The 262,429-nt window shown below is 39.1% G+C and overlaps 5 protein-coding genes, 1 long non-coding RNA gene and 2 other non-coding genes across 12 annotated transcripts; 4 read left to right on the top strand and 4 right to left on the bottom strand.

Annotated features, from left to right (window-relative positions):
* Positions 1-47,257: 47,257 nt before the first annotated feature.
* TBK1 (TANK binding kinase 1) lies at positions 47,258-91,158 on the bottom strand. Of its 2 annotated transcripts, none has more exons than XM_019732432.3 (21): positions 91,025-91,158; positions 88,449-88,566; positions 84,489-84,629; positions 81,590-81,719; positions 76,710-76,891; positions 71,473-71,633; positions 68,688-68,798; positions 63,164-63,343; positions 61,247-61,443; positions 60,426-60,484; positions 59,922-60,013; positions 57,791-57,892; positions 56,902-56,980; positions 53,741-53,862; positions 53,566-53,642; positions 52,949-52,988; positions 52,351-52,452; positions 52,127-52,223; positions 51,593-51,699; positions 51,296-51,367; positions 47,258-48,432 (listed from the first exon to the last, which is right to left on the bottom strand). In XM_019732432.3, the coding sequence occupies exons 2-21, from the start codon at positions 88,533-88,535 to the stop codon at positions 48,381-48,383; spliced, it is 2,190 nt and encodes a 729-aa protein (XP_019587991.1). In that variant the 5' UTR covers positions 88,536-88,566; positions 91,025-91,158; the 3' UTR covers positions 47,258-48,380. The 2 variants fall into 2 exon arrangements, with proteins under 2 accessions (XP_019587991.1, XP_019587990.1); XM_019732431.3 differs by lacking the exon at positions 47,258-48,432 and adding an exon at positions 48,462-50,620.
* Positions 77,795-81,575, bottom strand: LOC109447774 (prostaglandin E2 receptor EP3 subtype-like). Its single transcript, XM_019732438.3, is given in 4 exon segments — positions 77,795-78,317; positions 78,632-79,239; positions 79,242-79,375; positions 79,377-81,575. Coding segments are annotated over 4 exon segments (1,140 nt in total). The 5' UTR covers positions 79,502-81,575; the 3' UTR covers positions 77,795-78,044.
* A 146-nt stretch (positions 91,159-91,304) lies between the features above and the next one.
* On the top strand, positions 91,305-115,406 carry LOC109447776 (uncharacterized). Of its 2 annotated transcripts, XR_012493925.2 has the most exons (5): positions 91,305-91,443; positions 96,110-96,208; positions 99,481-99,522; positions 99,830-99,957; positions 115,008-115,406. It is a non-coding gene; the product is annotated as an uncharacterized LOC109447776 (long non-coding RNA). The 2 variants fall into 2 exon arrangements; XR_012493924.2 differs by lacking the exon at positions 115,008-115,406 and having other exon boundaries at positions 99,830-100,167.
* On the bottom strand, positions 91,991-225,682 carry XPOT (exportin for tRNA). Of its 2 annotated transcripts, XM_074325460.2 has the most exons (29): positions 225,546-225,682; positions 220,792-220,893; positions 183,947-184,022; positions 137,157-137,317; positions 136,104-136,332; positions 122,508-122,657; positions 119,270-119,352; positions 117,354-117,410; positions 116,604-116,673; positions 115,413-115,631; positions 114,402-114,586; positions 114,139-114,307; positions 112,537-112,773; positions 111,485-111,523; positions 111,293-111,355; positions 110,186-110,310; positions 109,672-109,816; positions 109,362-109,481; positions 108,907-109,001; positions 108,228-108,297; positions 106,361-106,599; positions 104,928-105,213; positions 103,581-103,770; positions 102,901-103,017; positions 102,603-102,718; positions 101,905-101,952; positions 98,664-98,735; positions 96,638-96,694; positions 91,991-94,218 (listed from the first exon to the last, which is right to left on the bottom strand). In XM_074325460.2, the coding sequence occupies exons 6-29, from the start codon at positions 122,565-122,567 to the stop codon at positions 94,192-94,194; spliced, it is 2,889 nt and encodes a 962-aa protein (XP_074181561.1). In that variant the 5' UTR covers positions 122,568-122,657; positions 136,104-136,332; positions 137,157-137,317; positions 183,947-184,022; positions 220,792-220,893; positions 225,546-225,682; the 3' UTR covers positions 91,991-94,191. The 2 variants fall into 2 exon arrangements, with proteins under 2 accessions (XP_074181561.1, XP_019587987.1); XM_019732428.3 differs by lacking the exons at positions 136,104-136,332; positions 137,157-137,317; positions 183,947-184,022; positions 220,792-220,893; positions 225,546-225,682 and adding an exon at positions 125,740-126,188.
* On the top strand, positions 134,998-203,760 carry C1H12orf56 (chromosome 1 C12orf56 homolog). The gene is made up of 13 exons (XM_019732433.3): positions 134,998-135,400; positions 155,100-155,256; positions 161,781-161,853; positions 173,676-174,084; positions 178,052-178,125; positions 184,021-184,165; positions 186,594-186,700; positions 187,344-187,433; positions 192,059-192,182; positions 194,259-194,333; positions 194,653-194,727; positions 198,214-198,392; positions 200,499-203,760. Exons 1-13 carry the CDS (start codon positions 135,149-135,151, stop codon positions 200,608-200,610), a joined length of 1,872 nt encoding a protein of 623 aa, XP_019587992.3. The 5' UTR covers positions 134,998-135,148; the 3' UTR covers positions 200,611-203,760.
* Positions 214,563-214,670, bottom strand: LOC141570255 (U6 spliceosomal RNA). The gene has a single exon (XR_012494262.2). It is a non-coding gene; the product is annotated as a U6 spliceosomal RNA (small nuclear RNA).
* Positions 225,683-225,851: 169 nt separating the features above from the next.
* KICS2 (KICSTOR subunit 2) lies at positions 225,852-249,178 on the top strand. 2 transcript variants are annotated; one of them, XM_019732437.3, is made up of 4 exons: positions 225,852-226,087; positions 231,527-231,812; positions 242,144-242,956; positions 247,454-249,178. In XM_019732437.3, the coding sequence occupies exons 1-4, from the start codon at positions 225,853-225,855 to the stop codon at positions 247,551-247,553; spliced, it is 1,434 nt and encodes a 477-aa protein (XP_019587996.1). In that variant the 5' UTR covers position 225,852; the 3' UTR covers positions 247,554-249,178. The 2 variants fall into 2 exon arrangements, with proteins under 2 accessions (XP_019587996.1, XP_019587994.1); XM_019732435.3 differs by lacking the exon at positions 247,454-249,178 and having other exon boundaries at positions 242,144-245,653.
* LOC141570310 (small nucleolar RNA U109) lies at positions 233,856-233,991 on the top strand. Its single transcript, XR_012494314.1, has one exon. It is a non-coding gene; the product is annotated as a small nucleolar RNA U109 (small nucleolar RNA).
* Positions 249,179-262,429: the final 13,251 nt, after the last annotated feature.

The following is a 262,429-nucleotide window of genomic DNA, read 5'->3' as shown; positions in this document are numbered from 1 at the left end:
GCAAAACGCCTCTCAGTCCTTGGTCAGAGGCACAGCATTTTACATTTTTGCCTCTGTGCACCCTGCGTCCTTCACTTGGAATAATATCATAGATCCTTTTCCGCGTTGCTACACTTCATCATAAAGGTAATTTTTAATGGCTGCATCTTAGACGACTGTGTGGCTGTCCTACCATCTACCATACCACCCCCCAATTTTTGTATGTGTGTCATTTAAATAGTTTTCAGAAAGTAACTGTACATTCGCAAAAGCATATGTGTCAAATTAACTCCTTTCTTTGTGCGAGCAGAAATGAGTTTATGGGCATTTAAGATACTAGACTAACTGGAAATAAGGAAAGGCTGACCAGTTCCCTGATTATTTTTCCTTTACCTACTTCTCACAATCCAATCAATGAAATTCACATTTTCACTAACTGAACACACTACCTCCCTCGGAAGATTGACTTTCCCCCTAAAGTAATGAAAGACAATGGAGCAGATGTAAGGGGGCCATTGCTTCTGCTGTCCCAGTTTTTCATCCGTGTGTAGTGGCTTTGTGATTTTCTCTCCAAAGCCATTCCACTCTCCTTTATCATGTATCAGCCTTGTGACTTTAGCTCCAAAAGTCGGTCCTGATTAGTCTAAAGGGATTGCTTTCAAACAAAGCAGAATGTGACCTCCATCCCCACCAAACTGGGATATGGTATTCTACCTGTTTCTAATCCTTCTCCTGGGGCCAGTGGGCTGGCGTGGGCAGGTCCTTCTCATAATGAATGGTAGAAGAACAAACCCCAATAGCAAGCCCAGTTTCAGAACTCTGCTGGCATCACAGCTGCTAATATCCCAAATATTATGGCCACATATGGCCAAAGTAAGTCATATGACTGAATCCAGTGCACAGTAACCTTGACCATGATGAGATGGCACTGTGAAGTTAGATGGCAAAGGGTGTGGTATAGGAGGGGTGAGAAAGTGAGGCCGTTAGTGCAAGCTATCACACATCTCTATCAGAATAAGAACAATCCCTTCTCTTTCTAGTTTTTTAAAGGGTTTTTATCATCGATAGATGTCACATTTTATCAAATACTTTTTCTTTTGTGCATCTGTAGAGGTGATTATAGTTTTCTTCTTTGTACTATTAGTATGGTGAATGACACTGATTGAGTTTTGGTTCTTTAACTAACCTTGCTGCTGTGGAAGGCCACCTCTAGGATGACCTTTGATCCCTGTTGGACCATTCTATTTACTTACAATGAATAGAAAATGGCAATGATGATGTGATGAGAAGTCACTTCTGAGATTAAAGACGTGAACTTCAATCTATTTGTTCTCTCTCTGTCTCCGTCATTGCTCTGGGGAAAGCCAGCTGCCATGTTGTGACTACAGCTAGAGAGAGGCCCACTGAGAGAGGAACTGTCTCTGGCCAACAGTGAGTGAGGACCTGTCAACAGTCAGGAGGGATCTTGGAAACTAATCCTCTCCTGGTCAAGCCTTGAAGATTAAATACATTTATAAAAGGAGGTGAAACATGTAGAACAGTTTTGGCACCTAGTAGTACAAACACAGTACAGCTTAGCAATGTTATCGCTGAGCTGAGAATTCGTATCTCTTTCCATATCTGTTAAATGGGGACAAGAAGACCTATTTCCTAGGACTGTTGTGAGCGTTTAATGAAATAGTGCATTGGTAAGAACGTAATGAATAGTCACTATTGTTATCTTAACAACCTAACTATTTTTTAAAAGTAGGAATTGAGTTTTATTCATCTTTGAATTCCCTAATACTTGTAAGAAAATACGTCTTCGATTACTACTTTGGAATTAATTGAGAAATTCAATCTGTCTTCACATATATAAAACAAAAAAAACAAGCTTCATAGATTTGGGTAAGACATTTAACTTCTGCCTCTTCTTAACTGAAGGCACTAGACATACTCTGTACGGTTTCTTCAATCTCCATTCATTCATTCATCCATTCATTCACTATTCATTCATTTAATAAATATTTACTCGCCCCCAACCATATGCCAGTCTCTGTGCTTGGTGCTGGGATTGAAACATGAGCAGCACAGATGCAGCTTGTGCTGCCATAACGTTTACAGTCTAATGGGAGGGCGACATCAAACAAATAACAACTCACACAAATCTACAATTATAGACTGTGGTATGAGTCATGAAAGTACAATTCAGGGAGCCATGGGAGAAATTAAAGGAGGAACTGGGCCTAGCCCAAGGTAAGAGGAAGCTCACAGACATCACAGTCTATGAATTCTGAGCTTGGTGGAAGGACCTTTGCCCTCTAGCTATCAGAAAGAATAGACTAAAGTGAGTGATTCTAGCCCAAGCAGCATCTCAGAAGTCGCTCTGTTTGCCCCCACGATCCTGGCCATCCCACCTTGGCCTGTGTCTGCAGCCAGCATGGCTGGGCATTGCCAAGCACTTGGGAATCTGGGAGAAGAGAGGACAGGCCATTCGAACAGAATTCCTCTCCTGCTTTTAATGTATGCTGTGAAACCGCACAAAGAACATGTCACATATCTGTCCACAGAACATCTATGACAGAGAGATAATTGCTGGAAATGACTAGAGTGGTGCTGCTAATGCCAGATCAGAGGAGGCTGCCAAAATTTCTCTTCCATGGCAGCCAAAAAACACAGGTGTCTTAATAAAAAGCAAGTGCAGAGGAGAGTGCTGAATGATCAGGAAACTTATTAAAGCTGAAGCCTCAGCTCAGCCTGGTGGATCTCCAGACAGAGTCAGTCTGCCAACTCTCTCCTCCGTTGCCAGGTAAGAGTGAGGCTTCATAGTTATATTCAGGTTTGAGGGGGGTGTTGTCAGACCCGGTTGCCAAGTGGCCTTACAGTCCTCTGTAACCCTTATCTGAAAAATCTGAGAGCTTTTCTTCTTTGTGCAGCCGTTTCTGGACCCAGCATCTGCAGGGTCATCATAAAGCACAGAGCAAGACAAGCTCAGAGGCAAACTGTCAAATGTAAGGACCTTTCCCTCGGGCATCACTGCCACAGGCCAGCTCACATCTGGAAGCCTGACTTTCAGGTCCTGCCTGTTTCACAACCCACCCTGCCTCTCAATTCCTCTAGCACTTTCCTGTGGCCTCCCCACATGTCCCATGAGTTTTATGCTTTATCTCCACAGAATGCACACTGGTGTAAACCTTCCTGGGTCAGCTCATCCCCGGAGGTACAAATATTTACATGTTTCAGGAAAATGCTTCCAGATGAAGTCACTGCCAGTTCCTTGAAACCATCCTGATGGGCTTCTAAGGAGCTGGGAAGCAGGCAGAGTTAAAAGGACATAACCTTGAGCGAGGTTTTTAGACTTCTTCATCGGGAGTCTGGCTTGCCAGATGACCTGAGGCCCCCCTCAAGTCCCTCATACGTGGCCGAACAGACATTTCACGGAGCTGTGATAAACCACACTGAAATGGAAGAACCCTCACGTTTTCAATGCTAAACGGGACCCTGTGAGACATGCCATGACTGACGTTAATACAAAAGCAGCTTAGACTCGGTGGGGGTTGTTTGCATAAGTGAGGGGGTGTTGGGGCGGGTGAGGGTGGGGAAAATGCAGGCAGCTGAATGGCTCTTTAGACAGACAATTTTTCCCTTTATTTCTGGCTGCTGGCTAGAAGTATGTTTCAATTTACTAGTCAGCAAGTTAAGCCAGATGCACACATGGTAGATGACAAAGAAAAGGGCTAATGCGACAAGATACTAAAATTAAAAGCACACTTCAGAGATGGCCTCCTGCTCAAATCACATGGTCACCGGGAGAATTATAAATCAGAAATTAGGTCAAGTGATGGTGTTGAGTTCAGCGTTGTTTGTCCCTGGATAGTATTTCGATGCCCAGATGAGAACTATCAAGGAGAAAAGTCTGAGCTAAAACATCTGTGCTCTAACCCATCAGCCACTAACCATCAGTTTTAAAACAGCACCAAAATAAGCATTCGGAGAGGAGAAAGGCATATCATCAGCATCTGTCCACTTTTTAATTAAATCAGTCATTGACAAAGATACATCTTGTGCTTGGGGTTCACGTTTCAAAGAAACTGCTACATGCAGAAACCTATTCCCCAAAGCTAGTGCACCTCGTAGGGCAAAGTCTGAGAGAGCCAAGGTCAAATCTGAGCCAGCGAAGGCCAAAGTTAGAGTAAGCCACAGACATGCACAAGCCTGAGGATGAGAAGAAAGTCAAATACTTTATAGGGAGGCCCTGTGGTTTGAATGAGCAGACTGTCCCCTAAACATTTATTCTTAAGTTGGTTGTTTGAAAAGACCTAGGAATACATTTCCCCATAGGAAACATGACATTAAAATAGTTGCATTCTCAGATCTCTCCACAGAATTCTGTTTGGCACAGTGCACCTAAAATCACCTCTGGTCACCTTAAGATCCCCAAGACTTGCCTTTGAGCCCCTAGAGTGCCTGGCAGTGATGAGCTGACGGATGGAGGAAATGGCTATTAACTCATGGCAACATGGGGGGAGGGGGAAGACTTCAGCAGCCAGGTGCAAGGGGCCAGCACTGCAGGTGCGCCGTTTGAGCCCTGCACGAGCACCTGGCTGGAGGCCAGGTGGAGGCTGAAATCCAGCCTGCCCTCCACCAGCCAGGCCAGGGCTCTGGGGCAGGGCTGTAGCTGCCAGAGAAGGAGCATTTTTCTAATTTGTGCTAAAAAGCTATGTCCCCAAAGGAACTCTGGAGGCTCCAGTAGCAACAATGAAAGATGGCTGTTTTAGAAGGGGATATGGCTTTTCTAAAAAGGATTATGACTTTTTTAGAAATGGACTTTTCTAAAAGAGTGGGAAGTAAATTTGGCAGAAGACATTATTGGGGCAGAGGCAAAAGAGAAGCTGCCGTCCACATACACGTTTCTATTTTTGAGTCACTGAACACTCAAGTAGGTATAAACATGATCCAACGAAAACTTCTTCTGGAAGCAAAACTTAGTCCTCGCCAACTGTTTTCACATTCCACTCTGAGACTCCTGATTGACCTGCAACTTCAGTGGAGGAGGAGACGGCAGGCAACTCAAAAAAGGTTTGTTACACCTTAGGGCTGGTGCAAATGGGTGAATGAAACTGAGATACCTTTTGGAATTTTCTGTGTAATGGGACTCCTAAATAGAAGAGGAAGTACCCATCCTGCTCCGGGAGTGTCGACAGGCTGCTCTGGAGACGGGAGAAGAAGGCATGACCACCACGTGCTGTGCTGGGGGGTGTGAGGACAAGTAGCTGTGGGAAATGGCCCCGTCCCAATGTGAATGTGGATCAGTGATCCTTACCAACAACTCTGTTGTAATAGGAAGAAAAGCAGCTTCCCAGCGTTGTCTCCATTCAGCCAGTGGATGAGGGGAGAAAGCAAAGGTTGTCAACAGGGGGTTTGGGGGGCCAGGCCTGAGAGTGGCCGACAGCACTTCCCCTGATATTTCATCGGTGGGAACTCCATCACATGGCCACACTGATTCAAAGGAGGCTGGGCAATGTCACATAGCTGCGTGCCAGGAAAGAAGAGGAGGCATGAGTGTTGCCAGGCACTGGCTCTCCACGGAGAGAAAGTACTAGCGCAGCCACTAGGGAGGGGTTTCCTTCCATTTCTTTGTACTTACACTTGCTCAGGCAAGAGCATTGCGGTGGTAGCTGTGCCTGATACAGGCAGGACCAAGAACCAGGGTGTGACTATCACCCTCTGCGTTCAGGTACGATGTCACCCAGGCTCCTCCCACAGGGAATCACTATGCACCCATGCTTTTGTCACTCAGCCCAGCGCCTGCAACAGGCTTCTTCTAACCAGGCCTCTTTTTGAAATCGATCTGCAGCAACAGTTGCAAAGTCCAGCTGCTCCTTTATTCCTTGGCCAGTAGAGAGAGAATCAATTATCCCTGCCCTGGGTGAATTGCAGTGTCTGCTGATCTGCCAAAGGATAGGATTCAAGGTCTCAGTCCCAGCCCTTAAAGCGCTACTTAATCTGGACCTAATCACTTCAACAACTGCTTTTTGCCCTTGGTCCCCACCTGGCAACAACAAAAACACCACCTCCAACTTTCAAGAGTCTAGAAACCCTAGCCCTCAGGGGAAATAGAGATAGGCATGCATAATAACCTCCATTTCACAGATGCAATGTATACTGAACGGTTAGAAAAGTAAATGTCTTGTTTATCTGCCGTAAACCTGCCGCCATCTTTAAAAGTCTCACTATGAGCTTCTGACACTAATAACCTGTGGTCTATTGGTCTCTGCCTTGGAAAATTCTTGAGTGGCTGCATGTGGAACCCTCAATTCATATTTGTTTTAGAGTTCTCAGTGTTGCCATTTTAGGATTTCTTTTCTACCACTTTAGGCCCCTACATGTTCACCTACGCTCTGTTAATTTTGGCAATGAACCTCATGACAGAGCCACAGGGAATTGGGGCTCTGTCGCCTTTCAGGACCCTTTCAGGACCCTTTCAGGAGTTCTGGGTCTGGTTAATACACTGGTGACTGCTCACTAGGTGAAAGGTACAACTAGACACTGAATTTTGAGGCCAATAGCCTTTCTTCCAATGAGTTCTGCTTTGGAATGTGTTTTTCAAATGCTTTGCTACAGTGCCATGCAAATGGATTAAATGATAAAATAAAAAATGTAAAACAAGATGGTTCACATTCCTTGGGGGGAAAAAAGCAGAAATGTCTAGGATGGTAAGCATTCTTAGAAAAGTTTCCCTCCTCTCTTATTCTCAATAGTGTTCCATCAGCAAGACTCTTCAGTTCTCTGGGGATCGGTGACTGGTACAAAAAGACATCCACTCCCCACCCCACCCGACCTGAGTGTCCTCCTAACACACACCTCAAACTGAAGCATGAAATTTTTCTCTGCTCATGGGCCAGGCTTTCATTTTTTTGCTGACAGGATAGTTGTAGTTTGCCTTCTTGTGCTACTTATACATGCAGAATTTAGTTTTGGGGTTGTTAAAAGTTTATGCAAAATTGTTGAGACATATTTGAATTGTTTTCTCAAAGAGCATGATTGTTTCTCTGTTAGAGATAGCAGCTTATAGAAATGTGATTGGAAGAGAAGGCATTTACTGAGTTTAGGGGCTAACAAATAATTATTAGCCCCCAATCCAATAAAATTAGGATAGAAGTTATCAGACTGCAACTTGTTTGTTTGTTTGTTTAAAAATCTCCTTTGATATTGCACATGATCCACTGTCAAATAGCAAACAGTGTCTGTTAACAGAGACTTGAAGTCAATAGTGACAATTGACAGCGTTTGAGACAACAAACCCCAGCATGTGGGAGGCTGTATATTGAAAGCCCAAAGAGCTAAGTTGATGATCAAAATCTGCAATGACATTATGTATACAGAGACCATGTACATCAAAGGTACTGTTCATTCATTCAACACATATTTTTGAGAGCTCAACCCATGCCAGGCTGGGATAAGCGCTGGGGATGTAGCCATGAACAAAACAGACACAGCCCCTTGTCTGATGAAACTTACATTCTAGGTGGGGGAGACAAGAAACCAGCAAAATCAAGTCAGATGACTGTGATCTGAAGAAGATAAAACGGGATAACATGTTAGAGGATAATGGTGGGGTGAGGGGCTACTTTTGTTTGCATAGTCAGGGAATACCTCACTGAGAAGGTGACATTTGAACTGAGCATTGAATCAAGGAGCCAGTTGAGAGAGAATCTGAGGAGGACGTTCCAGGCTGAGTGAACAGCAAAGGAGGTCACACCCCAGTGTGGCACACTTAAGGGACAGAGCAAGAGTCAGCCGAGCCAGTACACAGTGACTGACTGGAGCAGGGGTACGAGCCAGGCTAGCAAGGTAGGCAAAGGCCAGATAATGAAGGGGCTTGCGAGGCATGGTGAAGAGTGCAGATTTTATTTTAAAGGCAGTAGGGGTTTCAACAGGTGTGTGATGTAATCTGATTTCTATTTTTAAATAGTCTCTGGCTGCTGTGTAGAAAAGAAGAGGGAACATGGTAGGAGGTTGTCCTACCATGTGGTGCCAGTGAAAGATGATGGTGACTTGAACGAGGGTGACAGCCAGGGACATGGAGGAAAATTGACGGACCTTGGTTATATTTTGGAGACAGAGCCAACTGAGTTTATTCATTGTATGTGGGGAGAAAGGGAAAGAGAAAAATTGAGGAAGGTTGCCGTGATTTTAGCTTGAACAACCAGCTGCAGAGAAATGACATTTATTTAGAAGGGAAAGACGGGAGTAGAGGTGGAGAGGAGTGGTGTCAGGAAAGAATGAAAGAGTGACAGTTTGGTTTTGAGGTACTTTTCATCCACTCATGTAGATACCAAGAAGGCAAGCTGGGCTATCACAGAACTGCCTAAAATGGTTCTCTTCACCAGGATGTCTAAGTAGCTTCTCTGTGCAAGATAAATGCGTCAAGAGCCAGACCACTCCCTGACGCAGGAAAGGGTGGGGCTTCCTGGGGCGTTTTTAGTTATGCAAGTGCATTGTACAGGGGTCAGCCATGTCTGGACAATAATTCTGACTGTTCCATGAGCTGTTCCGTGGTACTACTTGGGACTCTACTGTCTCCAGAGAGTTTTTAGAAAGGGAGGGGGTAGTTTTTCTTGTCAGCAGGTAGGGTTGGGGTGGGGACACCACTGCATCCAGTCCCCAGGGCCAGGAATGCGAAATGCGAAATGTGCTGCAATGTGTAGAATAGGCTTCACACAAGAACAAAAGATCCAAGCCAAAATTCCTATACCTTGGGATAGTGTATTGGAAATTTCTGAGTCTCTCTTCTTTTAAATGAAGACATTAGATGAAATCATCTCTGAGGTTAGATCCAACCTCTGTAGTCTATGACTCACAAATACACAAACAATAGTGATATAAATAGGCTATAGAGGACCTGGTGGGAGGTTGTGGTGGCTGTGAAAACGCACCACTCAGATCTCCTGTTGTGGGGAGCTTGAATGACTGATGGCCTCAGCTGCTGACATTTGGCACCCGCCTCCATATTTCCTTGGAGACCACACTTCCACAAGCTGCTCCCGCCTAGTGACTGAGCAGGGAGTAGGGACTAAAGCAAGCCTGTCCCTGCAAGATGCAGGGCAGGACTCTTTGAATGACTCTGGCTCAAGGACTCCCCTTCAGTTTGGCTGAACTGTTCTTGTGGCTGCATCCAAGACTCTCCTACCAGGCCCCCCTACGTTCCCCCTTTCCCTCTTGGCTCCCCCTACCTCTTCTGTCTCCTTCCCCTTCATCCTTAACAACTGTTCCCCTAATAAATTCTTATGCATCTAATCCCATCTTGGCTTCTGTTTCTCAGGAAATGCAAACTAACTCATGTGGTGCCAACTATGGTTTGAGAAAACAAAAGGTAAGATGGAGTTTGGAGACTGGCTTACTCATTGCCCAGGAGGCTAAGAGGGTGCTATCCTGTGTGGTATGTGGCAGAATTGCCAAAGATTTCTCGAGTAGTGACCTGGAAGAATGTCCCTGTGGAGAGGAATGCTGTGGCAGGCAGGCGCAGTGACGCAGGCATTTCAAAGCTATGAGAGGAACGATACCTACAAGAACCGCAGAGCTGGCTGGTTACTGCTAAGTTGCACTGTTGCCCTGCAGAGGGCTAACAAACAATACGGACAAGTGTGAGAGCCAGGGAACCTCTTTAGTAACTGACAAGGAGGCCCTCATCTCCCGCAGGGGAAGAAATGACAGTTGAGCAGCAAACTGAGGATCTGATAAAGTCATATAGCTCCAGAGATGTTTAAGTATTCAGCTAAGGCAAATGTATTATGCTACGGTCAGACACCTGGAGAAAGCTGGCACTCTGAAACATGGGATGGGCACGTCAGGAGGCTGGCTTGGCAGAGGCCCCTGAACCTCCAACTGTGCAGAGCTGGCACACCATTTCATAAGAAGAGTTAGCACGTCCACCATGCTGGAAAGGCAGCAGAGCTCTCTCCTGCAAGGCAGCAAGTACACTCTCAGGAGCTGCCCCCACCTCTGCTACGGGCTATCCAGCCAGTAACTAGGATTACACCCCAGCAGAACCTAGAAGGGGATGGTCTGGGCTTCACTGAGGGAAAAGAGATTGTACATCAAAGGAGCTATAAGCACTAGCCAGGATGTACCAGCAGGAGCCTGGGAGTAACCTTGGGATCATAATTTGAGAGTATTTGATCATGGAAGCCAGAATGTAAGACTAGAAAAGCCAGAATTCATTGACTCGGTGGCATTTTCTCGGGACACAGGACTTAACACACTGATAAGGACTGCAGAGGACAAGGGGAACTGCTAGGGTGGTTCCTGGAAGCTTGGAGACGTGATCGCCAATGCTGAGTGAAGTGCATATGCTGAAAAACGGTGACGGAGCAGCTGAGGAAAATGGACCCACAAGGACCTAGAGGACCTGCCATTCACCAAGGCCTTGAGAGGGGCACCAGCACGGCTGAGGAGTGTGGCAGTGGCTTTCTCTGCAGGTCGGGGCCAGTGGTAGTCAGATACCAATGACAGAGCTGGGCTCAAACCAAGGGGGCCTGACCTGAAGAGACCTGAGATGGAAAAAAGAGCGTGGTGTCCCTAGGGGCAAAAGTGACCAAGAGGGCACTGCATAAGATCTACACCAGAAAAAGGCCAGAATGGAGGAACGAGAGGCTGGGATAAGTCATTCCAACAGAAACTCACAATCCCTTGCACAGTTCCCGTACTTGAGCTAATTTTCAGATCCAGAACCCATTGACTGAAGAGGTGGCCAGGTCTCTAGGAGGAAGGAGCCTGCAAACCTGCAGCAAATAGATATTGTAAAAATTCTTGCAGCCATACCCCAAGAGATATTTGGTCATGTACTCAGCTGACTAGAAACTAGGGAAAGGGTACTATCTAGTCATTTCAAGAACTATTCGACATAGGGTCTACATTGACTCGATTCCCAGAGTTATCCCAGCCTCCTTTTTGCATTTTACAGGGCTCTGACAGAGACAGAGTGCTTGACGATGGTACACCCAATAGCCACTCCCCCAGAACTGCTCATTATGAACTGGGTTCTGTCACATCCACCAAATGGGCCCAGCAGCACCCACCAATTGTAAGATGGGAAAGGTCCATCTAGGATTGAGTCCAAGCAAAGACTCGAGGGTATAAGGATGCTGCTTGAGCAAGTAGCCCAGACCCCCATGTCACCCATCAGTTGTACCACCTTGCACCTCTGGCTATGGGATGGGGTGGTATCTCATACAAAGAGCTGAAGAAGGAAGAGGGAAAAAGACTGAGCTTGACTTATAGATGGGTTGACCCCATATGTGGGTGTAAATGAAAATGGATGCTGTCTGCATCAGAGCCACATTCAGGAGTGGCCCCAAAAGATATTGGAGAGGAAAAAGCTTTCCTCTGGGCAGGACTGAGAGCAGTGCACCTGGTCATTCACTGTGTGTGGAAGAAGTGGCCCAAATATACACAGACTCCTGAACAGTGGCCAGGGGCCAGGCTGGTTAGTCAAGGGCCTGAAAGGAAAAGAACTGGAAGATGAGAGATAAAGAAGTCTGGAATAAAGGTCTGGACCCGCATGGAGTGAGTGTGGCATATAAAGATTTTCGTGTCACGTGTTAATCACCACAAAGCATCTCTCACAGAAGAGGTACTGATCAACCAGTAGACAAGGTGACTTAGCCAAGTGACATTAGCCAACCTTCATCATCAGCCACCCCCAAATGAGCACAGGAACAGAGTGGCCATGGTGGCAGACATGGAGTCTATACTTGGGCCCAGCATAAATGCCCACTTATCAAGGCTGATCTAGCTACTGCTGCCTTTGAATATCCAACTGTCAGCAAAAGAAACAGGGCTGAGCCTTTACTGTGGCACTATTCTTTGAGAAGGACAACTGGCCACTTTTTTGGCAAGTCTACGGTACTGGGCACCTCTCATGCCAAAGGCCAGAGGTTCACCCTCAGAAGGATAGGTATCTATACATAGGCATTTGTCTTTGTGCCCATCAGGCCTTAGCCAGCACCCCCAGCTGGGGTCTGACAGAGTGCCAGATCCACAGGCATGGAATCCCACACCACGTAGCATCTGACCAGGGGACCCCCTTCACAATGAAGGAGGTGCGGGAGTAGGCCCACAACCATGGGAGCCACTGGCCATGTCATGTCTCACACCACTCAGAAGCAACCAGATGCAATAGAACGGCCCTCGAAAGGTATAATGAGGCGACACTAGGCAGGCAGGGAGGGCCATTGTCCAGGATGAGGAATGTGCATTCAATCCGAGATGTCTCTGGGGTGCTGTGTTCCCTGCAGCACGAATATGTGGGTCTGGGAACCAAGGGTGGAAGCAGGTGTGGCCTCACTTACCATCACTTCCAGTGACCGATGGGGAACGAAGGCCCTCAGGAATGATGGTTTGGGCCACACCACCACATAAGCCACAGAGGGTGAGGGGCATTTAGAATGGACAGGGAAGGAAGGAGGGAATGAGCACCAGTAGTGTTCCCGAGAACACGTGCAGCCACGAGAACTGCAGTGTGTCCCGCTCACCTTCCTCTTCTAAGTTTCCCCTCAGGAAGAGGGGTCCACGAACCATGGAGTTGCTGCTCCCCAAACCTGCATGGAGAAGTAAATCTGTGTAATGCGAGGGGTGGACTGTGGCAGCCGTGAAGGTGCACTGCTCAAATCTCCTGCGGACCAGGGAGCAGACTGAGGGCCCGGCTGCAGACCTCCTGGATCTGCCCCCACGCCCTCTAGGAACCACTCTTCCCACAGGCTGCATCTGGGCAGGGACTGCGCAGAGAGGGAGACGAACGCAGGCCATTCCTGCAAAACACGGACTTCTTTAGTGAACAAGCTTTCTTTCAAGTTTCCAGTCCTTTAATTTTTTTTTTTAAAAACTACTTCATTGAAGTGTTATTGACATATAAAGAAGCTGTACATATTTTATGTATACAACTTGATGAGTTTGGAGACAAGAATACAGGCATACCTCTTTTTATTGCACCCCACGATATGTTCTTTATAAATCGAAGGTAAGACCGTTTACTAGCAGAATGTTATGACTCACTGAAGGCTCAGATGGTTGGCATTTTTTAGCGATAAAGTATTTTTAATTAAGTTATGTTCCCTTTTTAAAGACATGATGCTACCGCACATTTAATAGACTACAGTATAGGATAAACGTAACTTCTACATGCACTGGGAAGCCAAAAAATTTTGTGTGACTTGCTTTGTTGTGATATTTGCTGTATTGCCGTGGTCTGGAAATGTGCCTGTAATATCTCCGAGGTATGCCAGTATACCCATGAAACCATCACCATTATCTACGCCATAAACATATCCACCCTTCCCAAAGGTTCCTCCTACCCTCTTTATTTATTATTATTGTTATTATTTAGTGATAAGAACACTTAACATAAGATACACCTTCTTAGCAAATTTTTAAGTACACTCGTGTAATACAGTATTGTTAACTACAGCCACTACGCTGTACAGTAATCTCTAGGACTTACTCATCTGGCACAGCTGAAACTTCATACCTTCTGGCTGATACCTCCTCCTTTCCCCTGCCTCCCAGCCATGGCTACCACCATTCTTCTCTCTGCTTCTGTGAGTTTGACTATTTTATACTCCGCATAGAAGTGGTATCATGTAGTACTTGTCCTTCTGGGTCTGGCTTATTTCACTTAGCGTAACGTGGTCCAGATTCATCCATGTTGTCACAAATGGCAGCATTTTTCTTTAGCCCATTTTTTAAATGGACTGAAGGACTCTCCATGCTAAGATTTTTCAGAACTGTGCTGGAAAGCGTCACACTCTTCCTACCCAATCTTTTTCCTTCTGCTTTCTCTTTAGGTGTCAGGTCTGTATTGCTGCCTGGAGTCTCTCCCCACTTTCTCTGGCCCCCTCCGTTTCACCCTTCACAGATGGATGGCCCCACAGTAAATCTCTGCCTGTCTAACCTATCTTGGCTTCTGCTTCTTTGAGTATCCAAACACAGAAGTATATCCTGAAGCCTCATTAATCTACTTTAAGATGGAGACCTCTGACAGTATAACAAAGATATCGTGCCATCAAAGAGTTCCTTAAGAGGTATAAGTCTCTTGTTTCAAACTTTAAGAGCCAGACTCTTCCAGTTTTCAAATACAGCAGTATTATATCAAAATGTACTGTTCATTCATCCAACAAATATTAACTGAGCCTCTATTACTCGTCACACACTGAGAATAAAGTGGTGAAGGAGACAAAGACCCTCTGTCAGAGGTCATAGTCTAGTGGGAGGAGAGAGACTCTCATATTCAACTAGTTATATCTCACTTTTGTGTCTAATAAACACCTCAAAGCTCACACGTGCAATATCATATGCCTTGTCTCCTCCCACCACATCTACTTCACCCTCAGCCTTCCCCGTCTCAATGGATGGAAATGCTATCTTTCCAACTGCTCATCAGTGTTAGAATATATTCAAAAGATATCCAGAATCAGACTACATCTCACTTCCTCTACTGCTGTCCCTCTGGCCTCAGCCACCATAATCCCCTGCATGGGTTTCTACGATAACCTATCACTACTAATCTCCTTGATTCTACTCTTGCCCTGCAATACTTTATTCTCAACCAAGTAACCCCAGCAATCTGTTTAAAAGAGAAGTCAGAACATGTCACTATTCAAAGCCAAGTGATGGCTCTCCGTTTCACTCAGAGTAAAAGTCATACTTTGTATAGCAGGGTACACGAGCACCTACGCTCACCCCATTTTTCTTCCCTTCTCTTCTCCTCACTCCCTCTGCTCCAGCCACATGGGATTCCCACATGCCAGGCACACGCCTGCCCTGGGCCTCTGCACCAGCTGTTTATCTGTCTGGAATGCTCTTTCCCAGTTATCAGCATGGCTCACTCCTCACCTTCCTCAAAATCTGTCTCAGATGTCACCTTTTCAATGAGACCTACCCTGACCACACTACAAAGTTTGAAAGCCACTACCCCTTGGCAATCCAGAGTCCCTCACTCTTTTCATGCTTTTTTTCCCCTTTCTCCAAAGCACTTATCAGCATTTATTATACTGCTTAATTATATATTTTGTTTATTGTTTATGGTCTGTTTTCTCCCACCAGAAGGTAAGCTCCACAAAGGCAGGGATTTTTGTCTCTTGTTCACACAGTTGGCATTCAGTGACTATTTCCTGAATGAAGAGTCTTGAAGACAACAAAGCAGGGTGATGGAATAGAGAGCCACTTAGTGGAGGGTTGCTTTAGATAAGATTCCTCCCTGGACCACGAGCTCCTTGAAGACGGCTACCTGGGTAGCAATTCTCAGGGCCCTAGGCAGCGTGCAGATACAATGTATACTTGTTGAATCTCATTAGTTGAGAGCCAGAGGCCTGACTAGGGATCTCCTTACGATGGTTCTAACAGCATTGCCAGTTTATTGGTTACCCTTAACGCTCACTTGGTTATCACACCTCCTGGAACCTGCTCACTTCTGTTTTTCTATTTGCCAGAAGTCTATGCTTAAGAAAGACTTCGTACCAGATCCCTCTGCATTCTGACAGCACTGACTGTGAATCACTGTTTCTTCACATTTTAAGTGGAACCCACAGAAGAAGGAGATGGTCAGGAGTCTGAACAGAGAAGGAAGATCTATCACCTTGTTCCTCAGATCAGAGATTGTGCCAAGGGCTGAAACTGCAGGGAGACATACAGTACTATGTTCAGCATTAAGAAGCTGGTAGCCCTGAGTCTGTCGAAGACTACTGCATTTCTTAAATTAACAAGCTCTCCTTCAGGAGGGATGTCTAAGTGAAGACCGAAGGTCACCGGTCTCATGTTGTAGCCTGATTGGGAAAGAGGTCTGGCCTGACTGACACCCAAGGTACCAGCTCCCTCAGAGATTTGGTGATTCTATGGCCTTGATAGAGAATCAAATATTTTTTTAACCCCAAATGACATATATCTCCTTGTCAAGGACATATTACCCCGAAACATCTATTTTCCTATAATTCTTAAGGAAAATTCCAAATTTCTTAGTGGTAATGTACCAGCACTACAATTTTCACAAACACTGCCCTTTCAGCTCCCCCTGGTCCAATGTCAGGAGATTTAACCACCCAGGTCCATCCATGTTGCCCACTACTTTTGCACTGGAGAAAGAAGCACTTAGATAGCTGTTTGCTTCCTATTTCTTCCAAATCAGTTTTAATCTACAAAAGGACTTTACTTTTCTCTTTAGTTAAAGAGTGAACCTACTTAGTGAGCTAGCCTTTTAAGAGTATATTAATAAAGCTACTGGAAAGAGAAAGCTAATAACTTTCCGAGCCTTAAAGTTGGTACTGAGACTATAACTCATTGTGTGACAGCTAAGAGAATGTGGAAAGACTGGTGGGATAATGGTAGAAAGACAATATTCATAGAATCACAGGACTTTAAAAGTAGAATTCCAGTTGCTCATTTTAGAAAGAAGGACAATGGGGGCGGCCCAGTGGCTCAGGCGGTTAGAGCTCCGTGCGCCTGACGCCGAAGGCTGCCGGTTCGATTCCCACATGGGCCGGTGGGCTCTCAACCACAAGGTTGCCAGTTCGATTCCTTGAGTCCCGCAGGGGATGGTGGGCTGTGCCCCCTGCAGCTGGGGTTGAACACGGCACCTTGAGCTGAGCTGCTGCTGAGTTCCCGGATGGCTCAGTTGGTTGGAGCGCGTCCTCTCAACCACAAGGTTGCCGGTTCCATTCCTTGACTCCCGCAAGGGATGGTGGGCTGCGCCCCCTGCAACTAGAAACAGCAACTGGACCTGGAGCTGAGCTGCGCCCTCCACAACTGGGACTGGGGGGACAGCGACTTGACTTGGAGGGGAGGCCTGGAAGTACACACTGTTCCCCAATAGAGTCCTGTTCCCCTTCCCCAATAAAAATCTTAAAAAAAAATAAAAATTGCCAAACATCCCCTGGGGGCGGGGTCACAATTTCAAAAAAAAAAAAGAAGGACAATGAATCCCAGGGTTTAAATCTCTGGCCCAAAGTCCTCTGAGCCTCAGTTCTCAGCGTTCCCACCAACACTTTATTGTTTTTCTTCCTCCCCCTTCTAGCCATGTACCCAACCCCCAAAATCATATTCTCCCCTATCCTTGTAAACATAATCAAAGCATAAAGAAAATATCGTTGGCAGTCACATTTAAATATTTAAATGAAATCAACTTTCAGGCTTCCCTAAGTATGGGGTGGGAGCATGACAGCATTGTTGATTCCCCACCTAACACCAAGCGTTTTCTGGTGTTGGATCACCTTTAGCACTTGTGTGAGGCGGGCTTAGTGCGCTGCGTGCATCTCATAATCTTTCTGAGAATCATATTTCTTAGTCTCACCTACTGAAAAACTGAAAACATTTTTGAAAATGTTTTGTAGTTGTAACACTAGACGTGGGCCTTTGGGAATTCTCTTGGCCTCCTGGCAACTCAAGTTTCCACTTCTCTTACCACGAGCACTCAACAAATTGTGATCTAAGCCAGATTCGATGTGGAAGGCCTACCTTGTTGGGCGAATTAAAGAAAATATGAGGTTGGTGCAAAAGTAGCTGCTGTTTAAAAGGTTAAAAATAATTGCAAAAACCACAATTACTTTTGCACCAACCTAATAGTAATATTAGCTAACATTAATCAAACAGTTTCCTGCCAAGCACTGGGCCAAGTACTTTTCTATGCATTGTCTAATTAAATCCCCACAACAACCTAAAAATGAGATATTATTACACTTGTTACCTACATTTTAGGGATGAGGGTTAAATGACGTAGCTAAGGCCACCCAGCTAGTATTGGCTGTCTGCCTTTATCTCCTGGCTCTTCCTCCTGGTCAGTGGGCTACAGAGCTTGTGCATATACTGCTAAGCGTAGAGAAGGAAGTTATCGCCGCCATCTTTGAGGGATTGTGGCAATTCATAATATTCTCCTCTTGTCTGCCCCCACCCCTCTGAATCTGAATATGGATGAAACCAAGATGGATAGTCATCCAGAGCAAACTTGAGGGGGGAAGGGTCATAATAGCCTGAGAAATGCGTGGGTGCAGAGCTGAGGGTGGCAGGACGGCCTTAGCATTGGGCAGGGCAGGGCTGGAAAGTCTACTGACGTTATGGACATTAGCTTCAACTCTTTTCTCTTTCTTCTTAAGCAAGGATATATGATCTCCTTTAGATTCTTGGTAGGAAAAGAAAAAAGACGGAGGAAAGGAAAGAGAACTTTAATGGAGGGCTGGGCCTGTAGAGAAAAATCTGTTTTATTTTTCTCATTTGTAAAATCATTTAACCTCTGAACCTCAAGCTCCTCATCTGTAAAAATAAAAATAATATCTGGCTGATAGAATTATGGTATGAAATGAAATATGTGGCAAGCACACAGAAGCTTAATGAATGTTAACAAAAATGATAATGATAGGATTATGTATCTAAATCTTAGTTCTGTCCAGGAAGTGCCCAATAAACACTAGCCATCTTTATGTAGTATTTACTGTTTTTTTCCGGCAGACGCGCAAATACACGGTAGTCAATGCTAGAGCGCCCTCTGGTGGCTTTTCTGTCACAAACAAAACCAACTATCCTGACCGACCGGTCTCCGTGAGCCCAGGAAGAGAAGGCCCCGCTGCTGACCGCCCAGGAGGCCCAACCAAAGGAGAGGAGCGCGGTGGAGGCCACGCTGCGGGTGCTCTCGTCACAAAACGTTAACATTAACTCCTAATGATTAAGCATAAGTCCCTAAATATTTTTGAATTTGAGCGTTATAAAATTAGCTCCTACTCAACCAGTTTTGACCTACAAAAATGGCAATTTCATGGGGTTGAACCTATCATTGCTGCTGCGTGGGGAATAATTAAAAATCTGAGTGTGTAGTATGAAAGCGCTAAAACAAAGGAAACAAAACACTCAGTGACTTTAAGAATGACTTTGTGGCTTGTAGGAACTAAAGCTGGGGAAAGAACAGACAATCACTCCTCATATATAGTTAAGCCCCTCAGTGATTTTAATAATTGGGGCTGTTTTCCTGATTTCCTAGATCTCTTCTAACACCTTTCACCCTTACGTCCCGCCGTGACCTCAAGCAGAAACACAGGTGGTGGTGGGCTTTTGTACTCGCCTTTTCTGCTAGTTCACTTGGACCTGCCATTTCCTTCTCTGCTTTGGAGAAAGATCTACTCTCAGAGTCTCAAGAGGACAACTAATGGTGAAGCCCACACCCTCTGCAAAGCAATCCTGAGAAACACCACATGGGGGCGGGGGGGTCACAAAATCAACAACCTCTCTGAGTCCTAACATCATTAATTATAATTTTGAAAAATTGGAATAGGGGTGGCCAGGTGGCTCAGTTGGTTAGAGCGCGAGCTCTGAACGACAGGATTGCTGGTTGGATTCCCACATGGGCTAGTGAGCTGCGCCCTCCACAGCTAGATTGAAGACAAGGAGCTGCCGCTGAGCTTCCAAAGGGGCGGATGGATGGCTCAGCTGGTTAGAGCACGAGCTCTCAACAACAGGTTGCCAGTTCAATTCCCATATGGGATGGTAGGCTGCGCCCCCTTGTAACTAAAGATTGAAAACGACAACTGGACTTGGAGCTGAGCTGCACCCTCTACAACTAGATTGAAGGACAATGACTTGGAGCTGATGGGCCCGGGAGAAACATACTGTTCCCCAATATTCCCCAATAAAATTAAAAAAAAAGAAAAAAGAAAAATTGGAATAGACCGAACCACTCAGCCATTTCTCCACCTCACCCACCAAGTCTTAAAGGACTAAGCCTTAAAAAAAAAAAAAGAATTTTTAAATGGAATATATTATGGAGGAGATTACAGGTGAATTGAAATAAGCTTGTTTAGGAACTGATGGTAAGGGTGTAAATTGGTACAAACTTTCTGTTAAAGAATTTGGCAATACGTATCAAGAGCCATTAAAGCTCTTGACCAAATAATTCTCCTTCAGGAATCTGTATTAAGGAAATAAGCAGAAATGTGGGAAAAGATTTTCATACAAAGATGTTATTGCAGCTTTATTTATAACAGTAACCAACAGCACCAAAAGAAACAGAATTATTAAATCAAGCATGAAATAAATTTGGGTATTTATTTACCCAAATAAATCAAGCATGAAATATTTATTATAGCTTAGAGGTCATGTTTTCAAAGAATATAGAGTGACAGGGAAAATGTCAAGATATATCTCTGTGTACTATACAGGTATGTATGTATGTATCTATGTAGCTGATGATTCCACTTTTACAAAGAAATACACATAGACAATAGACAATGAAAACAGAGGAATGAAAGACTAAAATATTAAGAGTGATTATCTCTGAGTGGTAGATTGTAGGCAATTTTAATGTTTTCCTTTAACTTTTTTACATTCTCCAAAATTTCTATAATAATTATGCTTTACTTTCATAATCACAAAAATATATACATTACAAAAGCAATTTGATTTGAAAAGTCTGTCAAATTTGAATTTTATAATCTTCGTGGTATTGCATTTAGAAACTGAATACCAGGTTTCATCAAAATCTAAAGTTGATAATTAAATATGTTTTAAAATACGTCTTACAGTTGAAAAGTGCTTTCTAGCAATCTTTCAAAGTCCTCACCATATCAAAACACAGAAGCAAAATAAGAAAGAATTGTTTTCTTTGTTCTTGGCCAAATTCTGCAGCTTCTAGGAAATTCTGTTTTCAAGGTTCTCCATTGAGTTGAAACCATTCTTAAGTTTATCCTTCTATCAGTGGCCAAAGCCAGTAGCATTGGGGATTATAATTACAGAGCTCTTGTAACATAATCAGCTGATACACGCTTCCAAAAGGTTAATATCCTGAGTCCTGAGATATTGCCAAGACTCAGAATCCTGTTAATGATGTTAGAACCACTACATTTATCATTTTGTAACTTAAAGCCAATAACAGAAAAGCACAGTATCAAATTCTAATTCACACGAATAGATCAATTAGGTAGAATATTAAGATACTGTATTATAGCACCACATTCTGGGTATGCCTCATGAAAAGAAAGTATTCAAGATCTAATTTAAAGACAAATACTATATGATCTCAATTATATGTGGAATCTAAAGAACAGAATAAATGAACAAACAAAACAGAAATAGACTCATAGATACAGAGAACACACTGATGGTTGCTAGATGGGAGGGGGGTGGAAGATTGGTGAGAAAGGTGAAGGGGTTAGAAAGCACAAATTGGAAGTCACAATATAGTCATGGGGATGTGAAATACAGTATGGGGAATATAGTCAATAATGTTGTAAAGACTATGTAGGGTGTCAGATGGGTACTGGACTTATGGGGGGGATCACTTCATAGATTATATAAATGCCTAACCACTGCACTGTACACCTGAAACTAATATAAAATAATGCTGAATGTCAACTATAATTATATATATATATATATATATATATATATATATATATATATATATATATATATATATCTGTGTGTATATATATATATGTATTATATATATGTGTTTATATATATTATATATATTCATGGAATGTAAAATACAGCATAGGGAATATAGTTAATGGTACTGTAGTAGCTATCTACGGTGTCAGATGGGTAGTAGAATTGTTGGGGTTATCACTTTGTGAGGGGTGTAAATGTCTAATCATTATGTTGTTTTGTACACCTGACACTAATTTTTTTAAAAATGAAAAAAGCCAAAAAAATTAAAAAGAGATCTAATTTAATTCTCATCACCCCCTGTGAGGTAGATATCATTATCTTCTAGATGTATATACAGGAAATTATATGCTAGAGTGGCCTCCCAAGCTGGGGACATTCTTACCCTAATATAGAAGAATTTTATACCCTACCTATTGGGAAGGCATTTTTCACACATTCTGCATGGCTCTGTCTAGCAAATCAAATCTGGGACTCCCCAAAATATCAACTTCTAATTCTGAAATTCTACAATTTAAAAACAATTGAATTAAAATAAATTAACAAGTTACCTTATCATTTTCTAAAACTTTTAGGGTCACATAGGAGAGCTCAGTATTACTTTTTAAAAAATATCTGTAAAAAATAATGTAAATTATTCAAGCATTGGTAGTTCGGGTACCTTTTGAGAAACTTCCTAAAGCAGTTGTTTAAACCTTCCACTTGAACTCTACATTTGTTCAGGCCAAACAAGCATATATTTGTTCTCCCTAGAGCTTCTCATAATACCTCTATTATCTTCTCTGCTAGCTGCAAAGTCATCCTATTAAATTACACACTGCATCCCTAATCTAAGCTTTTCTTCCGGAGATGAAGGCATTTTCTGAAGTTGGTTTTAAGACTGGTACAACTCTGCAGGAACTTCAGTTGGCTCCAGGTGAAAAATTCCTATCAGTCATTACTTAAAATGAAGCCATCAAAAAGCTATTTTTCAGGCCCTTTACAGATTCCCCATTTGCTTCCTATGCCTCTGCCAAGTATAACTATTATTAAGTTGAATGGGAATTTAGCAGATGTGAACCACACACTCTGAATAAACTCTTCACAACAGCTACTACTGTCCTGATGAAGAGTTAACTTTGTTAGGGGAAAAACAAGTGGCAAAACCATGGATCTGGTCTTTTGTATTCAGCGTTGATCAGGGAACAGTGGGAAATCAGCCTCTCGAATAACAGTTGAATAACAGTTTCATCCACACATGAAGGGAAGATGGATATTGCTGCCTAATTTCAGTAATCCTATTCAGATGTGCTAATGAGCTCCTAGAAATTGGCAAGACACCAAAGATCATTTAATGCAAGTGTCCCCAGCCTTCTGAGAAAAATAACAACTGACTTTAAAGGAAAACTCTTGCTGTATCAGGAGAGAAGATGCTAGAAATGGTCGAACGTGCAGAGAGAGGAAGTGGGTATCACTGCCAGTTGTACCCCTTTCCTTCTGGAAATCTCAGCAAAACAGGGAAAACAGTGAGGATAGGGTAACTGGCAGAAACCAGGCTGAGGATATATTAGAAGTAGATAACCTACGAGGTGGAGATCCTTTAATGGAACCAGTAAAAATGGATGGATTCCCTAGCAGGCTGTTCCTGCTGAGGTTCTTTATCAGATGAAGGAACCACCAACACACACATTCAAATTTCATGTCTTATTTCAGCAGCAGCTAGTACGCCTGTCAACATGATCCCATCCTGAACACGAACAGGTAATCATGCAGATTAACGCCTCGTATTTTATCCTAAAACTGTTAGATAAACTCTTGATACATTGCATCATGCTATTTCTAAAATCACAACCCATAGTTAAGCTTCTGATGTGACTGGCCCTGGGGAAACGAGTGATGGCCAAGAAAGGACACGAGCCTGTGAAGACACACAGATCAGCTCTGAAGGCAACAAGACCATGCCCTGGCCCGGGCGATGGCACGGCTTGAAACGCAGGATGTCACAAACACCGATCAGTGCCTACCTGAGTGTTCTTTTTGCTTGAATGTCTTACTTCACAAGTGGGCATGCAGTTTGGTAATTTCCCATTTTGTGGGTAATCCAGATGTACCAGGTCTCGGCAGTAAGAATGACATATATATTTTCCCTCTGAAAGAGAATGCACATGAGGTATCCGGTTAGATGTATACGGGTCTCTCTCCATCCAACAGATAGAGGGAAATGTCAGGCCCTCCCCCATTGCCAGCATTTGGCCTGGGGTAATAAAAACGTGCTTTTGAAAGGCCCGTTTGTTCACAACAGCATTCTGAGCCACTTGAACCCAGACTGTCTTGGCCTTCTCTGAAATCCAAACATAATAAAATCCAAACAGAGACAGGATATTAGGCGACTGTTTTTCTTTTCGCAATTTTCAAATAGAGATAAAATTCACACAACACAGAATTCACCATTTTAAAGAGTAAAATTCAGTGCATTTTAGTATATCCATAATGTTGTGCAACCATCACCACTATCAAATTCCAGAACATTTCCATCGCCCCAAGAACAAATCCCTGACCTATTAGCGCTCACTCCCCATTTTCTTCTTCCTCTACCCCCGGCAACCACTAATCTACTTTCTGTTTCTGTGGATGTGCCTATTCTGGACATTTCATATAAATGGACTTATACAATATGTGGCCTTTTGTGTCTGGCTTCCTTCACTTAACATGTGTTTGAGGTTCATTCATGTTATAGCACTTATCAGGACTTCGTCCCTTTTGAATAATATTCCATCGCCTGGAAGTGCCACATTTTGTTTATCTAGTCGTCAGTTGATGGACATCGGGTTGTCTCCATTCCCAGGAGTGGAATTGCTGGGTCACATTGTAACTCTAATGTTTAATTTCTTGAGGAACTGCCAAACTGTTTTCCAATGTAAATATTTTTAAAAGAGCTCTTACAGCCACATTGCAACACATAGATAAAAACTCCTACAACTCTATTCACCAGGAAATGGAATTCTCTAGACAGTAGTCTGGTACTGGAACCCATTCAAGAGGGGTCTTAGATTATGAATACTTAAGGGATCTTATTAGGAAATAACTTTACCTTTTATTAAAGCGGTGTCTGGGCAAGAAGAACCCTGGTAGAGAATTTAGAGTGGGGGTTCTACATGAGGTTTTCTATTCTAGCCAAGAAGAAGAACGCAATCTATGCTATCATCATCATCTTGAGATGATGGGGGAACGGGCAGGATTCCAGAGAGATGAATTAAAAACTCATTTCACCTGCTTCCCTAATGATCAATATAGCCCCCACAGTAAAGTCTCAAAGCATTTTGGAACCCACACTGCTGTTCCTAAAAAAAGAAAAAATTGAACATATACCTTCAATGTATGCAGAAGAAGACAGAAAGTCAAATTTGCGAGATATCCAAGAGCTAGTGTTATGAGATTAATTTTTCCCCTTTAAATCCATATGTTGAAGTCCAAACCTGCAGCATCTCACAATGTGACTGTATTTGGAGATGGTGCCTTTAAAGAGGTAATTAAGATACAATGAGTCCACATGGGTGGGCCCTGATCCAATATGACTGGCATCCTTATAAGAAGAGGACGTTAGGGCACAGACAACACACAGACCAAGGGCCAACCATGAGAAGACACAGTGAGAAGGTGGATGTCTACACACCAAGAAGAGAGGCCTCGGAAGAATCCTACCCGGCTGACATTTGATCTTGGACTTTTAGACTCCAGAACTAGTGTTTCGTTATGGCAGCCCTAGCCAACTAATACAGGCACTATTGTCAGGATTTTGATATGGGGAGAGAAGACTCTAGGATGACTCGCAGGTGATGCCTTTCACAAGGTAAGGACACTGATAGAAAAGATAAATGATTGAGCTCTGGGCAGTTTGGAATTCAGCTGCCAACGAGAGACGATGTCCAGTGAGTAGTTGGGAAGGTGAGCCTGGAGTTTAGGGTGGAGAGCTGAGATGGGGTTGGAGACTGGGAGTCATTTAACCTGTTAGGTTATATGAGAAGACCTGAGTGTGACTGAGAGCAGTCTGAGAGAGAGTGGCCAGTTGCAAAGAGCGTGGTTTGTTGGTTAGACAGCCTGATTTGTCTCCTGTCTCCACCTCCTACTAGCTGTGCGGCTTTGTACAAGTTACTAGCCCACTTTGAACCCCCAGTTACCATCTATGAGTGGAGGGGATAATGGAGCCTCACAGGGCTCCTGTAAGCCATAAATGATGTAACATTATGTCCTAGAATGTTCTAGAATAGGAACTCATACAAAGTGGCAGCTACTCTTATTACATATCGTAAGAAGTAGGACCAGGAAAGATCTCTGATTTTGATCAGTGAAGGTGAGCGTCTGAAGGAGAATGAGAAGTAAAAGTTAGAGATGTGAGAGAAGTAAGCAAGAAAGTGGGGAAGTCAAGATAGGGGAAAATTTGAAGAAAACAATTGGGTCAGCACTGTCATGTCATAGAGAAGTCAACTAGACAAACACGGAACAGAGTGCAGAGATTTGGCTGTTAGAAAGTCAGACTAAAGAGAGATTGCCCGGAAGTAAGCAAAAGATAAGGGAGTGGGGACATAGAGTGTAGGCCATTCCTTCCAGAAGTTGAACCATATTTTGCCAGGTGGGGGTGGTGGGGAATCAAAGGAGAATAGGGCCAAGACCTGTCTACAAAGAGCATAGACATGAACACCAGCTATCTATTGATTATTTAGTAAAATACAGACATGATATTGAAAGCGAAACGGACACCACGTTCTTCACCTGTGTGCTCCCTTCTGTTTTTGTCACCCCCCCAAATGGAACTGAAATCCTATAGAATTCCTTATTTAATTCAAAATAGAATGGGACACATGATACGTTCTAATTTCTTATTCCATATTTTTCCTCTTCCAAGATTGGACACCATCTTTCATCTTTTCTATTTTTTGGGTAACGCTCCATGGCCCTCGTTCTTATCTGGCAACTAGATTGACGTGTGCTACGTGGTAATAAACCCAACACAGAGAAACCAAATTAGAGAGCTGTGTACAGTCAGTGCTATTCTAAGAGGGGAATTCACTAATGACATTAGGAAACACTTTCTCTTTTGATGTATTTGTGTTTCTCATTCATAATTAATTTTAATCTCTATCTCTACCATATCAAGCCTACAGCAGGCCCACTGTTCCCTTCTGCTCAAAGCATACTTGAAAAAGGGGAAAGCAAAGCCCAAGCATCGGGAAAGTTTTAACCTCTTTTTGTAAATGGAATTTCAATAGAATGGGAATAGTTTTACGAGGAGGCACTGAATTACAAGACTAGAAGGAACTTTGCAAAGCTAGCTACTAAATTTCACCTATACTAAAAGCATTTTGTTTTTTTAAATGTAAGCATCTCTGAAATGGGCGTACATCTTACAATGAATGGCATGCCATGGTGTAATTGACAGCATTTTCCTTCTTAGTAGTACATAGAATAATGTCACAACTGATGGTGCCCTAGAGATAATGAAATATGGTAACGCTTTGCCTTACTACCAGGCAAGCTATTCTAGAAATACAACTACTTACTGGCTTTGTGCGAGCCTCTAGATAATAGTAATAAGATATTTGGTGATGTGGCAGACACACGACATTTTTCATAGCTCAGCATGAGGGCAGGCATCTTGCTGCTCATGCCAAGAAACAAGACAGGTCACAGCTTAAAACCAGGTAGAATTCCTCTTTAAGTCCATTTCAACCCTTCTCACTCTAAACACACACACACACACACACACACACACACACACACACACACACACACACCACCCTTATGAACCATCTCCTTCTCCCAACCTTACAGAGGCATTTAATAGCCTCAGGAAGGGTGATCTATCAGCCACTGGCAAGAGAAAAGTGGAGATCACGCTCTTTGACGTAACATTTAATTTCTGTTAAATCTTCACTTAGATTCTGTTGACAATAAAGATGTACCCACTTTTTGAAGCTGTAGGAAACCCCAGTCTCTCCCATTCATTTGTAGGTGTGCTGTATCAGGACACTTTCCACACCTTCCAGCACTGCAAACCCGAATGCATTATCCTGTTGCTTCTCAGGAAAGACTTGGGAGCCCTGGATTAAAGCCTGGAAGTCCTTGAGTCCTTTTAGGAAGAATCTGAACTGCAAAACACATGTCTTTGATATTTATAACTGGGCGAAATAATACTGGAGTTAATGTTCCATCTGTTATGGAAAATTCAACCTACCAAGCTGTCCTGTGAGAGGAAGGAGCTGCAGGGCCCTGGAGCCTCCATCCTTTGTTTGACTCATGCAAAATCTGAAAGCACGTTTGCCTACAAGGAATAAGGCTTCCTTGTGAACTGGCTTCTAAAGGGACTCAGCTGACAAGAAACCCAAACAGCAGGCCCAGCTGAAGCATTTCTCCCCAGCCCTGAAGGCCAGCTGGGTCTTTCTAGAACACCAAAGGCACAAACAATTGACCCAACATAGACACCTTCATGCTCCCGGCAGGCCAGGTGCCATCAGACTGTCAGAAGCAAAGATAACCTACCGGGTATGTGGGTTTTCTTCACCTGGAAGTTGATTTTGCCAGACAGCTTGTAAATCGCAGTTCCCATCTCTGAGCCCGAGCTCTGCTGTGCTACACAGAGAGACAGCTGAGGGTGACAGGCTGAGCGGGCCAGCCCCGGCTGACCTGTGTGACTCAGAGCCCACCAGGAGGCCGGGCCTCCTCCACTCCCTGGCTTTGCGTAGTTTATCTACTGGCCACCAGCATGCTCAGCGGTTCTGCTCAGCAGGGCTGTTCAACTTTCACAGCCCGGACCATAAATCAGGTTAGAAGAGGTTGAGGGAGCGATCAACAGGGTTGATTGGAGATGCCTGTAATGTGCTTCTTAAGGCCTCTGGACACAGTCGAGGAAAGCTGTGTGACCTTTGGCAAGTTATTTAACCTCTCTGTGCTTCCGTTTCTTCTGCAATACACAGTTGTTCCCCTTATCTGCAGGGATACATTCCAAGACCCCCAGTGGATGCCTGAAACTGCAGATAGTACTGAACCCTGTAATATACTATCCTTTTTCCTATACATACATACCCACGATAAAGTTTATTTTATAAATTAGGCACAGTAAGAGATTAACAACAGAACTCATAATAAAACAGAACAATTATAACAATATACTGTAATAAAAGTTATGTAAATATTGTTTCTCAAAATATCTTGTGGTACCCACCTTTTCATTTAAGGAAGCACTTTATGGCTTCTCTTTGGCATATCTGAATTATCAGCATCACTACTTCTGTGTTTTGGGCCATTATTAAATAAAATAAGGGTTACTTGTACTTGAGAAAAATGAAAACACTTTCGCAGTGGAGTCTACCAACCAGCACTGCAGACCTGTAGGTATCAATGGGAATCCATGACAGTCGGTCTGATAACTGAGAGGGCTGCTAGGACTAATGGATGGGAGCACGTCCAGTGTAGAGATGCAGGACACGGGGGGATCCATGTCCTGGGCGGGACAGAGTGGACGGCACGCGATTTCACGCTACTCAGAACAGCGTGCAATTTACAACTCACAAATTATTTCTGGAATTTTCCTTTTAATATTTTTGGACTATGGTTGACCACGGGTAATGGAAATCACGGAAAGTGAAACCACAGATAAGGGGGGATGACTGTACTTCCCAGGACACTAGGGGAAAGGGACTGCTACAGTTGCCAAGAGTTAAGAAGTGAGGCTGCTTGTCATGCAGGGTCTCAGCTCCCGCTCCCCACATAAGAACGCAGGCTATGGTGAGGCCAGAAAGAAACACCAACAGAGCCATATATAGGGGAGTCATACCACTATATCCTCGATGGCGGCTGGTTAAGACACAAACGCAAACATCTGCCAGTACCCCAACGAGGGGTCTTCCCGCACCCCACTCTCGCTGGCGGCCGGGGAGACACAGGAAGTAGGAGCAACACGATCCGCAGTCCACAATCCACTTGCTAACCCCACTCGCTAGCCGCAATCCATCGTCCGCTTCTCTGCCAACCAACAAACCAACCCCCTAGAGTAGCCACGGCAGTTATATTAGTGACTAGTGGCTAATGGGTAATAGCTGATGGCCACCCAGCCACAGCGGACGGCCATCTGATTACAGCTGATGGCCATCTAATAACCGAGCCAGCACCTTTCCATGCGAGGTCGAGAGCCTGGAAACTGCCCTCTGGAACTCTTCCCACACTGCTCATTAGCATTCTGCGACCAGGCCCATAAATGGCACTGTTTTCTATTTGCTTTGACAATCCACACCCCATCCTGAGAACAAGAATTGCTGCTTAGTGTTGTCCTTGTTAGAACTTTTTCTAAGCATCCTCTCCCCCATGGCCGCCTTTCTAGTGGTTAGAAAACCTTCAAGCAGCTGCGCTTTTCTGTCCCTGATCGCCCCCTCTTGTCAGCTTTGAGGCATTTCTATCCCTTGATGAAACTCCCCATCAGTTCTCTGGGGAAGATGGCATTGTTTTATGGTTTCTGGCATCTTGAGGCAGACAGGAGAGCTGATTTCACCAAAGCCAGACCTCATGGAGGGAGGCGGTGAGGAGTTGGTGCAAACCCCTCAGCTGCACAAAAATAGCATTTATTTCTCAGCTGGCTCTGTCATTTACCAGTGTGGGATGTGGGTTCTCAGTTTTCACATCTGTAAAATGAAGGGTGCTTCTAGGTGACCTCTAGGGTCTCTGTAAATTCTGATTTCCTCTGAGATTTTCAAATTGGACTTTGCACAACCTAGGGAGGGAGTGCTGCCATGGAATCCACACAAAGCTACAGACAAAATATGGTTCATCTTTTTGATGAACCTTAACATTATTTTTTATATTAAAACAAAACTGGGAGTGGGATGGGATACAATTTAAAATTCCCACGTTTTCTTAAAAGTTAAGTTTGGAAAAAAAGTAATGATATGATAATGGTTGAACAACACTGTGAACGTAATTAATGCCACTGAATTGTATACAGAGGGTGCCAAAAAATGCATACACATTTTAAGAAAGAAAAAAACTATTAAAATTATAATACTCAATATATACTGATAACAAAAGATGAATACAAGTCACGTTTGACTTCTGCAATTACAAGAGGTGCTCAAAGTGGTTACCATCAGCATCCAGACACTTCTGATTACGGCGAACTACTGCTTGGGCAACACTGACCAAAGTGTCCACTTGTATACATTTTTTTTGGAACCCGTGGTATTTAAAGATGATTAAAATACCAACATTTCTGTTATATGTACTTTTGCTACAATAAAAAGAATTTTTAAAAACAATGTTTAGGTAGGTTAGAGTCCAGAAATAAACCCACACATATCTGATCAACTGATTTTCTACAAATGTAAAAAGGCAAGTTAATGGAGAAAGGATAATCTTTTTAACAAATGGTGTTAGAACAATTGCATATTTACATGCTTTTTGCATATTTAAAAATAAACATCAATTCATACCTCTCACCATATACAAGAATTAATTCAAAATAGGTTACACATCTAGATGTAAAACCTAAAGTTATAAAATTTCTAGAAGAAAACATAGGAGTAAATTTTTGTGATATTGCATTAGGCAAAGATTTTTTTTAGATAAGATGCCAAAAGCACAATTAATAAAAGAAAGAGCTGTATGTTGGAGTTCATCAAAATTTCACTTCTTTCAAAAGATACTGTTAAGAGAATGAAAAAACAAACCACAGACTGAAAGTAAATATTTGCAAATCCCATATCTGATAAAGGAATATACAATGAAATCTTGAAACAGCATTACACTGTTCTGTGTCCGATGGCCTTAGCAGGAAGGGGGCTTCGGAATTTGGCATAAACCATATGCCGCTGTTTCCATGAGCACGAGTCCCCCTTCCCCAGATGACTCTGGTTTTGTTCGGTTTGCCACCAGGAGTCGCTGTGCTGTTCCTGCCCTCATACACGGAAGCACAGCTCTTGCCTACACAGAATTCAGTTTCATCTCGAGTATAAACACCTTCAATTTTAAGAAGAGCTGCGTGCTCCCTCTGGTTCTGAAGACCCCGCTTATAGCCAGCAAAAATGGCCTTGGGCCTTCCAGACATATTCGTCGTTTTAGATCTCCTGTTCCCAGAGGGCATCCACAGCAGCCCAGATGGCGGAAGAGCATGGCAGCTTTATTTTTAATAGCCCCAAACTGGAAACAGTACGAATGTCCATCAACAGATGAATGGATAAATACATTTTGGTACAATGAACCATGCACTATTCAGCAATGTTTTAAATGAATGATTTTGAAATATACATTGTGGATGAATTTCAAAATAATGATACTAAGTAAAAAATGCCAGACAGAAAAATGAGTCCATATTGTATGATTCCGTGTACATAATATTCCAGAAAATGGAAACTAATCTATAGCCACAGAAAGCAGATCAGGCGTTACTTGGGGGTGGGGAACAAAGGGGGTGAAAGGGAAGGGTTACAAAAGGGCATGAGGAAGTTTTTGTAGGTGATAGATATGTTCATTATCTTGATTGTGGTGATTCCCAAGGTTATGGGGTCAAGCGCTTCTGAACTTGGTAGAAGTGTCTTCACGGTCTCAGGTAACAGAGTAAATTCATGGTATTAGAGAGGAGACCTTTCACCAAACTGGAATGCCGCAAGATGTGAAGCTCGAGTCCTTTGAGCTCTATCTCTTCTCTTTGCTTGTCATAGTAATGATTTGGTGAACAATCTGCTAGTTAAGTTTCTCTGTATTTTTCCACATAAACCATATTGCCTACTTTCTTGATGAGAATATTTTGATTACAATAAGAAACCTGTATCAGACTCACTTAAGCCAATAAGAGAATTTATTGACTCATCTGCTGATAAATACAGAGATACACTACATTCAGGTATGGCTGGATCCAGGAGCTCAAACGAGCACTTTGGTTCTTCTTCATCTATCTCCATCTCTCTGCTCTCCTTCCCTCTGTGATGGCTCCACCTTTAGAAAGGTCTTCTCTCATGGTGGCAAATGACTGCCAACAGTTCCAGGCCTATATCTAGCAGACAGAGTGCTGCTTCTTCTTCCTAAGAATTCCATTGAAAGAGCCAGGATTGACTCTGGTTGGATGGACTACATGTCTATCTAGGTGTTAGAAAATGCTGATTGGCCAGGCTTCGATCATGTATCCACCCATGGATAAAATGCCCGTAGAGAATGAATGGTTCCTCAAAAAAATCAAATATCCACCACACCTTCAACTTTAACCTCTGCGAAGAACTAACAATTAGATCAACATGGTGCTTAATTTTATTTTTGGAAAATTTGACTTTTGGAAAGTAGCTGCATTTTATATTAAAGACACACAAGGTTATGGACTCACCCAATTAGGGACATTTAAGTTCTAACCACTGAGTGTTGCAAATTTCTATCCCCTTCTTCCTTTTAAGCTCTGGCTTAAAAGCTAATTGCATTTCACTGCCTATGATCTTGACCATTCAATGTAGGAAAATGACAATGAAGTAAAAATAAAAGCTACCCCTGCTCTACGAGGCATTTTCTCTAGATAGCACTTAATTTTTCCAGCATCCCGGTAAAAATGTTACAGGTGAGGGGACTGAAGTTCAGAAAAGCTAAGTACCTTGTCCAAAGGTCAAGCTTGCCAGTGAGGAGGAGATCAGAACGCGGCCCATCTGAGGCTCAGCCTTGAGCTCTTGGCTGCTGTCACCGCAGGTAGGCTTCCGGCTGCAGCTTTCACCAGCTACCAGGGTCACGGCTGCAGGTCAGGCCGCCGGAGCCTGCAGGGGGCTGGTCAGCCTCGCCTGTCCTGTGCACTGGTAGTCAGCGCCCCCTCAAGGGCTGAGGGACAAAATGAAGTGAACCTACACTTTCAACTTGCTCTCCTGTTACTGCTAAAGGGAGATTTCCTTTGAAGCCAATTTAATATAGAAGGGTTATTTCAGTTTCCTAACATCAGGCTAACAAAGGAATGTTCCCTTTTCAGTCAGTACCTCTCAGTGTGCCTTTTAAGAACACTGTAAAACCAGAGGCTGATATGCAGTAAAGAGCCCTGGCCTAGTTAGAAGGAGACTTGAATTCCTCTATTTCTGGCTTTTCCAACAGCTCCGTGTGTGACCTTTGAGACCTGCTTAACCTCTCTGAGTTGCAGCATTCTGAACTGACGTTGGATTAAATCAGTGTTTTCTGATGGTGGCAAACCTACCATAGTGGTTCCTAAAATGCACGTTTTAAATTTTCAGCAGTTATGTATGAATTTTAATGTATAAAAAAATATAATAGGACATCAAACCAATGACTTCCTAGGTATCACTTCTTATGATGACACTGAGTAAAACGGACAAGTTACTTCGTAAAAAATATGAAGGAATTACTAATAGAGGATTATGCAACTGTGGCAAAAATTGTGACGATGGCCTGTGACTGGCTGACGCTTGGGAACAGTCGATTGGAAATGAGAACTCCCGTTCACTGAGCACTTACTGTGTGCCAGGAATCTTGCACTTTATATGAATTAATTTATTTAATACTTAAAATATTCCTAAGCAATGGGCACTGTCATTATCCTCTTTATAGAAGAGGACACTGGCACAGACAGGTTAAATTCCTTTCTTATAATCACCTGCCAATATGTGGCAGAGCCAGGGTCTGACCTCATGCCATGGTCTCAGGCCTCATGCTCTGCGGACAACCTCGGCGGACTCACAGAGACCCAAAGACAGAAGTGGAATTCAGCAGGTCTCAGATGGAGGACAGCAGGGGCGTCACGTGGGGAGCTTGTGAAAACTGCAGACCCACAGCCCGGCCTCCAGAAATCCTAGTCCTTAGAGTGGAGGGGTGTGGGGATGCCAAGGGTTAGCAACCACACCAGGTAATTCTGAAGCAGGTGGACCTATGGTCTCCTGTGAGAAATGGCTGCTATCCCAGGACTAACTAGAATAATGAGTAGCTGTTGGGAGATGAATCCACTACAGACTTTTCCCCCTAGTTCATCTGGCTTGTCTATCACATCTGAGCCTGTGGGACAGCAGTTAATGAGCTGATATCATCTCTTTCAACTGTTCCATTTACATGCACCATCGTGGCAGTGAGGAATGGAATGATCTTCATTCTCAAGTCTGTACTGACAGCAGATCTCCATCCCTCATCTCCAAACTCCAAAGCAGAGAACAGTAGGCTAGTAGACTGAAAAAATTCAGTGTCAAACAAATGTTGGGGTTGTACAGTCTCACCCACGCTCACCACTGCCACCTGCCATCCCATTTCCCCCTTTTGCAGTCAAAGCTTATTACGATTATAAGTAGGCTGAGTACGCGGGGCTTTAAAAGGCTGAAAAAGAAGGGGAAGAATGTGTATGACTCTTCCAAAGAGGCAATGAGGTAAAGAGATGCTTGTGCCCCAGGTATGGCTTAGCCAGTCAGGCCTGCTAAAAAGTGTGGGGGTGGGGAGAGAGGAAAAAGAAGGGGGATGCTTTCAGAGCTTCTGAAAAGAAGGAAAGGACCTTCTGGTTATATTTCCCTCAGATCTACAATCTAGAAAATAGATAAGAAATATACACAAATAACTTCGATTCAAAGTACAAGATGGTAACAAGTAGTGTAAGTACACATTTTTTCAAACAGGTATGGAGCAAATGTGGTGAGCAAATGAATGCAAATATTTCAGAACTCTAAGACCTGACGCCCAACTATTGGATGAAGAGGATGGAGCAGGAACAATGCTCTTCAGCTTTCCCCAGTCTCCACCATGTCCCATTCTCCTCACACTTGACCCGTAGTTCGGTCAGGGCCTGCCTGGGAGCTTCCAGACGTCTGGGTGTGCGTATCCACATGACGCGGGTGCTGCTGTAGCTGTTGCAGAGGACGCTGTGCAGGAAGTGGGGGGGGGGGGCATGAGACTGGCCCGGGGCTGGGTTGGCGTGGCCCTTGAATGCCACACAAAGCAGCTTGCACCGTACAAAGCAGGTTCTCACTGGCGTGTGGTGCCGTCTTTACACCCTGCACCTTGAGAACCAATCTGAGTGTGATGAGGGGTATTCTTGTGGGAATGTGTTGAGAATGGCTGGGACATAACAGCTGAGAACCACTCTGTAAGTGACATGGAACCACGAAACAGCAGTGGCTTGGGAAGGAGATGAGCACACTTGTACTTTAGAAACGTCACTGTGGGGGGAGCTGGGGGAGGAAGGAAGGGTGATTGAAAGTACGAAGAACAGCAGATAAGTGACAACAATAGTCCAAGTGGGACTTGGGACATTCCTCCCACCCCCGCTTTCCCGTTCCTCCCTGAATTGGTCACCCGATCAGCTCAGGTGCCGGGGTGTGGGGCAGGAGATCAGCCCCAGGTGGTGAAGACTACGTTGTTAAAACATTTGTCCTTGTTGCAGTTTGGTTTTTCCTTCTTCAAGCCATCCCCAAATTCAGGGTCCTTTGTCTTAGTGTACAAATGACTCGCTCATATGCACTTTTGGGAGCCGGTCTTCCCAGAGAGCTCCTGCTGACAGCCGGAGGACTTGTGAGGCAAGGAGGGAGCTTTTTGGAACCTCAGGGGACAGTTTTAGTCAACAAGGCAATGCCTACAGAAGGAAGCCCATCCTTTCAAACAAATGAACAGAGGAGTTTCGGAGGAAGAATAGGGTAGCAGTTTAACAATGTAAGCCTCGCCCTTTGGCTGGAATGAAGCCCACCTGTGCCTCGCAGCTTGGATTTGGGGAATGCAGCTGGTCTAGAAGCAACTCCATGTCTGGATTCCGAGAGGGTTTCAGCAGCCCAAAGCAGTGGGTGGGGAATAGAAGTGAGGCTATCCTGTCTCCACCTTTCTTCCCCAAGGAACCAGTTCTTTAAATGTTTTGTTGCATCTTAAACCCCTTCTGGGACAGAGAAACTTCTGTATTCCCAATCTCTTTAGATGAAACCAAGTAGGTGGGTGGCTGTGGAAATCACAGCCAAGAGAATAACTGTGGGAGTGGGAGTAGAGGACACTTCCAGGCCCTTAGTTTCCTGAGGTGGCACTCTGGCTACACGACTTTTATGGTCGTTATCACTAGTGAGTTCTCAATTTTGTTGGCCAAATATCTATGAAGGCAGATCATCCAAACCATCTCATCGTGGCCAGTCCTAAAATTGCTCCTGACAGGAGACTTGATCAGATGCTGGTGTGTGTGCATAAATGTTTGTGCTCTTTCGTGCACATGCTGGGCTGGGTGGGAGGAGGAGGAAGGTGGGCCAGGGATGAAAAAATTCTAACTGCGTATTTCAACAACAGCAGTGGGTACATCCTACCAGGACCTACCACTGCGCTGGTGCCTCAGCGACTAAAGGAAGCCAAAGACAAATCCCTGCCAATTTCTCCGTGTCCCTGCAGGAGCTGAGATGAAAATAATAGACTTGCCATCTGGAGAACAGAAGTTCTGTTGCAATTTATTTTATGCATGCTCAAAAAAATAATCGTTGGAGCCTGGAGAAGATCCATCCTGTAACACAGACTTTTTTTCTCTCGATATTTTCAAATGTGTCCTACTTTGACTGAACACCTTTCTGATCTGTCTGGAAAACAATGTCATAGGAAACAGTGCATTTCCAGAGGCACTGGCTTTCATGCCTCCTGGTGTTTCAAAAAACTTTGCTGTTTCTGAAGAATTTATAAGCGTGGAATTAAAATTTTGAAGCTTCACAAGTTGAGCTGTGTGGAATTTCACAGACACCCCCCCACCCCGCCCTGTCTCTCCTAGGGATGAATCAACCAGCAAGTAGAAGGGCTGTGTTCCCACTATTTGGGGAAGGGACCCAAGAGGGTTCTTTCTGCAGGTGGGCCGGGAAGCTCAAACTCAGGCATAGCTGAAACTAAAGTTCACTCGCCCTAAGCCACTTTTCAGCTGCGTGACCTGGGCAAGTGATTAAGCGTCTTTGGGCCTTGGAACCTCTTTGATTCCTTCTTTGATCAAAATGAAGTGGGGTGGGGGAATGCTAACACTTGCAGTTTTGCAGTACAGGCTACAGACACATAGTTTCATCCACTAAATGGCAATGACCATGATGAAACTTCGGAAAGCAGAAGCATAGACAACTGGGAGAAAAATATTCCCCACAATACTGATATCCGTGGACACTATTCTTTCTTCCTTTGTGCGTAAGACCCATGTCATTTTTCTGCATCACATTATCAGGGTAGGGCTTTCAAAATTAAGACTTCCTTGACTTTAATTTTGGCCTAGGCAGACTTACCTATTTTCAGAGTCTGTCTTACTAGTACACTTCTCTGACACCGAGGACATTCTCAGGGGGCATGTGGGCTGGAGGGAGGTGAGGAAAGAACAGAAATGCCGTGGTCTGATCGGACCCCAATCTCAGCCTCTCAGGGGGGATGTTGGGCCTTCTCCTCCGACCACTGCCCAAGGAGTAAGGGGCAAATTTCTCCAAGAACAGTTCTCAGCTCCCTACTGTTGCACCCCACCTCCTACCTGTCTTAGCAGAAGGACAGAGCACAGTTGAGCAGGACGACACAGAAGGATGCTGTGGGCAGGTCCCTAACATCTGGAAGCAGCAGGGTCATGGCACTGGGCCCAGTTCTTGGGTGAGAAGGGGGCATACATCTCTGCCCCTTTCAGGCTATTCCCGGGGAACCCCTGCACCGGTTGAAGGCACACTTAAAATGCCTTCTACAGAAGATCCTGCAAACTATTTCCAGGTGAGTGCAGTAAACATGGCGTAGTCCACTCACTTTCTCCCTGTTTGCAGACCTCTTTCACCAGCAGGTGAGGTGTAGAGACCTTAGGGATACACTGAGCTAGTTGACAGCAGCTTCGCTTATTCTAAAGAATGACCATCTCTAGCTCCTTTGGGCTCATCAACATTTAATTTTTTTTTATTCTATTGTGGTAAGAACAGTTAACAGATCTATCCTCTTAGCAGATTTTAAAGTGTACAGTACAGCATTGTTATCTGTAGGGACAATGTACAGAGCTCCAGAATTTGTTCATCTTCCATAACTGAAACTTTATCCCTGTCCATTAACAACTCTCCCACCCGCCCCAGTCCCTGGCAAGTGCCATTCTGTTCTTTGCTTCTATGAGTTCGACTATTTCAGATTCCTCGTATAAGTGGAACCATGCAGTATTTGTCCTTCTCTGACATTGTCACTTAGCATAATGTCCTCAAGGTTCATCCATACTGTCACATATTGCAGGATTTCCTTCTTTTTAAAGGCTGAATAATATTCCATTATATGTATATACCACATTAAAAAAAAATCCATTCATCTGCTGATGGACACTTAGGTTGTTTCTACATCTTAATTATTGTGAATAATGCTGCAATTAATATGGAAGTGTTAACATCTCTTTGAGATCCTTTGAACAAATACCCAGAGTGGGATTTCTGAATGAGTTTTAATTTTTTTGAGGAATCTCCATACTGGTTTCCATAATGGCTGTACCATTTTGAATTCTCACCAAAAGTACATGGGTTCCAAATTTCTCCACATCTTCACCAATGCTTGTCTTTTGTTTTTTTGGTAATAGCCATCCTGACAGGTGTGAGGTTGTATCTCATTGTGGTTTTGATTTCCATTTCCCTATTGATAAGAGATGGTGAGCATCTTTTCATGTACCTGTTGGCCATCTGTACGTTTTTGGAGAAATGTCTGTTCAAGTCCTTTGCCCATTTAAAAAATAGGCTATTAGAAGGGCAGCTAGTTAGCTCAGGTGGTTAGAGCACGATGCTCGTAACACCAGGGTTGCCGGTTCGATCCCCACATGGGCCAGTGTGAGCTGCGCCTTCCACAACTAGACTGAAAACTACTTGACTTGGAGCTGTTGGGTCCTGGAAAAACACACTTAAAATAAACAAAAGTTTAAAATAAAAATAAAATTAGGCTATTAATTTGTTTGCTATTGAGTTATAGGAGTTCCTTATATTTTTTGGAAATTAACCCCTATCAGATAAACGGTTTGCAAGTATTTCCTCCTACTCAGTAGGTTGGCTAAAATTTTTCTCTACTGATTGTTTCCTTTGCTGTGCAGAAGGTTTTTAGTTAGATATAGTTCCACTTGTCTATTTTTGTTTTTGTTGCTGGGCTCAGACATTTAAAGTCCATCTAGTCTAAGACGTAATGTGGACTCTCCTGAGGCTATACCAACACCTCCAATTTCAATCAGTCACTTTTGTTTCTCTCTATTTTTCAGCGTTCTCTTTTCAATAATGACCTCAGTATTTTTAAGTAGCAGGAATAGTAACAGAAATCCAGAGAACTGAAACACCACAATCATATTTAACACATATATCTAGGCTCCCAGTCTGAGAACCTACTTTTTTTTTTCTTGCTTGAAAGGATCAAAAAACAGCAACTTTTTTTTTCTTATTTTTTTTTTTAAAGCGGGTTTTTTTGGTGTGTGTTTTTTTTTAAGATTTTATTGGGGAAGGGGAACAGGACTTTATTGGGGAACAGTGTGTACTTCCAGGCCTTTTTTCCAAGTCAAGTTGTTGTCCTTTCAGTCTTAGTTGTGGAGGGCGCAGCTCAGCTCCAGGTCCAGTTGCCGTTTGCGGGTGCAGCCCACCATCCCTTGCGGGAGTTGAACCGGCAATCTTGTGGTTGAGAGGACGCATTCCAACCAACTGAGCCATCCAAGAGCTCAGCGGCAGCTCAGCTCAGCTCAAGGTGCCGTGTTCAATCTTAGTTGCAGGGGGCGCTGCCCACCATCCTTGTGGGATTCGAGGAGTTGAACCGGCAACCTTGTGGTTGAGAGCCCACTGGCCCATGTGGGAATCAAACCCGCAGCCTTTGGAGTTAGGAGCATGGAGCTCTAACCGCCTGAGCCACCGGGCTGGCCCCTTAAAGCAGTTCTTGAATGCACCATTATGACTAGAAATAGAAGCTAAAAATCTACTGAGTACTTGTATGTGTCAGGTTCTGATCTAAATGCATTATTTCTATCAATTTATTTAATCCTCACAAATAACCCCACAGGGGAGGTGCTATTATTATCCCTGTCTCACAGAGAGGCTGAGGAACTTGACCAAAATCACACGCAGGAGGCAGTGGGGCTGGGATTAGGAACGAGCCTGTGCTTTTCACAATGCTGCTCTGATCTTAAATCTATTCAGACTGCGTGTGTGTATATGTCTCTACATTTAGATTAACTCCCTTGAGGTATAGTTTACATACAATAAAATGCAGATATTTTTCAGTGGGATGAGTGTTGACATGCACACCCATGTAACCACCCCCCCAATGAAAATATCACCCGTTTTCATTAGCCCTTGTGGTCCTCCACAGCCTCGCTTCTTGCCAGGTAACCACTGATATTCTAGCTCTGATTTTCTGACCATCCTGAGAGTTTGGTTGTCTTATGAACCATAATGAAAAGGTGTTAAAGAGAAAATTTTTTAAAAAATTAATAGGATAGGCTTTTTCCCAAGGAGGTGTCCTGGAAGCAATGTTCAGTTGGAGATTAGTAATGATTTGGAAAAAGGAATGAAAAGCCAGGCTGTAAAACTGATGGCCTCGCCATCAAAATGAAATGACCAGGATGATTACTGGGAACTCCAAAGTGCCCTGGAGCAAGTTGCACATAAAACAAGGCTAATTTTGACAGGTAGGAGCCTAAAATTGAGGGCTTATCCCTAAAAATGGAGTATCTAGATCTCACATTTGTTTTTAAAAGAGCATGTATGCATTTGGTATGTAAGCTCCTTAGACAGGATTTAACGTAAGTTAGCAGATAAAATGACAATTACGTAACAATGCCAGTCCTATTTCTGTAGCTGAGTAACATGGTGACACGCTATTTGACAAGAAACCCTCCTCCTCCTTGCTCACTTCAGCAACTATACAGCTGCTTTGTCTATACTATAGTATCTTAGTGTCATGGCATTTACAAAGCTGGAAGGAATCTTTAAGATTAAGTCTAATCCCTACGTTTTACAGATGAGAAAATCAGGGGTTTGAGTGACTTGCTCACATGCAGCTCTCAGTAGCAGAAGCAGTAGCTGGTCCTGTGTTCTTTCTATTGGACTAACATGCTCTCAAGTTCTGGACTTTTCATGTATAGCTGAGGTGCAAACCCTTGATGAGAAATGGCTCCAGGCCATTGAATGTGGATTTTCTCATCCACCTCTCCCCATCCTTTTCCTTCACGACCATAGATGAGTGAGGTGCTTAGAATATGTACTGAATTCAGATGTGTTAACTTTCTGTATTTTTTCCTAATTCGTGTCTTGGTATAACTTACTGCCTTCTAAGGCAGAGATGGGGATGTAGAGAAGAAATGAAGGAGAGTGAGCTAAAGTCATGGTACTTGGTAATAAATCTATTTGGCAGCCTTCACTTAATTAATAAAATATCAATCACTGGTCTTGCTTTGAGCCATTTTAAGTTTTCAAGTGGGTTGACAGGGATACAGGTACTTAGGGCAACCTTGATGTATTTTTCTGTGGCAACCTGTAGATGATTGTGCGTTACTGATGAGTGACAGAAAGAGTAATCCTGAAGGTGACCTGATGTTGAGCTGTCATGCAGGTGGCCACAATCCACCAATCACCACAGAAGGTTGGAGCAAGAATCACCAGGAATTAGCATATTTCTAAGAGTCAATTCATTCTTTTATCTCATCCTACTCAAATCCCACATGGCTTTCTTCATAAATCAATTCAGTAAGACAAACAGTTAATAACTGCCCACGATACAAAGCACTGTTAACACTGGAGATAGAAAAAAAGACAGTTATTGCTCTTGAGGGAATAGAATTCTGTAAGGCATATATTTACATAATCTCATAAGAATGGGGTAATATCTCAACAAAAGACTGTTTTTCATCAGATCGTAAGTAAAAAAATTGTTGGATACAGATTATTAAGTTCCAAAGTAATGAGAATTCTGGCAAGCTGTGCTTTGGAAAAATAAATGACCAAACTTTCTATGTATAGATTATCCACTGATGAGGGCTGTGTATAAACTATTTAGTGAGGGCTGTATGTTCACATTCTCTGAGGTCTACACACCACAGCACTGCGGTGTGGTAAAAAGAGTGCTGGAGCAGTAATTAGATGATCTAAGATAAATTTCTGATTATTCCCTTGCAATCATTTTAGAAGGTTAAGATATTTAACTTTTTGGAGACAGTTTACTCATTTTTAAGGTGAAGGGATTGGAGATTATTTTTCTAAATTCCTTTGGGGCCCTAACATCCCAAATCATGCTATTCCATATCTGAGGGATGATATATACAGAGGGTCTTTTAAACTAGTAAGTTAGCCTCCCCATATTTTGGTAGTGAAAAAGGATGAAGAAAAATATTAACTCAAAGAAAAATAGATGATTGACATGCACTTAAATTTTATAAATTTCTTAATCAGATACCTTCCTTGGTGATTACCAATCACAGTAATTTCTGTGTTAATTAAAGGGGGATCTGGTGCTGGGTCATTGATCATAGCCTCCGATTATGTTTGAGAATCTCTCAGACAAGGGATGAATGTTAAGATGTCGAGCTACATGGGTGTCAAAGAAACATAATTATACTTTTAATCCAGCTCCATGATGAAACATGATGAAGAAAAAGAATGTGCTTACCTTAGTCTAGGTGGTAGGTGCACACTCCACCCACCTGCAGAGAATGACGGTGAAAGCCGGGCTCTGCAGGTGCTTCAAACACAGACTTGGAACGGTCGTTTACTCCCTTTCTCTCCCTCTCCACTCACCCTTTCCCTTTCCAGTCAGGCAGGACTGGATAGAAAATGCAGAGCTTTACGCAGTATATTTAAGGTGCTTTAAAATCTCACATCAATCCCTGACTAAAATATGCTACATACACGGACCCAAATAAAAGAAATATAAGGCCCACTGACCTTTTCAGTTTTCTAGGAGAAGGAGGGGGAACTCACTGTGATTAATGTATGTTTTTATTCTGAGGTATTTTAATTCTACAAGCAAATTAAAGTTCATTGAAAGTAAGAGCTGTTTTTGTTATATATATATATATATGTACATATATATTTAAAGCTAAACATTTCTATCTCTCACTAGAAAACGTCTCTGAACCTAAACGCCTAAAAAGCATAGAACTGGATAAAAATGTTCATGGCTTTGAATATCTCACCATCAAATTTTCTCAATTTTCTCTTGGACAACTACATTAGATAATACTTTGTAAAGGCTTTAAGAACTTTATTTTTTCCTCCTACTTGAAGGAGACTCCATTTTAGTAACAGAAAAAAAAATGTATTTGAAATGAAGCATTAGGCCGAGATAACTCACCTCCCACTTGACTCCAGAGCAACTTGGATTTCCGATTCTTTGAGGTCAGTGATTTGGGGAACCAGTAAAAGAGCCGGGCTATTCTTCTGAAGGTCTTGTTAAAGTCACTTATGGCCATAGCTAGAACTACGAGTGTTCCAGAACAACTATCTACAGAGCGCATGCATGAGGAAAACACAGGAACACCCACGTATGACACTTTAGCTGTGAACTGACAGCCAGTATGTCTGGGGACCACCTGTTAGCCCTAAATCCCCTTTCCCTGTCACTCCTTTGGTTTGTCCTTCAGACCTTAGCCCTCATAACTAAAAACTGTATTAATAGATGTTCTTTCTAAAGAAAGAGTTTTAAAACTTCAGAAACTCTAAAGTAATGCAACAATTGATAATTTTTAAGCCCAGACACACCCCACCATTCTTCTTCATAAAAACACAATTACTTTCATGCAGGAGCAAAGTAACCAGTATCCACTAACTCAGTGCCCAACAGAATTGTCAACAGCAAGTCGAAGGATGTAGTGGTGATTAACAAGCCACTTCCTAGCCTTGATCCATACTTGTTCTGTACGTTTTCCAGTGGAAAAACAATATGTATTTTAAACCTTGGCAGGAATTTAACCTCCAACCCCAGCCCCAAATTCAACTGATTCTTACAAGTCACAAAATGTATAAAAGAACGAGATTTTTTCCAAGGTCCTGTTTTGGTCTTTAACCATTTGTTGAACATTTATCTAGACCTTTAACATTATCTTAGCAGACACCAATGTTCAGTTGCCTGCTATGTAAATGCGACTGAGGCTCTCATCATTACCCCTGAAACTATATCCAACAATTGGTCTTTGTGCATTCTGTTTATGTCAAAAGAAATAAACATATTCATAGCTTGCTTCGTCTCTAAAACAGCCTGATATAAATATTTGGGCTTTGCTTTTACATGCCACACTAAATTTTTGGGGCTGACTTACACTCTAAAAAAACCCAAAGGATATTATTATATTACCAGTTTTAATTTCCAGGTCCGATGTCTTTGTTTTCTATTCTATTTTCAGCGTTTCTTAGGAATTTGGCCTTTGAGTCTTCTTATAAATGACAAGTGGGGAGGAAGTCCAAGTAAAACAGCAGTGTAAGACTTTTTTCAGATACTTTTATCTTCTTAAAAGTGGGATGTGGGGTAGTGGATGTAGCTAAAAACAATAGTGTTAAGACTTCTTTATGTTTTCTTTTCAATGGTATCTGCCCCAGAACGTCTGTTTTTAAAATTTGAGAAACTATAAACTTTCTGTAGCTCCTCCTTAAAGACAAACCACTATGTATAAAATGCACTTCTGAGCTGGGTGAAATCAGGAAAGACTAGCTCTGGTTGTGGCTGTGATTCTGAAGGTAGAATAAATTTTTGACATTTGAGATTGCTTATTCCTACTGATAGTCCCTTTCTTAATTCCAAAGTTATTTTTAGCACAGAGCACTACAAAAAATAGTGTTCATTGCTTAAAAAAATGACAGGAAAAAAAATTCAGGATTATTGTAGTTTTTTTCTGGATAATGTACTAATGAAGACATTCTATTTTTAAGGAAATATTTTGAGGAAAAGATTTATTATATATCTAAGAGACATTCTGTTTGATACAGTGCAATGAGAGCTATAAGCCACTTACATAGTATTTGGTAATTTTGAAAAGAATCGAAGCCAGAATTTTAAAAGACGTTATGGTATTATTATTATTATTATTATTTTTAAAGATTTTATTGGGGAAGGGGAACAGGACTTTATTGGGGAACAATGGTCAAATTGTTGTCCTTTCAATCTTAGTTGTGGGGGGTTCTGTTCAGCTTCAAGTTGTTGTTCTTTCAGTCTTAGTTGTGGAGGGCACAGCTCAGCTCCAGGTCCAGTTGCCGTTGCTAGTTGCAGGGGGCGCAGCCCACCATCCCTTGCGGGAGTCGAACCGGCAACCTTGTGGTTGAGAGGACACGCTCCAACCAACTGAGCCATCCGGGAGCTCAGAGGCAGCTCAGCTCAAGGTGCCGTGTTCAATTTTAGTTGCAGGGGGCGCTGCCCACCATCCCTTGCGGGACTCGAGGAATTGAACTGGCAACCTTGTGGTTGAGAGCCCGCGCTCCAACCAACAACTGAGCCATCCGGGAGGCAGCTCAGCTCAAGGTGCCGTGTTCAATCTTAGTTGCAGGGGGCAGAGCCCACCATCCCTTGCGGGACTCGAAGAATTGAACTGGCAACCCTGTGGTTGAGAGCCCACTGGCCCATGTGGGAATCGAACTGGCAGCCTTCGGAGTTAGGAGCACGGAGCTCTAACTGCCTGAGCCACCGGGCCGGCCCCTATGGTATTATTTTTCACATTTCTTCCCTAACCTTCAATTCCTTTTTTATTTCCCTGAAAACATCCTTTTTTCCACATACAGTCACTTACTTTATTTATTATTATTTCTTCTGCTGTTAGTATTATAATCTCTTTTATATTAAGAGTTAACTTCACTAACTCTTCTATTTGTTATATACACTATTTTTTATACCATCAATTCCTATCTTTTGGAAATATATCCCAATATTTTAAAAACAAAAAAAAGCTACAGAACTGGAGATGCAACTTATTTTAAAGCTAATTTCACTTAAATAGTCATTGTCAAAATTAGGTTAACAAACTGGTATCACCTAGTATTTATTGACTTAAGATGTTTTAAATGAGGATGCATTTCTGAGGGTAAAATATTGAAATCAAAATTGCTTGGTTTTCCGTGTTACTAATAATGGGTGTGAAAATTAACACAGGAACCCTCAACTAAAATTGGAGTCCAGAAAGCCTGCAGAGGGAGCTCTCATGCCCTACTACCCATGAATTACCCCAAACAGGAGGTACCTTGCATCTCCAACAGGAAGTATATCGACTTTACTAACCCAGCAAGAGGAAGATTTTCTTCTTGCCCAGCAACAAGCCCATCCAATAGAAAATGCCACGGCTCAGCCGATGAGGAGCCATCGCCACCCTGAACTCTTAGTTTCCTCCCACAAACTTTCATTTTTCTTTTGCTAATGGCTCCCTTGTCCCATCCTCCTTTCCATAAAAGCCTTACATTCTGTATGACTACTCGGAGTATCTCTCTGCTTGCTAGAAAAGATGCTGCCCGATTCATGAATTAATAAAGCCGATTAGATCTGCAAATTTACTCAGTTGAATTTTGTTTCGTAACATGGGGAATAAAAGAGTAAGTTTTAACTAATACTAACATGGAATTGAATTGTTCTTACCAATACAACTTATAAAAACGCAATCCCCAGAACAAGGGTTTGTCTATTGGTATGCTTTTCTAGAGGCACTGAAATAAAAACTAAATCCACAAATATACTAACTGATCACATGATTTAAGTAAAATTTTATCTAATGGTCAATGATATAAACATTTAAACTATATAATTAAAGACATACATGTTAGATGGTTAAATGGAAAATTAAAATCAAGAGGGATTAAACACCCCCTTGCCACACACACTCTCAGACTAAACAGGTATTTGATAGAGGATACTTGTATTTATAAGTAAAGTCATTCAACCCATAGATTTATTTCTATAATGTGTACATGTGACACTTAGAATTCTCCACCACAATAATGCATCAATATGAGATTGCAAATAAAATCCTGATCCATTTTGTTTTCCAATGCTCATGATAGTCAAATTTATTTACTCTTTAGAACATAATAACTTTATGATATACAGGTTGTATATAATCACACTTCAATAATCTGATAAATTGAAAAGCAAAACCAAAACCAAAACCAAAAAAAATCCTTATTGGATGGATGAAATAATTTCTTGCTGAGCATAATCCTTTAGTCTAGAACTTTGGATAGATTTTTCAGACAATGTTCCCTTTGAATTTTTATACCATAAGTTTATGGAAGAACTTCTACTAAACTTGGAATTAATGGTATTTGAAGAGATACAAAATTGTCCTTTCATCAAATATCCTGAGAATTTACCATCACCACCTTAACTCGTTTCTCAAACTGTTGTACACAGAGAAATACAAATCTTTACAGTAAAATTGAGAAATTCATTGATATTTTTCATGAAGTAGTAAGCAGAATTAAATAAATATACGGCTTAAAACAGTTGATACGATCCTAAAATTTATATGAAAAATTTAAATTTATGGCCAAAATAAAAATGAATAGTTTTTAATAATTAAATCACTTAAAATATTTTCTCAGTAACTTATCTGGAAGTAAACAGATATGAGGATAACTGAGTTCTGGACACCTTGTAAAATGAAATAATGCCACTTTATCCTTCTCAAAAAATTTGTGATCCTAGTAAAACAGTGGTTTGGTTCTGCTCCCCACCCACAGAAGCCACCTCTCTTTTCTATCACTTACAAACATGTCAACTATCAGTCTTCTGATTTGTCAGGTTGCCAATTTTGGTTCCACTTAAAAATGTTTCCAGTAGGCAGTCAGAGAAGTATGACTCAGTTAGCCTTACGCAGAAGAGTAGAGGATCAGTATATCAACAGAGCAGTCATGGCTTTCTTCTAGTGCTCACTGAGGTCAAATGTCCTCATAATTATAAATGTTAAAAGGTAAAAGTACATCTTAACAGCAGCCAAAAATTTATATATTTTTTATGTATTTACAATATTATACATATTTACATGATCACATCAAATACTGAATTGTAGAAATAAGAGATCACCTAAATGGAGCATTCATTTAATGCCTCAGCATTATTTTCTTGTGCAAACTGAAACTTTTCCCAAACTTCTTAGAAAGCTAAAGACAGTCAACATTGCGAAGGCCACCATCCATGGTTAAAGAGCCAAACCTAAAAACACAGAAGAAAAAAGGCAATCTCAAAAGATTCATTTATTCAGACCCCAACATTTTAAGGAAGACTATAGAATACTTTTCAGAGGAATAAGCTTTTATTTTTAAATAGTTTAAGCAACTATGAATTGCTCTATTTCTTACTGAAACATAGTGGTATTATAAATATGTGAAAAAATACTATTCAGTGGCTTAGGAAAACTTCGCAAGAAAACATGGGGATTGATGCAATCTAAAAAGTGTTAGGAAGAATTGGATAATTTCTTTTTGGTGGGGTGGCATTCAGAAGCAAAGATGTGGAGTTGGGAGTAAGCGTGACATACTCAAGGGACAGCAAGAAACGGAACCTTGCTAGAAAAGACTATTACGCGGCGCAGTGGGAAGTAAAGTTGGGTGAACGGGCTGGGGGCAGACTATTATATTCTTTGAATTCAAGTATGAATTTAGACTTGACCTTTTAGATAACAGGCGTTTAGACATTTTTGTGTCAAGGGAGTGGCATGGTAAGACCAGTATTTGGGAAGATTATTTTGGCTGTAATACCCATGACAGATGGAAGAGCCTGGGGTTAGGGAGATAGGTGGTAGTTATCACCATAGCTCACATGCGAGGGGGAAAAAAGAGCTGAATGAGACTGATGAGGTAAAATACGGAAACATGTTGAAAGAAGATACCAAACTTGGTGAAAGGGAGTAGAGAGGAAGTGTCTAAAATAATTTATGTTCCAGGGAGTGGGAGAAAGATTGTCTCACTGAGGAGAATAAGGAAATTAGAGGGGAAACTGAGTTGGGAAGGATGATATTGATTTTTGATAGAAAAAAATCTGAAGTATAGTGAGATATCCACATGGATACAGTACACAAGACCTGGCTTCTTTACTAGTTCTTGCACAAACCCTTCAGTAGTCATTTAACATTTAAATTATGATTATGCCATGTTATATCACCCATATATTGTCAAATAAACCTATAAATAAAATATAGGAGGAACAGACTTATTGGACACGCTTTGGGAAGTGGGGATTTTATTCCGTAAGGCATAAGTGACTCAATATAAAAGTTTGTTACAGTATATTTTAATAGTCTCTTCTACTTGCTAATCTTTAGCCTTACAGGATAAATTTAGGATTTAGCTAAAGTTGTGAAGAAACTATAAATTGCATACTATAAAAAGATAACTACAATGTAGTTGCTATAAATCAATAGGAAAAAACATTTTTAAAACCTAATAGGCGAGTCACAGAAAAAAAATTTAATCGACATATAAAAGGACGCTTGACATCACTATAAACCAGAGAAATGTAAATTAAAGATATCAGTTTTTAGTAAACAAATCAGCAAACATTTAAAAAACTGGTAACAGTTAGTGTTAACAAAAGCACAGTCTTTTTCTGTGTGGGACAACCACACATACATCTTTTAAAGAACAAAGTAACAATTCCTACCAAATTTAAATGTGCATACCCTATGACCCAGCAATTCCACATCTAAAAATTGATCCCTCAAAAATTCTTACACAAGTACATGAAACTATATATACAAATATGTTCACTAAAGCATGGTTTATTATGAAAACTTAGAAACAACTTAAATGCCCAACAAATAGAGATACATTAAATAGATATGGTAGACCCATACAATGCAATACTAGGCAGCTGTCGAAAATGAGACATATAGTTTACATGTATGGACTTGAAAAAGTACTCTTGATATATAGCCTTAAGTGAAAAAAGTAGGACTAATCCAGTCTGAACAGAATGGTTCCATTCTTATAAAACACACACATACCACAAACTATTTATAGTGACTATTCTGCGGGGGTGTGGGGGCATGAGAAAGGGCAGGTAGAGTCTTTTATTTCCAAATTTTTATAATTATATATTGTTTGAAAATTTTTTTGACAATTCATTAATTTAAAACTTGATAATATTATAGAAGTGTCTCACAACTTTCTGCACATAGCACAAAAATCATGTGATTTCCTGATAGTGAATCTTTTCAAGCTTTAGAGCATAGGTACAGTGGGGACAAGCTTTTATAAGGAGATGGGAGGCTGAGTTCTAGCTCCAGCTCATCTTCTCAGGGTATGAACTTCAATACTTGCAGACCATGGATAAAGACTGTCTGCTCTGCTACTGTATATGGTTGGAATGCACGTTAACTGAGATAATGCAGTGTAAAAGTGCCCTGCAAGGGAACACACATCATATAAATGGGAAATATTTTCATTAGCAGAGGAACACCTAACGGCTTGAAAGAGAAGGGTTCTATTCTGAGTGAGCCAAATATGGTTTAACTTCTCTGAGGAACCAGGATGAGGAGACGGCCATTCCAAAGTGGCTTTATTGGCTCTGTACATTTCCCATCTCTTTCTCCCTGATCTGTTAGGGAACAGACACCCAACTCCTCAAAGAGCTGCATTTACAGATGGCACTCACCTGCAAGGAGGTTTGCAGAGCACTCTGTAAGTCACCCAGCACCAATCAGAGTGCTGGCATCTTATAAGCAACTCTGATACCAAAATTAAAAATTATGATTCTAATGAGAAAATCTTATAAAAAATAATGTGCAAAAGATTTTCATTTTCACAAACTGATTCTAATAAAGCAAATAATTCTATTAACCAGTGCTTCTGTAAAATGGAATCAATCATAGTAGACTTGTCTTTATCCAAACAACCCCAACCCCAAATTAAAAGGTACCATGGAAGTCACAAAACATAAGGGTTCTGACTTTATATCCCTTTCCCACTGCTTAACCTAGTGACACAGGAAGACAGAGAGATACAAGTATAGATATGTACGCACATATGCTCAACTGTATATAAAAACACAGGGCAGAATGCTATCTGCATTAACTCACCTTTCTAAAATATGATTATTTTCAGCAAGTTCTTTAACCACTCCTTCCATTTCTTCTTTTAATTTCTTCATACTATACATACAAAATAATGATAAATAAGCATCTTTGTTCAAAAAAGTATGCAAATGTTTTAGAATTATATTTACTCATATATTATGTTTTAGTTCTCTAGATTGAACTAATAACATTAGCAAACGTATTCACAAGCATCAAAAATTTGAATATAAAAGACCAAGATCACAAACTGAAATAAACACAAATGGAGACATCATAGTTATTAGATGATAAGTTTCTTACCCGAGAGTCATTTCTACTAATGTGTTAGAACATGGATAAATTGGGGTCATGGTATGTTTGATTCCACTGGAGGCTGCAAACATTTTCTGAGGCAAAGTTTCTTGTAACTAAAATATCAAAAGACCTCACATTAATCACAGAACAAAGTACTTACTACAGATCTTAAGTCAAATATGACAGGCTTTCATATACCCGGTACAGCCTAAGTTTTAACTTCAAAACTACCAATGATCAACACTACCAATAAATCAACACTCTTTTAAAAAACTTTTCTGATAGATGATAAAAAAAATAGTCTATCAGATGTTCTCAACTGTAAAACATCTAAGTTCTTAAAACATGGCTCAAAGTACGTATCACAAAAGGGGAAGGAGAGCTGACATAAGACATATTATGTCATATTTTCCTTTCTCAATCATAATCAAATATAAACGGAGAAGAATTGTATTTTCATTTTTCCTAATCTGTATTTCTGGCTTTTCCTGAGATATAGGGAAAAAAAATATTTTTTTAAGATACTTTTGATAGCTGTACCTCATTAGTATAGTCTTGATACTTTGATATTTCTTCTTCAATATCAAAACACTGATTAGTTAGGGATAATAACTGTTTCCTAAGATGAAGCATCTTTCTGAAAACCAAAAAAGAATTGATTAATAAGCAGTCTCATGAAATATTATTCTTACTTAAAATATACTACATTAAATTGTATATTATGAAGTCAACCACTAAACACGACCCCCGCAAAGTTTACTTACCTCATCCATTCTTCTGACTTATCCAAAAATGCCTCATACTTTTTAACACACTCATCTGTAAAATGGGTCATAGCTTTTGTTGCATGGTAATATAGTTTTTGCCTGTAATTTAGAAATAATCAGAGGCTTAAACCAATGTTACCGCTTCTATTTCCAATATTAAAAAAATTTCAAATATATGAAATTTGTTTCCTGTAATGACTGTTGTGACTTCAGAATATTTACAGTAGAAAGCCACAGGTTTCTAAGATAGACATTATAGCAAGAGGAGAATGAGAAAGGAGAATAGTCAAAAAATAGTTACTAAGTGACATCAAGGTTAAGAAGGCAGTTAAGTCTATCCTTGCCTATGTCCTGTATTTTCTGGCCTTCTGCAACAGAAGCACACGAGGCAGAAGAAACCTGCCCCTCATTCTCCCATCTCAGTAACCTCTCGACTGGGGCCTGAGGAGTGAGCCTCAAATATGTACACACATAGTAATAATTGTGTAAAGCTAAGATTAAAACGTATTTTTAATTGTAATTAATTTCAACTTTAAGAAGAATCATATTAATAGCACAATCAAAAATAATTATTAAACATCATCTGGACACTTACTTATCAAATTTGTGGATTTGTTCTTCATTATAAGCTAGTCCTAAAAATAAGAAAATATATTAGTTTTGTAAATGTAGAATCATAAAGTCGCACACAGTATTCTTTTCTTTTGAGATTATTACTTCAAAAAGGCTAAGAGTTTAAAGCAGATGTCACAAACTTAGATATAGCTCACAAATGCTTTTATTTGATCTGTACAGTGTTAACATTAAAAAGAAAAATTAATTGCCAACAGTTAAAATCAGGATATGTCTAATAAAATCTGTTTTTCTAGATTTTCTTGAGATACAGGAAGACTGAGCAACAAATTAGGTGAATTTGAGCAGCGGTTCTCCCCTTTAGATGGGGTCTCTCCTCTCTGGCTCTCCTCAGTCTCCACTGGCCAAACTTATTCCTGTTACGTGCCTGGCCTCTACAAGTTTTGGAGTTCAATATTTTTAACTGATTGAAAATATTCAAAAAGTTGGTTTTAGAAATAACATTTAACTTCTTTCTTGACAGAATCAAATCTCTGAAATAAATAACTTAAGCAGCCACCCTTACAAATATACTACTTCAACTGAATTACAACTGGTAGGGCTGATTCATTTGATTAACAGATGGCAAATTTTACTTACTACGTTCTGCTTTGTCTTTTTTGAACTGATAGTAAATCTCTGTGATGCAATTTAACAGGACTTGTAGCTTTTCTACACTATTAGAGAAAGAAAAACCCACATAAATTTACTGAGTCAATGTGAAAAAGAATATTTAATAATCAGAGCAGAAATGACCAGTGAAGTTATAACCTACTGTCTATCTTTTGGATGAGTGCCTTCTTGATGGACCCAGGTATCCGCCAGCAATCCTCCTGGAGATAATTTGCTTTCAGTATCCTGAAGACTGGTTTCTATTGTTCCCTGAGAATTGGAAAGCTAAACAAAACCAATGGGTTCAGACCCTGATCACCAAAAATCAGAAATGATCATCACACTGCCAATGGAATTTAACATCTGAATCATAATTCTTCTATAAATTACTTCAAAGCCAGAATAATTACTTCATTTTTAAATGCAAGGACCGTTTCTTAGGTTGACTTCTACCAATTGTGTGACAATAAAATATGAGACTAACTAGAATTAATGCATTTTAAAAACATTGCTTACATTAAGTATCTTTTTTAAAAAAGACATACAAAATACTTTTAATGATTCAATTGTTTCTTTATCTGTAAAATATGGTTAATTATCTCAAAGAGTTGTAAAATTCAAATAGGAGAACCATTAGCGTAGACAGTCCCAAGTATAAAATGTAGGCTTGCAAGACTGTGCTCTGTTTGTTTAGAGGCCGAAGAAAAGTAATTCCTCTTAAAAACAGACAATGAAACCTCATCTAAGATCCTGTTCATTTTAAGCTTAGTAACTTTATCACTTATCTACCACAAAAGTAAGCATTTGTAAAACTTTTAAAGAAAGGATAAAGGTTAGACTTAAGCAATAAATATATCTAAATATTCTAAGGGTCCTAATATATACTATTACTTTTCAAATAAAGTTTTAAGTGGCGGTTTACACTGACACTAGCAACAAACAAGGGCGCCGTTTTTACTACACTCTTGTCAGCACTGGACCAGCAGACTCAGCCTCAGCCTCAGCCTCACATGGGAACTTGTTAGAAATACACATTTTGGGGTCCCACCTGTTGAATCAGAAACTCTGATTAAGCCTTGCTAATTTGAAAGACAAAAACGGTATAATATCTTACTGTAATTATAATATAAAATTTTCTATTACTACTGTGAACATTTTTCAAGTTTCATTCAATCTATTCATTTTTAAATCATTTCTAAATGTTCTTTGTCTATTGTAGATTTAATGTTTTCCTTATCAATCTGCATGACTGATACTTTTTTGCATGAGCTATTTTTATTTAAAAAACTTTTATCACATTTTTTCAATCCATTTGCCTTTTAACATTATTTTTAAACATATAGATCTTAAATTTTTATAAATCTTGTTTTTCGAGCTTAATGTCTTTTTTAAACATTAATGTTAAGAATGTATTAAGTAATATATGTTAAGTACATTATACTTCCAAAATATGGTAAATAGTTTATGGATAAAGTTGTTTTTCACAACAGTACATAAAAGTGTGAAAAACAGCAAGCAACGTGAAGGACCAACAACAGGGAGATAAACCCATTGGCTGCATGCAATATTAAGTCTAAAAAATAGTGTTACCAAAAAAAGAACCCCAAACTAGAAAATGCTTTTACTATAAAGTTATACAAAAAATAAAAATAACAATTGTATGTTTGTAGTATTAACCATCATTTAATAATATATATAAAAAGAGAGGACTAAAACAGTGGTCGTCCAAACTTTAGCAGCATCAGAATCTTCTGGAGGGCTTGTTAAAACATTGACTGCTGGGCCCTACCATCAGAATTCCTGATGCAAATGGTGGTCCTAAAATGTGCATTTCTAACAAGTTCCCAATTAAGGCAGAGGCTGCTGGTCCAAGAATTACTCTGAGAACCACTGCTGCAGGATATTGAACAGAATGGTATCATTTTTACTTACAAATTTTATTTTTATGCTGGGAAAAAATTTAAGGTCTCCATTAGGAAAGGAGCCACAACAACTAAACAGATTATGAGGAAAAACAATGCAATCTAGTGAGAAATAATTGGCCTGAAGGTAAAGCCCAGATTTCATAAGACTCTGATCATGACTGCCTATATTTAAATACAAACAAATATTGGGGAGGACTATTTCTTGTTTCTCTGTTTTAACTGCTTTATTCCATAGCAACATTTTAAAAACTTTTTTGATCATGACCCAGTATCATTTAAATGTGTATATATAACTGGACTGAAAGTTTCATGGAACATAATTTCTTTACTATATGTGATAGATTCTGACGTTTTCTATTCTATTTCATTCAAAAACATTGCTGACCGCAGTGCATGAAACTTTACAGCCTACTAATTATTCATGATATATTTTGAAAACCACTGCTCTAAATCTAAAACTGAGGAAAAGAACTAAAAATTAACCTAAGCTGGGAAAGAAAAAAGGGATATCATAATCAAGTTCCTTTTCCCCTTTAACACCCATTTCATGAAAAAATACTTCAAATGCTAAAAGCTTACAGGAGTATAGCCTCTCTGTTTATCTCATTTAATTGGTACAACAACCTGTGAAATAAGCAAGGTAAGAAACTGCGTATTTTAAAGAAAAAGAAACCAGGATGCAAAGAATTAAAGACCTTGCTTAAGTCATCAGGCAGGAATAGCTAGGCAAATGGGGGCAGATCTGGGATCAGTAATCAGCTCTCACAATAACTAATTTTGTGCTCTTCTACAATACATTTTAAAAACAGATCCAGAAACTACCAAAATGCTATTGTATTTTTTAGCAGGGTAGAGATTTTGTCCTCATTTCTTTTTTTAGTTATAGAAATGATGTCTTGAAGAACCCAAATCTTTCCTTACTTTTTATTTAAAAAATATCTACTTTTCCTAACTTGAGTCTATTTCTAAGCAAGTTTAAGCACTCTGCATGTTAAATTACATTTATGAACTTACTTTAATTGCCATAGCCGCAACACTTGATCAATTACAAATTTTAAAGAGCGACAGGGAGTGAGGGAGGGAGAGAGGGAGAGAGAAAAGGGCTTAAAGCAAAGCAGGCTTTTGGAAATGTCATAAGGAACTGCATGGTAGTAAATGGTATTTAAATATTGTAAACAGTTTCTATTAGGTTGGTGCAAAAGTAATTGCGGTTTTTGCAATTATTTTTAACCTTTTAAACCACAATTACTTATGCACCAACCTAATAAAAATGGGACTAGACTACCCTTTCTCCAGAGAGCTTTAGGTACATCACCTCTCTAGAAACACTTACATCTCACCTTGCCAGGAAAGGAATAGATTGTGAGCCTGAGACTGTCATAATTTTGTAAATACTTACTCTCAACAATTTGGTGTGTATGTCTGAAATTTCATCTAACTCTGCTGATTCTAAATTGATCTTCATAAGCTTTTCATATCTGTATGGAAACAAGTTGGGAAAAGTACAAAAGCAGAATGAACACAGATTTAAAAAGACGTTTTATAAATTACAGCTGAGTTTTTATTCACATAACCATTTCAGAATAAGATACTAAATGCAAAGCCTATAAAGCAACAGATCCCAAGAAAACTTGATGTCTTTGTAAAGAAGGAATTTTATATACTTATCAATTTGCAGATTTAGAGATCACATAGAAAATACAACTTAATTTCAAATAATCTTATGACAGGATTATAGTCAAAATACTAGATTTCAGAATTAATGGAGGTCAACAGTAAACAGTGAGTTCATTAATTGTATTGCCTGTGCAGTACAAATAGAAGAGCCAAGGAAGAGGGCAGTTTAATATGTAATTCTGTTTCAAAAGACAGTCTCAGGGATAAGATTAATAAGTAAAAGTAAACTAAAAGTAATCTCAAATTTCTAAAAATATTACCAAAATAGACTTCTAGAATACTTCTTCCTAGTTCCTTTGTTGATTACAGGTTTTTTATTTTCCTATTCAGTGTCTGCTTTGCAAGGTAAAAAATGAGACATTTCTATCTCAGATTACCTTTTCCTTTGTAAAAAAGGAAGGGGAAAATGACACCAAAGACATGGTACTCATTTCTTACTGAGACCTCTGGATACATGTGCCTTTGTGAGGAAGTAACTTAAACTATGGTTGTGCCTTAATACAAACACTTGCATAGCACGTTGTATGTGCCCAGGGTAACCAAACAAATTAAACAGAAATGTAACAGTACTTAACATGTGAACCACTATTAGTAAGGAGTAATCTACTCACACTTTCACAGTTTTTTCAATGTTTCTGATGCAGAAATCCAATGTGATCACAACTTCTGTCTTTTTGTGAACAGTTTCATTATAATCATCTTTAACTAATTCTCTAAAAAAATAATAATATTCTCATTAGTTTATCTAAGGAATTATTTGTTTTCTTTTTTCTATCACTAATTACATTGCTGTCCTACTGTTTAAATTTTTTAACAGTCTTGTTATATTACGAAAGCCAGTTCCCTTTTTATTATAAAAGCATCTCTGTGAGCCTTATACATATCTAAGGTATAAACCACTACTAGTTATTAGATTAACAATTTGGAAATCTAAGGCTTTAAAATTATATTTAAAAAATAAAAATCTACAATCACACAAGCAAGCTGAACAGCATTACATTTTATACCCCCAGAATTAATTTTTACTACTCATAGATCGCTGTCTGATTTATACTTTAAATGTTAATATAAGAAGGATGACACAGTAAATAACACAATTGAAGGGCTTTTTGTCTGCCTCAAAAGTCAACCAACTAAGCCTGATGCTTGTTTTTGCTGAGAATGGTATTTACATTTTTAAAGGTTGTAAAAACAAAGAAGAGACCTTATGTGGCCCATAAAGTCTAAAACACTTATTAACTGAAAAAGAGAAAGTTTGCCAACAGTAGTCTACATTAAAAACTATTTTCTCATGACTTGTTAAACTAAAAGCCTAATAAGTAAAAGGAATAAAAGCTTCATGGAGCAGTAACCAGGATAGATTACAACAGCAAGAGAAAATGAGAGCTGTTAGTAACAATACTATGAAAATAAATGGAGTCAACACTTAAGATTGCTCCAGCAACTATTAGTAAAAACCAAGAGTTGTCTTAAAAAAATAAAATAAGAGGCTTCTTAATGGAAAGAGAAAAACATAGGCTTACAAATTAGGTATGTGAAAACACACAAAAAATTGTTATCTATACATTTATGGGTTTAACATAAAGGTGACAGAAAAAAAAAACAGAGCCTTATTCCATTTTCTTCTTAGAAACAACAGCAGCACAAGCATGAAATGCTTCATACATGTTTTTGCAAGAAGGGAAGGATATATACAGAAACTGTCACAAGCATTAAAGCTGAAGACCACAATGAGCCCAGAGAACATGAGGCCATTACTATGTGTGCATGAGATGCAAAAGTTTCAAATGATGTTGTGGAGAACTAGAGGCATGGTTCTCAAAAGAGACCATTTATTCTCCATGTCTATCAGATGGCAAGATGACATCTACAAATCATGAAAGGTAAACAAAGGTCAAATCATATCCATCCACAAAACATTTCCTAGGGTCACTTGCAGGGAGAGAATACTATTCTGATCTATAATAAAATATTAAGTGATTAGCAAAAAAAAAAGCTTTTAAACTGCTTGTAAAGGTGAGTGTGTAACTCATACTGTATGGTTTCATTTATATGAAATGTCTAGAGCTGGCAAATTTATAGCAACATAAAGCATATTAGTGGTTGCCTAGGGCTAGAAGGTTATAGCAAAAATGGAGAATGACTGCTAATGAGTGTAGTTTCTTCTTAGGGTGATAAAAATATTCTAAAATTTGTGGTGATGGTTGCACAACTCTGTAAATGTACTAAAAATAATTGAATTGTACATTTAAAAAACGGGTGAATTTTATAGTATGTCAATTATATCTCAATAATGCTGTTTTTTAAAAACAGCTGAGTGTATACTTCATTTGGGAAAAAGGCAGGAAATAGAGGAAGATACAGAGGACATAAACCCTAGAAAGAAGTACAGGTTGTGCTGGGTTACAACAATGACAAAAACCTTCCAAGATGGTGAGATCACAGCCAAGTCAAGGTCCTTGGAAAAGGAATTAATTTACCATCACATCATACAGTGTGGTGGTATAAGTTTTAAAATCCAGGTATTATTGTCCTGTCTCACAAGGTTATTGTCAGAATCAAATGAAAACATAACTGCTAAATGTTTTGCAAACTAAACGTGAAACAAATGTATTATAATAAAAATCAAGCACCTTACCCTGCCTACTCTGAAGAGAAAAAAGTATCAATGGTGGGGTGGATACCAGTTATTTAGTGAGGTCTATGTGAAGATCAATCTTCAAATTTCAATCTATTACTTACATCAACCATCGGATCCCCTTTCGCATTAATTCCTGATAAAGGAGCAAGGTACTGGCAATTCTACAGGCATAACATACAACTCCTGTTATTGCCTAATGAAGAAATAAAAATGTCAGTACTTGGTGCTAACTGTGGTACAGGGTAGAGAAAACTTTTACACAAACATTTTCACGCTTACGTATTTTTATCAGGTTAATTAAAAACACGATTAACTACCAATTTCTAAAAGCTAAGGACAGCTATAACTGCAATAAACATTTCATCCTTAACATAATAATACTAAACATGCACTGCCTCAATGGAGAACATTTTCTTATGAGTTTAAGAAAGAATATAAAGTCAAGAAGAAAGAACACAAAATAATTTGCAATGGATAACGATTTAAGTGAATAATTTCCTAAATCATGTAGGCATATATAAACACACAATACATGTTATTGCTTCCATTATTGATAGAATAATTTTAATTCAGATGATTATATAGTAATTTAATTAACTACTAACCTTAGCCATGCTAGCATCTCCATCTAAATCATAACGTGGATGCACTTTAGGGAGGGAAACTAAAACATTGAAGTAAAATTATTAAAATCAGAAATAAAGATTTGAATAAATTATTATACCCTGCATATAGTAACCTCTAACTTAAACATTAATCTCTAAATTACCTCCAAATTGAACATTAGTAGCAAAACTCTTTAATGCTCTTTTCCTGGTTAAAAAAACAAACTGGAAACAATAATGCTCATTCTGTAACAAATTACTAACAAATTACCTGCAATATTTCTAAGGAGTTTCATTTTTTTCTTAAATATATTCCAACACAACAAGCTCAATGCTTTTCTTTATATCTAAATCAAATCCCAAAGAACCAAACAGAAAATTTGAAATCTGGGTAGTTTATTTTTTTCACCAGTAGGATTAATAATTTAAAAGATTCCAAAATGCAGATCTAATTCGTCTGAAGACTCTAAAGCTTGACAAAGTGTCCTGGTCACATTGAACATAATAAATATTTGCTGAAATGTATGATACAAAAAGTTATTTTGAGTGTTAGTGAAATACTAAAAGCAGGGAGCTACAGTGCAACATACATGACAAACTACCATTTTATGAAACAAAATACTTAATGTTAAATGATGTTGCCTACAAGATTTTTAGATTTTCCTACATAGTCTTGTTCAATTAACTTACAAAATTTTCATGTTTATTAAAAGTCTACATTAATGTCATCATCAATCAATTTTATGAAGATGACAATCATTTTTATAGATTTTTTTTTTTTTTAATGGATAGTAAGAACAACAGGAAAAACCCCAACTTACTTTTTTCATATATCAATCCTATAGTACTCAGAGGTTCTCGGCTTACTACAAAGATAGGGTTTTCCTCAGTAGTTTTAGGGAAATGCTGTGCCAATCTTCCAGGTTCTAGAACTAAGCGTCGTCCTTCATATATAAGTTCTTGATTTGAAGAAATAATTTTGGTTTGTTTATACACCAGTTCATGAAATACAGTAGCACTGTGTGAGAAAAATCCGAAAGGACAACATAAATGGGAGAAAAAGAGAGATGAAGTCTGTTTTAATGACAGAGTACAACATCTATTGCTAAGTGGTATTTCAGATCATGACCAGTCCATAGATATTACAGTCTATAAACTAAACATTCCACATAAACTGTCTATACAGCAATCAATTCTAAAATATTTTTATGCTTGGATACCTATATGGATACATACAATATACAGGTTTCTTAACACTTAATAATGGGGAGCCAACATAGCAGAGAGCTTAAGAGTAGTGACTCTGAAATCAGACTATCTGGGTTCAAATTCCAGTTCTTACACTTAATTGCTGAATTACCTTAAGTTCCTTAAGTTACGTAACTCCTCTGTGCCAAGCTTCCCCGTCTATAAAATGGGAATAATAGCACCTATCTCAAAGATTTGTTGTGAGGACTAAATGACTTAAATATGTAAAGAATTGAGACTAGTACTTGCAACATGACTAGGTAATGTTTGTTAAATCAATTAATAAAACCAGGTTATTTTCAAAATGATGTTTTAGGGAAAAAGGTAGATTCTCCCTAAACAGATCCTATGAAATCAAAGAAATGTTTCAGCAGCAATGTTGTGATTTGTCTCTGCCACAAGCCTCTGCCGAGATTGGCTCAAATTTGGGTGGGCTTTTTATGTTCAAATAGACTCTTAAAATGAAATAGTGGCGAACACCTAACTATGATACGTATTTATTAAGGCTATTAAGTACCACAATAAAGACAAATATTATATTTTAATCTAGTGTTATATTAATATTGTTTTATTCATTATATTTAGATTAATGTTTATATTATGTTAGATATTAGATATTAATATCAAAAATATTATTTTATCTACTGTTATTCCTTAATAAATTACTAATAAAAGTCTCTTTTGAGTTTTATATGAGGCATCAAAACTGCTATTTCAATCCTGTCAAAACAAAAACTAAGGCATATGGAATGGATGTAATGTTTTTTCCTTCATTTTTAAAAACATTTTTGAGGTCATTATGGATTTATATGCAGTTGTAAGAAATAATACAGAGAGATGCTGTATACCCAGTTTCCTGTAATAGCAACATCTTGCATGAATACAGTACAATATTACATCCAGGACACTGATACTGATCCACTTATCTTATTCACATTTCCCCAGTGTTACAAGTAAGTGTGTATGTATTTACTTATATGCAGCTTTATCATATGGGTAGATTTTTTATAACATGGGTGTAACATGTTTTTTTTAGGTAAAACAAATAATTATTTCTCCAGCATTCAATAAGGGCTTTATGCCACATATGCAAACAATAACTACACAAACTATGTTTAAGATTTACCCTTTAATATTTTTTAAATGACAGGACAGTACACTTAACAAAACCTGGTCCATTTATTAGTAGATGCTATTCTGGTTATGTGAATAAGTAATTTGAGGAAGAGCAGAGAAATGAAAATAGTCTTATAAAACCTACAGTTTAAGACCTAGCTAATTTACCTGTGAATTTTAAAAAATGAGAAAATGAATCCTTTTATTCCAAAGTGAAAAGGAATTTACTAAGCACTCAAACGAACTTTCTAAGGGGGAAGTGGGTACCTCTGGTGAAGCTGAGGCATCTTTTCTATTTCCTCTCCTAATTTATGAAAGTAATTATCATATAACACAACATTATCATATAGAATAAAATATAAAGAGGTACTTACGTATTATAGCTATGAATATAAATCTTATGAGCTGTCATTTGTTGTAGCGAAAAAACATGAATTATCATGCGGTGAAGTATATCACTAGTTTCTGCAAAAAACTGGTCAAAACCCCAACACTTTTCCTGATCTGCTTCAAGGATGTTTGCAAGAACAGGGGTAAGTAGAACTTGAAGTCCCCTAAAATAGTATTGAAAAAGAGTTGAAGAGTGAATGTAATATATTCTGTCTAGGTACAAAATCATAATACCAATAAATCAAAGGAACTATTACTATTATTCATTTAAAAACCTGCCAACTTGTCAGAAAGCCAGGTAACCTTAATTTAATATTACTTGTCAGTAGGTCAGGGGTTACGGTATTTTTTTTTATGTTAACTTTTACTGATTATTTTGATTCTCTCCTTTCCAAGTTTCCTCACTTTCCCAAACACTTTATAACATTGTACTCATATATACATAGCGAATTCAGGTGAGATCAACTGATTAGAACCAGGTGTCATGAGGGTAAGATAACAGTTTAATTTCAGGGTCTTTAATGTCCTTTTAATATGGCATTGCAATATTTAATTTATACGCCTTTTGTAGTGTACTGTAAATGAAAAGAGGGCTATGCAATAAACCTGACAAAGTTCAGGGTGGCCACTGGGTAGGCCCAATAAGCTCAGTGACCATAAGTAACCACACAGGATGGTCTTATCACAAACTCCTAACTGGGCAGGTCATGGCGGGTAGTTCCATCCCAGGCCTGTAGCTTCCTTAGCAAAGGTCAATCTTTACTTTATCTGAGGTGAGCTCTGTCCACTGCTCTTATGTATCTAGAATAACAGGCCTTTGAAATGTCAGAGTAATTTTTTTTCGTACTCCTTAAAGGCACAACCACCAGCCCCAGAGCTCAAGACCACCAGAGCAAGAGACCACAGTACCCCTCATTGTTATCGTATTCCCTGCATACCTTCTCTATGTGCTGTAAATATTCATTATTAAATATCCTGTACCCAAGAATGTAAAGGAAGTATGTGTTTTTCCATTCTGCCTTTTATCCAACCTAGAGATTTCCCTGCTATGCTTTCTCCTGCCAACTTAATGTACCACCAATGGATTACATGTGCCTTCCTTTCATCTTCTCCTTTGATTCTAACGTATAAAATAAGCTGGAGAGCTGCCATTCTCCGGAGTATCTGAGATCTTGCTTCCCAGGATATACTGTCATTTCATCTCAAATAAACTCATACAAATTCTCTACAGGTTTGGATGTTTCTTACATCAACACCGAAGTCAAATGACTGCAATCATTTTGCAACCAATTAGTGATGATTCAACTAGGAATAATTTTTGACTAATAAGCTTCAATATTTAAAAAATGAATGGAAGGACTTTTATTCTTTCCCATGCTTTCGCCGAATTATAAAATATGCTCAAAGAATCTCTCAAATTATGGAATTTCAAACAGTCTTAAAAATATATTCTTGACTATGGGACAATTCCTTATCTGTGAACAGTTTCTAAAATAGATAGTGGATATTTTAAATTTTTGCCTAACAGGTATCTATTCTCCCCCTTTTGCAAGAGAACCCGCACCTCTCCACGCTAACCCTACTCCCTGTGCACAGATGGGCACAGGAGCCAGGTTTGGTGAATGATTAGTCGGAGGTGGCCAGGTGGTAGCATACAGGTCAGTCAAATGAGAATGAACCCAGAAATCTTCGCTAAAACTCTCAGGAAAGAAAGTCGTTTTCCCACTGGGTTTTCAAAGCTGTGAGAATGTGAATGTGGGAATGCCAGCAGCCTCCCTGTGGCTGCCAGGACAGAGCCTGAGGGACAGGAAAGAGAAATCAGAGGAAAGCGCATCAGAAAGATCTGAAGAAACTAAGTCTTGATACAATTTGAGTTTGAGTATTTAGCTGAGCATTAAGTCACATACATAAGTGAACTTCTAATTACAAAGCTAGTCTGTTTCCTTTTTCAATAAAAGCAGTTGAGTTAGGTTTTTTTCACTTGCTATCCAGTCTTGACTAATACATATAAGAAGAGGATGGTTATCTTTTTTTGCAGTTGTTACATTTATGGTTGCTGTTTACATTGCTGAGTAGTAGTACTTAATGTCCTTACTATTAAAAACAAACAAACACACAAACAAAATCATGTAATATACTAGGTTGGTGCAAACATAACTGCGGTTTTTGCACTGTTGAAATTTGCTGTTTGATATTGGAATACATTCTTAAATAAATGGTTATGTTCTACACCATTTTAACGTGCATTTCTCACTTTATGTTTTTTTGCTAATGATTTATTACTTGCTGTTTATATTTATTTTAGACTATGGAAATGATGTTAGACAAAAAGCAAATTCAAGTGGATTTTCTTATTTGAGTTCAAAATGGGTCGTAAAGCCACAGAGACAATTCGTAACATCAACAACGTATTTGGCCCAGGAACTGCTAACGAACATACAGTGCAGTGGTGGTTCAAGAAGGTTTGCAAAGGAGACGAGAGCCTTGAAGACAGGAGCATAGTGGCCGGCCATTGGACATTGACAACGACCAACTGAGAGCAATCATCGAAGCTGATCCTCTTACAACTATATGAGAAGTTGCTGAGGAACTCAACGTCGACCGTTCTACGGTCGTTCGGCATTTGAAGCAAATTGGAAAGGTGAAAAAGCTTGATAAGTGGTATCTCATGAGTTTAACTGCAAATAAAAAAAAAAAATCATCGTTTTGAAGTGTTGTCTTCTCTTATTCTACGCAACAATGAACAATTTCTTGATCGGATTGTGACGTGCAACGAAAAGTGGATTTCATTTAACAACCAGCAACGACCAGCTCAGTGGCTGGACTGAGAAGCTCCAAAGCACTTCCCAAAGCCAAACTTGCACTAAAAAAAGGTCATGGTCATTGCTTGGTGGTCTGCTGCCAGTCTGATCCACTATAGCAGGGGTGTCCAAACTGCGGCCCGCGGGCCAACTGCGGCCTGCAATCCATTTTTAATTGGCCCGCAGCTAATTCCAAAAATATATTTAGTTTACTTAAATCAACCAGGTGAGGCAATACGTACGTCACCTCGAGTGAGTGGCCTGGCTGTTTGTGTATTTTACCGCATATGGCGCGTGGTAAAAAACTTTGAAAAAAGTTTGGACACCCCTGCACTACAGCTTTCTGAATCCCGGTGAAACCATTACATCTGAGAATTGTACTCATCAAATCGATGAGATGCACTGAAAGCTGCAGCCGGCCTTGGTCAACAGAAAGGGCCCAATTCTTCTCCACGACAACGTCCAACCGCAGGTTGCACAACCAATGCTTCAAAAGTTGAATGAACTGCGCTACGAAGTTTTGCCTCATCCGCCACATTCACCTGACATCTCACCCACCGACTGACACCTCAACTTTTTGCAGGGAAAACGCTTCCACAATCAGCAGGCTGATGAAAGTGCTTTCCAAGAGTTCCTCAAATCCTGAAGCACAGATTTTTATGCTACAGGAATAAACAAACTTACTTCTCATTGGCAAAATGTGTTGAGTGTATTGGTTCCTATTTTGATTAATAAAGATGTGTTTGAGCCTAGTCATAATGATCTAAAATTCATGGTCTGAAACCGCAATTACTTTTGCACCAACTGAATACTTTCTGGTACCTAAGCAATTTTTTATCAAAGAATTTATAACCTGGTGTGCTAAAGACTGATTAGATAAATAAGGCCTGTTACCCTCCTGAAATATGCAATCTGTAGTTCAGATTGTCAGATTATTAATTCTGAGTTTCAGCAATATAACTACTAAAGTATTCATTTCCTGACCTTTAATGTTTTTTTGATATCTAATATTATTTTATATTAGTTTCAAGTGTACAGCGTAATGGTTAGACATTTATGAAGTGATTCCCCAGCTTAGTCTAGTACCCACCTGGCACTACACACATAGCTATTACAGTAGTATTGACTATATTCCCTATGCTGTACTTGACATCCCTGTGACTATTTTATAACTACCGATTTGTACTTTTTAATTCCTTCACTTTTCTCACCCAGCCCCCCAAACCCTTCTCCCATCTGATAACCATCAGTTTGTTCTCTGTATATATGAGTCTGTTTCTGTTTTTTTTTGTCGTCTGTTTTTGTTCTTTAGATTCCACATATAAGTGAAATCATATGGTATTTGTCTTTCTCTTATTTCACTTAGCATAATTCCCTCTTGGTCCACCCATGTCACAAATGGTAAGATTTCAATTTTTTTAATGGCTGAGTAACATTCCATTATATACATGTACTATATCTTCTTTATCCAATTGTCTACTGATGGGCGCTTAGGTTTCTTCCATATCTTGGCTACTGTAAATAATGCTGCAGTGAACAGAGGGTTGCATATACCTTTTTGAGTTAGTGTTTTGGATTTCTTTGGATAAATACCCAGAAGTGGAATTGCTGCTAATCCCTTTAAATTTTATCTATTTTGTCTGAGATTGCCAAAATGAGTATTTTCTAAATCAAAATTTAACACAAATCACTACTGTAATATTAAATTTCTGTTCTCCAACAAAATGAATTTATCTTGATAATTCTAGCTGCATGACACAATTTTATTTTGGAGATTTTTATGAACAAAAATGAAACTGTCAAAACATGGTTTTCAAAAATGATTTTAGCAGTGAAACTTTTGATATAAATGAGTTTTCACAGAAATGCATAAAATGAGGTAATATTTTATTAGCTTGCTCCCTCTATCTCTTTCTCTCTCTCTTTATATGCTGGAAGTCATACAAAAAGCACCCATAAATTATAATCAGTGTTAAGCCAGTAAATCATAATCTGTATGTGTGTGTTCACTTGTGGAATATATAATTATCACACTTAGGAAAAATGGAAGTTAATTCATTAATCACAAATTCTAAATACTGATGAATGTCTTGGCTTTATTACTAAAGTAAAATCTAAAATAATTTACTCTCTACATTTAATTTCTTTTACCTTAAATCTTTCTTTGTGGTAACAGGATTCATATCTGACAAAATTTTTTTGAGCTCTGGCTACTAAATTAAATAAGACCCATATGAACATTTGAAATGCTGGAAAAAGTATGAGAAAACTATTATTTCTCACCTTTTGAGTAATATGAATAGTATTTTTAAATAATGATATATTAAACTTCTTGAGTGGTTGTTTTTTAGAACTCTAAGTTACTCCTATCTGTACCATTATTTCTGGTCTGTCAAAATGGACGTCAGTACAAAAGCTGCTAAGGCCCTAAGCTGGATTCCCACACTAGACAGAATTCTGAGACCAGGGATTAGCAATCTCCAAGTGTATGCCCTATGCCTTAATAGAGATCTGGCAAAATTATTTAAGTATTATAATCAATCTTTACATTGCCACAAAGACAAGAATCACAAATTAAAGCATATGTTTTAATAACATCTAATAAAGCAAACAAATAAAAAACTACACTTAAGTATTTGTAATTTTAGTCAATAAAGATTCTAAACACCAAAGTGCGAAAGAGGATAACTTGGCATCCTATACTGACCGAGAAAGACTACAAGAAACAGGCATTTCTCCACTCCAGTCAATTGGTCCATTTTCTGCTTTCTGTACTCCGGATATTGCACCAGAAGGCTTTCCAGTAATTATTTTATACCTTGGGAGGAATAAAAGCAGAATAAAATAAGCAGTTAATTATGGCACAGTCTATCAATAGGCTTTGCAAAAGTATTTCCTCAGTTGCACCTACAATTATCTACTAGACGAAACTTTGTGACTGATGTTCACAGGATCCATAAAACAATCAAAATAGTTTGAATCTGACTGACTGATGTGGAATAGTGGTTGTACGATTATTAATAGTGGTTGTACGATTATTCTGAGTGCCATATAACAGCATCTTGATGTTCACAACAAAAATATTAATTTTTCCATCTGAAAAAATTGAGCAAACACAAAAAAAGTTATGTTACAGAATGTCTCTAGACCATGAAAACATCATCTAAATCTCGTGTACCCTTGTTATCCAAAGGCACAGTCAAGTGGACTATGAAATTACTGTAGAATGAACAACAGCATTTTTTAAAAAAAGATAAAACTATACATAGCACAGTATCTGAAAGATTCTTCGCATATTGCAAAACTACATACACATACAGGAATAGGTGTGTGTACCAAAACTGAAAGTCAAATTTAATTTGCTTCTTGATGAAGGTGATAAAAATAAAGATGAACTGAAGAAAGAGCTAGGTGGGAAAGCAAAAGAATACTATGAGGATGTAGCAAGTCAACGAAAGCAACCTTTTAGATTTCAACACTTTCCTAAACAAAACCTGAAAGTAGGAGAGAAATAAGAACTTCGTACCTTCAAGAATACTTTTACCCAGATGAAAATGTAAAACATAATATGGCAGAATCTTATATAAGTTTATAGACATTATTTCTGGCATAATTTTCTTTTCGTTCAATGTCTACATAAATGTACTGAGCAAATCAAAATATTCTTTTAAAAAGTAGAACAAACCAGTACAACTAATTTGGACTGCTTGCTGCTTCTTCAGCAAAGGCAGTCAGGATTTCTGCCTTAAGGGATATTTCAGGAAAGAAGGAAATCAATGTGAAAAAAAATTACACTCACATGAGAAGAATCTGACTATGGAGGAATAAGTAGAGATATGTGAGATTAATGCAAGAAAAGAGAAGTGAATAAAACGAATGGCAGAATTTTTAAGGGAATGCTTACAAATTCTTGAAAAAGCTTAACCAATTTTGATAAGATTCATATAATAAACATATTTGTAACATGTAATTGACATGCAAAGGAATCAACACTGCTATAATGTGAGATAAATGCATCATTCCTTAGTAAAGTAAAACAGTCATTATACTACTTCAAGCAACTCTGAATATTCATTAGTATCAGTGTTCATAAAAAGTTTAAGTTTCTGTGCAAATAAAGAAATAAATTCTTCTAACAGTGTATCTGCCCACATGGTGGTCAGACAAAATCATCGGGTATTCCTAGATGTTTATGAGTCATGTTTCCTTTATTAGGGAACTTTTATTTGATCCATTTTCAGAGCAGCAAGATATGCTGATATTGCTTTAAACCACATCTATGACAATAAAAGCATCATAAACTGTTAGGCACAATGCATCTAATGAGAAAACAAAATGATTCTCAGCCTTCATTAATTAAGAGATTTTATAAAAAGGGCATTGCTGTAAAGCAGGCTCAAGATGATGCTACACCAAAATCGTTCGTACAGAAATAGCTGTCTTCTTCCCATGAATATGTGCGCTGTCCTTACTGGAAAACATTTAGATACCCAGGTTTTAGCAAAAGTCATAGAATCCGCTGAATTTGTTTTACTTCCTCAAACCAACAAAAGGAATAATATACTTCCTCTCTCAATTTTCTGAGATGAGATTCAAGATTACGTTTTTATGGTTGTGATTATTAAGTTATGTTTGCTTATAAAAGGCCAAGTCAAATATATAAAGGTCTGAGAGAAATGCTGTGATCGAAAAGAATGGTTGGACACATTAGGCTGTCAGTGATATAGTGTCACAAATCATTCACTAAACTAAACAGCATTCATAACCTCATAGTTTTATGTGTTTATGGGTTGGCTGTTTCTCATGGAGCAAAGTAATTCACTAATTTCTTTCAAAGCAAAAAGATGTGTATTTATCCAATGTATGGATAAATTTTATACTAGATTTTACATCCAGAACTCCATCTCTTTTCCTCCATTACTGCTTTGCAAAAGTGATTTTATACACAGTGATTCTTTCCTAATAATTATGGCAGTACATAAATGTATAATGTACTAGCAAAATACATTCAGTCTTTGTAGTGAAATTGCAACACTAGGAAAAAATTTAGTATTACGTTAAATGTTATTTTGAAATGGTAAAAGAAATCAGATTAGTTCAGGGTAAGAATTCTATTTCTTTTAGATACAGTAATGGTTCTAGTAATCCACAGATGTACTATTTTTTTTTCAGTTACATGAAGGAAAAACCTCAATAAGTAAGAGAAATAAACAGTGTACTGAAATAAAATCCAGAAAGCAATATATTTTTAATGATGTACCAAAGACTGAATGACATTTATACTTTGTATATAAGATATTTAAACACAATATGAGAAACTACACCTATACTTTTATAAGGCTGCATTCTTATTAAAAACCAAATAGCTTGAAATATCAGAAATGATGACTAAATCGATTTTCATTAGCATATGCCTCTGACATTTGATGAAACAAAGTAAGATAAATACATTTTAAAAACTGTTTTGGATTTTAGATAGAGAAACCACTTACATCACTTCCTTATTCCTACGTGGCCCTTCAAATGGTCTAAATGGCAGTGATCCAGTAGCTGCGTGGTAAAATGTTACCCCAATGCTCCAAAGATCAACTGTTGCTCCATATTTCTTCTGATGATCTTTTCTTAGCACTGCTCTCTCATACATATCAGGATGCTTAAAAAAAGATGAAAAAACTACTAACTTGTGTTCTATAGTAATATATTATACAAAAATTGGTATTCAATAATGCCTAGAAATTCTATCATATTTTCCTAATAATTTCCCAATCTTAAAAGACTATTTCCAGGCCGGCCCGGTGGCTCAGGCGGTTGGAGCTCCGTGCTCCTAACTCCGAAGGCTGCCAGTTCGATTCCACATGGGCCAGTGGGCTCTCAACCACAAGGCTGCCAGTTCAATTCCTCAAGTCCCGCAAGGGATGGTGGGCAGCGCCCCCTGCAACTAAGATTGAACATGGCACCTTGAGTTGAGCTGCCTCCCAGATGGCTCAGTTGGTTGGAGTGCGTCCTCTCAACCACAGGGTTGCCGGTTCGACTCCCCCAAGGGATGGTGGGCTGCGCCCCCTGCAACTAGCAAAGGCAACTGGACCTGGAGCTGAGCTGCGCCCTGCCCTCCACAACTAAGACTGAAAGGACAACAACTTGACTTGGAAAAAAGGCCTGGAAGTACACACCATTCCCCAATAAAGTCTGTTCCCCTTCCCCAATAAAATCTTTAAAAAAAAAGAGACTATTTCCTATCTTCCCCTCTCTCCTCAAAACTCCAATACCACCACATTTGACCCTGTTTTAATGACCTGACTTCATACTTCAAAGAGGAAATGGAAGCAACCAAAGGATCAACTATCCCTTATGCCTTTTATCAAATACCAACCTACCAGAATTTGTATCCAGACTCCAGTACTAGTTTCCAGTTACAATGAAACTGCTCTTATCAAAGGCTAACTTTTCCATCTGTGTTGTGGAGCCCATCATATGGTCTCACCAATCCTGGAAATCAATTCCTGCAACTGTCCCTTTTATTTTATGCATCAACATCCCCCTCTCTATGGATCATTCCTTACACATACACTTTAGTATCTCCATTTAAAAAAAAAATACCCTTGGGGGTGGTCATTTAGCTCAGTTGGTTAGAGTACTGTGCTAATAACACCAAGGTTACCGGTTCGATTCCCACATGGGCCACTGTGAGCAGTGCCCTCCTTAAAAAAAACAATTGAAATTAAAAAAGATACCCTAAATTGACCACATAACCCCTTCTAGCTATGACCCAATTCTCTGCTTCATTATAGCAAAATCTTACAAGATAGCTGTCCACACTTAGAATTGCCTTATCTCCCACTCAGCCCTATTGCGTTAAATATTATCTGTATCCTTTCACTCCAGATTCATATATCCTACTGTCTTCTTGAATGTCTAAAAGGTAGCTCAAATCTAACATCCAAACGGACCCTTAGTCTTCCCACTCAAATGTGCTTCCTTCTAACCTTTATCCTCTTAAGTGAAGAGTACCACCATCTATCTATCCAGTTGCTCACATCCAAAACCTATCAGGCAGCCTTGGTTCCTTTCCCTCATCCCTTACGTGCAATCCATCAGAGCAAGTCATCTGGGCTCTGAGATGAAAACTAAATTTTCTAGAATTAATTCAGAGGCCTAGCCTGGCGGGGTTCATTGGGGATCTAGCAACCAGGACGAGCAGCTGGTCTAATGTTAAACATATGTCCTTACGCACAGCAGACACTACACTACAGTGGCAGAGAACAAAGGGGCTCACAGGACATCCTTAACAGTGTACAGATCCAGACCCTATGATGGGCATTATCTTCTGCAGAGAGCCACCAGGGGTCACACATGCTTGGCCTCCTGACATTGCCTTTATGCAAGTTATACACCAGAACTTGAAGATTCCTAGAAGGCAAAGCTACAAGAGTGTACTCTGGACAAAGGAGATTAGTCATTAACCAAGGATCCCAAACCAAAACAGTGCCTTATGACACTTGGCTGTGGCCCAAGGCACTGGGGACCAATGCACGGAACACTGCTGGGAGGTGATGCGGTCTATGAATCTGACTCCCAAAGAGACAATCTCTGGACTTTTTTGGAGGTGGGGGTGGGGGTGGGATGAGACTCTTGGGAAATACATTTTAATGAGAAACCATAAGAGGTGATAAGCACAAGGCGTTTGAAGTGAGCGTCCAAACATGCACACCAGATATATGCGGTCCGAGTGGTTTTACTGGTTCTGTGGCAGAGCATATAAAGTATTAGGCTGGTACAAAAGTAATTGCGGTTTTTACAGTTTTTAATCTTTTAAACCGCAACTACTTTTGCACCAACCTAATAACTATTGTCCAAAGAAGCCCTAGCCAGACCTCAGACCTAGTATCTGGTACTTAGCATATAAATGGTACTGTGAATAGGCCAAGAGTACCTGGACATGCCGGATACCTTCTGGAATACGAGGCCACTAACCTGGGAAGAAGATACAGCGGTTCTAGGAGACAAGGGGGGGACCTCCTCAAAAGGTGCAATAACATAGTACTTAATTGGTACAGCTGGAAGGTATTCCCTAGGCAGGGATTGACTGCTAGTGGCTTGACACATGCTGGTCTGACATGTGTGCCCATTGCTCTCTCCTGAATGTGCTACCTGTGCTTGTCCAGGGCTTGGTTTTGCTGGGCCTGGGCCTCTGCACCTGGAATAGGAGCATAAGAATAGAGCTACTGCAAAGTTCCTAAGTTATATAATTAAGACACCCATCATAGTGAAAATGGTGGGAGAGGGAATACTGGCGTTTTCTTTGGACTTTAACACACAAAGGGGAGAAGATTTAACATCTGGCCTGGGAATTCCAAAACGAGAAGTTTTCATTCAAATATGGAAATATTTCTAGATTGCTGAGCTTCAGGCTATAATGTATCTCATTTTCTAACTTCTGGTGCACTGTATATGAAAACAGGGCTGGGCATAATCTGAAATAGGGAAAAGATTAGAGTAAAATTTCAGTCTAGAGTACAGAATAGACTTGGAGTTCATTTATTTAATGGTTCGTTCTTTCCATTTTAAGTCTGTTGGAGGCAAAAGCTAAACTGTGATCCTAAACTGTGATCCTAGGAGGATACTTGCAAGATTAATAATTGGTAATGGGGGATCAGCCTCATGAAGGCTGGTACAGGACCGCTGTTTTGGTCATCGGACGGGCTACTGGTATTTAGTAGGCAGAGACCAGAGATGAGAAACATCCTGCCAAATATGGGACAGTTGGGAAAACCAAGCTTCTCGCGTCCTGCATGGCTTTTGAAGATCCTGCCAGATACCCGTGCAGATGAGAAGTCTGTTCATAATGATCTAACTCCATTTAAACATAAAGTATTTTTGTAGCTACAAGAATGCAGCTATATGTAAATCCACTTTATTTAGAAACTACCAAGAATTATTCATTGCTTTGGAAAATCATGTCAGCGACACCACCACCACTTGTGATGTGTGACTCACTAACACAACGTGCAAATTATCACTGCACTTGCATTGGAAGTGACGTTACGCATAGATGTGAGATTCTGATAATTTGTTTGCCATTGAAGTGCTTCCTAAACTTTTACATCATAAATACCTATGATTTTATTATATTTTCCTTTATATTATTATTAAGATATTATGTTATTCTTTTAATTAGGTATACAGGTTGATTATACTGTCTAAGAATTTCCTTTCAAGATATTGAAGAAAAAGGAAACATCGCAAAACATTTACTATAAAAAGGGGTGATTGGAGTGGCCGGTTAGCTCAGTTGCTTAGTGTGGTGCTAATAACACCAACGTTGCCGGTTCCATTCCCACATGGGCCACTGTGAGCTGCGCTCTCCTTAAAAAAAAAAGGTGGGTGGTGATTATATACAGTTGAAACTACTAGCCTGTATGATCTGGCTGTCCTCTGCTTACTTCTCCAACTCTTACCACCTGCCCCTTCACTCACTAAATTCCAGCCAAGCTGCCATCTGTCTCTCAAACGTCCAAGGTCACTCTTGTTACTAGGCCTTTGCAGTTGCTGTTCCCTCTACTTGTAATGCTCTTTCCCCAAATCTTTGCATGGCTTGCTTCTTTTCATCATTTAAGTGCACCTTATTGTCTTCCCAATACTTCAATTACCTGAATTCATCTTATTTACTTGTTTACTTAACTGTCTATTTTCCCCATGAGAATGTGGGTTCCATAAGAGCAGGAATCGTGTACATCTGGTTCACTATTAAAGTCCCGGTGGCTAGAACAGTGCCTGGTATACAGTATGCACTCCATAAATATTTGTTGGATAAATAAATGTAATCCACTTTAGGTACTCTTATTAAAAATTATTGAAATAATTTACATCTAATAAAATGCATTCATTTAAAAAAATTATTGAACCATACCTACAGATTAATTTAAGGTTATATATTGATAGAACAATTTAAGACACCATACTTCATGCCAGACTTAGAATAATCTGAATAAAGCTATAAGGTCAGTTAGACTTTATTCATGTTGTAAGATTACAACCGCAGAATCAAATTGGAAAAACCATCACAGAATCTAGGACTTTTAAGATAAAACCCAGAGCCATGAACAATTAGTGATAGCTATATACTATGAACTTCCTAATTACATGTTAAATATACTTAAAGTATATTTTCTTAAGTTTCAAATGTTTCTAACTTCACACAAACACACCTACAACCACAGAGCTTTTCTAGCTTTCTAACATTTCAAGTTAGATCTTTTCAAAGGCATATTATTTTTTGTATGTTTCTAACAATGGTCTGTCTTTCAATAACTGACCTCCCTGAATAGAATCTCCTGCCTAAGAATTCTAATAAATTTTGCTCTACAGGGAAAATACTATTATAACAAGCTTATAATATATTAGCTACTCTGATCCAAAAAAGGGAGTCTTTACCACCTAGATGCTCTGGAGTGAACAGATAGCTTTTTCTTTTAACATAGATCCATAGTTTTAGTAAAACTAAAGACTTTAAGAATGTTATAAAACTTATAAGACTTTTAACAGAAAAACAACAGAACCCTTAGACACAAGTATCTAATTCCCTTATTACACACCATATTCATTAAAATAGAAAATTTAACCTGTCATAAAAATTATATAACACATTTTATAGTTACTTGGTTGATCAATTATCCATATTTACAATATATCCAGCTTCTTTAAATAACATTATTACTGATACGTGACTTACCAAATACTCCTCTGTGCCATACAGTGAAACAAACTGCTCATCATCTTCTAATTCTCTAGCTGCCCCAAAATCTGTGAGTTTGTATACAGACTGTCCGTCCTCCCCTATAACACGCATGATATTTCCTGGCTTGATATCACGGTGCACTATGCCGTTCTCTCGGAGATGATTCATTCCACCCACTTCAATAATAAATATAAAACAAAGGAAGTTATAATATAGGTGTCTATGTGTATATCGGTGCGCGTTAAATTCATTGATATAATTATTTCATATTCAATCAATACATAAATTGGACTAAAGTCATTTTAAGTAAAGAATAGGTAGTATTTATATTTTATATCTCAGGTTTGAGTCATAAGGAGTTTTTGAATGATAAGGATCAATTTGGTCTAAGGAAGAGTCCAATCTCTCTCTTTTTTTTTTTTCTATCGAACCTTTAAAACTTTATTGGTCTGAGAATCAAAGTTAGTATGTAAATATCCAAATGACTAGAGAATAGTTTAGGTGGAAAAATCAGGGAACATAATTAACCAGAGTACCTATATTTAGTGCTTAAATCAGTCCTTAAATATCATTCTGAAAAATCACTTCACTGACTCTCAAGATCAGTTTCATGAATCTTTTCCATGCTTGTAGGAATTAAAAATATACTCAAAAGGAAGAATACTTAGCAATTTAAATAGTCACAAATCCTGCCATATTTAAAATAAATGGAATTGGCTTTCAATCAGATAATAAATAATCCTAATTACCAATCCAATCAAAACTTAAACTTTGTTAAGTTAGCAGCTAATTTACATATTGAACAATATTTAAACATCAGTACCAATGAATATTGTGTACACATTGTATTTTTTTAATCCTAATTCAACTATTTGAAAAAGTAAGGTGAAAAAGAATGACACAGAGAGAAAGAGTAAAACAGAACACAGAAGACTAAGGACTGAACAAAAACAAACCGTTGCCTTGTCTTTGATGATCTATGCATTAAATCCCCATGTACTCAGTATACTAGAATATTTATCCCTATCCCACCCCTACCACAGACCAAGACCATCTATAAAGTATGTTTTCATCTCATAAGTAATCACATACTGAGCTACAAACGGCAGAGACCCTAAAACACTAGACTGGTATTAATATATTTTCCTTTGTTTGTGTTTCAATACTTTTGGCACATAGGGGATTACCTATGCTGAGACCATTTAGCCTTCTAGCAAAAATTCTGCTTCAATGCATCAACAGTGGCATGCCAGAGATGCCTAAATTCACAGTAAGGCTTAGGGCTATTTGTTGCCAAAATCTGTGAACATGCAAGTTGATTGTTCTCTTTCATGCTCCTGTCTGCATTATTTCATTGGATAATGAGATAGGCTGCCCTTTCTGTCCATCACTAGAGCAGCTGGAGACAGCATTTGCTACCTGGCAAAACTTTCGAAGAAGGATCTTTCTTAGCAGCAGATAAACCCAGGGATCCAAGATCTGGTTCAGTGAAGCCAAGTAGACAGCTATTAAGAACAAGTTGCATTCTTTCTGCTTTTCTGGGTGCGTCTTACAGTGCTCAACTGATGTCTGATTGAAGATCATTTTCAACATCATTATCAAGATTTTTAAAAATAGTAATGCTGTTTTGCAGCGGATGGCGGCTCAGTTGGTTAGAGCCCTGAGCTCTGGGCAACAGGGCTGCTGATTCGATTTGCACATGGGCCAGTGATCTACTCTGTCCTTAATTAGAATGAAGACAACAAGCTGCAGCTGGGCTGCCTCTGAGATCTTGGGCAGGCCGGTGGCTCAGTGGGTTGGGGCGCGTGCTCTCAACCACAAGGCCGCTGGTTGGACTCCCACACAGGACGCTAGGCTGTGCCCTCCACAACTAAGACTGAAAGGACAACAACGTGACTTGGGGCTGACGGGTCCAGCAATGGTGACCAGCAGACCGACAGCACACACACGATCCCCAAAAGTTGGATGGCGGTCTCAGTCATGATCTGGCCCCACTGGGCGCTGGACTGCGATGCCATGACTTTGGCCCAGCAGCAGGATACCAGGGCCTTAATGGTGGCCAGGTTGCAGGCGAACACGATGGTCAGAGCTGAGAGTCCCAGGAAGGCAAAGGTGGAGGCGAAGAAAAGGTTGCCCCAGTTGCGCGAAGAGCTCCTCCCATTGCCTCCTCCCCCGGTGCTAATGAAGCACCACGTCCCAGGCCACTGGATGCTGTACTGGCCCACGCCCAGCACCGGCAACAGGACGAAAGCGAGCACCGCCAGCCACACGCCGAACATCACTGAGCGGGTGGCACGCGTCTTCCTGTGGCTCGCGTACCAGTGAGGCGCTCGGATGGCCAGCGCCCGCTCGACGGCCATGGCGCTGGCGATGAAGAGCAAGGAGAGCCCAAAGACAGTCATGGTCAGACCACAGAAAGTGCACAGCCTTCCCGCCGGGTCGAGGGGCTCCCAGTGCTGCTTGGACAGGTACACGACGATGACCACAGGGCTGGTGAGCAGCTGCCCCATCAGGTCCGTGAGTGCCAGCCGACGCACAGCAGAAACGATATCTTGCGCTTGCTCTCCCGGTGCCGGTAGCTCCGCGACACCAGCAGTATGGCCAGCGCGTTACCCACAAAGCCGGTGTTCAGCATGGTGATCGGGAAAGCTATGGACAATAGCGGGCTCCGGGGGACGCGTGAGGTTGCCCAGCGCCTGGGAGGAGCGCTCTGGCGCCCACATGCCTGCGTAGGAGTGGCTGAGGTGGGTGCAGAAAGGAGCGCGCCCGTAGCCCCGGGTCTCCATGTTAGCTTGGAGGTGGAGAGGACGGCGCCGGGCGAACAGCAGCGGGAGCTGGTAGACAGGGGTCAGGAGGCGGTGGAGGTCGGTAGCGGCCTGAGTGGGGGCTCAGGCTGCGTTCCATGATGCGGGTGCAACCGCCGCCTCACTTTGCTACATGGGTCCGGGCGGCGCCTGGGCTTTCGGCCCCGCAGGCAGCCGCTCCGTGGGCTCGGGGAAGCCTCCAGCTCCCAGGCCCAATGTCTTAAATACTATCAGGAAAATGGAGCAAAATGGTCTCAAGCATGTGACTTCCTGAAATACTTTTGGTTATATGCACGTACATATAGGCAATCTGCCTAAATTTAAGAAAAATATCAACCTTTCACCAGTTTTATATTTCTTTACCTTGGGAAAAAAATGCCACAAAAAAGTAAACTGGACTTAATACATAAAATAGTAAAAATAATAGAAAGAGGCAGTATCAGACTTGTTTCCATAACATACTTTTCATATGCTTTTCTGAAAAGGTCATTTTCCTTTCCTTTTTTTTTTAAAGGTTGAAGGTGGTTGAAATTAAGCTGTTTTGGCTAAATAACAAGTAGTGTCACTGAGCAAGTTTGAAATATTCGTTTGACAATTGATAGATGAATGTCCAAATATAACATGAAAAAAAGTTTAGGGGTATCAACATTTAATTATGAAAACTCAGGGGTACCAGTATACTAAGGAAGGCATCAAGTATCCCTAACTTCTATTTGATTAAACAGGCTGTAACATAGATTGTTTCTCTCTCATTTCATCCTCACCTTAAATGGTCTCCACACTGCTTCTAGTATCAAGTTCAAGAACTCCCAGTAACCTTATGCCTTCTTCATCACTGGGTTTTCCCTAGTCCTCAAATATTGACCATTTTTTCCCAAGAAGATATTATTCCCTTTGGTTCATATATACATATTTTAATAACAGTTTTATTAAGATAAAATTCACATATCATAAAATTCATCCTTTTAAAGTATATAATTCAGTAGTTTTTAATATAGTCACAGGCACAGAGTGTACAACCATCACCACTTACCTCAGAACATTTTCATTTTGCCAAAAAGATATCCCAAAACCATTGTAGTCACTCCTCAAATCTGCCTTCCACTCAAACCCCTGGCACCCACTAATCTGCTTTCTGTCTCTATGGATTTGCCTATTCTGGACATTTCATATAAATGAAATCATATATAAATAGGGTGGCATTCTGTGTCTGGCTTCCTTCACTTAGCCTAATTTTTCAAGGTGCACCTATATTACAGTATGTATCCAGTATGTATCACTAACTCATTTCGTTTTATGAACAAATAATATCCCATATGGATATACCACGTTTTGTTTATTCATCAGTTGATGGACACAGGCTGTTTTCATTTTTTGGCTATTAGGAATACTGGTGTACAAATTTTTGTGTGGAATGTTTTTAATTATATTAGGTAAATACCTAGCAATGGAATTTGCTAAGTCATATGGTAATTCTGTGTTTAACCTTTTGAGGAACTGCCAGACTGTTTTCCCAAGTGGCTGCACCATTTTACATTTCTACCAGCAGTGTATGAGGGTCCCAATTTCTCCACAACCTCACCAACACTTGCTTTTGTTTCGTCTTTTTTATTTTAGCCATCTTAGTGTGTATGAGGTAGTATCTCTTTGTGGTTTTTGGTTTTCATTGGCCTAATGACTAATGATCTTGGACATCTTTTTACATGCTTGTTGTATATCTACTTCGGGAACATGTCTATCAAATCCTTTGCCCATTTTTAAATTGGATTATTTGTCTTTTTATTGATGAGTTGTCAAGATAAAAATTCCTTATCAGATATATAATTGCAAATATTTTCTCTCATTCTGTGGGCTATCTTTTCATTTACTTGATTTCCTTTGAAACACAAATGTTTTCAATGTTGATAAAGTCCAATTTGTCTTTTTTTTTCCTTTTTGTACTGTGCTTTTGGAGTCATATCTAAGAAAGCTTTGCATAAAGGTCTTTGGTTATAAATGTGAAAAATTTGTTTTTAAAATATGTCATTAAATTATATACACATATACATAAAATTATGTAAACAAACGTACCCACATCCCGCAAAACAATCAAAAATTCAGACTCTGGTAGTCCATAGGCATTAGATGGTTCTTCTAAAACAGTGTATAAACTCCCACATGGACAAAATTCCATAATAAGTACTTTATGTCTTGTGGTTGTCTGAAAAAAAAAACACAAAATCAGTGATTGGGACTCAATATAAAAAATAATTTTTTATCTGCCATTACTTACCTGATCTCATTTAAATATGGGATTTGTTAAATATTTGTTGAGCACACACATATAAGAATTAACACCTTCTAAATTCCTATTAAAATTTAATTTATTTTTGAAGACATTCAAGCCACAGTGAAAGCTGGCTAAATCTGAACTAGAAAATCACTGCTACAATGTTGTGACAGTTCTTTAAAATTTTTTTTTAATTACTAATACATATAGTACATTTAGGACATCAGGTCTTCTAACAAATCTCTTAAAATATTTGAAGTTTTTCTCATAAAGAGTCTTTTTACTTCAATGAATGGGGTTGTAGCCTTAAAAACAAACAGGCGGCAGAATACCTGAGTGGTCCTTCTCGCAGCAAAGTTATAGTCTGCTCATTTCCATCTGAGCTACTGATTTTAACGTACCTTTGATTATAAGACACATCATCAATAACAGCTTTATAGGGATAAAGAAATATTAACAAATTACATACACTTTAAGACACATGCCATTTCAGAAACTTGAAAATGTGAATGTGTCTTAAAATCCAGTATTGATCTCCAACTTCTTATCCTTTTTTCCTTTTATAATTTTTTTCTACATATCCCCAAAACACTTTTATAAAACATTTTGAATTTCTCTCTAGAGTTATAAAGGAAGAAATAATTTTAAAAGAAAAAAACTTTTTTAAAATAATGAAATAATATATGTTGATAGTTGCAATTTGGGAAATACCCATAATTCCATCACCCAGAGAGAATTATGTTAATATTTTGGTATATTTTATTTCAGTTTTTTTATATGTATCAAATCACATTACAGATACCTAACACTATTTACCATACTGCATACATCAAAGATCATACTACATACATATTTGAAATCCTGATTTTCTCACATAACATTATACATAAGCATGTTCGCAGGTGATAAAAATGTCATTAACTACTGTGTACTGAAGAATTAATTGTACCCAAATAGAAGTTTGGCCTTTGCCCTTGGCTACTGTGAGGTGATTGCTAGGCCTCTGGGATGTCCTTCTGCTAGAAGTGTCTTTGTTTCTCTCAGAGATGTGGCCACATGACGGTCTAACAATGTTACTTATGATGGGGATTTTAGGACACACAGATCTGTTGTAACTTCTGGAGTAAATGGAGACTAAACCTGTGGGAAAGGTGGACAGACTAAAGGTCGGCCATGCTGGCAGTATGTGATTGAGCCCCAATAAAAACTTTCAACACCAAAGGCTCAGGTAAGCTTCCAAGGTTGGCAATATTCTGTGCGTACTGTCAATGCTGGGAGGGGAATGTGTCCCTGTAGACAGAGAAGACTCATATTTAGAACCCTCTCATTCTGCTCTATGGGTCTCTTCCTTTAGCTTCTTCTATAGTAATTTGTATCCTTTTGCTATAATAAAACTGTAATTGTAAGTACAGTGCTTTCCTGAATTCTATGAGTCATTCAACATTCTAGCAAATTATCAAATCTGAGGGCAGTTATGGGAAGCCTCTCATTTGTAGCCAGCTGGTTTGAAGTGAAGGTAGCCGTGGGGACTCCTGAACTTGGAGCTCGTGTCTGAATGAGCAGTCTTGTGGCGACTATTCTCTTGGACTGTGCAATTTGCCAAACTCCTCTGTAGCTGGTATCAGAAGTCTTGCATAAACTTGGCAGTCTGGAGGGCTACACTCTTAACCTTGAGTATAGCTAACTACAAATAACCATCCATCACACCTTCTCATTTATTTAACGATTCTTTATTATAAACAGGGCAGCAATGAACACATTTGTGTATAAAACTAATTTACATTTCTAATTACTTCTTAAGAAGTAACCACCACTAAAAGTAAAATCACTATTGTAGGGGGTATAAACTGCCAAACTGTTTTTCAAAAGGTGTGATGTTATTGATTACCCATGTCTAAAGGGATTAACATAGATTTCTATTTCCACTACTTGTAGGTAATTATCCTAATGACATCCTTAATTTCAGTGTTACCCCCGACATCAATTCTTTCACAACTGCACTTCATATATTAATTTCTGGATTCCTAAGATTGTTATTCTTTTACAAGATTTCCTAAGATTTTTACACTTTTGACTTTTTGCTTGCTTCTTTTATAAATGTCAATTTAACTTCACTTAGGTGTGTTTTTTTTTGTAATAATACTGGTAACCAAATTCTATACTTTTATTTCTTATACTACTTTTTCTGATTCCATGATACTTTATTTCCATTGTTATAACTATTCAAGAATCTTTGAGGGCCGGCCCGGTGGCTCAGGCGGTTAGAGCTCCATGCTCCTAACTCTGAAGGCTGCTGGTTCAATTCCCACATGAGCCAGTGGGCTCTCAACCACAAGGTTGCTGGTTCAACTACTCCAGTCCCGCAAGGGATGGTGGGCTGTGCCCCCCGCAACTAGAATACGGCAACTGGACCTGGAGCTGAGCTGCGCCCTCCACAACTAAGATTGAAAGGACAACAACTTGACTTGGAAAAAAGGCCTGGAAGTACACACTGTTCCCCAATAAAGTCCTGTTCTCCTTCCCCAATAAAATCTTAAAAAAAAAAAAAAAAGGAATCTTTGAGAATAGAATATTTCGTTGTATGAACTCTAATTTTCACCATTTTTTAAAAACCGATTGTTCATAAAATATTTTTTTGATTATTTCATCTGAACCATAATAACTAAACAAGACAAGATTAACTAAAACTTGACTACTTACCTCCTCTTCAATAGCAAACAATTTGACAATATTTTTGTGATTGAGTTTTTTTAACACTTCAAATTCTCTCATTTGAACATCTACTGGACGAAGGAAGCTTATGTTATTAAATACTTTGATAGCAAATAAGTCACCAGTTTTCTAAAAAAAGGAGAAAGAGAAAGATTTTATTTACCTATAATATTAAAAAGAAGAGTAAAAGATACCATTAGAACTAGCTATAGCAATTTAGCTTTTTTATAGAACACGCCGAACATTTTTAAGCACAGGTAATTTGCACTAGGACTCCTGAGTTTTTTTTAAAGCTAAAATAAATCAATCAACTGCTCAATATTTCTTTCAAATTATATGGTTTGATATGTAGAAAATACTATTTTCTTTCATATTATAAAGCTTTCAGTATGATACACAAGGCAAAGATAGACATTTACATAGCAGAAGATAAGAGCTCTAATAGTATCAAATGTGAAAGTACATTTTAGACTAAGAAATAGAAACTGAAACTCACAGGAGTTTGTTCAGGGCCTAATTAATTTTAAACTAATAAAAACAGGAAAAGAGATTGAAAACTGTATTTCACATACGAAATTTTTAGTAAGAATCTCAAAGTAATGCAATTAACGTTTCAGAACTATTCCCTAGCAGCAGTCATGTGTCTGTGTGGTATGTGCGTGCAGAAATAGGAGTTGGAGAGTCAAGTCCAGGTGGACCATCCCTGTTGGCTTGTCCCCCTGCTGCTTTGTAACTTCCCCCAGATGGTCAGGGAGGTTGTTGCTCCACAGACCACCTCTAGATATTTCCTTCTCACCCTGATGTCCCTGCAGCAGCCCCGCTCTCACTCTCATGGCATGTTGTAGTAGCACACACAGAATGACAACACCCAGCTGGAGCTGGGAGGGAATCTAAGAGGTACAACGTACTTGCTGAATTCCAGGTAAACATGACATTCTCAAGTTCTTCATATGAACCTTACTTTAAAACTCTCTTTCAGACGCGCCCACCTCCTTCCACTCACTCTAAACTGCAAGCTTCTCCTTGGTGGTCAGTCCAGATTTGTTAAATTTAATCTTACTTTTCTCATAATCCAAGGTTGAACCACCCCGGAGCAAGTGGAAAGATCATCTCTTTGACCTTGGGGTTCAAGCACCCCCTGCTTAAAGCTGTTTCATGGCTCTCTGCCTGCCAGGACCTCTGTGCCGTTCCTGCTTGGAAGCCCTCTCTACAGTTTCCCACACATTTCTCCTCTTACAGCCAGCCATCACCCTCCTCCCCTCACCTCAGAATCTCATGAGTTTTCTTAAAACCATTTAACTGCTTCATAATCTCACTCTTCAAAATCACTATTTGGAGACCATCATCTATGTGATGTGATCACTCGTCCCTCACTTTTCCCCTCCTCTCACACCAAACACACATATATTGTTTCCAGAGGAAAGGGTCACTGATCGTTTTCAGAAAATTGAACAACTGAACTACAGGTTAATTACAATGTTTTCCCACTTGTTCAGCCAGGGTAAGGACACTGCCAAATCTATACTACCCAACAGAGAGATTTTTCTTTAGGATGCTTGTCTAAAATTAGGAGAATCCTAACAGAGGTGTGAGCAGGGAACATAACACAATGTTGGAATGTACCCATAGTGATCAAGGCCTTTTGTTGCCTACGTTATACCTGTGAGAGGACCATTTTCCCTTTACTTAACAGCACATTTATCATTCACTCTCCCTAAGTGAAAGCATATATGAATATTTAGAGATCTATGTGTACATAAATACAGAAAGTCCTCATTTAACATCGTCAGTAGGCTCTGTGACTTTAAATGAAACGATGTATATAATGAAACCAATTTTACCATAGACTAATTGAAATAAACCGGTTAAGTTCCTCCAGCACCTCATCAGCATTGTAACCAAACGACATTAAGCAAAACATTATTCAGGACCTGCTGTGTATGCATGTGCAGATCATCACATCCTTCCGACAGCGCTTTACCCTGGGTGTCACACACATATACACCCATCCACACACACATTAGTAGCTAAAGGCAACTAGATGAAAAAAAGACAGATTAAGAAGGTAATATAACTTGAATAACAAATACTAAACTTAGGGACCTGGTCATTCTAAGCAGTAACATACAAGAGTTTAGCTAATATCACGTATAAAATCCTTAATTATTAAGGGCAAGCAGGATTTTGGGGGTATAGTTCTAAACCCTGAAATTGATGTCACTGAGAACAAACATGGTCCCTCAAAACACATCCCTGGGAAGACAATTAGGGACTGAATACTAAACTGAGTCTTAGCAATCTTATGGCTCTCAAATCCTGATTTTAAGCTTTCAAAGTACAGTGGATAAAGTACGTTTTTGTTTCCTTTGAAGAACTTCAGGTTGTCTTAGGTTAGTCTAATCTGTCCTCATTCATTCAACAAACATTTACAGAGCGCCTACTGTGTACAGGCACTTACATGAAGGACGATGAGTAAGTAAAGAAAGAGGACCAGAATATATGAAATATTTACTAGGGCCAGGCACTAGAAATATGCCTCACCCAATCTCTATCACAACTGACTACCTGTCACTCCATCAGTTTCCAATTTACATTCCTTCCAATGTCACCTTGCTACTAAACACAAAACTCTTCGTTAGCAGGAACTGCATATTATTTGTAGTTATATTCACCAGATCCTGCACAGTGTGTGACATATATCAAGTGATTATTAAAGTTTGTTCAGTTAATTTGGGTCACAGGAAGACAGTCAGATGTTCTTAATGCTAAAGCCTGTGTAACCACCCAAGTCTTCTCTTCTTGGCAGTGGGCACAAAACAAAAACAATTTCCAGCAAGGTTGATCACAATGGACTTGATCAAAGACCCAGAGACCACAATGAACTTAATCAAGAACCCAGAACATGTAGACAATTCTGGAATCGGAAGGAAAAAAGTTAAAAGCATCCGTATGACACTTCTGATTCATTCTCTAGGAGCCACAAAGGCTGTTTTTAGTCATACTCTCTTCCCAGAAGAGGAAACAGCCCCTCATCTATGAATGCTTATTTCATTGTCACTGACAGAACTCACTGGTAATCTCAAGGTGACAGGAAAATATGAAGAAACTCTTCTTTACTAAAATGTTCAGAGCTCCTGTTTCTGAAAATAAGAATTTAGGAGACTCTAAATATCACTTACTCAAAACAAATTCATAGTGCTGAAAAATTAGTGGATGAGTCTTTTTATTTCACTTCCTTATTTTTCCAGCTTCCTTCCCAGAATAGAAACTTTAATGATCTTAAATGTCTTTGTTTTAAATTATTTTAATTATCTTTAATTTTATCCTCCAATATAGAATCTAACACAAACTATTTTTGGTTCTTGAAGTGCCTCTGGGATTTAGCCCTTTTATTTTATTCTCACTTCCAATAACAAGTTTGGGTCACCTGATACCAAGACAGAGCCTTTAAAACTGGGCCCCTTGCTGATAATCTCATTTTACTCCAATTCACCTTGTAGGATGCTATTTTACTGGGGGCAAGAAGCCTTAGTACAGAGATGTTGGAACCATTCGTGGGTTCCCCTCCAAACTACATACCTGCCTCCCTCTACTGCCCACCACCACAAACCACTGCCCCACTGAACATCTTGTTAGTGAGATCGCTCACCACCACAGGAGTGCTGGGCTGGGAAAAAAAAAAAAAAATCGAAAGGCACAACACATCGTTCCCCAATCCATTTTTCATCCAACCTCCAATTTTTCTTTGTTTTCTGACACATAACCTCTGCCACCATTGAGGAGCTATCACTGCCTCTGACATAAGCTATGCCTTAAATAACCACAAAAAAAGGTATTCTCGAGACAGTAAAATAAAAAACACCAAGTCTCACACTTCAGTACCTGTGCACTTCTCTGAAGAGTACACACAAAATGACAGAAAGCCTTCACAGTTTTCTCTGTACCAACCTTATGCCTTCCACGAAAGACATTTGCAGTGGCTCCTTGGCCTAAAATATCAGATAAAAGCCACAGGTGATTAGAAGTGCTCTGCATCTCGGCTTGGTCAGGCAATCCTCTTGTTACACTAAGAGAAAAGAAAAAATTTGCATGTTTGTTTTAAGGAACTAATACACTTAAGAAACAAATGTTAGCTATTTTCAGTCTCAAGTAAGATCACCCATTATTTATAGCAAAATTGAAGTACATACACCGCCCAATGAAAGAATCTAAATTCCCAGCAATATTAAAGGCTAATGCTGGGTGGGCTCTGAAAAAACATTAACTGATGACATCTTATATGTTCAAGTTAATTCACTTATAAAAAGGCTGAAAAAAAATGTATTTCCCTTCTAATTTTGTCTTTGTCAATGAGAGTGAAACTGGCCACTTCTTCAAAGGTTTTGAAAGATTAATCAAAGATGAATTTTTCTTAAAGTGTTCCAAAATAAAGTAGTAATGCAAAATATAACAGAAGTACAGCACAAATTACTTTGTTTCCTTGAAGGGCAGGACAACACTAATGAAAACAACTGTTGCCAGTGTACAAGACCTCCATAACTTAAAAATTTTATCTACACAGAGCCTAACAGTCATAATGGAAAGGTACAAAAATCATTATTCCTGCAAGTTTACTAACTTTCCTGAAATTAATTTAAGGATAGTTTCTCCAACCTCCAACTACATAAATATAGACATACCAAGTATATATTATCAAGCCTTAAAAACATAAGCAGAGGGAGATGCTGCATGTGTGGGGGCTCAAAAGGTATATGGAAAATCTCCGTTCCTTCTGCTCAAATTTGCTCTGAACCCAAAACTGCTCTAAACAATAAAGTCTATTAAAAGAAAAAACATCATCCCTTTTTAATATTGAAAGAGAGCATCACCCGCTTTTAATACTATCCTTTAATACTGAAAAGCTATACAACTATAAAGATATTAAAAATTGAGTCCCATGTTGGAATAAAAACGAGATATGCTAAACAGCATAACCACTAGTTTCACTAAGCCACCTTACATCTGCTGTAATATCAGATTGAAACAGACCTTAATATTTGTTTGTTGTTAGAACAGAGTAGGTATTCAGTGATGAATTAATGACTGCCAATAGGGCAAGCAGGATTAGGAATTTAAAGAATGGCCGGGGGTCTAAATTTCAGCACTCTTTGATATACTAACATATATTTATATAATTTTACCAGCCATCTAAATTAGATAAAGAATGTTACATACAGCAATTTACTGGAAATAAGCAATAAAAATAAGATTCCCTTTTCACAAATAAGGAATACACATCTGTCAGCTACTGAGGCAATAATTATAAAATTCTCAAATATCTTTTCAATAATATTTTCAAATATTTTACTATAATGAAAAACCTTCCCTAATTAATGTAACTATAAACAGCAAATAGTATCATTAGGTACCTATATGTACCTAGTGGATAATATAAAACACATTTGTCAGCTAATTTATCTGCTCTCTATATGTAGATATAAAATTACCTTTTCACAATGATTAAAGGGTATCATGTCTTTTGAAACTACCTTCCAAATAACCCACTATAACAACGTGCTAAAACATAAGCTGCTTGCTGTGTAGATCTTCCCACAATTTTGACTCAGTGAGGCAGGCACTGAACAAGTACGTTACTGGTCACCCTGCCTCACGTCTGCTTCCTTATACTGTCCAAAACGAAAGTTACCATTTGTCCATACATAAAAACTGGTCTGGTGAGACGGCAAATGGACCAAGTTTTAGGATTTCCAAACTCTACTATTATGCGAATCATTTGTGAAACAGATATATTCAGCGTTCTGGAGTGAAAACGGTAGGTCTCTGGTTATGCATTTGACAATTACTGGGAAGAACTTGGTTTGAGGCCACCTACTGAAAATACCTGGGAAGCGGACCAGAAAACAAACACATAAGCCATTTCCCCAAACGAAACGTTTAGGAACTTGCATTGTATTTACTAAAGATGTCCTTCACCTTCTAGCTTCCAGGGAATCAACCCCCGCTTGGTATCATCACTAAAACCTTAAGGAAACGTCCCCTTTTAACCCTCTGAAACAAAAAACAACCCGTTAAAAACTGCCGATCTTGTGTCTACGCTCGGAAAGAAGGGTAGAACGTGGCCAGTCTAACTCCAGCAGAAAGCGGGGCATCGCGTCTCTCCGGGGCGGCCAGGGCCCAGGCTCGGTTACAAACACATCCTCTTTCTTCGTGCCCAACGTCGCTACACCCGAGAGGGCCCCGGCCAGAGGGCCGGGAGTCGAGATGGAGGGGCCAGTGCCCACGCGACCATTCCATCCGGCTACGGACACCCCAGACCCCGGGAGGCGGTGTCCGGCCAGCCTGGGGTCCGGGGCGGGCTCGGCCTCGGGTTGTGGGGTTTCTCGGGTCGCCCGCCCCGCCCCCGCTCTGACTCAGCATTCCAGCTTCCCACAGTGGGCAGGAGCGTTCCTCGCGGGCCCGTGCCGGGCTCTGCTGCCCCAGCCCCACGCAGCTTCGGTCCCTCGGGCCGCGGCCGCCCCACTCACCGCGCCCGATCTCCGCCGCGCCACCGCCAGCGGGCTCCCGCCGCCTCCCAGCGCCTCAGAACACTTCCGGCTTCGGAAGCCCTGGCCAGGGGCCACGTGACCGACGGCCGGCGCTCGCGGGTGCGCGTGCGCACACTCGGGAGTCCGGGCCTTGGGTGCTGCCGCGGTGGACTCGCCCAGCCTCTGTACCGAGGGGCAGGGAGGCTGCGGGGGGTGTCTGATGTCTGATGTCGCCACACCCTCTGCCTGACCCCTCCGCTTCCGAGGGTGAAGCCATGGAGCCAAGCGCAGGAGCGCAAAGATTCAGATTCCAACTGCAAACCCCGCCCCGTCCCGGAGAGCCAAAGGCAGAGTGCGGAGTGTGGCGATAGTGGGACAGACAGACCTGCAACGCGTGGTTACAAACGTTCACATCACAGGTGTGCAGGACGCTGGACGCGTGAGGGGTTTATCGTTGGGGAATATCGTAGTCTAAAGGGATAGATTTGTATGTTTTAAAGACCACGTTGGCTGCCGTGGAGCCAGGATATCGTCTCTGAATAATTGAGCCGTTTAAGTTTTAATGTCAATAAACTCACTTAATTCCCTCTTTTTAAACGGTATTTTGGAAAATGGCAGTATTGGAGAGCTTAAGGACTAACATCAGGTACAGCAATATTCATGCCGCCAAGATCTCGGGGGCTACGTGTTCCCTGGTGTTCCCTGTCCAGAGTACTGCCGATCCAGGGCTAAATTTCTGAGGGCGGGAGAGGAAGGAGAGGTCTTCCCAAATGAGTACAGCAACAGGCAATGAAATTGGAAACCATGGCAGAGTGGTTAAGAGCACAGGCTTTTAAATGGAACAGACCTGGGGTTACAGTTCCAGCTCTCTCTGCCAAGTACTGAACTTGAAACATGTTTTTTGTTGTTGTTGTTTTACCTCTGTTACACGCACGATGGAGATAACAAAAGCCCACTGTATGCATCTTTACAAAGAAAGTTACTTTATTAGACTTTTAAACAGTTTAAGTGACGGAATTAGTCCAACAACAAACAATACTATTCACTGCTTACAATTCCAACCAGTTTCAGTTCTCCCGTATCTAATGCCAAGAGGACCTGTCAAAGTTTCTTAGAACAGTAAAACCCACAGCTCCAAGTTATATGGGAGAAGTGATTAGCTGAGCCCAAGTACTTGATTCACATATTTACCACATTATAACTGATACACATTGAAAACTTAGGGTCAAGCTACTTGTGAATTAAATAGTGTTAGCATTTATTTTAGGATTTAAATAAACTGTTAGGCACAGAACTAAACCAGGCATCATAAAACCCTTGTGTTTCCACAGTCAAGTCACACAAATCTGTCTTTTGCCTCAATGTTATTTCACTGGTTAACAGGTGAAATTCACCCTTGTGACAATTATTTGCTTGCTTTTGGGAACTAAGTAGAATACAAATATGATAATTCATGATGGAACAGTTTCGTAATTGCTATGGTACTAAGTAAAGTGCTTTGGGCAATTTCAGGGCATGAAGAATTATACATGATTACATAACATGAAGTTTAATTTTTATTACAGACTCTTAATTTCCATGTCTTGATTTCTATTAGCTCTGAACATGTGAATCTTTTGAAAGGCTTTAAAGCGCCAGAGGGAAAGGAAGAAGTGAAAGGAGGTGTCACCTTTACATATTTGGAATAGTACAGTAACCGTATCAAGCCTTCATGCGTAGATACTGTAATAAGCTCTCCATGTTTAACTTACTAAATTCTTAGTATGAGGTAGCTACCAGTATTTCTCCCATTCTGTAGATGGGGAAGCTGTGCAGGGAGTAGTTATTTAACTTGCTCGAGGCTCTAAAACCAGTTACTGGCAGAACTATTATTTGAACCCACCTACGCTGGATCTGGATGGAGCCTGTGCTCTTAACTACTATGCTATGCTACTCACTAGTATACTTTGAACAATGAGTACTATTGCAATAGGTGCATTATCTCTTCCATAGTATAGGAAACTTATCAACAAAGCACTCAGCTTTCATTGATTTAGAATACAATTTTAGGGAGTTTATAGAATACTGAAGACCATAGGGACCATATGGGCCAAAGGTTAAAACAAAACAACACCCCCCACCCAAAAAAAAAAAAAAAACCTTACTCACTTTTAGAATTTAAATGATTAGAGTAATTTTGCTACTCAGTTTTCTCCCTCCTTTCTTAATTTCCCAATACTACTACTGATACTAGTATTTTTCCTCTTGTTTTCTTGCACAGTCATGACTAAAAATGGGAGAAGGGGAAGGTAACAGTAACAGGCAGTGACTACTTATAAGTATCATAAACACATAGATATAATATATTGTGCCCTAGGTAGATCCAATAAAAGAGGTAGGAAAAAATTGGATTTTTAATTCTGTCAACAGATTCACATAGGCTTCTTCTAGTGCATTTTAAAAAGATTCTCTTTAACAGAACTAAGTTGCATGTAACCTTTTAGGAGCATAATTAAATAAAATAAATCATCTGTAAGCTTATATGTGCAATCCTTTAAATGGGAAATCAGGGAGAGATGAGAAAATAAGGTTAAAGTATTTATAATAATTCCAAAAAAGACGTGGTAGATTCACTATGTAAAATTTATTTTTTTTTATAAAAAATGTGTAACACCGGCACCTACTCTTAAATCAGTTAATTTATGAAACCATTCTCTTTTGTACCATACATATTGGCATCGAAACAGTTTGCAGAAATGGAAGGGCTATCTACAAAAAATTAGGTTTGACCTGTTGTATTCCCCCATACTGTGAGTCTGAACACATAAAAGAAAATTGAAATTTTCAAACATTTTATATTCAGCAATTTAAAAAAAAAGTAGTTTCTTGCTATGGTTTTTATAAAGGACTTAAAGTTTCAAGTAACAAAAAAGGGTACTAGGATAACTCTGCTGTACCTTTTAACAGCATTTTTACATAGAACAATTTGAATTGGCATGCAAGCAACTTCTCTTGTTGTTACATACCTGTATGTAGGGAAAATTACATCCATTTTACAGAAAAATTCCAATACATGTACTGCATTAAGCTCAAAGCAAAGTTAAAAAGACCAGTGTGAATGGCACACAAAATTGCTTCTTTTTAACTGGAATTCCTGATCATGAAGTAGGCACGGGGAGATCCAGTCCTTAGGGCTTTGCTCTCTGGAAGAACACCTGCAAATAAAGTATTAGTGCAATTAGTACTGATGTCCGAAGGTACCACCTTTCATTTGAAGAATGATTCCAAGTTACTGAATGCTAGCCATTCTTTTATAAAAGTTAATAGATATTTAAAACATTTCACATATTTCATAAATCCACACATGATACAAGAACTTCCTCTTCTGACAACTCGATAACTTATGTTGACATGACTCAGTTGAGAAACTAGTGAAAATACGGCATTGCTGCTAATGCTATGAGATTCAAGTGGTCAAAAGAAAACATGCTCTTGACAACTGTTTGCTGAGTGGCATTACTGTCCAAGTTATTACTGAGAAATTAAATTCTGAGGAAGAAACAAACAAGTCAAAGCTACAGATAGCAGTGTTTATCCCTTAAGGAATTTACTATTTGATTATTAAAAAGTACTTCCAATTTAACATTTGAGACTACGAACAAGTAGGCTCGAGGTTGCACTAGGCACTGGCCCAATATTACATACTACCTTCCACAGTTAGGGCATAAATGGTAGACAGTAAGCTCATTAAAGATAAAACTATATTGATCATTGCATCCCTAGCACTAGTAGATCAGACATTCATTTAACAACAAATAATCTAAGTGGAGAGAAAAAAATGATACTGTATGAGCAAAAGAAAGCCGAGGAGGCAGATGCTTGAGGGAAGCCTAGAAGAATGGATAGAATTCATGAAGGAACAGGGGTGCTAATAAGGTACAATTTTTGAAGGTCACCAGGAATGGCAAAGACCATTCCCACAGGAGAAACTAGAAAGGGAGTCTGAGATCAGAATATGAAAAACACTCTGAATGCCAAACTAAGAAACATGAATTTGTTTGTAGTCAACAGGCTTAAAAAAATAATGAAGGAGGGGAATGAATTTCAGAGGAGTGTTCAATGTTTTCAAACAGGTCTGCTTGGCTAGAACAAGGGAAGGGAGATGAGTGAGATAACAAGCCTACACCAGAGACCAAAAGGGAGGGACAGCAAGTGAGTGACAGGAAGAATCAGCAAGATCTGAGGATCAATCAGATATGTAGAGAGTAGCCACAGACGAAGGAACTTCATTTTTTCCAACCAGAAGCATAATGTTATCATTGCCATAATGTAATCACTAAACAGAAGTTGGGATTGGGAGAAAACCTTTATAGTGCTGTTTGGATAAATTAAAATGTTTGGCGCACAAGCCTACTACAAGGCACCTAGATCTGCTCTTACAGATGACCTCTAATAGAGAGTAACGATTCTTTGAGTCCTTTAAACCAGTTCAACCCATCAGTCATTTAGCGGAGGTTACCTCCACAGGCATTTTGCTTTTATAGAGAAATTGGAGTGGAAAGGTTCCCGATGATAAACAGAATGCTCAGCATTCGGCTCATACACTCTTGTCAGTTGAAGCTGACAAACCAGTACTACTGGGGGAAAACTGACAAGGAAAACGATCAGAATCCAAGTCAAAGGATGGCACACTTAATTACTCAGCAAAGCCCCTTGACTTACAAATCCTATTGAATGCCTTGGGCAAAAGAACCAGGTAGCCACTCATTAAGTTACCTACTACCAAGACATTTAGCTTTGCCCTCAGATTTGTTGAATGAAGGTAATAAATGAAAATAAAAAACAGTTCCTCATCCTGTCACACTGTAATCTTATTTCCAGACCACGAGCTCCTTGTGGGCAGGGAAAACCCCATATTGGTATTTGCGGCAGTTAGCATAGTACCTGTTACATAAAAAGCAGTCACAGAGTACTGAATGACTGACTACTTAGGTGAAAGCACCATAGTGCTATCTCATGGATTTAACTGTAATTATGAACACCAAATAAACATTTGGTGCTTCTTACCAACTTGTTTTTTTTTTTTTTCTGTTTTTTTAAATGCAGTGACTTTTGCGAATGTAAAAAGAGCCCTCATGGCCAAATCTGAGGACTCTACTTTTTGTACATTTTACAATTCAAAAATTTCAAGCAGGATACAACCAAGTAAGTCATACTTCTGTTTTTATATTTTTAGCTCCTTCCTTTCAACTCAATATGGGCATGTGTTCTGAAACTTTACTTGTTCTCCCAATGCTCTAGTGTCTATTTAATGACATCACAAAACTAAAGAAAACTGGCATTTTCATACCAATATGCTCAGGCACATACACACTCACTGTTCGTACTTAACTTTCTATTTCTACGATCATTTATAGAAGTTCAGTTGAAAGGGATTTCACAGAAGACTGTGAAGTATAACATCTTATAAATACAGATTCTTAGAAGCAAGTTTTAGAACAAAGAGATCCCAAAATAAGTAATGGTTGGTCAAACTACATACAGTATGACACAGTATCCTACAATATATATTCTCTCTTGGCTCGGAAACATTACCTAATTATACGAAGATATGGAAGTTTTCTACATACCTACCTTTAAGTAGTTTTTAAAAACTTTAGCATCAGGCTGCTGAAGCGCTTGACAGAACTCCTGGGGGCCAGGAGGGGAGGAGAAGAGAATGAATATATTTGTATTTACATTCATCGTAATTCAAATCCACAGCATTATTTTAAAATTGTGATAAAAAACATAAAATTGATCATCTTAACCATTTGCATGTGCACAGTACAGGAGTATTAATTATATGTAAACTGTTGTGAAACAGATCTCTGGAATTTTTCATTTTGCAAATACCCACTTGCAATCCTCCTTCCTCCCCCTCCCCAGTCACCATCACTCTAGTCTCTGTTTTTAAAATGATGACTTCTTTGGATTCTTCATGTAAGTGGAACATGCAGCATTTGTCTCCTTTGTGACTGACTTATTTATTTCATTTAGCATAAAGACCACAAGATTCACCCTGTAGCATACGACAGGATTTCCCTGTTTTAAGGCTGAATAATATTCCATTGAGTGTATATACCACATTCTACTATCCATTCATCTGTCAATGGACATTTGCGTTGCTTCAAATCTAGAGTATTTATAACTTATCAAAATGAACTGGAACAGTTCCTCACCAAAGAAGGTTATATGGTGTTCTCAGATGTAAATACTTGTCAGACAGGCTGCTTTCACTTCTGAGAACGTGGCTCTCCTAGACAAGGTGGACTGATGCCTAAGAAGGGTGATTGGGACAAAAACTACATCGCTATGGCTGTTTTCACCTAGTAGGTAACTGGGCAAAGCCAGACCAAAAGAAAAAGAAAAAATTCTCTATAAAAGAATTCTGGCAAAACGTCCTGTTAGAAGGTATGTGCGAAAGGGAAAACTGGGGAGCCTTATCCTTTACAATTAAATTATTAGATGGAAATATAACTGTGTTTCATTTAGCAATCTGGGAGAATATTAGCTATTCAAAAGCTAATGATATGTTTCTATTTTTGATGAGAAATTAAGATCACATGAATAATTAGTAATTTACTGTTTTCATAAAATATTAGCTTGTGTAAGTGGTAACTGAGAAAATTCATTAATATCTCTCAAGTTGAAGATGGTGTGGCACAATATAAGAGACCATAAATTCATTAAAAATGAGTTTATGATTACTCTTATGTGAGATCTATCCTGTTTTTCATTCAAGTTTTTCAGTGCCTATGAAACAGCATTATAAATTATTGTTGATGAAGAAATAATTCTTAGAACCTACATAAAAGATTCTAACTCTAGTTTTAATCAAAACTTTCATACCTTATTAGATCTATGTGCTAATGGACAAGAAATCTGGATAACTATATGCCAAGAAAATAACTAAATGCCATTAAAAAAATGACTGTAATAGTGCCAAAGTATGAGATAGCTTTTCAGCCCCTTATATCAAAATATAGTTTCCGATTTACTCATTAAACTTGGCACCTATAAAATGAACTACCTGACACAAACCCTTGCAACAGAAGTTTGTGTGCCACGGTCCCCTTTGGCAGTTTGGGGGAGCCTACTGGGCCCCTTTCAGAATATTTTTAACACATGGGATTATTTTTAATACATGGGATTACAAAGGAAACTAATAATGAATTATGGTTATAAAAAATATTTTTGACATGTGGTAGAATAAGAAGACTGACTTGGATGACAAAGTCTAATGGCATTATCGTAACTCATAATTTAAAAATACTGATGAGTTTAAACAGTACTTCGAGATCTCTGGAACAACTAATGTGGTAACAAAATACCCATGATTTCTATTGGTGACAAAGTCACAGGCAGTGCAAATACTACTATGATTTGTCACCTACACAATAACAGGAAATTAAATTTCAGTTAAAGGTTAGTGAACATAAAAATACAATTTTTCCCGTTCAATTTCAAAGACCCCTGAAGTTTGACTCTTGCTATCCTATGCACAGAAAAACATCAAGTTGAATGCAGTATGACTTTCTTGAATCAAAATTTAGATTGAACTACATAGTTATATTTCTTTAATTAAATTAAGGGGAAAACCTGCTAGGATAGCTCTTACCTGAATTATCTCTGGAGCTACTTGCAAGGAAGGAAGGTATTCTTGTTGAAGATACTGAACACATTCTGGGCCCTGAAAATTAAAAGATGATTGGAACTGAATTATTTTTTTCCTTGACATTACTAATGTTTAGAAAGAAACTAGAACACACATGTAAACTTTAAACACAATAAGGTATCATGATTAAGAACACAGACTCTGGAGCCAGACTGCTATGTTTTGAAGCCTGGTTCTGGCAAATTTCTGGTAACCTGGACAAGTTACTTAACTTCTGTGAGCCTCAGTTTCCCCATCTGAAAAGTGGTGCTATTGTGAGGATTGGAAGTTGAGAAATGTCAAGCCTTTAGAATAGCACTTAGTATTTACTACATGTTAGCATTACTTAGTGTTATGTAGTACTATAGATTAAACAAATTAAAAAATACATTCTTCTAAATGCAGGTCTCAATGCCAGAGCCTTCCATACACTGCAAGGAGACAGCGAAGAGCGGTGCTCTGTCCAATCGACCACTGGGTGGACTAAAGAGTGTCTGTGGGTGCATGAGGGGAAGCCTTCGGGCACTGGCGGGGAAATTACCATCTTTAGAAACTACAATACAAGCAAGACAGTATAAAATGATATGTTAGGAGATACCATCAATAAAGGCACACTTCCCCTTTTCTATTTACAAACGAGGGTACAGAAACTCAGTAGCCAGGTGAGGAAACTAAGACCCAGAAAGATAGGACTACTTGGCCAGTCTGTTGTGGATTAAATCTGTACTAAAAGCAGGTCACCCGGTTTGTACAACCATTTCTCTTCATTGCCTTCTTCTAGGTGCTGAAATTGTAATAATAGTTTTCTGGGGGCATTTTGGAGGTAAGTTTTGTGGAGGGAAGAGAGAAGAATTCCACAAACTAACTCCTAACTCCCCACCCCTTCTCAGCAACAACAAACGAACTTAGAATGTAATTTGAAAATGGTTTTCCTAGAGCAATGTGTTTGGCCTCAAGGAATTTTAATAAATCCAATACTTAAAAAAAACAACCAATAAACACCCAATTTCACTTTTAAACCTGAATCTGACTTAAAGGCTTTAATATACTGATGACTCCAAGCAGGTCCAGCTGAAAGTAGCAGTTATCAAAATGAAATCGATCCATCTCTCAAACGCTTCTCCCTGCAGTAACACCTGATTTCCTGTTTAATACTACTGCTCTGGAATCAAAGGATTTATGTTTCCTCCTCTACCCAATGGACCTAGGTTACAATTCAATGACCCTTCAAAGGAAGCCAGTTCGCAATTAAAAGAAGGTAACATTTCATTGTTTGTGAAAGCTTCTCATATCCCTTTGACTTTCCTTCTCACCTTTTTCTTTAGTCAACTCTCCCTGTACATACTGCCCACGTGTTGCATCATCTCATATAACCCCACTGTTATCACTTAAAAAGGTAGTTTTTTTTCTTAATTGGGAAAAGTAAAGTTGTACCTCAAGAAACAGTCAAGTGAATAAATGAAAAAATAGAAGCAAAACATTTGCAAATATAATATTCTATTTGATTCAATGCTATGTGTGCCTAAATAAGAGCTTCTAAGGACAAGACAAATGCCATTCTGAACTGTAAATACCATTCTTACTGTTTCTTGTCATTCCTCATCCTCCTTGACTCGCTAGCACCCAGTAATGCCACCACCTCCTCTCTGTGACTCTTCCCTTAGCTTTCATACCTTTGGTTCTACTTCTAGCTTTCCTTTGACTCTTGCTTTGGCCAAGGTTTTTTTCTGTCCTGGTCTTAAAAAGCCTTATTCATTGCTACAACTTCACCTTGACTAACTACACATTTAGGACTCCAAAATCAGTCTTTAGTCCTACCTGGTTCGGGTCTATATTCCAAACTGCTCTCTGAACACCTTTTTCCCACCTAGCTATCCTAAATTACAACCCTGTTGCCTGCTGACTTCCCACCTTTTCACACAGAATACACCTAGACCCATTTTACTTTCACATATAACACACCCAGTCCCATTTCAGTTTTTAGCTCTTACTTCTGCCTCCATACTTCAGCTAAACATGGTAACACCATTTTCTACCAAATCTACCATGCAATGTCTGATGTCTTCTTATACTGCCTAACTTTGCCCAGAATGCCAGCTCCTCCTTTTGTCAGTCCAATGAATCTACATTTGTTTTAAGGTCTATCAAAAAACCCAAACGGGCTGGCCCGGTAGCCCAGGCGGTTCGAGCTCTGTGCTCCTAACTCCAAAGGCTGCCCGTTCGATTCCCACATGGGCCAGTGGGCTCTCAACCACAAGGCTGCCAGTTCAATTCCTTGAGTCCCGCAAGGGACTGTGGGCAGCACCTCCTGCAACTAACAATGGCAACCTGGAGCTGAGCTGCGCCCTCCACAACTAAGACTGGAAGGACAACAACTTGACTTGGAAAAAAGTCCTGGAAGTACACACTGTTCCCCAGTAAAGTCCTGTTCCCCTTCCCCCAATAAAATCTTAAAAAACAAAAAACCCCAAACAAACAACACCCCCCACCCCACCTCTTTCTAATGTCTTTCTTAGATTGCCTTTACAGGCAAAACTGCTCGTTCATCTTTAGTCCCACAATATTACGCTTAATACCAGTTAGTTTATGTCTGTCGTAAAGCACTTACTTAACCCAACCCATTAAGTTACTTATGCACTGGTCTCCCTGATTGTAAGCCCTACAAATGTCGGAGGACTTTTTATTCATCTTTATATGGCTCCCCTGTGCTTGATTTGTATTGTTCTTAAAAGCTGTATCCTTTATAAAAGTTAATTAACTTCAGTTCTAACTGTTTGAGATGAGGGAGTATCAGTATCCATTATTGCCCTTCACATTTTTCTTAACAAGGTTAAAGTGTTATGTTTTCGTCTGACAAACAATGTGAAAAATCTGAAGTACTCTAACCACTTTAATACTAGGAAGTTAAAGAGAAGTGTAGCTGTGGAGAGCCTCCTAGATCGTGAAATCTGGAACTTTAAATTCTGGTTAAGATTTTTCACAGTTTGTCAAACGAAAACATGATACTTTAACCTTCTTGTTAAGCAAAATGTAAAGGACAGTAATGGATACTGATACTCCCTCAAATCCCAAACAGTCAGAACTAAAGTTAATTAACTTTTATAAAAGATACAGCCTTTAAGAACAAGAGAAATCAAGCACAATTAAAACCATAACAAATATACATGTGAGATAAAAATGAATGTGCATAGAGTACAAAGCTTACCCGTTTGAGATGAATTGTTTTCAGTGTCACTGCACACTCGGATAAAGCCTGTGTAAAACAAATTTAAGAATGTTAATATAGTCAATTCTTGATTACTGATCCAAATTTCTCTTTATTTCCCTGGCCACTGCCCATTAACCTCCAAAGGGATGGAGGAAGGAAAAGATGGAGGAAGGAGTAAGTGGGTTGGGTAGAAAATGGAAAACAATAATGCTCTTTTAATGTAATGAATTGTCATTACGAAATCTAACTTTTATTAGGTTGTGAGGAAGTGAGTCAAAGGCAACTGCTTGACATTAAGTATTTTGAAGATGAGATTTGGGGAAACTATCATATGAAGAGAAAGTTACTCTTAATAGTTAGGAAAAAACCATTAAGCACTTAGAATGAAAAGTAGTAGGAAACTAATAACCAAACTTCAAAGAATGTTGGTATCATGTACCCTTTCATGGTCCTAGAAAGAGTCTAGGTTGTTAAAGTTGTAGGAGCTGGATTTTATATATTCAACTTTAGCATCAAGATTTAGTAAGAATCCACAAAAGTTCAGAAGGTATAATCCTAATTTGAATCCTAATTTGAAATTATTAAAAAAATTTTTAAAACAATGAAACCTAATCCAATCAACCTGGCATTAAAAAAATTGTGAGTTGGAACACATGAGATCTACACAAGGTAAACAAAGATTGCTAGGTGCTTACCAATACTGTTTGTGCATCTGCCAGGTCAAAGGTTTGTTTTAAAGGTGCTAGGAAACATGCGGGGACAATGTGCTTATAAACAAAATCAGCAAATCCCACTGGTCCATCTTTACCGCCTGTCAAGAGAATTCAAATTTTCATCTTATATATCTTACATAAAAAGAAAGTCAATTAACTTATCACTGGGGAAAAGCAACTCCCAGCTCCTATCTATGTTAGGGCTATGGTTCCATTTCATATCTAAGAGTCTTAGGAAACAGGTTGGAAACAAGTTTAAAAAACAAACAAACCATCTTACCCCAGAGTTCTACCAACTTGGAGAGGATGATAAAACATGTTTTCTGTGCAATTGGATCTGGATATTCGACTGCTCCTTGAATAACAGTAACCAGAACTCGTTCTACATTCTCTGCACCTGAAAAGAACAAAAAACTTGAGTTTAATTTCTAAGAGAACTAGAAAGGCAACCTAAAGCTCTCATTACACATAAAGTAACGAAACAACAGCATTTACAAAGTTGATAAGATCCTTCAATTGTTATTAACTGGGTTCCTCAATTTTAAGCATAAAACACTGAAAAATAATTATTCCTTTGTTATCTTACCCTCCGGATTTCCTATATTGCAAAATGTTCTGTTGATCTATACAGTCCCATTTATTTTTAATTTCAGAATGGCAAATTGGTCAGTAAGACGCAAATGTCAGGTCAATTCTGGCATGTAGCCACCATGCTATTTATATTACTCAAGAACCGATTAAAGAAACTGGCTTAGGGAAAAGGGAACTGAATACAAATGAATTGTAAGGTCCTCTACATGAACATAATTCCCAGCTTGACAATAACGAGCTGCCATTCTAGGGGCCAACATACAACTACTCCAAAAGGTTAGTGTTTATTTCAACCAGCTCTTGCTCATACAGATGTGTAACTGTGACAAGGACTGAAGCAGACAATTTAGTGATGGCATGCATCTCCACCTTGACTTGCTATGACTTCGCTCATTCCACTGCCTGTGACTGTTTGCAGGAAAGCAAAGTAACTCCTCCGCAACATTTGCTTCTCTAAAGCGGCAGACTGGTCGTTTTCTTCCGCTGGTCGGAGCAACACTTCAAAAATTGCATGAAGCAGAGGCATGAACATTTGTTGTAAAAATGGGGATACCTGTATCTGAAGATAAGAAACAACTATTACTACTTCAGAAATGAGTAAGGAAGTTATTATGAAATTTAGTGATAATCCTCTATTGCCTATTTGAAAGTTGCTAAGAAGAATAAATTTTAAAAGGTCTCATCACAAGAAACAAAAATTCTGTAACTATGTACAGTGATGGATGTTAACTAGACTATGATCATTTTGCAATATATACAAACACTGAATCATTATATTGTACACCTGAAACTAATATTTCGTATCAATTATACCTCAATTAAAAAAATAAATGAAACTTAGAAAACACGTTTTACATAAAGCCTTTCTCCAGAGTTTCCATTTAGTTACATAATTCAGTTAGCAAATATCAATGTTAACACAAAACCTATATAGCATATATATTATTGAAAGTCTCAAGATCATTAAGTTCAACTCATTTCCTATAGTTTACGATTCAGGTTAAAATAATAGGGAGTCAGAAACATTTCATAATCAAATACTGCCATAGAATATTTTCAAATTTAAATTCTCAAGAAATGAATACTATTGCTAAATTATAAACGAATTTGTATGACGGGCTCTCAGGCTTTATATGCTGTTGGGCAAATTCCTTAACTTCTCTGTGTCTCACTTTCTTCATCTATAAAATACAACATTTATATCCTAGGGTTGTTAAAAGGACCAAATGAATTAAGGTACAAGAAAATGCTTAGAACAGATTTTTAACAGAGAAAGCACTATGTAAGTGTTAGCCATTCTTATTAGCCAGCTTATACGTGACTTAAATTTCCTTGTACGCAAAACTGACTTTTGTACACTGAATTACTTTCAAACTCCTGTGTGGGCACCCAAAATACAATGCTTTTTATTTATCTCTTTAGACATTTAGTACTCAGTGCTGTTTTTATTTGCTTTATTAACAGACTAATAGTTTTCTGCTGCTGCACAGAGCAGAGAACGTCTGTTTTTATTAAAACCTTTATTAAGCATGTCCTATGTGTCAGGCAGTCTAGACATTAGGGATGATAAAAATACATATCCAAGCACTCAAGTAACTCATATTTAAAAAAGACAAACCAAGGGGGTAAATGCCAAAATCTATCTAAAGATAAATACATCTAATCTTTGTCAGCAGAAGCTCGTTAAGGCAGGAGATGCTCTGAGGTGTGTGGTACCTTAAATTTAGCTGTAATCTGGTTGATAAGAGGAATGAACTCCTGCAGGTCTTTTGCTTCACAATCTTTGAGCATGTGCTCTGAGGCAGATGGGATGAACGGAAGGACCTCTTCCTCTAGGCAAATTATCATGCGATGCAGGAAAGTGCGAACTCCACTTCTGAGAATATCCTTTTGTAAGGGACAACTGAGGGCTGGCAAGAATGTCTGCAAACAGTCCAGATAAACTTCGGAACAGCCACATTGTTTCACAGTCTGCTTGTTGCTGAAAGCTTTGCTGGTTCGACTACATAAGCAAAATCAGGCAACTGTTTTTAATTTCATTCTTTAAAAGTTTTATGGAGTAATCAAAAATGATGCACAACAAATTACAAAACTGATAAAGCCAATTCTTTAATTTCCATGTCACAATTACTTCCGTCTTAGCTTAATATGGTTATTTGTGAACTATTGCTTCCAGTTACCATTCCAAAAAGGGCTCAAATTAAATTGATCAGATGTAGTTATTAAAATAATCCATCTAATGTGAGTCCACCTAAACGTTTTACTAAAATCCTATTGACAAAGTATGCAGTGAAGAGGGGAAGAAAATCCACTTATTATCACTACGGTATCCTACTAGACGATCTGCAAACTACCCATTTAGAAAACAGTCTTTAGAATCAAATTATTTATACAACCTAATATTAGCTTTTGCACTGAAGTATTTTATAGAGCAATTTCTCTATCTAGCTTCTAGTTAGCAATCATTGCAATGTTCATGCTGTTATTTTTTACCAATGAAAAGTAGGGGTCAGAGAAAAAGAATCACCAGCTTTGGTGGTCTCTAGGACACAATGCAACAGCTTAAAAAAACAGCCTCAGGGCCTTCTCTTTAAGGCATCAAGATTGATCCAAGATGTTCCAATATGTCACTGATATATAAACACTTTAGCCAATCCCCTTAAATTCACAATCAACTTATACCAAAGAAGTCAGAGGACTTAAGGATTTAGATAGTTATCAAGGCATAAATGCAGAATGTTATGCGATTTATTCCCTCCTTCAGCTAAATCTTCTACTACCATGTTTCTCCCAAAAATAAGACCTGGCGGGACCATCAGCTCTAATGCGTCTTTTGGAGCAAAAATTAATATAAGACCCAGTCTTATATTATATTACATAAGACCCGGTCTTATATTAGAGTAAAATAAGACCGGGTCTTATATTAATTTTTGCTCCAAAAGACGCATTAGAGCTGATGGTCCGGCCAGGTCTTATTTTCGGGGAAACATGGTAATTCACTAGATTTAGAAAAAAAAGGTTTAGACAATTCTCTGGACAACAGTTTTCAAAATAAGGGTATGTCTGCCCAATTCTAAAAGATCCAATCACATAAATGGTTCTGTTTATATAGAGACACTCTTTGTAATTTTAACTGCAATCATACTCACCTGGCAAATCCAACAGCATGGTTGAGACAGTCTGCTAGAGATGACTGCCTTTCTTCGTCTTGTGCCAGCATCAATTTTTCTAACAGAATTTTAAACTTTTCCATTAGGGGAGTCAGCAGATTCCTCATTAATGCTTGCTTCCGTTCTGCTGGATATTCACTATTAACAATCAGCACTCCAGCTGTCTCGTAAATAAACAGTTGATCATCGCTGCTCAACAAAGACTGGTATCCATTCTCCTAAAATGAAATTTAGTGTCACTGAAGCTTTTCTTCGTTCAGTTCCTCTCATTAAAGCAGAGTTAGTACAAAAGGGAGAGGAGATATAATCTATCACATCAACTCATTATTAAAAAGTACAGTGAGTACTTGTAAAAAGAGATTTTCTCCCAGGACCATATAACGGAAAGAAAACTGAATTAGAGATCAAAAGATCATGAATCTAATTCTATCCCGGATAAGACTTTGAAAATGGTCATATAATTATTAGCTGGCCTTCTAACTTGTTTTCTTTTGTAAAACTCTTATTTGTAAGATTATTAGGAGACTAAAAATAAGCTGTATAAAGGTGCTTTGAAGGTTAGTACAAAGGCCACACAAGTTAATATTTTAAAGAGTGTTTAAGAGTGAGTAATAAGAACTAAAAGAGTTGACTAACAACAAAACCATACAATACACACACACACACACACACACACACACACACACACACACCAGTTGTTACTTTAGTATGTTTGAAAATAACACTGCAAATAAAAAAACATCTCATTCAAGCACAGGCAAACATCCCACATATGGGTCAATTTTTATTAATGAGTTTTGTAATTTTTTTACATTTATTCAATCAGGCCAAGAGGAAGGAGAAAACATCAGAGGCCCCTCTAGGTCCAACACTAAAGCTCCCTGTTAAGGAATTATATAAAAACCTAGACTTAAAGAACAGTTAAGTTAGTCATGGTTTTATTATAAAAGAATTCCTCATCTCTTAAAGAAATGTCCCGATTTAGAAGTAACTAAAACACTTATTAAGTACCACTAGGACTAATCACTGCTCTAAGAGTTGAGAACACAAAGATAAAATAGCTATGGAAGTATAAAGTACTCAAAAAGTAGGTCACTGTGAACAAGAAAAATTGGCATTAACCAGGTAAGTACTTTAACATATAGGATTTTATAGTATATAGGCAAAGATAATTTAACCATATAATTCACTAGTAACCTTTCATGCAATGTAAGTACATAACCTCTGTACCCTAAGTACTATTATTTACTTAAAAGAACAAACATATTCTTTTTTTGTTCAACACTGCTCAAGCGGCAGCTCTAGTAATAACTTTTATCAAAATGATAAAAAAAAAAGAGTCAACGTTCACACAAAAACATCTATCAGTCAAAATGGGCTTGCAGAGTGTCTCAAATTAAATCTTTCTAGTGAAATGGACACTAAAATATTCAGATCAACCAGCATTTAAATACTTTTACCCCAGGCCTGAAAAATCAACCACAGAGAAACTTCAGTCTAATAGAAGCAGTCACCGAAAATGGCTAATATGATCATAGTTTTACTAAATAGAGAACACTTTGAAAATTGAAATTTTCCTTCTCCATAAAATACTTTACCAACATTTAACAGTATACAGAGAATAGACTGTATCTCACACTGCCAATTTTATCAGTCAACACTTGATTCCTTTTTATTTCTATTACTATGCTTTGTTTATCTGTGAAGTTGGTGAACAGAACTAACTTGCACACACACCACCCCACACTGGAAACAAAGCCCACATGGGCATTAGCAACAAAGGCTAAAGGTGTTACATGGTCTCAAAATTTGGAGAAAACTTGTAGCTTGAAAAACAGATACTTACAGGTGGAGAAAGCTCTAATAAATCTTGTATTCTATTTAGAATATCCTCAATGAAAGGATTCATTTGTTTACTGAATAAAGGCAAAAAGAAAAAAATCACAACAAATCACATAAATAACAGTGCTTGAAAAGTTGCTAAAAATACCAAATCGCCCTTTAAGGCAGAACTGAAAATAAAGTTCAGTTTTAAGCTAGTCATATGGGATTAAGACTAGTGATGATTTTTAAATATTACAACCTTATAAACCTAAGAAAGAGTTGTTTTCATACCAAAAACTGGTACTTGCAAAGAACAATACAATGCAAAACAGACTAGGCTAAAAGTATTTCTAAGGAATATATTCTTAGAATTTCAAAGAAGCCATGTACTACTGATCCACAACAATAAAACTGTCCGTTAAGTAATTATGTAATGTCATTAGTGATTAGTGTTCATATAAAAGTATGCACACAAATCACTTTTTAATGATGAAAAAAGTAAATGGATAATGAGAAGGAAAAGAAGACATTACCATCATGATACAAAAAAGGAATACTTGATTTAAAAAATATCTTAAAAACCTTAAAATACCTTAAAAAACAGAAAGAACCAAATCTACCAAAGGCTCTTAGAAAATAATTCATGTCTTATTTAATAACCTTAAAAATAAGAAACATAATAGCTAAAATTGTGTACTTACTTGAGAGATTTGACAAATCTAGAAAACAGGTAAGCGGTTCTGCTCCGCACTTTTGCACTAGAATGCCGCAGCCCCCTGTGGTCTAAGAAAGCCATCTAAAGAAACAGACACACTTTTACTATTTCTGCACTTTTAAATAAGACCTTTATTGATCTGTCATGATACATTCTTATTCACATCAAATTTTATTTCTTAGCTCCTAGAAGGCAGGAACCAGGTAAGTAATAAGTAATCCTACATAACACACAAATAGGCCCTGGCAGATTTGTTTTAGGTGACTAGACAGAAATGGTTCATTTTAAAGAAATGGAGGAGGGGTTAGTTTCAGTGTGTTCAAGAGTTTTTGAGAACTTTTGGCTCTGAGAAAAGTTGCAAAAGATAGAAAGATAGAATACTATCTGCTCTTTAGCTGAAATACATGGAAAATAAAAATTAAGAGTAAAATATATACTTACTAGTACACATGGAATGTGTTGAGGTTCAACTGTGAAAAACTTTTCATATCTAACAACAGTTTCAAAGAACTCCAATGTCACAGATGTATGCTGATAGGAACTAACTCCTGATGTTACCAACTGGAGCAGGAAAAAGTTAAGAAATCTTTATTTATTTATGTCCTTAAAATCTTTATTTATATCCTTATTTATTGCAATTATCAAAATACCCCAGTATTAACAGATACTAAGTTCTAACAAGGTACTCCCCATTAGCTTATAGTGAAAACAGAAAATTATGTTCAAAATAAATTATCTTCAGTATACTTACAGTTCGCATCATATCCTGCAAAGCACTAGCTTTTGAAACATCACCTGAGAAGTGAGCACCATGAGATACTGGAAGAGCTTCTGCCAACATATACAGCAATCTTATTGCTACTTCAACTTCCATAAACCGTGTAGTCTGCCAGTTCCTACCAAGGTATAATATATCACTGAGATCTGAATATACACTTTCTATACAATTAGTGATGCACAGGACAAAAAAACATCAACATAACCCTCTTTAATTATTAAAACGTCATAGCAATTGTTAATTTTGCCAGGCAACATAATTTATATCACAAAAGTAGAAATAACTGATGTAATCTATTTTATTGTTTATGTTTCAAAAAGCAGATCTCCAAGGATGGAGAGAAGGGGACAAATGCATGTTTCAGAGATATACATTAAGATCTTACTAAGTCACATAGATTCTTAAGTCATGTGAATCACTTATTGTAGACCATTATCAGGGAGGAAAAAAAAAACGAGGTAACTGTTACAAAAACAGTAACACTTACTGCAGTGTAGAACTAAAAACTCTGCGAACAGAAGCCAGCAGTAACTCTGGTGAAACTTGAGCAAGCCTGTCCAACAGTAACTTCAGTTGTTTTCTATATTCTACAAACATGGCTTCATCTTCACCCTATGTATTTTAAAATTCTCGTTTTAAAAACTTGACTTTAAAACTCATGTAAATGGTGAGTTGTCATTAGTTTTCTGCATTTAAAAATTTAATACTATTATTTTTTCATCAATATTTATTTACATAGGAAAACTCACTATGCTTAGCCTTTCCCCTACCCTTTCCCCTCCTGTTCACAAATAAGTATTTCTGAACACAGCCCCAAGCCTTGAAAGCCTAGAGCCAGAATGGGTTCACATTGGGCTTTGTGAGAACTTTAGCACCTTATTTATATTCTTATATCTCTATGTCCACTGTAAAAACTGTAATAATGTTGTATGATTGAAGCTGTTATATGTAACGAGCCTGGCATTTTGTAAATGCAGTGTGTTGGTATCATCACCATTATCCTTTTAGAGTCCAAAGTTTTTGAATGCTCAAAGTAAGGACTGAGACAGTTTAGCACAAAGCTAAAGAGTATATGCCATGATTGAGTTACTAAAAAGCACCTGATGACCCTTGTGTTTGATGGAAAGCTGACTCACTGGCAACCCTGGACAAGACTTTTAACCAGAACAAGTCCAGACAATTATATGCTTCATTCCCACTCTCCCATAGACACTAATAAGCTCAGGTCCACTGACCAGGTCTCAACTTGTCAGTCGTATTAAATACAAAGTGCGGTATGATCACCAATAATATCTGTCAATAGATATACCAACTAGGCCTCAACTCATCACTCTTATTAAACAGAAAGTGATATGATCACCAATGATATTTCATGAAGTTCGATGCTACAAAGTGTTTTAAAAAGGGACCAAATATGAAAAATTAAGGATTATGAGGGTTCCATTAATTTTACCTAAGGTTTAGGTCAATATATATGACTAACGTTTTAAAAACAGTTATAAAGGACTCTAAAATAATCAAAACTTGAAATATTAATCTGATGAAAGTCAACAATAAAATTAAAGCTGTTTTCTCCTTAATGCAAAATTCATACCTCATTTTCAAAGTTATATTCTTCATCATAAGTCAATTTTTTCATCACAGCCAACATGATTGCCTAAAATTAAAAATATCGTTTGTCAATCTCCTTTAATTTCATAAAGTTAGAAATTAAGCTATCTTTCAAGGCAGACTGCAGACACAGATATTATTACCGGTTTAAAAGAAGCAAAAAGAAGTCAATTACCTCTACATTAGCTTTTTGCTGATCTGAGAGCACTGCAAGCTGTTAAAAAGTAAGCAATAATTTATTAGGTTTCCTAAAGTTATACTTGCTTAGCAGAACATTTTTCCAATCAAGATCTTTAAAAACATGAACACAGCTTTTTTGGAAAGCAGTTTGGCAGCCCCTTTTTAGTATGTCTAACATGTACCTAACATCTAGCAATTCCACTTCTAGATAATAACTTGACATGTACACAGACATGTAGATGAATTTGATTTTTAAAGATACTTACAATGTATTCAGCCAAGAAGCAGGTTATAGACAGAGTAAAGTATGGTATCACCTTGTTTTTAAACAAGTTAAAAAGGCCTACGAATCTATTATGATATAGATACACAATGGGATTACCAATAGTGATTTTAACGATCTTCATACCTTTCCACATTGCCTAAAACTTCTTAAAGTATGCATGCAGATATGTGTTGTGTTTATAACAAACAGAAGCTAAACTCAGTTTGGAAAAAAGTTATTTTAAGTTTGACTCGATTGACTTGATTCAACAAATCGAATATAAATAAAATAGGAATGGTTCTCTCACTTAATGTCATAATGAGAAGTTACTAATTCTTTAAAAGGATACATGCATACATGTATCCTTTACAAAATATGGAGACTAATACCTTCTACATTTTAAGTTCTTATTGGAAACAAGTCTCTAGAGGGAAATTTTTAATTGTAAAAAATTGTTTATAAGAAATGATGTACATGTACTTAAAATAATGTCATGCTTAACAAAATTTCTACTGTGTTTAGAAATAAACACAGATTCAAAAATGGAAAAAGAAATCCTAAACCTATAACTAATTCTGAAGCTTGTTAGAACCTGGTCACTTCTGTTTTCTGGCTAAAAAGTTTAAAGGAAAAAAAAAAGGAAATACTTTAATATTTAACAGTAAATATTGTTAGGTAGTAGAATTATGGCTATTTTCTCATTTTCATTTTTCGTCTTATTTTCCAATTCTCTATGGCTCTTCTATATTATCTACTGGACAAAAAGATTAAAACGGGCTCACCTGTTTCAAAATATGAAGATAATCATAACAAAATCCAATAATGTTAGAAGAGATGTCATCATCCTCATGAATCAGCAGCTGCAACATCAGCGCCACTTTTGTTTCGATAGCTTGTAGTGCCTCTTGAGCATTCTTCATATCCCCATTCTTAACTAATTTAGTCCAGCTAACTATCAATGACTGTCCCATTCCATTTACCAGTTTAGAAAATCTAGCCAGGAAGTCAACATCTTCTTCCTAAAAGAAATCGAAATAGGCCTCAATTTAAAACCACCTACCTATGAGTAAGAGGGAGACGCTAAACTTTAGTATGAATCAAGTGCCAATTATTGGATTCAATTTTAAATTAACGTTATTTAATAATTCTACCATTCTGACTGGGATATTTTTAGAGTTTGAATTCTTCGACTATTATCATCCACTAGTACTCTATTTTTTTTTTTTTAACTTTTTAAAAATTTATTTTAAGTGTGTTTTTCCAGGACCCATCAGCTCCAAGTCAAGTAGTTGTTTCAATCTAGTTGTGGAGGGCGCAGCTCACAGGGGCCCACGTGGGGATCGAACCAGCAACCCTGGTGTAACGAGCACCGTGCTCTAACTAACTGAGCTAACTGGCTGCCAACCACTAGTACTCTTTAAAGCAACTATTTTTAATGATCATAGTCCTGTAGATACTGCCGACTTTATAAAAATATAAAAATAGAAATGTACGGTTTGAAAACCTCTTCTCTAAACTGTTGAATTTAGTAAATATGCTCTAATAAAGTTAATGCTGTCATATTACAATACTGTATGTGCAACTATTTACAAGTCTTTTCTGATACTGTTTAATTTGAGCCTCAATGATGCTATGAAGAGACAGATACTGCTATTACAATTACCTGCCTAAGATCATGTCAGTGTTAGAGCCAGAACCAAAACTTACATTTTTTTTCATTCATTATCCTTATGATGTTTTTCTATAGAAAGAGATTTTACCTTCACCATTTTTAGGTTTTTTACCAGGGACTAAAAAACACTACTATTCATCTGTCGGCAAGGAAAACACTAGAGCAGTATTACTGACATGTCAGCAATACAAAGACTTCTTAGTAATTCTTTATCTGTCACAGGTAAAATCAAAATGAAAACCTTCAAATTCTGTTTCTCAATTACTAATTTAGCACATCCAGAGCCCTTCTCTGTTGGGGTTAATTCTAATAGCTCAAATGGGTAACGATTCAAAAGTATGATGAAAATATAACTTTGTAATTGAGTCTAATTTTGGTCAAAATGCACTGTCAGTAAACAGTACCATCCCTTGCTACTGAAGGGATGCTCCATGGTCCAGTAGTGTTAGCGTCACCCGGAGGTTTGTTAAAAATGCACAACTGCAGGAACCATCCCAGATCTTCAGGTTTAAGAACTGATATAATCTATTGTCTAAGGCAAATGCTACAGATAACATTATGATTTTCTGGATAGTGTTTCATTATTATAATCTCAAGGAGAGTTTCCAACATTTAAAAAAAAAAGAAAAAAGAAAAAGAAAGCATATTTAAATTACTACCTATGTTAGTTTGTTCTAACAATTTTCAAACCTTTATATATAAATCTACTGACCTGGTCAATGCTGAAAAACCCAGCAGACTGTAATACTTGACACAAAGATTCTACTAGTTTCATTTTATCAACAGGATCCATTCCTTTATTTACAATTTCAAATAAACAGTCACATGCTTCTTCCCGTAGAACTTCTATTGACATATGACCTAGCAGCATATTTATAAACCTGGCAATGGGGGAATATAATTGTTATAATATTTTCAAATTCATGAGTTTTACATACTGTATTTTGCAGATTTACATTTTAAAAGTATACTCACCTATCATTGGCTATAAGGGATAAGTCTATCCAAGAGACATAAGCCCCAACTACTTCAAGGCACTGACATGTCACTTCTGAATTAGTATACTGATAAGTTTGTAGGATTTGGTACCATGATTCCACCAAGTTTGGAATGCACTGTTCCCTCATAGTATCTTTTATTAGGGTATTTCTACGAGCCTCCTACAAAACAAAACAAAACACCTCATACACAATCAAAGATTACCTCACAAGATAATGTTTGACATCTGAATAGTTGTACACAGTAATTACCTTACCACTCAACTTCCAGACTTAACACATTCCCTGCTATTGTTTTCCTATTTATCTGCTCTAAAACCATATCCCGTGATTCTATTTCCTCTTTCCGTTCTATCCCTCAGTGCCAGACTTAATTTCTTGTTAAACACAAACTAAAAATAAGCATTACTTAGAAATCTTAAGCACGTGATAAATATTATTTCTCATTAGGCAAACATGATACTTCCACTAGAGAATGGCAATAACTTAAAAGCATAGTAATTTTTATAAGTATGTTTGCTATATATTGACCTTAAAATTACTACACGCATTTTAATTAAGCTATTTCTATTGTGTTCTTTAGGAACAAGAAGGTTTGATCGGGCAATTAAGAAATATAATGGGCTGGGCTATGTGACTGAGAACCAGAAGAACCCAGCACTGACTCCTTACTCTATGATACAGCAGTAGTAAAGACAGACAAATTTCCCTACAAATTGATAGGAGAAAATCAATTTGTGTATTTCACTGGAGAAACTGCTCATCTAGTTAAAAAAAATCTAAAGTAATATTCTAATTTCAGCCTATATCTAAGGGAAAAAAAACCCCAAGTTTAAGTTCCTTCGTAAAACAAAATTCAAAATGTTGTGTAAATCTGTAATTCTTAGAAAGTTCTTATCAAAAATAAAATAAGCCTTATGCTGTTTATTTTGTGCCCACTGTCCCCTACACAATCTACATTGAAACCTGAAAATGGGCGGTGACTTGCCTCTGATGTATGCACCACGTCCCGATCCACCAACTCTGAATCGACAGCCATGAGGATTCGGAGGTACAGGTCCACTCCCCTTGGATTGAGGTTCACTACTGAGAGAATGTCAAAAAAAAACTTGGGCCATTTAGTGAGATACTCTGTAACAAAAAGCAAGGCGAAGACTTGGGCCGCTTTATTTCGTATAAAGGTCTTCTCTGGTTGGGGATTCAGCATCTGACAAACAGAGGAACAGTCCATGAAATTAAATGTAAATTGAAAAGATTCAAACACTTTGTTTTCCTACTTATCATTAATAGGCAAAGACACACCAAACTTCAACATGGTCTAGATTAGCTGTGCAACAAATATGCTTGAAAATTACCAAAGTATTTAAGGGACTGAGCAGATGGGGGACAATCAAATGATCAAAGACAATAACCGTTACTGCTCATTCTTACACTTTTAGAGAAAAATTTCATGTGCAGAGGTTTTCCAGTTCCTATAATTTTTCTAAGAAAAAAAATTCAACTGTTTTTCTTTTAGCTACTTGCTCTTTGTGGGAAAATAAAAATTCTAGCTCCACAACTGCTTTATACATACGTTAAGATCAGCAAAAATTAACGAAAAAGAATATACTGCGAATCAAGAACCCTACTGGCTCCTTTAAAAAGGGCTCTTTGTTGAAGCGACTGTCCAAAAGGAATCACTTTTTTTTTTTTTTTTTTAAATTTTATAGGGGAATATTAGGGAACAGTTTATATTTGGCCCATCAGCTCCAAGTTGTTGTCCTTCAATCTAGTTGTGGCGGGCACAGCTCATTGGCCTTATGGGAACTGAACTGGCAACCCTGTTGTTCAGAGCTCGCATTCTAGCCAACTGAGCCATCCAGTTCCCCCAAGGAGGAATCACTTTTAAGAGTGAACAGAAAAGCTGCTTTTCTCAAGTAGTAAAAAATAAATAAAACCAAAGTTTCCACAATGTGTCATGGAAAGCATGATACTTTCAGTTAATTGATATAATTTAAAATTATTGTTAAATTTTTATCTACCCGTTATGTTCAAAACCAGCACTTTCCAAAAAAGCTACAGGATCAAATGGAGGATAAGTTATCAACATTTTTGAGGTAAAGTTGCAAACTCTTGCACAAAAATAAAAATTTAAATATCTGGTAATTTGAGGTACTGAATGAAGAAATTACTATTTTACCTGAGCTTGAAGCCAAGATACGAGCGTCTCCCTTATTAGTTGTTGTTGAACAGTAGTTAGTTCTGAGTACCTGTTCAAAACAGAAAATAAAATGACTATATTTGGTGTCTGCAGTTTCAAAAGGAGTCTCTCATATATTTGAAAAGGAAAAATTGTACAGCACTCAATTATCCAAAACTCCCTAAAATAGATAATGCCTCTCATCGCTACTTTAAGAAAAAGACGGGTGGGAGTGGCAGGTAGGGTATCAATATTGGTATTAGTTTAATTTGTAGTTCAGTTGATGTTAAAAAAAAATGGCAGCTACACAATTTTTCAAATGGAAATATGTCCATGTTCTGAGGTCTATAGTTTACAGAATAAATCAGTAGGCAAACTAAGGGTTCTCTGAGCAGTGATTCACTGTTTTCGCTTACTTAAGGCAGGGGTTCTGAATACAAGTGCCTAGGCTGCCACTCAACTCAAAGAGTTGTTATGTAGAAAAATAGGCTTGGTGTTGCCAGATCTGATTTTCCCAGAGAAGCTGGAAATCTATTTTTTCCTGTGAAATGGTTGGATTTTTATATGCAACCAACAAACTCAGTACTTTTAAAACACTTCGGGATAAATCAAAACACATCTATAAACTGGATATGACATATACTGCTAATTTACAATCTGTATTATGGTTTCCCCAAAGAGGGGAAAACTAATTTAAAAATATGGCATCTTCCCACAAAGCTCAGAGTCCAACAGTGAGAAAAGACTTACTTGTATTTAACTTGATGTTCTAATACTTGAAAACAGAAAAACTTTATGTGATCATCACTAAAAAAAGAAAAAAGGAAAAATTAGATAAGCAGAATATGAATTAGGGAAAACAAATCAAATGTAAAGTATTAATGAATAAACACAGGTGAAAATATTCTCAAATCAGACCTTGGCTTGCTTTCTACTTATTGATCTCATTTATCATATTCATATCCATTTGTTTAAAAAGTAAAGAGAACTTTAAATGTTATACAACATTCAATATTTCCACTAAATCTGGCACGCAGAACCACCAAAAAATTTAAGATGCACCTTAACTATAGTGCTTTGCAAACAGAAGACAATCCCCCTAAATTCTAGACGTGAGGACCCCTGGAACAACTCCTACATTTTACAACAGAAAGGCTAGGTGTTAAAAATGACAACTGGTAGAACAGCCAGAGACTGAGTTAAATCAGAGATGGTCATGAATGTAATACTTAAAATTCAACCCTAAACGGTTCTATTACAGCCAAACCCAAAATAAGCACGGTCACCAGAATTGGCAACCTAGCCTCAGAATTCACACAGAAAACAAAGTTACAGATATATTACCCTTATAAAACGGGAGTAAAAGTCAGTATCCACCCATTGTCCACTTTCAACTGTCTAAGGGTGATACAGTGTTGCAGTGAGCCAGCTACAAACTCTGACAAAGTCCCTTTAGTGAATGAAGCACAATCTATTCATCCAAGATAGTTGTTTTGAGCCAGGTTTAATCATGGAACAAATTGTTCATGTATAAAGCTAACTGGTCAATAAAAGACTAGAGATGCTATCTCCATTTAGAAACATGAATTAACCAAACGAAAATTATTTTCACATAAGATGAAACTTAATCTTTTGAAAGTTTTTTTAAAGTTAGGTTTAATTAACATCTCTTCTAAGACCGTAGGGGTTCTACCCTTATCATGGATGACACTGAAGCCTTCATTATATAAGACTTGTATTTTCCACTCAAACTGGAACACTTGGTTCTGGCTGTACATATGTAGTGACTGATACCCACAGCACGCCAAGAACGCTGCTAGGAGCCATCACTAACTCCCAGGAACTTGTACTTCCACCAGCAAGCTGTTTGCTTATAGCTCATCAGTTGTGTTTCCCCAAGCCTCACTATGCCAGTTGTACCTCTTTTGTAATTAAGCAACTTGATTAACTATCATATAACTAATGAAATGAGTATGATGAGAGTTCTTATTTTTGTAAAAATTAAGTTGAATGCTTTCGAAAGACTTCACAGAAAGTCACACTACGGGAGGAAAACCAGGTACAGAGTGAGTGATGTGGCCTAGAACCAGAAGACTTGCAGAGGTCAGGGCAAATAACTAAAGGGTTTAAGAACCTGTGCTCATTGTTCCTCAATCCACTACAGACCCAAAGGAGAAATTGTAGACAATGGATTATAGGTCTGATCAACAAAAGAATGATGAAATGAATGTTAGCAACATGTACACAAAGGAAAAAAGACCTTGGTCCAATATCAAGATTGGTTAACTGAATGTGTATATACTTTAAATTAAAAATTAAGATATATGTAATTTATGATTACCTCTTTCATCAACTTTTTAAAAAACCAACTTATCACTCACATCGTAAGAAGATAAGGAAGTTTTTACTGTACTACATTCCAGCTGGGATCTGCTGTCAGGTACACAGCATAAGGTAAAGGATAGGTTTACAGAAAAGTCAATCCTAGAATGGCCAAATTATTAGTTTACAATTTTTCTCATTTCTACACTGGATGGTTTTACAAAACACAAGTTATAAAATGTTTTTATAAAAATATTATCTAAATACAGATAAATATAACAGTCCTGTGAAGTTCACATGAATTTAAATTCTTCTAAGAGTCATGCACATTTTGTTTTAATTACCTGTATGTCCTCTGGGCCAGAGCTTCTGCACACACCTGCCAGGCATCTGGGGAGATCTTTAACTGCTCAAAATAGGCCAGGGCCTGTAAGATTGCAAAGCAGAAAATGCATTTGGAATGGTCAATCACAATGCCCTGCCCATACTACACGAATATTCTGGGAGTTGCAAACCAGTAACAAGTCGGTGAATCTAAAGAAAAATAGCTAAAACACTGAATTCAGACTTCTGATTTTTGCAACTTAGTGGTCATCCCTAGAAAAGAGGGTAAGTAAAAAACAAATTCTATCAGTTAGATACTGAAACCTGTTTCCTTACAGCAAAAGAGACAATGCAATAAGGCCCTTCAGACCTCACTGGATTATGAGGATGGAAAGAGAAAACACACAAAGGTTTGTCAAATGCAATTATAAAATGGTATATAAATGGTATTTTTCCTATTTAATAGCAAATATGCTATTAAAGAGGTGATTATAAAAGACAAAACACACTCTGTATGCCATTTGGTCTACTATAAAACAGAAAAGGAGAGTATTTCAATTCAATGGTATCACATAAGTTCCTTAAAACATGAGATTAAAATCAGAGGACAACTGCATGACATGAATTTTGAGAAAAGTACCAAATAATTAAAAAGGTCAAAGTTTTAGGAAACGTGTTTCTCCACTCATGAATTCAGGGCCTTGTTATAAGAACAAGTGTACTCTAGAATGAATGCAGCACCAAATCTATATGCTCTTTACCAGACTGTTGGGAAAATGGGAAGCTACTTCTGCCACTGTTTTCGATTTCCATGTTGCAACTGGCATCAAAGACAGATAGGTTTCACATATGACAACGGACAAATAGTAACCGCAACAACTTGTGAAAAGTATCTCAAATAACCAAAAAAATTACACATAAACTAGAAACACTGTTACATGATTTTAAAGCAATTACATACCGATACAAACCTTGGAATAGAGATGGAATATTACACATCAGAGTAACCTAATTTCAATTAGTTAGTTTTTTTTTTTTAAATGTGGTTTGTGCTCCATTAGTGATTGGATGTAGCAATAATAGCTATTATTCTGTGTATGTATATTTATATGTATTTATTTATATACTTATGTATGTACATATATACTGGGTCAAGATGTAAAATTATTTTTTTCCTTTGGGTTAGAGGTTTAAAAAAAAAAAAAACGAGCAAAAAAGCCCCCATATTTCAGGTGATAGTTTTCTGTATTATATAATTGTATGAATGAGGGAATAGTGTCCATTCATGGTCTCGATGGCTGTTTCCACTGACAGAGAACAAGACAAATGAAGGTGAGTGATAGAAATCATCAAATACTATCTACAGTGTAAATAATAATGATCTTTAGAAAATAATAATACAGGAATCCAGGCAACTGCAAAATAATCTAGTTCAGTTGTTTTAACAATACTCCATGAAGCCTGGGGTTTCCTTTAGCAGTATCTCAGGGGCCAGGGCAGATGGTAAGGTGGAAGTCAATCATGTATGTTGTATTACCACCTAATGTTTCACTCATCAAAAAAAGGAGGATGGAGAATTCGGCTGTTAGAAGTGTCACTGACATACCCTTTTCTTCAAATAATATCAAGTTTTAAGCCAATTTTTTTCCCCAGCAATGACGAACAAGTCAAAACTTTTATCATCTTGATCTTCTCTCTCATACCTTCTTTCTAATGGTCTACTGTTTCTAAGTGGCAGAAGAGGCAGTTCAGCCCATGTAGAAAACAGAGACAACTGAGAATTAGGGTGGCAGTCATTTATCTTATTACCAAGCTGAATTTAAGTTCCCACTCCTGAACTCCAACATCAGGACTATCAGAACTCACTTTTCCTTACGATTCCTTCTTTTTCATCCTAATTGTTAGTCAGGTTGGCTTAATACAATATCAAAGCAAGCCTGGACCAGGATGTTTTACATATACCTGTGACTAACAGGACCCATTTTTATTGATGGAATGCATAGCTTCTGTATTAAAAAACACTAAAAATGTATTGGTTTTACTTTTCTGAAAAAGAAAATCATGGCACATTAGAAAAATCTGTCAGAGGGTAGAATCTAATAAACAGGAGTTCCAAAAAGGAATATAAAAAAATAACAGAGAAGGCTATCTAATAACTAAACAAACAGTCTAAAGCTTTTAGTTATAATAACCAAGCACTACCAAGCCAGACTAAAGCTGAAGATCTAGGATGCTTCAACTAGGCGACTAAGGGTTTGAAGGTAGATAGCTTAAACTCCTAGGAAAAGAAATATTTGTCTACACACAGAAGACATGGACTTTTATTTGAATGTCTTTTGATGTCTAATGAGTCTGTTGGCTATCTTATAATTAGCTAGATATTTAATTCTCAATTCCTGTTATTTCCCTCTGTCTGGGGCTGGTTACTTATTTAACAGCAGAGGCAGGCACATGGTACTACGTTATGAAGTATCTGAGATTTTACTATTTAAAAAAAATCCTGCTTAAAAGTACAACAAAAAAATGCTGTATTTGATGAGACTGTTAAGTAACTTCATTTAGTTCATTTATTAAAAATATCCTTTGCGATGAGAAGTATAAAGAGAAAATGCCTCCCCTTCCACTTATCCTATACTTCAAACAGCCCACATCTTTAAAAAATGTAATTATAGGCTTGTTCTTTAGATTCTTCTTTTATCATCCAACTACAGTCATGGTTACAGGTGTAGGCTACATTATGTTTAATTGTTTATATTTACCCAAATATCCCAGCACCTCATATTGGAGTCCTTATCATGTGATCATTTTAAGTAACCGAAATAGGCATATCATAACTGCCTATTTACATGTCTGGTTGGACTAATTAATAAGGATGCTAAATAGCACTAATGCGAGGGTTAAACAACTGGTGTAGACCAACTCATGCGATGGGAAAATAAAATATGCATGTCTGCGATTATGGAACGTCCCCTGAACAGTCCTTTGTGTTACAACTTTAAAATAATTGATTGATGTGACATAAAGACCTACCTTGAATCACATGAGATTTTAACTTTTGTTGAGACCACTAAACAGAAAGTAAATCACAACCCTCACTGTCTCTGTATTCAGAATATATCCAAAGACCTCAAATTGGGTTACCTCTGTTCATTGTACCCAAATTAAACCTTTGTCATCAGATGTGTTTTTTAGTCAAGTCCTCTAATGCAAATCTGTGGGAACATGCTTTGAAAAAATCACTAAGGCAGCTTAACTTACCCTTTGTCTGAAGTCTGAATCAGCATTTGGACTGAGCCCTAACAGAGCCTGCTCATCCATCCCAGCAGCTATGCGGCTATGTGGCTATGCAAGCAGCTTTCCGATGGCAACAGACGTGCCCTCTGACCCCACAGAAGGATCTGCAAACATCTGCACGTGCACACAATGGAAAGAAAACAACACTTGATAAACAAAATAGATGCTTACCCAGAATACCTAACAAGTGGAAAATATTATGCAAAGAAGTTTCAGTGTTCAAAGAACTTCTTTTGAAATGATTCAAATTACAACTAAAGGAATCTAAGACTCAGAAGAATGGGCCTAAGTACTCCATGAATGTGTAATTTCTAAAAACGTACAGTAACGTCATTAAGGTTCTCAAATTTTCTTATTCAAGACCATCAATAAAGCACAGAAAATAATTATTTCCTACTTCAAACAGTGGAAGCATCTACTTTATGCAATGTTTTTAAATATGTGTCTCCAGTGCGTATTTAAAAGTGCAATTGTCCAACTACATGAAAAAAGTGACAAATCCAGATTAAGAGAATTATAATAATTTGCCTACTTCCATTTATCAATATCACAAACTTTAAGGAGAAAAAATGGAATAGCTAACTAAATAGTGACCTCAGAGTTCAATATTCTTATTGGAGTGCCTACAAGTACTTCAAGAGAAGTCAAATGAAAGAGTATGCGAGTCAAAACCCAGTAATTTAGCTTTTGAACAATGGGCTAGTTCTATCTTTTACAGGTTGCTGCTCTTGCCAGCCAATTCTAGAAATGTATTTCAGTGGTTTTTTAATAGTCGTTATAAAATTTAATAAATACCTTAATACTATTCTTAAGAACATTTTTTTTTTTAGTTTCTGGAAAGTAATGCATATTTTCACAACACAGTGTCTTAACATTCTCAAATAAGAACACGTTAAGTCCCAAGAGACAACACAGTTTTTGAGAGAATGTGTATTTACTGGAAGAAACAAGGAACAAACTCTAAATAATGTGAAAATTACATGTATTCTCCCAAGACCTGTGAGGTAGGGAGAACAGGCCTTACCAGTCCCATTAAAGGGCTGTGTGGCGTTGTTTGAATTATAACCACAGAGAACACAAGTGCCTAAACAGGCCAATAGACTAAGGGGTTGGAGGTAGGGGGAACAGCCTTTTTGGAATGGTGCAGCCAGGATCAGATGCAGGTTAAAGGACCCCCACTACAGTGTGCTTTAGTCCTCCCCTGGGCCTGCCTGATGGAAGGCAACTCAGGGTATGTGCTGAGGCTGGGAGAAGCCGCTAGGCCAGTTTCATGGTTACTATTGCACTTGCAGACTCCAGCAAGGTAGTGTAGCTCCCCACTGGCCTGAAGATTAAGATCCAAGCAGTGGTATTCTGCCTTTCATCTGCCCACACTGCTTCTTTCTTGGTTAACCCCTGCCTGTCCTTCAGAATTCAGCTTAGAGGTCACCGCTTCCCAGGCTTCTTTGACCCCTATTATCCAACTCTCTCAAATTGGATTAGATGTCCCTCCTAAGAGCTGATAGTCACCACCTGCTTACCAAGTTTTCTCTCACTAACCTTAAAGGGCAAGGACTGATTGTCTTGAATATTCATTACTATGCATCTAGGATACAACGGAACATAGGTTTTGGATTTGGGAAGACATGGATTTGTACTCCAATCCTGTCATTTTCAAAGTGGGGCCATGTGAACGAACAACTATGAAATCCGAGAGCCCTTTCTATAAAATGGGAAAAAGAGCTTCTGCCTTATAAAGCTGTAAAGACTTCAATGACATGAGGGTATGCCTGGCACAATGGGTCCTTAATAGGTTATTTACAATTCAGAACTAGACACAGTAGATGGTAACTACAAGTATTCTAGATTTATTAAATGTCATACCAGTAAATTGGCATTTTAAACAGATGTGAAAACTCAAAGGCAGTGGTTCCTCTCCACCTCTACCCGCCCCCTCAGCCAAAAATTACAAGAAAATGTGATGATGAGTCTCCTGAAAAAATGCACACGCAGAAAGAAAAGACAAATTCAGTTTCTAGAAGTCCAAGCTTAAGAAGTCCAATAAAAGATTCCTTGAATTTGGCATGGCTTTAGGGAAAACTGTTTAAGCTTGGTCAAGTCACTTTGATTCTATGAAGGGGAACAGCAAGTGGTCCTAAGATAAAACGTGGCAAATAAAAACTACCTGAGCAAACAAACTTGTTACAGTTGTCAGTACAAGAAAGAATCCTTCAGAGAGAAAGCACTTGGATAATAATCACTATGCAATGGAACAGATAAATTACCTACGTGTGTGCAAACACCTGAGAAGTTACAACTTGTGCGAAAAGGTGACAGTTTTCCCTGTAAAAGGTTGTGCTGTTGTGAACACATAATGTTCTAACACGGCACAGCCCTACAGGTTTAGATATTTGTTACAACGCGATAAACACTTCAATTACGCATTTAGCAAATGTTCTGGGAGGAAGGCGAGCAACATACTTAAAATTCTACCCCCTAACTTTTCCTAGCTAGCCATTAAATCAAGAATTAAACAATTTGGAAAAATTCTTCCACACTCACAAGACTGTTCAAAGACCAGGACTGAATCTTTCCAGCCTTTTAACACCACGCTGACAAGTCGCTTTAATAAAACGTAACTTCCCCCAATAAAAACTAATTAGTACTTTCAAAAAGTATTTCTTTTCTCGTTACAGGAAATACCACTCCTGCAGAATTGTGAGGAAGGGACGAGAAGAAATGGCGTGTCTCTGCTGGCAAATTACTACAAACACTTTTCTCTTTTTTGTCCTGGGGCGGGGGGCGAACCAAATTAAAGCCCTCTGCAGTTGAAACTGGTGAAACACGCAGCTACTACAAATGGGCTTGGCCACTTTCACTAAATAGGGGGCCACAAGCGATGCCGACCCTCCTCCGCTGGCCTCGTCGCCTTACTCCCTCCGGATCCCTCCCCTAAAGAAAGCCTCGTGGCAATTTGGGTGATGAAACACCCGGCAACCGGCGGCCACGCACTCGGGACGCGCTCCGCGGCGGCCACGGCTAGTACCCACCCCCACCCAGTCCGCCCAACCTCCCGGCACACCGCCATGGAGGGCCCCCGGCCCGCACCCTCCCCAGCGTGGGGGCTCCCGCGCCCAGTCCTCCCAGCCAACTTCCACGCAGCCTCTCGCGAAGCGAGCCGGGTCCGAGTCCCGCTGCCCCCCAAACCCCGAGTCACCTTCCCTATCACTCCATCCCGCCTCCCCGCCCGCACTCCCGAGTGCCGGTCAGCCGAGCGGCGCCGCACGCTGGGAGCGGGGAGAGCGGCCCTCGTCCTTGTTGCCGTCGGTCTCCGCCACGGCGCAGCGCTAACGCCGGAGACGGAGCTGGCTGGGACCAAGCGCCTCTCGCCGCTCCGCGTCCCCTAGCACCTTCTCTCGCGTGGCGCCGGGCCGGCAAGCTAGCATAGGCAAGCAGGCGGGGTCAGCGCCCCAGGAAAGGAAGGAGCGCGAGGGCCCGGCTAACGCTGCCACCGCCGTCGCCGCTGAGTCAGCGCGAAGCGCGCTCCCAGCGTCGGTGCCGCGCGGACCAGCGCCAGCAGCCTCATGGAGAGAGCAGCCGGCAGCCGGCAGGCCAGGGCCGGGAGCCTACAACTCCCAGCATGCAACGTGCAGGCGGTGCTTCCGGGCGGCGGGGCGCACACGCGCTCCCAGGCGCTCGCCGGGAGGTGTGGTTGCCCGGCCTGTGGTGCATGCCGGGATCCGGCCTGAGTCCTGCTCGGGGTGTTGAGTCCAGTCCCTTCTGCACGGGGTCCACGCCGCGCGGGTGGGCTTCGTCAGTTAGTTGGTAGAGTACCGAGATCCGGATGACGTGGTCCAAGCCACGTGTGAGTCGGTTGTTTAATTGCTGTTATGTGGTCCCACGTGTTACTCCGATGAGCGCTGAATTTCACTTTAAACGTACTAATATTTCGTCCTTTGTGGAAAAAAGAGCATTCTTAGGCAATCTTAGTCGTAGGTTCTATGCTACTGTTAACTTTGTTTACTCAGTCACTGATTTATTAATTTATTAATAACGCCCCGAGGCAGTATAGGCTCACGCTGCCTGGTCACTAGTTGTTGACCTCAGTTTCAGGCATGCTACATAATCTGTTTCAATTTACTCATCTGTAAAATTGGGATGATTGAAATACTGACGTCTAAGTGTTATTTTGAGGAATGAGTTAATACCGGTGTTTGGCACACAAGTAATTGATACTTAGGTTTCCCTGTTGAGTATTCAATAAGTGCTGAATACAGACTAGGTTGCGGTCACTGGGACTACAGTGAAGAACAAACAAAACTTGGAGGGAGGAATGGGAAGAGAAGTAGAATAAACTTAATGTAACAATGTAACAGCTACATTTATTTAGCGACCCACCAGGTACAAGACACTGCACCAGCCATTTCATATACAAAGTTATTTTGAATCACTGTTGCATCAGTTTGCAATTTCCTCGTTCAGAATGTCAGACTAGGATTGCTGTCCCTATCCATTACATTGTATTCCCTGAGTCTAGTACAGTGCCAGACTGTAGTTACAAATCAATAAGTGAATAATTGCGAGGATGCTTACATTAGCTGTGTAGCTCAACTATGCACTATGGAGGCCAATACTAATCCTGGTCTGAGTGGCTCCAAAGGCTTTAACATGTTCAGTGTATCGCAATGCCTCATCTTAAAGAACATCAAAATACAGTCTCTTACAGTTACTGTCTTTATTTGCCCTTTTCATTTATAAGTTCATTTTGTGGATTCTTCATATGTTAAGTATCATATGAAGCTTATTTACAGCCTATTTAGTATCTACAGCTTATCTACCATTTACTTAGTAACATTGACCCTTTATGGTAGCTCAAATACCTAGGATTTTAGAACTCTCTTTCAGTTTTGTAAACTCACATTATTATGGAATAAGGAAGTACATGGAATCCAACTGAAGAGGACCTGAAAGGGATATTAAATTTGACCATTCCATATTCTGTTCACCAGTCCATGAAGAGATGGGCAGTTTCTCATCTAGACTAATATAAAATGCCAATTATGCATTGTCAACATTTTTCATCATTTATTATGTGTTCTAAGTGTTCAGACATTAATCTTCACAACAACTCTATAAAGAATTATATGCTTCATTATGGTTTACAGTATGCCTTCATATATCTTTTCTAATTTGTTTGTTCCTCTTAACCTTGTAGGGATAGAGCAGGTATTATCATCATCACCATTTTTAATTTACAGATAAGGAAACCAAGGAGAATCTGTTTTAAGTAACTTCTCCTAAGTCACATAACTAGTAAATGGTAGGCTGGAGCCCTAGACTCATGATTCTACATGTAAACCAAAATTAAATTTTAGACTAATAAAGAATAAAAAGCATTTATTTGAACAAAAGGAGCTGCAGACCTGAAGACACAGATTCAAGGAGCAACCTATATTGTGTTCCACCAGGACAAAGGGGAGGCTGCCTTTGAAAATTCCCATCCAGGTTCCCAATTAGGTCTGTTTTATGTAAATGAAGTACCCAAATTTGTACATTTCTGATTGGTCCGAATTTAGCAGTCCTGATTGATCAGCTCTATGTTTCCTGATTGGTTGTTATGGAGCGGTTCTGATTAGAGGGGACAGGTCTTAGTCCATTGGTTGAAAGATGAAAACAGGAACTCCTTTGTAATTGTTGACTCAGCACAGGAAGTCTAGAGTTCAGTCTGGCACTCTTCCTGGTATACAGAGTATGTGAGAAACCCCTGTCAACAAATGGCCACTAGGCTGTTATTATTTATAAAATTGGAGCACTCAGTTAACCATGGGGAGTCCATCTCGGCAGATAAATTCCTCCTCGGCGTTCACATCAAATAAATCTTTCTTCTCGGGGTCCACATTCCTCCTAGAAATTCTCTCCTCTCTTGACTTCCGACCCAATCTTATCCTCATGCTCCTTTTGCCTCTTCATTTTCTTCACCACACTCCCATTTTTGCTCTCTTAACATGTCTTCCCCAAGGCTGTGTAGAGGAGCAGAATTTGTCACCCCAAAGCATGTCTCTTTGGCATAAGGATTATTTTAAGCTGGTTATTTTTAAGAAACAGCACACAGTGGAGAAGCCCTGAAAACCAAGCAGAAGTTACTCTTTGTAAAAAACTTTTACAAAACAAACTCCTTTACATTTGTAAGGGAACTCTCCATTTGTAAGGGTGTACCAGGAAGAGGGGGATGACTCAATCTCTAGAAATGTATTAATAGAGAAGGCAAGGATTTAAATCTGCATAACTTTACTCTTGTGTACCGTGCTTTTCCTGGTAATCCTCCCATAACTGATTCTCCTGATCCCCAACACCTTTTATCTTTAGCTGAGGATGATATTTAAGGTGATGACTTCCACCATTTTGACAAATAATTTAGTTTTCCTGGGTTTCTCCCATCTGTACAGGAGGTATACATGTCACTAAACTTTCATTCAATTTTCTCCTGTTAATGCCTCATGTCAATTTAATTCTTAGACCAACCTCAAGAACTGAGAAGGGAAAGGAGAAATTCTCCCCTTCCCTATATCTGCCTTCATAGCCGTTTGGTTTTCTGTTTTCTGCACTGACTCAGTAATTATCTATTTCTACAATTTCAACATTCAACATTCATCTATGAAGATGACCTCCTGTTCTCTACCTTTGGTTCTAATAGTTCGTACTTTCAACTTGTGTTACCAGACCATCGCATCTATCCTTTCTATTCCTCTCCTTATTTCCTCTATCATAGATTAGACCTTCAAAGCTTCTCTCCCAGACTTAATGAAGCAGCTTCATTGAAGGAAATTTACCCATTACTTGAGGGTTATCGCTAGGTGGTAAGATTGCAGGTGCTTTTTATCTGCCTTACACCGTTTTGGATTAAAAAAAAATTCTCCACAGTGACTACATAGTACTTCATAATCAGAAAAAAACCAACCAAAAACTGTCTGGACAACCTACTGAATGGGAGAAGATGTTTGCCAATGATACATCCAGTAAGGGGTTAATATCCAAAATATACAAGGAACTCTAACAACTTAATACCAAAAAACAACAATCCAATTACAAAATGGGTAAAGGACCTCAATAGACACTTCACCAGAGAGGACATACAGATGACCAACAAATATATGAAAAGATGCTCAACATTACTAATTGTCAGGGAAATGCAAACCAAAACCACAATGAGACATCATCTCACACCTGTCAGAATGGCTATCACCAAAAAATCAACAAATAACAAGAGCTGGTGAGGATGTGGAGGAAAGGGAACCCTTATATACTGTTGAGGGGATTGTAAATTAGTGCAGCCACAATGGAAAATAGTATGGAGGTTCCACAAAAAATTAAAAATAGAGCTGCCACATGACCCAGCAATTCCACTTCTGGATATTTATACAAAGAAAACAAAAACACTAATTCAAAAAGATATATGCACCCCTATGTTCACTGCAGCATTATTTAGAATAGCCAAGATATTGAAGCAATTTAGAAGTCCATCGATAGATGAATGAATAAAGATGTACACACACACACACACACACACACACACAATGGAATATTACTCAATAAAAAAGAATGAAATTTTGCCATTTGTGACAACATGGATGCACCTAGAGGGCACTATGCTAAGTGAAATAAGTCAGACAAAGAAAAACAGATGTTATATGATTTCATTTATATGTGGAATCTAAAACAACAAAAACAAATGAATAAAACAAAACAAAACAAAACTGAAACAAACCCATACATATAGAACAATGATGGTTGCCAAAGGGGAGGAGAGTGAGGGATGGATGGAACTTAAAAAAGAATTAATTTTTAAAAATTAACTATAATAAAAGAAAAAAATAAATAGTTTCATTCACTCTTTCAGCACGTATTGAATGCTACCTCCCTCATAAAGCGTTTCCAAATTTCCTCAACCAGGCTTCTTTGATAATTTCTTTGATGTTGCTTATGTTTTTTTATTTTAACCTCTCATGTCATTAATATATTTTAATGTACTTTTGTTTTGTATTAAATCTGTGTGGTTGTCTTACTCATCTACTAGTCAATTCTTGAAGACTGAAGATAAGTCTTATCCTGATTGTGTTTATGGACAATAACTTCTGGGTAGATATTTGTGAAATGTATTAAACTCAATCAAAAATAATATAATTGTGAGCTGATAACTACTGAGTCCTGTATCAAATTCTCTTCTTATGCTTCATCTCAATGCTTGTTAAGCCTCGTGACCTTGTCACCAAAAACTCATTCATGATGGGTTTCTTGGCAGAGAAAGAAGTTGGAAAATAGGTCAGGTACGCTGTCTTTATTAGTTCTAGTCCAATCACTGGTTTCTTTTAGAGGAAGTGGGTGTGAAGCAGGAAGCCTGAGGCAGAATAGAGCATTACAGCATTATTTAGTAAAAGAAACATTTTTTTTTAATCCCAAGCACTTGCATGGTCCCTTAGACTTCATTATAATGGCATTTCTCCTCCCCGTCAGTTGATTGCAAATTGTAGGTATTTACATGATCAGTATACATCAATACTAAGTAGAACAGAGAGATTCTTAAAACAGATACCTTTAAATATTCAGGTTCTATTTACTTACTACAGATTTCAAGTATCTTTCTATATATACTGTCTAGTTTCAAGTTGAGAGATGGGACACTTGGGATCCATAGACCCACTGAAGGGCACTTCTAAGTATGAAATCTTGCCAGGGTCCTTATGACCTATGGCTCACCTCTCACTTCTCTACCAAAAATGTGACTAAAAAAAAACACCACAGTACAAATGCCCTTCTTTCATTTGTATCATGTGCATGTAGATGTAGATTAGATTTTTGTCTTTTCTGTAAAGTTTCAATCTAAAATTTAAAAAGTTAGGCTACCATCTAACAAAGAAGAATTTGATATTACTTTGTAATGGGGAACCGAACGACTATACATGTACAAGGAAATCACGTATCTGTTCAGTTTATTTTCATTTTTTTAATTTTTTTTTTCCAAGTCAAGTTGTTGTTCTTTTAATCTTAGTTGTGGAGGGCGCAGCTCAGCTCCAGGTCCAGTTGCTGTTGCTAGTTGCAGGGGGCGCAGCCCACCATCCCTTGCGCGAGTCGAACCAGCAACCTTGTGGTTGAGAGGACGCGCTCCAACCAACTGAACCACCCAGGAGCTCAGCAGCATCTCAGCTCAAGGTACCGTGTTCAATCTTAGTTGCAGGGGGTGCTGCCCGCCATCCCTTACGGGACTCGAGGAATTGAACTGGCAACCTTGTGGTTGAGAGCCCACTGGCCCATGTGGGAATCGAATCGGCAGCCTTCGGAGTTAGGAGCATGGAGCTCTAACCGCCTGAGCCATCGGGCTGGCCCCTGTTCAGTTTATTTTTAAAACACTTATATAGTGCTTAAACTCAGGTACACTTTGTACTCAGGTACCTTTTCTAAGTACTTCAGAAACATTAATTCTCATAATAACCCTATGGGGTTGGTACTATTACTCCATTTCACAGATGAGGAAACTGAGAGATTAAAGTAACTTGTCCAAGATCATTTAGCTACTGAGTGTGAGAACTGGGATTTGAACCCAGGTCATTTGACTCTATACTCCTATGCTCATAATAACTGTCCTTTCAAACTAATTGAATTGACCATCCTTCGACCAAAGGCTACTCTGTTCTTCTAGTGAAAGTTCTCCTGGTTAAGGAGAGTGCCTTTGGGGATTATTAGTTCCAGGTAAGTAATGTTCCTTTTTTTTTTTGATAGTTTTATGAAGAAATGTCTATTAAGTGCTTGACTACACAGGATCCATATGAAATGCTTCTTGAGTTTGGACAGACTTCGAAAATAAGGAGTAGGTGCCTATCTGGGGTATATTTATGTTAACTATCCACATAATGTTTACCAAAAGATAAGGAACTATGGGTACTTTACATGTCTATAGTGCTCTTACAATTCATAATTCATTCCCTTTGCTCCATTCACCAACTCTTTGGTTGGCAGGGCATGTATTCAAAGTTTCATTTTAGAGACTCAAAAATGTTAAGTGACTTTCCAAAAATCTCAAACCGTGAGTAGCAGGGTTAGCACTCTAATCCAGTTCTCCTGACTCTAAATCCAGTGATCTTTCGCCTATATTAACCCTCTTTCCTGCAATCGGAACTTTGCTGTTACCTTGGCAACAGTGCAGAACACTGAGTGCCTGGAAACCATGATACTACCTTCTCTGTGAGCCACAAAATTAAAAGTATAACTGAGGTCACTTTAGCCATCAATCCCTTTGTCAAATTCCCCTCTCCTGTGCTTTATCTTAACGTTTGTTAAGCCTGGTGCCCTTGTCACCAAAAGTTCATTTATGATGGGCTTCGGGCAGACGAATGAGGTCTGCTGTCTTTTCTGGAATGTTCAGAATGTCCAGTCATTCTGTTTCTCTTAGTCCCAGGGAGGGGACAGGAAGCCTGAGAGCCACCTATGGCAGCCTGGAGTGAGGCCTTCTCTGGTACTTGGGCCTCACGGTCTACCTCTGATACAGCCATTTGCCTCTCAACAGCTCTTGTGAAGTGTGGTTATTAATATTTGGCAAAGTTAAAGGGCCTTTGTCTTCTGTTGGTTTGAGACAACAAACTTGGTCTTGAGTGGTTTAAATAGGGAACAATCTTTATTTTAGAGGAAATAGTCGTGCCTCTGGGGCTCACTTTTCATCCAGTAATGAAGTTATGAAGAGACATGTATGATCAGATTCTAAGAAAACTTGAAATATTAGGTCATTTACGATTTTGTCAGCAGGTGGCACTGCGCTCCCTACTTACCAAATACAATTTCTCCAAGAAAATACTGTTAATTCTTTGCCACTGAGCTCCTGGAGTTGTTTATCCACACCCAGACGTTTCTCCTCAGTTCCCGTTTGTCGCAGGTTAGTCTACAATATCTGTTCATGCTTTTTAATTTATTTATACCCTCTTTCCACAAAGGATTTGAAATTGTTTACTACATACAGTATACAACAGTAATATATGAGGAAAAGGAGACTATGACTTGTAAGAAAGAATGTCATTGTTTGATTCTGGGTTACACACACATTACTAGGAGTATACACACACACACACACACACACACACACACACACACACACACACATTACTAGGTCTTGGGGTGAATGGGGAGAGAGAATGCCCTTTCTAGGATATGAAATTAAAATGGAAGTTCTCACCTAGGATTATTGGAAGCACGTTTCTGTTGTACTCTTCTCATGTGTCTCCTTTATAATAAGTTATTGCTGTTGTCAAATCTAAACATCACTTTCATTACCCTGCAGCCTCAAAGCTGCATAATCAGCATTCCTAACCTATAAGCTTCAATTTTTCAAGATGCACGGCTCACCCATTTATTCATCCTACACAGAACGCGCTCCGACAGTCTACATACAAGGCCTTGTCCTGAGCCTTGGGACCGCAAGCACGTCCGTTAGGTAGGTAGTCTTGGGTGTGCTCAAATCAATTTATGATAAAATTCCCATTCTCTTGGAGAGCTTTTAGCTAGTTGGAGAAAGAAGACCTACATTTATATTCATTAAAATTAGAGAGATGGGGGTGGCTCAGGCGGTTGGAGCTCCGTGCTCCTAACTCCGAAGGCTGCCGGTTCGACTACCAAATGGGCCAGTGGGCTCTCAACCACAAGGTTGCCAGTTCAATTCCTGGAGTCCTGCAAGGGATGGTGGGCTGCGCCCCCTGCAACTAAAATTGAACACAGCACCTTGAGCTGAGCTGCGCTGAGCTCCCAGATGGCTCAGTTGGTTAGAGCGCATCCTCTCAACCATAAGGTTGCCCCTTGGACTCCCGCAAGGGATGGTGGGCTGTGCCCCCTGCAACTAACAACGGCAACTGGACCTGGAGCTGAGCTGCGCCCTCCACAACTAAGACTGAAAGGACAACAACTTGAAGCTGAACAGCACCCTCCACAACTAAGATTGAAAAGACAACTTGACTTGGGAAAAAAGGCCTGGAAGTACACCCTGTTCCCCAATAAAGTCCTGTTCCCCTTCCCCAATAAAATCCAATAAAAATCTTTAAAAAAAAATTAGAGAGCTATTCCAGGCAACGTTCTAATCAAATGCTCACTCTTTGTGATGGACCTTGATAGGGTTCTAGGATTGTTCTGCTTACATAAAAAATAAATTGGTAAATCCCATCTCATTCAAGTTTCTAACGGAAAACCATATTAAAACTGCGGCTTCAATCCAGTCTGTAAGGAATGGCGTGGTGCGCACTAGCTAGGGTAGGCTGGAGTGGGGGCTGGCTGGGCGAGCCCCTCGGGATCTCCGCCACGCAGCCCCCGGGTACTTGGCAGGGATTAACTTGAAGGGCCAGTCTCACTCCGCCCACTGTTGTCGGAGGTTGGGTGAGGATTGGGGGGCGGGGCCGGGCAGGGGGCTCCAGGGAGCCAACCCCGGGACTCAGGCTTCAAAGTTGGGGGCCCGGCTTCCCGCGCCACCGAGAGGTGGCAGCGGTCGTACCGCCGGCTTTGTGGCGCGCGCGGGTTCCACCGAGGGTGGCGTGGAGGCGGGGCCGGGTACAGCCGTCCACCGCGCCCCGCACTCGGCTGGGCCGCGGGTGCCCCGCATGGCCAGCCCGGCGGGGTCTGGCTTCCCCGCGCGCACCAACAGCCGCCTGGACGCGTTCCTGCGAAGGCACCTGGTCCCCGCGGTCTACGATGCCATCCGCGCCTACGAGCTGTGCATTGTGGCGTCTGACTCCGAGAAGCACAGCTTGAAGTACGTGGTCCTCAGCGACCGGCTCATCTACCTGACTGAGAACCCGCCCAAGTCTATCCGGCGAGTCGTGGCGCTGCGGGACGTTGTGGCCATTGAGCTGGTGAGGAGCGCGAGCGGGCAGGCGGACTCGCGACAACCCTCTCCTTGGGCCCTCCAATCCCAGCCCTCCTACCCCTGGACTCCCGTACTCTAACTTACTTCAGTACTAGCAGCCACATAGGGAAACCGGGTTGCTGTATGCAGTCCGAATAAAGATGCCTTGCCGGTTATCCGTATGTACCAGTCAACCCCCGTGGCCCAAATAGGGCTACAGATTTGAGAACATAGCTCTCTATCAAAAGTGTACTTGCAAGTAATTCCTTCATTCATTAAGCACCGGCCAGGCACTGCGCTAGATACTGAGGGTGCAAAAATGAAATAGGGCTCCTTCCTAGAAGCTGTTGTGGAAGAGGCAGAAAGTCAACAGCAATGAAAATAAATGCCATGTGATAAGTGCTGTTATGCCTTGTTGCCTTTTCTATCTCCAGCACTTAGAGCGTGTTAGGTGCTCAATATGAATGAATGAATGAATGAATGAATGAATGAATGAATGAATGCATGCATTAAGGAGATGCCCACAGGATGTCTGGCAATCTCAGGTGGGTCACTTGATCCAAACTGGGCTCAGGTCATGCTGGAAAAACTTCCTAAAAGGCCTGTCATCAGAGTGGAGCCTTGAAGGAGATACAATCTGGCACAGCCACGGCCTGTCCCAGTTTTTAGTGTGCTGCTACTGTATCCTGTTCCTCCAGGAATAGATTTACCTTACAAACCAGCAACAGATTGGAAGCAGTCTCCTCTCCAATTACTGTTTTTCCCTTTGTCTGAGCTGCTCTCCAGGTGTGTTCTTCCTTTTTCCATTGGGGACAGGTGTCTAGCCTCGGGTTTTTTTTCCCCCTCTTGTCTGAGTCACTGCAAACCCCAAGGGAGAGGCTGGTGAGACTCTTGAATGGGCTGTTTTGCCAAGAGAACCATAGCTTGTTTGGAACATGTCTGTAAGAAAAGAATAAAATTAAATGAAAAAAATACGCTTTTTTTCCCCTACTTAAAATACCTCTGTAGGATATCACTGTGCAAAATTATTTGCTTCTTTTTTCTATTTTTGAGTAAAAGTCGGAAGTAAAACTACCTTTTTCCTCACTGCCACCGTTTCATTATCTAAAATGAAAAAAATTAAATTTACCAAATGTTGTAAAAAACATTAAATGCTTAGCTTTTTCTAGTATCTGATAAACACTTGGTGGTCTGACAAAAGTAATAATTTTAGGATATTGTTACTCTTCTCAACAAGAGACAGTAAACATATTTCAGTAGTTGTTATATATCTTTCCTTTTGAGCTGTCAGAATCTGAAAACTACGGTAAAGCTCCCTAGGCCCCACCGCCCCCAGCCAAAAATTCTACAAAAAGGCATACCAACTTATTTGGTCATGTTTTATGTACCAAATTTACCTGTCGGGCATACAGAAGAATGTGTAATGTCTATAAAAGTGCTAAACAAGTTTAAGATTTCAGGACTGTTGACAGACTAAATGTCCATCTTGCCCAACACAGTTTAACTTTGGTTAAAGTTCTGGTAGGCAGATTAATGGCCCCCAAAAGATATCCTCAGAACCTGTTAATATATTACATGGAAAAGCGGAATTCAACTTGCAGATGAATTAAGATCGTTTGCTAGTATACTTAGGTGACTTTAAAATAGGGAGATTATTTTGGATTATCTGGGTGGGCCCAATGTAAACACAGCATCCTTAAAAATGGAAAAAGGAGACAGAAGAAGGGTCAGTGGCAGAGTGGTGCAGCTTGAAGAAGACTTACTGGTTTTGAAGGTGGAAAGTGGCTACAGGCCGAAGAATGTGGGCAGCCTCCAGAAGCTGGACAAGGCAAGGAATCAGGTTTGAGCCTCTGGAAGGAATGCAGTCCTGCTGGCACCTGATTTTAGCCCAGTGAGACCGGTTTCAGACTTCTGGCCTCCAATACTGTAAGAGAATACATTTGTGTTGTTTCATGCCACCAAGTTTGTGGTAATGTATTCAATAGCAATAGGAAATGAACACAGAAGTATTCCTTATTATGGTGTTTTAAAATAGGTAATTGTTTGAAAAAAATTTGCTTCAGTGAGAAATATAATCATGCCAAGCACAAATTCCTTAACAAACTGTTATTTCTGAGTTTTTACAAACTAGTTCTAGGGTTAGGATTATAGTTTGGTGACTTGTATAATCTCCATAGGATGTGTGAAAAATGGGTGTGCAGAATTAAGAACCACAGATGTAGTGGACCAGCCATCCCCCTATGATAAGCACTCTGTCCTTTTTTAAAAACAACTTTTACTTAAGTGTGTTTTTCCAGGACCCATCAGCTCCAAGTCAAGTAGTTGTTTCCATCGAGTTGTGGAGGGCGCAGCTCACAGTGGCCCATGCGGGGATCGAACCAGCGACCTTGGTGTTAGAGCCCCACGCTCTAACCAACTGAGCTAACTGGCCACCCGTGAGCACTCTGTCCTTACTTAATACCACGATGTGTAGAATGGTCCTGATTTCTGTGTCATATCTCATGTAGTTGTCCTCCTGTCAATTCCATGATTTCAATGCCAGGCAGCTTTGCTTTTTACAACCAGTTCCTCCTTCCTTGAAAGATAAACTTTACTTTCTACTAGGGCGCTGTCCTCTTTCTCAGACCATCTCTTTAGATAGCCTTTTCCATTCTCAATGGTTTTCTCATTTTACAGTACAAGTTTGTCTTCTTGTTACTGCATTTTCAGTTGGCTCAGGTTCCCCTTCTGCCTTTGTTCTTATTATCATGTCAGTAAAACCCCTAAGTAAACCAGTCCTTTATTTCTCTGGGCCCCTTGCTCCACATCAGGCTGGATTCCTCTATTTAGTTCACGTCACTTGTCACAGTTACCCTTCAGAAAAAAATTGTGCAAATATACACATAAAATTCCATTGTCTCCCTATGAGAAAACAATTGAAGGTAACAACAATGAAAAGACTAGAACTGGATTGAATACAAGTGAGATTTCCTTTCCATCAAAGATGAGCTTAAAGTGCACATGGAGATCTCAGTAGGTGTTTGATATGGTTCATCTCCTAAAAGAGTTTCTCAGGTTGTGTGGGCAGAGCTTTTATAAAAGGCTGACGTTTTCCTTAAAAGTTACTTTTGACATTATTCTCTAGGGTTCTGCTCTTGTTATATGCACCAAAACACTATACTTCCCATGCTTCAGTGGAGGTGGGTGGGAGAAGGTCACAGAGAATTTCTTAACATCCGCCTTTTCCTCAAATTCCTTCTGCTTAAAATATTCAGTATTCCAAGGTGGCATCTTTTCAGGTAGCAGGTTCTGAACCTGTCACTTCTAAAATATATCCAACTGTGACCTTTCTAATGCCTTTTCCCGGTGCTCCTTGTGCAACCTCTTAACTAGACTACTGCAATTGCCTCCGAACTGATTCCTTTCCACACTGCAGTTGGGATCTCTGAAAATGTAAGTTGTAAATTAAATTGTCACTCTTCTGTTTGAGAGTCTCTGAGCTCGCAAACTCCTTATTACCTATAAGAGCCTCTGTGATTTGACCCCTCTCTCTGACTGACTTCCTACCACTCTTCTCTGAGCTCTTTATGCTCTCCCACCATGCCTCAGTGCCTTTGCACTTGCCATTCTACCTGGAACACTCTTCCTTCAGATCCTCAGAGGGTTGATTCCTTCTTGTCAGTTGTGTTTCCAAATTCAGCATCATCTCCATAGGGATGCCTTCCATGACCACCTGGTCTAAAGTACCATTTCCCCGTCACACACTTATCATATCTGTTTGTTTCAAAGCACTTATGACTACCTGCATTACGAGATTAACCTTTTTAATGATTCATTACTCATCTCCCATTGGAAACGTAGGCTCCCTGTCCTATTCATCCTGTGACACTGTACACTATATTCCCTGAGACATAGTAGATGGTCAATAATTATTTGTCAATTGGAAGAATAAATGAATGAAGGATGATTAGGTTCATTATACACTCTACCTCTTAGCAAGGGAGATCCTATTTCCTTATTTTCAAGTATTGAGGGACTCTGGAGACTTGACAACTCATCACACTGGCCAGAATGACACAGCCAGTTAGTGGCACAACGAGAGTAATTCTCACAGGTCTCCTGAAGCTCAGGTTCAGCTCTCGTCAAGCTCCTTTTGTTTGTTTATGATGTGAGTCCTATATTGTTTACCTGTGTCATGCCTTTTGAGAGGTACTGAGAGTTATGTAGGACGAGACCATATTGTGGATGCTTCTTCTCTTCTTTAGCTTTCTTTCTCTATTTTGACTCATTTGTAATATTTCAAAGCTCTCACTGTAGGAGGCAGAAAGAGGTGACAAATGCTCACCATCCATTTTGGCTTCTTCTTAGTAGTTTGTTCACATAGACTAGTTTGCATATTGCATTCAAGTCTAAGGAATGCCGTAAGGGCAGGCATTGCGTTAATCTGATTCACTGCTGTCTTCCCAGTGACTAGAATGACAGTATATTGGTCAGGATAGTTTAGGTTAAGCTGCACACTAACAAACAAGCCCGAAGTCTCAGTGCTTTAACACAACATAGAGTCGATGTCTTATTCAAGCCACTTGTCTATCATGGATTAGCAAAGGGTTCTCTTCATCTTAGTCACAAGATATGTGATACCTAGTCGCACATCTTGGTATCAAAGTCTCTCTCTCAGCACATGCTTGCTTAATCACCGTGACAAAGAGAAATTAACTCAGCAAATTATATACTGGGTTTTAAACTTCAACCCAGAGGTAACATACGTCACCTCTCACATTTTACTAGCCAGAGTCAGGCTCATGGCCACACCTAGCCTACACAGGGGCAGGGAAATGTGATCCTATCATATGTGCATTCCATGTGTCTGGAAGAGAGAACAGGAATATCTGAATGGCTCTAAGGCCTACTTCAAATTGCTGACATTTCACCGAGGGCACACTATACGTCACCCAGCTGCTGTTCTAACTCCTTAATTTGGAACTTCTTTATCCTTATAACAAGCCCAGATAATAATGTTAGCTATTTTACAGATAAGGAACCTGATGTACAGAGAATTTGAGCAGTTTGCCCAAGGGCATCCACTAGTGGCAGGAACCAGAATTTGAACCCACATAGTCTGGCTTGACTGATTATCCAGAAGACTCTAAGCTCTTTGAAAACAAACGCTATCTTATATTTTGTATGTTTCAATTCTGCACTTTGCAGTAAGAACTCAAAAATATCCATGATGAATTGACCTGAAAAAAATTGAAACTAGATAACCAACTGCTGAAAGCTTAGGGTTCTTTTGTTCTCTGAAATTAAAGCTGATAGAAAAAAACCTGAATCACAACTCTGAAACCAAGACTAAGGGATAAGGTAAATACGGAATTGTTAATAAAATATTGGAAAACAAGACATAATCTCCTTGCATTTTGAAAGTAGTACTTTAATATAAATAAGAGTAAATAAGTTCCAGTAGCAAATATAAATACGGATAAAAAAGATATAGACACATTCATGCTGCCATATTCTTAGAGATTTTTAGTCAAAGAAGTTAGGGATATTCTCAGATAAAGCCATATTCATTTGAGATAATAATAAAAAGGAGCATTCTCTTCTCTCCCAAAATGCCCCTTGCTGCTACCATCAGAGACAAATACTAGTTGAGTGGACCATGAATCTGGCTCAGTATTGCATTCCTGAGGTTCTTATGAACAAAGGTCATTAACTATAAAAGATGTCTATTGGATATGTACTATGTGCCAGCCTTGTGTCAAACACTTTAAACGGATTATCTCATTTAATCTTCTATAAGGAAGGTAATATTCTCTTTTTTTATAGATGAGAAAACTGGCAGAGAAAGGGTAAATACTTGCACAAGGTCAGTGTATTCAGGAAACATCTGAGCTGAATGTAAACTTCGGTCTTTTGACCTCAGAGCCAGCATTCTTTCACCACTATGCACATAGTAACAACTGGCCTTCTGCGGATTGGTGGTATTTCTTTAAAAGTTCTTAGGTTTTGCAATAGGAACAACATAGTTACCTCAGTATGCAGAGTGCATAGTTCCTGGGCAGTGGTTGTCAGGAAGGAGGGGATGAAGTGTAAACACCTTTTTGATTCTCCAACACCATCTCTCTGTATTCAAGGTTGTTCTTCAAAGCTGAGGCTGGTGTCATTGCTGCTGAGGTTCAAGGACAGGTTTGGCTGAAAAGACCCAGGTGGGATGTAGCATCCTTTTCACCAGGCCAAGTCTTGAAAGCCTTTTCTCTTTCAGTCTTTCTTAGTTGTGGCTCGTGACCCCGAGGCAATGATCTTTCAAGCCTAATATTGAAATAGTCTAAGGAGCCTCCAATATTATGATGAGGCAGTGCCCAATTCTCCAAACTGTTAATTTCTTTTGAAATATGTGGGTGGATCATTCATGCCAGCAATAGTCATAGATTACAAAAATAGCTCATCTACTCAGATAACCTTAGGGATTGGTGCGCCATAGCCCAGGTAGAGTATAATGGAAAACACACACACACACACACCTGGTGGAGACTGCAGTGAGTTGAATTATGACAGTGGAAGGATTTGCCAAATGCTCAATGTAAAAAATAGCTTCCGCTTAGGAGTAAGCTTATGTACAGTGTGACATAGGTAATTGCTAATGTAATTGAGGGAAATCCATTTAAGATATCTCCATATATTCATTGGCCACTTCATCAGTAAATTGAATCTTTGGGGTTTACCATTGCTCCTCCTTCATATTCCCTCTGAAATACTCCTAGAATAGGTAACTCGTTAAATTGCAATTTGAGTGAATTAATTTATTACTTGCTTTCCTCTCTTTGTGAGACAGTGTAGAGTTAGAGCTTGCTGTACACAAATAAAGTTAGGTCTTGAAAGGACCAAGGAAGTTGAAAGATATCTCACAATTTAGCACTTTTTGGGTCTTATTTCCACGATCTAATGTCCCATTAAGTAAAGTGATCTCCAAACTGTAACCCAGACCATGAGATCTACCTTCAGTTTCTCCCTGTTCACTTTTCCTCTGGTTTATGTTTTTCTTCTTTCTACACTGCAAAGTTCTATTGAACAGATGTTAGATTTCATATGGAGCATTCTACCAATGTTTTGAATTACTAGGGACTATAAATTTATAAATGAATAAACAGTGGTTACCTGTTTTTGAGTATCTCGTAATTTGGAGAGGAAGGCAAGCAGAGGGGAAAGAAGAAAAACAGTTACAAGCAGATCATTATAATGAAATGTGTAAACAGAGATGATAAACAGAATATGGAAGAAACATGCTTTGTTGGGGGTGGCGGGATGAATAGATAAATGTTCACGGAGGAAGGAAGTAACTTCTGAGCTTGGCCTTGAAGGACGTATAGTAGTTTCTACGCAGAAAACAAAGGGCAAGTGTTTCCAAAAGGAGGGAACAGCATATGCTTGATTAAGTTTCTACAATTTGTCTAAACCCAAATCAGTGGAACGGAGAAGAGCCCTGTTTCAGTGAAGGCCACGTAGCTTTTCTATTTTTAGTTATCCTTGTTCAAACTAGGATCCTATCAAGAATCACACATTGCTTTCATTGGGTTGTCATCTCTCTTTTGTTAACTTTTTCTTAAGGAAAATTTCAAGCATAAACAAACTAGAATAACAAGTACAATGACTTGCCAAATGCCCATCACCAGCTTTGGTAATTATCAACATCTAGCTGATCACGTTTTATCTATACTCCATCCAAGTTTCCCCCTGAAGGATTATTTTAAAGCAATTCTCAAACATCTTATTTCATCCATAGACACTTCAGTATATTGTATCTCTAAGGGCAGTTTTTTTAAAGTCACCATAATGCCATTATCACACCTAAAAAGTTAACAATAATTCCTTGGTAACATTAAATATTCAGTCAATGTTCAAATTTCCCCACTTGCCCAAAAGTATCCTTTTACAGTGGGTGTGTTTGAATTAGGATCTAAATAATGTCCACACATTGTGTTTATTTGTCTCCAAATCCTTTTTTAATACATGACAGGTCTTCCTTCCTCCTCATTTTTTTCTGTCCTTTATTTGCTGGAGAAATCAGGTCACTTGTTCTGGAGAATCGCCTATGTTCTGGATCTGCCTGATTGTGTCTCTGTGGAGACACACATTACTCTAATCCCTGTATTTCCTATAAACTGGATGGTAGGATGCAGGTTCAATGTTTTGGCAACACTACTCATAGATAGTGCTGTACTTCTATTACATTACATCAGTCGTCACATACCATCTTTTGCCTCTCTTTTTGTGATGGTCAGATAGATCTATCGATTGTCTCTTACATCCCTTTTTAAACAAAAACTATCTCCTTTCTCCCTCCTCTTTTTATATGATTTGTTAAAGGTCTGGCCCAAACTTTTTGTAAAACGTCTTTCCTCTGGATTTGTTGATTGTTTCTTCCTGGTGCTAGTTTACTTAGGATACATTTTTTTTAATTAAAATATAATTGACATACAACATTATATTAGTTTCAGGTGTACAATATACTGATTTGAATACATTGCAATATGATCACCACAGTAAGTCTAGTTAATATCATTTGTCCCCACGCAAAGTTACAAATTTTTTTTTGTACTGAGAACTTTTAAGATTTACTTTATTAGCTACATTCAAATTTGCAATATATTATTATTGATTAATAGTCACTATGCTGTATATTACATACCTATGACTTATTTTATATTTGGAAGTTGAGAACACATATTTTAATCAGAGCTTATCATAACCAAATTCTTCTTTATTTGTCATCAGTTCTTAACAGAGAAACTAACTTTGTAAATTAAAAAAACAAAAACAAAAAATCCAACTTCCTTACTGAATGTGGAATAGACCAGGTGGTAAATGAAGGGATCAGAGCAATTATAATACTAATCTCTCAAACCCATATTTTCTAAATAGGAAAAAATCGACATCATGGAAGTCAGGTTTCATCATGCGTTAATACTTCATTTAGAATTTTCTTGGACAAGGGAGGTAACTGAATAAGTAAATGTTTGTGCAGAGGTTGTTTGTTATATCTATAACTCACACTCCAGTGCCTTTTAATCTTTTCTATATGTTTCTGGATTTTGTTTGTAAGCATTTTGTTGAGGAATTTTACATCTAAATTCACAAGAAATATTGGTTTGTAGTTTCTCGTGATGTCTTTGTCTAGTTTCGGTATCAGGATAATATGGGAAGTGTTCCATCCTCCTTTACTTTCTGGAAGGGTTTTGAAGGATTGGTGTTAATTCTTTTTTTTTTTTTTTTCCCAAAGGAAGACACAGCTCACTGGCCCATGTGGGGATTGAACCAGCAACCTTGTTGTTATTAGCACCACGCTGTAACCAACTGAGCTAGCCGGCCACCCAATTCTTTAAATATTTCATAGAATTCACCAGTTAAACCATGTGTCCTGTACCTTTGTGGGAAGTTTTTTTTGTTACTAATTCAATCTCCTATAGCTCTCTTCATATTGCTGTTATAGGTCTATTCATCTTTTCTATATCTCTTGAGTTAGTTTTGGTAATTCATGTCTTTTTAGGACTTTGTTCATCTAGGCAATCTAATTTGTTGATAATCAATTGTTCTTGGTTTTCCCTTATACTACTTTTTATTTCTGTAAGATTGGTAGTAATGTCCCCTCTTCCATTCCTGATTTTAGTAATTTGAGTCTTGTCTCTTTTTTTCTTGGTCAATCTTGTTGAAGGATTATCAATTATATTGATCTTTTCAAAGAACCAACTTTTGGTTTTGTTGATTTTTAAAAAAAATTAGTTTCAGGTACACAAAACAATGTAATAGACATTTATCATTTATATCCCTCACACAGTGATAACCCCCTCTCCCCCCATCTACTGCCCCTCTGACATCGCATACAGCCATTACATTTCCACTGTCTCTATTCCTAATGCTGTACTCCGCTTCTTGAAACTATATATATATATATATATATATATATATATAAAATTATAGTTGACATTTTCTTTTCTTTGTTGTTTTTCTTTTCACTATTTCATCTCTAATATTTATGTGGGGTAACGAAGCTACAACTATTACTGTTGAGCTTGTTTTTCCCTTCAATTCTTTCAGTTTGTGCTTCATGTAGTTTTGGATTCTGTTCCTAGGTACATGTATGTTATAATTTCTTGAAAGATTGACCCTTTTTCATTATAAATTGTCCTTTCTTTTTCTCTAGTGAGATTTTTTGCATTAAAGTCTTTATTTTGTCTCATAGTATAGCCACTTCAGTTCCCTTTTGCTTGCTATTTGCATGGTACATCTTTTCACTCCTTTTACTTTCAACTTGTTTGTGTCTTTGAATCTAAAGCGGGTCTCTTGTAATAGTATATAGTTAAATCATTTTTTAAAATCTATTCTTTTGACCTCTGATTTTATTGGAGTGTTTAATTCAGTTACAGAGTTGTAATTTCTGACAGATTAGGGTTTACATATGTTATTTTGCTATTTCTATATTTCTTTTGTCTTTTTGTTGTTTCTCTGCTCCTCCATTACTGCCTTCTTTTGTGTTTAAATAAATATTTTCCAGTATACAATTTTAATTCTCTTGTGATTTCTTTTACTATATATTTTGGAGTTTTTAAATTAGTGTTTGCCCTGGGGATTACAACGAACATTCTAATTTATAACAATCCAGTTCAGATTACCAACTTAATTTCAATAGTATACAGAATTTTTGTTTTGATATAGCTCCATTCTCCCCTCCTTTGTGCTGTTATTATCATACAAATTATAGTTTATACATTATGTGCCCATCAACACAGATTATTGCTTTATGCAGTTGTCTTTTAAATTAGGACAAAAGAGTTACAAACAACAAATACATTTAACTGTCTTTTATTTTTACCTGTGCAGTTTCTTTATCAGTGCTCTTTGTTTCTTCATGTGGCTGCAAGTTACAGTCTAGTGTCCTTTCATTTCAGCCTGAAAAACTCCATTCAGTATTTATTGTAGGTTTGCTAGTACCAGTACTTTTCAGAAAGTATAGATTCTTTGGGCTATTGATACTGAATTCTTTATAAGGAATGTTCTTAACAAAATGCATAGGTAAATTACATATTTACATAAACATACTGTTCTCCCCCAAAACAGGACTCTGCAGATGCTCTTTGCCTGCATCTTTGTTAAAAAAGTCCACCTGATTCTTCCTGATCATGTAAAACACATTTCTTGACATACAGTTATTAGCAAAGTTAAGTTTTCGTACTTTAAAGTTATAATCAAACTTTGTATTTAAAAATACATGTATTGTTCAAGCTGAAAGAGACTAGAACCGATTCATTTTACACATGAGGAAGCCAAAGTCAAACTCCTTCAGGAACTTGACCAAAGTTATGGTGCTGGTTACTAGTGGAGGCCAGACTAGAAGTCACACCGCCTAACTGCTGCTACTTCATAGGGTTTCCCCAACATTCCAAATTTCTGTCAAGACGCTGACTGCGATGACCTAGTTTGGTCATGATGTACTTAATAATTAGGGCATACAACAATGAACATGTCTGTAAGAATTTAATTAGAATAATTTATACTAATTAGATTGCTTTCTGCTTGATAGCTTTCCTTGAGGACACTTTAGTACCTTCCAACACAGAAATCTGATTTCCAAGTGATTTCAATCCTGATCTTTGTACATTAATTTATATCAAGTTCCTTTTTTAGGCTTTCTTAATCCGAGTTTCTCTTTCATGTTTCAATCTCTCTTTGATGTCAAGCCTTTGAAAGGTACTCTGTAGGTGGGCAATTCATGAGAATGCATAAAAAATGAGAACCACCTGAGCAAAATGGGTCAATTTAGTAATTTAAAAATTTGGAAATTTTGAGGGGTGTGTGATATTTGTTATCTATTAATCATGTTTGTATAGTAGAGTCTTTCTACTTAAACTTTGTCTCACAGTAAGGATACAAAAGTCCACCTCATCATAACGTTGTCCTGTCTCATAATAGAAGCAATTTTATTTTTAGACCCATAGTATGTTATTTTCTTGATATATATGTGTATTTTCTACATTGTGTGTCATAAGAGTACAGGCTTCATTTTGAATCTCTTGTCTGCCACTTACTAGCAACCTTGGGCAGGCCACTTGACTCTCTGAGTCTCAGGGTCCTCATATTCCCTTGTAAAATGGGAATACTGTGTTTTCCTGAAAATAAGACCTAGAAGGACCATCAGCTCTAATGCGTCTTTTGGAGCAAAAATTAATATAAGACCTGGTCTTATTTTAATATAAGACCGGGTATAATATAATATAATATAATATAATATAACATAATACATATAATACCGTGTCTTATATAACATAAGACCAGGTATAATATAATATAATATAATATAATATAATATAATATAATATAATATAATATAATACCGGGTCTTATATTATATAATAATATAATATAATATAACATAATACCGGGTCTTATATTAATTTTTGCTCCAAAAGACGCAGTAGAGCTGATGGTCCGGCTAGGTCTTATTTTCAGGGAAACACGGTAGTTCTACTGACAAGTGGGGTTATTTGAGGATTCAGTGAGATGCCTATAAATCACTTAAAAGAACATGTAGTAAGTGCTCGATAAATGTTAGCTTTTATTGTATTCTGTGTCACACTGTTTGAACATTTAATTTCTTCATTTTCCCCATCTTCACACTGGAGAGAAAAGGAAGGATGGGAAGGTGGGCCGGGCCCTCTCTGACTTAGAGCCTGGGGAAGCACAAAGCCATGCAGTACCCAAAGGAGGCAGAACCAGTTGTCTAGGCAGCTGATGGCCTTATACCTGGGTATGATTGTCCTACTGTGTAAGGGGACCCCAAGACTACCCTCATGCTTGATAATTCACCGAAGGACTCGCAGGAGACAGAATGGTTTATAACAGTGAGAGGAATACAGATTAAATTCAGCAAAGGGAAAAGGTGCATGGGATGAAATCCAGGAGAAACCAGGTGCAAGCTTCCAGGTATTCTCTCCCAGTGGAACAGCATGGATGTGCTTAATTTTCCCAGCAATGTGTAAAGTGTTGCCAGCCAGGGGAACTCATCTGAGCCTTGGTGTCCAGAGTTTTTACTGGGGGTCAGTCATGTAAGATTGAGGGACCTGCATGAGTGACCTGTTCCTCAGACTCCAGTCCCCCCTGCTACCTCCTCACCCTCACCCCCTGCTAAAACAGGTGTTTACCGTAAATTACACTGTCAGAATAAGTTCATCTGATCAAATTGGTACGGCATGGCCCAAGATGTCAGGCATACAAAAACACTTTAATCTGGCAGAATATGCCAAGGGTCAGAGGTTATCTGCCAGGATCAGGCCAAGGGTCAGTCCTGAAGCCTTTCTTTGGAGTTCAAGGTATGAGCAACTCAGACCTGTGGAGTTCACCCTTTCCTGCATACCTACCTAACCTTTTAACTTTACAGATAGAGGAAGGGTGTATCTGGCTGGTGAGCCAGCACGGTTTCTTCTTTTTCCCCTTCACAGAATTAACATGATTCTTAAGATTTTTTCCAATGCCCAAATTTACTGGGAGAATAGCAGTTGGTGTACCACTGGGCTCCAAACTACCAGTGATGGGGTTATATAGTAACACCTTTCTCAGAGGCAAAGAAAGTCAGGTCAAATATTAGAAAGTGTTATAACTTATGAGTGATCTTAAGAGTTTTTATAATATTGACCAGAAGGGAGAATGTAGGAGGCCACTGCAAATAACTCCAACTTCCCCAGCCTCAGTTTCTAATGAGAAAAGACAGCTGAATTTACCATTTATATTAGTGGAGCAGTACAAGTACAGCCCTAGGTCAATAGCAATTTCATAAAATTATATTTAAAAGAAGTGATTTAGAAGATATATGCAAATAGTGTGATTTGATTGTCATATGAGTTTTTAATGTCAGCAAGTCATAGAAAAAAGTCTGCTAGGTGTCCTGATTTGGCATTCTAAAATTATTTTCATGTAGATATTCTTAGTTATTATTACCTATGCTAGAAGTGTCTGGGTAAAAGCAGATCTTTCAACTTTGAAAAATAGTCCTAAAAACATGATGAGTTCAATGCTATATGAAACAATGAATAATCTTATTTCCTACCTGAGTAAGCTAAGAATTCATTTACAAAATAGAATTAAACTCAATAATATTTAAAGCTTATTTTAAGACATAAAGTTAGCAAATTTTAAACAAAGTACTTCTACAGGACCATTACAATGTTCTCTATCTATCTGTCTATCTATCTATCTATCTATCACCTATCTATCTATCATCTGTCTATGCTTTGGACTGAAATGGAAGCCTTGGCTTTTGAATTCCTAAAGGTGTCTCTGATGTAAATGTAAATTTTTTCCCAGCTAACACCACAGCTAAAACACATTGTGAGGAAGGGACTGAGTTCAGAGCTTCCTTTTCTTCCTTGAGGCAACACATTCCTTGGACTAGGTGTCCATCTCCTTTGCATTGCTGACAGTGGAGAAGCCTTCTTCTCATCAGAAAACTCTGTAACCCCCACAGATGTGTAAATTAGCTTGGTTTAGCTCCTGGGTGGTCCTCTCCTGCTTCACAAACATGCTGTGGTCTTTACGAAAAGATTTTGATGTGAGAGATAGATAGAGAGAGAGAGAGAGAGAGAGAGAGAGAGAGAGAGAGAGAGAGAGGAATCACCTTCCTTATTTTGACACTTTGTCCTTGTAATTCAAGTCCAGGTTGAATTACATGGGTTCGTCAGAATTTTGTGACTGAGGTTACGATTGTTAGATGAACCAATAAGAGAGAACAGGGTAAGTAACGGTGATGGATCATTTGGGTACTACTGCCATTTCCTTACTCTCCGTTTATCCATCATCATCCCCCGTTTCACAGACTCAGATGTACCCCCTTCGCTGTGTGACAGTCATCAGTGTAATAATCTACCACTTCCCTTACAGTGATGGAGGCAGAGAAATGCCTTTTGAAAAGTTAGGTTGCTGGAAACAAACTGTTTTCATAAATCATATGAGATGTTGTCCTTACCGTCCCTCCCCTCCCCATTTAGGTCTTCGGTTGTAAATTTTCAGAGAAGAATGTACACATTTGTGTTTATGACTATGAGACGCCAGGGCTAATGGTTGAAATATTTTTTTAAAATCAGCCAAACAACTATCTTTCTCATAGTATGTAGCTGATTCTCAGAATTAAAATAAAATATAAATTATATACTTATCATCTGTTAAAAACAAGACAACAGGCCTCCAAATGAAGTCACTTATGCTAAACTCCACATCCGCTAACTGGGACTTAATTACAGTTTCAGCTCTCTCAGAAATGGACTATTCAACCAGTTAGTCAGGAATAACCTCGTTCCTGGTCTTCAGAGTCTGTGTGCCCAACTCTTCAAAACGCCCAAACTCAAAGCATCAGAGTTTGGAGTAAGGAAAGGCTTATGAATTGAGAAGGCACCAACCAAGAGGACGGGAACCCTAGTAGTCCCTCACATCCCTCTTACCAAGGTACAGCATTCAGGCTTCTTTAACGTCAAGGGAAGGGAAAATGGGAGGGGCTGTCTTTGTAAAAACTCAAGCCCCAAGCACGAATCCTCTAATGATTAGAAGCTACCATGTTTCCCCGAAAATAAGACCTAGCTGGACCATCAGCTCTAATGTGTCTTTTGGAGCAAAAATTAATATAAGACCTGGTATTATATTATATTATACCTGGTCTTATATTACATATATATATATATATAATATATCTTATAATATATATTATATTAAAATAAGACCGGGCCCTAATTAGTTTTTGCTCCAAAGACGCATTAGAGCTGATGGTCGTATTTTCGGGGCAACGTGGTATCAGTCTGCAGGCCATGGGAACAAAGCAGGTGTGAACAAGATGGCATCAAAGGGAGACCCAGCATGTCACGCTTACAACCTGATCAGCACTAACTGGACAATCTGCCTGACAGATCCTGGCCATCTCCTAAAGGAAAGTAACCTTGCAACAACCCACATTCTTCGTCTAGTACAAAGTCTTTGTCCCCACTCCCATTGCCTATAAAAGCCTTTCATTTTGTACAGCTCCTCAGAGCGCCTGTCTGTCTGCTAGATTGGATGCTGCCCGATTGGAATCAATTTTTGCTCCAATTAACTCAAAATTTTGAATATGCCTCCGTTTCTCTTGCAACAAGTCCCACCCTCCAGAGATAAGCATAGTTAGACACACACAGAAGAAAATTTGGTGTACAACATTCCAAACGGTGTTCTGTGCATTGATACACATGGAGCCATACTCCCCGTACTGTTTTGGAATCTTATTTTCACTTTATAGCATCGCACAGATATTTCCATACCAATGAATACAGAAAAATTTACATGAATGCTTTATATGAATATGTAGTGTATTTAAGGAAGATAGGTCTTGAATGACAAAGCTAACCAAATTCGATGATTACAGCAGCTAAAAGAGGGTTTGGCTCTTCTTCCTCCCAAATAATGGAATTAGCATAATTTGACTGAAACTCTGACGTAATGAATCCAGCTGCTTGATTACTGTTTGGATTCCAGCCTTGTTTTCAGCAGAAAGACTTCTATTTCTCCCTGACAAAATCCCCACGTCTGACCACTAGTAGGGCTGTGTTCTTAAACCTTAGTTGTTTTTGTAAAATTTGCTTTGGAGACAGACTGCCTTGTCTTGTAATTTTAGTTCCATCATTTACTAGTTTTGTGAAGTTAACTCTCTGAACCTCAGTCTCCTCATTACAAAATGGGGTTAATAATAAGTACCTGATAGGGGCAGCTGGTTAGCTCAGTTGGTTAGAGCGCGGTGCTCTTAGCAACAAGGTTGCCGGTTCAATCCCCATATGGGCCACTGTGAGCTGCACCCTCCACAACTAGATTGAAACAACTACTTGAGTTGGAGCTGATGGGTCCTGGAAAAACACACTTAAAATAAATAAAAGTTAAAATAAAAAGTACCTGATAGATTTGTTGCCTTATTATCTAAGGTGGTATGTGCTGTGTTCTATAAACTGTATAATTATTATTCAAATTATTATAAGTACTTTGTCTCCCTCCACACTGCTAATAAGCAGTTTGACTCAGACTTTTGGATCAGTTAACAATGTGATTCCTGACTGACTGGTTTAAGATTCCATTTCTGGGAGAGCTGAAACTGTAATTAAGTCTCAACTAGGCGATGTGGAGCTTAGTATATGTGACTTCTAATTCAGAAACATTTACATAGATATTTGCATTCTATCTCTACTTAAAGTGTACTTTTCATCAAATCAATACTAAATAGACTTGGAATCACAGCCAGTTAGACCAGAGACTTAAGGAACCACTCCCCTTACAGACTCCAGAAGGATTAGAGGACTAACTGTAAACGAGGAAACTGGAAAGGAAATAGAAATCATAGGTGAATATTTCTCTGATTTCAGGGTGTTGAAGGCATTTCTAAGCATAAATAAAGGGAAGAAATGAAAAGGACAGTTGATAGATTTACCACTTATTTTAAGTTTCTATAGGTATTTTAAAAAACACAGAAAAGTTTTCTACAAATCACAGCACTGTAAAGTAACTCAAAGAGGCACAGATAACCTGGAGGGGTGACCAAGCAGAATGCCTACTAATCTTCTTTTTTCCCATTTCAGTCTTTCACAATTTTTCCTGACAGTCTGTCCCACACCCACCATCATAATAATCTCAAAGATGATTCTTAATCACAAAATAAGGCTCTCTTTAGATTGGCCTATTTACACAGCTGTGACAAAAGTGTTAATTTACTATATATTTGCAAATCTAGAGTACTGAAAAACTACTGCAGCCATAAATTTAACTTCTGTCTGGGAATTTTCATAACAAATGTCAGATCAGACTTTCAAAAACCTGTCTTATTTGCTTTCCCAAGGCTAGGAAATCAAGCCCAAGAAACTCTCACCACCAGGTTTTCCTACAGTATCTATAAACTTGGGTGAATTTTTAGGTCCTGAAATCTCTCCTGGGGTCCTGGAAATCCTGACTCAGCCTAATGGTATGGTTTGAGAGTTGTCCAAGAAATGTCAGCTCAGCTATGAAGTATTAATAGTTTGAAGAACTAGTTCAATTCGTTTCCCAAGAGTCTCTGAGACTTTCCTTGAAGACACAAACTCAGACCTCTAGTGTGTATAGTAGAATCTTCAAGCAAGCATTACAATAAAAAACTATCTGTAGGAGACAGAGACTTCAAATGGCTGTGGTTAGATTATTATTGAGAATTTTCACATGTGAAAGATCTGATGAGAGTTCATATTAAGAATAGGCAACGGAAATATATGGTGATGGAAGGAGAACTGATTCTGGGTTGTGAACATACAATGGGAGATATAGATGATGTATTACAGAATTATACACCTGAAATCTATGTAACTTTACTAACAATTGTCACCCCAATAAACTTTAATTTTAAAAAAAATAGGCAACTGACAAAAAAATTTGGTTGTTCCCATGCCATGCGAAACAAAGATAATAAGCCATTGTAAAAAGTTAGACAAAATTCTCTAAGGCTAGTGATGAAGCCTATTCTCAAAGAAATCAGTAAAAGCTACCTCTAATTTACAAAAGTGAATGAACATAATTCATATAAAGGGAGAATCTCGACTATAACATACTACTGAGATATTGTGTGTGTGTGTATATATATATATAGTCAAGAACATACCAACTATAAACCAAGAACAGCAAGTTAAGAGATTCAGTAAGTCTGAAGAAGTCTGTATTTTTTACAGATTGCATAGGTAAGACTGACATAATTCACCACTAAAAATTTACTGCTCCAGAAGGTGGTACATTCAAATAAAAAACAAGGCTATCACCAAGTCAACATTTTGCATAATATCTGAAATTATGACTGATAACATTATACTGCTATTGTCTAATCCGATCAGGCCAAGCACAGCCAAGCCTGATAAATAAAAACATATCAAGGACAGGAAGGGCACTGACAAATCTCCAGAGACTTGCCATAAAACATACAACTTCTGAAATATTTATACTATTTTACTTACCTATGCAAATTTAACCTAAGGAGGGCTAAGCCTCTCTTCTAATTGGACTCTTACCATGAAATTTACAATAGCAAATAGACCAAACAAACTTAATTATTTCAAGCCTTTCTCTTTTTATAAATTAAAAGAACAAATCTTTATGATTTTTTTTTCAGGGGCCCCCTGGGAAAAGTATTTATTGAGACCTTTTCCCTTTTTAATCAAGAATAGAAAACGAGCACTTTGGAGAGAAAAGAAAGCTACTTAGAAGGCGGAAACGTCCAACAACTCAAACCTAGATGTCTGTATTCAGGGAATCTTTGTAGGCTGTTCCTACAAATGCACATTGCCTCCTACATCGAAAAATCCGAGTTTAAACCCAATTACACATTTTTGAGACCTTTTCTAAAAAACTCTTTCTGCAAAATGGAAGTGGGGAGAGATACATGTTAACAAACAAAAACACTGTTACTATTTGGTTAGCAATCCTGTAGTGTAAATAGTTTCTTGGGTTCTGTTGCTGAGCACATTTTTAATAAGGACTAAAACAAATAGAGGAGGAACTGACAACCCCATCAGCAAGAAGAGGAAATATTTCCGGGCGGGGGCGGGGGGGGATAAAAAGCAAAAAATGCAGTTTAAACTTGCCCTAAACTGGGGAATTTCTTACCTCAAATAGATAAGCAGTTGTATTGGTCTTAAGTCAGCTCAATTAATTTTTTTTTTCAGATTGATGATTATCCAGAATTTTTGAGTCCACAAGACAGACAGACCAACCAACACATTCGTATCATCTATTCGACTGTTTTGAAAAAAGAGTGTGAAAAAACAAAAGGTGTCTGGAAATTCTTGTTTCCATTTCATCATGCCAAGGCTAACAAAAAAGGTACGTGTTTCTTAAAGTGACACATGAAAAGATATGTTTCTTTATGAGACAAAAAAGATACTGTTCTTTTTTTCCTCCCCAGCTTTACTGAGGTTTTACTGACAAATAAAAATTGTATATATTTAAGGTATATAGTGTGATGTTTTGATATATGTATACATTGTGAAATGATTACCACAATCAGACTAATTAAGATATCCATCACCTCACTTAGTTACGTGTGTGTGTGTCTGTGTGTGTGTGTGTTTGTGGTGAGAACACTTGAGATCTACTTCCCTGGCAAATTTCAAGTATGTAGTACATTAACTACAGTCATCATACTGTACATTTTGGTCTCCAGAACTTATTTATTTTGTAACTGAAAGTTTGTTCCCTTTGATCAACATCTACCACTTCCCGCCCCCACCCCCCAGCCCCTGGTAACTACCATTCTACTCTCTGTAACTATGAGTTTTCCTTTTCTAGATTCCACGTGACTGAGATTATGTAGTATTTGTCTTTCTGTGCCTGGTTTATTTCATTTAGCATAATGTTCTCCAGGTTTATCCATGTTGTTGCAAATGACAGGATGCCTTCTTTTATTAAGGCAGAATAATATTGCTGTGTGTGTGTGTGTGTGTGTGTGTGTGTGTACATTTTCTTTATCTATTCATCTGTTGCCAGACACTTAGGTTGTTTCAACGTCTTGGCTACTGTAAATAATGCTGCTGTGAACATGGGGGTGAAGATATCTCTTTGAGATAGTGATTTTATTTCCTTTGGATATATTCCCAGAAGCGGGATTGCTGAATCATATGGTAGTTTTAATTTTTTGAGGAACCTCCATACCGATTTCCAGAATGGCTGCATGAATTTACATTCCCACCAACAGTGTACACCCTTGCCAACACTTGTTCTCTTTTGGCATTTTTATAACATGCAGTCATCCTAACAGGTCTGAGGTGTTTTTTCATGATGGTTCCCTGATGCAATTCCCTGATTATTGAGATACTGAGAAAGTGATGTTCTTTACATTGAGGATGAGCTGACCAATCCATGATCAGCGGCACAGTGCCAGGGCAGGGCAGTTTGCCAAGAATAAGGAAGGGTATGTAGAAAGGAAGGAAAGAAAGAAAAGAATGGAAGGAAATGAGGGAGAGAGGGAAGGAAGGAGTGGAAAGAAGAAAAAGACAGAAAGAGGGTGTTCATTAAATATTGGTTAAAAAAACAACAAGAATTAGTTTGCATCTGGATTCCATATGGTCAGTTCTTGTTTGATTTTAATAATCTTAACCAGATTTTAACAAAAAACCTGGTGAAGAAGTGCAGGGGGTCACGGGAAGGACTGTGATCCAGGCTTTGGGGAAACTCCTGATAGTTATCTCTATGAACCCTCTCTCTCACCAGCAGAAAAACAAGATTCTGCCCGGATAATTATAGTTTACTGTGGTTGTTAATAGCATTCACTCTTCATTCAAAAATATTTGTTGGGATCCCAAGAACTGTGACACAAACCTAGCTAAAAAGAAGAAAAATCACCTTTTGATTTTGTTTTTAGGGAGCTGAGGGACTCATGCAGGTGCCCGAGGAGACCTAGAAAATCTACAGTGGGGTGGGGAGAGAAGGGGAAGAGGATGCTGGCACTCACCTGGCTCAAGCCAAGCTGCCCTGCTTTTATGTTTCACATTTTGGGCTTTACCTAAACGTTTCTTGTGAATTAGTTTTAAAAATCAAAGAACGAACAGATAAAAATAGAATATACAGCTCAGCATTACACTGTTGACTTTCATGGTCTTGTTTTATATATACACACAGGGTGCCAAAACAACATATACACATTTTAAGAAAAGAAAGCTGTATTAAAATTGTAATAATATATGCTGATAGCAAAAGATGAATCAAGTCACGTTTGACTTCTGCAATCATGAGAGGTGCTCAAAGTGGTCACCGTCAGCGCCCAGACACTTCTGGTTACGGGGAACACTGTTCGGGAGACTTCCGTGGCGAGCGTGTAAACTGCTCCAACACCACAGCAGAAGCAGCAGGACTTGTTGCTAATCAGGCCTCCCGGGTCTTCCCTTGTGCACATCACACAGCACCGTGCGTCTCAGACTTACCACGAATGCACGCACTTGTTTGGGTGTTGGAGGCTCTGTTACATACCCATGCCTCCATTGCCATTGTACTTCCACAATGTTCTCCAATTTCAAACACCACCTCCAAATGGTCTTGTGCTCCTCAAGAGACAATCGTGTTTCCACCATTTTCTTTGTCTGTCCTCCCTGTCGCTTGGTGACACTAGCATTCATTTGATTAATGCCGTCTTTTGAGCGAACGTCATACTACACATTGCTACTGTAATTCAATGCAACTTCAAAAAGTAATACATAGGGCCGGCCGGTGGCTCAGGCGGTTAGAGCTCCGTGCTCCTAACTCCGAAGGCTGCCGGTTCCATTCCCACATGGGCCAGTGGGCTCTTAACCACAAGGTTGCCAGTTCAATTCCTCGAGTCCCGCGAGGGATGGTGGGCAGCGCCCCCTGCAACTAAGATTGAACACGGCACCTTGACCTGCCGCTGAGCTCCCAGATGGCTCAGTTGGTTGGAGTGCGTCCTCTCAACCACAAGGTTGCCGGTTTGACCAAGGGATGGTGGGCTGCGCCCCCTGCAACTAGCAACGGCAACTGGACCTGGAGCTGAGCTGCGCCCTCCACAACTAAGACTGAAAGGACAACAACTTGACTTGGAAAAAAGTCCTGGAAGTACACACTGTTCCCCAATAAAGTCCTGTTCCCCTTCAAAAAAAAAAGATTAAAAAAAAAAAAAAAGTAGTACATAGATAACATCTCTTAAAATGTGTATATATTTTTTGGCACCCCAGGATATATGTATATGAAATGTACATGTATATAAAAGAGCCCTTTAGGGTATCGATCCCTATAATTGGGAGTTGGTGAAAACAGCAGAGAAAAAGAGCATGGACTTCGGACTCAGCTAAACTCATATTTGAATCCTGGCTTATCTTTCCTGGCTGTGTGACCTTCTGTGTGAACCTTTGTGAGCCTCAGTTTCCTTATCTCTGCTATTAACATCCCAGGGTTGCTGTATGACATGAGATAAGGTGGACAGGGCTCGGGACACAGCAGGAAAGCAGTCAGCTGTTAAGATCTCATCTGTGGCACAGGAGTAGAAGAAAAGCATGAGGTCCCAGGTGGCTCCTGGATAGGCCCTTCCAGATGTTGGCCTGGCATCTCCCCAGTGTAACGAGACCAGCCGTACCAGCCCATTCCCTCTGCCTTCCAGTATTGAATAGCTACAAAGTGCGAGAAGATTGTTCGCTGTTTGCACACTGTCATGGAAGAGCACTTTTCCACGCTGACCCTCTATGGCATGGCAACTGTGTGTAGAAGTCTTTGTAATTAGCAGACTTATTAAACCCCTGGGTGCTCACCAGGTCTCTTCTCACACTAATTAGGACACCTAACTGGCGTTGGTTGCCTTAAACGCATATTTATCCTTGTCCACAAGCATAATTATTCTTGGCTTTTTATCCCCCTCCCAACACGTATAAGAATACAAAAACACACATTAAAGAAGCCAATTACAGGTAGAAATTTTATGAAATTTGAATTCCCAGACACTTTGAAAATTATGTTAAAGGCAGTGAAGAGTTTAAAAAAAAATTATGTTGTGCTCATGTGCATGGCTATTCACAGAACTACAGCGCTCCCCACCTGTTTTATACTTTCCTCTCTGACTGTACCATCTGGCACTTTTACGCCAGGACTTTTGAAAACAAAACTGCCACTGTCACAAGGAGTCATACACAACACACATGAGAGGATAGAAAACATTCCCCCTTTCCAGCAGGGATGTGCTCTGTTTCCTGTTCTCCTCCAAGCCACTTGCTCCCTGGGTTAGGTATTGCTGTGCACCCACGACCCCTACGTGGACCCGCAGCAAGAGGGGCTCAACCCTGTCTGCCCTCTGGGCCACAAGTGCTGCGTTCTGCTTAATCCCGGCAGTGATCAAAGGCATTGTCTCTGTCCCACTTAGTACCTATGCCTGTGATATGCCTACTGTTAGAAGTGTCTGTGACGATTGGGGTCTTACAGACTTACGTATTAGTGAAAGGTTCATAGCTTGCAAGTAGAGGACACTGATTCTGCCTCTCTTCATGCCAAAGGAAATCCATTGGAAGGATTTTGGAATCTCTTAGGGACTCAAAAGGGGAACAGAAGAGCCAAATAGTAGGAGACTGGAAACCAGGAGCCTGTTCTAGAACCTGCATAGCCTGTGGGGGACCTTCTTCTGGGGTTCAGCCAGCTTCGAAGACTCCTAGCTCTGCCTCCCAAGTCCAAATGTCATGAGTCTAGGGGGAGACACCGATCAGCCCAACTTGGATCACAAGTCGACCCCTAGACCAGTCAGCTGTGGCGGAGGCAGAGGTGGATCCAGGTTCTGTGGGGACCAAAACAATACCATTTGCAGAGCCCTCTTTAAGAAAAAGACTTAGGGCCGGCCCGGTGGCTCAGGCGGTTAGAGCTCCGTGCTCCTAACTCCGAAGGCTGCCGGTTCAATTCCCACATGGGCAAGTGGGCTCTCAACCACAAGGCTGCCAGTTCAATTACTCGAGTCCCGTAAGGGATGGTGGGCTCTGCCCCCTGCAACTAAGATTGAACATGGCACCTCGAGCTGAGCTGCCGCTGAGCTCCCGGATGGCTCAGTTGGTTGGAGAGCATCCTCTCAACCACAATGTTGCCGGTTCGACTCCTGCAAGGGATGGTGGGCTGCGACCCCTGCAACTAGAAATGGGAACTGGACCTGGAGCTGAGCTGCGGCCTCCACAACTAAGATTGAAAGGACAACAACTTGACTTGGAAAAAAGTCCTGGAAGAACACACTGTTCCCCAATATATTCCTGTTCCCCTTCCCCAATAAAATCTTTTTAAAAAGAAAGGAAAAAAAAAAAAAAGAAAAGAAAAAGACAAAGCACCAAATCCAATGACACAACACTCTGAAGAAATCTGGGCAGAAGAAACCACAAATAGAACGTGCCTATGGCCACTCCCAAGAGGGGAAGTGAGACAGAAGAAAAACTGAAGTGGGAAGAGCCTGTGGTCTTAAATGATTGTGATTGAAACGTCTTTCCTTTGCATAGAGACACATTTGACCAGTTGATGTGAACACACGGTTGGTGCCTCTCCTGAGACTTTGGAAGGAACTCATGCAAGTAAGGGGCACTGAGGCTTAGTCACTATTTTCATGGAAGGAGCAGTCTCTTTTTTTAAAGATGGGGGCATTGGTGGTAACTGTCGGAAGAGGACCATTTCTCAGAGAAGGAAGATGCTGGGAATACAAAATGACCACTATACCCTGACCCCTCCAACAGGCAACTCCTGCTGCTGCAGGCTCCTGAACACTTTTTATCATCAGGCCTTTTGCCTCAAATCCCCAGGTGGTGTCCAATTCTGAGGAGCTCTGATGCACTGCAGGGGGGCTGTGTTGACCTCTTATGCCTCAACCAGAGCAAGCCTCAATGGCCCACACCTTCCGTCTTTCTACAGCTGCCATCTGGCATCGTCTTTGGTCTAATGAGGGGGTTTTTCTCCCAAGCATGGAGGTACCTGGAGCTTCTCTTGGACACATGGGAGTGACAGAGAGGAGTTTCACAGAACAGTTCAAAAGGAAATGGGTCAAACTCAATGAAAGTACACTGAAGATTTCGCATTTCATTTTACGTAAATTTAACCTCAAAAGAAAAATAAACTGAAAAAAGAAGGGACAGAGGAGGAAAGGGAAGCAAACAAGCCAAGAAACGAAGTGGCTAAAAGAGCCAGGGAAATCCCCAAAAGGAATTCTGTGTGGGAGCAAGGGCTTTCCCTCTTTCTCTTCCTTGCTCTAGGGATGGCTTGGGCATCCCTGACTCATAACCGTTCTTCTGCAAGGATGGGAGGTGGTTAGACAGGAAATACCGAGCTTCCATTGGAGGTGACTATGTGTAGCTAATGCTGACCTCTCGCAGCAGCTAATGGAAATGTGAATTTAGGTGCTGTTCAGAATACTTATTAAATACTATTACTATTTATCCCTCCAAATAAACAAACAAAATACACTCACATAATAGGGAGGACGTGACAGTTTTCTTGATGTAAGTTATGATTGGTTCTTTGGGTTTTACTTGAAATTCAGTTAATGTTTGCTGCATGCCTCTTCTGCCATGCATCATGGGAGTCATTTTGATACACGTTACTTCATTTTCCTCCACAAAATTGTCATCCTGGTTTTTGCAAATGAAAACCCTGAGGCCAGAGCAATAAAGTAACTTGTAAAGTGTATACCTTTTAAGAGTCTGAACTTGATCACGTCTTTTCATGTCAAAGCTAAAGCTCTTTTTCTTTCATCATGCTGCCCAGCTTATAGTTTTGTACTTGTATGTTTTTGTAAAAATGTATGAACATATGTCAAATCAGTACACGTGACTATATCTTCTTCATAAACTCAATCAAATTATATAATTAACGATTAACTTTTTTCTCCTTTTAAGTGAAGGAAGAACATAACAGCCCTGTATTTTGGAGAAACAAAGAGACTAGAAGTCTGAATAAATCCTCTCTCAGGTGAGATTTTGTTTGGAGTATGTTTTTAACTTGCTGACCAAAACTTATTTTATATTTCTATTTCTTGGTTTTTTTAAGTGCTTTTTCCTCTACTAACGGCTTTGGACCGAGTGCTGCTTATCTCATATACGTAGTAATGAAGAAGGTAATTTAAGAGAACTTGCTTTAAATTCAAATCCAGTTACCTAGTCAAGTATAATTTTTCTAATTTCAACAGAATATATAAATGTCACAAAATAAATAATTAAAATTAAATTCATAAACACTTATTGAGCTCTGGCTCTGTGTAATGAATACAAGCTAAGTACAGCATAGCTCCTCTCTTTGCAAAGCTGATTCTAACCAGGATCTATGACATTGGCGTGAATCAAAACAATACAAAGTACACATGCTACGTAAATGAGCTTGAGCAAACTGTCAGAGAGATTTACAGAGGGGAGGGATTATATTCAGATGTAGGGAAAAGTCAAGATGCCCAGTGACAGTTGGTAAAGGAATATTGCGCATGGAGATGGGAATATTACAGTTCGAGGGAAGAGTAGAAGCTAAGATTGAGGCAGGAAAAAATGGAATATGTTAGGAAAGGTGCACAGTCTTGTGTGATTTAAAAATAGAGCATGATTATTAGATAATAAGGTTTGCAAGTACAAAATCGCTCATATTGTGGAAGTTTTTAAAAATCCAGATGAAGATTTTCCACACCATTTCATAGATAGGAGAAGACTGTTGAAAGTGTGGAGCAGGAGAATAACATGATAAAAATCACTATTACAGAAAATAATCTGACCGTTGTACTTACTGGGGACGGAAGCAAGCAGGGAAGAGACCAAAGATTGGTGGGAAGTAATGAGATTCTGAATTTGGGCGAGTGGTAGTGAGAATGAAGAAAAAGGAAGGGATGGGGGAGAGATTTCAGAGGTAGAATCTACAAGACTGTCAATGGATTGAACATGAGAGAGATGCAGAGAGAGAAACCACTGTGGTTTCACGTGGAGGTGACTGCAAGGCGATACATTTCACAGAAGTCAGCCTGTCAGGACGGAGCAAGCCCGACACTGGTTTAGGCAGGTGAAGCTTGAAGTCCTATTTGGGCTTCACCTGGTGGTGAAGTTCATTGAGCAGTTGAAATTTCAGTCTGTACGATGGGAAAGAAGTCTGGGTATAGAATTAAAAAGGAGTTTCCTCAGCTGCACAGCTCAAAGTATGATTGTTACACACTTTAAGTATCTAGACATTAGAAGGAGGAGGGGAGCATAGGATTCTAAGAGCTGTGAGTCAAGAGATACATCGGCCTGGGGAATATAACGTGGGTTGGGGCCCTGAAATACAAGTCATGGCATGGGGGAAACAGCCAACTTAGGAAAACACTGCAAAATGCTGCAAAGGGAAGGTGAACTCCTCAGTGAGGAGTATCCACGAGCCTGTGTACCATGCTGTGCAGGAACTGAAGATGCCCAGAAGGGGCCTTTGCCCCCTGCACTTCCTCTTACCCTCCCCTGTTCTCACTGTTTGGTCAAGAGTATCTACAAGGTCTCTTCTAAACCTAAATGCCAGTATTACAAAACTTCCTTTCACACCAAAAACAGTTGTTGTTGTTTAGGAAGATTCTTTTTTCTACTGGGAACATACCATCAATTTGCTTTGCCAAATTTTAACTTTACAACCGACTATTTTAGAAAAGAAGATGGATGGAAAGTTGGCTACAGCATCTGTAATTTTCTGAAAGGTTTGTAGAGTTTAAGGAATTAGCTTTAAAAATGGTCCCTGTGTTCCTGTCAGGGTCCTCAAGGCTTTGGAGGTTCCAATTTTACGTATTTGAAGAAAAACTTGCTGGCTAAGACAGGGTATGACTGGTAGGCGTTCTGTTTCCTATTGCAACCACAGCTCAGGATGCACACCTCGCTTTAAAATGCTGGTATTGGGGGAGGGACCAGCAGCCTGTAGAACCGAATTCCTTCCACTAGGGTTTCTCAATGGGGTGCTATTGGCATTTTGTGTGGGACCCTTCCTTGCTGTGCAGAATGGTCCCACAGTGTGGGACTTGAGCTTCTCTAGCTCTGGCCCACTGAATACTCCCAGTAACACACCCATTTATCCTGGCAACTGAGAAACAGCACCATGCATTTCCAGTGAAACCACCCCTGCTGTTCCTAGCTGTGGATGCACTTGACAAGCTCGTCTGCATTTCCCATCCTCTGCTCCTTCCCCTTCTCTGCACTCCTCTCTCCCACCTTCCCTAGCAAGCAGCCTTGCTTTCCCTATAGAATTCTGCACTTGGGTTTTTATTGACACCACAGTGTGATAACTTAATACTACAAATTTAAAATGATTTCCCCCTTCACTGGGATTTCCATTTTAACAGGCATCAAAGCCAGAAGCAAGGAAAGCTCTCTTAGAATTTTGTTTTAACAGTTTCTGAGATTTCATTGACAGACTAAACTGCAATATTTAAAGTGCACAATTTGATGCATTTTTTTCATATGTTTACATTCACGAAACCATCCCGACCATCAATTATCTATGACTACCTCCCTGCACCACGGCTTGGAAACTTTTCCAAGGCCATAAGCTGGGGCAATCGTTAGTTCCCACTTTGTTTCCCACCTCTCAGAGCTTACTGTCTTCTGCTGTCTGATGTCCAATGCCTTAAAAGCTGGTTTTATTTTTTTCATATCTTTTTCCAGTGTTTGGTTATTTTGGGTGGGAGGTAGAGGGAGTCCCCATTACTCCATCTTGGCCGGAAGCAGAAGAAAACTAGTAGAATTTTAAGCTTATATCAGTATATCTGGTTTGGTTTCAGATCCTTCTTGGAGCCAGTGACGGTTCCAGAATTTCTGTAACAGAGATTCCATGAAAGAGGGCAACAAAACGGGGAATTAGGGACTTCATTTACTTAGAACATACGCTTATTTGGAGTGGCGTGAAACTCTGTTTTGGTAGATGCAAAGGCACTGCTTTTACGTAGTGTATATATGTATGTATTTTTGGTGGGGGTGGGGGTAGGAGGCTGTGACTGGAGATCCTGGGGCGTCAGGGGCACTAACGCGTCTTCCATTGGCCTCTGCCTTTGGAAGCCTGCTGTTTTAGGCAAATTCAACTCACCAACTCTGGTTCCAGACTAGGATAACAAAGATAATCCTGAAGCTCAGAAGGACCCGAATTATCAAAGGTTCACATACGCCTACTATTTGGCCTTTTACAAGAAGATGAAACCACACTTTTAGAAAACTTTCTTAACAAAGTATCCAAAACAAGATTAGAGAGTCAATTCAACAGGAGAGCTCCTTTCCCCCAGCACTCCTGCCGTTTGAGGAGAGACTGACTGTGGGGCTTGAACTCACTGGAATACGCCAGAAGCTGGGACACTGTTGCTGCTTCCTTATGTGTTACTGCTTTGAGAGTAGTTTATGTTCTTAACACGCGCTGGCTGGGCCATGTGAGGAGACAGCCCAAAGCATCTGGAGTGTGGGAATAAAGCCAACGTGGCACAACGGCAAAAATCCATGGTTTTTTCAAGCCTGGCCTTGTGTCAGAATCTCTCAAGGGCTCACGGAGAGTTCAGACTCCTGAGCAATACCCCAGACTACTGAATCCTAAACTTTAGGGATGGGACTCAGCAATCGGGTTTTTGTTGCTTCCTAGATGATTCTGTTGGCTAGTTATCATGGTTGAGGAATTCCTAGGCTAGGTAGTCAGTTTACTCCTGGATTATTAAGACTCCTGAGCTCTACGCCCATATTACGTCTCTAATCCATGAACTTTCCTCTGTCTCCACTGCCAATACCTCAGTACAAGCCACCATCATCTCCCACCTGGGTTTGCAAGACCTTTAATTACCCTCCTCACCTCTGTTCTTGGCACCTGCTATAATCTGAATGTTGGTGCTCCCCACAAATTCATATGCTGAAATTGTAACCCCTAATTGGCCCAGTGCTGGTACATAGTAGGTGCTTATATTTCTTGAAATGATTACTCGTGTTCTTTATAACCTAATACCAAAGGTGATGGTATTAGGAAGTGGGGCCTTGGGGGGGTACTTTAATCATGAAGGTGGAGCCCTCATGAATGGGATTAGTGCCCTTATGAAAGAGGCTCCAGAGAGATCACTCGCCCCCACCACCACGCGAGGTGCTGACTCCGAACCAGGAAGAGGTTCCTCACCAGAAGGCAACCATGATCTTGGACTTCTCAGCCTCCAGAACTGTGAGGGATACACTTTCTGTTGTTTATATGTGACCCCATCTATGGCATTGTTACAGCAGCTCACACAGGTTAAGACAGTATCTCTCTGCCCCCTCCTGAAACCCGTTATCCACCCTAAAGCCTTAGTGATCTTTTCCAAATGTCCCTTTCTTGCTTAAAATCTTTCAGCAGTATCACAGTGCACAGAAAAGAAAACTGTTTACATGTCTAGACTACCATGCAAGGTGTGGCCTTTGCTTACCTCTCCAGCTTCATCTCAGGTCACTGCACCCCTTGCTCACGGTACTGACTGGAGCACCTCGAGCTTCTCCCAGCTCAGGGCCTCTGCACCTTCTTTCCCCTCTTAAGGCTGCTTTTTATACGCGGCTCACTCTCATCCTTCAGGTCTTGGCTTGCTTGCCCAGTCTACCGTATACCACCCTCCCGCAAACACACACAAGGTTTCCTTAGCAGAGTACTCTATTTCATAGCACGGAAGCTACACGGAGGCAGGGACCTTGGTATTCTTGCACACAGGATATATTTCTAGTGCTTGGCCCAGTGCTGGTACATAGTAGGTGCTTATATTTCTTGAAATGATTACTCATGTTCTTTATAACCTAGCCTGACTTGCATTATAATGGGCTTTGGGGAGCATGATTTAATCTAAATCTATGTAATAACAAACTATGATTTGAAGGGGTTGATGTACTTCCATTGCTGCCCTGAGTGCTAATAAGTGATTAGCTTCTGGAAGGAGGGGTCTCGGCCTTGTAGCAGGGCACTAAGTGACAGTCCTAACATGGCCTTCATAACTGGTAGGACTGAGAGAGGCAGTGCTGGTGGCAGCCGTCTAGCTGCATGTTCTCAGACTCAACAGTCTCCATTACACATGTTGGCATGTAATGCCCCAGATTTTCTAGACCACTCTGGTAGTCTCATTATTTCCTTCCAAGTTAGAAAAACAAAAGAGATTTCTAATTAATTTTTGCAGTAATTGTTTTAGGTTATTGTGGGAGTTAGAACTGTTAAAAGTAGCATAAGTCCAACTTAGGTTAAAAGAGGCAACTCATGTAATTCAACATTCATTCAACAGATGCATATAAATATAAACACAAATACAGATACAAATGTAGATCTATCTATCTATCTATATCTATCTATCTAATCTGGCATATTCTAATTGCTGGGCTCTGTGTTCGATTTTTGATGAGCAATGGTGAGCAAAATCTGTAAGTCAGAAACTACCACAGGAGTGTAGGATAGTAAGAATGAAGTTGGGATTTAGGCAGAGCTAGAACTTTGTCTCTTCTGAAGTTTGTGGATCAGCTTCATTTTCTCTCACTGAATACAGTGTCCTCCGCGGGGTTGTGAAGTCACCCACTGTCTTAAATTCACTTTTTACAGCTCCCACCACCAGACAAAGGGTAACTCACACACTTTCCTGCATCAAATTTAAAAATCCTGGGACGTTCTCTGATGCCTACCTGGAATTAATGATTCACTGCTGAAAAAGTATCCACTATAACCAGGAGGTCAGGGTCTTTAAAAACATGGCAGCTTCTGTGTTCTCCATGCGTGGAGGGGAGGAGTAATTACCAAATAAAAGGAGTGAGGAGGGAACTAGGTTTACTACCCCATAGTTTTCTAGCACTGTCATCTCTATAATTAAACACTTAACTCGGAAAAGTGTAAACAAAAAGGCATGCTGGGTAGAAAACACTAATTAGAGGACTACAGAATGTTATCATGTATAGAGCTTTGAAACAACTCCAGGTGTAAAGTTTTAGGCCTAATTATGAGAACCTGCAGGTCATAAGAAGAATGCAGTTATCTTGGGACATCAGACTTACATAAGTATGACTGCTTTTCAGGGTAATAGTAAACAACAGGCCTTTTAACACCTAAGGGATAAAAAACAGACTAGTGATCTCTGATAATGAGATTCAGTACTCAGGTTGGTCTACTATAAGACCCAGTCTTATTTTGGGGGAAACAGGGTCTCTGTAGTGTAGCTCTTCATTAGTGGATAGCTCCCTGTACCCACATGCATTTTACAGAGAAAACCCAAGTAGACAACTCACCAAAATGTTCTTTTAGGAAAAGTGCATTGTGACCTACTTAAGATTTCTCTAAAGCTAGGGGAGAAAAGACTGCCTATTGCTTGTGAGTGTAAAGAAACAGAGGGAGATTGAGATAAATAGAACATTTTTACAGTACCGGCACAGAGGAAGATTTATACAAATGTAATTTGGTTCACCCTGACTAATCCAAGAGGAAAAGAGATAATGATAATGCTTAGCTGTACTAGGCTCAGACCCACTAGGGGGGATTTTTGATCTGAGTTTACATTTATCTATAGCCTCTACTGATAACTTAGCTAGTGAAAATTTAAAAGCAGATTTTTCTAACCACAGTGCATGGCGAGTAGAGGGATGAGCTTCTGGAGAAACTGAACTGTTTAATAAACAGAATCAGAGCTGACCAGCTTGGCATCCCTATGAAATAAGAATGTGCTGTACTTAATTGTACATCATTATCAAAATACAAGGGGGAAAAAAAACCCAAGAAGGTGAACCTTATATTTTCCTCTAAGAAAGTAGGAAAAGGGAGTTGTGTTATTCCTCTCTGCATAGTAGATACATATGCAGGGTCTATAGCCACCCTGGCTGAATTCAAATCCTGACCCTGCCTTGGGCTGTTTAATCTTCCCAGGCTTTGCTCTTAATGGGAGGGGTAGGCTCATAATAGTGCCTGTCCCACAGGGATGATACATAGGGCTAAAGCAGGTACAGCTGAAGTGCTTAATCTGTGTGTGGCACTTAGTGAGTCCTTATTAAAACTTAGCTCTTTTGTTACTTCTGGTTATCAGTAAGTCAGTCACTGAGCAATAATCTATCCATCATCCTCATAATCCGTGATCAAACCTTGGGACAGAATAACTTTCCTCTTTTCTACTCTAACTACCTTGTTTCCCCAAAAATAAGACATAGCTGGACCATCAGCTCTAATGGTCTTTTAGAGCAAAAATTAATATAAGACCCGGTCTGATATTATAATATATTATATAAGATCCAGTCTTATATTAAAATAAGACCAGGTCTTATATTAATTTTTGCTCTAAAAGACGCATTAGAGCTGATGGTCCAGCTACGTCTTATTTTCAGGGAAACATGGTACTAACACTATAGTATTTAAAAATGTTTAATGCTGTTGTGCAATAATTTGGCATGAGGTAGCATCTCTATTAATTTTCTAAGAATTTCTTATGCAGTAGGTTGTTTTAGTTCTATGAGAGGACAGAGTCCTCTGTTATGTAAATATACTACCGTGTTTCCCTGAAAATAAGACCTACCCCAAAAATAAGCCCCAGTTAAGATCTCAGCCAGATGGATGCATTTAGTACATTATGACAATGCTCCAGAAGAAGATAACATGACTATAATTGAATAAATGTAGATTGTTGTACATGAAAAAATAAGACATCCACTGAAAATAAGCCCTAATGGAGCAAAAATTAATATAAGACCCGATCTTATTTTCGGGAAAACATGGTATGTGTGTAAGTATACTAATCCAGAATGGTTAGAAACTCAAGAAAAAGGATTCAGGACCTATAACAGCTGCTCAGATAATAAGCTGTTCTTGATAGTTCTCAAAATTGACTCTGAAAACATTAAATACTTATATTCTCTTGTACACAATTTGCTCATAGTTTATCATTATTAATAAATATTCATTGCTCCGTTATACATTTATAAAAATTCAAAAAATACTTATTGAGCATGGGGGTAGAATTCATTCTTTTCCTCCTCACTCTTTCATCCTTTTATTCCTACCTTCCTTTTCCTTTTTCCTCTTTCCTCTTTTTGTGGACCTGTGTGAAAATTCCCTTGGGACATATACTCAGGAGCAGAATTGCTTTGTACATTTCATGTATTAATCGCTTGTTGGTTTTAGACATAAAAAAATACCTCGTCCCACATTGTCAGCTACCTATTAGCTTTGTCTGTGTAGTGCCTTTTACTGAATAGAATTTTAATTTTGATGTAATAAAATCAAGGTTTTGATTCTGGTCAAGATGGAGTAAGCACACTTTAGCTCACCTTTCCCTCTGATATAAGTAAAAATCCTGAACAGAACGCATAGAGCAATTGATTGCCTGGTTTAAAAAAAAAAAAAAATCAACGTTCTCCATAGAATTAAACAAGGCTTAAAGTCAACAACAGCTATAAATTTTCCTTTAAAATACGCTTTAGCTGAGTCACATGTATTTTTACATGTATTGTCATTCCGTTTTAAGTATCTCTTAAATGTTTTTATTATTTTCAGCAGTTTGATTATGACATGTCTCGTGTGGAATTCTTTGAGTTTATCTTGTTTGGAATTCACTGAGTTTCTACAATCTGTAAGCTTATATCTTTTGCCAAATTTGGAGTTTTCTGTCCCTATTCTTTCAAATACTATTAATGCAATACACTTTCTTCTCTCCTTCTAGGACTCGGAAGACATGAATATTAGACCTTTTCATATTGTCACACAGGCTCCTAATATCCTTTGTCATTTTTTTCCTTCAACCTTTATTCTCTATGTTGTTCAGATTGGATAATTTCTATTTATCTATCTTCGAATTCAATGACTGTTTCCTCTGTCATCTCAATTCTGCTTATTGAGCCTATTTAGTGAATTTAAAAAATTTGTTATTGTAATGTATTTTTCCTCTTAAAATTTCCCTTTGGTCCCTTTCTATAGCTTCTGTTTCTGGTGAGACTTTATATCCTTACATTTGTTTCAAAGAGGCTCACTCTTATTTATTGGAGCATGGTTAAATGGCTACCTTAAAGCCTTTGTCTGATAACCTCAACATCTTTGTCTTCTCAGTATTGGTATCTGCTCATTGTCTTTTTCTTCATAAGATGTTGAGAACCTCCTGGCTCTTCAAATATCAAGTAATTTTGGATTGCCTCTGGGACATTTGGAATATTACGTTATGTGACTCTGGGTCACATGACCATGAAGAGTCTGGTACGGTCTCTGCCAGCCTCTCAGTTATGCTTATATATCTGAGAATTATTTTCTAACTTTGAATTCTTCCATATTCAAAGTTAGTGTTGTTTATATTTCACTAATTCTACTTAGTAGCATCTTCATGGGGAATTTTTTATTCAGTACAGCTCAAATTCTAGATTTTGAGACCTAGGTCTATATGACTTCTTATGGAAGAATCACTGTTCTCTATTCTGCTTGTTTCTTCTATTTTAGCATATTAATCCAATTGTCTATTTCAACCCAATAGGTTTTTAGCTCTCCATGAAAACTAAACTCTCCAGTTTCACATTTCATATTCATAAGAACTTTTCTTATTCTTTTTAAGAATTTCTTAAATCAAATAATCATTTTTTTCTAATTTACCATTCTTTCACAGAGTCAGTATGTTAGCATGTATGTAGTTTTTATTCTTAGCCGAACTTCAGCCTAACAGGTTTTTCTGAAGCTGTTTAATTCTGCCTGTTACTTTTAGGACTGTGACTTTTAAAAATTTTTTTCATTAGTTTCAGGTGTAACAATGTAATAGACATTTATACCCCTCACAAAGTGACAAACCCCCACCCCCAATCTACGACCCCTCTGACATCATATATAGCTGTTACAATTCCACTGACTCTATTCCCTATGCTGTACTCCACATCCTGTGTGGACTATGACTTTTAATCTGACATTTTCAGCATCAAGGTGTTTATTTGTCTTTGATGCAGAGGGAAAAGGAGAAATATGATTTGTGCATACTTTGGTTTTGGAGTTCTCTTCCCCACTTCTCTCATCCCTTTCTCCTTTGTGGCTGGTTCCTCCCTAGAGATACAAAATCAGCTCATTAGAAATACTCTTAACTTATAGCAACTTAGTCCTATAAATATGAAGTTGGCACATATGCAAATTCTAGGTTCTAGAACTCTTGCTTAGTAGTGAACTACTGCTCTTTAATCAGACTAGTAATGGAGGGTATTATTGAATTTCAAATGAAGAATACTGTTTAGTTTTATGAGTTCGCTTGCTCGACTGGTGAAGCTATAATGACCACAGCACTTTAACTTATACTGCCAAAAAGGTAATCCTTTTTAGAAACCCTTTTTAACTCTCTAAAATAATAGGTTTTTCATACAACTGAGCAAATAACAGTAGATTTAAGTGAGACTTTCTGTAACCATCTGAAATTATTTTGCTCAACTTTCACAGGGAACATGTTGTGACTGAAATGAACATTGTGTCAATTTCATAACATCATCTAACATAATCTACCCACTGGTTATTTAACTCTCTTCAATTTCCATAGAGAAAATGTTAGAAAATATTACCTGCAAGAATAAAGAAAAGCTGTCACTTTAAAGGGGATTGGAGTATGTATCATCCATGTTAGGGCTAGACATATTCATTTACCTGAAAATCCTACTGTGAGCATCTTATATTCTTAGATATTTTAATAACACTGTTATATAACAGTAGAATCCTATGAAGAAATAGGGTACTATAAGATAATTATGACTATCTAAGGGGATGTATGTAACTTGGATGAAGAAACTGGGGACCATTTGTGTGTGTGTGTGTGTGTGTGTGTGTGTGTGCATGCACACACACGCAAAGTCAGTGGGGGAGGGTTGGAACTCAGCACAGTTCATAGCAATGTACAGATCATGAATGAATTTTATACCTGTTTAAAATTATTTTAGGAACTAATAAAAACAAACTGGCTTTCCACTTTAATGGCAGTTCCAATCTTGTAAGGGAGACAAAGATACTTTCACATAAAATGCTAAACCAGCAATTTAAGGTAATATAGGATAATATTAATTTTTAGCACCTTTTGAGTGTTGCTAGTGTTAGAAACACATTGCATGTATTTTCTAATTTAATCCTCACAGAAACTCTATGAGATTGGTACTATTACTGTTCCTATTTTAAAATTAGGGAATTGAGGCTTGGATCAACCAAAATCACATAACTCCTTGAGTGGCACAGCCAGAATTGGAACTTAGATCTCATCGTACTCTATAACTTCATAACTCGGTAACTTGGTTCCTTGTGTAGCAGAGTAGAAATGGGTCATGGTGAGCTGCAAACAACAGAAAGGTAAAGGATGGGACACAGGATTGATCCGGAAAAAAAGTGCTGATGCTATCGAAAAAAATCAGAAGAATATTAGCAAGAGATGAATCAAGACAGCATTTAAAAAATCTCTCTTCATATCTCCACATGAATTATTTTTGCTTTATAAGATCCATTAGAAATACACAATGAAAGAACAATCAGGTTTCAAAACTAGAACGAAAAGTCCTTTCAGTGGAAATATTGGGGTTCGTGAAGGACAGGCACAATGCTTTAGATACAAAAAGTGCTTATTTAAATGACATTAGGTAGAATTTTAGTTCCGAAAGCAGAAAACTATACTAAAGAACTATGTCGTATCTCATATCTTAGGTCAGTGGATAAACAAGTGAGAATCCATCACTCTTAACAAGCAACCCTTCTATGTGAATACATTTACTTTCAGAGTTGTAAACTGCTGCAATTGGGCCATTGGTTTCTCTTTGGTCCTTACTATTGAATTCTGAATACCATGTTTAATACTAAATTTTACCTGACAGGTACCACCGAGAGAGCAGCACACCATCCAAGGACTCAACTCTCTGTCCTCCTTCAGACCTCAAGGCCCGCTCCCTTCTTGGCCAAAGTGCCTTTCGACCCTTACCTACCCCCTCTAGGAGGAGCTGTCAGTCCGTATCAGCCTCTGGCAAGGCTGTCAGTGTGCCATCTTGCACGACAAACACAAAAGAACCCGAGGGACTTCCAGATCACAAAGGCTCTCTAAGTGAAATCCCTTTCAAGTGCAGTGGGAACGGAAATGAGTTTTCCTTAGGAAATTCCTCGCTGGCCTCCCTTTTACAGCGCCAAGCAAACCAAGAGAAAAAGGAGTCTGAACTTCATTTGTACACTATTTCCACAACCTCATCAATATTTCTGCACTTAAAAAGTTCATGGAACAATTACATCATAGTAAGTGTCCTCATAAGTTAACCTTGACATGAGTATTATTTTTTAGGGCAGCGTTCCCCTGCTCTACCTCCCCATTTTGGAAATTTTGCCTTGGAATTTAATAATCTTGTGAAGGACAAAACACACTGGACAATAAGGAACTGATTTTATTCAGGCTATTACAATAGGGAAAGTGCTCACTGATGGGGAGTATCGTAAAGAAAAGGAGATAGACCTGGGTATTATAGAGGCAGGTAAATGAGGGAGTCATCAGTGAGTCTCACGAAAATCAGAAGGACGGAGACAAGTCTTATCTTGGGATATTTGTGAGCAAAGTGGTCTTTTGTAGTCAGCTCGGGTGATTCCTCACCCCTGCTGCTTTAAGAGAGCACAGAGCTCAGATAAAGTCCAGCACTGTCAGTATGTTTCTCTGTGTCTTAGTGCACAATTGAAAGTAGGCTGATGAGAGTCATTGTCATAGGATCAGATAATTTTAATCAAATAACCTGTTCTGAGTCCCTTACTTTATAAATAAAAATAAGTAATTTATTCAAATAGTAATATGATCCTTTTCAGTTATCTTCAGTGACACGTACTTGTATTATCTTTTTTTTTTTTTTTAAGATTTTTATTTATTTATTTATTCGGGAAGGGGAACAGGACTTTATTGGGGAACAGTGTGTACTTCCAGGACTCTTTCTCCAAGTCAAGTTGTTGTCCGTTCAATCCCAGTTGTGGAGGGTGCCGTTCAGCTTCAAGTTGTTGTCCCTTCAGTCTCAGACGTGGAGGGCACAGCTCAGCTCCAGGTCCAGTTGCTGTTGCTAGTTGCAAGGGGCGCAGCCCACAATCCCTTGGTGGGACTCGAACCGGCAACCTTGTGGTTGACAGGACGCGCTCCAACCAACTGAGCCATCTGGGAGCTCAGCCGCAGCTCAGCTCAAGGTGCTGTGTTCAATCTTAGTTGCAGGGGGCGCTGCCCACCATCCCTTGCAGGACTTGAGGAATCGAACTGGCAACCTTGTGGTTGAGAGCCTGCGCTCCAACTAACTGAGCCATCTGGGAGGCAGCTCAACTCAAGGTGCCCTATTCAATCTTAGTTGCAGGGGGCCAAGCCCATCATCCCTTGCAGGACTCGAGGAGTTGAACCGGCAACCTTGTGGTTGAGAGCCCACTGGCCCATGTGGGAATCGAACGGGCGGCCTTCAGAGTTAGGAGCACGGAGCTCCAACCGCCTAAGCCACCAGGCCGGCCCCTAGTGTTATCTTTTAGCATAAGAATATTAAGAAATATGAAAAGCTCTTTTCACTCAGAAGAAGCTAGAACGCAGGGGGTTTTATAAATGGCTTAAAATTATAAAAGATTGCAAGACAACTCTAAGTTTTTTCTCTTAGCGCAGTTAGAATGTTTAATGTTTACATTAAATGTTAAATATTTAGAATTTCTCTCTAAATTTTTAAACAGCTTTCTCTAAATTAAGAATGTAAATGAATCATAAATAGAAGGAAAACCCTGGTCTATCAAAAGAAGGCCTCATATGTTCTAACAGAAAAACCAACACTTCATTGGCTTAAAAAAATCTATCTAAATATATCAGAATAACTGTACTTCCCTGATTTGACAAACTCTTAGTTTTAAATACTACTTTTAAATTTTGCAGCAGAGGCATGGTTGGGGTAAGTCCAGAAAAGCCAACATAATGAAAACAATGACAATAACTAACATGTATTGTTATTATCCAGTAGGAATGATTCTGATGCTTTCTGTATATTATTAGCTCATTTAATCTGCACAACAACCCAATGAAGTAGGACTTTTTCTCATTTTATAGATGAAGAAATTAAGGCATCAAGAAATTAAATGATACATGCAAGTTTACACAACTAGTCTAGAGCTGGGATTTGAACCCATATAATCTGATTTGTTTTCCTATGATCACTGAAATGTGGGTGGGGGGTTATCTTTATGAGTTGGTAGATGCTATCATTAAAAATAATGTTCTATACCTTGAAAGATGGAAAATAAGCAAATATTTTATACATATATGACAAATCAGATTAGCATTTATTTTTCTAAGACTAAGATATTAATTCAATATAAACATCTAAAAGCTGTAACTGTTTGGGGCTGGCCCGGTGGCTCAGGCGGTTAGAGCTCCGTGCTCCTAACTCCGAAGGTTGCCGGTTCGATTCCCACATGGGCCAGTGGGCTCTCAACCACAAGGTTGCCAGTTCAAGTCCTTGACTCCCACAAGGGATGGTGGGCTGCGCCCCCTGCAACTAAGATTGAACACGGCACCTTGAGGTGAGCTGCTGCTGAGCTTCCGGATGGCTCAGTGGGTTGGAGTGCATCCTCTCAACCACAAGGTTGCCGGTTCGACTCCCGGACTCCCACAAGGGATCGTGAGCTGCACCCCCTGCAACTAGCAACAGCCACTGGAGCTGAATTGCGCCCTCCACAACTAAGATTGAAAGGACAACAACTTGACTTGGAAAAAAAAAAAGTCCTGGAAGTACACACTGTTCCCCAATAAAGTCCTGTACCCCTTCCCCAATAAAAAAATCTTAAAAAAAAAAAAAAAAAGAAAAAGTTGTAACTGTTTGTGACATTGTTGAATTCTTTTATCAGGTTGGTCTCCTTTGGTTAGTCTTATAAGTTTTAGGAAATTGAAAAAATAATCACCTCCTAAATCAGTCAGACTTGTTTTGGTTAACTGATCTCTTGTACTTTGAGATCTAGAATGATCTTTCATGTTCAGGAAGGGAAGTGTTCTTGGGAAAAAGAATTGGACATCTTAATTCTCTCTATATTTTTAGTTAAAATTAGCATAACCCATCCAATTAGAAATTAACACTCATTTGGATTTTAAGGGTTTTTAAAGAGGTGAGTCTCTTTCAGGAACTCATTTTATTTGTAACTTTCACCAAAAGAAATTACATCTGGGTTGTTTAGCATCTCAAATTCTACAAAGATGAAATGTGGCAATTCTTTGTCCTTTATATGTTGTGAAGAGAGCTACCAGAAAGCTGAAGAATTAAGGGATATCCTTAAATCCCCAAATTAAAATTCTAGATTTAAGGCAAGCATAAACATTTGGAAAGGACTAAAAGGCAGCTTTTTGTTTGTTTAACTTAGAGCAATGATAAAGTAGTAAGAAAAAGCACGTGAGTGGGTGATGATGGGGAAAATACCCTACTCACCCTACTCTGTTATTGAGGAATAAGTTAGGGGTGAGTTTGTTTGGAGTTGTAAATTAGCAACATTTCAGAAATTCCTCCTGACCTGTCTGTTAAACCTCAATATTAATAAAAGATTATTTATAGAACTTGCTGAACATGACATGATCATTTGTTTTGAGGACCCAGAATGAATGGGAAATGGCAACACTAAAGATTTGAGGAAAAACTAACCTCATTAATGAGGGAATAGTTCAATTATTGTATATCTATGGTACGGAATACTAGGAAATCATTAAAAAGATTGAAGTAAATCTATGTACACAGACACAAAAACTGTCTACCGTGTATTGTGGGAAAAAAAGTTCCAGATTAATATATGTGATATAATTTAGCTAGTATTAAAAATATATGAAAAATATATCATCTAACATGTAAATGTTATAAATGTGTATGCTATAATTAGTATGTTTTATATGCCTAAAAATATATAAACTGAACTGAGAATAGTAAAGTACTTTGAATAGTGGGATGGAAAGGGTAGGGAGAGACAGGGAACTTTTATTATTTACTTTATGCATTTCTGTACTGTGATTTTTTTACACAATTTTATTTTACAATGAGCAAATATGTTTTAAACAACTATATAAGGAAAAATTCCCTGTGGTATTATCAAACCCTGGAATGAGTTACAACAAATCAGGCACTATAGAAGGGATTAAAGAATAGCTATATATGTGATATTGATGAAAAGTAGAGAGAATTGATTTTCAAAAAACAAAAATTCTAACTAGTCCCACTTTTTCCCCTTCCAGAAAGCTACTCTTTTACAAGAGCCCCTGTATGTTAGTGAGCTGAGTCCTGCTACTGGAGGCCACAAACCATACAAGTAAGGAGTGATGATGTGATAAAATTCCTTGGGGGACTGTTCTCTCCTCTATGCCTCTCCTAACTCTATGTGTTTCTGAGCATCACATTTATCCCTCTACCTCAACTCTCTGCCCTGAATTGTAGGCCTGCAGACACAATTGCCCACTGGATATCACCTCCTGTAGGCCTCACGGGAACCTCAAAGTCAGCACATTCAAAACACAACTCAGCATCTTCCTTCTGCAACCTGACCTTCCTCTTGTGTTTCTTAATATAGGGCATGATGTCCTTAGCCCCAGACCACCTAAGCCAGAGTCCTGGAGGTCACCTTGTCACCTTTACCTTGTCTTGCCCCTTCACCATTCCCCACATCCAGCCAATCACCACGTGATTTATTGTGCTTCCTTAGTATCCCCGGAGAACACGTATGTCTTTCCAGCGCCATGTGCTCAGGCCACATTATCTCTGTGCTGGGCTCCCACAGTGTTTTCCTAGCTGGACTCTTGGCCTCCTCCCGACCACACCCCATTACAACAAAGGACTCTTTCCAAGCCACAAATCTGATTATGTATCTCCTCCGTTAACACCTTTGAATGGCTCCCGTTGCCCTTAGGAGAAGGTTCTAAACTCTGTAGCAGCTTAAGACCTCCCTCATGTCTCTTTTCAGTTTTTTCCTTCCTCACCTATTGTGTCCTCCCCACTCCTGTCTTACGCTCCTGACCCAAATGAACTCAACAGTTCTCAGAAAGCTCCCTGTTTGTTTTTCCGCTGGGCCCTAACATGATGGCCCCTATTCTGGAATCCTACTCTCTATCTACTCTTCTTCCCCTTCACGAATAACTTCAACTCATTAAGTCTTAGTTTACTATCCCTTTTTTAAAAAATAGTTTCTCAAAATTAATTTAAGAGGGGCCCCTTCATAACATGCTGTGCTTACACATCTTGTAGCACTTACCAGTCTGTATTACCGTGTTTCCCCGAAAATAAGACCTAGCCAGACAATCAGCTCTAATGCGTCTTTTGGAGCAAACATTATAAGACCCGATATTATTTTAATATAAAATAAAGTCTTATCTAACATAATATAACCTAAGGCCGGGTCTTATGTGTGTGTGTATATATGTATATACATATATGTATTGAATGTCAACTATAATTAGAATATATATACACATATGAATATATATTCATATGTGTATATATATTCTAATTATAGTTGACATTCAATATTATTTTATATTAGTTTCCAATGTAAGAGTATGTCTTATTAATTTTTGTATTTTTCTTACTTAAAACTGTGCTTTGCACATAGAAAGCACTCAGTGAACTGATGGCATCAACAGTTTTGATATTAAGTCATGGCCAAGTTTTGAGAGGTTTACAATAGGAATATATACTGGGGGTCATGTAAATAAGCTAAGAGCATATTAGTTTTAAAAGTTGCATATTCAATCCCCACTAAAAGAACCAAAGTTCCTTGGAGGAATGACTGATTCTAGGTCTGGGGAAGGAAATAAACAAAAGGAGTCTGAAACAGCTGGTGCCAGAATGCAGTGACAGGGCCCTAAGTAAGAACACAGGAGCCCCCGAGACGGGGCTCCTGATAGCTAAAGATAGGACAGTCTGAGTATCAGAACAAATAATGAACGAGAGGCTTGAAACACGAATATGTAAAACTTCAGACGTACATAATGAGGCATCGTTGAAGAGAAAGTCCTCCCCACACCCCCTCACAGAAAGAAATAACGCATTGAACTCCACTCGAGGTACACACGGCACCAATTCCTTACTCTGCAAATCAGCAAACAAATGGCAATAATTAAGCATTTATCTTGCCTTTCCTGCATAAACTATAACCAGTTCAGGGTAACCAAGTTGCCCAGGTTGATGAGGGAAAATTCCATTTTACAGAATTCCAGCTAATGAATGTGGAAGGTTTCACAGACTTAGAAAATTACTGTATTTGCAACTCCTAATGGAACACTAGAGTCATGCAACAATCCTCAAGGGATGCAACCATTGGACAGAAAGGTGAAGTGCAACATCAAATGGAGGGATTATTTAGTAAATGACTAAACCCATTGATCAGTCTTAGCATCACTTCCATGGGACAACCAGATCTTTGTGCCTTTGTTTTTGATGTACTATGAAACTTACAGCACCACTTACGAAGTATCTTTCTTACAACTAAACTTGAATCTGACACTAACGTGTGGGTATGTCAGCCTTAAAAGGAATGAAATTCTGACACATGTAACAACATAGATGAACCTTGAAGAAATTATGCAAAGTGAAATAAGCCAGTCAGAAAAGGACAAATATTACATGATTCCACTTATATGAGGTGCCTAGAATAGGCAAATTTATAGAAACAGAAAGTAGAATGGAGGTTATCCGGGGCCAGGGGAGAGGGAAATGGGAGTTATGTTTAATGGGCATAGAGTTTCTGTTTAGGAAGATGAAAAAGTTCTGGAAATGGATAGTGTTTGTGGTTGCACAACATTGTGAAGGCACTTAATGCCACTGAATTGTACACCTAAAAATGATCACAAAGGTAAATTTTATGCTATGTATATTTTATCTCAATTTTGCAAAAGATAGGGGTGTATGTGTGTACAGGAATAGATGAAACAAGATTAGCAAAGTGTTGATAATTATTGAAGCTAAGTGATGAGTACATGGGATTTCTTACATAATTTTCTTCATGTTTGTGTATGTTTGAAAATTTCCACAGTAAAAGTTTGTAAAAGACTTAAGAAACATAACAAGCAAATACAATAAGTATCTTACATAGATATTGATTTTAACAAACCAAATATAAAAATACCTTTTTAAGGCAATAGCGGACATTTGAATATGTACTGGGTATTAGACAGTACCAAAAAATATTGATAATTTTGTGGGGTGTGATGATGATTTTGTAAGAAAATGTTTGTTTTATTTTGAGATGTGTTTTGAGGTATGTAAGGGTTAAATAACATGTTTGTGATTTCTTTTTTAAAAAGATGGCCATACGAATAGCTTAGAATTTATACCTGTTTTCATATGTTACTCTGTAAAAGTGTCAGTTTTAATTTTGGTGTTTATTTAAGGTTATTTTTAAGTTAATTGTATACTAAAATAGGCTCTAACTTTCAATATGCGTATCTTGAAATTTATCCCCAAAGGTAAGGAGAGTTCTGCCACCACCTAGACTCAGGAAAAGCATATTTCTTGCAAAGTTAATTCTTAAAAGCAACACATTTAAAGTGCAGTGATTCAAAATGCACTCTGAGTGATATAGTATATACATAAGACACTAAAAATGGTCTTTGCCTGCAGGCACCTGCAGTTTAAAAGGAGTAAATATTATTTGGGTTTTCAGATTAGAACTCTGCCACAAATGTGAGTTCTGTAACCTGACTGATGTGAACATATACACGGTGCTTCTGAGATAATGTATGAAAAGCGTTTTCCAGCTGCAAAGCACTATGCAAATAATAATTTATATAAAATGTCCGGAAAAATATAGGAAAAACAGAACTTGTCATTAGGTTAAGCATCCTTCTTTCTACATTATTTGAGCAAATTTGTGTTTTTTAAAATATAGAATAGCTGGTAACATGAATATAAATTTTCCTCAAATTCCTCAATTGAATAATGAGTCTTCTGGCACTAGACTTTTTCTTATTTAAATCAGTCAAAGGAAGTTTGTCATCTTTGTAAAATCAAATATTCTCAGAATATTCAAAGAAACTGTGACTATACATGACTTCTCTGGAGAAACAGAGACTCCTGAATCTACCTTGAGTTTACGATGTATATGAGAACTCAATTTATATATGAATTGATTTTTAGTATGAAGAGATTACTATGATTTTTCTGATGACATTAATTTCAGCCTTTTTGAAAAAAACAGTTCGGTATTACAATGTATTATCATAGGTGCCATAGGATAAAAAATGTTTGTTTCTAAGGATCTTAGGAAATTGCTGATTCCTAATGAGGAAAAGTGGAAAGCCAATTTCAAAATAATTCTGCTGATACGGTATTTTTCTGAGCTTTTGCTTTTCTAAGCTCATTTCTACATTTCTGCTGTTTATGGAGTTCTCAGACAGTAGAGGGAATCTTAGTTATTTTTTAAGTGAAATGTGGTAGTAAACAGAAGTGGATGTATAGGAAAGTGGGATCTCAATGCTCATTCCTACTTTATTTAGATGTCATTTATCAAACACTTACTGCATACTAAGTACATGTAGTAACTTAAATATCAAAACAGCACAATGGGATAGGTACTAGCTTTACCCCCATTTTACAGATGAGGAAACTGAGGCAGAGACAGACTAGTATGTTGCCCATGGTTATTACCCAGCCGAGCAGGGGCAGATCTAGGATTCCAATTCGCCCATCTGATCCTGCCCCACCCCTACCATGCTCATAATCAATCATGTTCTTTTGCCTCTATGATTCCTAGCATTGAATCTTTCATGATTATTTCTCTTCCCGTGTCTTTACTAGAAAAGAGACTGTTTTCCAGGAAGTCTTAATTCTTGTCTTCATAAGAGAGGCTCATGGACTGGACAAGGGACAATATCTTAGATTTTTTTAAATACAGGGGGAGGTAATAGGCAAGAACCAAGATTCCGTGTAGTAGTAGTGGGATAAATGGCTGGTATCAAAGTTTGTGGAGCAAGTGGTAAAAATATTTTTAATTCAAGTCAGAAACTCTAGGAAGTTTCCATCTACCTATGCAGAACATGAGACATCTGTCCTACCATTACTTTGCGTCCCGCTTTTCTGAATCACTAGTTGTGAGCTTGGACAGGTTACTTGGCCTGTCTGACATCTATAAATGCAGTCGTTATTCCCAGCTCAGCTCCCTTCCCGGGTCTAGCTCACTAGCATGAGCGAGGGCATGAAAAGTACCCAGGCCAGAGCCTGCCACACGGTCAAGGCTCAATTAAGTCAAGTTGCTATTACTGAGCACATTGGGAGAAACAATATTTAACCCAATAAGGTTTTTTCAGGTTGCTGAAAATTAGCTAAGAGTCCAGTACAAGTACAGAAATAACGCCAATGGGGTGAGACAGGATTAGTGTGATACGAGAAGTGGAAAAAAGTGCTATGGGAGAGGGTCCCCATTCACTGGTGGAATTAGGGAAAGCTCTAAAGAGAAGGTGTTACTCATTTCAGCTAAGCCGGCTTTTCCTGAGGTGTGGAACGCACATGGGTCTTTGTTGGGAGATGATTTCATGTGGTACTCTGACATGGCATGAAATAACTTTGAATTCCATGTTGAAAAAACGATTCCTCTTTTCAACTAGTGTGATCTCACTAGGGAAAAGCTCTCGGCTTGGTACCAGCAGTGGCAGCTCTTTAACACATGCTCATCTGCCTTTTTGTCAAAAAGAGCAGACCTCAGGCTTGGAATATGGCGCATCTGCTTAGAATTTGGGTTACTTTCATGCCGTTTTTACAGTCACTATTTATGCAAGTGGTACTGGTTTTCCCTGTAAAGTAGTGATACAAAGTTTTCTTTAGAAATAAACTGCTCTTAGAAAAAAAATGAGTTGATTTAAAGAAAAAATATTAAGCAAATAATATTACATATGGTTCTTGGATTATGGCAAGTGGCATGTGAACAAACTCTGAGCTAGGCTGTGAAAGAGAGACAGAATTTTACCAGGGACAGTAAGAGACCGGATATGGGTACAGCTTCAGTACAGGAGCACGGGCAAAAAGTATGTGTGAAGAGGATTAAATAGTTCAGTTTGGGGGGAACAAGTTTCATTAGTGATAAGTAATAAAGCTAGAAGTACAAAACGGTATTAAAATTCCGTTAGTAACAAAGTTTTACGCACCTGTCAATAATTGATGATAGTCCTCAATTGCTGTTTCTTATCATTTTTTTGAAAGTTTTCTTCTGTTTCTGTAGATCTGAGGAGAAAATTAAGCACTTCCGTCAAATTAAATCTGAACTTTTTCTAAAAGACAATACTTTGAAGAAGATACTTTGTTTAATTACGGAACTTAAAGTAGCAGCCCAGGAAAACTTCATTCTGAAAAGACTTTTCTGGAAAGTAGGTGTTTTATTTAAAATTTTTAAAACTTGTTTCACCTGTTTATCAATTGCAGCATAAAGTAATATACTGTATTAAAAAAGTCATCTTGTATTTTGATGCTGTATTTTACAATGTTGATTAAATTTAATGCAATGGTGCCTTACCACTTAAAGTGTTGTGATGTAATCAACTGTGTGTGTGTGTGTGTGTGTGTGTGTGTGTGTGTGTGTGTAGATGGGAAGAGGACAGTGATAGCAAAAGGATAGGAGCTCACATGGGCTGGGCTGGCAGAGTCAGAGAAAAGAGAGGTAATTAAGAGGGAAGCTTCTGACATGCGAGATGTGTGAGTACAGGCAGTGAGATGAGAAAGTAGATTTGAAGAAGTTTTACATGCAGCTTCCCCACAATAAAAATACACTTTTAAAAAATTACTTTTGAGTGTAGGGCTGTTATTTCTATAAAGGTCTCTCCTGGGGAGTCGAAACAACCTACTCTCACCCAGCAAGTTACAGACTTACTTTGTCAGACTTACTACTACTTAGTTTCGTTTTCAGTCTCCTGTGAAGGTATCGAGAAGCCCAGGTTAGTACCGGTGCTGGTGCTAATGAGGCTAATTCTGGCCAGTGGTCTCACTCATAGTCACCACCTTTTTATTGAGCAGCTGTGACGTGCACAGCCTGCCCACCCGTACCAGACAGTCCTGGTCATTTCTTAAATGATAAGTGCTTCATATGTAGGATGACCAACCGTCCTGGTTTGCCCAGACTAGGGTGACCAACCAACTGTCCCAGCTGACCACCCTATTCAAGATTTAGAACATTCTGGGCGACTGGATGGCTCAGTTGCTTACAGTGTGAGCTCTGAACAACAATGTTGCCGGTTCTATTCCCACATGGGATGGTGGGCTGCACCCCCTGCAACTAAGATTGAAAACAGCGACTGGACTTGGAGCCGAGCTGCACCCTCCACAACTAGACTGAAGGACAATGACTTGGAGCTGATGGGCCCTGGAGAAGCACACTGTCCCCCAATGTTCCCCAATAAAATTAAAACAAAAAACAAAACAAACCCACAAGATTTAGAACACTTCTACCACCTCAGTGGGTACCTCGTGCCCTTGAGCAGTTTCCTCCCGTCCCTGGCTTCACTATGGATTCGTTTTGCTGTCCGAGGACCCACTTACATGGAATTGCACACTATGCTCTCTCTTGTGTCTGGCTTCTTTCGGCATAATATTTTTGAGATTCTTTCATGTTGTTGCTGGTAGGTGGAAGATATTTTATGAGTGAAAATTCCTGAACCAGTGAGCACGTGGGAGATCATAATAACTGATATTTACTAAGCACTTGTAAAATGCTAAGCACTGTTCAGGCTTTACAAATACTTTCTTATTTAATCCTAACATCAACTCCATGAGAGGATATTAAGCCCACTGTCGAGATGAAGAAACTGAGTCATGGAGCATGTAATTTGCCAAATGTCATACAGCTAACCAGTGGCAGAGCTGGGGTTTGAACCCGAGAACCTTGCCCCAGAGTCAGTGTGTAAAACCACCACTAGGCTAATCCACCAGGGCTCTGGGTAAGCCCAGGCCCCTCTGAGAGGGCCTGTGTAAGTCCTGCTCCTCTTCCTCTCTTCCATCTCTCCACCTGCCATTTTCAGCCTCTTCTAAATAAGGGCACACATATCCCTGTCTAAACAAAGAATCTGAATGGTCACTTTAAAAAAAAAAAAAAAAGTCCTCGGGAGAAAATGAACAACAGAGGAATAGAAAAGAGAAGCAATTACATTATTTTTCTCATTAGTACCAACTTGCCAGTACTTATTTTCATGCTTGATTTATCTCATGAGACTGGATAGAAACACACAAAAGATTAGTTCCCCCCACCCTCAAGTCAGCATTTATTTTGGCAGAAATGGCAATCGACATTTCTACTGTGTTAGCAGAAGGATTAAGATCACTCCGAACTATCTTCAAAGGCTGTACAAGTGCTTTACATTTGTTTTCCGAATAGTAAACATTTTTAAATGACAGCTTATCTAGTTATTTCATTGTATCTTCACAAAGGCCAAGTTTCTTTGGCAAGGCAGGAATTACAGTAGCCCCTATTTAATACATTATTCCAAGGTGACTGAAGGATTTGCCTGAGATTATATACCTACTTCTGGAGGAGCATCAATATTAATTAATGGTCAAGCCAAGTCTAGTGGGCACCTCCCAGCCTCACCCTCTAGACTTGAGCTCTTCCTCTGTTCACCAGGACAGTGCTCTCCTTATGTAAGGTAAAGTACGTTTTCACTTTGGGTTATGCTAGTATTCATGAGAGACATTGTAAATCACTTCCTGGTCAAAGAACAAATCATTTCTTCTCATGTTTCTCAGGTAAGCATAGAGTTTTACCAACAGATCGCTGCATTTCATCTTCTTTCCTGCTTGCTTTCACAGACCAGTGACCTTTTCTATTTCCTAGTGAACAAGCTTCATGAGTACTTGCCAGAGTCTAGGGATAAGAATGCACTTCAAAATAAAAGCCAAAGAGCTGATGAGCTGGTGTAAGTACTAACTGGATAATCATATATCCCCCCCACCCCACACACACAGTGTTAAAGATAAATGGAACTCACTAGACAAAATATATACTATTTTCATGATTAATGGTGCTGCAAGTTTTGCTTCACATAGATTTTTAAAAATAGCATTCATTTTGTTTTAATTTTTTTTAAAAAGACTACCCAAGAAAGTAGTAATATTGGCTGTCCTAAAGGGGAAAAAATGGGTATCTGGAGGAAGAAAACACTTTTCTTTGTATTCCTTTTTTCACCTTTGAATTTTTGAGCCAAATGTTACCTACTTGAAAAAGTTAAAATAATTAAAAAATAAAGTAGTGCTTGATTATCGTAAAAACTTTGGAAAAATATAAGTACAAACAATATGAAAATGACTTTTAATCCTGATATCCAGCTATTCATTCATTCATTCATTCATTCATTCATTCAACAAATGTTTCTGAGTGCTTCCTATGTAGCAGTCACAGAGTAGGCAACCAATGTTGGCAATTTGATATACAGAATTTCCTTCCTGTACTTTTTCTACACGGATATCTGAGGGCAATTCTATCAAGGATTGCTGACTTTGTGGAATTCTGAACTTGCATTGAAATCGTGCTATTTCCATGCTTTTTTCTCTGTTTTCTAGGGCATGCATTGAAATCATACAGACTCTGGGATTGATGTTCAGAGAAACAGAAACTGAGTCATCACGTATGAACACATTGGCAGCTAAGAAGTAAGGTCTCTTAGAAAATACTGCGACTTTGTGTTGCAACCCATTAACTACTCTGCTATTGTCTTCAAAACTCATAGCTCTCTAACCTCGCTGTTCAATCCCCTTGTAAGTGCATTAAACTCTTTTGTCTCTCTACTTCCTTCTACGATGAACAGATTAATTGGCACACACTGAGTTCTCTTTGTCTCTCTGGATTATTAAGGGTACCAAGATTTTCTTAGCGTAATTTTATCCTTTGTCATTGTCTGGTGAACTTGAAAAAGACCAATGACCCATTGTACATTAAAAGCTGGGGGTGGGGGAGGGTCTCTACTAGAATTTTTCAGAGTTCTCTTACATCCACTCAACAGACAGACTACATTGCAAAGGCAGACGTTATAGCAGCTTCATTTAACATATAATTATGTGACCTTGGAGTGAATGATGTTAGAAGGTTTACTAACATACAGCGTAAGCTGCTGTAATATACTCTAAAATATGTGGCCCAAAGATGACAGAAATTTACATCTTTCTCACATCACAGTCCAGAGTAGATAGTCAACCTTTCCTCCAAAAGAGCAGCCAGAGACCTAGGTTCCTTCCCCTTTGTTGCTCTGCCATTTTTTATCATGCCATCTTGGTCCCTATGGTTAAAGCTGGCTGACCTTCTTGATTTCATTACACCCTGTGGGAAGCAGTAAGAGAAGTAGAGGACAAGCAAAGTTTCTTTTTAAAAAGGCATATAAGACTTCTGCTCATGTTCTATCAGTGAGAACTGTAGGCATGTGGCCATAACTAGCTGCAAGAGAGGCTGGAAAATGTGTCTGTAGTTGCACAGTTATGTACCTAACTAAACTTTGGATGGTGATGGGGACATCTGTAATTAAAAGGAAGAATGCAAGCATGTATAATGGGGACAATGACATTCTTTGCCACAGAAGGTATGTGCTTGCATATTTTGCATATATCTGCTTGATCTTTTTATATGATTTACCGACTATGAATTACATCCTTTGTCAATGTTGTGTCTAAAGTACTAATTTTTTCTACCCTCATCAACTGTATCTAAGTTTCCTGTATTAGAAGGTGTTAGAAAGATGAGGGCCATGGGCTCTAAAACATTCGAACCAAGGGAAGAATAAGAACTTTTAGTAATCCTGTGTTTCCCGGAAAATAAGACCTAGTCAGACAATCAGCTCTAATGCGTCTTTTGGAGTAAAAATTAATATAAGACCCGGTCTTATTTCACTATAAGACCAGGTCTTATATAATATAATGTAAAGTCATGTAATGTAATGTAATATATATAATATAACACAATATAATACCAGGTCTTATTTTACTATAAGACCCAGTATAACATACCGGGTCTTATATTAATTTTTGCTCCAAAAGACGCATTAGAGCTGACCGGCTAGGTCTTATTTTCAGGGAAACACGGCAGTTGTCTGGGCTATTTATTAGAGACCTTTACAAATAAATTTTAATGATAATATTCATTAACATTTCTTAAGCAACTTGCTATGTGCCAGGGACCATGGTCATACTATGCTTTATAGCAGGGGTGGTCAAAAATTTCTGTAAAGGGCCATTTAATAAACATTTTTCGCTTTTCAGGCCATATAGTTTCTGTTGCAACTACTTAACTCTGTCATTTTAGCACAAAAGCAGCCATAGACAATACATAAATGAATAGGTACAGCTGTGTTCCAATAAAGCTTTATTTACAAAAACAGGCTGTGGGCTATTTGGCCCGCAGGCCATAATCATTTGTTGATCCCTGCTTTATAGCAAACAAGGAAAAAATACTCTGTTATTTTCTTTGCATACTTCTTTATGCAGTTGGTAGTACTGCCATTTCCCCAATCTCCAAGATGGGAGATTCAAAATTATTTCTAATATTTCTGTCTTCTCCCACATTGAAATTATTGCTATATCATCTTACTCTTTTTGTGTACCTTTTAGTCCCTACCTTTCTCTATCCAACTTGATAAAAATCACTTTTACTAACCTCCGCTATAAAATGTTGTATTTTAACTGTTCTCTCTTAACTCGGTGCCACCACATCGGCCCTGCTATATCAAATTTCTTTCCTGATATGACTAATTCTTTTAATGTCCTTCAATACATATATTACATTGCTGTAGTAGAGTGTGGTTGTCATACTAAATTTTCAGCCAGTTTTGATATGCATTGGGTCAAGTCATGTTACCCACACCATTACTAGCATGGTAAGTATCTACTGTAACTGTATTGGTCTTCTATTGCCCTGTAACAAATTACCACAAACTCAGTGGCTTAAAATAATATAAAATTTTTATCCCACACTTTCTGTGGCTCAGGAAATCTGGGCATAGTTGGATCCTCTGCTCAGTCTCACAAGTCTGAAATCAAGGTGTCATCTGGGGTGGCAGTCTCATCTGAGGCTTGGGATCGATCCTCTTCTAAGCTCACTTGGGTGGTTGCTGGCAGAAAAGTTTCCTACATATAGACTCATGATGTCTTGCTTCCTGGCAGCAGAACATCTCTAAGCTCAGGGAAGGCTTAAGCTCTCTTTTAAAGGGCTCACCTGATTAGACCATGCCCACTCAGGGCAATCTCCCTTTAGCTCAAAAGTCAACTAATTGGCAACCTTAATCAAATATGTAAAATCCTTTCTTCTTTCTCATCTAACATAACAAGAAGACTGATACCCTAACATATTTAGTAGTCCTTCCAAAATTTAAGGGGAAGGTACTATATAGGGTGTATATTACCAGGGGGGCAGAAATCTTGGAAGGCATATTAGAATTCTGCCTATCACAAAAACATATTATAGATTGATTTATGAGACTATGAGTTTGCTTTCAACGTCTATATTTTAAAATATAATACATTCTTTATTTTCAGAATGAAACTAAAATTTAAATTTAGGTTAAAATTTCTTCTATTATTGGCCTGGTGGAATTTAAACTGAGTTGGCAGAAGGGGTAGATTACAAATTAAATTCCATTTGAGCAAATGAAAAAGCATTTATTTAGTTCAGTATTTTCCTCTTTATTTTTTTCATAAGTGGAGATTTTATTAGTTCAACCCACTTCATTGTATTTTTCTTGAAATGTGCCATAATTCTTTCATGCTTCAGTATTGTTATAATTGAATTCATATATTATCACAGAAAGTTACACAGAATCTGATCATTCCTTCCCTTGGCCTTAGATATGTGACACTTCGAAAAGGAAATGCTGCTGAAAATAAAGGACTATAATTAAATATAACAGTGAATGGAATGTCAATTCAAAATTAATATCAGGAAAAACTTCTAAGTGGAGTGTTTTGTTGATTTTGGAAGGGTCTTCTAAAAGTAAGACTGGCCATTTTAAAAATAGCCTGAATAAAACATTAGCAAATATCCTGTATGACATATCCTGCTTTTTTTGAGAAGTGTGCTGACATGATTCTTCTTTTGCAGATATAAGAACTATTAGGTTGGTGCAAAAGTAATTGCAGTTTAAAAGGTTAAAAATATTGCAAAAAGCACAATTACTTTTGCACCAATCTAATAGATTTGCTTTTTGAGTTGGAAAAAGAAAGGGAATGGTATTTTTATTAGAATGCTGATTGGTTCATCATGAACTTCTAAACATAGTGATAATGTTAAATGATTGTAAAAATATAGGAAGCCTGAAATATTACTAAACAAGTATTGTTTATAGTCTCCTTTATTCCATTATAAAAGGAATGCTTAGGGTTATAGAGAATTTTTATACAGCCCTAGCTGTAAATTCTTTTACTACTCCTACCTGTGAAAGCTACTCTGATACTGTGTTCAGTTAGGCAACTGTATTTCTTTGTTTTTTGTTTCTTTTTAAATTAAAGTTTATTGGGCTGACAACCATTAGTACCGTGTTTCCCCGAAAATAAGACCTAGCTGGACAATCAGCTCTAATGCGTCTTTAGGAGCAAAAATTAATATAAGACCCGGTCTTATATTATACGGTATTAGTGTACATCAGTGGACTGCATTTGAAAGCAAAAGACTTGCATTTAATATTAGTTTTATTAACTAATAGCTAGTGGCCTTCAGGGGAACCGTAAATCCTGAAATGCTTTGCTGGAAAAAAAAAAAAAGGGTGTAGAGTCAAAAAACTTGTGATTGAATAAGCATCTTAAATGTTTCATACTGTTTCTTTGTACTGGAGACATACAGTGCACATTAGCATGTTAAAGCCTCTGAGAAGTCCTGTAGTAAAGCTATCCAATGAACTTGGATTAATAAGTATTTCTTATTCCTCTTTTGAAAAGGGAATCTATTTTGATTATAATATTGCCTGGAATTAGTAATCTATAAAAAGCCCTTTGGAAAATACTGCTATAACTGAAATCACCCAAATTTCCTTTAAATCCAGATGTCTCAGCTTCCCAAGCTATGTGAACTTCTAGAACTATAATTGTTCTGAGCCAAATGATCAAGAAATTATGTTTTCATTTTAATGTCTTATCACCAGACATTTTGTCGGCCTGTCCAAGGATCCCCAAATTCAGTCAAGAATGGTCTGCAATGTTTTGTACTTTTAAGTATAACCATATTCAATGTCTACAAACTTGGTTTCACTGTTTCTCTTTTCAGACTTTACTTATTAATTTCCTTTTATTTATTTTTTCAGGGGAACACTATTTAATCTCTTGGTAATTTTAATTAGCAAGCCCCAGATTCCAAAATCTTGTCCTGTGTTTGATATCCAGTTGATGGCTGATTCAACTTTCATTGAGATGTCTTTTGATGCTGAGGTGAGATGAGCGTTTGGGGATAGATTAAATGCAATATATAGGGTCCTGGCTTCTAGTCTTCTAATATGGACCGTGATATTGTAGAATACAGACATATAATTAAATCAAAGAATAAATATTTTGCCAAAACTTAGATAGCTATTCTGTCAATATTAATATATCCATTTTATATAAATTATTTCCTTAGTACACATATGTAAAGTATGTATATTAAGGAAGATAATTAGTATTCTGTGTATATTAGATAAATCTGTCTCTCTATAAAATATGTATATATGTAATTCCATAATAGGGGTCTAATGGGTAAAAAAAGCACTGCCTTAGAGATTTTAGGGTTAACTCTCTTGCCTTAGTTTAACATTTTCTTACCTATCTTACCTGAGTAGTGTGAACTCAGCAAGAGTTACTTGTTCTTCTAAGGTTTTACTAAAACATTAGAAATACCAAACTGCCTAGAAAGCACTTATTCTGAAAGAATAAATCAACTTATTATTAGTTTATTTTAAGCAGGCCAACCAGAATTATTTTTAAAGGATGGGACATGATTTGATAGTTCTTATACATACAGAGTTATGTTTTAGAAAACTCTTAAATTCACTGATTCACTCAATAAATATTCATTGAGAATCTCTTACGAGCTAAACTGTGCTACACAATGGGGTCCAAACTAGAAGCAAAATAGGCACAATCTCTGCCCTCATTAATTGACAGTATTGTTGGAGAGACAGATGTTAATCAAATATAACATGAATATACTATTACGGACTGTATATGGAGCATCGACAATACCACTTTCAACAGTAAAGTTAGTAGATTAGGGATTAAAGAGTGGGTCAGACGCAAGACTCAGATAGGCACAGCTCTTAAGAAGCTAGTGCAATAGTCCAGATGTGAGGGATGATATGGGCCAGAAGGAAGCTTTCCTTGGCCTTCAAATGGGACTAGGCTTTCTTTTTAGAGCTCTCCTAACTTCCCGTACTTTTCTTTCATAGCCCTTACCTCAGTTTGCCACTATGCATTTATTTATTTGTCTGTTCCCCAATAGATTGTATTATATATTCCATGAGGGCAGAGACCATGTCTCTGTTGGTCTCTATTGTATCCCCAACACCTAGTATGGGGTCTGATGCATATTTGTTGAATAAATAGATGAAAAAAAGAAAAGCGATGGTAGTTGTCAAGAAGATAGAGTCCAGAAATTGTAGGAAATTGAGTTGATAGGTTGATGTGGAAATAAAGTATGCAGATTAGATGACTTAGATTCTGGCTTGGGTGCCAGGTAAGAATTACAGCACGAAGAGTAGGTTCAAAGGGGAAATGATGAGCTTGGTTTGGGGTTAGTTGATTTGATTTGCCTATGGTATTTCCATATGAAAATATCTAGTGTGCAGAATAGAAAGCTCTGAGTTTCTTGTTTTTTGATTTGCTGATCTTTTGCACCTGGGCTATTAGTGTAGCTATGAGAAGATCATATACATTTTTGTTCCAAGGTCTAATAGAGTGGGAGATTTCAAACTAGAGCTCTTCCTGGCAAAGAACACTATCAGGAAAACTGTGTTGGCCTGTAGCATGTCCACAGACACTGCTTTCATGCACCAAGTGGCCTATGGGCTAGAAGACAGCCTCACCAACTGATTGGAGTTTTTGAGAGCAAAAAATGTCTCTAAGCCCTATATTTACTCGTACTATGGAAGTTATATATAGTTCAAGTTGCACATAAGCCTAAATTTCCCAGAGAAACTCCCATGTTAATTCTGGGGAGCATATTTTTAAATTTTTGAAAGGGAGTTGTTGATCTGAATAATTTTGCAAATCAAGTGTGCAATTTTTTGTTTGTATTCTGTGAGCTATTGTATCTTCTTCCTTAACGCACTTTTTTAGCCATTATTGTGTAGCCTTTTTATGAAGCTACTTTTTTGAGAATGAGTGAACCAAATAAAACAGGAAAATTGACCACACTACTTATATTTTCAGTTAATCAAAAACTCTTTTATAAATACCAGAAGGGAACCAGGAGAAATTACCATTTTCTGGCTCTGCCAATGATATTGCATTGATTATCATTTAAAATTCTAGTTACAGAAGCTTATCCTGGAATATACAAATACAGCTACAGCACTTTTATATGAGATACTTCTGGCCTTTCAGCAGGTACAATATATATATTTATTATACATATAATATTGTGTGGTTATTATATATATATCATACAACTGTTATATAGATATATGATTATGTATTATATGATTAAGAATACACCTTTTTACAAAAACTGCTTGTATTAGAGATGGTGTCCAAAACTTGTTGACTTAAATGATACTACTTTTGCTCTTCAGCACTCATCTATCTCATTTTCCTAAATGATTTTAAAGATTTGATTAAGGACAAAAAAGTATTTGGGAAGGAATGTCGTCTTAGGTACGATGTGAACTTCATGAATATAACTTGTCTATTTCTTTGAGTCTTTTAGGGAAATCCTGGATTGAGATCAACCAAGTTTGCTATTAGCTGGATGATGTCCTTTCTACAAAGTCGTCCCCCCACAGTAAGTACTGAGAAGTAAAAGCAAAACCACCACTCAAGGCAAGTTAAACAGAGGTGCTTGTGGTTAATTAATAAAACACAAATTATCTCTATAAGTACTCAAGTTTATAAAACAGAAGCAAAGTGTAAATCTGATTTTATTATATAATTAAAATGTTTTTATACTGGGGTCTGAAGGTACTGAAATGACATCTTAATGTGATCTTTATTTCATGAAAAACCCTAAGATCTAGAGAAAACAGAATATTAAAGTATTGTCTGTACAATTAAGTGAGAAAAGGAACGTTTCTCTTAAACAGTAAGTATGAGTCGGCGAGTATGAATACACGACTTGCGGTCACCCGGGCCCTGTCCTGCAGGCAGCGTCCTAGTCCACAGTACCACTGCCTGTCCTTGGTACGACAGTCGCCCCGGCACTGGCTGTCCCTATCTTCCCACCGGACTGCAGTTAGAGAGATCTGTTCAGAAGACAAGTCTGATGATGTCATCCCTTGCTTTAAGTCTCTCCCCATGCTATATGAGTCTCTTACTCATTGCCCGGCACCCCCATCACAGGACCTTTAGCACCTGTCTGTCTATCTGTGTGAAATGTTTTTCCCTCCTTTTCCCACCTACTGTGTTTCCCCAAAAATAAGACCTGGCCGGACCATCAGCTCTAATGTGTCTTTTGGAGCAAAAATTAATATAAGACCAGGTATATATTTACTATATTATATTATACCCATATATTATACCCAATAATATATTATATTATTATTACTATAATATTATAGTAAAATAAGACTGGGTTTTATATTAATTTTTGCTGCAAAAGATGCATTAGAGCTGATGGTCCGGCCAGGTCTTATTTTCAGGGAAACACGGTAGTTAACTCCTGCACATCCTTCAGGCCTCAGTGCCCTTTCCTGGGGTGCGTGGGGGAGGAGTCTCTGACCTCTGACTAGGTCACATTCCCCCATTATAGGCACACATAGTCATAGTATGGCCTCTTCTTCCTTTCCTTCAGAGGACTTGTCACTGTTGCAGTTTACATTTGTGTTATTATTTGGTTCTTTGCTGTGGTAGCTGTTAGTGTCTACACATATTCTGGCTCTCGCTCCTTCCAGGCACAGGATTCCAGGATTGTACTTCCCTTCCCACTTGAAGTTAGATGGGTCTCTGTTCTTGCTTTGGCCAAAGGAATGTGAGCAGAAGTAGCCTGTATCACTTCTTGCAGGACGGTTTAGGGGCCAGTGCATGCTTCCCTGGATTCTCTTTTCCTTCTGGCGTGGTGACTGGCAGCATTCTATATGGTGCTGAGTAACTACGAGGAGCAGAACCCCCTACTGAAGTATTGGGGACACACAGTGTGAGCAAGTAACAAGCCTTTGTTGTTTTAAGCAAAGCATTGATATTTTGTGAGATGTGTTACCATAAGATAACCTACTCTATCATGACTGATCTTTCTCCCCCAACAGATTCCAAGTGCCATGAGGGTAGGAGCTGTATCTGTTGTGCTAGGCACATAATAGATGTTCAATAAAATATCTGCTGAATTAATTCTAATAAAGGGTTTACCCCTTAATCTCTTCTCATCTCCCCAAACTTAGTTTCTCTTTATTCATTCATGTATACATACTTTGAGTCAATATACATTTAATTTGAAATCTCTTCAAAAGATAATCATCCAAACTAAATTTTCATTGCTAATGGAGGATTTGACATGCGGTAATATGTTCTTTTTCCATACACAAACATGCCTCCATTGACCAGCTCTCGGTTCCTGCTTTGAGCTGTTTTTCTACAGTGATGTTCGGTGTGTCTTAGGGAATCTAGATTCTCTTGCCAGATCCCTGTGACACGTTTACAAAAACCTGGCTGGAGCCTGAGGGTACACTTGTCAGTAGTACAGCCAGCTGCCTATACCGAGATGGGGTCCATGAACGTGGCTCCTTTAGCAGCACACAGATTCTAACCAGTCTCACACCCACTTCAAGGACTGTCATTAAGTAATAGTCCTTCACAGCAATAGAAGCTGGTATGTGCAAGATGCAAGACCTTTACTTTTTCTGTGCAGTGGTTGCCGACCCTATCACCTGAACTGACGTGTGAAATCTGGGGTCTTAAGAACTCCAAGCAACAGGAAAGTTTCTTTATCAACCTCTAGCGTTGGTTCGCTTCATCAAAGGAATTGAGTTGATAAGGCCAGTCTATGACATAAAGTCAGGACGAAGAGTGGCAAAAAACCACTAACACTTGAAAGCTTCCAAATTAACCCAGTTCTCAAGAGTGTGGGTAGAAACAGACCTTTTGAGAGAATTTGCAAGCAAGGCAACCGTTGGGCTCATTGACTACACCTGCATGTCACTCAGCTCTGGCTGATCCTTTTACCTGGTTAGAGCATGATGCTAAAGAAATTAAAATTTTAATCTGCTAGCAGGCATTGCTCTGTTCCACTGCTCCACACTCTCCATCCTCAGTCTGTGTTTACCTGACACAGTGTTTAGTCAACATGTGTAAATGGGTCTGTATTGAAGGAAACCCACTTCCGACTACCTGCCCTGTTCAGGAAGGGCCTGTAGCAATATCAACAGAAAAGGTGACACGGTTATTGATACTAACTTAAGGGTATACAGAGTGACTTGCAGGTTATAGCTTGAAGGGCACTAACACTCTCCTCCTGGTTCTTATAGTAGCCCACATTTATGGATAGTAGTTTGAAAATGTGACCACCCCCCCAAAAAAAAGACTCGTGGAATCCATTGTTTTCATTTTTTAATATTTAGTTCTGTTGTGACTTACAGTGTTGTGTGTGTGTGAGAAGCAGGAGCTTCTCACATTACTGCTACTTCTTCCACTTTAATTTCCCCCCAAGAAACGACAAGGGACAGGCTCTCGATGAAAACCCCAGCTGACAGTGACATCGACCTTACGTGTTTGTGTCAAGTCTGGTTTTCTTTGCTTTCACACTTAGTGTTTCTCAAGGTGTGGTCCAGGGCACAAATCCATCAGAATTATTTATGCTAAAGATAAGGAGGTGGGGCCCCAGATTCTGCATGTTTAGTGACTTGCCCAGCTGATTTTCATACACACTAAATTTTGAGAACCACTGCCTTCTAGGAACCTTCTTTGAAAGTCACAGGCAGTTTATCTCTGTGGGCCACTTGTTCTTAACAATAGAAGAGAAACCATCTTCCATAGGAGGCCATAGACCTTTCCAGGCTCCCCTTCTGTCTCCACTTCTGCTTCGAGTATTCTCTTTCCCGTTTGGAGCCAAACTTCCTTGACAGTCAGTACTAGTCTGATCCTGCTTGTAGAGCGGCAACGGGTAAACCCAATTGGTCAATGGTCTTATGCTTGCTGAGTACCATGTCAGTGAAAATAGCACCAGGACACTGGGGTACAGGTGGTGAGGGCTTCGGCCTACATTTCTAGTAGAAGCCCCAGCGGAAATAAGCACTTTTATGAGTGGCACACAGCCTACATGTAATGCATTTTCCTTGTCTAGATTACTTTTGTGGCCAGTATTGTGAAGCAAGTGGTGAAGGGGCTTTCGGCTTCATTTCAGCTGCTAAGTCCCGGCCAGGCAGTTCTGTTGTACCAGCAGCTTTTCATCCTCAAGAGCTGTCTGCAGCACAGCAAGACGCTAGCTGAGTACATCAGGAATGACTACGGAGAAGAGTTCAGGTAAGGAGAAGTCTGAATCTCATCTGCAGAAAAATCCACTCATTTCTGATTTTCATGCAAAACTGCAAAACGGCCCACTATTTAGATTAAGTGACACTGGCAAATTCTGTTTTTGATTTTAATAGTCTTTCACTTTGATCTGCAGTAAGGCAGGATTTCGGGGAGCTCTAAGAACCACTGCCATTTGAAATCTATTCCCAGGCCAGAAAAGACTAGTGAAACATCAAACTCTCTTTGAAGAACTGTTTCTCACTCATTGTCTTTATTGCAGCTAGCGTCTCACAGAAGTTATAATGATTTTTAACGTGCTGTGAGTATTTAAGAGTAACAAACCCACTGAAGGGGAGGGATGAAAAATTATGGATTGTGAATTCAACTGAGTCATTGGGGAAAAACAATAGATAAAGGAGAAACAATGAATGAATGTGGTTATTGGTTTTTTGTTTCATTTTCCCCTCTCTTACTCTCAAAAACAAATCAGTAAGGAAGAGCAGCAGTAGCACAGCACTGGTTTCATCAGCCAGCCTGTTTCGCACCTCAGGGGTTCCTGCTTCTATTTATAGGCTGGCAAAGCCAAGTGCACTTAGCTGTACAGCCTTGCATTAGCACCTACCAAGGAAAAAACCAGGCTGTGTCTGACTTAAGATGAAAAGGGTGCAGCAGGCATAGCTTTGCCAGCAGTTTGGATGGACACATAAATGGATGTGAAGGCAGGCATTGTGGCCTTAGATGGGTTTTTAAAAGCTTTTCCACCCAATCGGAGGGTCCTGTTTTTCTTCCATGTGCTTTTATACCATCGGTTCTACTCTGGCTCCTAAAAAATGGTTTTGTTTGGCCCGCTCTGAGTTGGTCCACACAACCCAATTTTTTCCTCGTTTTTTTTTTTTGAGGTAAAATTCATATATCATGAAATTCACCACTTAAACATTTTAAAGTGTGCAATTCAGTGGCTTTAACACACTTTACAATGTTGTACCACCATCACCACTATCAAATTGCAGAACAGTTTCAACACCCCCAAAGAAACCTGTTACCAATTTAAGCAGTCATTCCATATCTTCCCCTCCCCCAGCCTGACAACCACTAATCTTTCTCTCTCTGTGGATTTGCCTATTCTGGACATTTCATATCAATGGAATCATACAATATATGGCTTTTTGTGTCTGGCTTCTATCACTTAGCATAATAGTTTCAAGGTTCACCCATGTTATAGCATGTGTCACATAAAGCAATTTTTAAAAATCAGTGATGAACATTTAAAAATAAGAGGAACTGGCAAAAATGGTGTCACACTTGCACATGACAATGGTTGGCAGAGCTCCACAGCAGCTACCCTCTCAGGTGATGCCGTACTGCTTAGTTTGCCACTGTTTCCTCTTTCTAGTCTTACTCTTACCCTTTCTCCTACTATGTTACCTGTGGGCATTTGGGTTTGTGATTCTTGTTTTAAACTAGTGATTTTCAACTTGCCGTGCTTAGAATCACCGAAGTAACTATTAGAAAATACTGATACCCAGGTCCCATATGTAGAAATTCTGTTCAATTTGTCTGAGGTGGGGTCTGGGCATTGACATTAAAAAACTAACAACCTCTCCAGGTAATTCTAATGGGTTAAGAATCAATTTTTTAAGCCATTCCAGGGATGGCTAAAGGGTTTCTCACTTTTATCTATTCTCCTGGCCTGTCCTATAGTTTCACTTAAGTTATGGGGATGAACCCTACTCTTCTCTCTTGACTCTACGGCTTGACTCTTTCATTTCATCTCCCTACTGAGTATTGCCTGAGCAAACAAGAAGCAGAACCTCAGCTCACACTATGGTGAGGACAGCCTGGCTTTCTTATTAATGCTTTCATGACGGATACATTATTCATGAAATGCACTTGCTTGGCCGAAGCAAAGTGCTTCAGTGAGCTGAAAGATCTCCTGTGTCACATGGGGGTGGGGGAAGGGCTGAGCGTGCTGGCTGAGTCTCGTGGCTGAGACTCCCACACCCGACACCCCACACCCGACACCCCGACACCAGCGAGTGTGTACATACTGATGGGACCAGCGTAAAAATTCTTGTTTTTAAAGCTCTCTCTTTTGTTTCTTTTTATGATTTGCAGGTACTTTATTCATATGTCAGCCTTGGAACAAAGGCTCCCACGGTGTTACCCCATTACCCAGCCTACCACTCAACTTTTTCATGAAGTTCTGAAATTGGTTGAACAGAAATAATGTGTGAAATGTTAGTAACTGAGTATAAAATGTTAATTGGGAGTCAACTTAATATTTATGAGAAACAGTTTTTGATTTACTTAGTACCTGGCCATCTCTTGTCCTGTCATCAAAGATTGTATTTGAATGTTCCATCAAACCCTTTCTAAGAGAAGTCCTTCAAGTTTTTTATCTGTCACAAAAAGAAGCTTTAAATAACACTGCACATATAAATTGGTGCTAAACACTAGTGTTTCTCTAAAAAAAAGAGTTTCTAAAGACAAAAAACTATAAAGGGAACAGAAGCTCGTGGAGAGCAAGTGGAGAAAGTGCAACCTGATGATATCTGTTGGTGCAGTAACGGTGAGTGGCTTGAAGCCACTGAAATATCCAAAGATAAATGGTGGTGGAGTATAAACTACAAAGTGATCATTAGAGAAAATGCTGAGCCATAGGACGACAGCCCCGTTCTCCACCTGCCAAAATTCTGGTGACATAAGTAGTCATGGAAGAATGAGCAGAAGAACACAGGCATGAGAAGGTCAGTTCCTCATGCATCACAGAGAAAGACGCTTGGACTTTCTTCAACAAAATTAAGTACATTTTGCTACTCTGTTTCAGGCACCTGTGGGTTAACGTCTCCTAGAGTCGCTATAAAAGAGAAATGGTCTATAAACAGTCATGCTCTCCCAACCATTAAAAAAAAAAAATGTCTTCACTGTATCTTATAACAATACACTAATTGAACCCAACAAAACCTCAACTTTGGAATCACTGAGAGCTATTGAATTTGGGCTTCTAAGAACTTAGGAACGGGACCTTCCTTCGACTTAGCATGATTTGAGGTAGGATCAGAGAGAAATCCACCTCCCAAGCCAGATTTGCCTACGCTGTGCAGTGGAGGCAGAATTAGACTCACTCAGGACATCTTATCTCTGGTTCTGCCTGAGCCATTAACCAGCTACGTGACCTTGACAACTCATGTCTCCTTTTTGGGCCTCTTCTCCTGTGTGGAAGGACGGGACTAGGAGTTCCCCAAGTTCTCTGCCAGTTTGTAATGTTCTCTGCTGGTGATAAGCCACTTAACACTGTAACGGACTAGTGCATTCCTCTGCTACCCTGGCTCAGTGGATGATTTCGCATTGGCTCCAAATAATCCTGCTTTTTTCGGATCGAACATTTCCCTTTCAGCAGTCACCAACATCACTCCGCCAAGTGTCCACGCCTTCTCCACCATCACCTATCAAGGACAAGTCTTCTACTCTGCAGTCTGGGGGCAGCAAGGGGAGCCAAATGGTGCTTATGAGTGTCCTGGGCTGTTAGATGGGGGACTGTGCCCAAGAGACAATCAAGCAGAAGAATATGAAAAGATTCTTGGGAAACAGGCAAGCGACACTTCACACTGGACAAAGGATGGACAGTGGGTTGACTACTGGTGAAGGTGGAACCTATCGAAGGACAAGGTACCAACTCAGTTCGTCTCAGCTTCCAAGCAGCGCCTGGGCTCTGGGCTGGCAGTGCAGGCTCTGGAGGGCTGCGGGTTTCTCTCCCAGGTGCCGTCTGGCCCATGTCGCCTCTTCTCTCCTGCTGCTCTCTTTGCTCTGAGCACACACCTATCTCATCTCTGGGAGCAAAGGCTCTGTCAGAATGTACCTGACTCTTCCTAAGGCAGTAGCTCTTTAGGTTAAATATTTGTCACCCTGATTTTCTTATGATTATGTCTATTCATTTGTACAGTCTGGAAGAGAGCGGACACCCAGAAATGAATGCTTTGAAGGGTTATCCTGCCATAGTGTTTTTCTTGTGTGTCTTTTGCATTGTTGCCAAAGCCAAGAAAATCACTAAATGATCCATATCTATTAGTGGTCAGACACAGTTGATTGACTAAACATTGACCTCAACCACAAAATAATTATTTTTCAGGAAACCTCACTATAGAAAAATTATGAATATGAAAATCACATAAACAACAAAGGAGCACCAAAAAGACAAGCACTCATGACCAGTTTTCAGGCTGGGTTCAAGATTCTGGACTCTGACCACCTTTATAATACAAGCGTTGCCATTTACTGCACCCCACAAATAGTACAGTCACAGCTGTACCATTAAAAACAAACATATGTATAATAGGGGGTAAGAACATGGGTTTTGAGGCCAAAATGGTTGAATTTAAATCCTATCTCTGCACTAGTTTTGGACCTTGGGAAGTTACTCAACATCTCTAAGTGTCAGTGAAAGCAGAGATAATATAACCTCTCCCACAGGGCTGTTAGGAGATTTATATGAAAAGGTGTCAGTAAAGCACATAATATGGTATCTGGCATGTAGTAAGGAATCAGTACATGGGATTCATTATTATTAAAATAATAACCCAAACCGATGAGACATTCGAGATTAGTAAGTATTGCCCTTATTTTTTGGACCAACTTGGGGTATAGCTAATATACTCAGAGAGCCCTTGATCTATATAGCATTGAAGAACAGATTCACTTAGTTATTAAATTGAAAATTCAGTTTCCTATTAGCAGGCATGTGATTTAATTGACAAGTGACCATTTCTATGCTCACCACCATGAAGGGGTACTATCACTGCAAGAGCGATGTGGGAAATACTCTTCCTGCGGGGAGACAGAAAGCTTTCAGTCATTAAACTTCTTTCCACCTTTGACTCAAACAGCTAATTACTGATAAAACTGATGTAGCCATTCTGTACTTGCAGAGTTCCTCATTGATTCATAGGGAGTGTCAGAGGAGATAAATGAAGACTTTGTTCATTTTACCGAAGTCTAGATAATTTAGATACTATGTAAAGAGGGGAAAGCTTGAAGTTCCTACAATGGATAATGTATTTGACATATTTCCATTTGAACCTCACTCACTGGTAGCACCACTTTCAATTGTCATCTGGTCAGACTGTCAGACCAAGCACTCCTGTGTCTGTAGAGCTGTGTCTTTTGGATCTGAAACTTTTCTCATTTGGAAGGCAGCATGACTCCCTGGCTAGAAATGTGGGTAGTGGAACCTGGTGGCTGAGAGTATAGATCTATGTCAGAAAGATCGTGTTTTGACTCCTGCCTGTCTACTTACTTGTCATCAGACTTTTGGTAGGTTATTTAACCTCTTTCAGAACTTTATTTTATCAATTATAAGACAATAAAAAGCCTACCTTGAGAGTTTTTATACATATTCATTCATTTATCGATAAACAAATACCATGTTTCCCCGAAAATAAGACCTCATCGGACAATCAGCTCTAATGCGTCTTTTGGAGCAAACATTAATATAAGACCCGGTCTTATTTTATTATAACATAAGACCGAGTCTTATCTAACATAATATAAGACTGGGTCTTATATTAATGTTTTCTCCAAAAGATGCATTAGAGCTGATTGTCTGGCTAGGTCTTATTTTCGGGGAAACACGGTAGCTCTGTGGCTAACATACAATGGATGAGCAATATGGCATTGTTTTTCCAGTTCAAAATGATATCTGTAATTTCATATGGTCCAAACAAAGAAAAACCCCTCAATAAGTAGTACCTATTATCTTAACAGAAACACTAATTTACTTAGTGAACTTCTATTTTAAATACATGTCATTTATTCCAATTTCCCAGATAATATGGCACTTGGTTATAACATGGCTTATTCCTAGACAGATTTGGATAAACCTTACATAAAATCACACAGTTCAATTACAAATTATTGAGTGAGCATAAGATACTTAAACATGTGTGCAACAGAACTTTAAATTTTCTTGATTGCCTTCGCCAACAATAAAAGTCTGTGCTTTCACCAGTCTCTCCTCAGTAACTGATACTTCATTTACTCCACTGCTCAAAAAAGAGAAATTTGAGAGACCTCCATGTTGTCCCTTTTCTCTTCATTCCCTAAATGTAACCCATCAGCAGTGCTTATTGGAAAGTCCTTCAAAATGTTATCGGGAATCTACTGACTTCCCTTAATTACTGCTACTACCCTCAGCCAAACCTCCGTCACCTACTCAGTAGTCTGTTTAGTGACCCTGCTTTCACCCTGGACACCTACAATCTTCTCTCTAAGGTGAGTGATTTTTTTGAACAAGAAAATCAACACAATGTCTGATTTAAAACTCTTCCATTGCTTCTCATCACCGAGGATGAAATCCAGAGCCTTAACCATGGCCTTCCAGGCCCCTCATGACCTGGTCTCTGACTACCTCTGCGACCAAATCCAATCATTCTCACCCTCACGACTCCCCACAGATATTGGCCTTTGTGGTTTTCCTTCAAATTAATAGTCCCGTCCCCCAAGGTTCTTTCGGGCCCTGGAAATTCACACTAGCAAATGCTTTCCCCCAGATCTTCAAGTGTCATGCCTAAAGAGAGCTGCTTGGACCACTGCAAAGTAGCCTCCCACCCAACCCACTTCACCGTATAATGTATAAGTTGATTTGCTTATTCTTTGCAATGTAAGCGTTTAAGAATGTAAGTTCCACGAGGGTCTGGCCCTCGTAGGTCTTGTTCAATAGTCTATCCCATCATCTGGAATAGTGCCTGGTACAAAGTGCCTCTTCTATGCTGAGTGGAGGAATGCACCGAAGAAACGTGTAGACGGAGACACAGAGAAGAGAACTGGCTGCCCTCGCTGCCACCTCACAGCAAACTCCTGAGGGACCCCAGGTGAGGCCTATGAAGGAACTGCCCAGCCAGTCCACAGAATTGTGAGACATAATAAAAGGTTGGGTTTTTCAGCTTTATTGAGATATGACTGACAAAATTGTAAGATATTTCATGTACAATGTGATGATTTGATATGCATATATGCTGAAAGGATTTCCCCAAGTGCATCCATCACCTCACATATTTACCTTTTAAAAATTTTTTTTTGATGAGAACATTTAAATTCTATTCTGTTAACAAATTCCAATGATACAATACAGTGTTATCAACTATAGTCACCATGTTATACATTAGAGCCTCATGCTTATTTATCTTCTAACTGAAAGCTTGTCCCCTTTTACCAACCTCTCCCTATTTTCCCACCTCCTAGTCTCTGGCAACCACTTTCTACTCTCTGTTGCTATGATCTCAACTTTAAAATAAAGGGTGTTTAAAGCCTCTGAGTTTTAGAGTAGTTTGTTATGTAGCAATAGCTGAACAAAACAATCAAGAACATTTAACTAAAATTATGCAATATTAAATCACTGTGAGGGTAATTCCCAATTAAATAATTCACTCTGGTGTTTTACTGGTCTATATGTTCTTCCAGCTATTTTTTTCTACATTGTTAAAATCATTATATAAAATTTCCCTTTTGTCACTTTAAATGGATTCAATAATATTCCACAGAGTTCTTCTAGTCCTTTTAAAATTGGGATTTATATCTGTTTGGACACAGCAGGGTCCACATCGTAACTGTCCTTTACTGGGGAGGGGCCCGAGGCATCACACAGTGCAAATCCTAGCTGACAACGTAAGTGTTGATGGCATACAATGTGCACCAACTAGACTGGGATTGCTTCGTCTCTCAACCCTTCTTCCAGCCAGCCCCTAGCAGGGACTGGGTTACATTATAAAGCATAGAGGAGACAAGTCTTTGAAAGTTTACTGGTTATATATCTCAGAGATTGCTGGCTTCTGGGTTTGGGGAAACCTTGGGTCAAAAGGTTTTCTTTCTATTTTTGTCTGGTCTCTTTCCTTTGTTGTTGCCTTCTACTTGGAAGGTGGCTTTGACTCTGGACAACTAAGAGGGGCCACGGGTGGGGCAGGAGAAAAGGAAGCAACGGTTGTTTACTATTGGTCCCAAGATTCTGAGAGAGGCAAAGAGGACCTTTAAGTTTCCTTGCAGGTGGTCCGTTCCTTTGAAGGCCCCAAAGGGTATGGGGTTTCATGGCAGAAGCTGTGCTTATAAAGAAAAATGTTGGTTTTGACTGAAGCACTAACCCCTTTCCTCCTCTTTCTATGATGGTAGTGAGGACAGAGTAGTAGCGGTGGTGGCAGTGACTACGCATATGGTGACTTGTCTGTCTGGTCAGCAAGGAGGGCAGTGGAGGAGGGAGGAGCAGGGTGTAGAGCAAGTGACAGAGGGCCGCTGTGGGTTTTTGTGGGCCATCCTGCCATACTGTGCAGCCATAATTTATACCATTGTTTCTATAGGGAAATTATTCTGTCTTCCGCACAGCTGAACTACAAATGAATTTGGAAAGGACACATTTACAAAAGGAGTATTTTACGTCTGTGAGCAAACACAACCACCAGAGGGCAGAGCTGGTTTAGGAAGACAAAAGTAAAACTTGGCTCTCAACAGGCGCATTGATTTTTAAACTTTTCCAGTTCCTGCAGATCTTCATTATTTTTTTGTTGTTATGCTGCTTTCATATGTACTAACATAAATCTAGGTGTAAGAAAGCTCCTTATGCTCTTATAAAATCAACACAAATTGATAGTTTAAAAGTTTATAAAATGAAGTGCCAATTAAAATCATTAATGCCATGTATGATGTTTTGCCGAAACTCCGTCTCCTCTTGCTAAATGAATATGGTAAAATGTACAACATAGACTCTTGAGTTCAGTATCCTCTGCTATCACGTTTCACTTTTTTCTCTCAGAACTACTACGTGTCTTTATTTAACAGGCCCTGCTGAGGTCTGACTTCTACTTGGCTTGAATATATTTCCCTATGTGTGAATTCTGCTTCTGTTCTCTTTTTGGCCAGGGACAACTACAGTTCTCCCATGTAGGGGCAAACAATGGATCAAAGTAAACAATGCAAACACAGGCATTTCATTTAAACAAAACAAAACAAAACAAAACTTTAAATTCTCTAAGAAACCCCACAGACTTTCAAGTTGAAATCTAGACTCCATTTGATAGGCTCTGCTATAGGAGAAGAGGCTCAAATGTTTTAAGTATGGTGACTGAACATCATGGTTTCCCTCAGTGGTTTATGCCTTTTTTTCCTAGCACGCCCTGTTTCATTTTCAAAAGTATCCTCATTTGGATGACAAAGTGTAAGGTTACATACCCTGGTTATAGGCCAGTTCTGGCGTGGAGTTTTAAGATCAGGAAAGACCTGCGTCTTAGCTATAGGAGTGAGGAAACAAAGAAGGTAAAGCCATTTACAGACGTTTCATAGACTTCTCTCATAAGCTTATCTAGTCCGATGAGTGAAGCTTTGGGGGTTAAACCAAACTTCAGACATGTTCTGATCTCCCCTTGTGACTCGGAAGCCTCAGGGGTGCCCCCCACTCCCCATACTCTCAAAACACCACCTCAATACAGTTTATAAGAAAGAAAGCGAAATATTTTATCACAATTAGAATCCTCCGATATCTGAGAACATATAACGTCCTTTTAGGGTAGGATGAAACTTATAAAAGGATCACATTTACTCAGGAAAGCTGGAAGACAGGACAGCAGTTTTGTAACTGCATGACATAATTTGGCTAACGTGTACTGGTTGCTACACAACAAAATGAGTCCTCACCGCCAAATCTCGAGACCAAATTCAGTTGCCAGAGTGACTTCAGATGGTTCAGGGTTAACATAATGAAAAGATGCCACAAAATAGTGATTTTTTAAGGAGACTGCGAAATACTTCTGTAAGAAATATATATTCTCAGAGAAAGTGTCTGTGTGTGTATCTGTGTGTGTGTGTGTGTGTGTGTGTGTGTGTGTGTGTGTGTACAACCTACTGGACCAAATCCAAGAACCAAAGTTGTTCACAAACTGAAATGTGCTGAGATTGGTCCATTGAAGTGATACTAATGAGAGCATTCTGGCAACGTTGAGTCTTCATGCCTTCAGAAGATGACTGTTATCAGCATTATTTCATGTTTATCAAGCCCCAACTGGGGCAACCTGTAACCAAAAACAAGGAAGGGAGAGGGGGAAAAAGCACTATCTGTTTGTGGTCTATGTGTCAGGCATTCAATGTGGTGGAACGGTCTTAAAAGTGGTCTATCACAAGGTTTAGCAGGTTCCACACGATTTTCAAGGATCTCGTTGTCCCAGAGAGAAATCAATTCAATTCAAAAGCATCTATTCTGAGCTAGTTGGATACTTAGGGTACACAAAAGTAAGTCAAGTTGGGGTGGCCAGATGGTTCAGTTGGTTAGAGCGCAAGCTCTTACCAACAAGGTTGCCAGTTCGATTCCCACATGGGCCAGTGTGAGCTGCACCCTCCATAACTAGACTGAAGGACAATGACTTGGGGCTGATGGGCCCTGGAGAAACACACTGTGCTGCTATATTCCCCAATAAAATTTATTTAAAAAAAATTAAAATAAAATTAAGTCAAGTTGGATCCCTGTTCTAAAAGGCTGTTTTCTAAGCTAAATTATTTTGAGTACAACCTTCAAAATTTTTGCCATGTCATCTGTATTTTTATCTACTCAATATTTTTCTAACATCGTTATTTACTCAATAATTTTCTTATATTTCTACCTACATTAGCCATGTCCTAAAGAATACCTGGGAAATCATGGAGTTGATGTCATACATATATATATGTATATACATATACATGCATATATATATACACACAAAACACTTGTGTGTACATATTTCTAATGAACATTTTTAAATAAACACAAACAATTTTTTAAAATGTCTTTTCCTTGGACTATCTAAAATAACCTTTGCACCACTCTATGGAAATGATAATAGTAATAAATACTCAAAGAAAATATTTTACAAGGGCAGGGTAGGCCAGATGACAAAGGTACAAAGTGTTATAGGAAATTACAGGAAGAAGAGTTTAATTCTGATTGGATGCATCAAGGAGGCCTATTTAGAATAGTCTGTATTTGAAGAGGTTTTAAAAATAGCTAAATCTGTGATTTTTTTCTTTTTAAACCAAACAACGTGGCAAAATAAGATTTGACAAAGTTTGGTGGTAAGTGCACAGATTCTCTTTACTTCTCTGTATGCTTGAAATATTTCACGATAACAATAATAAAGTGTGTCTAGGACATGGAGAGGAGAAAAGCATCCCAAGTAGAAGAGAAAGTACGAGTGGAAGCCCAGAATACTGAAATTCAGGCAGGGAGTCTGGTTCTATCGAAGGTGAGTCCTGGAAAATAAGGCTGGAAAATTAAGATGCAGTCAGATCACACAGGAACCTAGCTAAGTGGTCCTGACAAAGACATCTGCAGGTATGGGAAACCCCTGGGGGTTTCTGATGAACAATATATGATCAGAGCAATAGATGAGGAATGGAACTCTGGGAGAAATTTGCAAGATGAGGAGAGCTCAGATTTGGAAGGATCTTACAATAATGATTCGGGTGAAAATATGAGTGTCTGCCTAAGCTCCCTAACATCCTGATTTGCTCCCTGGTTCTGCCTGGTAGCATTCTGTTTTTATTTTTTTTTAAATCCATTTCCACTGGTCAGTGATATTTCCTCCTTCCTACCCCAGATCCTTTGTAGTCTCATCCAACTATGTTGTAGACCAGGGGCTGGTAAACTTTTTCTGTCAATGGACAGATAGTGTAAATATTTTAGGCTCTGCAGTCCGTACAGTCTCTGTTGCAACTATTCAATGCTGTTATAGCGAGAAAAGCAGCCATAAACAATACATAATGAATGGGTGTGGCTGTATTCTAATAAAACATTTATTTATAGATAGTGAAATTTAAATTTCAGATAATTTTCACATATCAATAATAGATGTTTTGAAAAATAAGATCAATTAAGACAAGAAGACTATGAAATTACCTCGAAAACAGAACAGTACTTTATGACTAAATATTATGATGTAAATTAGAATAAAGAGACTGAAAAAAAGAAGGACCAAAATATGATTAGAAAAGGAGAAAAGGCAATGGGGGGAAATTGATAGAGGAAATAAGCAAAACCACAGTTGCATTGCAAGAGAAGGAGCGTGGTTAAAAGAGAATTTTATTTAAAATAAAAACTGGTGAGGGCTTGACTGGAGGAGCACTGATTTTTAACAATAATGCTTTTCAGAGACTTGGAAAGTTGTAATCCAGGACTGCTACCCATGTACTGTCAGAATAAAGATTATCCCACATTTTGTAAAGGACAACTTTGTCCACCTGTTTATATCTTTTGCCTTAAATTCTTAGCATCTCCCAAATGAGGTATTACAAACCTTCCTCAGGAGGGCTCGAAGTCTTAGGAATTAAAGCACACAGCGGTGTTTCTGCTTTCAAGAAGGAAGTTTCTCAATTCATTTCTAGGCTCAGTTCTGGGGTAATTTGTGCTCCATCTCCTCTCTAAGCCTTGCAGGTAGTGATAATTTAAAAAAAGTGGTGGGGTGGGAGAATGTTTGGTTTTATCATTAAGTGTCAAGAAGACGTCATCTGTAGAAAGAAACGTTTAATAATATGGAGAAAGCACAGCCCCAAGGGTCTTCATGAAGACCTCTATCTCCTATGTAAATGGATGAATGGCCAGAAGTGCCACCTTTTTATAATGTGGGCAAGATGACAGCAATGAATGAGGAGAGGAATTAAAACATTTAATGATACATACATACTTAAGGAAGAAATACTCAAAAGATTTTCTCTGAGGAGCAGAAGACAAGAATTGTAACGATGCTAATCATGTCACTAAAAGAATCACACAAGTGCAGGATCATTTAAAACACAAAGGGAGAATCTTAATGAGCACTCCAGTCTCCTGCAGAATTAACTGGAAAGAAAATGTTGACAAAGGTACAGTTTCAATCTAGTTCGGGAGTTTGAATAACGCTCATATATGAGAACAACTTTTAGATTTTAAGAAAAATGATAAAAAATTTCCTGGGGTTCAAGTAAGGAGGGCATTAGCAATACTGATTACTGTAATTATTTCAGCAACTAATTCTCTAATGTCAACTATGTGCTGCATAGATTAACAAGATTCAGTGCCTCTCTTCAAGAAGCTTACGATATACATGAGTATATACATACATACATATCTCAAGGGGAGTAAGTTAACCACAGAAATAATTATAAGGTGGTTGATAATAAATAAGCCAGAAGTTCAAATTTGTGTGAGTTAGAAGAAGTATTATATCCTGTTGAGATAGTAAAATTTCTATGAAGGAAGTATAGCATTAGAGATGACAAAATAGTAACATTTTCATAATGAGGGATACGAGAGATATGAGAGAAAAGCAGTCCAGGCAGTGGGTATGGCAACACCAAAGGTACAGAATCAGGAAAACAGGAGAAGTTTTTAGGAAACTGAGTAGCCATGTTGCTAGAGTATAAAATATATATCTATATACAGATATATCTAGCTATCTATATATATTTTTGGAAGGGGGCCAATAGGAAATACAACTGGAGAAGTAGCAGGAATCAAATTGTGAGGAGCTGTTCACTCATTCGCTCATTCCACAAACATTCACTGAGCACCTGTGCTTGGCATTGTGCTAAACACAGTGGCAAAAATAGACCTAGGAGACCTGAGTGCTATTACCGCTTTGTCTGTGTACTCACAGACTTTCGCAACTAGAGACCTAAACATTCTGTTGATAAAAGGAAGTCACATAATTTGTCTGCTCCCCAAATTTCATCTTGAATTAGATTTATCAATGGTGGCGGTCTGAATCCACGTGAAGAGAGATGACTTCTGTCTCACAGGGGTTCAAAAGTAATTTTGAGGAGGAAAGAAACACATTTGTGACCGATTATACTTTCAAGTTACACTCCAGTTTCCAGGAACTAGGTCAAATTCCTTAGCAGGTTTGGAAGGGTTTAACCTGTTCCTCTCTGGGCACAGTGCCTTGTCAGCTTGTCCCACAGGAGGCTGGTCCTGCTGTTTGTCCCCGTGCGGGTGAGAGTGTGATGATGAATCGCGGCCCAGCACTGGTCCACCAGACTGGCCCAAATCTGGGCTTTATCAACTGGAAGCTCCTGCTCAAGAATTCCAAGGACACATTCTTGCAGCTGTTTTCGGCCTTGAGCATGATTAGAATGTTAATCTCTCAGCTGGAGATGACATACTTTGAGACTCTGTCGAAACTACAGGAACCCAGATTTGAAAGGGGCAAATATGGGCATGCTGGCTATTAAACTAAAGAGGGTGTGTCTACGTTTAAACATTTTGTAAGAAAGAAATGTGAAATAACAAAACATAGAATTGCAAGTCAATGAAATGCAGAGCAATTATATAGATGACAATTAAAATGAAATGTAAGACTATTAGGGAAAAAGCTATAATAAAAGATTATTACTAACTCAGAACAATTATATAGATGACAAAATGAAATGTAAGACTGTATTAGGGAAAAAGCTATAATAAAAGATTATCACCAACTCGAGGAGCTATAATAGAATAAGGAGGCTTCCTAAGCTGAGCGTTAACTGTGTACAGGGTGGGGGTAGGGGCTTAAAAAGCTATCCCATTTTTAAGACTGAATCTGTGAACTCCCTGTCCTCTGCGTTTTTTAACTCAAGCCTGACATTAAACACTTCAGAAACTGCTGCCAAACTTGTCTTTGCATCCGGGAAGCAGCCCTGCAAGTCCTTACACAAAGCTTCCGGCTCTTCAATGGCCTCACTGATGAAAATGAATTTACTTATTTTACTACTGCCACTCACACGTTAGTCTTCTAACAATATAATATCTCAGAGGACCTAATCGCTGTCCTTTCACCCCCTGAACCCGAAATCCATGTTGGGCCAGTGCAATCCAGAGAATGGACTAGTTTTGATCCCCTAGACAAATGCATAAGCCTTTTTAAAATCAAATTTCTGCCGAGTGACTCACTCTTAGAAAGGAAGACATAGCAGAAACATCATTTATTTCAGTCAGTACAATCAGTACAGGGTTGAATGCCTGACATATTCCTAACACTGTGCTTGATGCTATTAGGGAGAGAAGTGTCTGGGCCTAACAGTCAGTGGTACATGACCAACACAATTAAATAAAGAAAGGTGTAAGACAGTAACTGATTAGCTGTTCTCTCTCCTTTCTATGTACTGTGCTAAGAAGGCATTCTTGTCAAACGGCCTTGCTACCATGGTGACAGTTACTAAGAAATGCACAGATCCATATATGAACAGGTTACAGAGTTCTGTTTTGTTATTGTTGTTTTTAAATATGTAGTGTTCCCGTCAGATGAATAATTCTTAATATCAGTCTCCAATTTTCTGCATGGACACTCTGTATTCAAATCCTTCAAGAAAATGGACCAAGAGCATGTGGGCCCACCCATGCTGAGCCTGCAGTTTGGGGGTTTCCTCATTGCTTGGGGATCAGGGTTTAACCCTCCATGTGTAGTCTGGAATGACCTCAAACTTCCAGGCTTCTAAATTTATCCAATCCTTTACTACACAGGTATGATTCCTGAAGGTTACCTCAAAGTCAGGAAGGAATTCTTGACAATCTCTTACTCTAAATTCCTGTTTTTGCCTCTCTTATGGTTGCAATGTTCTCTGTGCCCTACCTCATCCTAGCTGTGACCACTGGACAGGGTCCTCATTTAGTCCCCAAGCACCCCAAGTGGTTGTTTATAACGACTATTATACTGAAAGTCTGGGAATAATACTATAGCACAGGACAGGAAATATCAGTATCCAAAAATTCTTTGGCCATTTTCTACATGGGAAATTTTTCATGGGTCCTGCCTGCTGCCATTTTGCTCACACTTCCTTCTCCTCCATCTCCTTTCTGAGTTCTTAGGGTCTAAATTTCTGTAATTCCCAGCAATATAATTCTCGTTTTCAAATCCTATCCCATATGGACTCACAACCCCAAAAGGTCCATCTTTTTTTTCCTCCTCAAACAGAAGTTCCATTTACCCCAGAAGTGACTTTTGCCATTCCCCCAGAATATAAACGAGCAGCTAAAAATAGCTATCTTTAAAAGTTATTTTCTTTCCCTGTTCATGTGCTTTTTTGGCTCAATTTTCCCATTTGATCTGTAGCTTTTTTCTTGAAACTGTATGAACTACAGATATAAAGTCAGAGTTTCAGAAATAGTTTGCACTGTGCCTAGGACATTCATATATTCGGGGAGAATTCTAGTTCCTTTTTTTTTTTAATGGCAACTTCACAAATGTGCGTGTCACCCTTGTGCAGGGGCTGTGCTAACCTTCTCTCTATCGTCCCACTTTTAGTATATGTGCTGCTGAAGTGAGCTACTTCCTTTTTTTAAAATTTCATTATCTAAAAAGTTATTCCTCAAAGACTCAGAAAAGCTATGAAATGATTTGTGATTCTCTGATTGCCTTATAAGAGATAAGGAACAGAACAAAAATTGGTTCCCTGTAGAAAACTCCCTACTGTATCTGGCATTATCCATAGGCCAAGACATTTTTATATACACGCAGTATAATTTTCATAAAAGAAACCTTTCCGCATTCAGTCACAGGAGTAGATGCTTGGACAGTGACCACAGCTCTGCTTTCAGGATAAGAATCTTATCTCCAACTACAGAAAAGTTTCCAAAGGTGCTGAGTGCTGATTTCTCTGAGGCATCCCTAAATTACATTTGAATGTCAGCCCCAAAAGAAAGGTAACATATGACAATAAGTATAGCTTTTGTGAAGATGGGTATTTCCCCTTGGACACACCTCAGTCTCTCTATATATACCTCTCATGAGCCTATGCACTATGCAGAGTATTGAACTATGGTACCGTGGAAGATGGTTTTTCTCACAAAACCATAAAATAAAATGGAGATCCTATAGGAATTTAGAAATTAAAGAGTGAGAAAAGTCTTACTATATATAGAAGTAATAATTATGGAAAGGAAAACCAAGTAGAATTCACTTACAGAGTTCCAGAATTTTAGAACTAGAAGAATTTCAAAGATCAATCACTGCTTTGCAGAGAAAATGAGCTCGAGGTGTTAGTAGTTTACCTGAGGTTACACAGTGAATTAGTAGCACAGCCAGGAAGAGACCACAGATATTAAGAGCTTTGTCCACCTTACCACATGTAACAACTACTAAGCATCAATCCTGTACAAGGACATATATAGCTTGAGATAACACATGTAAAATGCCTAGCGCAGTGTCTAGAATCATCAGCTGTCATCATTATCACAATCACCATCATCATAATGGGTAAGAGTATAAATTTTGATATTAGCCAGACCTTGAGGTGAGTCCCAGTTCTGCCACTTACTGTGTAACAGTAGACAAGCTACTTACCTTCTCTAGGCCTGTTTCTTCACCTATAAAATGTGAATAAAAACAGTGTCTACCTAATAGGATAGTTGTGAGGATGTCATATACACTCACTTGTGTGTGTGTGTGTGTGTGTGTGTGTGTGTGTGTGTGCATACAGGAACTATTCAAATCTTAGCTGTTCCATAGTATTTATTAACCCAGATAGGTACAGAGAGAGTCAAACAAGGACACACATATATATGGAGTATCAGTGGAACTTCCCTTTGCCACATCAAAAAGAAAGCCAGAAAGTTAGCATTTACTGAGCTTTCAATGTATACAGATATCAGCCCATGAGAGTATGTTACAAAGAAAACAGGAGAAGAAATGCTTCTTGGGGAGTAATAATATAGGAACTATTAATATTTATTATTCTCAACAAATATATACCAACTACCTATGCAATGATAAATAAGACTGAGTTTCTGTTCTCAAGGAGCTGGCAGTCTAGTAGAGGAAGAAACCAGGCTATTACGATATGGAGTGGTACGCACATTGCAGAGCCCGAGCTAAGAGGCTACGAGAAGTTCACAAAAGGGCATCCCATCCAGTATGGGTCAGGGTAGGGGAGGGAGTGGCAGAGATTTCTCAAATAAAAGAATAAGGATTTGGCCAAAGATGAGAAAAGTTGGAAAGGGCCTAAAGCCACAGACCAGCTGTGGTGGGTACTCTGAACTGACTCTCAGCATACATTCCAAACCTCTAGTGTGCTTCCTTATACTGCAGGCGCTAAAGAAAGAAAACCCACATTTCCCCACCACCCTGCAATTAGGGTTCTACTTCTGCCAATTAGAAGCACTGGAAGGTGGATCCAGACTAGAGTTATCTGCTTTGTTTCTGCTGGCAAGCTCAAGTGTGGACACACTGGGCTTTTCTGCAGCATTACGAGGTGTGATCAAAAGATACAGTGAAGGGCCGGCCCGGTGGCTCAGGTCGTTAGAGCTCCATGCTCCTAACTCCGAAGGCTGCCAGTTCGATTCCCACATGGGCCAGTGGGCTCTCAATCACAAGGTTGCTGGTTCAACTACTCGAGTCCCGCAAGGGATGGTGGGCAGCGCCCCTGGCAACTAGAAAACAGCAACTGGACCTGGGGCTGAGCTGTGCCCTCCACAACTAAGACTGAAAGGACAACAACTTGAAGCTGAACGGCACCCTCCACAACTAAGATTGAAAGGACAACAACTTGACTTGGAAAAAAAAAAAAAAGATACAGTGAATGTTTAAATAAAAAAATTTTATTACACTAAAAAACACATTGTCATTAATCCCTCTCAAAATACTCCCCCTTACTTCAAACTCACTTATTCCATCGTCCTTGCCACTTTCGGAAGCAGTTCTGGAAGTCCTCTTTCTTGCGTGTCTTTACTTCATTCCTAGAGTCTGCTTCCGTGAGTGTCTTTACTTCATTCTCCATCATGACAACGTTCCATGTCATACATCGCTTCTGGTACAGCAATTTCTGTCAAATAAAAACATTAAGGTGTGTTCTCATCCACCTTATTCACCGGATCTGGCACCGTGGGACTTCTGGCTCTTCCCTGAAGTCAAAATGATTCAGGACATTGAAGCAGCCAGGACAGCGCAACTAAAGACATTCACAAAAGAGGACTTCCAGAACTGCTTCAGAAAGTGGCAAGAACAATGGGACAAGTGTGTTCGAAGCGAGGGGGAGTATTTTGAGGGGGATTAATAGCAATGGGTCTTTTACTGCAATAAATATTTTTAAATTTAAACATTCACTGTATTTTTTTATCACACCTTGTATTTCAATGTCTAGGTACTAATTTCGTGGGTGTTGAGACGTTGTCACAGGGTCAGCAGTGGCTTCCTGATCATTAGATTACCGCTACAGTGGCATGTCTTGAACTCAACTGCAGAGGTAGCAGCTACTCCAGTAGACAAGTCCAGCAGTCCTGTCCTAGGACCCATTCTTGGAGGCCCTAAGTGACCCTTCTTTCAGCCTTTCCAATGATTTTGTAAGGTCCTGATTCCCTGTGTTAAATCCCTTTTTGTTTAAAATGGTATGGGTGGTTCCTATTTCTTGCACCTAATACACCAACAGAATACACAAATGCAAAATGTACCATAAATAATATAGTTTGCAGAGGTCAGCCAACTTTTTCTGTACTGGGCCCAGATAGCAAATACTTTAACTGTTGTGGGCCATTTATGATCTCTCTTCCTCCAGCTCAGTGTCAAGTATATTCACATGGTTGTGCAACAAGCTCTAGGACATTTTCATTTTGCAAAACTGAAATTCTATACTCTTTAAATAACAATCCCCATTTCCCTCTACGCTACTCCCAGGCCCTTGGCCAAAACCGTCATACTTTCTGTTTCTATGAATTTGACTAGATACCTCACATAAGTGGAATCATACAATATTTATGTTTCTGTGACTGGCTATTTCACTTAGTATAATGTCCTCAAAATCCATATTGTAGCATGTCACAGGATTCCTTTCCTTTCCTTTCCTTCCTTCCTTCCTTCCTTCCTTCCTTCCTTCCTTCCTTCCTTCTTTCCCTCCCTCCCTTCGTCCCTCTTTTCATCAATTCTTCCTTCCTTTGTAGGGCTGAATAATATTCCATTGCATGTATATACCACATTTTCTTTATCCACTCATCTGTTTATGGACATTTGGGGTGCTTCCACCTCCTGGCTGCTGTAAATAATGCTGTTATGAACACGGGTGTGTAAATGTCTCTTTGAGATCCTGATTTCAATTCTTTTGGATAGCTACCTAGAAGTGGGATTGCTGAATCATAGGGTAATTCCATTTTTAATTTTTTGAGGAAACACCATTTTGTATTCCTATCAACAATGTGCATGGTTTCCAATTTCTCCACATCTTTGCCAACACTTATTATTTTCTGTTTGATTTTTTTAATAGTAATTATCCTATTAATTGTCCTATTGAGTGAGGTGATAGCTCATTGTGGTTTTGATTTGCATTTCCCTAAAGATTAGTGATGTTGAGCATATTTTCATGTGCTTGTTGGCAATTTGCAGATCTTCTCTGCCCATTTTTAAATCAGAATATATATATATATATATATATATATATATATATATATATATATATATATATATACACACATTTTTTTCAGATTTTTTTTTTATTGAACTACAGTTCTATCTATATTCTGGATATTAATCCTTTGTCAAATATGATTTCCTAAGGTTCCTGTTTCACTCTGTTGCTTATGCCAGGCCAGTGTCAATCTGTGTTCATGAATGGGAAGTTTAGTCTGGAGCAACTTGCCCACAGTCTGGCTAGATCTGGAGCCAGCTTCCGTCCCAAAGATACTACTGGAAATAAGCCAGAGCATCTCCATCTTGGACACTTCAGGTCCTAGCTACTCTGGTTCTCTACAATATTGAAAAGCATCCCCATGCCTTTACTTTGAACCAGAAGCAGTCAACCTGTGCTTTCTGGGGCTGCAGAATTAGAAACAGCCTCAAGACTCGGTGACTAAATGGGAGGCATGGAGGTAGAGCCATCAGATTCAGGCTTTGCATTGTTAAGTGCCTGCCACTAGATAGCTGAAATCAAACACAGTATCTATTTTTCATTTTAGCTGTGCTCCTTTTTACTTCAAATGGTAGTTCAGTTCAGCTTCTTTGATTCTCCATGCCTACTTTAAGGGAATAAAACATCTCAACCCTAGAGACCTTAGTGATTTCCAGTTAAATATATGGAGAATTAATTCATGAGATAGTCTAAAATGCAACCCAGTTCACACAATACTTGCTCCAAAATGAAACCTTGCTGATTCTGTATTAGTGGATATGAACACCACGCCATGGTACATTTGCTAAAATATCCTATTTAAGGTATACTAATTGCTAGTATAAAAACAGTCATGAGGATGTAAAGCACAGCATAGGGAATTTAGCTAATAATATTGTAATAACTATGTATAGAGTCAGATGGGTACTAGACATATCGGGGTGATCACTTCATGAGTTATATAATTGTCTAACCACTATGTTGTACAGCTGAAACTAATATAATACTATATGTCAACTGTAATTGAAATTTTTTTTTAAATATATCCTATTTGAAAAGATAAGGCTCTGATTTATAAAAGATCAATTTCCTGTTCCAACGATTTGCCTTTTAGAAAAATTTAGGAAGCCTTGTTTGCACTATTTTTCTGGTCCCCACAAGAAAAAGAAAATGGGAAGGTTAAAGACAGAGCTGCAAATGGTCAAGAAGAAGAAACGCTAGAATTGCAGGATCCTAATTCACTTCCTCCCTGACTTTGACGTTAAGTTGTTGCTCTTTGAGTATTTATGTACAATGACGTTCATCACTGTATTACTTCTAATCATGAATGTCAGGAACAGCGACATTTATAAATGACTTCAGCTGTAAATAACAGAAATCTCAAACACAAAGTGGTTAAATCAAGTTATTTCTCTCACGATAACAAGAAATCCAGAGATAGATAGTTGCTGGCGTTGGTTTAAATGTTCAACAATCTCAAGGCCAATAAAACCTTTAATTTTTTGTTTCCTCATGGATGAAAGATGGCTACTATAGCTCTAGACAGCTCATTCCTTACTAGGCAGAAAGAACAGGGAAGAAATTATGCCAGTTTTGGTGGCAAAATTTGGAAAGCAAAATTTCCCGGAACTTCCCCCTCAACCTCAGAAATCTTTATCTTACTTCCCAATGTCTTGAATTTACACCACCTCTAATTGTAAGTAAGGCTAGGAAAATGAAATACATGGGAATATTTGGTTTGCCCATCCTAGAAGCAGGCAAGTGAGAGAGAAGTTGGGAACCAGTGTTCGTTTACTGAGTTTTAGGGTCTGCCACGGTGAAATCCAGAAAACAGCAAAATATCTATAAAAATACAAGACTGACCGAGTATGACGTGCTACATGAATCCCAGGTGGTTGTTAAAATTGTGGTAGAGAAAAATACTTAGTGGCAGGCAAAATTATTCACACTATGTTGTCAATGAAAAAATTAACATAGAAAAACGATAATAAAATTGTCAAATTTGTTGGGGTGGAATAAGTTTAGATAGATTTTAAAAATTTAAACAGATATCATGTATAAAGAAAAAGTTGGAACTTACATTCTGAAAATATTGAATTAGGTTGGGTTTTCCAGGAAACAGACTCCGAGGCAGACATTTGCACGCAGGTGGTTTACTGGAGCATACTCTTGGGAACAGCACCTGTATGGAGACAGGAGAGGGTAGAGGGACAAAGCCAAGGGCAGGGCCATTGCCACACATGCTTTAACAGGTCCCATGGGACGTTCTAAAGCTGGATGTCCCAGATTGTCCCAACTAAGGGCCTGTGCCTTTTTGTACCTCCACCACTGACCAGTCATTGGATTTGGGCTGCCCTTCGGGAGGGAATATAACCTAGGGCGAGGCAGTTTCCTTCACAGAAGGCAATTTTGCAGAGGAATTCACCTGTAAGCCATCAGCGACTAACATTTCTGGCAGCTGTATGTTGGGATCTGGGCAGCACATCACAGCATCCACTAGAAATGTCAACAGTGATTAACTCTGGGTTTGGGGACCACACATGAAATCCACTGTTTATCAGATAAATGAAAGAATGGGTGCTTGAATGAAGGAACACCTTGCCTCCCTGTTCCTAATCTCCTTTTGCCCCCCAAAGTGGGTTATCACTAAAATGGTTTTGATACCAGCACCGTCACTAGAGATATTTTCAAAGAACCTATGAAGCGCAGTCTCAAATCAAAGGTCTTGAGCAGTTATTTTTCTAGACTTAACAGGAGAGATTATGGCTTACATTAAGAATCAACGCCTTGAGCAATATTACTAATGGAGCAGTTAAGGGCTTCTATCTGGATTTTGAAGAAGACAGATAAATATCTCCCATGCTGGAAATGGCATCACCATCTGTAGTGGCCAGCTTTCAGGATAGCGTCCATCGATCCTTATGTCCTAGCACTCATGTCCTTCCCTAGTCTCCTGCCCAAATTCAATCAAGGCCGGCCCTGAATATGACCAAGGTGATGCATGACTTCCAAAGCTGTCACAAAAGGCACTGCAGTTTCTGCTTTGGTCTCTTAGATTGATCACTTGCTCCATGTTAAGCCAGTTGGCATGCTGTGAGGACACTCGAACCATCCTATGATAGAGGCCCATGTGGCCAATACCCTGGGCCAAATCGCCAGACTTGGGAGACAGCCACCTTGGAAGTGGACTCTCCAGCTCCAAAAACAGTGTTCAGATGACGGCAGTCTTAGCCAGCATCTGACTGCAACCTTATGGGAGACTGAAACAGAAATGTCCAAGTGAGCCACTCTTGAATTCCTGACTCACAGAAATTGGAAATAACACATGATTCTTATTGTTTTAAAGCCACTAAGTTTTGGGGTTATTTGATATGCAGCAACAGATTGCTAACATATCATCAGTAACAAACATTTATTACTACTGTACTAAGTATCGTGCTTATGGGCTGAATCATATATTATTCAAGGTAACTTCTTGCCTTATAACTTTAATGTTTTAATAGCTTGACATGTCATTAACTCTATATCTTTCCTATAAAATTCTTATGAGAATCATAAGAATCAGCCAATCAAATATTTAAGAAACATCCATTAAGTTCAAAGGTATGATGATGCTAATGATAACAATACAGTCAGAGTAAAAGGTATGCTGATTAAAAGGTATGATGATGCTAATGATAACAATACAGTCAGAGTAACAATAATGACAGGTATTACTAACATTTATTAAGCATCTGCTATGTCTTAGACACCGTTCTAGACACTGTACACATAGTCTCATTTAATCTTAATATGTATTGTATTGCCAAATGTTTTCCAGAGAGGACATACCAAGTTACACCCCCATCTGCAATGGATAAGAATAGACTCATTGCATGTTCACTAGCACTTAAAAAAAAAAAAAAAAAGCTTTCTTCTTTTTAAAAAACTGATAGGTGAAAAATAGAATAGTTTTATCTGCATTTCTAGGATTACTACATCTTGGTATGTTAAGCACATTAGGCTTTTGTCTGACATATGTTACAAATATTTTTTTCCCAGGTTGGTATAGTACTTTTTTCTTTTAATTTTATTGGGAAACATCCATGGTCATTGGTTACATATTGCTTTCATGCCACAATGTCATAGCTGACTCTCCTAAGGAGGGTGCAGCTCCCAGTGACCCATGCGGGGATTGAACCGGCAACGTTGGTGTTAACAGTACCGCGCTCCAACCAACTGAGCTAACCAGTCACCCTGGTATAATCTTTTCTTGATGTTTCTATATAGTCAAGTCAATCTCTTTGCTTGTAATTTCTTCCAGTTTTTATAATTAGAAAGTTCTCCTTTATCCCTAGATCAATTTTCACTTGTATTTTTTTCTAGTTTGTTTATGGTTTTGTTTTTTTACACATGAAATTATTTTTGTTGCAAGATACCGGATAAAGGTCTTTTTAAAATAATCATGTCTACTTCATTATTAGTTGAATAAGTTTTCCTTTCCCCACTGATTTATGATTCCACATTTACTACCTAAGGAATTCTTATATTACTTAGATATGTTTATGAGTTTTATAACGCTCTTTCATTGCCTGTTGGTTTTGGTGCTACTACTACACTTTTTTTGATTACTGGCTTCTACTCATTCATCAAGAACCATCACATTCTCTTCCAGAAAGCCTCCCTGATTCTTCCAAAAAAATGACTGCTACCTCCTTTTTCACCTTTATAACATATATGCATAAAGTTCTGCCTTGCACTGTTAATAGGGTTGACCTTATTCAATCACATTCTTGAGAACAGGGAACAGGTGTACTGTATATTCATTAAAATTAAGCTATTGGTGGGGCGGCTGGTTGGCTCAGTTGGTGAGAGCACAGTGCTCATAACACCAAGGTCGCCGGCTCAATTCCCACATGGACCAGTGAGCTGCGCCCTCCACAACTAGATTGAAAACGACTTGACTTGGAACTGATGGGTCCTGGATAAACACAACACTGATCCTCAATATTTCCCAATAATAAATAAATAAATAAAATTAAACTATTGGATTTGCATTAAAAGGTAGTGATGGCAGAATAGTTCTAGGGTGACTGTCATCCAGGGTGTCATGCGGGGTCTCTGGTCCTGCTCCCCACATAAGAACGCAGGATATGGTGAGGCCAAAAAAGGAACTACAACAGAGCCATAGGTAGGGGAGTCATACCACTATATTCTCTCTGGCAGCTGGGTTGGAGACACAGGAAACAGGAGCCACACGATTTGCAACCTGCCATCCGCTTCTCTGCCAACCAACCAACCCCACTTGCTAACTGCAATCGCCATCCGCCAACCAACCAACCAAACCCTTGCTAACTGCAATCTGCTGTGTTAACTGCAATCTGCGCTTGCCAGCCACCATCCGCTGCTAGCGTAGCCACGGCAGTTATATTAGTGGCCAATGGCTCATTGGTTACAGCTGACGGCCAACTAGCCACAGCTGATGGCCATCCGATCACAGTTGATGGCCATTTACAACCCGAGCCAGCACCTTTCCACGTGAGGCTGAGAGCCTGGAATCTGCTCTCTGGGGCTCTGTCCCCACAGTGACAAAAAAATGAAAACAGAAAATTCCCTCACTTGTTCAACAAACATAACTGTGCCATTCATTCTGAAAAGATTATAAAGGTGAGTGAACTCAAGATTCTCCCTTAGAGAGTTCACCACTTAGTAGGGGAAAGAGACATGTAAAAATATATGGATTATGATAGCCAAGACATGGAAGCAACCTAAGTGTCCTTCGATTGATGATTGGATAAAGAAGGTGATATATATACATATACATATATGTATATATATATGTAATGGAATACTATTCAGCCATAAAAAATGATAAAATATTGCCATTTGCAACAACATGGATGGATCCTAAGAGTATCACGCTACATGAAAGAAGTCAAACAGAAAAGGACAGAACCATATGATTTTACTCATATGTGAGATATAAAACAGAAAGCAACAAATTAACAAATAAAACAAACTCAGACACAGACAACAGTATGGTGGTTACCAGAGGGGAAAGGGGGTGGGGGAAGGATGAAAAGGGTAAAGGGGATCAAATCAGACCCTGGGTGGTGAGCATACAATGCAATATAGACATGATGTAGTAGCATAAAATCGTACACCTGAAACTTATGTTATTAACCAGTGTTACCCCAACAAATTTCATTTAAAAAATATATGTAATTAAATACAGTGCGATTAGGTAGCATAAATAAAATAAGCATGTGCAAGGGAGGAGAAAGGAAAAAAACAACTAAGCAAGTAGTGGGCAGCGTTCCAGAATAGTACCTAGGAGCTGGGTTTACGGTGTTTATTAAATGTCAAAGGAACGCGTAATTAATCTAAATGACGAAGCGCATCAATTCAGAGCCTTTAACAGAAGTTCCATTAATTTATCCCTCATTCTGGGATCTTTTTCAGGAAGCCTAACATAGTTTGGCTCATATGGACAAGCTGAAGAGAAGCTCTGTTGGCAGCTGTTTCGTTAGCACGAACCTGAGATGACTAAAAAGGTGCGAATTAACCTAGTATGTGACTGGGAGAAAATTATATACGGGGATGATACGACAAATCTTGATCTAAATCAGGCTGGTAATCTATACAGCACTTACACGAGTTGGTTTAAAAGCTATGAGGACTGACCCCTTGTTGAGAGAGTGAGAACAGTTCCAGCCTGGGGTCTCGCCACCTCGCCCCGCCCCTCAGAGCCAAGGCGAGCCCAGACCACAAGTTCGGGCAAAAATGACTGATGTCATGCAAACGTGACGTCATTCGCACTGACGCAGTCTCACAGGGAGGGGCCTCTGAGCTCACCTCAGAACGCGGTCAGCGCCACAGAGCAGCGAGTTGGCCGCCCCGCGTTCTGGCCTGGGGGTCCGAATAGTCTGAGCTACGGGAACCGAAGCGCCGAAGCTGCTCAGGAGCTGAGGAGCTGCCACTTCCCGCTTTCCTTGGCCCCGACCCGCGTCCTCTCTGAGGCCCAAACGCGGTCCAGGCGGCAGCGCGCTCACGAGCCCGCTTGAGGCGGTCACGCGCACGCACGCGTGTACGCACGTTCCCTGAGAACCCGGAAGTGCGAGGGAGAGGAGAGCCACGTGGGTGGAGCTGGAGTGCAGCTCGCATGGGGGAGTCTATCCCGCTGGCCGCCCCGGTCCCGGTGGAACAGGCGGTGCTGGAGACGTTCTTTTCTCACCTGGGTATCTTCTCTTACGACAAGGCCAAGGACAATGTGGAGAAGGAACGAGAGGCCAACAAGAGCGCGGGGGGCAGCTGGCTGTCGCTGCTGGCGGCCTTGGCCCACCTGGCCGCGGCCGAGAAGGTCTATCACAGCCTCACCTACCTGGGGCAAAAACTAGGTACCTCCGCCCCGCCCCCCGTACCCCTTGAGGAGGAAGGAAAGTGGGTATAGTCCCGGGTCGGCAGTGGCTTGGGTTCCTTGTTTCTGTCACTCCAGCTACAGGCTGAACTCGGCACTCCCAGGTCTCCTCCCACCGTTCCCTTCCTTCCCTCGGCTTCCACAAACCCCGCCCACCGGCCTCAGCTGCAGATAGATTGGCGGATGGGGTGGATGCTCTTTGCAGGGCTGTGCCCCAGACAGATGAATATATCCATTTTGCCCAGTGCATGGATTCGTGCCATTAAATGAGAAGTAAAGCAAACTCTATGTCTTCGCTCTTCTAACCAGTGACACAGCTGCCAGAGGAGCAAAACTTGGCAATGCAACCTAGTTAGAGTTAATGAACACTATTGTCTGGCTTCTTAAGGTTAACCCCAGAGAATTACAGATGGAGTTCTACCCCCTCTTCGTAAGCTCTCAATAAATAATGAATGAATGAAGAAATAAATGAATACTGGACAGCGAAGGCAAGAAATATGCCTAACACTAGCAAGAGGGGATTTCGGGGTAAAATACCATCCCATGATAAATCTTGCCTCTGAAAATAAGATGCAAGAGCAGATTAAACTGATTTTCACTAGTAGAAATAATTAGTATAGGAAGATCAGAAGGAAATAATGGGGCTATGCATACAAGGTATAACTACTTAGAAATACCAATAATATGAATCCCAGAGCTTTTAGAGTTGTTTTGGTACTTTGGCCTATATTAGATACTTTAATTATCAGAGGCACAGGATCTGGTATGAATGAAGGGCACATATGTACAATGCAGAGTAGAAATGTAAAGTTGAGTGTAGATTCCATTTTGATTCCCCACCCCCACCCCCAGGTTGCCTGGAGGTGACCATGTATGTACATCTTGCTTTCAGTAAACACTCAAGGGGCAAAGCTTTCTGAGATCTTCTGTTTTAGCTTTTCAAATAAGTTGTTATTTAGTATGTTAACCTATTGGCAAAAACTGGTAAGACAGTTTCACCGTGTATTTTTCCTCCCCTTTTTACAGTGGCACTTCTCACAAATTTGCAATTGCTGTTGCAAGTGTTATCATTCCCCTTTCTACAGATTGGCACATTATGTATGTGCAGTGTAAGTAGGTGACAGAGCCCAAACCAGAATACCTGCCTTTGAACTGTCAGATTGTGTTTGTATCCATATGATTTATAAAACATTTGTATATACACTATAACTTACATATATATGAAAATGGGGAGGATTCTGACTGCAAAATTGAAGTGTAATTTTCTGGTAGTTTTAGTTGTTTTTAGATTCCCCCACCTCATCACGAAGAGTGGTGGTTGACCCTAGTGCCATGATTCTTAATTTTTTTTAGCATATTTATGAGAATTTGAGTAAACCTGTGGACTTACCCCCCAGGAAAATATGTGTAATACAGTTTTGCATATAATCTGAGAGGATTCAATTGGGTTTCCTAAAGCCTATTTATAGACCTCAGTAAAAAAAAAAAATCTCTAAGTTGTATGTGGCTGGTTTTAGGTAAACAGAACTGGCTGCCCTGTATGTACGAACTTGTGTAGGACCATCATTATCTCTGACTTGGGTTCTGTGAAGTGGGCCTTATGTAAAGTAATTGGTTCTGCCTTGACCTCTCCCTGGTTCAGCCTGACGGCTGTGCCTTGAAATTGACCCAGGGAGCATTTTACACTGTGCAAAGTGCCAGGCTCTGTTCAGGCTCCCAGGTGACCCGTCACTTCTGAGTAAATGTTTTGAAAAGAGCATGTTTAACTTTAATGCCTCTTAACTTCTTCACATGTATAGTAAATGTGGGTTCCACATTTTTAATTTTAATTTTGTGACTATCTTAGAGATTTTTTTAACTAGAACGTTTGTGATACCAACATGCTTACCATATGATTTCATGATTACTCCATTTTCTTAAAAACTTGGGGAAAATCTTTTGTGTTGCCATTTAAAACATTCCCATGTTCTTCACCTACTTTGCTAATTAGAACATTTATGGTTTTTTTTTAAAGCAATACAAAAAGTTTATGTATATTTCTAAACTTTTAGTACATGGTTCAGAAAAGGGAGTCTTTTTGACCTCACTCTTGTGACATGTTTGTTGGAGACCTTATCAATGAATCCTGATCATAGATGTCCTTTAGACAGAGGACAGATCTGACAGGGACCCCCTATTCCCATCTTGGCTCACTGATGAAAAACTTCGGGGCGAGCCCTTCTCTTGGCGCCTTCTCTTTCCTTTAAGGGGAGAATGTACTGTTGGGGGAAGGACCAATGACTCAGTGCCTGTGCAGGATTTTAGAGTCATACTTTTCTCCCCTTTGTTTCATTACTGGAGTTTCCTCAACCTCTGGTTGCTGGAATTTAGCATGGTAGAAAATGACTTGAGACCTGATGTTTTAAAATGATCATTAGCAGGATAGTATTTGAAATTTCATGTTGTGAGACAAACTGTTGAAATCTTGACAAATAAGCACTCATAACTAGAGCCTTCTGGTAATAATTCAAAATAATCATATTTTGTTAATTCAAAAAATTGAAAAGAGAAATTCTGGTGTCTCTGATTTCATTTCCCAACGCGAAGGAAGGCCAATCCCCACTGGATCGACCTAACCAGGGTAGTCAACAAACAGGACTGTACTCCTGAGAGCTTTGAGAAAAGAGACCCCTGTAAAGAAATGCACTGTTGGTCTTTCCCTTCCTTAGAGTGTCACTTTATTGGTTTCACATAGTAGTGAGTGATGTTTCTTGATAAGCTTTTAAGAGTATTCTTTGTATTTATGTGGTGTTCCCACTCCCCCAGAGAAGGGTAATCTGATAAAGGAAGGTATCCCTTTCTCACCCAGTTAGAATTTTCCTCAAGGCCACCTGTTTAACAGTGGAAGTAAGTACACCATTGAGGTCAGCTAGCTCTGTGAAATAGGTAGGTAGCTATTGTTTTTTTGTTTTAAACTTCTATTTATTTTAAGTGTGTTTTTCCAAGACCCATCAGCTCCAAGTCAAGTAGTTGTTTCAATCTAATTGTAGAGGGAGCAGCTCACAGTGGCCCGTGTGGGGATCTAACCGGCAACCCTGGAGCTACGAGCATCGAGCTCTAACCAACTGATCTAACTGCTCTAACCAACCGCTGCTGCCCCCTCCTTCCCAGCTATTCTTTTTACGATACTTGAAGCTCCCAATTCACCATAGAGTTCAGAAGCTCAAGTATGTAGTATTGAGCAAGCATTTTCTTCTATCATTTATAAATGGAAGAGAAAGAGATTAGTGTTATTGAGTATGTGCATTGCTTTGCTCAAGATACATTACCTACCAAATGTTACTTCATTTTGCCTTCTTAGCAGCTCTCTTATTACTTAGTTGTGTTAAAAACAACTAAGGTTCAAAGTGGCTAAGTCATTTGCACATCACACAGCTTGTAAATTTGGAAGCTGGGATTTGGAACCAAGTCTGTCAGACTTTCAGAGCTTTTAGGTTTTACATGGTACTCTTACTATCTTCCTAACCTGAGAGATTTTTGTCTTAGACCTGGGCACAGGGGTCTATTTATTCCATATTATCACTTTGTAAAATCTGTAAAACTAGACTGAATATGGGCACGGAGGAAGACAGACCCTCCAGGGTGCAGTCCTGTACAGAATGCTGGGGTCAGAGTCAATCCACCTGTAATGTGGATCTTGCTGCAATTAGGAGGGAAAATGATGTAATGCCAGTCAGTCTGTGGTGGGGACAGAGCCAGGAGTGCAGTTTCTAGGCTTTCGGCCTCACGTGGAAAGGTGCTGGCTCAGGTAGTAAATGGCCATCAACTGTGACTGGATGGCCATCAGCTGTGGCTAGTTGGCCGTCAGCTGTAACCAGTGAGCCACTGGCCACTAATATAACTGCTGTGGCTACGCTAACAGAAAATGGGAGCTAGCAAGAAGATGGTGGCTGAGCTAGCAAGAGTGGATTGCAGAGAAGCAGATGCCGCCAGCGAGAATATAATGATATGACTCCCCCATCTATGGCTCCGTGGGTGTTCCTGCTTGGCCTCACCATATCCTGCGTTCTTGTGTGGGGAGCGGGAGCTGACACCCTGCATGACACCCTGCATGACAAATGGCACAGCGAGCAGGGTCCCCTGCATGACAAGTATATTGGAGAAAACCGTTTTCTAAGTCTTAGTAGTTTGTGGAATCAGTAGTAACTAGGGTGACCAACCTTCTACGTTTGCTCAGGGCTGAGGGGGTTCCCAGTACATGGGACTAAAGGAGGGTTTCTGAAGAAGCGAAACTCAGTGAGTGGTTAACACATGGAAAGTGGTGGGTAAACTGGGACAAGGTGCTCCGTAGTTGTAAAGGGTGTAAGAGTCATTTCTTGAAGCATAAATTGGGCAATGAACTAAAAACGATGTTATGGAATGTTTCATTCTGTAAGAGGATATTTTACAAATACCTCGATAAATAATTTTCACTCCTAATTGATATGTTTAGGATAGTCATAAATTCTTTAATTCATTAAAGCATTCTGTATATATCAATAGAAAATTTAAACTGTCACCCATCTCTGAGATTTTTGTATATTCCTAAGAATTAGGGTTTTAAACCTTCTCAGTTTCTGTTCATTCGCCTGATGTCTTGTCTCTGACCCTTTGCCGGCTGCATATGAAAACTATGAAGCTGGCTCTATAATTGTTAGAAATATAGTTGATCATGTATCAATCCAGAGATAAGGAAATGATACCTCTGCCATTTGATTCGAAAGGATGTATTTGGTCTTATTTTTTGCTGATTTCCTTTGGAACCCCTGAGTTACAGCAGCAGTTATTTATAATTGCTTGTTGCTCTTAATAATTCACAATATACTGCTTACTATGTTATAACCTATCGTGTCAACCTTGTCAAGAGTACTAAGATTTTCTTTTTCCCCTGGGATCCCAGGAGTCTATCTTCTTGTGTAAGGTCGATATATGTGTGTGTTTTCCATTTTATGGTTTAAAAGATAACATTCAAAGGCAAATGCAACTCTAAAGCAGAAATAAAATCTTTTGATTTACCAGGAATAACAACAGTGTTTCATAATTGGGTGTTATCATTTGTTTTAAATATATTTTTGTGGAAGGAGGGCTTTTTACATCTAGCTTATTTATTCTCTGAAGTAAATCTGAGGGGTGGGGGAGAACGGCTGCATGATTAAGGAAATCAAACACAGGTCCATTGCTAAACTAATGAGTGGCACCAGCCATGTGTTTAACTTATTCCCCAGTGGAATTATCAACCACAAAATATTTCAATCCCAATCACAGGAGTCAGAGAATCTGGTAAATGAAAACCCAGTGAGCTCAGTAGGTTCAGAGTCTTTCCTTTTGGATGCTGGGAGGTGTTTTGCGCTTCTGGTTTCTCTTCCTTACCTGCCATGTGCTTATGTTGTTCGCCCACCAGGGGGCCAGTCTTTCTTCAGCAGGAAGGACTCCATCCGCACCATCTATACTTCCCTGCATAATGAGCTGAAGAAGGTGGTGACTGGCCGTGGGGCCCTGGGGGGCACCGCCCCCCACGTGGAAGAACTCCTTTCCCACCTGTCAGAGCAGCTCTGCTTCTTCGTTCAGGCTCGTATGGAGATCGCAGACTTCTACGAGAAGATGTACACCCTCAGCACACAGAAGTTCATCAATGCCGAGGAGCTCGTTGGCCTTCTGGATACCATCCTCAGGAGGTACAGCTCCAGGTCAGTGGAGGAGAGGCGGGAGGGAGGGGTGGAGTGTGGCAGCCTGTGGATCCCACGCGGACCCTCTGCGTTTCCCCATGCTCTTAGGAAAGCCGCCGGTGAAGTAACGAAGGAGAAGAGCTTGTTACTTTTGGTACACATGACTTAACCAACAGGTATACATTCGGCACCTTTGGGCTTCGTTAACACCGTGCTGATGGGTACTTCTCTAAGCAGTAGTGAAAGACCAATCATGAAATAATCCTTAAAAAATGGCATTGTAACTGATTTTGATCTTATGAAAGAGTTCACACAACAAGAGAATTGTGTATGAAATAATGTGACTTGTTAAAAAGCCACTATTCAAATAAACGACCCTTTCAAAGTAATCACCCTGGTGAGTTATCCTCGTATTCCTCACATGTAGCCGTAACGAACATGTGTTGGAAACTCCTGTAGAATTGCTTTCGGTGCTTGTGGCCTCCTCTTGGTTTTGTCTTAAACTTCCTCACGGTACAGGCAGGCATCTGTGCTTCTGATACTTATGGCTTTTTGTCATAGTCAAAAAGTTATTTGTAGCCAGTTTAATTTTTAAAAATAAGATGTGGATCCACTGGAAAGCTTTTATTTGAGGGAAGTTGCTACTTATAAAGAAATGAGACTAGTTATAATGTATTGCTCACTGCCGGACCCAAAAAGCAACACCAAAAGAATTTATGAAGTGTTGTGAACATCATTGATGTGTGTGACCCAGTTTTATTTTGGGGTCCCTGCAGCCTCGCGTACTGCCTTACACATAGTAGGTGCTCAATAATTTTGTGATGGACTGAATAAAAAATGGTTACTTTGAAGGATACCTCTCCTTTGGAATATATGAGTTTATATTTTGTTTGCTTAAAAGAGAAAAGGTACTAGGTGTGTTTGATTATATTCCCAAGTGAAGGATAATTCTCATCTGATTAATGGACTGGGCAAAGAGGGCCAAGGGAGAAGACTAGTAAGAGAGATTTGCTGGGGACATAGACTCTGAGGTGACTGTTAAGGGCAGGTAAGGTTTTGAAAGCAAAGGTAGGAAAGAAGGGAGCAGATGCTTTGAGACGAGGAGGTGATTGCTGACCACTGAAAGGCCTCTGCGTCGTGGGAGCTGCTGTTCTCCCTTCCTGAAACGTTCTTGTCCTCGTTGTTTACTCATCTTTTAAGTCTTGGATCAAATGTCCGAGAAGCCCTCTCCTTATCCTACCCAAACTATCACTCCCTTAGTCCCTATCCTATTCCCTGATTTATTTCTTTCACATTCCTTATGGCCATCTGAAATTACTGTTGTTTGCTTGGGGTGTTTTTTCTTTTCTCACAATTAGAATGTGAGCTTCTATTTACAGCTTCTATGTCTCCAGCACCTTGAACACAGCCTAGCACATAGTAGGTTCTCAATAGGTGTTTGTTAAACGAATCAATGAATATTTGGTAAACAGTAGGGAACCATGAAAGGCTTTTGAAGAGGGCAGTGTCTGTTCTCATCTTTTTCTGAGACTGACAACTGTGGCATTGGTGTGTGGGATGGGATGGTGAAGGCAGTGGTGAGAGGAGGAAAGGTCAAGTGAGCAGAGTGTTATGGTAGTCTGACTGATGTAGCAGGGCCTCGTGGTTGCAAGACAGTGGGAAAAGAGATGGGGACAAGAAAAGTGTACAAGTCTTGGTAATAGGATGGTGGGAATAATGAGAGGTTTCTGTCAAAGGTGGTTCGGAGGTTTTGCACAACTCTAATGATAATATTTACAGGATTGAGAAGTCAAGAGGGGCTGGCTTAGAAGGTAGTGAGTGCTCACTTCGGGAGCACACATACTAGAGAGAATGTAGTGAGCAAAACTTGGAGCAAGTTTGGCTTGAGTTGCTAGCAGATTTTCAAGTAGAGATTCAGCAGGCAGTTGGAAATGGGGATCTAGAGCTCAGGTGAAAAGGCAGAAACAGAAAACAGTTGGAGGCCATCTGTATGAAGAAGTAGACTTATCTTGTTTTTTGGTTTCAAAACTAACATAGTCATATTTCTTTAATAAAGCATCAGTGTTGCATGTGGAAATATGACTGCTCCTCATTCCTTTGGGAGCAGGAATACATCCATAACATGCTACAGTAAAAAGGAGTTCTCAGGGCTGCCAACCTTACAGTAGAGGTTGAGTAGTAGTATATTTCTCCTACATGAAAGAAAGGAAGGAAGGAAGGAAGGCAGGCAAGCAAGAAAGCATCAATGGATTTTTCAGCTGGCAGGAAAAGGAGGGTAGTATTTAATATAGCTGTTTTGAAGGAAACTAGCACATACTGAGCAACTGCGGTGTGCCAAGCACTGTGCAAGACCCTCTTACGTGGTATCTGATTTGAGTAACAGGTGTTGTGAGCGCTCCCTGTATGGAGTCTCCCAGAAGTTAAGCTTGCTCAGGGTCATGCAACTTATCTTTGAAGCCATCTCTCCATGACTCCAGAGCCCACGTTCTGTATATACCATTGCTTGTATTAAATAGTGAGATGCTTTTTATCCAGTCCAGATAAATTATCTCTGTTGATCATTTTGCAAGTCAACAATAAGTTTGATTCTTATTTATTGAATAAATAATAAGACATAGTAAGACTGTGGAGCAATAGTCTTCTGTCATAGTAAGATAGAAAACATCGTAAGAGCTACTACCGTCCCCTGCTAGGAAGAAGAGTTGTATACTGCGTAAAATCATGTAACGTGCATATTCACTCTGAGCACGACATAGTTTGGTTAATGTATTATTATGTTTTTATTCTTTTAAGTTTTTCCTTAATTTTTTATTTTGAAATTTTTAATCCTACAGAAAAGTTGCAAGAAATAGTATAATGAACATAGAGTTACAATATGACTAGTAATTCCACTCCCAGGTATATGCCCAATGAAAATACAAAATGAAAACATACACCCACATGTAAAAATTTTCACCTGAATGTTCAAAGCAGCATTACTGATAATAGCGAAAAGGTAGAAACAACCCAAAGGTCCATCAACTGATGGATGAATGGATAAATTGACGTGGTATACTCATACTATGGGACATCATTCAGCAATTAAAAGGAATGAAGTACTGATGGATGCTACAATATGAATGACTCTTGTAAAATTATGCTACATGAAAGAAGCCAGTAACGAAAGATCACATATTGTATCATTCCATTTATATGAAATGTCCAGAATAGGAAAAGTCATAGATACAGAAAGTAGATTACAAATTCATAGACACAGAAAATGGCTGCCAGGGGTTGTGGGGGCGGGGAGGGAGGATGGAGAGTGACTAATGCTTATAAGGTTGCTTTTGGGGGGTCGTGAAACTGTTCTAAAATTAGGTACTGCTGATGGTTACACAACTCTGAATACATTAAAATCATTTAATTTTATACTTTAAAAAGGTGTATGTTATGTATGTGAATTAAATACCAGTAAAATTGTTACTAAAAAGAACTGTGCAGTGAATACACATATCCTTTACCTAGAGTCACTATTATTGAAATTTGGCCACGCTTCCTTTGTCTCTCTCTGTATATAATTTCATTTCCCTGAGTTGTTTGGAAGTCATGAAACCTTACTCCTAAATACTCCGGTTGTATCTTCTAAGAACCACACAAAACTGTAACATAGTTTTCACACAGGAAATTGAACACCAGTTTTCTATCATCATCTAATATATATATATAGTCCATATGCAGATTTCCTCAGTTGTCCCCAAAAGGCCCTCCTTAGTTGTTATTTTTTATTGTCATGTATTTTTGTTCTTATGATATATTCTTAATGTTTATATTTCACAGGTAATACATTAACATGGCTCAAAATTTATAAAGTGCGAAAGAATGCATAGCAAAAAAGTCCATCTGCTTCCCCCGCCCTTTAGCTACTTAATTCCCTTCCTCAGAAGCAACGAATGTGAGCGAGTTCTTCTGTCATTACGAGAGATCGTCTGTGCATATGAATACGCACATTTTCTTTTTTAAACAAATTTTACACGTGTACAAATTTATTGTTTATAAATATGATTCCTCAAACCTGAATAATATATATACATATTTTTTTAATAAATAATTCTTTGAAAACCCAAAACTAAAGTACAGTTTGATTCTCAAGGGGAAGAGATCTCATGGGAAACACTAATGTGAAAACGGTTTGCTGAACCAGCTCGGAAGCTTAAGAAAATACACAGACCTGGGCCCTTCCTCTTTTTCCCCAAAAAGGTAAAATGTAATGATTCTGGATTGGGGGTCCAGAAATTGGTATGTTTTAAAAATTCCCTGTGATACTGGTACATAATCTGCGTGACAAAAATTAGATAAGAGAATGATGCCAACACTAGGATACACTGTGTGTTGAACCTTACAGATGAGTGTGTGTGTGTGTGTGTGTGTGATTATATGTATACACGTGTGTGTCTCTCCTGGGTATGATTATTACTATTTAATTTCATTTTTATTTACCTGTTTTGTACAATGAGCATAAAAGAAAATTCTGGCTAATCTTTTCTGTTTGGTAGTTAAAACAAAACTGGAACACAGATTTAATGCAAATTAGTATTTACTCTCCTAAGTCAACAATATAATTTTAAGAAATGATGCTTTTAAAGAAGTCAACAATTATTTATGTATTTCTAGACAGCTTTTTAAAATCCCTCTGGTATGGGAATAATATACCATTCAATGATTTTTATTCTTTAATCATAATTTTATAGCTAGAATTTAAATAACTTTTTTTTTTTTTGAGTTACATAAAATTTCTGTTCGCATTTGAGGAAGCATAGTTTTTTTTTTTATCTGAATGCTTCTGATGACAGAATTCTCACGAAAGGCAGAACTATGATTTGTTGTTTAGGCTTTATGCCCTTTTTTTCTTCAAAAACAAAAGATTTGTGATGATAGACTGTAAATGAAACAGTTAGTTGTGTGTATAATTCAATGGGGTTAATTATTGCCCACTGAATATTTCGTAAGCAAACCAACAATAGGACAGTTTCTATGAGATTCATTCTACTCTAGGCACTTGACATGTGCCAAGATCGTAACAGTACAGACTTGAGGCTTTCTATGATCTTGCGCCAGCCTACCTCTTCAAATTCATCTACGGCCCATCAGATGCCTGAAATTGCAGCCAAACTTTTAGTGAAAAGGAAGAAGCCTCAGAGAAATCTTTGAGGATTTTTAAGCAGAAGCCAGAAAACAGTCCATAATCTAAATGTGTTCCCCATTTCCTACTTTGATTTGTATTATTTATTTTGCTTAGAATGTCCGCATATTTGTAGAGGAGGAAAAATATCTCTCTCCTCTACCCTTCTAAGTTCTCAGCTGGGGTCCCTTTAACAAAAGACATGTTAACAAGAGAAAAGCAAAGAAATGTATTTCGTATAAGTTGTATGTGACAGGGAAGCCTTCATAAAGAAATGAAGACCCAAAAAAGCCGTAGCCTGTGTTTTTATGCTAGATTTGATGAAGAATGGAGAGCTGTGGAGAAACCTACTTGGATGAAAAAGGGTCTGAGCTAAGTGTAGTGAACTGAGAGAAACAGCAAGGCCTGTTGGTTGATTCCTCTCTGCATCCCCCTTAGTCTTTGGCGATAAGGATGCTCCTTCCCCAGGGTATGAGGAGGACCCCTTCACTTGAGGGTTTTCTGACCTGCTTCCGGGGAGGGTCAGAAAGTCCTTCCTGCACATGTCATGTCTCAGATTCCTTCAGCTTAAAATATTCAGTATCGAAATTGTTAAAAGATTTTGCCTATTTGTCTTCAATTCAAATGGAGATTGCAGCCAAGAAATCAAGAGAGAGCAGAGATGAGAAAGGGCAGCAATGGAAGAATTAAGAAAGATCCAGAGCAAAGACGTGTAATTAGAGACCAAGGCTAAGATCATCTACACCTTCCTATTCCCAATGACTATGCACAGATGTGAAAGATGGACAGGGAATAAGGCTGAAAGGAAAAAGAAATGGATTCATTTGAAATATGGTGTTGGAAGAGCGCTCTACCGCGAGCAAGACCAGCAAGTGGGTCCTAGAGCAAATTAAGCCTGAAACATCGCTGGAGGCAAAAATGACAAAACTGAAACTGTCCTACTTCAGATACATCATGAGAAGGCAGGGTTCTTTGGAAAAGGCGATAATGCAGGGAAAAAGAGAAGGCAGCAGGAAAAGAGGAAGACCAAATATGAGATGGATTGACTCCAGGAAAGAAGTCACAGGCCTGAGTCTACAGGAGCTGAGCAGGGCTATTGACTAGAGGGCATTGTGGATATCATTCGTTCATGGGGTCTCCAGGAGTCAGCTGACTCAGTGGCACATACCATATTTTGGAGTAGCATGTTCTGAACACAGTCACATGGTTCTATCATGTATCAGTTAGCTATTGCCGCAATCATTCTGTGTAACAGACCACCCCAAAATTCACACTTACGGGCTTGCAGGTCTTTCGGGGGTTGATTGACCCGTGTTAAGCTTAGTTGGGTAGCTCTGCTTAACACAGTTGGTCTCACTGGGCTTGGCTTATTGCTGTGAGCTTTTGGGCTTAGTCTGCTCCACTTAATGTTCATTCTGAGCCCACGGTTAGAGGGGAAGCAGAACAAGTCCAGCCAAGCTCATTTTAAGCCTTTCCTTGCATCGGATTTGTTACCATCCCTTTGGCCAGTGCAAGTCACATGGCCCAGTCCACAGTCCAGAGATGGGAAAATATACCCTTCCTGGTATGGGAGAAGCTACAGAGTCACATGGCAAAGGGTGTAGAATCAGGGGTGGTTCCGAATTGGGGCCAGAAATTTAGGCCCTTGTCATCGCATGGCTAAATCCTACCTGCTCTTTTTTTTTTTTCAATTGATCCTACCTGCTCTTTAAGCTTTATGGCTCAGTTCAAATCCTGTCTCCTCTCTGGTCTGCACGATCTTTCAACCTAAGGAAATTGCTCCTTCTAAACTGTTATTGTATTTGTGCCCCTCATAAGAGATGCATTACTTTCTACTTACATCCTTTATAAACACCTTCTTCTAACATGGGAGGTCCTGCAGGGCACACTTCTGGCTAATTCATCTTATATCTTCAACATATTTGTATCTAAAAATGAATTAATTTTTTTAAATAAGAGATTACAGATTTTTGTTACTGTGGTAAAATAGCCATAACAAAATTTACCAGTTTAACCATTTTTAAGTGTACTGCTCTGTAGCATTTAGTACATTCACGTTGCTGTGCTGCAGATTTATTTTTAATTGGGCTCTGACTTCTCACATGCATGGGACCTGCAGACTTCTTTTGGAGAAACTCGATATAGATTTGTAAAGGAGGGAGTGTGTTCGCACATGCGCTCTCACGTTCTCTCTCTCTGGCTTTTTAAAGAACAGATGTTCTCTGCAAATAGTTGTCAATTTATTCTGCATTCAGACTTGTTCAAGCTTGCTGCCATAGCTGAGGTGTATATTTTTGGATTACAACAATTGAGCAGATCCCCTATAGTATGAGTTGTGAATAGGTATGAGGCACACAACAGAGTGGAAATGGGAAAATGATACCATGTAATGCTAATCTCAAAGTCGTGGCAGAATAACATTAACATGCATTTTTAGCTTTTCTTAAGAATGAAAAATAGCTTTGACATTCACATTCATTCTAATAAATGTTGAGCATTGGAATACTTTTAGTATACTTATGGAAGAGCTTGTTCAGAATTCTTTCTGAAGGTTTGTATAGGGAATTCGTGTTCCTTCAAGGAGAATGTTGGATATAAAGGATCATTTCCAACTGGAAGCAGAAAAATAGAGGATTGTGTTTGGAGAATTTTCTCCAATCTCATACCATTTTCTGTTTAACAGTCCTACTGTGTTTATACTTCCATGGTAAATTTTCCTGATAGCCAAGCATCTGTGATACTTAATGCTCCTTGATTGTCAAGGGACCTTAGCCTTTTGGCTAAGGGAATAAGAACGTTTCTTACAATTTAGTGATTCTGAGACATGCTAGTATGCGTGTGTGTGTGTGTGTGTGTGTTACATGTTCTTAATGTTCATTCCAAAGCATGTAATGTTTGAAGAGGGCAAAGTAGTTAGTTAAGCACCTGAGCTAGAGGATTTGAAATCTGTTTTATTTTTGTGATTCTTTAAGTATATTGCTAGACTAGACCCTCCACCCATGTTTGACTTCCCTATCTTGAAGGATGTTGAGGGCAAAGGGCAAGTAATAGAAAAAAATCAGTGTATTATTGTTATATGAATAACTATATCGTATTTATCACATGATAATCAGTTTCTATCTTCTAATGTCCGACTAGTGTGGCCTCTCTTAATCATAACTCAATTAGTATTTAAATACATTTTTAAAAAACTATAGGTAGACTTGGGTAATTTTTTTTCTACTTGTTTAATTGATAATCAGTATTTTTCCCTTTCAACTGGGGCCATAACAGAGCTGTGTGAGACGCTCTGTCTCACTGACAGTAAAGCAATTAAATTACACGGGCTCAGGCCGTGTAAAATCTTCGCCTGTGCTGCCTGGGCATAAGATTTGCTCAGTAAATGCCAGATCTTGCCCACACCTTTAAAATGGGGTCACTTGCTAAGGTGATTCCTACAACCTTTACAGATGCTTTGGATCTTAGGAAGAGAGTAAGGACTCAATGTAGGCTCCTTGAGAAGCAGAGAGTACCAGGCCAGGCAGGCACTGAAACTGCCTAGCATTTTTCTCAGAAGAAAAGACTGAGCAAGAAAGCTCTAAGTGGTTCATACAGACAGGAGTCTCCTTAGTCACTCTGTTCTATTGTGACTGAACTTCATTTAGATCATAAACAACAGGCAGGATCAATGAGGCAGAAACTAAGATTCAAATCTTAACATAGTTACCGCATTTACTGAATTTCTACTATGTGCCATGTGTTGTTGGGATAAACGAGTGAAGGAAGTAGGCAGGTTTTACTTCCCCTCAGGAGCTCAAAGCGAAGGTGACCATATGTCCCAGTTTGCATGATAAATTATATAATTAAGCTACTAAAGGAAGACAGGTATTAAGAAACTAGAGGGTATAACTGGGGGACCTGACCTAGTCTGGGGGTGGACAGAGAAGACATTTCTTAGGAAGTGACTGAAGAGGAGACCTGAAGCATCAGAAAGAAGTATTGATGGAAGAGCCATGCTTTCACTGGCCTCAGGCCCTTTGCACTTACCCTTTCTTCCTTCTGCCTGGAAGGGTGGATACTCCCACATCCTGTCCCCTTTCCCCTCAATATTACTATTCCGAGTAAAGTAGAATGTTTTACAAATGGCAGATAATAATTCCTGAGTCCTAAAATTAATTTAATGCACAATAATCCAATTTTAAAAATACATATTAAATATCTAGTACATTGTAATAGTAAGGGTAAATAAGTTAAAAATGTTTTATTTACATATGTGTGTGTGTGTACTTAGTCACAATGAAAAGTATATGTCTAACTAGAGATTATGTTCAAAAATTTTTTTAAACATTTTGTCTAGAACAAGTATAAATGAAATCACACTACTGTCTTAAACTGCTTTGTGATACGATTGCATTTCCAATTATTTATTTAATGTCGGGGGAAAGTGAGAAGAATGGGAAAGTGGCTCAAGCTAAGAAGGGGCCAGATTATGCAAGGCCTTGTAAGCCTTTTTAAGGATTTTGGATTCTATCCTAAGATAATGGAAAATTAGTGAAGTATTAAATATTTTTTATTTAGCTACCATTTGTTTTTAACCGGGATTAAATATAAAGGGAATTTGGGAACTAGGATTGAATAAGGATTTTCTGGTGAATGTTCTAGTCCTTTAATAAACATTTATTGACTATATACTAGTTTCAGGTATAGGTGTATAGTCTGTACTCTTTATCTGAAAACCAGGTTTAATAAAACATTAGGGAGTGACCATGAAAATTAAAACGAGTTTAGTGTGTTATGTATACGCTCAAGAGATGTTTCAATGACCTTTTCTTTACCTCCGCTTCTTTAGGACCACACCCTGAAAAGAGGATGCCTTGTTTTGATGATAATGTTAGTCATACAATTCCCAGAATAAATAAGAAAGAATTATAGTTAATTTAATTTCTCTGTATTTGAAAAGAAGGTAGCCACTACTCTTTTTTTTTTTTTAAACATCAGACACTTCCACAGCAGAAGATGATGCTGACATAATCCTGAAAGGGTGGTTATGTCAGAATGACTTTTTAAATAAATCAACATGGAATCCTTCCAGTTTTCCTTCCCCTGCCCCATAGTATTAGTTGTCTGACCACATTTTTGCTTTTTTTGAGGGTAGAAAATGTAAACATGGAGTATTCTTTCCACTTACGTCGATTCATTTCCCTTCCCTCTGCAGATTTCACCACCCAATCCTCAGTCCTCTGGAAAGCGGTTTCCAGCTGGAAGTGGACGTGCTGAGCCATCTCCTGAAGGCCCAGGCTCAGGTCTCAGAGTGGAAGTTCCTCCCGTCTCTGGTCAACTTGCACAATGCCCACAGCAAGCTGCAGACGTGGGGCCAGATCTTTGAGAAGCAGCGGGAGACCAAGAAACATCTGTTTGGGGGGCAGTCTCAGAAGGCCGTCCAGCCCCCACACCTTTACCTTTGGCTGATGAAACTCAAAAACATGCTTCTCGCCAAGTTTAGCTTTTACTTCCATGAAGCACTGAGCCGACAAACGACTGCTTCAGAAATGAAAACGTTGACGGCAAAAGCCAACCCAGACCTTTTTGGAAAGATTTCTAGCTTCATCAGGAAATATGACGCGGCCAACGTGTCCTTAATCTTTGACAACCGAGGGTCCGAGAGCTTTCAGGGTCATGGCTACCACCACCCCCATTCCTACAGAGAGGCCCCCAAGGGTGTGGACCAGTATCCAGCTGTGGTGTCTCTGCCCAGCGACAGGCCTGTCATGCACTGGCCCAATGTCATCATGATCATGACAGACCGTGCTTCCGACTTGAACAGCTTGGAGAAAGTCGTTCACTTCTATGACGACAAAGTTCAGAGCACCTACTTCCTGACCCGCCCGGAACCTCATTTTACCATTGTCGTCATTTTTGAGTCAAAGAAATCCGAAAGAGACTCCCACTTTATTTCCTTCCTCAATGAGCTCTCACTTGCCCTTAAGAACCCCAAAGTTTTTGCAAGTCTGAAACCTGGATCCAAAGGGTAGCAGGTAATCTGTGCGAAAGGTTTTCAGGATAGGAAATTGTGTTCTTAATTTCTCTGATGATCTGCAGTTGGCTGTGATTTGAGTTTCCATCCCTCCGTGCTTCTTTCAGAGCTAAATTAAGACAGATCTTCCCTAATTGTGCTGTCCACTTTATATGCAATTAAGGCCAATTGAATTAAGAATCCAAAGAGTAATCTAGGACGTGATCACGGCTACTGGGTATCTCCATGGTACAGCCAAGTACTGGCAGTGTTTTATTCTCCTGTGTTTCTTGTAGACCGAATATTTATCGGCCTTTGATGCTTCTTTCCTGATGTTTCTTTCCAGATGTTTTATATTATTCTAAACATTGTGTTCTAATGCAATTCTACACACCCTTTTCCCTATCTCCTACCTGGATGAGCAATTGGGATAAGATAGTAGATGGCCTTTTTAGAATTAAGGACTGTTATGTTTTCTATCTCATAAACAAGCCTATTAACATTAAGTTATTTTATAATTCTCATCTACAAATGAATTATGTTTGATGCCAAAATTAGAGTCTTGGTGAGAAATTTCTATCAGTTATTGAAAATGAAGGTGAATCAGAATGGTAGAATAACATCAGGTTTTAACAGTTCAGAAGACCCTATGGCAACTTTAATAGCCATGGATTCTTTTGGGGTGAGCTACACAGCTCACTGCATTTGTTTTTACCCCTATAAGGTTTGGATTTTTCACTGTTTTAAACTCAGCGTAAGCCATTATGTGGGATTTCTTTACTCTTCAGCATATTATCTGCTTGGCTTTCTGTTTATCAAAGCTTTCTGCTGAAATGTGTGTTCATGTTTGGCCCTACTCAGTGGCTTTTTAGGCTGAAAAAGCATGCAGTCTTGGTTTTTCTGCCACTTTTAGACATTCATTCGACTTAGCCTACTTTTTATAAAATCAAAACGGAATCCTGTACTTGCTGAAAATCAATTGTGTATTCAAAAGACATCTTCATCGTTGAGTAATCAACTGAGTACTTCAGCGCATCTGAACTTGGGATTCATGCTTATTTCCTCCAAATATTTTTAGAAGTAGTGATACATCTTAACACATGCTGCCTTCCCACTTTCCTTCAGTAGGAAGAAGGCATAATGGGCTGTGCAGACCTGCTCTTCTAGCTTACTGATTCAGAATAAAAATAAGCCACAAAGAGTAATTGGGTTGTTCCGTTTGATAGTTCCTACAGCGCTTATATGCAATGGAATATTCCAGTCAGTTCTGATCCTCATGTTTGCACAGAGCCACCGTTTTACTGGGCAACCACAGCAGACAAGCCGGTGGCATCAGCAGAGACCAGAGAAGCCCCTGCGAGTCCAGTAGGAGCCTGCCCACCTCAGTCTGGGCTACTTGGCAGAAGAACCCACTGGCCTAATTTCTGGGGAGAACATTGTTCTCTTTCATTTTTTTTTTAAAATAAAAGTCATATGATTTGTAAAAAGCCAGTTTGCTTTAAATAGAAAGTAGTGATTTCCCTGTCCATTTTATTCACTCAGGTTCTATAAAAAGCTGAACAGATTGTACAACTTTGACCTTACATAAAAAATTGAAAGCAATTGGAACTAAAACGTCAAATCATTTTTCCTCCCTTTTGTGTTTTACAAAGAAGCTGAAAAATATTCCTTCGTATGCGTGTATTTTTTTCCCCTAAATAAACCACCATTAGCCTTAATGCTATGCTTCAGTGTAACATGGACAAGAGTGTAAATAAAACACATATACAATACTTAACCATTCCTCACCTAGAACATATTTGAATTGTATATTTATTTTTGAACATATTTTGGTTCAAGCCAATAAGATCATTTTACTCTGAGATTTGTCCTCTAAATTCAGTAATGAAATGATCTGTAAAGTCTATGTTTTGCTAATTGGAAGAGTAAATCTGCCTATTTTCCACAGACTGCTTATTTTGAAATTTGTTTCTAAACCACAACTTGATCAATTTTTATGGGTAACCGGGAGTGTAGTCAACACTTAACTGAGGTTGCCAATGAGTCCATCAAGGAGTGTTTCATGTCAGGATGCTGTTTAGACACAGGGTGAACATTTACCACTCTGTTCTCTCTTGGGTCCAGCCTGGTATCTATGTGTTTTGAGGGAGTGTGTGAAAATAAAGCCTAGTTCTTTACTGAGGAGCCAACATCCTTTACATAATCACTTTCTACGTTTGGACGTATTGGAGAAAATGTACTTTCAAGAAAGATAATGGGGGGCGGCTGATAAGCTCAGTTGGTTAGAGTGCGATGCTTGTAACACCAGGGTTGCCGGTTCGATCCCCATATGGGCCACTGAGCTGTGCCCTCCACAACTAGACTGAAACAACTATTTGACTTGGAGCTGATGGGTCCTGGAAGAACACACTTAAATAAAAGTTTAAAAAGAAATGGTTGGTACTTCACTACATTCCCAGTAGAGTCACTCAGATGATCTTTAAATAATGTCCACCCTTTGATCTAGCAGCAAAATTGCAGTTTTGTTTCTTTGGCAAGTCAGCCTATGAACCTGACATCCTTATCTGTAAAATGGGGATAAGGAAATGTGGGCTCTTTTTCAAAGAATATGTAAGAATGGAATGAGATCATGTGTGTAAAAAGGCTTTGAGAACTTCCTTGGGTTTGAAAGCTGTATGAATAAACGATGGACCGCTCTTTCCTTAAACTCAATGCCCCGCCTGTTCTCATCTTTCACTTCAGGTTTGTGGCAAACCTGTGCTTAGTTACTAAGTTTGAACAGAACTTGAAGAACTAGTTTAGAAGATGAGGGAGGTAAATGCCTAATGAACCCACCCACTCTTTCAAATTTAGAATCTTTGTGGTTCTTTGTTCTCAAATTTTTATGATGGGTTGATAGCATCATTTCAGTTCTTCTGTATTCAAACTGATTTTTATTTTTCATCTGGTTGCTCTATCTATTACAGAGAGGTGTGTTAAAATCTCCAACTGCAATTGTGGATTTCTCCCTTTATTTTTGGAGGTTTTTTTGTATTTTGAAGTTCTTTTATTAGGCCGATATACACTTAACAATTTTCTTTCTCATCTATTAAGCATTCATAAACTAACTATCATTATGAAGTTTCCTGCTTTATCTCCATTACTACTCCTTGCTTTGAAGTCCATTTTTGCCTGATAGTTTTGCGATCATTCCAGCTTTCTTACGCTTTCTCTTTGTATGGTATGTCTTTTTCTATCCTCTCATTTTTCATCTATTTGTATCTTTATTTTTAAAGTGTCTATAGTAAGAACTAAAGAGAGAAGACTGACTAAAAGAGCAATAACAAATTCTGTGTTCTCCAATCTGGCAATGTCTGTCTTTTGATTGAAGTGTTTAGTTTATTTCTCCCATAGTTTTTTTACAGTCAGGATTTTGCTGATGGAATCTTCAAACCATCATTTAACATGTGTTTCTATCCTCCCCTCCCTTCACATTCGGAGTTAGATCAAGAGGTCTGGTCAGATTTAGTTTAGTTTAGTTTTATAGTAGTAATAGTGAGTATTTTATTAGGAGGCAGCTAATATCTGGCATTACCTAGATCAAAATGGTGAAATGGAGAAACCACCTCTATTTGGTTACCTTACAGACAGTTCATATAGGAGTTGCTGGATAAATGCTTGCTTCTTATGCCAGTTTTAAAAATAACGAGTTAGTTCCTTTAGCATCTTCCAGAAACACCAGGGAGTTTTTTTTTTTGTATTGTTTTTAAGTAGATATATTTATGAGGATTTCTGCCTCTTAGATTTAACCCTAAACTTAAAGCAGGCATTTTTGCCCTTGCCACATGTCACTTTTATGTGAATATTATGACTTTCCCTTATTTCTTCCTCAAGGTTAATTTTCTCTCTTAATTACTATTGACTATTTTCCTCCACATTTCCCCTCCCTCTCTCCCTTCCTCCTTCCTCTCCCTCCTTCCCTTCCTTAGTTTCTAATATCTTCCTACCAATGTCACTTTAGTCACTCCTTTCCCATTCTTCAGGGAGCCAGCCAGGACATACCCCAGTGGTCTCTGACCCAGTTTTGGAAAGCAACATCAGAAAGTATTCATGTTGATGGTTTTACAACTACTTAGTCTTTTTCAGGCACTGAGAGAGGAATACATAGAAGGGAAAGTTCAGCATTGGCACTAATGGGGTGACCACTAATAAGTGCAGCTACTTTGTAAGCACCCGAGACATTTAGCCAACTACAGCCAAGCAGTGCTGCATGTATTTAGTAGGTTATTTGGCACAAGCTACATACTCAGAACTAAAATATTTCCAGTTGTATTTTTACTATAATTTTTTATTACTAAAAGATCATTCTTAGTCTATTTGCTGCACTTCATCTGCATGAAAACATTACTTTAACTTGTGATTTTGTTTTTTCTTCAAGTAAAAGTTTAACAAAATAGATGTTTTTTCTCCACCTAAGTGAGAGAAAAAACATGCCATGGGACTCTCCAAGAAAGCCCTGTCGGTAGACTTGAGCAATCCCCCCCTCTACATTTTCTACATTTCCTGTTATCAATGCAATTATTTCATGGCCTTTTGCCTGAGCAATTCTAAGCTGCTTGTCCAGAGGAAGTAGACTTGATGTGCCATTGTGCTTTTGGAGACTTCTCTTGATATCATGTAAATCCATACGGCTTCATGAACGCCAAGTATTTTGACTTGTCTCTGTATTTTTTCAATCTGGTTTTGATAATAAAGTCTGTTCCTGGGATACTTTAAATTTAAAACCATATGGTATGAGTAAGATATCAACGCTAGAAAATGGAGAGATGCAAATGGGTTCCCCTTTCTGTAGCTATGTACCTAATGTCAGAACCTGGGCATAGGGTTCTGAGTGACGGTTTACCTCAGGGAGGGTCATGAGAGGTGACTGTTGGGGTGCATTCCGAAAGAGGACTCAGCCATGCAGTGGAAATAGCAGGAATACGTAGGATGGCACTTGTCACTGACCTCAGAGAGGAAGATGGTCATTGGGACCTTGTCTGACTTTGTCCCTAGGGAGTGAATTCTGCTTTTGCTGGTCTTAAAAACTGCAGAGCAATTCCAGAATCTAGTTAAACTTGAAAATCTGCTGCCTCACTTGATCTGAGATTTATAATGACTCAAACTTCTAGATTAAGTTCAGACTCATTTTACTCTTGGTGTGACAAGGTCTGACATTGCAGGATACCACTTGGCCCTTTGATCCTGGTTTCAGCCACTCCAGGCTAGGCCAGTGTTAGAGAAGTCCCCCGAGCAGAAGCAGACAGAGGGTATGAATGACCTCTTTCTTATGTTCAATATTCATTCATTTAACAATGATTACACATTAGCTGTACTAAGGGTGGTGATGCAACAGTCAACCAAGACACACATGGGATCTGCTTGTTGGTGCTGGTAGTGAGGTGAGCTGGCGTCAGCCTCCGGGGCAGGCCAGGAGCTAAGAAAGCAGAAAGGTGATGTATGCACTACAAACTTGTTTTACTTGCATACCTCCTTACCAATTTGGGGAAAACCATGATACCTTGATGGATTTTTTTAAAAATCTGAAACATTACATTTAAATAGTTTCAAAAGATACATTTTATCATGTATTGTAAATATTGGCCTTTAAAATTAAAATGTTGTTTTTTAAGATGTATCTAGAGAAATCATGGTACAATACAGACTTGATAGCCACCGTTTTCCATATTTAAAAATAACAAGCTTTGGGGCGGCAGGATGGCTCAGTTGGTTAGAGCACAAGCTCACGACAACAAGGTTGCTGGTTCGACTCCCACATGGGATGGTGGGCTGCACCCTCTACAACTAAAGATTGAAAACGGTGACTGGTCTTGGAGCTGAGCTGCACCCTTCACGACTAGATTGAAGGACAACGACTTGGAGCTGATGGGCCCTGGAGAAACACACTGTCCCCCAATATTCTCCAATAAAAAATTTTAAAAAATCCATATTTTTCACAAATATTTTATCACTTTTTGCTCCTTGAGCTCCATTCTTCTCCCAATTTTATCCTAATAAAATATTCCGCTTAGTGTATATATATATTAATATAATATATATACTTATATACTATATGTTCTTTTTTTTTTAACTTGAGTGTGTTTTTAATTACAGTTGACATTCAATATTATTTTATATTAGTTTCAGGTATACAGCATAGTGATTAGATGTTACTATATGTTCTTTCTGTTCCATAAGGCTGTAAGTGTTTAATGACCAAATGGCATATATATATATATATATATATATATATATATATATATATATATATATATATATATTAGAAATTTTCCTTGAACATTTTATTTGAAATACATTTTTTTCAATGAAACGAATAGGTTCAGTGTTTTTGGTGACTTGGTTAAAGAAATTAATTGTATAAATGTTTCTTTGTTTGGTGGGCAGACATTTTTATATCCTGCAGTAATACCTCATGTTAAGTACTGTGAAGGGTCTGAGATTGTATTAGTTGGCCTGCCACAATTACATGGGTGCTGTCAGAGGACATGAGACAGTTATTACAGCGATAGCAGTAGCCAGAATAGTACTATTTGTGCATTGGTTCCCTGAGTCCCAATTCCCTCATGACCAATGTGGATGGGCCCCGATGGATGCCTGTTCATACAAGTGGTTGCATTTCAGAAGAGGAATTCTGATCTTGAGAAACCCAAATGTTTTATAATAGTGAATAAGCATGCCTTCCATTTGCTCATGGGAGACAGTATTATTCTGGATAGTAAGTTTCCTAGAACTGCCATAACAAATAGGGTGGCTTAAAACAACAAAATTTATGGTCTCTTAGGGCAATAGAAGGAGGCGAGAAGTATGAAGTCAAGGTGTTGGCCAGGCCATTTCCTTCTGAGACCTGTAGGGGAATCTTTCCTTTCTTTCTTAGTTTCTGGTGGTTTGCTGGCAATTTTTGGCATTCCTTGGCTTACAGCTGCATAACTCAGTCTCTGTCTTTGTCATACGTAAGGACACCAGTCATATAAACTAAGTATATATGCAACAACCCTATTTCCAAATGAAGTCAGACCCTGAGGTACTGAGGGATTAGGACTTCAACCTCTTTTTGTGGGAGAGGGGACATAATTCAACCCATAACCATCGTGTCTGCTCTTCGCTCCAGAAAGAGGGAGACACTGTGATCCAAGGATGCTTGCAAGGCTACAAACATCCTTGAGAAATAGTCCGGAACTAAGAGCATTTAGTGCCTTGTTCTCAAGACCTGCAGAAACATGAGAAATCCATGGAAGATTATCGCCAAATATACCATGTAAACTTATGGGTGAGAAGTAAGTTTGTTTTTATGTGGCAGAAGAAAATACCTTAAAGGAGAAGCTAGAAAGTAGCTTAACCCATTAAAGTCACCTTCATAGAGATTCATTTGGGGAAAGAGGTCATATGGATGTTGAGAAGCTGAAATTAATTTCATTAAAATTGTCCCTATTCTTGTACCTCTGGGGAATATTCACATGCCCCAGATACTAGAATCCCAGTCTGAAGATCACTATAAGAAGAGAATTGCAAGTGGCCACATCCAGTACATCTTTGAGTATTCTTGGCGTTGCAATGCCCCCTTCCATTTTCCTGAATTTTCAGAGAGGTCTTTTCTAAAGGTTGCAGTTATGCTGAGCAATGACATCAGATAATTAAAAGAAGGGTCTCTGCCTTTGCTTGGGTGAAGCAGAACAGGAGTGGGCAGCAGTAGCTGGAGGAAGTTTGAGTCCAAGAAGTGCAAGGGGTGGTTTGCAGCAGAGCGGTTGGCTGCCCCTTCCCAGTGAGCATGGATTGGGGAGGACACAGACGGTGGCTGATGCACCAGGCAACTGGGGTGACATTCTGATTTCCACAAATAGTGAGGAATTTGTTAAGACCCTGGAATTCCTGCAATTAAGCAGGATGGGGGAGTTGATGCCTTCTTAAAAATAGGTGTTAATAAATACACGTGACCTCATTTTACACTCCCCTTAGCAAGGTCTGGACTGGCCAGTTAAACTTTTTGACCAAATTGTATATCGCTAACCTGATATGGAATCATACAAAGTCATGGTAAATCCCTAATGCAGACACAATGACTCATTTGCATAATTTTTTAAACTATGCTTTTCAATAACAAGGCCAGTTTCTGAGACATGTTTTTGTAACCATCTGGCATAGCAAATACAGTTGTCCTTGGAAAGCTTGAGAAGGTGATTCTTTATGTATTTTTTTAAATGTTATTTTTAGCTTTAAAACCAGCACGTATCTCCAGCAGCAATGTCTCATTTTATCAAGGTTGAGCCTCTTCAGTCTTGCTTATTTTTTAAAGGGATGGATGCTATTGAGGAAAGGACTAGAAGCTTCTTGTCTGTGTCCTCAGGGAAGTTAACTTCGAACGAAGTGGGGCCAACAGTGGCTAATGAGATACGTAGCTTCAAAAACATTGTATGGATTTGTCAAACTCCAACTCAGTACAAGTGAGAATTGTAACAATATTGAAAAATGGTCAACCACTTAGCTGCCAATAATAAAATTCTTCTTGGGGAAAGGATTAAATGTTTGGAAAAAATACTTTAAGATACTTGGAGTAGACTTGGGCTTGTTACCTGCAGGCTTTTCCTTTTGCTTCCCAGAAAAAAGAATTGGGGTAGGGGGAGGGGAAAAGGGATTTGCGGGATGTAGTAGGAGCCGAAACGCTGTGCCCTGGAAAACCCTGCGAGCTCGTGGCAAAGCAGGAGAAAAACGCCTAAGGGGAGTCTTTCAGGTTGTTATCGGAGAGGCTGCAGCTAATCTCCTCTCTCCCCTGTGAAATCTTGAATACCTTCTTGAGTAGATGTTTTTGAGGGTTAGGGAAGGGAAGGTCTTCAAAGGAGGGAAAAGGACAGCTGACATCTTAGTTACACGTTAGTGTCAACAATATTTTCTTTCTCCCTCTTTCTGTTCCTTAAGTTCTAGGAAGAAAGGAACCAGCACCCTGTCCTTTCATTATCAGCATCTCCCTTTAACTGTAGAGCTGAGCAGGGCTTGCTGGCTCATCAGCTGGTGATGGTGACTTATTATCATCCATGTAATACTGATTATTTGACAAATAAATATATGTTTATTAGCTCATGGTGAAAACTACTTTCTATACACTACCTAACAAAGGTCATTAGTTTTAATTAAAACAAAAACAAAAAACCTATTTTCAAGGCTTTTGTTTCCCTCTTCCTTTCTGGGGGCACAACTTTTAAATGTCCTGATGTCTCTGACTTTTCTGTTTGTTACCACTTCACGTACATCACACTGAAAGCCCCCTTTGCCTTGATTATCGGGAGTTAAATATTTAGTGAGTATCAAAAATGTACTGTATTAGACAATGCTATAGTTTCCTAATGCTATTGCTGACATTTTGGTATTGTTTTATTCTTGGAACTGGTAGTTTTCTGTTACATTTTATTTGGAACTTTTTGGGGTCTGAACTCCCTACAGAAGTTCTGTCAAACGCAACATAATCTCAAAATCTTGCATTTGGCAGTAAAATGAGTGGGAATGAGAGTGACGTGAAATTAGCCAGTAGAGGGCAACACTAAAGCAAAACATAGCTCCTGAGCTTTGGCTCCGTTTCTGTCCTGGCAGAGTTGGGACAGTGGAAAGCTGAGCAACGTGGAGTTATTACAAAAATGACCATTTTTAGTGATAAAATTTGGGGCTTTAATCTTGTAGAGACAGGTATTCAGGCAAAATTTGGTTCAAGAGATGAGTCAGAAACCGCTGTCATCTGCACTAAATTTTGACCAAGAAATTCCAAACTCTTTCCTCATCTGATAAGTGTGCATTGAGCCCCCACTGACTCAGAACCATTCACAAATACGGTAATCTCGCCGCTGCTTTGTTACTGAGAATTTCTTGGTTTGTTCTGAGACTCATGCCCCCTCCCCAAATTCTCAGACAGAGGGCTTACGTTGCTTGGGATGTTCAGAAGGATGAGTAGAGAGTACTTATTAACATTTTTTGGAGGGGGACAGAGAGTCATGTATCCTTTGTGTTTATATTGAAGTACGTACTTCCTCCCAGAGAAAGGTCCATGACCACAAAGAAAATTTGCTTTTTGGAGCGTTCATGGAAGCCCGTGGGTCCATGCACAGCCAGGATAAAAATCTCTGTAGGGGAAAAACTCTTACCGAAGTCCAGAGAAGCTATTCAGAAGATGCAGTAACTCTCATGCCATAGATCCATACTGAATGTTTTCACCTAGATATTCTGTAGGCGACTCAGCACTTTCCTTGCTCTACTTGGCTGCCCTGATGTTTTCTTGGTATGAGTCCTGTTCCAGAGACCCTCACTTAAAACTTGGAGTTGTCTGTGATTCTTCTTTCTGTCATATTCAGTGTTCAATCTTTGGAGCACTCTCGTGTTCAACTCCTTTCATTTTCCTTGTCACTTTGTTTATTAGTCAAACATGGATTCGCAATTTAGTCTCTCCCCTTCTGTTTCTTTGTATTCCAGTCCATCCTTCTTACGTTTACCAGGCAATTATTTAAAAATTGCTATTTGATTGGGTTTTTCCTGCTCTGATCCTTGCCCCCCTTAAGATTAAATAGCTCCCCAGAGTCTGCTGAAAAATATTCCTTTCTGATAATCAAGTTCAGCCTTTTTTGTCCTCTTGCATTGTTTCCTCACATTTCACTCAGAATGGAATACTTGCCCTGCCCTGTATTTCCTCACCTATCAGCTTTGCTCAAAGTCTTCATTGTCTCGAATCCTTCCACTCTAGGGGTTCTTAACAGTTTTTGTAGGATGGAATCTCTTTGGCAGCCTGTGAAGCTGGTGGGTACTTTCTGAGAATATTTTTAATGCATTATTGTTTTTAAAACAATAATGTTTTAAAATGTTAAAACATTTTAAAATGTTAAAACATTATCATGTTTTATAATGTTTTTAAAACATTATCATGTTTTATAATGTTTTTAAAACATTATCATGTTTTATAATGTTTTGTAATGTTTTTAAAACATTATCATGTTTTATAATGTTTTTAAAACATTATGTTTTTAATGCAAAATTATGTATACAGAATTACAAGGAAACCAATTATATTGAAACACTGTTATAAAAACCTTTAAAAATCTGAGATATTATGTGTTCTTTATTAATCTAGCATTGGTCCTAATTATTAACAGAGTAGTTCATTGCCTCCATCTGCAATGGAAGAAAATGCTAAATTTCAGATAGAGGTTAGTAAAAACAAAGATGTATTTTTTGTCCATCCAAATTCTTGACCCCAGGTTAAAAATCTTAAATGTAGATCATTAATTCTCAAACTAGACACCCGCAATAGGTTGTTCTCCCTTGCAATGAAGAAATTGTGTTTGGGATATGTTGTTTCCTAAGCTTTGCATCTTATTTATTTCACAGACATTATACCTCTGAGACGAAGAAGCATGTCCTAAGAATTCAGTTCAGGTCTTCTGTCTCAACCCTTCTGTGCTTGTATGAATTGTGGAATCTTAGTTATTCTGTCACATTCAAGTGATGAATATAAAGGCAAAATCCGAATTATTAGCAGTGACGGTGATAAACATTTCTGTGTGATGCTTTTCAGTTCTAAATGGCTTTGAGGGGTCAGTATTAGTCATTCTGCCTGTGTTGTTCCTTGAATTGGGTCAGAGCGTTTCTCTTGGACGGTAACCTGGTTCTAGCTGTGTGGAAAGGTTCGTTTTAGTAGTTACTGAATTTTTTTCCCCTATGAGGCGTAGTCCTAAACTTTTTACTCATTCTGTGTGGATTGCATCTGTTTTGTGGAGCTAGCTATACATCAGTTTCTATTCTCATATATGTGTTTCAAATGAATTTATCCTCCTATTGCGGCTATACAGGAAACTACTATTACTAAATTCTTCCCTAGGAGAGAAGAACCAAAATTTTCTGAACGCTGAGAACAGATCTGAGAATAAAACCTTGATTTCATAGTGGCATCCTGCCATGTAATTTGGCAGATACTTTGAAGCCCTACTTTCCTAAGGCAGTGGGAAACCAATATATAGTAGGAAACTAATAAATCCTGTTTTCCAGGTGGGGAAACTGAGGCATGGAGTAGTTAAGTAACTTGTCCAAAGTTATACAGGTAGTAAGGAGACAACGCAGGAACTAGGCTCTGCCTTTATCTGACTCCAAAACCTGAATTCAGAACACTCCTTTATATTGTTAAATACTTAGGGGTGAGCAAGGTAGATCCTGCCTTAGAGACATTTACAATTTGAAGTCCTCAGCTCAGCTAGATGCAAATGTTCAGGTAAAGGTTCCCTCCTCCCCCAACCCACACCTCTCTTTTTGGTCACTTTCTGAATATTCTAGACAAATTTGTATAGTTCTGTGTGTATGACGAGACTGTAAGGACTGTAAGACTGGGTCTTAATATCTCTTTTCGCCCAGTGCTGGGGATATAGACGGTGCTCAAGAACTGTTTGTTGAGTTGAAATCCTCTTTATTCTAATCCCAAACCAAACCAAATTTCCTTTATCACAGTCCCCAACCAAAAACAAAAGTATTGTTTTCTATGTGTGGATTTAAAGTAAAATCATATTCATTAGAGAGCGTAGTCTGACTCACTACATGATTTAATGATCTAAGGATTTCTTTTTTAGTAAATACTGCAGTTTGAGTGTTGTCCTGTCCCCTCCCCAGTCTCATCCCACGGATTCTTCCCGGCTCTCTTTAGGCTCCCAGGACAGCCCGTGCTGTTCCCAGCATCTCAAGTGCCCTTCCATATCTTCCACCTTCTGTCACCTCCCTCATCCCTCTGTCCTCCAGCCCTCATCTCAGTCATCCGTCTTCTGGAAGCCCTGGCCCTTTCTCTGCCCAGCCTTGCTCAATCTCCATTGCCTGAGGGCTCTTGGGTCCCTTTCCTTCAGAGCCCTAATTTCTCTCATATGCGGATGGCCATTCATTCTGGAGCAACCTCCCCCTTCTCTGTTGTGTCAATTGCCTGAGGCCGGGTGTCACGCCTGCTTTTGCTAAGCGTTCCTTACACAGCCTTTAGCACAGTGACTGGAAAGTAACATGCATGAGTGGCAGTGTCAAGAACTGCTTGGGGCTCTCCCATCATTTCCATCATACCACACAAAATACTTCTATTCTTAGATGTAGACACTTGCCATTTTCTCAACCTTACGTGAAATGTGAATGTAAGCTCCACAAGGGCAGGATTTGTTATCTGTTCACTTAGATACCTCAAGTGTCCGGAAGAGCGTCTACTAGGCAGTAGGTGCTCTGAAATATTTGTTGAATTAATAAAGGTGTCTTGAGAAAATTGTATTTTCATTCATCTGTAATATTCAGTTGTATATACTCTGCAAATCCAGTTTCAAGACAAGTTCCCTCCCTGTCTGCCCTCACTTGCCACCTTCTAATTAGATTGCGTTTTCAAACCCCTCGCTTTAGAAACATTGGTGTTGCCCACGGGTAGGTTCTTAATACATATTTATGAGAGCCCAGAGCTGGAAAATATCAAGGCAGTTTCCTAGCAGTATGTATCTAGCAAAAGCATCGTCCAATTAGAGAGAGAGGGATGGAACAGATTTCCAGAAGCATGCTAAGAATGGTTCATAGACGCACAAGCAGTTTGCTTTTGAGCAAGAACCAAGCAAGAATATCAACTGGAACATTGTTTTTTCTTTTAAAAGCTCAACAACTTTTTTGGAAATACAGCATTTTTTAAAACACCATTTTTGTGTTGTAAGTAGTAGCTTATGTGCATATGTAAGAGCCCGGCCACGTGCCTGACTCCTCCCCCAGCACCCCACTCTGTTATTTTACACCATCAGTTTCCTTGCCGGTCAGCTTGTCAGTGACCTGATCAAATAAAGAAGACAGGAGGTCCAAGATGGCAGTGTTGTAGGAGGACTCTGAACTCGGCCCCTCATGAGCAAACTCAAACATACTCGTACATAGAGAGCAGTTACTCCTATGAGACCACTGAGGGGCTGAACGAACAGCTTTTGAACAACTAACAAGAAAAAGACCACACAGAGAAGGCTGGGAAGTCGTGGCAGCCCCCCTGGGGAGCTGCGGGAATGCTCCCGTCTGGAGGAGCTGGTAGCATCACCATTTATGTCCCTGTCCACTCCCGCAGCATGGCTGGGAGCGCTATCCTGGTGTTTTGGCCTACCGGCAAGATGACCAGTATTTCCAGCTTTGTTGCTTGGAGCCTTTTGCCTCCAAACAAAGGGAGCAAGCCGAAACAGCAGGGCATCACCACACCAACCTGGCCTCCCTGCGGGAGTGGCTCCAGCCCCACAGGCCGGTGCCCCAGGCACCATAAGTGCCTGCCTAGCTCCACTGGCTTCTCAAACCTACCTGGCGCATACTCAGAGATCGCTTCTACATGGGACAACTTTCTTTACAACAAACAAGAGAGAGGCTGTATAGAGAAGACTGAAGAGCTGTGGGAGCTGTCTGGGGACTATGAGAATTCTCTGGGGTCAGAGGACCCATAAACACCCGTTGCTTACACTATCCCCCCATAAGTGGATGGGGGCTTTATTCAGGTGCTCTGGCTTACCTGTAAGGTCGTTGCAGCACATTCCCGGAGACGTTGCCTGAGCCCATCTTGGCCTCAAACTAGGGAAGCAGGTAGGATCAACAGGACGGTGTTACATGCAGCTGGCCTCCCACCTGGAGCCACTTCAGCTCGGTAAGCCAGTGCCTTGGATGGCACCTGCTCGGCTCCAACTGCCCTATTCAAACCACCTGGCACACACAGCCTACACAGAGGCCGCTTCTACGTAAGGCCACTTTTTCAAGACTGGGAAAAATAGCTATTTTGTCTAATCCCTATAAACAAATATAGACAGTCAAACAAAATGAAAAGACAGAATCATGTCTCTCTCAAATGCAGGAACAACAAAACTCCCCAAGAAAAAAAAACCCTAAGGAAATGGAGATAAGTAATTTGCCTGATAAAGAATTCAAAGAAATGGTCATAAGGATGCTCATCAAATTTGAGAGTGGAACAGAGGAATTTAGGGAGATCTTCAACAAAGATTTAGAAAGTATAATAAAGAACCAAGCAGACCTGAATATAATAACTGAAATGAAATATACGTTAGAAGGAATCAACAGCAGATTAGCTAATATAGAAAAATGGATCAGTGACCTGAATGACAGACTAGGGGAAACCAACCAGTCAGAACAGCAAAAAGAAAAAGAATTAAAAAATAAATTAAAATAATGAGGGTAGTCTAAGAGACCTCTGGGATAACATCAAGCACACAAACATTTGCATCATAGAGATCTCAGAAGGAAAAGAAAGAAAGGAACAGAAACTTTATGTAAAGAAATAATGGCTGAAAACTTTCCTAACCTGGGAAAGGAAACAGACATCCAGGTACAGGAAGCACAGAGAGTTTCAAACAAGATGAACCCAAAGAGACCCACACCAAAATATATTGTAATTAAAATGGCAAAAGTTAAGGATAAAGAGACAATCTTTTTTTGTTTGGGGAGGGGGAAGGAGAACAGGATTTTACTGGGGAACAGTGTGTACTTCCAGGATTTTTTCCAAGTCAAATTGTTGTCCTTTCAATTATAGTTGCAGGGGGCACAGCCCACCATCCCTTGTGGGGGTCGAACTAGCAACCTTGTGGTTGAGGGAACATGCTCCAAGCTCCAACCAACTGAGCCATCTGGGAGCTCAGCAGCAGCTCAGCTCAAGGTGCCGTGTTCAATCTTAGTTGCAAGGGGTGGAGCCCACCATCCAGCAACCTTGTGGTTGAGAGCCCACTGGCCCACATGGGACTCGAACCGGCAGCCTTCAGTGTTAGGAGCACGGAGCTCCAACTGCCTGAGCCACCTGGCCGGCTAAGGAGACAATCTTGAAGGAAGCAGGATGAAAATACACAAAGAGGTTACATACAAAGTAAACCCCATAAAGCTATCAGCTGATTTCTCAGCAACATTACAGGCTAGAAGGGAGTGGGAGGACATCTTTAAAATGCTGAGAGAAAGGAAGCTACAACCTAGAATAATTCATCCAGCAAAGTTATCACACAGATTTGAAGGAGAGATAAAAAGTTTCCTGGACAAGCAAAAATTAAAGGAGTTCATCATCATTAAATCAGCTTTTCAAGAAATGCAAAAGGGTCTTCTTTAAGCAGAAAAGGAAAGGCCATAACCAGAAATAAGAAAACATAAGAAAATAAAAAACCTCACATGTAAAGCCAAATATTTAATAAACACGTGAATCAGACATTTAAAAAGCTACTACCATGTTTCTCTGAAAATAAGACCTAGCTGGACCAGCAGCTCTAATTCGTCTTTTGGAATAAAAATTAATATGAGACCCGGTCTTATTTTAATATAATATAATACGACTGGTCTTACATTAATTTTTGCTCCAAAAGACGCTTTAGAACTGATGGTACGGCTAGGTGTTATTTTCAGGGGAAACACGGTATGAAGGTCAAAAGAAAAAAGCATCAAACTCAACTCAAACTACAATAAGTAGTTAGGAGATACACAACTGAAAAAGATCTAAAACTTGACATCAATAATATAAAACAGTGGGTGGTGGGTGGGTGGTGGTGGTGGTGTAAAAATGTAGTCCTTATAGAATATATTCAAACATAAACACTTATCATCTTAAAATAGATGGCCATAGATGTAGAATTATTCACATAAACCTCATAGTAACCATAAACCAAAAACCTACAGACAGAAGACATAAAAAAAATAAAGAGAAAGTAACCCAAACAAAACACTAAAGAAAACCAGTAAACCACAAGGGAAGAAATCAATAGAAGAAGAAAATAACAGAGAAGAACTATAGAAACAATTAACAAAATGGTAATAAGTACATACTTATCAATAATTACTTTAAATGTAAATGGACTAAATGCTCCAATAAAAAGACATAGAATGGCTGAGCAGATTAAAAAACATGACCCATCTATATGCTGCTTACAAGAGAGTTACTTCAAATTGAAAGACACACACAGACTGAAAGTGAAGGAATGGGAAAAGATAGTCCATGCCAATGGAAATGAAAAGAAAGCTGGGATAGCAATACTCATATTAGACAAAATGGACTTCAAAACAAAAAATGTTAAAAAAAAAAACAAAAAAGGATATTACATAATTATAAAGGGGTATATATAACAATCATAAATATCTGTACACCCAACATATCAATAGTAGCACCTAAATATATAAAGCAATTATTAATGGACATAAAGGGAAAAAAAACACAGTAATAGAATAATAGTAAGGGATTTTAATATCCTACTCACATCAATGGATTGATCACCCAGACAGAAAATTAATAAGGAAATAATGGCTTTAAATGTCACATTAGACCAGATTGACTTAATAAACTTTTAAAAATATTTCATCCAAAAACTGCCGAATACAAATTTTTTTTCAAGTGCAAATGGAACATTCTCCAGGACAGATCACATATTAGGTAACAAAAAAAGCCTCAATAAATTCAAGTAGACTGAAATCATGTCAACCATCTTTTCTGACCACAATAGCATGAAACTAGAAATTAATTACAGGAAGAAAACAGGAAAAAAACACAAATACGTGGAGACTGAACAACATCCTACTAAACAACCAGAATTAAAGAGGAAATCAAACAGGAAATCAAAAACTCTCTTGAAACAAATCAAAATGGAACAACTGATTCTAAAATGCATATGAAACCACAAAAGACTCTCAATAGTCAAAGAAGTCTTGAGAAAGAACAAAGTGTGAGGGGAGGGGTGGGTATCAAGCTCCCTGATACCGAACTATACTATAAAGCTATAATAATCAAAATAGTATGGTATTGCCATAAAACAGATACATAGACCAATGGAATAGAACAGAGAGTCCAGAAATAAATCTTCACTCATCTATGACAAAGGAAGCAAAGATATATAACGGGGTGAAGACTGTCTAATAAGTGATGCTGTTGGATAACTACATTAAAAAAGTGAAATTGGATCACTTCCTTACACCATATACAAAAATAAACTCAAAATAGGTTAAAGACTTAAATGTAAGACCCCAAACCATAAAACTCCTAGAAGAAAACACAGGCAGTAAATTCTCTGACATCACTTGTGCTCACTTTGGCAGCACATATACTAAACTCTCTGACATTACTCTTAGCACTATCTTTTTGGATATTTCTGCTCAGGCAAGGGCAACAAAACAAAAATAAACAAATGGAACCACATCAAACTGAAAAGTTTTTGTACAGTGAAGGAAACCATCGACAAAACGAAAAGACAACCTACTGAATTGGAGAAGATGTTCACAAATGATACATCTGATCAGGGTTAATGCCCAAAATATATAAGGAACTCAAACAACTTACAACCAAAAAAAAAAAAACAAAAAACCAGTCTAATTTAAAAATGGGCAGAGGATCTGAATAGATATTTCTCCAAAGAGGACATACAGATGACCAATAGCCATATGAAAAAATGTTCAACATCACTAATCATCAGGGAAAAGCAAATTAAAACCATAAAGAGATATCACTTCACACCAGTTATAATGGCTTTCATCAATAAAGCAACAAATAACAAATGCTGGCAAAGATGTGGAGAAAAGGGAACCCTTGTGCACTGTTAGTGGGATTGTAAATTGGTGCAGCCACTATGGAAAATAGTATGGAGGTTGCTCAAGAAATAAAAAATAGAGCTGCCGTAGTATCCAGCAATTCCACTTCTGGGTATTCATCTGAAGAAAACTAAAACACTAATTTAAAGAGATACATGTACCACCATGTTCATTACAGTATTGCTAATAATAGCCAAGATATGGAAGCAACCTAGATGTTTGTCAATAGACGAATGGATAAAGAAGTTGTGGTACATATATACAACGGAATGTTATTCAGCAATAAAAATAGAATAAAATCTTACAATTTGCGACAATATGGATGGACCTAGAGGGTATTATGCTACATGAAATAAGTCAGACAGAGAATGATACATACCATATAATTTCACTTATACATGGAATCTGAAAATACAAAACAAATTAATAAACAAAACAGAAATAGAGCCATAGATGTAGACAACAAGCTGATGGTTGGTACAAGAGAGTGGGGTGGGAGGATGGGAGAAAAAAAAGTTAGGGGCAAGATAAAAAGAAACAAGTAGTGCACAATGGAGGGAAGCAAAAAACCGAAACCTAAATATTAACTCATTCAATTCTCATAACAATCCTATGAGGTTACACAATCATAATCCCCACGTCATAGATGAGGAAAATGAGGAACAGAGCAGCTCTGCATAGCAGAGCTAGAATTCAAACCTGTGCAGCTTGAATGCAACAGCCGGGCTCTGACCCACTGTGCTGTACTGTTTCTTCTCACTCTGCTGGAGGTTTTCAATCATAGCTACGTTCTAGAACCACAGAAGGAAGGAGGGAAAAAAGAAAGGAAGGAAAGAAGGAAGGGAGGAAGGGAGGAATGAAGGAAGGAGGAAAAGAAGGAAGGAAAAAAGGAAGGAAGGA

Source organism: Rhinolophus sinicus, chromosome 1, assembly GCF_057876585.1.
Source record: "Rhinolophus sinicus isolate RSI-liver-muscle chromosome 1, RSI-T2T, whole genome shotgun sequence".
In the NCBI taxonomy this organism is placed as follows: Eukaryota; Metazoa; Chordata; class Mammalia; order Chiroptera; family Rhinolophidae; genus Rhinolophus; species Rhinolophus sinicus.
The sequence above is the reverse complement of the archived record's forward strand: the minus strand, read 5'-3'. Positions and strand labels throughout refer to the sequence as shown.

What these genes read in the sequence shown, in the direction of transcription:
- TBK1 (XM_019732431.3), bottom strand. Translation starts at nt 88,535, where the DNA reads ATGCAGAGCACTTCTAATCACCTGTGGCTTTTATCTGATATTTTAGGC. An exon ending in TATATTCATAGCTATAATAC is followed by an intron (nt 61,444 to 63,163) that starts GTAAGTACCTCT and finishes TTTCTCACACAG; the next exon opens with TGCTACTGTATTTCATGAAC. An exon ending in CAAATCCACAAATTTGATAA is followed by an intron (nt 52,453 to 52,948) that starts GTAAGTGTCCAG and finishes TCTAAATTACAG; the next exon opens with GCAAAAACTATATTACCATG.
- XPOT (XM_074325460.2), bottom strand. Translation starts at nt 122,567, where the DNA reads ATGGATGAGCAGGCTCTGTTAGGGCTCAGTCCAAATGCTGATTCAGAC. An exon ending in GAACATCAAGTTAAATACAA is followed by an intron (nt 116,674 to 117,353) that starts GTAAGTCTTTTC and finishes TGTTTTGAACAG; the next exon opens with GTACTCAGAACTAACTACTG. An exon ending in ACGTGGTGCATACATCAGAG is followed by an intron (nt 114,587 to 115,412) that starts GCAAGTCACCGC and finishes TTTGTTTTGTAG; the next exon opens with GAGGCTCGTAGAAATACCCT.
- C1H12orf56 (XM_019732433.3), top strand. Translation starts at nt 135,149, where the DNA reads ATGGCCAGCCCGGCGGGGTCTGGCTTCCCCGCGCGCACCAACAGCCGC. An exon ending in CATGGAACAATTACATCATA is followed by an intron (nt 174,085 to 178,051) that starts GTAAGTGTCCTC and finishes TTCCCCTTCCAG; the next exon opens with AAAGCTACTCTTTTACAAGA. An exon ending in TGAAAAGACTTTTCTGGAAA is followed by an intron (nt 184,166 to 186,593) that starts GTAGGTGTTTTA and finishes TTGCTTTCACAG; the next exon opens with ACCAGTGACCTTTTCTATTT.
- KICS2 (XM_019732437.3), top strand. Translation starts at nt 225,853, where the DNA reads ATGGGGGAGTCTATCCCGCTGGCCGCCCCGGTCCCGGTGGAACAGGCG. An exon ending in CTACCTGGGGCAAAAACTAG is followed by an intron (nt 226,088 to 231,526) that starts GTACCTCCGCCC and finishes TTCGCCCACCAG; the next exon opens with GGGGCCAGTCTTTCTTCAGC. An exon ending in CTGAAACCTGGATCCAAAGG is followed by an intron (nt 242,957 to 247,453) that starts GTAGCAGGTAAT and finishes GGTAGACTTGAG; the next exon opens with CAATCCCCCCCTCTACATTT.